Source organism: Dermochelys coriacea, chromosome 3, assembly GCF_009764565.3.
Source record: "Dermochelys coriacea isolate rDerCor1 chromosome 3, rDerCor1.pri.v4, whole genome shotgun sequence".
NCBI classification, from domain to species: domain Eukaryota; kingdom Metazoa; phylum Chordata; order Testudines; family Dermochelyidae; genus Dermochelys; species Dermochelys coriacea.
Genome location: NC_050070.1, coordinates 159,607,231 through 159,895,588, shown reverse-complemented (window position 1 = coordinate 159,895,588; position 288,358 = coordinate 159,607,231). Strand labels below are relative to the sequence as shown.

General features: G+C 42.9%; 5 protein-coding genes and 2 long non-coding RNA genes across 13 annotated transcripts; 2 read left to right on the top strand and 5 right to left on the bottom strand.

The window, feature by feature from the left end:
• Positions 1 to 39,963: 39,963 nt before the first annotated feature.
• ACBD3 (acyl-CoA binding domain containing 3) lies at positions 39,964 to 73,163 on the bottom strand. Its single transcript, XM_038397251.2, has 8 exons — positions 72,824 to 73,163; positions 61,739 to 61,880; positions 60,792 to 60,932; positions 59,284 to 59,442; positions 56,136 to 56,310; positions 54,458 to 54,638; positions 45,471 to 45,755; positions 39,964 to 42,131 (listed from the first exon to the last, which is right to left on the bottom strand). The coding sequence occupies exons 1-8, from the start codon at positions 73,098 to 73,100 to the stop codon at positions 41,926 to 41,928; spliced, it is 1,566 nt and encodes a 521-aa protein (XP_038253179.1). The 5' UTR covers positions 73,101 to 73,163; the 3' UTR covers positions 39,964 to 41,925.
• A 7,688-nt stretch (positions 73,164 to 80,851) lies between these two features.
• On the bottom strand, positions 80,852 to 107,892 carry LOC122459485. The gene is made up of 3 exons (XR_006280208.1): positions 107,878 to 107,892; positions 103,948 to 103,949; positions 80,852 to 81,010 (listed from the first exon to the last, which is right to left on the bottom strand). It is a non-coding gene; the product is annotated as an uncharacterized LOC122459485 (long non-coding RNA).
• A 5,674-nt stretch (positions 107,893 to 113,566) lies between these two features.
• MIXL1 (Mix paired-like homeobox) lies at positions 113,567 to 116,820 on the top strand. Of its 2 annotated transcripts, none has more exons than XM_038396157.2 (3): positions 113,567 to 113,976; positions 114,071 to 114,312; positions 114,718 to 116,820. In XM_038396157.2, the coding sequence occupies exons 1-3, from the start codon at positions 113,892 to 113,894 to the stop codon at positions 115,339 to 115,341; spliced, it is 951 nt and encodes a 316-aa protein (XP_038252085.1). In that variant the 5' UTR covers positions 113,567 to 113,891; the 3' UTR covers positions 115,342 to 116,820. The 2 variants fall into 2 exon arrangements, with proteins under 2 accessions (XP_038252085.1, XP_043367605.1); XM_043511670.1 differs by having other exon boundaries at positions 113,574 to 113,976; positions 114,178 to 114,312.
• A 5,791-nt stretch (positions 116,821 to 122,611) lies between these two features.
• On the bottom strand, positions 122,612 to 185,842 carry LIN9 (lin-9 DREAM MuvB core complex component). Of its 4 annotated transcripts, XM_038394583.1 has the most exons (16): positions 185,749 to 185,841; positions 171,152 to 171,184; positions 170,827 to 170,935; positions 169,168 to 169,262; positions 163,185 to 163,289; positions 161,911 to 162,044; positions 157,896 to 158,021; positions 151,212 to 151,369; positions 149,992 to 150,125; positions 148,010 to 148,129; positions 147,729 to 147,830; positions 130,231 to 130,311; positions 127,269 to 127,394; positions 126,759 to 126,941; positions 126,471 to 126,568; positions 122,612 to 124,016 (listed from the first exon to the last, which is right to left on the bottom strand). In XM_038394583.1, exons 4-16 carry the CDS (start codon positions 169,168 to 169,170, stop codon positions 123,911 to 123,913), a joined length of 1,476 nt encoding a protein of 491 aa, XP_038250511.1. In that variant the 5' UTR covers positions 169,171 to 169,262; positions 170,827 to 170,935; positions 171,152 to 171,184; positions 185,749 to 185,841; the 3' UTR covers positions 122,612 to 123,910. The 4 variants fall into 4 exon arrangements, with proteins under 4 accessions (XP_038250511.1, XP_038250509.1, XP_038250512.1 ...); XM_038394581.2 differs by lacking the exon at positions 170,827 to 170,935 and having other exon boundaries at positions 185,749 to 185,842; XM_038394584.2 differs by lacking the exons at positions 170,827 to 170,935; positions 185,749 to 185,841 and adding an exon at positions 178,420 to 178,450.
• Positions 130,318 to 142,700, bottom strand: LOC122459484. Its single transcript, XM_043511669.1, has 2 exons — positions 141,294 to 142,700; positions 130,318 to 135,262 (listed from the first exon to the last, which is right to left on the bottom strand). The coding sequence occupies exon 2, from the start codon at positions 135,192 to 135,194 to the stop codon at positions 134,169 to 134,171; it is 1,026 nt and encodes a 341-aa protein (XP_043367604.1). The 5' UTR covers positions 135,195 to 135,262; positions 141,294 to 142,700; the 3' UTR covers positions 130,318 to 134,168.
• Positions 185,843 to 185,890: 48 nt separating the features above from the next.
• Positions 185,891 to 218,132, top strand: LOC119852806. Of its 2 annotated transcripts, XR_005291838.2 has the most exons (3): positions 185,891 to 186,028; positions 202,167 to 202,401; positions 217,747 to 218,132. It is a non-coding gene; the product is annotated as an uncharacterized LOC119852806 (long non-coding RNA). The 2 variants fall into 2 exon arrangements; XR_006280207.1 differs by lacking the exon at positions 217,747 to 218,132 and having other exon boundaries at positions 202,167 to 202,497.
• Positions 196,606 to 252,683, bottom strand: PARP1 (poly(ADP-ribose) polymerase 1). Of its 2 annotated transcripts, none has more exons than XM_038394578.2 (23): positions 252,300 to 252,683; positions 240,664 to 240,826; positions 238,786 to 238,904; positions 237,260 to 237,474; positions 226,404 to 226,500; positions 224,119 to 224,235; positions 222,996 to 223,172; positions 221,852 to 221,993; positions 220,253 to 220,393; positions 219,155 to 219,397; positions 217,690 to 217,758; positions 216,305 to 216,437; positions 212,870 to 213,065; positions 211,242 to 211,370; positions 206,651 to 206,734; positions 204,953 to 205,075; positions 203,744 to 203,872; positions 203,128 to 203,226; positions 202,292 to 202,444; positions 201,772 to 201,899; positions 201,326 to 201,387; positions 199,272 to 199,386; positions 196,606 to 197,320 (listed from the first exon to the last, which is right to left on the bottom strand). In XM_038394578.2, the coding sequence occupies exons 1-23, from the start codon at positions 252,417 to 252,419 to the stop codon at positions 197,239 to 197,241; spliced, it is 3,036 nt and encodes a 1,011-aa protein (XP_038250506.1). In that variant the 5' UTR covers positions 252,420 to 252,683; the 3' UTR covers positions 196,606 to 197,238. The 2 variants fall into 2 exon arrangements, with proteins under 2 accessions (XP_038250506.1, XP_043367603.1); XM_043511668.1 differs by lacking the exon at positions 252,300 to 252,683 and adding an exon at positions 242,570 to 244,247 and having other exon boundaries at positions 240,664 to 242,499.
• Positions 252,684 to 288,358: the final 35,675 nt, after the last annotated feature.

Sequence of the window (288,358 nt, the reverse complement as noted above, 5' to 3'; positions counted from 1 at the left end):
CCGGAAAGCTTCTGTGTACCCCCAGGAGTATGTGTGCCCCTGGTTGAGAACCACTGGCCTATGGCACCAAACCATGAATCTGGGCTTTGGTGTGAGATAGGCATCCAGGCACCTGCCCGACGCAGCAGCGCACATGCCCAGAGGCAGAAACTGTAAGCTTTCGGAAGTACTGGGTTTTCCAGTATTGTTGGTTTTCTTTGTAATTGAATTTTCAATCCACAACAAACCCCAGGAAGAGTCTTAACGTTGACAGAACCAACAGTATCTTGGCAGTGCACTTGATTTGCAGCCTCACAGCTGCCAGTACTCTATTGGAAATTAATTAATATAGACAATAAAGAGGAATTAGGGCCAGGCCTTTAGCCTGCATTGAAATGCACTGCACTTCAGGAATTGTTTGGAGGGACAGAACGGGAGGTGGGGAGATACTTTTACCCCCTTAGAGAATAAAATTGTCCTTCAGGAGGGACAGTTGGCATAAATCATACTTCATCATCCTGTGATCTTAACATCTCACAGGATAAAGAAGGATCAGAACTTAAATCTGAGACCTCCAATGAACTCCTTGTGCTGCAGAAAGGACTGTTGGTCATTTAGTGGGTGGTACTCATCTCTCTTAGTACTGAAACATTCACTAGTCTGGGTTTAGGCTATAATGAGGCTATTATCTTTCATATGGTATCAAAAACTGAGGCTCAGTTTTGTCTGAGAAAGGGTTTTGACCCTGGTGTCCTGATTTAATTCTATTTCAGGCAATTACATTCTGCTTCCTTACGTTTCCTTCCAGTTTGTTAGATACAAGAATCTTCTTCACGTCCTACCTTAAGATTTTGTATAGCATTACTGGGGGCTGTCTTCCGCTCTAGCAGCAGCTTCAATTCACACATTCTTCAAGTGCTTCACAATGAATGGCCCTAAATCTTAGTTTTTATTCCTACTTGATCCAGATCTTTAATCTCTCATTAAAATGAGGCATACGAGACATATTACCATGATTACAATATTGATGTCAAATAAGGCACGCTCCTTTAACTGTATGTCCGCAGCATGAGAATTAGATTACTGTACTAACAACCTGAAAATAGTAAAACTTTCCATCCATTTTATTTTCAAACAGTAAAACTGAAGTTCTGTGTTCCTTGGGGACCTGTGTCTTCTGTGAAAAGCCACATCATGGTTCTTAAATATGTCCTATAATCACTGCTAACTTACAGCATGATCATTTTTCATTAGGCAAGATGCAGGTGAGACACACAGACTCAAATATTATCTGGTCACTAAAATGAATGGCTTTTCCACTATGTGCAACCTGGGAAGGGCCACAGAAATCTCTTGCTGTCTTGCAGCACCAATGAGAAAGTCACTGGACATTCATGATCTGGGCCATGACAGGGGCTGTCATTTATTGTATGTTTGTATAAAGCCCAACACAGCTGGACTCTGATGCAGTTGAGGCCTCCAGGTGCTACCACAGTATAAACAATAACTGTAATAAAGGGTAACGAAGCTACACTGTAGCCTGACGAATTCACTGCAGGCCAAGAGTTAAGCAAGAGAGAAGAGAGGAAATGGAGGCAAACTGGCGAAGAGGGGAGAGGAAACAGAGTTTCCGCAGCATCCTCAAACAGTTTTCCGCTCATTGGAAGCCCGGAAATATTTACTGAATAACAGCTCAGCTCTGGCTAAGTACAGTATGTAAATCTGAAAACAGCACTTCTTAAACAGTGCATCAGTCAGGGGACAGTTCGGGTCATACCAGCGTCTACATGATTCAGGAGTCTACCACCTGCCAAGAACTGTGTGGCGTCAGTTCCCAGGACATTCAGGGTATGTGTACGCTGTGATAAAATACCCGCCTCCTGGAGTCTCAGAGCCTAGGTCAGCTGACTCAGGCTCGCGGGGCTATAAGATTGCTACGCAGACACTGGGGCTCTGTCTGGAGGCCGGGGCCCTAAGAGCCCATGACGGGGGGAGGGTCTCAGAGACCGGGCTCCAGTCAAAGCCTGAACATCTACACCACAATTTTATAGCCCCACCACCCAAGTCAGCTGATGGCCATGTCATGGGTCTTTTATTGCTGGGTAGATGTACCCTTAGTAACTCACAACAGGGGCTCAGCACCTCACAAGCTTGGCACCTCAGCATTTAACCATCGACATCTACCCTTAGCTGAAATTTGGCATATTCGAATGGGACAAATGAAAAGCTTTTGTCATAAGCTGGGGAGTGGAAGGGGAGGAAATTAACTTTTTAAAAAGAAACTTTGCCTGCACTTTGTGCAGGTGCCATTAAACAGCTGGGTTATTACAAAGTCAACATCCCTGAAGGATCTGTGAGGATTCCCCCGCTCTCGTTCTCCCACTCCTCAGCTAGAAATATCTCAGGCTGAGGAGGACAGCTAAACAGGTTCCCCCTTTATAGTCAACCACTGTTATTTCCACAGTATATCTCTTTTGCCAATATTTATTGCCTCTATAGGCTGCAGCCACTGCCACCAGGTGAGGGAGGAAGTGGTGTTATTTGGATTGCAGTAATGTCTAGAGGTCCCTATTGAGATCCCACATAGTAGTATAGTCACAGCCCTGAGTTTATAATCTAGTGCAGGAGAAAAATATTACCTCTATTCTACGGATGGGGAAATACTGAACCACAATTCCCCCTGGCCATGGAGCAAGTAAAAGAACAAAAGCTAGGGGCCCATGTGAGAAAAAACATGGCCAATAACTTCCCTACAGATTCCCAAAGAAGGCAATCTTTTTACCTTCTCCATATTAACCTCCATAAAATCAATCATTGTGGGTTAATTATTCTGGGCCTGATTTTTCAGAGGAGCCAGAACCCATAGCGCTCATTGGTTTCAGCTGGAACTCTTGGGGTCTAACTCATCCCTGGTTTAGCTCTACTGATTTCAGTCAGCTTCTGACCGGCCTTCCGTATGGCCGTTGTTTTGGGCGGTGGCTCCTATTATTTCACCTATCTTACTCCAAAAAATGAGCTTAACTGTTTCTTACATTTGTTTTGAATAAAGAGCAGGTATGCCACCAGCTTCCACAAGGTTTCACCCAACCTCCAGCCTAACGACATTATCAATGATCTCGCTTCCTCATCACTAATGTCCTAGAAGGATCCTTTCTGGGGCCTGGATTGTTTGGAAAAACCCACAGGAAGGGGCACAAGGGAGAAGAAAATCCTGTGAGAATCTGTTTGGGACTTCTTAATGCTTCCATTAGGCTAGGGGAGAGCTTGTCCCTTATAGAAGAAATCTGGTCTGTATTGCCCCTGGATTTCCTGAGATCCAGCTTCCTGTGTGGACCAACAGACTATTTCTGTCTCCAGGATGGTCAGTGACAGTTCAGTCTGTCCCTAGCATTCCCTGCCAATGTGCCACATCCTTAGAATGGAGAGTGTGAGAGAGAACATTCACATGTTCAAGTCTATGAAATTAGACTGAAAATTTCAAACTCTGGACAAAAGAAAATGTTCTTCCCCCATTGGCAGTTACCAGACTCCATTGCTGATTGGAGGGGCTACTGGTGATACCAGGGCAATGCATGTGGGGAGGTCTTATCTGTGGGAGAACTAGAGGACTGTGGAAGAGCAGCTTCATATGTGAGTTTAGACACAGATCGGCTTCGTTAAAGTCATGGTTTGTTCTATTGTTAAATATGACACAGAATGTTAAAAAAAACCCAACAGCTGACTGGTCTTTTGACTTCCAACAATAGCAGTAACTTGTACTTCTCTTACCTCTTTCATCTGAGTCCTTCAAAGGACTTTTACATACACACGTCATTCTCTCCACCCATTGGCAGCTAGGGGAGATTACCCTCATTTTCAAATGTGAGCTTAAATAGCTTGTCCGAGGTCTCAGATCCAGGAATAGTACGTGGGAGTCCGGACTCTTCAAAACTTTAAACAACGCTGCCTCCCATCTGGCCCCGCCTCCTGGTGTTATCCACCGTGCTGCTGCTTAAAGTCTTGTAAGACTTCATATGTATTCCAGCTGCTGCACATATCTGCAGTGAGATTATCCTAACCAGCTCCCATTGTGTGGCTTAAATGGGGGCATCTTGCTGGTCTGAGTAAGTGTCACTATAACTCGAGGGCCAAGTCTGGTGCTTTGAATGTTCCAAAGCCTTGAGGCAGAGACAGCAGCTGCTGCTCCTGCTGCCACCACAAAGCTTGGCCACGCCTCGGACTCGGGCCATGCATCAGGCTATTCCTTGCTATGTTGGTATGTTTTTTTCCAGAGGCTGCACTTCCTCCAAAAATTGTCAGGAAATAGCAATTTGGCTGGCAATAACACAGCCTGAAGGCTTTACCTGACTCTGCTTTCCAGATTGATAGAAGCTGTGAAGTGGGCTGCAGACACAGCTTTTGCTTTGATCATTAAAGCCTTGGAATGTGGGGGATCTGTCTTTGCACCTCTGAAAATAATACAAGTGGAGAGGGAGCTCAAGCTGCCAAGTTTGGAACTGGATTCAAAGAGGAGGGATATTCCGATGCTTGTTACAGAGAGATTTAGCCAGCAGGGAAGTTTGGACTTGGATCTGAACTTCTCCAAAGGCTTTTGAGGCTTCAAACTGAGCATTTAATTTTATTTTTAACAGGGTGTGCAAATGAGCCCAAGGGAGAATTTTGCTGGTACAGGTGCATTGTAAGACTTGAGTGGGCAGCTTTATGCTACACTTCCCCCCCTTGAAGACCCCAGCATAAAGGGCTTGAATATAGTGTCAAGCACTATGGGGATTGTGGTCTGCTGTGAGTTTAGAGCAGTCCCAGGGCTGCTCTAATTTACACTAGGGGACGATTTGGCTCTGTAGCGACCCAGAATCTAGATGGTGCAAAAGTGGCTTGAGAAATCCCTGTTGCAAGCTAATCCTCTAGACTATGATCCTTGGACAAAATTCTTTGCTGGCATTGAAATCAGTGGGGTTCTGCCAGCAGAGAATTTGCCCTCTTCATCCATAGAGTGTGTATGTGTTTGTGTTTGGGGGGGAACCTGCTAGAAAACTGTCCGTGACAATGGTTATTGCTAGCACAGTTCCAACTGTAGCATGGCTAGGTCCTAAGGCTTCATCCTCCCCCTTAGAGCTCTCCTCATGGCTACTGCTGGTGTAGCTGTACCTGTGGGGAACCTGAAGAACAATGCCAGAGCAGGAGAGGCCTAACAGGGTAACAAGTTCTTCTGCTGCCTCACCCTGTTTGCAGGTGTAGGAACCTTGCAGGGGGATGCTAACTGAGTCAGTCTGACTCATTGTATCAGACGTATAAGGGAAGTGGGTGAGACCCTCTGGAGAAAGGGTGCTAGAGTGTGGGACAGAGGGATCCTGAAGGGAAATCCTAGGAACAGCCCCACTGGAGAAAGGAAGCATCATGTTGGCTGGTGAGTTTGTGTATTAGCGGTTACGCTCTCTTCACTCTGGTTCCTCCCTGTCCTTCTATCCGTGCTGCAGCTGGGGACCTCATGCAGAGATTCGCTCCATGGCAATCAGGAGTGGAGATGCCACACCCTACATTCCCACTCCGGGCAGCAGAGTCACAGCTGTTCAGCGGCCTTCAAGCCTTTGCATGGCTCTGATTTGCCCCATAGAGACAGATAAACCTGCACCTGTTCTCTTCTGTGCACACCATCCTCCTCCTGCTCCTCCAAATCCCTCCACAAAGCTGCTCACTTTCCGTTCTTTTTCCCTTGCTGATCTCTGCTGTGGTGCTACCCAGTCCCCTGATTATGGCCCATTAAACACACACAGACCATGGCAAACATGAAACAGACACACACTGAGCATGCTGGCATTGCTGCATAATGCTCTTCCCATGAGCAGCCTGTCCCACTCCCTCTCTCCCTGCATCTTATCTCCTATTAGGTCACCATCTCCTTCAGCCTCTGGCTCCTTACTTTATCATAAACCCTATACACATCAGTGGCGCTATAGTTATAGCAACTGATAAAGGCCAGCGGGACAATTGGATCGTCTAGTCTGATCCTCCTGTGTATCACAGGCCATTAGATTTCACCCAGTTACCCCTGTATTGAGCCCAATAACTTGTGTATGACTATAAGTAAAGGCATATCTTTCTGTAAAGCAGTGTTTTTGCAAAGTTTGGGTAGCGACCCAGTACTGGGTCGTGGCATGTAAGGCACTGGGTCACCTTGCTCAGCACCCTGGGACCCTAGTGGCTCTGGTCAGCACTGCTGACTGGGACATTAAAAGTCCTGTTGGCAGTGCTGCCCAGCTAAGGCAGGCTAGTGCCTACTGGTTCTGACACCGTGCTGCACCCTGGATGCGGCCAGCAGTGGATCTGGCTTCTAGGCAGAGGGGCCACAGGGCTCCGCGTGCTGCCCCCACCCCGAGCACCAGCTCTGCACTCCCATTGGCTGGGAACCGGCTAATGGGAGCTGTGGGGGCAGTGCCTGCAGGCAAGAGCCATGTGGAGCCACTTGTACACCTCTGCCTAGGAGCCGGATCTGCTGCTGGCTGCTTCTGGGGCACAGCACAGTGCCAGGACAGATGAAAAGCCTACCTCTGCACCCCGACTGCACTGCTGACCAGGAGCCCCCAGAGGTAAGTCCGCACCCCAACCCCGCGCCCCAACTCCCTGTCCCAGCCCTGAGCCTCCCCCCAAACCTAGAGCCCCTTCCTTCACTCCAAGCCCCTCATCCCTGTCCTCACCCCAGAACCTGCATCCCCTGCCCTGATCCCCTCCTTCACCTCAACCCTCTGTCCATGACCTGAGCCCCCACCCCAAACCTGGAATCCCTCTTGCACCCCAAACCCCTCATCCCCAGCCCCACCCCAGAGCCTGCACCCCCAGCCCAGAGCCTTGACCCCCTCCCACACCCCAACCCCCTGCCCCAGCCCAGACCACGCTGAAAACCTCATTCCTGACCCCACCCCACAACCCTCACCCCAGCACCCCAACCCTCTGCCTCTGCCTTGAGTCCCTCCCACATCCCAAACCCCTCATCCCCAGCTCCATTGGGTCATGGGCATCAACAATTTTCTTAAATTGAGTCCCCAGAAAAAAAGTTTGAAAACCACTGTTGTACGGCATCCAGGCTTGAGATGAAGACATCACAAGATGGAGGAATAATAATAATCTCCCTATAATTCAAATTCTGTCCGCTGCTGCAAATGAAGCAATGATAGTGATTAAAGAACATGAGAAATGATTGCAGATAGGGAATGCTGCATGGATGGCTTTGTCCTCTTGGAGGATATTTTCCTGTCTCTGTTTTGTGTATTGCAGACTCTCAGGTACTTACTTGCTGAACTCTTTTATGAAACAAACAGAAGAGCTTTCAAAGATCAGAGAACAGAACAGTAATGTATTAAACACAGGTGCAAGCTAAAACATTAGTTGCAACAATGTGACACTCTTGACTGTTCCCAACCTTTTCTGGCTAACAAGGACACTGCTACTCATGCTAAGATCCTTCTGGTAGAAGATGTCATAGAAAGGCAACATATAAACTTCCTAAATCCACACACAAGCTAAGCTGGCATCAGAGCACTGTGCAAACATTAATGAAATAAGCCTAAAAGCACCCTGTGAGGAATCAAGGTGGTATTTCCCCCCTTTCACATGGGTAAACTGGGGCACATGGGTAAAGTGACTGGCCCAAGGTCACACAGCAAGTGTGTCGCAGAGTTGGAGGTAGAGCCCAGATCTCGTCACCTTTAAATACCCTCAAAACAATCATAATTTTCTAAGTGATGCTTCCAGTTAGTTCACAAAGCACATATGAGCATCACTGTTGTCTTTGTGTGCTTGTGCATGAGGACTATCTTCCTTGCCGTAGGATCTGGAAATAGAATTGTAAAAAAGTTCAGCTTTCCTGAAATGTCAGTAATGGCTGACACAACAACCCAGAGCCAAACACCTCTGAACATAGGGATAGCCAAAATCCAAAGTTTGGAACTCAGCTGTTCTAAAAAGTTTTGTAGAAACACAACTCCCTCTGTGTTTATACTCCTTCCTAAAGAGAAATGGATGGGATTTACCCCAGTGCCCTTTGTAAGCTTTTCCCCACATTTCTATATTTTTCTGATGTCAGAAATGCTTGGTGTGCTGTGCGTTTCGACAGTGGAATCCTGATTATCTGAACAGCTTGGATGACTCCCAGTTTGTTAGGATAACCACAAATCAATAGGCAGGGCTCGGAGAGTGGGAATTGGGGATAATAGGGACTCAATTTGTGTGTTAGATTAAATAAACCTATTTTCACTGAATGAGATTAAAGTACCATCAAGGGTGAGGAATTAGACTTGTTTCTCCACTTCTCTCCAGTCTTTCTCTGGAAGCTGTGAACCCCAATTAGAACAACGGTAAATCTGGACTTTGCATCCTCTGCTGGTTTAAGTGTAAACCTAGCAATGGTGTGAATATATTGCTTTCTGAGCATTCATGGGAGGTGGTGGGGAGAGAAACCTCACTGTATCCTAATTGCAGATTTGTTCGTTTATTACATCCTGCCTTGTGCGTTAGCCACAGAACTTTCTAAGCATCAGCACAAGCCAAGTTCGCATATGACGGCAGCAGAAGGCTGGGGAGAGGTTCATTAAGGAATTCTGTGATATTAATAGCATCAAGATAAAAAAATCATGAGGATTAATGTGCAGCAAGGTAAGCATAGATCCTGGTTACGGCACCATTCCTCTTTAAAAGTGCTTCATCATAAAACTGGTCAGCCTCAGACTTATTTCATGAAGCATTTTGTTCTGTTAACTGAGGTAATTTGAATTTTCTCTGGTAGGAGGCTGTTACTTCTTTGGATGGATTTTTCTCTGACCTTGCGTTTTTTAGAGATAACAGATATTACCTTCTCCACCTTGTCTCTCTAATATCCTGGGACCAACATGGCTACCACACTGCAAACAACTTGTTTTATATCATTCTTGGATGCAGGATGCTAGGGTGTAGTTACTTTTTTTATAGCAGTGCTCGCCGTTTGTATGATATGCTTATACCATTGACACCCAACACTTCGAGACGTGTATTAATCATAAGGCCCTACCCATCCCTTGTTTGCCATCACCTGTTCTCATCTTGAAGATGCTTTGTGAAAGATGGGAAATGTTTGATTATAAGGCAGGCCTGAAAAGTAGGGATGTGTGTTAACATTAGAAATTCAGGTCTTGTCTAACTTTGTTTTTCCAGAAGACTTTTATGAAGGTCTGGGAAACCAATTCTCGTAAGACATCCGAGATCTCAAGCAAGTGAAACTTGATTTAGGATTTGTGTAGGCTGCGTGGCCATCCCTCCCTGTCAGTCTCTGAGGGAGGCCATGCCTCCTCTCTGTCACGTACCTGTAAAAGAGAGCTCAAAGGGGGGAATTAGCTTCACCTAATGCTCTGGTCCTCCAGCTGGGCAGAACAGTACAGCAGTCTCTGAGCTCCAGGCCCAGTCAGGGCAGGGCAGCAAAGCAAAGCAATGAGTGGGCTCTGGCCTGCAGTCAGGGCACAGCAGCTAAGCAGTCCATGAGCCCCAGTAGGGGTGAGCACCAATAAAGTCTAGAAGCTCAGAGAAGGGTGAGCACCAATAAAAGACTATGGGGCTCAGGTAGGGTTGAGCACCAACAGAGTCTATGGGGCTCAGGTAGGGTTGCCTGAGGAGTGCAGGCCTCCTGGCCTACAGAGGGGGAGTACTGCCTTCCCAGGGATGCGGTGGCAGGGGGGATGCGGGCCTGCCCAATTCCACCACGTCCCAGACCAGGGTCCTAACAGCGGCACAGTGGTCCGCCACTGGGTCAGTGGGGATCCGCCCGCAACACACTGATCTTGAATCAGGCCAGCTCCCAACCAGACTGTTGCCTGGTTTCCCTGGGCTGCTTCCTACTCGCCCGCTCAGGTGTACCTGCATCTGTCGCCACGGGGAGACCCGGCCAGACTGCAGGCGGCAGCCCCGGCAACTCCTCAGCATATTGGTTGGGCCAGTGGTCCTGGGATCTCTGGCCAGTCCTCAGGGGGCAGCCCTGGCAGCTCTTCTGCAGGCTTCATCAGCAGGCTGGATGCATCCGTCTCCTGTGGTGGCTCCTGCACAACTGAGCTGCAGGGTCCACCTTGTATACTTCCCCTTCCTGTTCCAGCCTTCCGCTTCTGGCGGGGCGGATGTGGCTCTCCTGGTTCAGCCCACCAGTGGACCAGTTGTGGTCTCTCCCTGTTGCTCTCTGAGGGAGGCCATGCCTCCACACTACGCTTGTCTACACAGAAAGTTTTTACCAATTAGACTAATCTAGTTAGACCAATATAATTATATTGGTTTAACTCCCCATGGGGACACTCAAATTCCAATATAAGAGGGCCTCTGGTATAGCTTATGTTGCTTTGGAAGGGATGTAAGCTAAACTAAAGTCCTTCTTCTGCTGGAATTAGGTTATGTCTACACTACAAACTTTGGTCGATGCAAGTTACATCAGCATAAAGCCATAGTAGTATATTGCTTGAGCATGTGCATACATGACTCCTTGCGTCGGCAGTCCATGAACTCACCTGGAGTGCTTGTGTCAATGAACATTGCAGTGCACCATGGGCAGGTATCCCAGTGTACATCCCACTGTCCAGCCCACTGTCTTTTGGGAAGCTTTGACAATGCATGGTGGGATGGAAACGAGTTGAACAGGGGTGACTGGGAGAAAGGGGTCAAATTCCCAGCATGCAACTGACTCCATCCCATAATGTCATCTCTAGCTCATAACTCCTGTGCCTTTTTTCAAAATCCCACAAACCCATGTGGCCCTTCTCACTGTCCGCCATCTCTGACAGAAGCATGGAGCCTGCTCAGCTCTGCACTATTGTCATAAGTGTTGCAAGCACAGGACACAGGATCCTCTGGTATTTGCAGAGCCGTATAAAGCACTGAATCAGCAGGAAACATAATGATTCCTTCCACGACCAATTGCTGTGGGACACAGCGAGAGCCAATTCAGGGTTGTTGGTGGCATTCACAAAGCAGTTGCAAAAGGTGGAGTGACACTTCTGGGTCTGAGAAACAAGTACTGACTGGTGCGATCGCATTGTAATGCAGGCTTGGGATGATGAGCAGCGGCTGCAGAACTTCGGATGCACAAGGCCAAGTTCTGGATCTGTGTTCTGAGCTCACCCCCCATCCTTCAGCGCAGGGGTACCAGAATGAGAGCTGCACTGACGATGAGAAATGGCTATCGCACTGTGGAAACTTGCAACACTGGATTACTACGGTCAGGAAATTATTTTGGAATTGGAAATCCACTGCAGGGGTCATTGTCATGCAAGTATGCAGGGCCATTAATTGCCTCCTGCTATGCAGGACTATGATTCTGGACATAGTGGATGAATTTGCAGCAATGGGGTTCCTGAACTGCTGGGGAGTGATAGATGATAGCATATCCCTATTTTGGCACCAGACCACCTTGCCACAAAGTACATCAACAGAAAGGGCTATTTTTTGATGGTTTTGCAAACACTGGTGGATCACTGGGGATGAGTCACCAACATCTGTGTTGTCTGGTCAGGGAACGTGCCTTGATGCTCACATCTTTAAGAACATAGGACTGTTCAGAAAGCTACAAGCAGGGACTTTCTTTCCCAACCAGCAGATTACCATTACTAAGAGGAAATCATTAGTACCTTCAGATAGTGTAGTGCAGCTGCTCTATGCAAAAATCCCACCATGTCAATGTTCCCCCTAATTTTTTTTACATCCATGTGTGGAATGAATTTTATGTGCACCAATATAGAGGTGATGTGTGGCAGGGGTGGGGCTGAGGGATTCGGAGTGTGGGAGGGGGCTCAGGGCTGGGGCAGAGGGTTGGGATGTGGGGGGGTGAGAGCTCTGGGGTGGGGCTGGGAGGAGGGGTTTGGGATGCAGGCTGTCCTGGGGCTGTGGCAGGTAGAGAGGACTCCCCCAGTCCCGCAGCAGCCTGGGGCCAGGAGAAAGCACCTCTCCCTGCTGGGACAGCTCGGGGGGCTGGGGCTGGGGCTGGGACTGGGGAAGAGGCGCCTCTCCCCACCTGTGTCGCCCTTGATAGCCTGCTGCACGGCTATGCAGCTTAGAGGGAACTTAGCTCCATGCCCACTTCTGTGTGTTGGTTATACACACTTGTTATATCAGTTCTTAAACTTAGAGTGTATGTAATTACTGACAGGCCTTGTCCGTTACTATGTGTATGTACAGCACTTAGTACAATGGGGCCCTGATTGGGATTTTTTTTTCTCTAATCTCATCCAGTATCTCCTGGGAGGTATTGAACATCCTCAGATATCATTGCAGTCAGTGGGAGTTAAGGGCACTCAACATCATAAAGAATTGGGCCTCTGTATTATACTTCATGCTAGTGCAATATTAGTGCAAGCCATTTGGGGATGTTAGCTGCTCATCAAACCTACTTTATTTTTAATGGGAAATTCCAAACCGGTGAGTGACTCAAGGAGGAATTCTGAGGCCTATATGCTGATGGAATATGGTCTTGCTAAGACCCAGCCAAGCCAGCCCCTAGGGTGGCAGATTCATATATGTAAAAGGGGTTAAAATGCACTGGAGGAAAAACGTACCATTGCCACTTGCTGTAACTTTTAGGTTAAAGAGGAGGATTCATCAAATCCAAACTCTGATATGAGGTTCTGCAAATAAAAACAATCAAACTCCCTGAACAGATTGTAGTCTGTGGTAGTGCCAGTTAAATCTGCTGTGGAGAGTGGACATTTGTTGAGGAGCTGGATGACTGCACTAATGAAGGTTTCAGGCCTGGCATGTCTCTTCTCTGAATGGCTCAGGGGGCATTAACCTATCCAGGTCAAATGAGGGGAAATAGCATTGTTATGATGTGGTTTGTGTTGCTTAATGTAAACACAAAGGTTTCTGACAGAGATTGACCCAGCCCTCCAGACTCAAACATCTCTGGCACATAGGGTGACCAGATAGCAAGTATAAAAAATCAGGATGGAGGTGGAAGGTAATAGGTGTCTAGGTAAGAAAAAGCCCCCAAAATCAGGACTGTCCCTATAAAATCAGGACATCTGGTCATCCTACTTGCACAGAGTGCCTGAAATCTACCCACCTTTCATTCTAGAGTTGGCTTCTTCTTTCATTTAGTGACTAATTGATCAATTAGTCATTTCATTGAGCTTGGAAAGAGCCCTTCATCCAGAGTGCAAAGTACTCACAACAGGGCTGGAGTAGATCTGCCAATCCATTTCCAAAGGGCATTCCTAGATTTTTCCAAAGGGGAACCTGTCATTTCTTCAAATTCACTTTTAAGTCACTGATGTGCATTTACCCCCCTAGCGTGGCTACTTCCCCAGAATTACATCAGTTATTTCTGGCAATGCTATCTCCCTTCCTGAAAATATGTTGTTACCAGATTTGCCCATTACTTTGGGATACGCTCATTTATTAGGGTTACTCTTTGGGGGGGAGGTGTCTGTAATTCTATCAATGTACTGTTTGTGTCACTTGTGTTCTCATATGGAGCTTTATTTCTCCCTTCTGCAAGTTCCCTCCCAATGGAGCTATCCTGCAGGACCTAGGTTCCCATGGGCTGGGTTCTTCCAGCCCCAGAATCTCTCTCTCTCACACACACACACACACACACACACACACACACACACACACACAGAGTTCAGAGTAGCAGCCGTGTTAGTCTGTATTCGCAAAAAGAAAAGGAGTACTTGTGGCACCTTAGAGACTAACAAATTTATTAGAGCATAAGCTTTCGTGAGCTACAGCTCACTTCATCAGATGCATTTGGTGGAAAAAACAGAGGAGAGATTTATATACACACACACAGAGAACATGAAACAATGGGTTTATCATACAGAGTGTCTGAGAGGCCCGGGTTAATCAGCACTTCCAAGCTGACCCCTTAGATGTCCCTGGACTCAGCAGGCTGGGTCAAACAGCACCTCCAAGCTGTCACCCTCAGATGCCATGGGCACCGCACCGGAACAGAGTATGCCTGAGCAGTGGCAGAGGAGCCCCGGGCCCTTTAAAGTGCCACCTGAGCCCCACTGCCGGAGCTCTACCTGTTGCGGCGGCAGGACTCTGGTGGTGCTTTAAAGGGCCCGGGGCCCTCTGCAGTGGTGATTTAAAGGGCCCGGTGCTCCTGCCACTGCGGGGAGCCCCAGGCCCTTTAAATCACCTCTGGAGCTCTGGCAGCGGGGCTCCCACAGTGCTTTAAAGGGCCCGGTGCTCCTGCCACTGCGGGAAGCCCCGGGGCCTTTAAAGCGCCACCCAAGCCCCGCTGCCGGAGCTCCGGCAGGGATTTAAAGGGCCTGGGGCTCCCCTCAGTGGCATTAAATTACCTCCAGGGAAACCAGTCCGGTCCGGCACAGCATACTGGCTCTTGCTGGTAAGCCGTACTGGACCTGACTGGCTTACTTTCACCTCTGCTTGTTACTTACAGTAGGGCAAATCCAGCCTGCCCCTCCCTCCTGTGACTACAGAGAGCTGCAGGTGTAATGGACCTAGTGTTCTACTGCACCTGATGGAGTAGGGAACAGGATTTGGGAATGCTATGCAGAGGGTCTGCTGCACCCTGTACCCCACCCCATGAAGCTGAGCTCTGCAGGGCCCTCCTGTGCCCCAACATTCAAGGAGAAACTCTAGGTGCAGGGCAGGGCCAATGGACCCAGGTGACATGGATCCACTGGCCATTTCCCCCCGTTCCCCAGCGTGAAGCATAGCGATAAGAGATGTTGCTAAAGGCGTGTATATCTGTCTCTCTCTCACTCATAGTCATGCACCTGCCCCATTGCACAGCTGGATTGCCAAAGCTGTGCATTGGGCACAGGGTTTGACCCCATGTATGTTGTACCAAGGAAATTAGAAACTCAAAATGATACAGGTTGGGCATGTACTCTGGCTCCCCTAACAGAAGGTCCTATGAGACTACAGAATTCCCTGCAGATCCTTTGATTCTGTGTAGGTGGGACAGGAAATCCTCTGACTCCCTAAGGCATGATGGTTAGAACCTCCTATGCTCTGTGTTTCTTATTCAGTTTCCTCTCCCAGGGGGGCTTTTCTGATGCCAGTATGGCTGGTCCTGCATAGTTCAAGACACAGGAAGTGATGCTGAGCATGCGAAACAGTGTTGTTGTAAAATCTATTTTTGGGTTAGTGGTTATTCCAGAAAGGTGCTCTCTCTCTCTTTCTCTCTCTCGCTTTACAACTCCCCTTGCAGCACTGCTGCAAGTTGCCTACCTCTCATGCTTTCACGTGCAGAGCTGAACTTCCCAGGTCTCAAACTACAGGTCAGATCATGTCCTGCGCATGAGTGGGAGATACCCTGCATGCAGATCTCCCCGCTGCCTGCACAGAAAATCATTCACCAACCATTGTGGCATTGTATCCCCTCACACCAGGACCTAGAATAGGGGCAGGGATCTGAGTGGGGACAGATTAACATTCCAGTTCTCCTTCACTAGCAGATTCCTACCATACAACACCCCAAGGAAGCATTCTAAGTAATGAGCAAACTGGGTTTGTTGATATCCTAGAAACATGTATATTTATATTGGTTTTTAAAAGTACCTAAATCTTGGACCCAATCTACCTGATCAATGTCCTTTTACGATTCTGATTGACTTAAAGATTTGCTTCCATCCATCTTCCTGCTAAAACCAGGACTGTTCCCTGCTTTCTAGTGTTTGCCAGGGTCTCCTTTTAAATATCCCATGCAGTGAGGCCTGCATTTCTTCCCTCGGCTGGGCCATTGTGTGGGAGGATCCTAGTTCTCACGTGGAGGAACTTGTGGTAGGATTGGGTGCTTCATGCTTTCCCATTGCTTGTAATCATGCCTCACTGCACCCTGCACTTTTCTTCCCTCCTGGGGGATTGATCCTTCTCCCACTAAACTCAATGTCAAAGCTCCCATTGACTTCAATAGGAGCAAGATCTAGTGTTTTGTAAACTGTCTGGGGCCTGGACTGTCTCTTTGTGCTATTTGCAGGGCCTCGTACAATGGATATGTTTACATGGCAAACATGGGATGTGACCGCAGCTCGTGTAGACAGACCTGAGCTAATTTTAGCTAGCCAGCCCAGCTCAGATACCTGAGCAGTGAAGCTGCATCACGTCAGCATGGGTTGCACCAGCCCTCCCAGAACCCCATGTACTTGCAGGGCTAGGCCACGATGCATAACTAGTTAGATTAAAGCTAGCTCAGGTATTTCTACATGAGCTGCAGTCACACCTTGTGCTTGCAGTTAGGTGTACTTACAGGGTCTCACACAACGGGGGTGTCTACCTGGTAGCCAGGGGAGTGTTTGCAGCTCCTGTAGATACCTGCATAGCTCCCTAATGTAGACATGGCGTACACCAACGGTAGGTCTTCTGCTGGAGTAGGAACATCCCCTCCCCGAATGACGCTGACACTTCTGTCTGTGTCTACCCTGGGGGTTTTGTCAGTGTAGCTCAGTCAGGGTAAGTTTTAAGTGTAGACCAAGCCTTGGACAACAATAAAAAAATCTGGAGTGGAGGAGGAGGAAGGATGATTCAGTGTTTAGGGCACTAGCCTAGGGTTTGGGAGATCTGGGTTCAAGTGCCTGCTCTCAGACTTCCTGTGTAACTTTGTCTGTCAAATGGGGTGGCACTGCCCTGCCTCGCAGGGATGTTGTGAGGTTAAATACATTACAGACTGTGAGATGCTACAATACTGCGGTCATGTAAGTACCATAAATAGGTAGGAGGGGAGCTATGTTAAAGGAAGGAGAACTTAGGCTGAATATATCAGGAATTTCTTCCTACAAGTGGCGCTATTGGATCTGCAGGGTGAACTGTGCTGAGTTTCCTTCCCATGCTTCCCATGAGGGAGAGGCTGCCAAGATTGGGTGTGGCATCTAAACCTTGGATATCTCTGGGGTAAGGAGATAGAAGGGTCTCCCAACCTTATGGGCAGCACATTCTCCTTGGGTGCTTTGCTCTCTCCTGAACATCCCTTCTGCATCTACTGAGCCTCCCCAAGTGGGTGGGAGGTGGTGGGAGAAGAACACACTGTGGAGCTTTCGTTCATCCCAGTAAATGTGCAGGAAGGAGTCCCTTGTTAAAATTCGGTCCCCAAACTGAAGGAAAGGTTCCTGGCACCTGGCGGAGTCGCCTCTTTCTGCGTACGGCTGAGATTTCCCTGCCATAGAAGACTTGTTGAGGAGGCCCACAAAAATGCTTCCCAAGGGTAAGTGGTCTTTGCATTTGCACAGCAGCAGATTGGTCTTCACCCCTACCTTCAACCACACAGACTGAGCACAGGACTAGACTAGTCACCTACTCAGGGTAGTATGGTAAAACAGGACAGATCGCCAGTCCTTTTCCCTGCCTGCCTGTGAATACTGGCCTCTCTGGGACATGGCCATCTAGAAAGCCCAGGGAGGGACTCTGCAGTAACCCACCTATCCCTGGTTTCATCCCCCTCTTTACACACTAGTGGGGAGGGTTAGAAATCGTAGTCTATGAGTCTGAAAAGGGGAGGTGGAAACCATTTAAACTAGATTGGACAAAGCGTGGATGGGAGGAAGGATGGCCCAATGGTTAGGGTGTTAGCCTGGGACTTGGGAGGCCTGGGGTCAGTTCTCATTTCTGTTACAGCTGTAAAAAGGGGATAATGGTACTGTACTGTACCCTTACAGGTTGATGATAAATGCATTAGATTGTGAGACACTCAGTTACTATAGCAATGGGGCTATACAGTCCCTTAGATACTGCCAACCCCAAGCCTTCCAATAGTATGGGGCAAGCTTAAAAATCCTGATTTATTTTTTAAATCCCTGTTGGGTTCCCTTTCTTTACCTCCTGTGTTTTGAGCCTTTAGGTTACACGTGGGTCAAAGTGTGGTTCAGCTTTTCTCTCCCACCATGAGGGATAGAAATTAAAAAAGAAGAAGAAGGAGAAGAAATCCAAGACTCTCAGCACTCCAGGAGTTGGGGCTTTTGGAGAAACACCAAATATGGTGAGACTCGTGTGCTGGCAACATTGACTCCGACTCTTTTCTCTCGTTTATTCTCCTCAATATGGTTGTAGGGCATGTATGGCTGGAAAGCATTCTTGCCCATGGTCCTTCCCCCCAAGCCCAAAGTTCTTGTGTGTGGTTGCACCACAGGGACAAAGTAGTAGGAGAGAACAATCCCACACTGATCACAAGATAGGTGGGAGAAAACTCTGATTAGCAGACCTAGCACAGCTTTTCCAATTCTGATTTCTGGGAGAATTTATGAAGAGCTACCTTGGCTCATGGATACAGCTGGCACAAGAGGAAAAAATTTCAAGGACATCTTTGTGTGATCTGTGTGTAACAGCTTTTGTGTTTGTTTGTTAACATTCACTCCAGTTTTAGGGTTTCACTTTATTAGTCCAGTTCATGCCCCCTAGATCCATGTGTGGATGGATCCTTCTGGGTGGAAAGAGAGCTTGATTTTCCTGCAGGGCTGATTTTTCCATCTCTGGCTGCTCTGGGGCAGGAGGTGGAGGTGGGGATAGCTGGTGAGGGTGTCCCTGGTAATGTGGTTCCCATGGAGCCTCACTGTCCAGAGGCTGCGGATCACAAGAGCCACAGCTGGGGGGTTACAAAGCTTCTGCGTGTCCCAGACCTCCTGAGGATCCAGGGTTGGGGATGACATTTCTCTCTGGTTTTGGAGTGGTAACCCCTCCACCCTCCAGTCCAGAGAAGGCGACGTGGTGTTTAACACAGCAGGGAACAACCTGAGCCATTGGTTCTGTCACCCTCTACTAGAATTGTCTATTCCGAAACCTGGATCTCTGACATAACAAAGCAGAGTAACTTACCATTGCTACACACATGGGCCAGGGTTCTGTGGGTTCATTTTTAAATGTGTCTTCCTCTATAAACCCGCTGGTGTAAAATCCATAAGCACTTCTTATATCTACGTCTGTGTGTTCAGAGACGGCATGCTGGCCGACTCTGCTGTTCTACTTGACTCTCTGAGCCCTATCACCATCATTGGCTTTGAAGGGAGCAGGCTTTGTAAGGCTGAAATGGACGATGGTATTGGCTGAAATTGTTGATTCTCTTGACAAACTCCCCAGAGAGCATCTGCTTCCCACTGCCATTCTTCAGCAGAAGACAATGAGTCCTGGTGGAAAACAAACCTCACTTTTTCTCTCCATGAAGGACTTTTAAAGGTCCAGGCTGTTGCGGATGTACAGTGAGAGAACTCTCTCTGGCACGTTTCTAGTTGTCCTGGGCCTGCCCATGAGACAGGATAAATGGTTGGGGGAAACTGGAGGAGTGTATAAAGATATGAGAGAGGGGTGAGGGTTCCTTTCCACCCTGGGGATGGGTGTGCAGCCATTCAATCACATTGACATTGGCACTGATCTCTGGGTGCCTGAATGGAGCACTAGGTCATTCCCTTGTTCTAGTCTCTGCGCTCTCTCTTCAGCAGAAGCCATGCAACCATTTGTACCCTGCAGCACTTGTGCCCTTCCTACTGTCCCTCCTCCTCCCACCCCTCAGGGAGTTAGAAATTAAAGTTGCAGTAAGCACTCCCACAGTAAACAGTAAGCAAGTGGGAATGGTCAAATCTGACCTGGGGGGGGTGTTTATTTTTGTAATGGACTGAACCAAAATCTTGTGTCTAAACACCCCTGCACTTCATGGAGTGGGCCATCACTGATATGATTTGTGTGTCTCTGTTTCCCCTCCAACCCTCTTCTTGGGTAGTAAGCTCTTTGGGGCCTGCAGTATCTGTTACTATGTGTCTGTGCACTGCGTAGTACAAAGGGGGGCCTGATCTTGGCTGGAGTTTCTGAGCTTTACGGCAATAAGCTATTTTAAATTATTTGTAAACAGGGCTTTTCCCTCATGCCAATGCCCTGTGCTGTGTTACAGATTTCAGTGGCAAAGTCTTGCTGTATCCACTGATGAACATGGGACGCCAGACCTGGGTGAGAGCTAGAGCGCTGTCCAGGTTCCATTTCGGCTTTTTGTTCATGACCCACTAGCCATATTCCCACTCTATTTCCTTCCACTAACATCTCTGTACCCAAACTTCCTTTGCCTTTCAACTCTGGGTTCTTATAGAGACATCTCGTGGATCAGTGTATGTACTACAGAGCATTTACATTTCAGCTTGCAAACTGACACTTATTGTTAACTTGAGACCAAGGAAAATATGCCAATCAAGGATCTTCCGTTTTGTTTTTTTGTTGTTTTTTGTTTTTTGGGGGTAGGGGGTGGGAACTTCATTACATTTGAGAAAATATATGTCAGAAGATTCTACTTTGACTCATTAGAACACATTGTGATTTTAACTCTTGTACTCAGATACCATGTGATGGGTGCATTACAAATGAGACCGATCACATTTACATCACTGAAGAGCACAGCAATATTTCTAATTCCCGCTCCCCCCACATTTTCTTCCTGTCTCTTCCATATGAAACTCAGTAACAAAACAAAATATATCTTCTCCCTATAGCCGTGGGTTTTGTACTTAAATATCATATGCTCCTCTGCGTCAGGGTCATAGTCTCTTCTTCCCATCCTTCAGCTCACTAACCCACACAATAGCCTCCTCTGTCCCATTTTATTGTGCATACAGTCCTCCTATGGATACCAGTGGAAAGACTGTCGGCTACACAGGGAAATCCAAGAAGCACGCTGGAAATGAGATGCTTGTCCCTGATTTTGTCTTGCTTTAGAAAGTTTAAAAAGAAAATCTCTTTGATTCTGGCCCTCAGATCTCAAATCTAGAAATGGCTCCAAGTGCTTTTTTCCCCTTTTCTTTCTTTTTAGGATTTTTTTTTTTATTCTCTTACCCACTGTCATTGGCCAGTTGAAACAGCTTGATGGCTGCCATGTTTAAAGAAAAAAAGTGATATTCTGTTCCACAATTGCTATTCCCTAATAAATCCAAATGGTTGTTCTTTCTAGTTAAGAACTCTTGAGAGTATACAGCATTCCTAAGGAGGAAAAAGCAGATCAAATCAACCCGAATTACATTTGTACATATGCTACAGATAAAAGGGCATGCAAGTTGTCTCTGCTAACACATAGATAACTTCTAGAGCACTGCTTCTTCATGCAGATAATGTTGTTTTCTCTTCTTGTTTGTGTTTTCTTTGGGCTCTGGTTCAAGTATTTCAAGATGGGATCATGAATCCTTTCAAATGCATCTTGCTGGCAACACACTCTATGAAATAATTAGCTCTGATTCTCAGAAATTGAGTCCTGCAATTTTTGAATAGGTCCTTTGAGGGGATTCCCAATGGAGCAATACTATCATCTGCTTCATTAATGGGAGAAAGGGCTTGGATGTATTTTCTTTCTTTCCTATCCCTTGCTTTTGATTTCACTTGGGGTTCGTCTTTAAAATGATTGCAGTGGAATGATAAAATGATCAGATATATCATTGAGCACCCTTTAATAATGGGATACAGTTCTGCCTTGGCTGTAGGACTGACTTCTGGAGTTACTTGTCTTTATATCTAGGGTTACAAGCTTGATGCATCCCAGATTTGGGCTGTGTTAAAGATACTCATGTTTTCCTTCATCCTTTTGCATGGTTCTTAAGTGCTGCAGTAAAACAAACCAGCAGTGGTAAAAAGCTATGAAGTCATATCCTAATATCGCACATGTTTGCTTGCTCAATTAAATACTTGAAAATATTTGTTCTTCCTCCCTGGTCTGGAGTAAGGCAGCTGCCTAGATGATTGTCTAGAGCTTCAGATGTATTGAAATGTTGAGGATCCAAAATATAGCTGGCCTTGCATAGCTTTAAAATTTAGAAACCGGGGGAGGGGGGGGATCATGTTGTACAAAGTTTCAATCTTGATCAGACTTTTCCTGGTATAGGTGGTAGTTGAGGTCTTGGAGTTCAGATATTCATTGATTTCAAGGCCAGAAGGGACCACTGTGATCATTTAGTCTGATCTTCTGTATAGTACAGGCCATAGAACTTCCCCAGAATAATTCCTAGAGCAGAGCTTTTAGAATAACAGCCAGTCTTGATTTAAAAATCAAGCCTGTTATTAAATGTTTGTTCCCATAAAACTACTTATAGATTGTATTTGAGTCCTGCCTTAACCTTCTTTTTATGAAGATAATTAGATTGATCTCTTTGAGTCTATTGCTACAAGGCATGTTTTCTAATCCTTCAGTCATTCTCACAGCTCTTCTATGAACTCGCTCCAATATATCAACATCCTTCTTGAACTGTGGACACCAGAACTGGACACACTATTCCAGAAGCAGTCACACCAGTGCCTAATACAGATGTAAAATAACCTCTCTACTCTTACTTCAGATTCCCCTTTGTGATCCTTGGATACATAAAAACCTTTGTGGCCACAGTGTCCCACTAAGAGCTCATGTTCAGCTGATTGTCCAGCATGCCTCCAAATCTTTTTCAGAGTCACTGCTTCCCAGTGTAGAGTCCCCCATCCTGTAAATTTGGCCTGCGTTCATTGTTCCTAGATGTAAACATTTACATTTAGCTTTATTAAATGCATATTGTTTGCCTGTGCCCAGTTTATCAAGCAATCCAAATCCCTCTGTGTCAGTGACCCTTTCTTTTCATTATTGACCACTCCCCACCAATTTTTGTGATCTGCAAACTTTATCAGTGATTTTGTTTTCTTCCAGGTCATTGATAAAAATGTTAAACAGTGTGTAGAGCCAAGCACTGATCCCTGTGTGACTCCATTCGAAAAATGCCTGTTCCATGGGTTCCTGTTTACAATTACATTTGGAGATCTATCATTTGTCGCTGGAGAATGTCACCTTCCCCATAATATCCAACCGCAGCACTCCACTTACTGTTAGAATTGTAGAAAGACGTCAGTCATCAAGCCCTAAGATACAGATTTTCTGAGTACAGTACCACTCAAAGAAATACTGTTTCATCAAATTCTTCAATTACATCACAGTAAGAAGTTACGCTACCACCAAAACTGAAAAGTTATAAAATGGAAGTAGCAAGACATGCAATTACTTTTTTAAAAATGTGCATTCTTAGACTGTAACATTTTAACATAGCCACTCTTTTCAGCATTCCAGTTGGCTATGGGAATTCCTAGCCCTGTGTACTTCTTTCTGGAGACCTATAATGAGATAAGTGCATTCAACACTATATTAAGAACATCCCAACCCCCCCAAACAAAGAGCAACAGATGTGTGTAGAAATCAACTGTTTACCTACCTACTGTGAAAAAATAGATATGAGCCCATTGCAAAGTTAGGTTTGTGAAATAAATAACTTTGTACAGGCACTTGTCTGTACAGCTGAGTAACTCAAGATTTAAAATTCACTTGAAGCCTGCGTTCAACACCAAATACCTACAGCGATATTATGCAATTATAAGACCATTACAAAAAAAGCCACTACAAAATGTAATTGCCATAGTCTGGTATTGACTGTTGATGTTTATATAATATCCTACTGGGTTGTCTATTACATTGAACAGATTTAAGAATTTGCTCACAGTGACAGCATTCTGTATTTGATACAGGAAAAAACTGGTAATCTATTTGTTAACTTCTTATCATCTAGCTACCCCAAATATGGCAGCAGCCATTCATCAGAATCAGCCAGTGTCACTTCAGAATTGGGATGGCAGGAGAATAGTTTTCTGATCACTTTGCCGTACGCTCCTTATCATGTGCCCAAGAGTGCAAAGAGTTTACAATGAAGTTCTTCTAGTTCAAAGTGATTTTCTCTACTAGTGTACATTAGAATGATTATGCACAGCTAGTCCTTTTATATTTGTCACAGTGCCAATTGTGTACATGCTGTCAGCTTCTTAGAAATCCGTCTCTAAGCTTCTCTTCTATAGAAAACTAGAAGAGGCTCCATCTCAGAACTACCCCTTAGTTTACTATTTTATATATATGGGCTTGTTTAGACTATGAGAAGAGAGAGTTTTAAAATGTGTTTGCTAATAAGTTTTAATACCTTAGCATAGACAGGCAACTTGTGTTTGACATGCATTAGCTGGTCATGTTGTGGCACTGGCTCCCCCTTGGAGGGTTCACCTCCACCAGCAGACATGTTTTAAACTATAACTTGCCTTTCTATAATAGTGTGGGAAGACAAGTTAGCTAATGCCTTTTAACTAACATGTTTCAGAAATGCACTTTTATCCTAGTCTAGACAAGCCCTGTGAACACGTGTAGCCTTGCCTACATATCCACATACCAATTTAACAAAACAGCTTTAGAAACTGATTCCATTTCATAGTGTCCACACAAGTGAAATACGCTGAGTTAACTAGTTTTTAAACCAAGTTAGTCACACTGGTACAACTTGTGTGTGTGGGCAAGGCTTGGAGCTCATGCAGTTCTCCATCTCTGATAAATATGGGTCTATAATAATGTTTTAAAGTGTAATTATGTACCCTGATTGCAGCAAGGTGCTCAAGTACATGCCCTTCTTCATGCCCAATGAAGCCAAAGTCATGCATGTGCCGAGAGCATCTTGCTGAACTGAGGCCTATGTCAGAAAAGTAATTCTAGAAAAAAGACCCTAGATTAAGACACTCATGGTATCGCTGGCTTCCAGGTGAGGTTTGATCAAGTGAAAGCCTGACTTTCTAGCTTCCAGCCCCACAGGTTTCTTCCCTAGTGCCAAAGTTCAGCTCTCAGAACTTAACTGGAATGTTGTGGACTGTGGAAGCTTGAACAGAGCTCCTTGCTCTCCCATAGCTACTGGGCTGACCGCCGCTAATTCTAGTTTGTGTTAGCAAAGTGAGTTAGAAACTAATTATATGGTGACTATTTGGCCCTGTTCAAACATCAACGATATAGAGTCCCTTCCCTGAAGATCTTCCAGCCTAAAAGAATCTGAACTGATTATCCACTTGGTGTCTAGCTACACGCCACAGATCCACAGGGAGCAGATATGCTGAATTCACAAGTGCCATTTTTAGATAGCATATGGTCAGAAAATATCCTTACTTTTTAATTACATTTAGAAAAGACTTCTCCCACAGCAAGAGCACTTCCTAGCTTACCTCCACCCTTCTCGGAAATCTTGGTAGGAACTCAGGACCCATAATGTGTGGTTGGATTTTGCAATTATAATACTCCCCTTGCCATGTAAAGATCCAGTAGGTGTCCTTTTCTCAGTGGGCAAAAAATATGCATGGTCAGCAGCAGCAAAGTCATTTCCATGTGCCATGTTCATGGCTACTATGTTCTTCTATATGAGCAAAAGAATGGCAGTTCCCCAGATGTACCCAGGAAATGCTTGGTCTTTCCCAGTCCTCTTCCCCACATTAGCATGCTCGTGTGTATTTCTGATAGTTGAAGTATCAGCCAGAATAATATATTCCATGCTGCTGGCTAAGCAAAAGATTAGCAGCTTGCCAATAAAGAATGAGTCAAATTACTGTCCCGAGTAGGGCCAGAGCCAGGCGATGACTTTAAGCTCCATCAAAGCTGGTGTATGGGTCCAAGAAATACTCACCTACATCACAAAAGCTTGGAGGTATAGATAGCATTCAGCTGGGTTATTTAACCATTTCTTATCTCTGTATAGCTAGGTGCCATACAAGATTTATAAAAGCCAGTGGGACCTATCCAGGGATACACTGTTAGAAACTTTTAAACCACTCAGGTCTGCTAAACTGAGGAGAGTGGGGGGAAATATCTTGAACAGCCCTATCTGTGGGTATTTCAATAACTTCTGCTTCCAGCTCTGCTAAATCTAGAAGCTCAAAGGTCCAGAAATGGTAAAATACTAGGGTGAGTGGAAGGTGGGTAACCGAAGTCTCTTAAACATCACACACAGTTTTTGGTGAGGGGTACAAATCTAATTCTCTCCCCCCCCCCACCACACACACACACACACACACATTTGGTTCCTCCATCCCGAGACCCAGCTGGCTAGTTTATCCTTATTTCCAAAACTCTGTTCAGCTTCACTGTTGTGTCTACTTATTTTTGTTACAGACTGCTTTGGATAGTTTGTTCTCTGTTCAGCAACCTTTGTGGAAAGAAATCCTGACTGTAGCTTTGTGTATCAGTCCCTTATTCAACCCCCAGCCATTACCTCTTATCTTAAAATTCAAGGGCTATCTCAGGTGAAGTATTGACGGTGATCAGTTCCCTAGATCTTGCAGTCTGCTTTAAGATTGCATTTATCAATGTACCTGGGTCACCAGCTGTCCCATTTCCTCTGCCTCCAAGATCCTCTCCATTTTGAAATAATGGTTAAGCTTGCAGAACCCAAAAAGGTCCTAGGGAACTACAATAATGTTTCATTGTCAAATCACAATGGGATGATGGCTAGTCTGTCCTGGAGGTAGAGACTGTTTTGTTTCTGTATCTAACTGCAAAGGGTTTGAGCTGTGTGCAGAGACAGCGTGAACAAGTTAAGAGGGGGAACGTCATCACAGATCAATGAAGTATGAGTTGATCAGAAAGCCAGGCCCAGGGTCTCAGCTTTGGGACCTCATCTTTCTCTAAAAATGCATTTCACCAGTTGCTGTAGACTTGTGGTGAGGATTAGATGGTTAGATTTTTTTCAAGGTGCTTTACAAACATGAAAGTGCTGTACAGATCCTAGAGTAGGTAACAAGCTAGATAGGGGGTGTGTGGTATGTGCCATACTGCCTGACAGGTAGAACTGGATGTGCTCGGCTTTGTGCCATAGCATTGATGCTGCAAATGAGCAGCTGCCTTAGCTCCAATGGCAGGGGTCTGTGCTTTAGGACCAGAGTGATTTGAATCCTAGCTCTGCCATGGTATTTCGGTGATCACAGTCAGTGGTATAATGACAGCTGTGAAGTTCCTAAGTGGCCAGGAATTTGTTACACTTTTATTATTCATCTTGAGCCTTGGAATAACTCTGCAGCATGTCCACCAACACAAACTCTTCTGGTACTACTTCTTCAACCCTCATTTTCTCACTTTTTATCACCGAACAGTGCCTGGTCCCTTAGGTAAGACTAGCACTGGCACCCTCTGCTGCTCATAGATAACATAACAGGATATTTTGGCAATACAGTATTGAAAGCTGCTTCTGTTTATAGAGCATTGGAGAGGAGGAAAACATTTTTTCCTGGACATTGTGGGGGAAGCAAAGGGATACTGAGCAAATGTGAGATGCGACTTCCTTCAGCAGAGGTGGAAGAAGCAAAGTTTGTTTAACGGAAGTTGCAAGGGTTTAACTAAATCAATTGGCATTGAACTAGTACAACTTCTCCTGCTGATGCTCTTCTGTTTAAACATGGCTTATATCCATTTTAGCTTGTGCCTAGAGTGTGCAACCACAGACAGAGTTGCTGCTGTAGGTATACAGCACATTAGTTATGTCAGTAAAACTTTGTGTGTAGATCAAGGTCTAGTGATGACCCAGGCTAACTAGCTCAGCCATCGTATAATGACAGACCTGCCTTATTGTGATAGAGTCAAGGAGTTCACTCTATGTAGCTTAGCAAAAAGAAGGTTAAGTACCTACATGAAGTACTAATGGGCTCGTTAGTCTAGCAGAGAAAGGTATAACAATCTAATAGCTGGATGTTGAAGCAAGACAAATTCAGACTAGAAATAAGGTGTAAACTTTTAACAGTAAGAGTAACTAACCATCAGAACAACTTACCAAGGGTTATGGTAGATTTTTCTATCACTGGAAAGTTTGAAATCCAGATTGGACCATATGAAAGAGACTTGACCCTAAAAGCTCTATGAATTATTTTGGGGAAGTTCTGTGGCCTGTGTTATACAGTAGATCAGATTATATCAGTGGTTCTCAGTCTCTCCATATTACTGGACCCCTTTCAGGAGTCTAATTTGTCTTGCATACCCACAAGTTTCACCTCACTTAAAAACTACTTGCTTACAAAATCAGACATAAAAATACAAAAGTATCACAGCACGCTATTACTGAAACATTGCTTACTTTCTGATTTTCCCATATAATTATAAAATAAATCAATTGGAATATAAATATTGTATTTATATTTCAGTGTACAGTATATAGAGCAGTATAAACAAATCATTGTCTGTATGAAATTATAGTTTGTACTGACTTCGCTAGTGATTTCTATGTAGCCTGTTCTAAATCTAGGCAAATATCTAAATGAGTTGATGTACACCCTGGAAGACCTCTGCATACCCCTAGTTGAGAACTGCTGTACTAGCTTACAGTTGTCCCTTCTGGCCTTGGAATCTATTAATCAGGGAATTTTGGATGAAAGCCCAATGGAAGAGAAGAGAAGATAGGAAGATAGTCTGTCCATTTTACACTTGATCAAGAGAATGGGCTGAGCTGCAGCATTAGGATCAAGATGTAAATGATCCCAAACATTTAGAATGGAGGGTATTCTTTTGATTCAGGCCTATGGTGGTTGGTTGGTTGTTGGTATTGCAGTAGTGCCCAGAGATCAGGGCCCCATTGTCCTAAGTGCTGTACAAACAGTGAAAGACACCTGCCCCAAAGACCTTACTCTTTTAAAAGTTGTTCCAGAGTAGCAGCCGTGTTAGTCTGTATTCGCAAAAAGAAAAGAAGTACTTGTGGCACCTTAGAGACTAACAAATTTATTAGAGCATAAGCTTTCGTGAGCTACAGCTCACTTCATCGGATGCATTTGGTGGAAAAAACAGAGGGGAGTGCATCCGATGAAGTGAGCTGTAGCTCACGAAAGCTTATGCTCTAATAAATTTGTTAGTCTCTAAGGTGCTACAAGTACTCCTTTTCTTTTTTTAAAAGTTGCTTCTTTATAGCTGATCCAAGCTCCAAGTCCCCCTGAATTCCGTGCTGAGCCTCTATCAGAGTTTGGCTCTTTATACGTTTTTGGTTAGGGTCAGGTCTCTTTCATATGGTCCCTGTTTTTTTTTAAATCTCTTCCCTTCCCCCGTCCACCACCAGCTGCCCTATAAGAACCTATCTAGTCCCAGAGACTCAATGGGATAAGGGATTCTTCACTTGCTGTCCTAAAACACTGGTGTAGTATTGCTGAGTGCTTTAAGCAACTGCCATATTGCACCCAGAGATGACTGCATTTTAGTGGTGGGTGGATCAAAATGAAAAGTTCCTACCCAACCTAAGTTCCCTCTAAGCTGCGTGGCCACGCAGCTGCCGCCAGGGAGAGGCGCTTCTCCCCAGCCCCAAGCTGCTGCGGCGAGAGAAGACCGAGGGGAGTCCTCTCTCACCACCATAGCCCCTGGGTAGCCTGCACCCCAAGCCCCTCATTTCCAGCCCCACCCCAGAGTCTGTACCCCCCACACCTGAATCCTCTGCCCCAGCCCTGAGCCTCTTCCTGCACCGTGAACCCCGCATCCCTATCCCCAGCCCCACCCCAGAGCCTACACCTCCAGCCAGAGCCATCACCCCCCACCACACCCACACCCAAATCCTCTGCCCCAGCCCTGAGCCCCCTCCCACAATCCGAACCCTTTGGCCCCACCCCCACCACATGAATTTTGTTATGTGCACCAATATGGAGATGATGCAGGTGAAGTGTCACACATCACTTCCATATTGGTGCACATAACAAAATTCATTCCTCACATGGATGTAAAAAGTTAGAGGGAACACTGTATCCAACTGTAAGGTATTAATAATATATATGTCATTTGCTTCTTGTTTGGCCCTCAAATCATAGTCTGGATATGATTCAGGGCTTTGTGGTAAATGACCTTAAAGTGAATAACCTGCCACCCAGTATTTCTTGGGCAAAACAAACTCTTGGCCTTATGCCACAGGTTGTTTAATAAAATGGGAAGGCAGCGCCTATTAAATCTGAACCAGTGAGGAGGAAGGAGTCGTCGTGTTTTCCCCTCTCTTGATGCAACAAGTCTTTGTGGCTATCGAATGCAGTGAAGGGGAAAAGTGGGCATGGATTAATAGGAAACAGTGTGTGCTGTGTGATTTACTCCACAACAGTTTTGAGGGCTAAGAAAAATAGCGCACTGGACTATATCAACTGTGTAGGCTCTGGAAGATCAAAATGTGCTTAACGGCTCTTTTATAGATCCCTGACATTCAGTCTTTAATATCTATTGGGGCTAAAACATGATTCCTTAAATCAAAGGCCTTAAAAAGTCTAAACATATGACATCTATGCACTTACCTTTATCCACCAAACTTATAATCTCCTCAAAGAATTAAATCAGGTTTATTTGATGAGCCCCATTTTCCATAAAACCATGTCTACTGGCATTGATTCTATTCCTATCCTTTAATTCTTTATTAATAGAATCCCTTATCAACTTTTTCATTATTTTGCCTGGGATTGATGTCAGGCTAACTGGCCTATGGTTGCCCAGGGTCATCCTGCTTGCCCTGTTGGAATACGGGTACGCTTCTAGCCTTCTGAATTTCTTAGGTGTTTGAACCTGGGTCTCCCACATGACAGATAAGTACTTTAACCACCAGGCTATTAGGTAAAGAGCAGTACCACTTAAGAACATAAGAACTGTCACACAGGGTCAGACCATGCTTCATCTTGCCCAGGATCCTGTCTCTGACAGAGGCTTGTACCAGAGATTCAGGGGCAGTGTGCAGAACAGGACAATTATGGGGGGGTTGCCCTGAGCGTGGGGTTGTCCCCCTGACCATCTTGGATAAATGCCATTGATGGATCTAACTACCACGAACATATCCAGTCCATTTTTTGAACCCACTTACACTTTTGGCATCACAATATCCTGTGGCAATGAGCGCCACAGGTTACTTATGTACTGCGTGAAAAGTACTTCCTCTTGTTTGTATCAAAGCTGCAGCCTATTAATGTCACCTGGTGATTCCTAGTTTTTGTATTGTGTGAAAGGGTCAATAACAGTCTCTATTCACTTTTTCCACACCGGTCATGATTTTCTACATCTCAGTGGTATCCATCCTTGGTAGTCTCTTTTCTCAGCTGCACAGCCCTTATCTTTATCATCTGTCCTCTATGGTAGCTGTTCTAGACTCTTTATCACCTCTGCTGCCCTTCTCTGAAACTTTTCCATTTCCACTATATCCTTTTTGAGATGGGGCGCTCAGAACTGCATGCAGTATTCACAGGGAGGTGCTCACCATGTGTTTACAGAATGGCATTGTGATATTTTCTATCTCTTTCCTAATATATTCTTAGCCTTTTTGACCACTGCTGCACATTGAGCAGACGTTTTCAGAGAACTATCCACAGTGACTCCAAGATCTTTCTTGTGTAATTAGTTAATTGTGAAAGTTAATTTAGACCCCTGCATTGTACATGTATAGTTGGGATTATTTTTCCAGTGTGCATTACCAGCATTGAATTTCATCTGCCGTTTTGTTGCCCAGTCACCCTGTTTGGTGAGATCCCTTTGTAACTCCTCCCACTTCCTCCTCCATAATTTGTGTGTGTGATATATGAATATATGACCTAGCTTAGTCACCTGTCATAAACCTGGTTGGGCTCCCCCTGTTCATGGCTCACCGGATTGCTGTGAGGAGATCCAATCATTGAATCCCTGGGTGTTTCAAGCCCCAGAGTCAGAACAGAGCCCAGGCACTGTCCCAAGGCACAAGTTTGGGGTGCAGATCCTCTGTCTAGCACCCTATCCCAAGAGCTGCTATGACATAATCCTCCTGCTCACTGTCTGGAAGTAGTGCTGATTCCTCTGACTCCCCCTGTAGCTTAAACACACCTTCTCCCAGAACTTCACCCAAAGGTGTCAGACTGCTGGGTTCTCTCGCTCACTCTCTCTCTTTGCACAGAAGTCTAACACATTATTGCTCTTTACTTAATCATGTGAGAAATACAGATCTATAGAAGAATAATAAATCCTACATGCATTTCCTTGCCTCAGTTTCCTCACCACTCCAGGGAGTCCTGGGGCTGGGGTTAGAGTCCTTTGGGCTCGTCCAGCATCCTTCTATTCCAGTGCATGGCTTGTGTTCTGAAACTTGGAGCCTTCTCTTCCGCCAGGTCAGCTTGCTTCCCCTGACCTTGGTTAGTCTGTCTGCTTCCTCCTCCTGCCCAGACTTCCTGTGAGTGCTTTCATAACCCTTTGCTTCGGTCATCACTTGCTGCCTGTCTCCTGCTTTGGAAACTTTCCACTTCTCCCCTCCCATCAGACAGAGAAGGACGGAGCTCCTTGCAGCTCAAGCAAATTCTCTCAGCATCCCTATCATCCGTCAAAACACAGTTGCTAAAGTTAAGTTCCCCTTACTGGCCTCCAATTTGTGTGTACCTGTTACAGGCCCTGTCAGCAACAGTGAATACTTAGGTTTCAGAGTAGCAGCCGTGTTAGTCTGTATTCGCAAAAAGAAAAGGAGTACTTGTGGCACCTTAGAGACTAACAAATTTTTAAAAATTTTTTTAGTCTCTAAGGTGCCACAAGTACTCCTTTTCTTTTTAGTGAATACTTATTGAGACTGGGGCTTTCCATGATACAGCAATTCCATAATAACTTCATAATATCACTTAATTGTCAAGTAATTGTGCATAATACAGAGATAACTGGGTGTTAGGGAGGAGGTCAGACTAGATCATTGGCTTTCCAGTCTACTGTACCCCTTTCAGGAGTCTGATTTGTCTTGCGTATCCCCAAGTTTCACCTCACTTAAAAACTACTTGCTTACAAAATCAGACATAAATATACAAAAGTGTGACAGCATACTATTGTTGAAACATTGCTTACTTTCTCATTTTGACCATATAATTATAAACTAAATCAATTGGACTATAAATATTGTTCCTACATTTCAGTGCATAAAGCAGTATAAATAAGTCATTTGTCTGTATGATATTTGTTTTGTACTGACTTCACTAGTGCTTTTTATGTAGTCTGTTGTAAAAGTAGGCAAATATCTAGCTGAGTTGATGTACCCCCTGGAATACCTCTGGGTACCCTGAGGAGTACCCATAGCCCTCGTTGAGAACCACTGACATAGATGATCTAATGGGCCCTTGTGGCTGTGAACTGAATTAAAGAAGCAAGGAAAGGCACCAACCTAATTGTTTTCTAGCTCACCTTTGGAGGCTGGAAGCTAATGGACTGAGGGGTAAAGTGAAAGATCAAATCCTGCCTCTATTGCCTTCAACAGAAGTAGGATTCAAAGTGAAAATGAATACATTTCAGCAGAGAGCAGCTTGGGGGTGCAGTAAACACAAGTTTGTGCTGCTGCTTGGGTCTAGACTTGGGTATCTGGTGCCAGCAATGGCACAAAGCAAGCAGTTTATGGTAGAGGATTCTGATTTCCCTGGGTCCCATGGTAGGAGGGTATTGTACTGCTGATGGCTGAGAGCATTGTCAGCTGTGAGTGGCATTGCTGGCCTGCGCTTCCCAGCAGAGGAACAGTGCGAGTGCTGAGTGCTGCAGCCAAAGGAAGGGGCAGACTGCAAAGCCAATGGAGGTATTCACTAGAAGGAGAAGCCAGAAAGGCCTCTACTTGTTCATAGCAGGAGGTGGGAGAGGAACAAGGGATGAAGCGAGAGGGCAGCGTGCAGACTTCTGGAAGCGGCTATCACAGGCACGCACCTTCCATGTTTGGCTGTAGACAAGACAAAATGCTGCTTGTGTAATAAATATCTGAAGCTCGTTTGGTTATCTGCTGAAGTTGTCTCTGCAGTATGACAGGAGCTGAGATAAGTACCAATCAGTTACAGCTGGAACTGGGAACGAGGGAAAGTCTCACTGCTTACCTGTAATTCTTTCCCAAGAATAGCAGTGTATTTCCATGCGGGTCATGTGGACTTTAGAGAGCATCATTCAGGCTCACATGGCTCCAGGGTAGTGGGGACTCCAGGCACTGGGTCTGAAGTTAACGGCAGCAGGGCTGTATGGCATGTCTGAGTCATGTGGACCTCATAGAAATGGTCTCATCAGAGACAGGAATTCACAAATTTGAATGCTCAGGCCCTTGCATCTGGCAAATTACTTAATCCCACCGTCTCCCGATCTGTAAAATGGGGATAATGCTACTCCTTTACTGTCTCACAAGTAGGATTAGGTAGTTATGGGTAAAATGCCTTGAAGGGGTAAAGCAGTGTGTGTTATCAAGATTGGTCAGTCTGGTGATGGTATCTGAAGAATTTTGTATAGCCCTGAAAACCTGCAAGCCAAACTCTTGATAAGCAAAAGAGAGACTGACCTTGCTGACTTCCATGCGGAAAGGAAAAGGCAAAAGGTAAACAAACAAATGGTGAAGGCTGGCTTTTAAGGATGCGCTATTGAAGGAGTTTGCGGTGTAGTTGTAGTTGTGTTGGGCCCAGGATATGAAAGGGACAGGTAGATGAGGTAATATCTTTTAGCGGACCGACTTCTGTTGGTGAGGGAGACAAGCTTCTGAGCCGCACAGAGCTCTTCATCAGACCTGAAGCTCAAAAGCTTGTCTCCCTCACCAACAGAAGCAGGTCCACTAAAAGATATTACCTCACCCTCTTTGTCTCTCTCAAAGGAGCTGGAAGGAAGTACTGAAATCTTTCCCTTTCCAAGATCCGATTTTGTAAAGGGACAGTCTTCCCCTTTAACTTGCGTCAAATGTAATATGTTGGTCTAAAAGGAATAACACACATGTGGATTTAGGTGGCCAAATCATTCCTGGTGTAATTCCACAGACAGTGGGGATTACACCAGGCCCAGAAAGCTGTTCTAACTTCCTGCAGCAGGCTTTTACCCTGGCAAAACAACCACTGAGCCATGGGTAGCATGAATTAAATGCCCTGAAACCATGAGCATTTACTGCTTCTGCAAAATGTTCTATCCTCTTTACTGTAGCTGTGCTAACTGTGGAGGCAGCAGTGGCAGCTCCATAGTTAAGGATGAGCCTACATAAATGGCCATTATTATTTTGAATTTAATTGATACAAGTTTGTCTACTAAGAATTTGAGACCAACTCATTATCCATGGGCCAGCCAATGGTTAACAATTTCTGGGCAGAATCAACTTGAACTGTTCTTCAGCTCCTTTGGGGGAGGGAGTGAAAGGTCACTTTTTTGGTGTGGGGGGAACCTGAGTCAGTCACTGCCTTTCAATTTTTAGCCACAATGCTGCACATCGCATTGTAACCAGCGATGTTTATTTCCTGCCTCTTGAACTGACTGTACCTCTCTATAATTACAATGTTAAGCAAACATGAAGTGTCCTTCCACATCCAACTGTAACCTCAGTAAAATTATCTGCTGCAGGAGGTGGTTCATGTACTAAGGAGATAAGCAAAATACACATTTGTTCTATAGTGCTTCCCATCCAACAATCTCAAAGCAAATAGTGAATCAAACCACCTAGGAGGTGGCTGTTGCTAACCCCATTTTACAGCTGGAGAAATGGAGCTAGTGTTACCAAGAGCTGCAGCCCCAGGTCCCCTGCCAGCCAGTGGACGTCTCAGCCCTGGTCTAGGCTCCCTGTACACTGCATAAACAGAGGTGCCAAAGAAAGGGATTCGCCAACCAGCCTGCTGCCTTGGGAGCTGCCTAAGCTAGGCAGTAGGAAATGCTGAGATCACAGCTGTAAACCCTCTTCTAGATTTAGGTGCCTAAGCCAGCTCAGCTCTTTCTCATGAAAAATGGTGCTAGAGAGTATTTCTCAAGCTCTCCTGTTGAAGCTGCTCCACTTCAGCCCAATGACTAATTTATACAGAGGAATGGACTCTAGTTTAGTGATTAGCACATGCTTCCAGGAAACCTGTCTTCAGACTCAGCTGCAATGGCTGTCTACATCTGGAACAGCTTCAACAGGAGAGAGTGAGTTTACCTAAGGAGACCCAAGGCACTCATCTGGGAGGTGGGAGACCTGGCTTCAAGACCCTGCTCCAAAGCAGAGGGTGGGGAGATCTGAATCTTGGTCTCCTAGGTCCAGGGTGAATGCTCACCACTAGGGTATTGCCCAGAAAGGGGGCTCCTCCACCTCCCCTGGCTAGGTTTGTGTAGAACCTAATTCAGGAGGCATGCTCTTAAGTGGTTCCTGAGAACACCTACCAGATCAGACACCACAGGTAAGATAGGTGGGAGCTAGGTGCCACAGTATATGCTCACCAGCAGAAGCTTGGGGGCCTATGGAATTTTAATACCTACAGGGTTAGGTGGTAGCTAAGGAAGAGTTTTGAGGATCTAAATTTTGGAGTTAGGTGCCTAAATCCATTTATGAAGCTGGCCTCCAAGTGACTTGCTCAAACTAATGCATGAAAGCTGCACTAAGGCTGGGCATAGCTAGGACTCCTGCATTATAACTTTCAGACAGCGAGTGCTTCTTTCTACTGAGCTGAGTTTTAAGAGGACGATGGAGACACTGGTTCAGACTTATCAATAAGGTAAAAAAACCCACAAACTGGTTATAGTCCTGCTTATTCATGGAAATGTTAAATCTGTAAGAAGGTTAGGCTTCAGTGTGAAGTATGTGGATGGAGCTACATACCCTTAATGTCTACACTTAAAAACAGTACAGCAGTGCAGTTGCAGTGGTTCAGTGTAAACACTACCTATGCCAACAGAGATGGTAGCTAGGCTGATGGAAGAATTCTTCATCATTGATGTATCACTGTCTTTCCTGGGGGTTAGGTGGGTATAGCTACATCTCTCAGGTGTGGATTTTTCACACCCCCAAGATGCACAACTATCCCATGTAAATTCCTAGTGTAGACCAGGTTTGAGCATGTATACAGAAGCAAGGTAAGCTAGAAGAAGATCTCACTGCATCATGGTGCACACTGCAAGAGGCAATTGAAAAGGAGTTATTCCAAGCAGATCTCTCTTTGGTACCTGCTAGAGTAGTGATCAAGTTGTACACAGCAGGAATAAATCCAATCAGATAAGATACAGAGGAAGTTTTCCGCTTTACATTATGTAATTTTAATCCCTCCAAAGCTACATATGTTTTTAGCCCTCAGTATGTTTGACATGGTTTCATAGGAAGTAAACAAAAAAACCAACTTACTAGTACTTCTCATTCACAGTGTCTTGTACAAGTATCTCTTCAGGTAGCAGAATATACAGAAAACCATGTTAATTTTGGTTCAATTACTTAAAAAACAGCATTTGCTGGAGGAATATACATTTTAGAACAAGTCTCTCAATACTAGAAGAGTCCTTCTAAATTCAAATTTAGAGAGGTTTTAAGTTAATGTTGGGGGTAAAAACTAACTTCTATTGCTGAATCATGAGGGACTGAGTCAGACTCGGGGTATTTTTTTTTTTTTTTTTTAAAGGGATAGAGGGTTTGAAAACTAAACTCTTGAGAAGGGGACTATCTAAATACAAACATTCCAGCCTTGTGCTAGCACCTTAAAACCTGAAAGAAACATGTTTTTTTTTTTAAATTATCCAAGATGAGTGGAGAAAACAAATGGTGTAAAGTTCAGTTTAAATAATTACTCTTACCATAGCCAAAGTAGCATGTATAACCCCTTAGTGTCATTTATTTTGGATTCAGAGTAGCAGCAAGGATATCCTTGCAACAAAGCCCGTTGCCAACTCTGTCCACATATCTATTCAGGGGATACCATCATAGGGCCTAATGACATCAGCCACACTATCAGAGGCTCGTTCACCTGTGCATCTACCAATGTGATATATGCCATCATGTGCCAGCAATGCCCCTCTGCCATGTACATTGGCCAAACTGGACAGTCTCTACGTAAAAGAATGAATGGACACAAATCAGACGTCAAGAATTATAACATTCAAAAACCAGTTGGAGAACACTTCAATCTCTCTGGTCACTCGATCACAGACCTAAGAGTGGCTATACTTCAACAAAAAAGCTTCAAAAACAGACTCCAACGAGAGACTGCTGAATTGGAATTAATTTGCAAACTGGATACAATTAACTTCGGCTTGAATAGAGACTGGGAATGGATGAGTCATTACACAAAGTAAAACTATTTCCCCATGGTATTTCTCCCTCCCACCCCACCCCCCACTGTTCCTCTGATATTCTTGTTAACTGCTGGAATTAGCCTACCTGCTTGTCACCATGAAAGGTTTTCCTCCTTCCCCCCCCTGCTGTTGGTGATGGCTTATCTTAAGTGATCACTCTCCTTACAGTGTGTATGATAAACCCATTGTTTCATGTTCTCTGTGTGTGTGTATATAAATCTCTCCTCTGTTTTTTCCACCAAATGCATCCGATGAAGTGAGCTGTAGCTCACGAAAGCTTATGCTCTAATTTATTTTGGAATAAATGACTTCACTTTGCACCAGTCCCATTGCTAGCATTAGGATATGAGTGGGTTATGTAAGAATTAGCTACACTGTTTTTCCCCCACAAAGCATTATTTCCAAAGCAGCTTTCACAGGCTATAGTCCTAAATTACAAAACAACTATGATACTCAGGTAGGGAAGCTATTTTGCATATACACAAGGGAAGAGCATATATGGCTCATCCCCATAACTACCTGGCTTTCACATTAACCTAGTCTACACCTAGATGTGATGAGTAATACAAATGAACTATGCTTCCTACTAGTACATGTTCTGCTGATCTAAGTATATTTTATGATTGAACAGCATGAGAATCAGATCTCTCCCTGTGGACTGTATCAAAAGAGTGCAAACTAATTAAGGAAAGTACTGAGGGTAGTTACTGCTATGAAGAACTTGTATGGCTATAGTATAGAACCACAGCTGATGGGGTACCCTCACTGTCCATTTCCACCTCATGTCACTCCTCACAACCCTCCATGCGAGAGTGGGTTGGGAGGTACTACTATAATGATTTGGATGTGCTAAAGTGGGATCTAAACTTGATTACTCTATACTACATGCAGGCCTTTGAAGGCAGCATACAGATGCACCCTCTGCAGGAGAACCACCATCCTGCACAAGTTTTCCCCTTACCATTCACTTCTCTCTGCAACTGGAAGGGGAACTGCAGTCACCTTTTGTTTTTTCATTTCTGTCTTTCTACTACCCACAGAGACTTGCTCTTATACCGATTTAGGCTGAGTTGTGTCTTCCGTGTACACAAGGGTGGAGGCAATCTAGCACATTCACCCCTTGCTAGGGTAGCATCTTTTAATCCCCTCTAGACTGCTTTCCTTTTTCCTATAGAGATGGGACAAGTATAAAGACGGATGGGATGTGGGGAGATAGATAACAGAAGGCCATGACTTTCACAGCTAGGTCAAAGCCCTAGGTCATAGCCCCAGGGCCATTTAGTGGATGTCCTAGGGAATATTGCCCAGAAAATTCTGAGTAGAAGGGTTGGAAAAAACACAGCAACTACAACTCGTAAATCCTTTCCCCTTTGCTCTCAGCCAGTGTCCGCACTGAGTCAGCAGCTGGTAAGAGCAGACACACAGCTTGAGCAGGTAATGCAGCTTTGGGAGAAAAGGAAAAGGGGCCCAGTTTGAATCATCTCTTCCCCTGACTTGTCTCCACACCCAGAAGGGGTGACACTCCTCCCATGGGCACTAGGAGTGTGCAATGTCCTACTTCCCCATAGCCCACATTGACCTAAGGAAGAAAAGGTCCAGCAAGATTTTAGTGCCAGAGCTCAAGCAAACTGGCAGAAAGCAGATACAGCCCACCCAATAGGTGCTGGAGGGACTGTGTGGGAAAAGTTTTAACTGGAGACACACTCTGCTTTGGGAGGAGGGTATAAAACAAAGCCAGTTTCTCGTCACCTTAATCGCACTCTGCGAGCCCTTCATGCTCTCTTCCTTTGCCTAATCCACTCAATTAACTTCCACTTAATGTTTTTAAAAAAATTATGGCACAAACATGCTACTTGACACCATCACATTGCTTACTCAGTTAGATCCATGTCTCTAGAGACTTTAAGCACCTCAAGGCAGGAACGATTGGTGCAGTAGGACACCCTAGTCACTACTACAGTAATGAAAATACTCATTATGTGCAGATAATCTCCACCCCAGAGGGACATTAACCTTCTCCAACACACAGCCTGAGGCAAACTGTCCACATAGCCTTGTGGTTTTTAATTGATAACCATTAGCATGCTCAGGGCAGTGTATAAGTACAGCAGAACTTAAGAGTAGGGGAGAAAAGGTTGCTGTATACTGTGAATCTTTACAAAAAAAGAAGGCATTTAAAAAAACATTACCATGTTCTACTTGAACAGCCATCTACAAGGGTAAAATTAATAAAAAGCCAACAGGGGTTACAGATAAATGTATTTTAATTAAGATTAAATATATTATTCCAAGGTATTTTAAATCGCACTTGTACTGTACTAAACAGCCAGAGGCAATAAAAAAGTTCGGAAACTGAAAAGTTCTGACATCCAACACGCGACAGTAAATGCCATTTAAAGCGACATACACCGCTCCCAAGAACAATTATATATATATATATTTTTTTAAAGAGAAAAGTCAAACTTTTTTGTATGGACAAAATCTAAATTGAAAACTGGAAGAAATATTAGTGCCTGCCTTTATTTTTTACATTTTTAAATACAGGGTTATTTTTTTAAAAAGCAAGGTACTTCCTAACTTCATGGCCTATATACTGTATGTACACATGAGCAGAACATTTTAGAAGTGTTTTGGATGGAGCAACACTAGCTAGCTATAAGCTGGTAGTGTGTTGCTGAACCAAATGCCAAGACAAGTTAAGCATTCTATAGGAGCCTCTTCTCCACAGTTGGTGTGAGAAAAAGAAAGTGAATCATGTACATACAAATCACATATTCAAACAAAACCCCCCCAAATGCCAACATCTCTATTTGTTATGGAACTGTACAAGCTGCAACTAATCAATGGAAATCCTACTGCAATAAGTGATTTGAGAAAGATGCAACAGTAATCAAGTGCATTACCCACGCAGAATGTGCAGTTCACCTTTACCATACCTGAACCCCCTCTCATCCCTTCAAAACAAAGCTCCATAGAAAAGTGCACTGTTACTACAGATATGCACCAGATAGCCATCTGCATTTGTTTTCAGAGCACAAACTATGAAAATGCTTCAACACTATCTATGAAATATGGCATGGGAGATTAAAGCTAAAATATTTAAGGATCTGCAGGAACATTCTGCTTTTCCCTGAAAAACATAATTACAAACTAGAATTAAAGCATGAAGGGTTTGCACACAAGTACCCCCAGATTAAGCTAAAATGAGTTGTTCCTGGCAGTGATTTCCATAATATTAGTGCAACATTAATCCCTACACTTCACCAAAATGATTGAGACAATTGTTTAAATGCACTATGTGCAGATTTAGGTTTACAAAAAAAAAAAAGCAAGAGCTGAGAGTTGTGCAGAAAAATGATTTCACTTTGAAGTCTACCCGTACAGCAAATCAGCAAACAAGATAAGAACTTATTCATCCCCTGGTTCAGTGTCAGAATCCCACCACGGCTAGCAGTAGGTGGAGGGGGCACTAAGATTCTGCTTTGTGTCACTAGTTACATATATTTTCAATTGCTATCCAGGTTATATCTTCCAATTTTGAAGTCAGACAAGCAGCTCCATTTTTACAGTACTGTTGTATTGATCTGGACTATGCAGCCCCACTGAAAACAAATGCCATTCATCTTTTATTCGCTACACTGTTTTAAGAGCTGGAATAAGTTCTCTCTTGCATGATGACAGAAGAGTCTCAATTTGGTTCAAGTTTTAATCTAAAAATCTGACATTCGAATACAGTTTTAAGGGAGAGACTTGCTACATTGCAAATCGTAACCGATTCTGCCCATTAAGAATGAGACCCCATCTCATAACAAAATCACCATAAATTCCCAAAGCACACAGACCAGGCAACACCATACCAACAACTGTTCAGACACTACGTGCTTGTGTGTGTGTAAGTAAGTAACAGTTTGGAGGTTTTGTATATGCAGTTAGTGTGACTTTAGTCTAAGCACTGGCAGCCAGTGATTTCATTGGCTAACTTCTTGATGCCATTAAGGGCTGGGAGGTCCTGTGCTAAGCCCAACGTGATCTTCATTACGATTGTGCAACAGAAAAATCCCAGCTTCTAATGTTAAAGTTCACACACAAACCGTATAGATACACCAGACAGGGTAAAATACAGACTCAAAAGATCCATTAAGTTTGAAGAAAATTCCGAATAAAATGATGTCTTCTGCACAGCCCCAGCCTCCGACACTTCAACATCTTTATCTAGTATAATAGACTCTGTAGTAAACTGTTTTTGATCTCCATAATGAGTAGGAGTTGTCAAATTTAAGGAGATAAACTCCTCTCCCTGGGTACTGGTGGCTGCCAGCATACACTTCTTCGTGACAGTCTCGTCTGTATACAGGCACTATTTCATCTAGCTGAGGCTTGCTGGCATTCTTTTTGGCTTTCTCTTCAGTGTTTTCTGTAGTGGAAAAAATAAATATCAGTCATTAAATATGAGGGGGGATTTTATGCAAATAAAGAAAGAATAAAATAAAATGATTGGGTTTGTTTTGCTAGTCCAAGAGGGACCAGGAAGACACAAATCAGTGTTATTCCAACAACAAAATAAGAGGTATGTTTAACTATTTGGGAGCATGTGGGGGGTTTTTTTTGTTTGTTTTTTTTTAAGGGGGGAGGAGGGAGACGGGTTAGGAACTAAGCATTCATGAGGAAGCTTTAAGGTAAGATTTCTAAAATGAAGTACGGAAATGAGTCTCTTTATTCCTGCCTGAGGAAGTTCTTTATCCATTTTATGAGTGGTACATTGTTGTGACATTACATTTACAAAGAAGGGGAAACCAGCCTTTAGTTCAGTCTGATCATGGGTTTCTTCATCAATCATGCATTTTATGAATCCACTAATATTAAATAATAAACAGATCCAGGGCCTGATTTTCAGAGGTCTTGAGCCGCCACAGCTTCCATTAAAGTCAACGAGAACAACTGGTGCTCAGCATTTCAGAGTTGAACCATAAGCACTTTTTACAGATCTTGTCAGAGGATCTCAAAGCCCAGCTATTTCAGACTCCTCTTGAGAACCGCTTTTGCTCAAGATCAGAGTTAATTCTCTGCACCTTGAAGTCTTTAAACCACGATCTGAGGACTTCAATAGCTCAGACATAAGTTAGGGGTTTGTTACAGGAGTTGGTGGATGAGATTCTGTGGCTGCTCTGGGCAGGAGGTCAGACTAGACAATCATAACGGTCCTTTCTGACCTTGAAGTCTATGATTCTATGATAATGAAAAGACTCAAGAACTGATAGCACAGTAAAATAAAGGTTAGCTGAGCTAACTGTTGAACTCCTGACAACAGTTAGGGTGGCTGACCTACTGTTATTCATGTGAGCTGAAGGACAGCCCATTAAATAGGGTGGCCTAACCTAATGACTAGACCACAGCTGGCTGAATTAAGGTCATAGCCTCAGGCATTTCCAAATGTGGTTCACTCGGTTGTAAAATATCCGCAGGTCATTTTGTTCACTTGTCTATGCAGAGCAGTTGTGCACCTGCAAGCAAATCCCTGTGCACAATTTTTGCAGGCATGATACAGCACACCCGAAGGTGGCCTAGCAGTTCAGTGGCAGAGGACAAATGGCTGGGTCACAAGCTCCTGCAATGGCATGCCAGACTCCCTGGTGGCTGAGGGAAGGCACCTGGGTCCAAGCCTTTGGCCACCTGGGTTATTGCAACGTCAGGCCTTGGAAGCGAGGATGTTGAGGTTAATTTCCTTCCTGGAAAATATGTCAGCAGTGCAGGAATTGCATCCTTTAGGGGAGTATTAAAGGTATATGGAGACTTTCACCACCATGTCTTGAGTTTTGGCCCAACATATAGAATAATGGAAGTGTGCATTTCATTGCTTGAGTCATTTGATACTGGACAAAGCACTGGAGACTAGACAGTAAAGATACTCATACATCAGAGGCAGGAGAATGAAAGACAACCTAGTAAGTCTTTTCCATCTCTTACTTTTAGGAGTGGTATTTCTCATTCTCCCTCACATCAGGCTACTTTAACTCACTTACATGATCACCTGTTTTAATCATACCATATTATCTACAGATGAAGTTTTCGAATGGGCCTCTCTACCCAACCTCCATTTCTATGTGAACATTTTATGCATAAAAAGCTCCTTTTCTAGGTTTCAAATCACTGCACATAAGCCCCGCAATGCCAATAGGGAAAGGCAGGAAACCATCAGATTTAGCAATGTCCGAAGATCAATTCCAAAGAATGCTTTCACCATATTGTGTAGTTATTTCTAAAATTGACACTCAGCATTATGACCTTCTGTGTTTATTTTTTATTTTTTACATTCCATGAAGGAGAGTTTCACTTATCAGTGGCTTATCTTAGTACCCTAGCTAGCACCAAGGGTTATCTGGGTTAGTATCTAGCAGAAGCAGAGATGTCCAGATTTGCCTACCACATATATTAGAGGCATATATTAGGAAATCCAACAGCCTGAAGGTCATGTCCTAAAACAAAGATTTCCCTTAACCTTCAGCCCCACAGGTCCCAGCATCAACCCGGCACTAAAGACTTTGCACTTTACAGCCTCTTCTATCAAGGAACTCTCAGTGCAGAAATAATTTTGCCACTCAATACCCATATCCAGGACAATATGTTTTACAGATTAGGAAGTCAAGAGAGTGGTGAAGTGACTTGCTCGAGGACAAAGTATCAGGATGAGAAACAGAATCCAGGCCTCTCCCCCTTGCTTTGGTCACAAGACCAAGATCATCCTTCCACCCCAGCATACAATGTTTGAGCACCTTGTTCAAGGTGGAGCACAGCATACCGACTCCCACAGACTACATGGGCACCACTTCAGTGTTGAAGGAACAATTTTTTTTAAATTACTTCTCTCTGAAGTGTTATTGTTACAGCCCCCAAGATTAGAGAAAAAAATAATTAGAGAAATCAATCATTAGAGAAAAAAATCAACTCATCAGCTGAGCATTTAACAGCAGCAAGGTTTGTTTCCCTTGGAGTGTTTTTCACACCAAAAGAGAAAAGGAGAAGATAGTAAAATAGAACCATAAAAACCAGCAACAGGACTGAGACACATGCACAGAGCCATGCTCCTGAAGCCAAACAAACAATCCTCAGAATTGAAGTTTTCACTTTAAAAAGTTGTATTTCAGACCTTGTGGTTGCAAAATAAAAGCTTGAAATGTAAGCCATGGCAGTGGTGTCTGCAGACAGCCTGAAGAAATGGTTCTAAAGAGGTGTTAACCTCCTCATTTATTCCAATGGGGTGTTAACTTTGAAAGCCCTACTGTTCTGGGAGGGGCCCCTACACACTGAGAATTGTGTACTACCCTTGCTGTCAGCCCCCATTGCAGCTCTGTTGGGGTGCTGGTGGCAGGACCTCTTTGCTTGAGTGGGTAAGAACAGTCCTCTCTCCTCTGGGAATTTCTCCAGCCTGCTTAAGGAGCAGTGGTCTGGACAGGAGGGAGGCCCTATCTTGCCAGAAGAGGGAGTAACAGTGACTCCTCCCTAAGCCATTCACCCCAAGGGGTTGCGGGGCCAAGAGGGCTAACACACATGGATGCAACTAGGACCATGACTGCCTTAGCCTAGCCCCAGGCAGATGTGGTACTTGAAACAACTAGTAGCTAAGATTTGGAAGGGACAGATTTCATGTTTAGAGGAACACCAGCTGTGCAGAGGGTGTGCACAAAAAAAGAGACCCTTACATTAGAGTATGGCCAATGGACACCATTAAAAGTGTATATAAAATAAGCAAATATACCTTCATCTTCATCCTCATCATCACTGGATTCGCTGACATGCACACTGACTGCAGTGTTAGGGGAGTCTGTCCATTCAAAATATACCCCAAAACCAATGTCATAATTGTCTGTAGCAAACTCCCAGAAGAGATACGACCCCTCTTCATGAGTTGGTACTCTGACTGTAACCACTTCTCCTCGGCCTACTGTGATCACGGAGTCTGCATCCTGTCGGATCTTCTCTTTAAAATCTTTTATCTGGGGTCGTGTCCACATGGATGGAGCAGCTATCATTGGAACAGATTCTAAAGAGGAGGGAAACAGCATGGACAGTGAACGATTTGCCTCTAAAAATACAGCTATTTTAATGTTATGTAATAACATAACACTTCTGTAAGACATGGCACCACCCAGCCTCTGCAGGGCAAGTCTCAAGGTTGCTTCCAAAATGGAGCTTTCATGCTACTACAGGACAATGCTCTTTTAACGGAGGCCTAGCAAACTCACATGAAATATATCATGAAGCTTGCATTGTAACATTGCACATATTACAAATATGCCCCTTAGAAATAAGTCTGGCTGAGCGTTTCATTCGATTTGCAGCTGCCTGCACATCTAAGCAGACTGACAATACTACCTATCTTTATTCAGGCAAAATTTCGTTCCTAAGACATCACTTCAGTGCAGTGCAAGATGGGTTACTACTTCAGTCAAAGGCATTGGTTCTATGATAGCTACACAAGGTTACTTAAACCCTTTAAACAAATCCTTGAAATGTAACTCCTAAACACGCAAGCTGTTTTATTTGACGTGCTCAGTAGAACTGCTCCACTTTTTTCACATAGGACCCAGAACCCATCCCCAGTTTCTTGCTAGGGCCTGCCCAAATCTTACAAGGATTTTGGATGAAGGTGAGCAAGTGCAGCTGATGAAGCCAGGAATAGTGATAAACAGAGCTGGGGAGTTGGGAAGGGAAGCGGATAGTGGGCTGATTTTCCTCCTCCAGCTCCACAGACTGTTACAACAGGGCTGTCCCTGGGAGCCAAGGGAACAGCGAGGAGCTGCAGTCTGTTGGGTTGGAAGGAGGATGGATCTGGATCATGGGGAGAGCAGCAGCGGCAGGCAGAAAGGAGAGAACAAGTTATTCCTTTAGATTCACTCTCTTTAGACACTTGGGACTAGTGTCCATGAGACTATACCTCCCGCTGCATTCAACCAACAGCCCCACTACCCCATCAAGACCCACTTGTGGAACCTATCCTATACAGAGAGAAGCTCTGCAACAGAACTTCTACCTTACATTCCTTCCCTCTATGGTGTTGTGCGTCAGTTATCTTCAGCTCAAGAGGACTGGATGCGGCTCTCTGGAACCCATCCAGCACTCTCCTACTTTAAGCGATGGAGTTGCTGCACATTCGTCTTCTTCCATAGGAACTGAGTACACTGCCTTTATACCCAATCCCTTCTGCTTTGGAAAAGGGAGAGAGTGGGCCCAAGAACCACATCTAGCTCTGACATGGGAATAGGGAGTGCTAACTAGAGAACCACAATATGAAAGAAGCAACAGATAAAGTTACTTACTTTATAGAACTGGAAATTCTTTGAGCTGTGTGGTCCCTATCTGTATTCCATTGTAGGAGCGCATGCACTCTATGCATCCTGAGTTGGAGGATTCTTGTAAGCAGCGTCCGTTGGTCCATGGATGTGCCCTTCCTCTCCTTGGGCCTCAGACCAAGAGATAATGGGCAGAGCAGATGGACTACCTCTCCAGTCCCTTCTCTACTGTGAATCCAGAAATGATCCGAAGCAGAGGGGAATGAAGGTAGGTAGTGAAATACAAATAGGGACCACTTATCTCAAAGAACCTCCAGTTAATATAAGGTAAGTAATTTTTCTTCCAGTACTGGTCCCTAAGTGCATTCCACTGTGGTGACTGTCAAGCAGTACTCAAGTAGGAGGAGGGTGTGAGAATGCAAGCAGCAGACTATCCCAATGGATGCATCGATGGAGGAGTCCTGTACCAGAGCATAATGTCTCACGAATGTATGGCTGCCTTGCAAACATCAAGTATAGGTACTTCCTGAAGCACTGCCACTGATGTAGCTTGTGCTCTTGTAGAATGAGCCCTTACCTCAGGAGGAAGAGAGAGAAGAAGTGAAAGCTGGTAGCAGAGTAGGATACAGCCCAAGATTCATTTAGAAATACTCTGGGAAGAGACAGCGTGGCCTCAGTCATTCTGCGATAGCAAGAAAACCTGATTTTCTAGTTGGTTTTGTCCTTTGCAGGTAAAAAGCCATGGCATGTTGCATGTCAGTGGAATGCTGTCTCCTCCTCAGATGCATGTGGTTATGGAAAACCACAGCTGATTTACTGGGTTAAGGGGAAATCTGAAAGTACCTTGGCAGTGAACTTTGGCTGTAGTCATAAGACAAGACTTTGTCCTTATTGCATATAGTGTATGGCGGATCCACCATTAGGGCTCTGAGTTTCCCCAGCCTTCTGGCTGAGGTGATGGGCAGAAGAAACACAATTTTTGTGGATAGGTGATACATGGAACATGTTCCTAATGGTTTGAAGGGAGTCAGTGCTGAAAACAAGATTCAAGTCCCTGTGAAAGGTAGGCTTCCTTACTGGTGGGAAGGTTCTGATTGGATCTTTCAAGAATCTGTCAGTCAATGGGTTAGTGAAAACTGAGTAGCCATTGAGGATGGATGGCATGCACTGAATGCTGCCAGGTAGACTCTTATAGGATTGAGCAAGAGCCCAGTTTTGAGTGAGAAGATAGCCCAAAATAAGGGGAATATCTGCTGACTCAGATGTGTTTCATCTGTACCCATATGGGGAAACACTTCCCCTTGACTGAGCAGCATTTCCTAGTGTACTTTTTTCTGCCAAGGATGGTTTGCATGGCTTTAGAGCAAGAACATTCTAGGTTGATGCCCATCCAAAAAACCAAACCATCAAATAGGTTGAGATACTTGATCTTGCTCTTCTCCTGGGTCAAGAGAGCAGGAAAGGACAGGATGCTGATCCAAGGGTGAGATTATATAAGGAGGTTTGGGAACCAAAACTGTCTGGGCTAACTGGGGCAATGAGGATGACTCATGCCCTGTCCTGTCGAATTTTTCATGGGACTCAACATAGGGAGTGGTAAGGGAGAAAAGTCATAGCCAGATGCCCTGACTAGGTGCGAAAGAGAGGATTGCCCTGAGTGTGTAGCTCTAGAGCACCTTTGGAACAGCCAATGATGCATTTCCAGTTGGTTTGGGAGGCAAACAGATCCCAGGTGGGGATTCCCTATTGAGTGAAGATACTGTTCAGTACTGAATTGTGCAGCTCCGACTTGTGATCGGTGGCAAAATGCCTGTGAGGGTGTCTGCCACCACATTCTAAGTTCCCAGAAGGTAAGCTGCCAACAAGGTAATTTGATTGACACCTCAGTTCTATAGGGTGATAGCTTACACACAGCAAGAAATGGATCTCATCCTTCCTAGTTTGTTGATGTAAAAGACAGACAATTGCCATATTATCTGACAATATGAGGACATGCTGGGACTGGATAAGTTGCAGAAAGGCCTTGCAAGCTTCTTGCACTAAATGATGTCCCAGAGATTGATGCACATCCTGGCTTCTTGGGGCATCCAACTGCCCTGTGCTGTCTAGCTGTCCACATGGGCCACCCCCCTCCTCCCTCAAGAGGGAGGGGGATCTAATGACTGTCTTTTCCAGTGAGAGGTATGGGAAGAGAACACCCACACATATTTGATTGGGATCCCTTCCATCAATTTAGAGATGATGTTATTCTGGAAGGAACTGTCACTAAGATATTTGTGGTGTGGTGGGTTGGTGAACATGCTGTTTGGAATCATGCCTGTAGGCAATGTAAGTAGAGTCAGGTGAATGGGATAACAAGTGCATGAAGCCATGTGCCCCAGGAGGGAAATACAAGTTTTGAGTGGTGCTCAAGAGTTGCACATAACCAACATAACACTCATGGAACAAAACCTGTCCATAGGTAGATAAGCTCTTGCCATGACTGAATCCAGGGTCGCCCCTGTAAAGTCTATGGTCCGTGTCAGTGGGAGGATAGATTTTTTTCAAGTTTACACTGGCTCCTAAAGAGGATAGGTGCTGAAGCATTAATGAGGCCTCGTGTGTCCTTGTAACGAGAAAAATAATTGAGATAAGGGCAGACAGTGAAGCCATTCCAAATGAAGTGAAATGCAACTACCAGGAAAACTTTGGTAAAGACCCTGGGGTGCAGGGAAGGCTGAACAGGAGCACCCTGTATTGGAAATGGTTGGGACCACCACAAATCTGAGAAACTGCCTGTGGGCGGGGTGAACATCCACATAAGAGCGTGTATCCTTCACATCAGGAGCTGTAAACCAAATGTCCTTTTCCAGGAATGAGATTATTGATGCCAATATGACCATGTGAAATTTCAGTTTATGAAAAAAGCGGTGGAGACTGTAAAGATCAAGAAAGGGTCTCCAATCACCCTTTCGTTTTGGATACAAGGAAGTCCACGGAGTAAAAAGCCCTTTCCTTGGTGTTGGAGAGCTACCTATTCTATTGTTCCTTGTTGGAGAAGGGACTCCACTTTCTGCCTGAGAATACTCTTGTGAGAATGATCCCTGAAGAGGGGGTTTCAGAGGAAGTAGAACAGGAAACTTGATTGCTTAGCCAGATCAGATGATGTTTAATACCCATTTATCCATTGTTACAGCACTCCAGTTGTGGAAAAAGTGCCAAACTACTCCTGAAGGACGTGGAGATTGGTTAGTGGTGGCATCTTAAACGGCCATCAAAAATATCTTTTAGACAGGGGATGGGATGGAGATGATGCTGAAGATGTGGGAGCTGCAAGGAATTGAGACTTCTGCATCTTCTAGCTCTTATGAGGAGTATCATAAGATTGCTGATAAAACTGCTGAGTCACTGGTCTAGATTTATAGGGCTGCCTGTGATATTTTCTTTTTGGGGCAGTGTATATATGACCCTGGTAGACCAACTGCTAGCTCATGACAAGGCCTCACTGAACACTTAAATGCATAGTTGGAAATCAGTCTTGCTTTTCTGTGTGTTAGCATTATCAAAATAAATACCTGATGCTAAGTTGATAAGAATGTGTTTTTAGTATTTTATAAAATGCTTATAGGATACTGCATGTATTGTTCACTCAACTATACCCTGTGTTATAATACAACAGCAAATATTTGCCTTGTATTATAGCCCTGTAACTAAGTAACCCATCAAACAAGAAAGAAGCCTTGTGTAATGCAAATGGTCTCTTACAAAGATGTTAAATCCTGTTCATTAAATGCCAGTGAGCCATTGTGCTAGATCAAGGATAAAAGACTAAGTGCATTCCTCTCCGCACCTCTCATGAAGGAGGGACCTGTGTCACTACACACACACACACACGGAAGAATTCTTCATCTCTGGACTGTGGATTCTAACAGGGCAGAATAAAGAAACGAGAAGACGGAAATCCCAAGTTACTCTGGGTAACCCTAAAAGGCTTATGGGAAGCTGGCAGTTTATAATTCCAAACAGTATGGATTGCCATAGTCAATATGCCTATGTTTTACTAAATTCTCTCACCTGTATATGAATTTTTTTTTTTACCACCTTTAACCTTTCAATAACTCTCATTCCTTTTTCTTACCTAATAAGCCTTTAGTTAGTTTACTGTAGAACTGGATACCAGAGTTGTCTCTGGTATGAGAGCTGGGATGCAAATCGACTTGGGTGAATGACTGGTCTCTTGGGACTAGGTGTAACCTGAAAGTTCTGTGATTTTTGGTGTGCTCACTTATCACATAGTCCCGCTTGCCTGGGTAGTGAGATAGTGTCTAACGGGACTGTGTGACTCTGTTATAAGACTACTGTAGTACTTTGGGAATTCACATTTGGTACTGGGTTGACTAAGTGCAATTATAGAACATACCACCAGTTGAAGTGTCCATCTTGCTTTTTGAAAGTCTGCTCTGAGGTTGGCACTGCCATGCTGAGTCACTCCAGACAGCATGACAGTATAGATTCCCAGGGAGTGAAAGATGGCTCTGGAGTCCTTCAGAGTAAGGACTCATTTGTCTTCTCATTGGAAAAAAAAAAAAAAAAGGGCTTAGTTGAAGGGCAAGTCCTCTACAGTGTTTTGCGCCTCCCTGGAAAATCCTGAGGGTCTAGCTACGAGTTAGGACATTATAATGGCTGTTAACATTGACCGTGATAATGTGTTTGTGGCATCAGCCACTGATAGATGTGTGGTTCTCGCCACCAGCAGATCTTCAATAAGTCTTGTAACTGAGCTCTGTCTTGCTATGGCAGCTCATCTACAAAGTCCGTAAACTTGGAATAGTTCAGATAGTCATACTTAACCAACAATGCTTGATATTCCACTATTCTGAACTGAAAGCTTATGGATGGGAATACCTTTCTTCCCAATAAGCCTAGACGTTTAACCTCCTTGTCAGAAGGATTTTGGATACTGTCATCTAGATCTCTCAGTGGCAGCCTGCATGACCAGAGTTAGGTATGCGATGGGTAAAAAGAAATTCTGCTCCCTTGGCTGGAATGAAATATTGTTCCTCTGCCTTCTTAGGGGTAGGGGTGCATGTGACTGGTATATGCCAGATTGCTTAACAGGTTCATTAACTCAAAGCGCTATTTGACCAGATCCAGTAGTTTGCAGTATATCCAAGAGTTTGAGGGATCTGGACCTCTCCTAAGGAGATCAGGAATTACTTTGCCATTCTGCACAATCATTCTTGGAACTGTTTCTGGTCATCTGGAAGGGATGGAGACACTGGAGTGACTACTAAATCAGGATGAAGTTGACAATCTTGTCAGTACCAGCAAAACCAATGGAATCTGTTTGTAATCTTCCTCTTCCAGAGAGTCATGAGGAAGTTCTAAATATTCCCTCAGAGGGGAATGGTGGAGTGACTGCCTAACAGGACAAACAGGCTCTGCATCTGGGTCCCATATTCCCCAGTATAACCAATAAACTGTGTCAGGAAGGGGTTGTAGAGGTCTTCACTGCATGGGGCACCACCAGTCCAGAGGTAAATGCAAAGGTGGAGGTTGGTACCAGGAAGCTCTGGATTTCTTGTCTGGGCTAGATTTTCTTGGGGGAGGTGATGGTTCCTCTGGGGGTTTCAAATTCTCCCAACGAAGAGAAATTTGGGTCCGGATTCATCAGAGATATAACAGTTCCAATGGAGGAAAAGCCAGACTGGTAGATGGAAGAGGGGACAGACTTCTGCTACAGCCAACATCCCCTGGTAGAATTAAAATCTCCCTAGTGAGAAAATGTCCAGATGATGGGGGAAATTGAGGCATGGGAACAGGAAAAACATCTTCTCGTGTAGTACAAGTCTCTGCCTTCCCTGGGTGTGATCCCCTTGTGCTGACGGGATTGGAGGCGCTGTGAGAGATGCGGAAGGTACCATCAGTGGTTGAGGCTCTGGTCAGGTGTTCCTTGCTGGAACTGATGTTCACTCCTGGGGGAATTCTGCGCCACCATGCATGCGCATAATTCATGTGCCACGTATAATTTATTTTATTTTTGCAGAAAATAGCTTCTGCCGGAAAGTTGCTGCTGTTCCACCTTTTGACCACCAAAGGGCGCTGTGTTGCTAGAACAGAGCAGCCACTCCCAGCCAGCTAGGGAAGAGAAAAAGCCTGCCTTCTTCATAGCACCTGCTGGGCCAGGCCAAGAGACATGGGATATGGGGAAACGGACAGTGTGGGGGTGCTGGGGGGTTAGACAGGGGGGAGGGAGGACAGACTGGGGCAGGGGCTGAATGGGAGTGGAGGCGCAAGGGATGGGAGAGGGAGTACAGGGCCACATAAGGCACAAAGGTGCCTGAATGGGGGCACAGTGACACATGGGGATAGGGGCAGATGTGCCTAACTTAACTGGAGAGGCTAGGGGTCAGATAGGGTCTGCATAGGGGAAGCTCTTTAACAATCCCCTCCCCCACCAAAAAAGCCTGCTCCATAGTTTGCCCATTCATACCAAACAACCCTGCAAGTTCACACCCAGGCTCCTTCCCAGCAATTACCTCCCTCAGTTCCCGACTCCCCCAAGCCTTTGCACTGCTTCTGAGGGATTCGGGAAATACGGTTCTGGTATTGTAGTTTAAGTGAATTATTACTCAAAAGTTCTCTATTAATATGCCTAGTAAGGAATCTATTTGTTAAAAAACATTCCCTGAATTTTTTTTGCTGTCTGTATTGTTACAGACAAGCTTGCTGACAAGTATATTGAAATAAATTACCAAAATAATTGAAACTGGTGTAATTATATTGTGTTATTTTGACAAATACATTATTAAAATATTGTGTGCATCTTTTTTGGGGGGGTATGCACTAATTTTTAGTTTTTGGCACATAATTCCCCCCAGTAGATGTTTTAGCTTGGACAGTACCAGTGAACTTGGTGTCATTGGTACAGGGTCTGGTACTGAAAAAGCCCATAAAACCAGGGCTCTAGTGTCATGATCTTGGGACCTTAGGATGATCTAAGTCCTTACAGGCTGAATAAACAGACTTGCTCAATTTAAGCAGAGATGCATTTGTCATCTGAAGCACAGTTAGAGGAAGAACTGCTCTTAGGCTTTGAGAGCATTTCCTGCCTGCTGACAAGGATGTGTGGATATGGATTCCCTCACACCAGCATCACCCCTCATTGTGGGAGGCATTGTGGCCTCGTGGTCTTCTCCATGAGGTGCTCTGGACCCGGGAGGTTCTGATCAAGAAGGAACTGGAGAGGCAGTCTTCTGCTCTGCCCTTTATATCCTCAGTTTGAGGCATGAGGAGAGCAAGGGTGCATGCGCAGACCAATGGATGCTGCTTGCAGGAATTCTCCAACTTCAGGTGCATGTAGCACATGTGCACCCACAGGGGAATACAGATAGGGACCAGCACTCAAAGAACTAGGCTCTAACAAAAGTCTCAGGTTTCTTGTTTAAATTAAGGAATCTCGTTCTAGTCATACCTTTTGGTCCATTCTCTAGTGCTTCTTCCAGAGCATCTGGCTCCAGCTCTTTTTCAGGGATGTCTGTATGAGCATTGGCCTGTCCATTAAGAGATGGGCTCTCTCCTGGGGCAGCTGCATTCACCTTTGGCATGGTAGTCATAGAAGCCCCTGCTGCCTCCTGCTGGTTTTGTAATGCTGCCTACAGTTAGAGAAACCAAGTTCAGTAAAAACAAGGAAGTAGTCTTGGGAGTTCTTCCTTCACTATCAAAATATCGTAATCAATTAACATTTCAGAATATAGGCCAACATTTTTCCAACCTGGGGACCTAAAGTTAAGCATCTAAATCAAGTGGCCTGATTTTCAGGTGTGCCGAGCATAAACAGGCCCCATTGCAATCAGTGAGTTACATGGAGTCAGGCCTTTTGAAGGCAGGCCATTTCGATTCAGATGCTGAAAAAAATTGAAAATGGTCAATTGAAATCCTAACTGGAGACAGCTAGTGGTAATTTGTTTTCACATCTAATTGGAGAAATGTTTGCAAGTTTCAGTAATCACTATAGTAATTCTGCTCACAAAAAAAACTTGTTTTAGAAAAGGTATGCACAGAATTTCACATTTACATATTTACTGGCCTTTAATAGTTAGCCTGTTGAAAGGGCCTATCTTGAAATCTAGTCAACTTTTTGAAAGCAGAAGTACCTGAGAGTTATAATAAATCCCCTGCCAGTTTGTGGGTTTACAATATCAAATCTGTGTGAATTTGAGACTAAGAGCAAAAGAAGACCACAGAACTAAAGTAGAGAGCAGCTATAGAAAGCATGCCAGAAGAATGGCATTCCAAGGCACAGATTGAGTATGCTTTGCACACAGAACAAGGCCTTTGCACTTTACCAGCTTCAAAAAAAAAGGGGGGGGGGGTCATAAGCGGTACATAGATTTTGTGTGGACCCTTTGCAAATGGTTTAATTCACCCATGGAGAGGGAGAACTGTACCATGTAATAATTCAAACAATTTATAGTTAACATTTGGAATTAGCCAGCGGGGAAGTCTTTTGGATTTAGCAAGGAAGGTTTATTCCTGAAGAAAAATTGGAAACCCAATAGATTATAGAATTGATGGGAAGAGCAGATGTATTTAAATTTATGCTCATCAAGGGATCATATTTACATGGTACCAGCCTTTATGAAAATCAAAGAAAAACAAGAGCAATAGAGATGTGATCTGACTTCTAATTCCTTAAAAGACTTTCCCATGAATGGGTTTGAACTAACGTCATACATTAAAATACAGAAATTCTGGAAACGTAGATTTGTTGCCATCTGAGCCCAGATTCCACTGATACGGGCACATTAAACTATTGAAGTATGCACACATTATTACAGTGTGCTTAACATTTGACCTTTAAGAACTCTAACAGGGATTAAGCGATTGACAAAGTCACTTCAGACAAGTCAAAGGTTAAACTGTCTACTTAGAATATTCTTAGCCATGGCTGTTTTAGAAAATTACAGGAAGAGATTAACAAAGAAGCTCCGGTATTTGAATCTGATAGTGTCAGCCAACCAAACGCCACTTTTTAAACTTTAAGAGTCATTACCTCTGACCTAGGATAACTAAAGTGCATTAGTACCTCTGGTAGAAAGGTTGGATCAGGGATACCAATGACCCTGTATATCTCAAATGTTCTACTATACCTGTTGCTGTGCAAGCTGGACTTGATACAATTGCTGCATGTACTGTTGATAGTGCTGTTCTTGAAGCTGGCGAATTAGGATCTGCTGCTGCTCATAGTTGCCCGGATACTGCTGGGCTGCATATTGCTGGAACTGAACAGCAGTCTGGGAGTTCAATGCTGCCATTATTTGTTGCCTAAATTGTCAGGAGCAGAGTATGAAGATTACAAATGGCTGGAGGTATCAGCAAGATCACGATTTTTAACTTGCCTCAAATACAGCGAACTCAATTCCTTGTGCAAACTAATTAATACAGATAGGACAAAGCCAGGAGATAATGCAAGTGAGATTTCTCCCATCTAAAATATGCCAGTTGAGAAAAGTATTAGCAAGAGGCCAGCTTGTTATGTTCTACTGAATGTTTGAAAATCCATTTAAAGTGTTAAATCAAGAGCTGCCTTTCAAGGCACACCACGAGTCACCATTTGAAGTCTGATAAACCAGAAGGAAGTGCTAAAAAAGTCACAATATTGCATTTTTCAGATTTAGAAGCCAGAAAAAAGGGTTTGGTGTTCAAGTATACACACACAATCCCAATAATCCTCCAACACAGAAGGCATCAAGGACAGAGTGCCAAAGTAGTCCTATGTCAATGCTTTATGGTGAAAATAAGAGTTCTGTACAAAAGGAGAACATACATTGTGATACTTGATCTGCCTCAAATTCACTGGACAACCTGTACTCAACCAGATAGGGGAAGTATGACTGGCCTGATTCAGGGGAGGACAGAAAACAATGCAATGTGTGACAATAGCAGGTTTAATTGGTAACACTTTAGGATTATTACATGGGTTAGTGTATATGAGTGGATATGCAGCTTTACTCCTTTTCTACAGGAATTAAATAGGAATTTGATCAGACACATGGTCCACTTAGTCCAATATCCTGTCTCCAACTGTGGCCAGGACTAGATGCTTCAGAGAAAGGTGAAAAAGCCTGGCAGTAGGCAGATGGGTCTCATTCTGATCTCTGATAGTTACAGACTGGATTAAACCCTGAAGGATGAGGTTAATATTTCTTCCACAAAATGTTTGACACCTATGGATATTCTTGATATGCATATACATATTCAATCCTTCCCCCCCCACCCCTTTTAAAATTATTTGCATCAACTTCCTGAAGCCATGAGTTCCACAGTTCAATTACATGGTATATGACCAAATATTTTCTTTTACTAGTTTTGAATTTCCCACTTTACATTTTATTGAAAGTCACCTTATTCTTGGGTTACGAGACAGGGAGAACAAGCTCTTATTATGTTTCTTCTTATTTGCCTCCTTTGAGAGATGAGCAATCGCAGTCTTTTCAATCTCTTTACACAAAATATGTTTCCAGATCTTTGACCACTCATCACTCTTCTCTAAATCCTCCTACTTCTATAATATCCTTTTTGAAATAGGTGCCCAGCACTGCCCATAGCATAAGCGATGAGGCTGTATCACTGATTTATATAAAGGCATTAGAATATTCTCTATTATTCACCATCCCATCCCTTGTGCATCCCAACATCTTGTTTGCTTTTTGACCACAGCGGCACGCTGAGCAGAGGTCATCAGATACAGCGATGCTCAGGAACCCTTTTTTGAGTGACAGTTACTTTAGAACCCTGTAAAGTGTCAGGGAAGGTCCACATTGAAAACGCTGCATTGGTGTGGCTGCAGTGCTTAAGTGAAGATGCTCTCCCATCGGCATAGTTAATCCACCTCCCAAAGAGGCAGAGAAGCTCTCCTGTCTACGGGAGAAGCTCTCTGGGAGAAACTCTCCTGTCAACATAGCATTGTCTACACAGGGGATTAAGGTCAGTATAACTGTCACACAGGGTGTGGACTTTTCACACCCCTGAGCAATATACTTATATCGACCTAGGCCCGTAGTGTAGACCTGGCCTTGAAAAATTTCTCCCGAATGTGTATTACTTTGCATTTCTGGAAATTGAATCTTGTTTGTCATCATGTTGCCCATTGTCCTAGCTTTTTTTGATCTCTCTGAAGTTCCTTTCAGTCTGCTCTGGTTCTGACTAACCTACATAACTGACATTTGCAAATTTTACTACCTCACTACTCATTCCCCTTTCCAAGTCAAATATATTAAACACAGAGGCACCTCACTGTTAACCTTTTGCCATGATGAAATTAGACATTTTTAATCAAAGAGAAGGAAAGAAGTTTTAATTAACTATTATTCTCTTATGCACCGAGTATACGATGGATGGATCCATGTTCCTGGGATTTTGATGCGTTTCTGCTGGTAAATATAATGAAATACACAACTTTAAATATATTGCTTTTAAAAAAAGTTAAAGCTTTACATCATCATAGAATATGACCAAATTTTAATCTTGGGCACAAAGTTCCAGCTCTTTAGTGACCTGATTTTTAGAGGTACTAAGCACACACAAATTCCACATCAGCAAACAGGAGCTGCAGACACAGCACCCCTGAAAATCAAGCCATGTTAGGGAACAAGGTTTGAAAATTTTGGTGCATGTATGCATAGAATTGAAGTTGAGAAACATGATTATACAGCACCCTCTTGAAAGTTAACAACCTAGGTTCAATTCTCAGTATATACAGGGCCTCAAATCACAATTCAAGTAACCTTTTCATAGGAGCACTCAAACTTTCCTCAACTGTGGGTAGCATTAGCAACTTGCCAAGAACCAGAGGGCTGCAAATTTGCATAACTGCAGCCCATGAAACTACAGAGCCCAGAACGAATCACCCTTCTGCACAGCTGCTTTTTCCCCTTCATTCTCTCAGTTGCATCAGTGGCTCTACAATGTCAAATTAAGAGGACAAGGCATCTATCTTGGGGTTAAATGCTTTATAATGTTTTTAAGGCAAACTAAACAGCGATTTTGCTCAAAATGTAGCACTGCATGCTGGGATCTGCAATGTTTGCAAATTTGCTCCTCTGTAAGCTGCGTAGCTGCAGATCTCATTGTAGAACTCCATATGCCATATCTGATCCACACACAGACTGCTCCTGACCAAGACTTTTGGCATTTGTTTATGGTATAACTATTTCAAAGCGAGCACAGAATGAAAGGCAACTGTTCCAATAGCATGGATAGCAATTTTCTTAAATTTGGTCTATTCCAACAACTCACTTCTGCTGTTCCATCCGGAGCCTCTCCTCCTCTATTCGCCGCCTCTCCTCCTCTTCCCGTCTCAGTCTATCTTCCTCCTCTCGTCTACGTCTCTCTTCTTCCTTTTGTAAACGCTCTCGCTCTTCCTCTTCACGACGCCTCTGTTCCTCCTCTTCCCTCCTGTGACAGCCATTCAATGACACACTTCAGCATCTCCACCATCCTAAATGTAGTTACTTTTACCATTTTGTCATCTGCGGCAAAGTCAAAAGTTACGTCTACATGACTCACTGTACAAGGTACATGGCTTAGGGCTTCTTTTCATATGTATGATAAGGCTTTCGGTATTCAACACACTGCAACACAATACTCTTCCTTTCTAACTTGACAGGCGTAATATCTTTATGAAGATATGGAGAAGACAGACTTGTCTGAGCTTTACTCAGCTGTCAGTTTTGCCATGTGTAAAAATTAGAATCATAAGTTGATGATCACTCTAACCTACTAAGTTTTGTCAGCAAACTATGGTAGAACATGAAGCTAAATGGCTGCAAACTTGAGCTCAGCCACAACCACTCCTCCCTTCCCTATGTTTGTTAATCATAGAATATCAGGGTTGGAAGGGACCTAAGGAGGTCATCTAGTCCAGCCCCCTGCTCAAAGCAGGACCAATCCCCAATTTTTGCCCCAGATCTCTAAATGGCCCCCTCAAGAATTGAACTCAAAACCCTAGGTTAAGCAGGCCAATGCTCAAACCACTGAGCTATCCCAGCCCTAGAAACTACTATGCAGATTCTACTTAACACATGAGCTGGGGGGGGGGGGGGCCCTGCCTGTGCTGACTCCTCTCCTCCACTCTTCCTCCCTCTCCGGAGGTCCCTACCAAGACATCCCACCTGCCACATCCCTCCTCACTGCCACCCTAGGGAGGGATGACACACTGCATCCCTCCTCTCCCCCCTCTCCCTGGAAGCTGGGGGGAGAGAAGAGCCCTAGGCCAGCAGTCCGGGGTGGGGCTCAGGCTGGCCTGGCTGGGGCTCCTCCAGCCTTGGGGGGGTGGAAGGAGAGAGGTAGGGATAGGGCCTCAGGCAGAAGGGGTGGGCCCGGGGGGCTAGCCTCCCCCAAGGGGGCTTTCAGCCGCTGCCTATGCCCACTGGAGACTGGTAGGATAGGAGATTTTAGGAATCTGCTCATTATTTTATATTCTAGTTGTTCAGTGTCAGATAGTGGGAAAGTTATTTTTAGACAAACTCAGTTCCTCAAAGATATTACAAATGTCAGTAGAAATAATAGCCAGGCACTTCTAAGGTACTCTAGAGAGGTTTGGTCTTCTTACCCCCTTCCTTCAAATACTCACTTATCACTGAAATGGTAAAAAGGCTTAAGGAGTGTAACTGGTACAAGGCAATTTGGGAGACGAGCACTGACAAAGGTAAGGGCCTGCAACTGAAACTAGCTGCAGCTTTGCATGCATATGGAGGAACACAGCTCTCTTCCACACACAAAAAAACCCAAAAAAACCGCTTCACCTTTTCTTTTCTTGTTCTTCTCTCTCTATTTTATGGGAGGTGACATAGGTTGAAAAGAGATGACAACACCTATTAAGGAGCTGTACAAATTCTGCCATGGCTTCCTGTTTTGACATGTTTCCAAGGGCTGCCCATTCTTTCCTGAGAAAGAAAAAAAAATAATACACCAGTAAGAGTATATAATGTTAGAAGAACATGCAACTATCTTCTCAAGATAGTGGTCAATTCCCAATCCAACAAACAGAATGAACTCAGGTTGAAATTACAGTCACATTTTGAGCCATGATGCACAAGAGACTTGGAACCAAGCGTGTTTATCTCATAGTAACTAGAAAAAACAGTTTTTCTTCTTACAACTTACATTTCAACCAGAAGACTTCATAGCTGTTTTTCCTCTCTATTCTACAAGGTTTTTTCTGCCCATCCCTCTTTTTAGGGCGTAACATTTATGAAGGGATTTTGTTTAAGTATTGCAAGCAAGTCTCTAACGCACATCATTAAACCTAACTATAACGACACAGTATACTTTGAAAAATCCAAAATTCAGAAAAACTGGAAAGGAGGCATTTGATGCATTATCCCCCTCTTGCTTCTGTTATGTTATGACTGATTATCTTCAACTGGCTAGATTTATACAATTCATCTAAACCACTTCTGTTATAACAGTCACTATTTTGATTAGTTAATGCCCCAAAATCTCATTAGATTCATGAAGAATTAAAGGATGCCAAGTATTCCTGAGTTTCAAGTCTAAACAATTCTATTCTTATATTTGTCTAGTAACTGATATGTCAGGTACACATCTGAAGAACTCCCCCTTCCACCAACTTATTTGCGTTTTCAGACTGTACAATATATTTGTTTTGCTACTCTTGAACCAAGATTATGTTAACTGCATTTCTCTCACCGTCTGTTTGAAATATAGGCCAATGAAAGAGACAAACTACCTCCTATCATTTCCCAGCACATCAAAGAATCCAACTTCAGGGCAAGTGTCCGGATTGTAGGGTCCCAACAGAACCTGCTTGTGTAGTGCCACAAGTTTCAGTTTTTCTTCATATGTTGGATGAAAGGCTTTGCCATCTTTCTCTGCCAAAGCAAAGAGAAGAATTTGGTATTACGATTTATTCATTAAAAGAGAAGCTTACACTAATATGAAAAAGCCTCACAGAATGGATAGGGTAACCTATGCCTGAAGTGTTCTCAATTTTTTGCCCCAGAGGAAATTATCTGCCCCTTGAATTGTTAAATACAAGTCATAAATCCTCTTTGGTCAAAATTAAGCAAATTTGTCCAGAATAGAAACACTCAGCAGCAGCTATTGCAACATAATTATAAAAAGTGTTTTAAATAATGTATCCTAGATTGCATCTTTAGCAAAAATATGGTAATTACCGTATAAATACTTAAGTTATATAGACCAAAATTGTATCATATGGATCTATAATTTTGAAATATTTAAGAGGCTTCTTAATGAGAATTTTTCACAAGTATGCTTCCCAAGTCCCCTGTAATGGCATGGGAAGGCATTTCTGTATAAAGAGCTAAGATTTAAATTTTACATTCCATAGAGTTTTAACACTGTTCTGTGTGTCTTGCTTTATGCCAAGAGCTACAGCAAGGAAGACTGCAGAAAGTAAACAATCACAATTTAAGGGGAAAATCTTGCTTAAGGCAATTAAATTACTCCAACTGCCTTGGCAAAATGTGATACTACTCCACAATTAAGAGACTAGAGGTGACTCAATTAGCAAGGCTTAGACTGAATTAGTTTCAGTGCTGGAGGAGAAACAGCATTACAATTTATATTTACAGTAAATTAAAATTAATTTCAAAAAGTATTCAGATTCTGTATCAATTCTGCATATCACATCTTGATACTGTCTTAGTCCAATTACACGGAACGCTTATTAGTAGAGCCATGCAAATCTGCAGATACCCACTTTATATTCACAAACTATGTTTGTGGATGGATGCAGATACAAATTTTGTATCCATGCATGGTTCTACTTATTAGCAAGAAAAATGCTGCATGGAATATATTTAAAGAAAAAGTGTCAACTAGGACTATCCCAGCATGTTTCACTGGCTGTCAAAACAAAGCAAAGGAACACCCATTATTTAAATTATACTGCTTGCAGAAAAGACTTGTTTCCTGTTACACAAAATAGAATGAATAACCTTTTTCTCTGGTTAGAAAGATTAGTATAAGGGAGCCATTACTGTAGATAACCACAATACAGAACTCAAGTGAAAGGCCTACTGCACTCAAAACCTATGCTTGCTGGTACTGCTTGTACAGTCATGAATTGCAGCCAAAGTACCTACAGGCTGCAGCTGTGAAACTGAAAAGAACGTGCCCAGCTCGGAGCCTGGCTGTCCAAGGCTCCTGGTTCCAAGTTCCCCACCAGGAGCACTGCAGTTGACCGGACTCCAGGTGGTTTCCCCAGTCTCCCGGCTGGGGGGAAGCTGCGCTCCTAGCAGGGAGCTGCGTGAGCTCAGACCCCTGGCTCTCAGCCTCCTAAACTGGCCCTCTTTAGTCAGTGGAAGCGCTCCTGGTGAAGACACACACCATCAACAGAAGGAGGATAGTGCGGACATCAGCCACCGCAGTAATTACTGCAGCAGCTGTAAGTCAGGGGGGCAAACTTTTTGACCTGAGCGCCACATCTGGGTGGGGAATTGTATGCAGGTCCATGAATGTAGGGCTGAAGCAGGGGGTTGGAGTGCAGGAGGGGGCTCAGGGCAGGGATTTGGAGTGAGGGGGGCAGGAGGGATGCAGGCTCCAGCCCGGTGCTGCTTACCTCGAGCGGCTCCAGAGTGGCAGCGGCACGCAGCGGGGCTAAGGCAGGTTCTCTGCCTGCCCTGGCCCTGCACCTCTCTTGTCAGTGGCCAGCATGTCCAGCAGTGGCTCCTGGGGGTGGGGTGGGGCAGGCGGTTCCACCTCACACTGCCCTTGCCTGCGGTTACCAGCCCCGAAGCTCCCATTGGTCGCTGTTCCCCGTTCCTGGTCAATGGGAGCTGCAGAGGGCAATGCCTGCAGGTGAGGGCAGCGCACAGAGTCCTCTGGCTCCCCCTCCCCCAGGGACATAGTGCTGGCCACTTCCGAGAGTGGCACGGGGCCAAGGCAGACAGAGAGCCTGTCTTAGCCCTGCTGCACCACGGGGCTAGCAATCCCGCAGGCCACACTGAAAACCGTGACTGGCCAGATCTGACTCGCGGACCATAGTTTGCCCTCCCCTGCTGTAAAATCAACTTAACCTAGGTTGATTTAAGATTATAGTGTAGACATGGCCACAGTTTCAAATCAGTTCAGACAGTTACTCTGAAATTGTTTTTTTCTTATATAAACATAAATGAGAGCCATGGCTAATATACCACTGTGATAGACAACACTGTAAGAACCTAGGAAAAACAGAAGTTAAATGTTAAGTCCAGCTATCTGGTTTTAATTGTAATTATCCACCAGATAATTTCTGAAAATAGCTCTTGGTCTATGGATCATTTGGGAGCACTTTATTGCAACTATTTGAATATTAAATTAGATAAAATACAGCTGACTCTTAAAAACAGGTTTCCAGTGTGAATACTCACGTTGAAAATGCTATTTATATACAAAAATGATCAGAAAATCCAAGCTAATCCAAATGGAGATGACTGTCCTTGGTCATGGTAGGGACAAGGGCACTAAAACAACATTATGTCTAGCTTTATATGCAAAGTACACTTTCAGATTACTAAACCAACACAGACAAATCTAACAATGGGGAACTGTGTACCTGTAATTCTTCATTGTTGGATGCTGTAGCATAGACAGTGTGTGGATATTTTTACCACATGTTGTCTAACCCTGCCCTTAGAATTAGTATCTGAGCCCAGCTCAAAGCAGGGTTAGTAAAGCCTATTTCTACCAGCAGTTGAGAATTACAGATCTACATTTTCCCAATGTAAATAAGCTCTCTGATGACCAAGCTTCAAATATGAAGTGAAGTTGAAATCTGTATTGACAAAGAAACTTCCTCAAGAGAGAAAAATAAAAAGCTAAATGAAAAAAAGGATCAGACAACTTTAAGATTAAGAGATTTGGGGGGCAGGGGGGGGAATTCAGTGGCTTGTTCATAATATAAATGGGAGTATTTAGCTAATGGTATTCTTTGAGTCAGTCAAGAGACCCTGAGCTTCTAGGTTACATGCTAGCTATTTCTTGTTTTAATCACGTTTGTGCTCCAAGCTCTAACCACCCATCATACTTAGGCTTTGTTTACACTGCAGAGTTTTGTTGGCAAAAGGTAGCTTTTGGTAGCAAAACAGTGGCGGTGCACACACTGCAATCCCATTTTTGGTGACAAAATAAAACCAGTTTGACGGGTAGCACTTCTTGCACAAAAGTATTATCGACAAAGTGCCAGTGTAGATACTGCCGTTCGTTATATTGACATAACTAGCCTCCCCGCACAGTATCCCACAATGCCCACTGTGACTGCTCTGCTCACTGTTTTGAACTCAGCTACTCTGCAGGCATGCACCCCTCCCCTTTCAAAGCTCCAGAAAGCGTTGACATTCCTCAGCCTGGAGAGCTCACAGAGCTGCTGAGGAGGCTGTGGGAGAACTCAGAAGGAATCACAGAACCCTTAATGTGGAATAGGCAGGCAGAGCAGACTGCTGTGCTGAGCTGGGGGGCTGACCTGGAAGGGTGTTCCCCTCCCCCAGGATTGGTTGTTCAGGCTGCTGTCTGAACATAAAGAGACAGCATGCCAACCCTCTCCCCCAACACACACAAACTGTGTCTCTCACATATATATATTCCACCCCAAAAACACACACACACACACACTCCCTCCCCCCACATACACTTCAGTTGAAAATCAGCTGGTAATCTAGTAGGATGCCCATGGAACAATGGGATTGAGAAACCTGCAACATGTGATGCTATACCTGCCCCATGAGGCATTGCAAACCCTTCCCAAAGCACCCTGTAGCCAGATGCACAGTTGGATAGCTACCCACAGTGCATTGCTCTCCATGTCAACACAAGAGCTGCTACTGTGGATGCGTTCTGCTAACACAAGGAGCATAGTACTGATGTGCTCTGCGGACACAAGGAGCACTTGACAAAAGTGATGCCATTTTTATTAGATAAAACTCTACAGTGTAGACAAGGCCTTAGAACCTTAACAGTTAAACCGTATCAGAAGATGAAATAGAGTAGCTGAAACTGTCTGCACCAGAGTGCATGGAAAAAGCTACAGTCCTCTGAGTCTTGCCAAATAGGCTCTTCAGTGCCAGGCTCGTTAAGCGTCCACGAGTCATAAGCCTTTGACAGCCCTGAATATAATTACTGGACATCTCTACATGGTAAAATGAGGCTTTTGTTTCAATTTAATATATATTTAGTGCTTCTGAATGGTCCCAGAACAACACTGGATAATGCGTTCTATTTATCCAGAGGAGGTATGTACCGAAGTCAGCAACACTACAAGCTTCCCCATTCATTTCCATTGATATACCCCAACTATAACCTAGGAGAACCACTCCAAGGATGGCAGAAGGATATGGTGATCTTTGTCTACCCTGTCCACTACAACCCAACAACTACTCAGACTACTCAAGCTCCAGACATTAGCAACTTTCAGTCACTAACAACGTGGACTGGACTTAACTGATGATTAAGAAGTAAAAGCTCTGTGTAACTGGCCATTACCAATCCCCTAGCCATCCAATCCTCCATACAGCTTTTCTTTATTCTGTTAGCATCTTGATTAAGTGATAACACGCTAGAAATCCACTGAACACTCAAAAAGTTGTCCATTGAGACAACTCTTCAAAACAGGTTAGTCTCTATGCTAAAGTTAAAGCCAGGCCTATTAACAATGCACTTAAGACTGTTTAATATTAGTCTGCAAGTATGACACAACCAAGAGAAAGATTAAACCATTCAAATGAGCTAGAAACGGAAAGCAGTTGAAGGTGCAAGGCACACAGACAACTGTCTCCCTTATAATCACAAAAAATTTAATTTACTGTCTCATTATTGTCAAATAGTATATCTAAAATGGAATATATGCTGGCAAATTAAGACTCGAGAGAATGCAATTAAATATGCTAAAAAGAAAGGAGTATTAGTGTATTGCTTATATAAAATAAATAGTATTGCTTTCCATTTTATAACCATATTTTATAGCCATATTTAAAGTCATTTTACAACTTTAAATATTGAAAATTCTTCACCAAGAAACAGTGCACAATATACTCATAACAATCCCTCTCAGGCTTCTGTTCAATTACTGCATCCATTCTAAGGGAAGGAGTCCCATGGGACACAGTTAATTCTGAGTTTTTAGAACCGCCTCAAAAATGTGTTTTTCGTTTGGTGTTTTTTGGAAGTGACAAACCAAAATATTACAAGAATGACTAAAAACCTAATTACTGTCTAATCTATGTACAGTTATTAGCACTCACCCTTACAGAGTATGTTGACGAGGCAAGAAAAGTAGAAATAAAAATCTCAGTTAGGGAAAGTTACTCAAACAAGTCCTTATGCTCAGAGGGCATATCAAAAAGGCCTAGGACCATTCTGATCACATCTGTAGATCTCTAGAGCAGATAACACTTTTCAAATGCCAGAGAACAAGAATGTACCCACAAAACTCATTGGCGGGACAATTCAGCCATTTCTAGTAACCAATTGCTATATGCCAAGCAACAGAAGAGACCAGGTCATACTTCCTGTCTGAAGCCTTTGTGCAAGTCTGAGGGCAGAGATAGAACTTCCTTTAGCATGATTTGAGGGGGAATAGACAGTTGTGGTCAGATGAAATAAAGAAACAGGATTTGGCCATGTCTACTGCATGGTTGCTACAGCGGCAGAACAAAAGTGCTGCAGCTGTGCTGCTGCAACACCCATTGTGTAGGTGCTTCCTACAGCGACAGGAGGGGTTTCTCATACTCAAGCAATGTAGCTAGTTGATCAAATTTTTAAGTGCAGACTAGGCCTTAGGATACCACTGTAGCTTCCCAGTAGTAAAATGAGTACTGTTTCTTTATGCATTGATGGTGCTGCACAGCTGATCATTTCTGGACAGATAACAAGTCTCTTCCTCAAACTGGTGTATACTGAAGGTTGGGGAGAAAATATGGACATTTCAGGCAGAGAGATTTCCATCCATAAGGCCAAGTCTACATTAGAAAAGGTTACAGTTAAGAAAAGGTACAGTTACCTGGAAAACCTCTTAGCATATGTACAGCTTACCCTGGCAAAAAAGACCTTTTGCCTTTTCCTGATATAGCTTGTATCAGTGGTTCCCAAACCTTTTTCCACCAAGGTCCCCTTTGGCACCTATATATCCTGAATCCCTTTCATTTCCTAAAACAACTTGAAATGTACGTATATTAGCTAGGCTTATTATGACACTCATACACATGCACAAACACAGTTGAGTTCAGTGGTCTCAGGATTCCCTGGGCTCAATTCCTATCTCCACCACAGAGTCCTGAAACCCTACATCACTTGATCTGTATTTCTGTTTCCCCTAAATGGTTTCCCCTATTACTTTCCTATCTTGTAGAAGTGTTGAGTCTTGACATCTATGGCAGAAAAAGTCTAAGCCCTCAAAGAGGGGTGTAATATCCTGAATGCACAAAGGTAGTACTACTGGAATACTCCCACAAGCATGACCACTCATGCCTAGTGCATGAGAGGTCATGCAATGTACAGGATGCCATTTTGAGAATAAAATGGCATCCTTCATATAGCAAAAGTGCCAGAATGCCATTCTGTTATGTTCTGGGCCTGGCTCAAAGTACAGACCCCTATATAACAATGGATCACCAGAGATTCAGGGATCCCACTTTGGGAACCAACGGCTTAAGGAGTTTAGTGAGTGAAATAAGTTACACCGACAGAAGCATTTTCATGCTAGTATAACTGTGTCCATGCTAAGGCTTTTGCCAGTACAGAGGTGTCTCAAAACCCTCACACTCCTAACTAACATTGCTATACCAACAAAGGTTTTGAGCAGAGACCTGGCCTAAGAATATGGAATATTCTCTTAACGAAAGTGATGGAAGCCCCAACACTGGAGTCATTTTAAAGCAGAGTGCACAAAGCAGTACAATATACAGCAGTAATGCAGGGAACAATTTTGCCAGTAACAGGGGAGATGGAAAAGGGATTATATCTAGACCATCTCTAATGTCTCTCTTTGGTAGAGAGTAAACAAAATCTTTAATATTTTAAGCCTTACCACTCTTAATTTAATTATATACCATCACATCACAAATAAAGGTAGAGTTCTTTGATCTATATAAACACACAATAATGAAAAATCTTGGCAATCACAATAAGTTGTTACCCAATTGGTACATCTGCACTGCAGCATGGAGCTATAGTTCCCAGCTCAGATAGACTAAGGCCTAGTCTACTTTACAGACCTATAGTGGTATAACTACATTGCCAAGGGATCTGAAAAATCCACAACCGAGTGACTTAGTTATACCAACCTAACCCACCATCAACATGGCTACCACCTTTCAGGGAGTTGGATTAACTATGCCAACAGGAGAGCACTCTCCCACCATCTGAGAGCTTCTTCATTGAAGTGCTACAGCAGAGCAGCTGCAGCTTATTAACTGGCCTAACACACTAGCTCTGATCAAGCGAATGCTCTAAAAACAGCAGTCTGATCATGGTAACATGGGTGGCTACCAGATTACAATCTTGTCTGAGATCTTAGACATGTACCGAGGTGGCTTGCCAAACTGCCACCACCCATTCTGCTGGGACCACATTGCTATTTTTAGCACACTACCATGATCAGTACTAGCACAAGTACGTCAGTCTGAGCTGGGAAATTACACCTTCCAGTGCAGTGCAGATGTACCCTAGAGTTTTTTTGATCAAAATGAAATTTTATGGAAAGAAGAATCAAAGACTGCAGGGTTAGCTAGTCATATGTACCAGAAATGTACATCCAGGAGCAACACTTGGATAAGTAATTTCCTATTCTCTAGGGTTACTTATTTTTTGGCCTCCTGTGGCAACCTCCCTGGTATTCCAACTTATGCCCTGTCCAGACCAATATCTGTATCAGTGCCATCAAGAGTAGCAATTCATGACACAAGGTTGCCCTTACTTGCTTTGTGTTGGGTGTGTGGACAGTGAGCATCATGGGCTGCAATGTTTAATCATCAAGTCTTCAGAGAGGGATAGAAGATTTTTTCCCTAACAGTTCAACATTCATGAAAACTGCTACACTAACAGCCAAAGTCTTCTCTCCATCAACATAGTATAGCTTTTGTAGAGGTAGAGGGATCACAAGCAACACAGGCTTCCTAACATTAGCCTTCCAGCAAGCCTCAATTCTGACCTGAAGCAACAGCTTGTGCATTCACTCATTAGCCTCTCTTCTGAGGCTATCAATAAATGGTGCCAATGCAAAAATGTGTTTTACAATGTGGATACCTAAGCCATTGGGAATGGGACCAAGACAAATGCATTTCAGACATTCCATAGTCACCATCCTACTTCATATCTGAATCATTGACCTGAACGAGAGTCTCTCTAGCCAATTACTAATACTAATAACTGAAGCACAAGTGGAAAAGTTGACTGAAATAGTTTTAAATTGATGCATTCCACTTGGTGATTTAAAATGTATGCTTGTTCACAATGTCTGATTTTACAGTACATCTTTTGGGGGAAATGTAGAGTAATAAAACATAGTCAAGAATGAAAGGCAAAGATAAGGTACCTTCCATACGTAAGTTTCAAAGTACTTTAAAAAGTGCTCAACAAGCCACACAAGAAGCCTATTAAGTATTATACCCATTTTAACAGATGGAAACAAGGCAAAGATTACATGACATGTCCCAAATGACACAGAGTGAGACTCAGGAATAGAACCCAGGAGTCCTGATTCCCAATTCATGAAAACTTACCGTTCGATAAAAACTGTTTGCCTCTCATATTTTAAAGAATTAAGAAAATGCCTCTAACTTGTTATTTTATTAAGAAAAAGAAAAACACTGCAGAGTTACATCTCCTTCTCCAGGTCAGACTGAGGGTATGTCTACACTTAAAACACTACAGCCGTATAGCTGCAGCAGTGCTTCAGTGCAGCACACACTACCTACACTGATGGAAGGGGTTCACCCATCGCTGCAGGTACCTAGCACTATCTACCAGTGGGGTTAGGTCAGCATAGCTACATATTGGGGTTTGGATTTTTCACACCCCGAGAGACCTAGTATGCTGATGCAAGTTCCCACTGTAGACCAGCCCTAAGGCAATACACTGCCCAGAACACAGGCCCCTAGAAGAGATGCATGAGAATCAGCGATAAAGCTCCAGGATGAAGACTGTATTCAACAACTTAATTCCTTTGGCACAATGGAACTTGTACAATAAGGTTAGAGCTTATCTGTCCAGAAGACAGAGCTTTCTTGGGAGCTAGCTTGAGACTGTGAACTCACACAGGACCTAAGGACCTCCACAAACTTCACCACCATCCACTCTATGTGCAAGAAGTACTTCTTTGATCTTAAAAAGAAAAGGAGTACTTGTGGCACCTCAGCAACTAAAATTTGAGCATAAGCTTTCAAATAAATGTGTTAGTCTCTAAGGTGTCACAAGTACTCCTTTTCTTTTTGCAGATACAGACTAACACAGCTGCTACTCTGAAACCTGTCTTTGACCTTGCCTTCTGTAACATACAGTACCATTTTACTAAAAACTACAAAACGCTCCACTGCACACACCTCCCCTAGGGAGAGGATGAAAGAACAAACATGGGACAGATGTTTGTCACATTGATTAATGCACTACTGGAAGGCACTCAGATACTATGGTGATGAGCATGATATAAAGAACTTGTGCAGAACGAAATTCTTCCCCAGGATCAGCATAAGATAGAACCTCCCCCCTGGGAGCAATAAAGATGGCAACAGGGATCTCATCTCCCTCCTCCAGAAAGGCAGAGGTGGCATCGAGGATCCCCCAGTACTTACCCAAAAAGATAAAGTATGGCTGTGCTAACACAGTTATTTCCTGGAACAACGTTCACAGGACTCCCAGAGTAGTGAGCCTTTGAGTTAACACCCCTTTGAGATGCATAGGGCAGTTCAAAACCCTCAAAGTAATTGTTTGGCTGTCTGCAAACTCAAGCAGCCATCACTGAAATCGTGATGGTCAGTCCACATTTTCAAGGCTCTCTTTGCATCATGCAGGTGAGAAACAAAGTTAAAACTTAAATTCCAATACAATCACATGACCCCAGGAGCTGGAGCCCTAAATATGAGCCAGTAGTACCTGTTATCTTAATCCAGTACTGCTTTTTCCCCTAACATACAGAGAAATTTGCCGCTACAATTTCATTTTAAACATTAAACAAACAAAAAAAAAAACAGTAAAAAAACGACTCTGCATTTTAGAACTGTTTGAAATTATCAAGTAAATCCCGATTGGTACAATCCTTGTTAACATAAATTTAGTACTATAGCCTAACCTCTGTCCTTCTCTAGCGTTATAATATTTACAGTGGTAACCTGGGGTGGTAGGAATAGGGTTGACAAGGACACACTCACAGATCCTATTGCCGCTCATTTTCTTTTAAGTCCGTAGCTAAGTGAGACAGCTGCCCGCCCCCGCTGGGCTCCTCGCTGTCTCCGTGACCCACCGGCCCAGCCCCGGTCCGCACCAGAAGGGCCGCGGCCTTCACCGCGCTGCGGCCGGGGGCTGAGGAGGGATCCCCCGTGGTTCTGGGCTAAGCTGCGAGCAAAGGCTCCGAGTCCGAGACAAGCTGCGGCCGCGGCTCCGCTCGCCCCAACCAGGACGCGGCCGGCGCCGCCTGCGCCCTGCTCGGAGGGGTTCGCAGCCCGTGGGGGCGCGGAGCGAGCTCGTTCGCCGCTCCCCGGGGCGGCCGGGGGCAAACCCGGAGACACCCGGGGGGAGGCGGCAGGGCTTGGGGACACCCCGCGCCCTCGGGGCGGGACAGGGGCCCAGGAGGCCGGGCGCGGCCGGGAGTGGGGTCAGTCACCTTTGAAGAAGCGCAGTGCCAGGCCGTACAGCTCCTCCAGGCCGAACCCCCAGCGCCGCTCCGGGCCCAGCGCCGCCGCCGCCGCCTCTTCCGCGTCCCCGCCGGCCGCCTCCGGGAGCCCGGGGCCCGGCCGGCTCCACCCCCCCGCGCTCACGGCCTGGGGCTCCGGCTGCCCGTCCCCGGGCCGCTCCTCGGAGTCGGGGCTCAGGGTCAGCCCGTCTATGGAGACCTCGAGTCGCTCCGAGCTCAGCGCCGCCGCCACCGCCGCCGCCGCCATCCTCCCTCAGCCTCCGGCTCGGCTCGGCTCGGCTGGGGCGGGGCGGCCACGTCGCGACTTCCGGTGCCCTCCGACCCGGAACTTCCGGCACCAGCGCGGAGCTGCCCCGGCCCCTCCCCCCGGCGGGAGGCGTCGAGAGCCCTGGGGGGAGTTCGCGGCCGCTGATGCTTCCGCTCAGCTCTCGAAAGCTGCCTTAGGGCTCTTGCCCCCCCCCCGCTCTTTGACCCTTCTCCCGTGGCACCGTAACTCTGCGCTCTCCCTTTCATTGAGCGAATGGGGGGACCGATTCCTTTATTTGCAAGTACCGCTGAGCAGTGTATACCCTGTGCTTTGCGGCTCTTGTCGATGGCTAATAGGTTAGTTGGGCGATACAATGGAGTGCAATACAGCAGTGCCGTTTTCAGGCTTTCTGATCGGCCACATTTTTGTGCTTGATTCACGGGGTTTGTGTAGCGTGTTTCATAAATATTGTATTAGGCGGCAGCTGCATGGCTTAATCTTTCTAAAAATTAAGCTAAGAAAGTTTCAGAGCAGCAGCCGTGTGAGTCTGTGTTCGCAAAAAGAAAAGGAGGACTTGTGGCACCTTAGAGAATGGGTGAGTCATTACACAATGTAAAACTATTTCCCCATGTTTCAGAGTAGCAGCCGTGTTAGTCTGTAATCGCAAAAAGAAAAAGGAGGACTTGTGGCACCTTAGAGACTAACAAATTTATTAGCGCATAAGCTTTCGTGAGCTACAGCTCACTTCATCGGATGCATTGCAATGCAGCATTGCAATGCATCCGATGAAGTGAGCTGTAGCTCACGAAAGCTTATGCTCTAATAAATTTGTTAGGCTCTAAGGTGCCGCAAGTATTTCCCCATGGTATTTCTCCCCCCCACCCCACCCCCCACTGTTCCTCTGATATTCTTGTTAACTGCTGGAATTAGCCTACCTTGCTTGTCACCATGAAAGGTTTTCCTCCTTTCCCCCCCCTGCTGCTGGTGATGGCATATCTTAAGTGATCACTCTCCTTATAGTGTGTATGATAAACCCATTGTTTCATGTTCTCTGTGTGTGTGTATATAAATCTCTCCTCTGTTTTTTCCACCAAATGCATCCGATCAAGTGAGCTGTAACTCACGAAAGCTTATGCTCTAATAAATTTGTTAGTCTCTAAGGTGCCACAAGTACTCCTTTTCTTTTTAAGAAAGTTTGAATTCCTTAGTCTAAGACACATCCTCGCTGCAAAAGGAACTGAATTTGTGACTGGACCTGTCAGGTTTGCCATGTTTTACTCAAATGGAAGGAAATACTTATTTGCATTCTAAGATACGTTTGCAAAAAGTAAAGGAGAACTTGTGGCACCTTGGAGACTAAAATTTATTAGAGCATAAGCTTTCGTGAGCTACAGCGCACTTCATCGGAAGTGAGCTGTAGCTCACGAAAGCTTATGCGCAAATAAATTTGTTAGTCTCTAAGGTGCCACAAGTCCTCCTTTTCTTTTTGCGAATACAGACTAACACGGCTGCTACTCTGAAACCTAAAATAAGTTTGTTTCCTTGCTCATTTTGGCCTTGTTTACGTTAGGGGAAAAAGTTGTGTTCTTACTTCACTGTTAGTTAAAGATAAAATCCTAGTGAAGATAAAGCAGTTTGTAGTTTTCCCATGTTAGGAGGTCAAGGTAAAGACAAAGAAAGTCTAGTTTTTACCTGGACCTGCCTCCTCATTAAAAGAACACACTGCCTTTCTTCAGTAGGATTTTATCTTGGGTTAGCTGACATGCGGGGGAAAAATCCTTTTTTCCTAGTGAAAATGCACCCTTGTGTCTCCTTTCTGCAATTTTTAGTAGTTTGTGGACCTCCAACTATCTACTGAGTGTTTACTGGTCACATTGGGTTAACTCCCCTTTGTTTCAAACTGCTAAATTACATTAAAGAGAGTAAAAGTACATCGGAGAATTGTTAATGTTACACTTCCATGTTAATTTTCCACTGAATGCATCCGATGAAGTGAGCTGTAGCTCACGAAAGCTTATGCTCAAATAAATTTGTTAGTCTCTAATGTGCCACAAGTACTCCTTTTCTTTTTCCGTGCTAATGTTACTCTTCCATGTGAGCAATTGCTGTCAGTGACTCAGGGGTGCTATGCAATTGCAACTATGTGACCAGGTGATCTGCCCAACTATAAAGAGAAGGAGAAGTGCAATATGGTCCATGCAATATGGTATTAAACTGCAGGTTCACATTATAAAAGAGTTTAGGAATCTACTGGCAGTAGAAAATTGGTGAGAAGATTCTCCAAAGGTGAATTTTTCAAATTGTGGACATGCACATTTTTTGCTAAAAACCAAAATTCTAATAGTTACGTTACACTCATCCAGTCAGGAAATAGAAACCTGTCCGGAGAGCTATGTATCCAGTCAACCATAGCTAATACAACTCAAATTTCATATATCAAACACTTACAATTAATAAATGTTTGCCACAAATATTTGACTAAATAATTCCAAATAGTTTATACATTTGAGGAAATGATTAGCAATTGGTGGCTAATTCACAAATAGCATAAAAAGGCTACATCCACCAAATACATTATACATTCAGCTCTAGTAATCACTGATCCTGGAGGGGAAAAGAAATGCAGAAGAGATTAGAGTCCCTGAGAGATCTGGGGGCAACAGCAGGGGCATCCATAGAAAAGCACAGTCCTGGAAACTCAAGATGTAACACAAAAAAATCAAGTGATTTAATTATGTAAACAGAGATAATAGATAACAAAGGCTCACTAGGTGCTTAATATCAAGGGACCAGCCCATCTTCCATCCCAAGATCCCATCAAATACCTTCATATAAGACTGCCTCACTCGATCAAATGACTCTCCTGACCGTGGGATTGGGGGAAAGCAGAAGAAAGCGCTGTATTTAAAGGTAAAAGGCCCCTCCTCCTAAGGCAGTCATAGTGAACACCCTGGTTTCTCCATCAGTCTGTACCTTCCTACCAGGAAGGTGGTCAGGTTCCACCCATCCAACAATTTCTAACAGAGGAGGAGTCTAGACTTCCTCTTACCCCATAATAAGTGACATGAAGTACTCATGTAATTTAATATGTCAGCTCTGCTAGAGCAAACTAGCGAAGTATTTTTACGTTGCCAACCCTCCAGGATTGGTCTGGAGTCTCCCAGAATCGGCATCAATCTTCCAAAAACAAAAGGAGTACTTGTGGCACCTTAGAGACTAACAAATTTATTTGAGCATAAGCTTTCGTGAGCTACAGCTCGCTTCATCGGATGCATCTGATGAAGCGAGCTGTAGCTCACGAAAGCTTATGCTCAGATAAATTTGTTAGTCTCTAAGGTGCCACAAGTACTCCTTTTCTTTTTGCGAATACAGACTAACATGGCTGCTACTCTCAAACCTGTCATCAATCTCCCAGTGACTATTGAAAGCAATCCAGGAGATTTTAATGGGATATTTTAAGAAAATAACATTATATCATATGGGGGGGAGGGGAATCTCCTGGAATAGCTTCAGTCAGACTTGGCAACTCTAAGTATTTTTATTATGTCAAGTGCACATCTCTGAACAGCCAGCCCCTTTTGCAGGCTCAGAACAGTAAGATGTTGAGACAGTCAGTCATTCACAGGGGAAATCGGATGATCAGCTGCTATGGCACAGTCATTTGTCCCAGCCTTAGTAAATCGGACAGACATGAACACAATGTTCCTAGCAGCACTGGACTTATGCCAGGCCCGAGCTCTAGTAACGCAAGAAGGAAACCCTAGACTAGTACCTTTTATTAGAAAGATTAAACTGAATGAGAGTGTCCCTGGCCAATCAGAGTGCCCTCTTTCCCCTCCCTCACTTCCTTATGATAGAAGCTCAAACTAAATGAAAGGGTGGAGTTCTATTAAGTCTGGCAGTTAAATTTCATACTTGGGTGGTGGCAGAATTTACCTTCTTCCAGCGCATGAAGGTTCTGTCCCTTCCTATAGGATATTTCTGTTTTTCTTTGTTTCTTTTTTGTTTTGTTTGTTTGTTCCTGAGGGTTATGCTATCTGGCACAATCTAGACTAGGAAGATTTCAGAGTAGCAGCCGTGTTAGTCTGTATTCGCAAAAAGAAAAGGAGTATTTGTGGCATCTTAGAGACTAACAACTAACTAACTAGGAAGAGGAGCCTAAGGTCTTAGACCTTTTATCGTCTGAATTTGATGTGCCCCTTCCCCGCAGTAAATAGGTCCCAACTATACTGTAAAATCAACAATGTTGACTATTACAATATGGCAGGCTCCCAAGACTATTAAAGATGCAAAACAAAGACAAATTGAGTTTGTGCCTAAGCTACTTTATTGTGTATAAACAATAGTTGTTTTAAGTATTTTTTTCCACTTTTTTAAAGAAGAAATTTAGATTTTTCCCACTTTGAAAGACTATCATAGGAAAGATTTCAGCTACTGGAAAACTGCTAGGATTATGACATCACAGCACCAAAGAAGTGAAACTTGATTGAGAGGAATTTAAATCTCTGTTTTTCATGAACACCCATTTAATTCAATAGCCCTACAAATCTTGGGGAGAAAAATAAATCTGTTAAAGATGCAGCATCTCTTACTTTTCAATTAAGGCTGAGAGAATTCCTAATCCACATCTCTGAAACCTCCAACAAGTTCTAATGCAAAACTGGGAAAGACCAGATTCAATAATTCTGATTTTTCTAAGGTATAAAATAAGCTGCAGCAGGGGGAGAAACAAAGTGGGGGGGGGGGACTTCTAAATAGAAGCATAAAAAATGCAAACCCTCATTTCTTTTCATTTGCATGGTTTAGTCTTGCACTGTACATGAGATCAAAGAGTATTTTTAATAGTGTATCTGCATCACACTGCATCTTTGGAGTCTGCAAGGCTGTACTACAGATCAGAAACATAATTAAAACATAGTTCAATCCCTTCTGGGTTTGAGGGAGAAAATTCAAGCAAAAAATTCCCACTCGTGCAGCTATTTTGGTGGTAGCACTGTTCACAATCCTACTGTTGTCCAGCTAATGTAGTCACTTAGACCAATGCAAAATGAGTGTAAAGCACTACCAGATAAGCATTTTACACCCACTTTCTAGGGTTACCATATTTCAGGTTCCTCAAAAGAGGACAGTATGGGAGGAGGGAAGCTGAAGGGGAGAGGGGGGAGCTGGAGGGGATACCTGCAACAGGGGTACTCACTGGAGGTGGGGGGCAGTGTCATTCCCTGTCATAGTGGCAGGGCAGCTAGTGCAAGCCCAGGATGCAGTAGCAGCCACCCGTCAGCATCTACCTGAGGGATCCCCTCCCCAGGGCTGGGAGCTGGGGCCTGGGTGGGTGGGATCCTGCAGCTGTAGCTTCAGGAGAATGGGCCAATCAGCTGCCAATTCAGGAGAGGGACTAATCGGGAAGCAGACCCAGAGGGGCTCTTTCTGAGCTGCAGCGACTGCTCTGCAGAAATCCAAGACATTTTCTGTTACTTGAAAAATCTGCCTGGACGGAGGCTCAAAAAAGAGGCAATGTCTAGGAAAACCCAGACATATGGTAACCCTATCATTTTGCCCTTGTGAAAATGGTCTCACAAGGTGCAGAAGAAACCATCGTTATGTAGATGACTTTCAGGCTCTGGCAACAGTTTTCAATACCACATCCATTAACACAGACAGATGGGGTAAATTAACACAGTGCAGCACGTGGCTGCTGGAGCTGGAGAACTGTCTACACTAAGGCCTTTCTTAAAAGAACCCTAGTGTAGACAACGTTACAACAGTAGAAAAATGCCTATTTTTTCATGTGTATATATACCTGCCTACTGTATTTTCCACTCCATGCATCTGATGAAGTGGGTTTTAGCCCACGAAAGCTTACGCCCCAATAAATTTGTTAGTCTCTAAGGTGCCACAAGTACTCCTCGTTGTTTATACCAGTATAGTTTAGTCTGCTTCGGCCACGTGAAATAAGCTCTACACTGGCTTTTGCTGGCATAACTAAGTCAGTAAACAACCACACCTCTTATTGACATAGTCATTTTGATAAAACTTTCCTATGGCCTGATCTATGCTAAAAACTTGGCCAGTTTAACTAAGTAAGTTAGGGGTGTGAAAAATCCACACTCCGAGCAATATTGTTAAACCAATTGAAGTCTCCATGGAGACAGCACTAGTTTGACTGAAGTTCTTCCGTTTACCCTAGCTACTACCTGTTGGGGAGGTGGATTATCTTATGCTGACAGAAGAACCCTTCCCGCCAGTGTACGTAGTAGTGTTTGCAATGAATTACTTCAGTGGCACAGCTGCAGCGGGGAAGCTGTGCCACTGTAGCGTTTAGCGTAGACAAGCCCTATGTTGCTGCTACTGGTGGGAAGTTTGCTAAATAGTACAAGATCAAACAATGTTTTAACCACATTGGGACACTCCCGTAAGGCAACCAGCTCCTCTGATAGAGTTGACTTTACAGAGTAGAGGGTACTACCATGAATATTGTTAGCAAATGCATGGTTTGGCTATCTGTCCCAGAAACAACTCTGTGAATCTATAGCCAGGGAAATGGTCTCCACTCTTGAAGGGTTTAGCTCCTATAGTTGCTGATTTGAGACACATTTGTGCTGGCTCAGGGTTAGCTTGAGAAGGGGCGTGACACCTCCACTTGTTTTCATTGACTAAACCTGAATTTCATGTTTGTGCCCTGAAAGACCTGAACAAAGGGCTCCGGTCATAACTTGAGGAAGAGTGGGGACTGTATGGCAGGGTTTTTACAGCATCCATTAACAGGATTTGAAAAGGGCTGTCAAGAGAACAACTAAGGTGGCTTTGCTGGGACAACACTACTGTAATCTCCTCCATGGTAAATGTGTTACCAGATGTGCCTGTTACTTCGGGGTATGTTCATTTATTAGGGTTATTCTTCGGGGGGGGGGTTTCTGTAATTCTATTAATGTACTGCTCATGTCACTTGTGTGTTATATGGAGTTCTACTCCTTCCTTCTGCAAGTCCCCTCCCAGTGGAGCTATTCTGCAGGACCTAGGTTTCCCAGGACTGGGTTTCTCCAGCCCTAGAACCAGATGAACATGCGCACACACACTAACAGAGCAAGTCTGACCAGACCGAGTCAATCAGCACTCTCAAGCAGACCCCCTTATATGTCCCTGTACTCAATGGGCTGTGTCAAGCAGCACTTTCAAGCTGTCACCCTTATGTGCCACAGGTTTAACATGTCCCGATCCCCACTTTCATGTCACAATTGTACTGGTAGTAACCCACTTGATGAGCAAATCCCACAATATTTTGGGCACTGCAGGGATCTTTAGCTTAGGTAAAAGAAGCGTTGCTGCAGAGTAAATGGCGGGGGGGGGGGGGAGCTAAAAACACAAGAGTAAAGTTCAGAGAGAGAGAAGCAACCAGCTTAACCATAAAAGTTATTTATTGAATACTTGTGATAACTACATAAGGAGAGCTTAAACCAACATAACAGTTACATTATTAAAGGTTAATACCTGAGGTAGAAAAGAAAACAGAGAGAGAGAAGAGAGAGAGGGATCTCACCCACTCCATGGAGCTTGAACTGGTTGGGGTTCCCAGGTGATGGTGGTAGCTCAGGGTCCTGAGTGCTGGAGACAGGCAGAGCCCCCAGCATGATCAGTCAGGAGATGGAGTCCCAGTGGAGCTGCTGCAGAGTTTGGGTCCATGCATTAGAACACTTACTTGGGCATAGGTAGGGGTTTTTGTAGAGAAAATACAATAGTTCAAGGGAGATGCTTCAGTATTTTGGATATCAATCAAGGATTCATTACTAGAATTGGTCTGATAACTGCTGAGCTGAGTGTGTGAAGGCATAGGTTCATTAATATCTGGAGCAGAGATTCTCCATGATGCAGTGCTTCCCTCCTTTTCTGGTCCCAGAGTTCAATGCGGTTCTCTGTTTTCCATTCTGTATGCTAATGGAGATGTCTTAATCTTGTCACTCTTGTCAGGAGGAGTCTAGGTGTGTCTCCCATCCACCATTCATTGCTCTCTGCAAGTCTTTTCTTTGATTGGTTTTGATTTAAACAGAGGCAGGTGTGGGGGTGTCTTTCATGAGTCAGGCTAGATACTGTGCCCTGGTTCCCCAAGAACACAGAGCTGACTGGTATCAAATGAAGACAGCTCCTCTTTCATTAGATCCTTGGCTTGCACAGTCTCCTGGGAGATACTCACTTCTCTGGTGCTGGCCAGTGCTGAAAAGTTTCGAAGACTTTGGGGTCCATTCCTAGATTGCATGGCAACAGGATATTAGTTTCTGGGGTCTCCTCACAACACCTGGTGCCAAACACATCAGCTTTCAAACATATTTTCCCTACTCTTTTCTTTGTACCTGCTTCTTCTTTTCTCCTGTACTCTGTTTTTTTGTAGCCTTTTCTTTTTAATTAAGTTCAGATTATAAACTCTGCAGGGTAGAGACTTTTTCTTCATAGTCGACTGCAAAGCACCATGTAAGTATAAGTAATATGGCTGAGTGATAATTTAGTGGCTTTCCCACCCCCCTCTCTTGGAAGCTTTTGGGCAATAGTGCTTGATACTATACACACCTCTCTTTCAGGCAAGTAAAAATGAGCAAACATTTTTAGCTACTGCAGTGAACCTCTCTCTTCTGCTTTGACTGGGGCCCTAGCAGCTCTTACATCTCCAATAAAAAGACTGCAAGGGCATGTGGACTCCTCATTATTTTCAATGGAGATAGATAGTACAATCTATCCTGGCTCTCATCCATTCAACACTAGCTCTGTTTCTTCTCTGTCTTAGGGTAAACTGAGGCCTGTTCTACACTATAACGTTTAGTCGACATAGCTATGTCATCAAGCAAGCGCATGCACACACACACACAGCTGACATAGCTATGCCAGCAAAACCCCCAGAGTAGACAACTATCCTGACAGAAAAGTGTTTCTGTTGATATACATTGCATCTCCATTAGGGGGCTCTGCCAACATAGCTATTCCAGCCAAGGCTCTGTAGCGTAGACCAGTGGTTCTCAACCTTTCCAGACTATTGTACCCCTTTCAGGAGGCTGATTTGCTTTGTGTACTCCCAAGTTGCACCTCACTTAAAAACGACTTGCTTACAAATTCAGACTTAAAAATGCAAAGATGTCACAGCACACTATTACTGACAAATGACTTACTTTCTCATTTTGACCATATAATTATAAAACAAATCACAGGTTGAGAAACACTGGTGCAGACAAAGCCTGAGAAGTGGCTTCACCTGACTAGTTATCCTTCAGTTACTGTATTTACGTAGTCAAGTTACTAAACATTTTGCTCTCCCCACAGTATTTTGTCAGCCATAGATGACCATGTTCTCATCAGAAGGAAATAAAAGTGCTTCTCAGCATCACTCCACACACACAGCAAAAAAGCCTGTTCGACCATATGCAGACTCTCTGACAATACAAAGATGGGTGGACATTTCAACATCTTGACTGGTCAGATTGCCCACCAATGGGCAGGTTAAGCAGACTACTACCAACTGGTCATCACTTTAGCAAACGCCACTGGGTACATCCAGCAATCTAGATCTTACAACACCCTTCACCATGGAGGAACTGAATGCTGGCATCAATGCCCTGAAAATGGGGAAAGCAGCAGGCCTAGATGACATTCGAACCAAACAGATCAAAAATGTTGGCTTCTCACATGGAAGTGGCTTCTAAACATGTTCAATACTTCTCTCATCCAGCTCAAGATACCAAAAATCTGGTGACAAACCAAGCTAGTGGCCCTTTTGTAGCCTGGTACGGAACCATCCAGCCTCAAAAACTTTTGACCTATCTCACTCCTGTGTGATATTTTAAAATTTTCTGAGTGGTTATGGTCATGTCACCTTACCCAAGTTATTGAACCACTGCTTATCAATGAACAGGCTGGCTTTCACCTAGGTCAGTGATGGAATGGACAGCTTCTGAACTTGACACAACATATTGAAGGCAGGTTGATTATGGGAGCAGTGTTTGTTGATCTCTCAGCCACCTATGATTCAGTCAGTCATTGTAAGCTTCTTGCCAAGGTACTAACGGTGACAAAGAACTACCCCAGTTCATGAATCTAATGCAGACCACACTAGAGAACAGAAAATTCTTCATGAACTTTTGTAGAAAACAGAGCTGATGACAATGACAGAAGGATGGACTCCCACAAGATAGTGTCTTAGCATCTACATTATTCAACATAGACATAAACGACCAGCCAAGCTATCCTGGCACAAGGTGCATTATCTCTGCAGATGATCTGTGCATCAGCACACAGCACAAGGAGTTTGGTGTGAGAGAGAGTACTCTGGTGAATGCACATAACACCCTAAAGAGGTATTACGCAGCCAAGCAACAATGTGCAAACCCAGCAAAGACACAACTCAGTGCATTCCAGTTCAAAAACAGAAAGGCCAAATGCAACCTCAGTATCAGCTGGGCTGGGACAAAACTTACTCATTCCATAAATACTTAATATCTTGGTGTTACTCTCAACCGCACATTCTCCTTTAGAGCCCACATTGAGAAAGCAAAGGTTAGAATGCAAAGCAATATTCTCAGCAAACTGGTTATCCACTCAGTCTGTGATCAACAGCATTAGCACTTTGCTGCACCTCTGCTGAATACACCTCATGCAAAAAAGCATGATCCCCCCTCACGCAAAGAACCTAGACCCTGTACTTACCACTGCCTGCTGTTATGTTACAGGACACCTTAAGTGTATCCACAGCCTCTACATCCTTGCAGGTATTGCTCCTGCTGATATACGCTGGGAAGTTGCTAATAGAATTGAGCACATAAGGCAATGCACAGATCCAAGACATCTGCTTTCTGATATAACATTGACACTGAGTTACTGAAGTCATGACAAAGTTCTCCTGCCACCGTTAAACCCCTCGATTTGTCACACAAACAGACAAGGGTTCAGTTAATACAAACAAGGCCCTGTAGCTTGTGCGCTCCAGCGCCCAGTCAAGCATCCACCACCTGGTGCAGACCAGCCCTGGCCTATAAGGCATTGCTTTAATCGACTCCACACTAGAGTTGGCCAGTCTAGAGACGCGATGATCAAGTGGGCTACTTCATTAGCCTCAATATCTGGGACTGTGGCAGAGTGCCTCAAAAGATGAAGCATCTCCTGCAATGCCAGCTGCTTGAGTGACTTGGTGGAGTGCAATGATTGGCAATTGCACGTGCACCAATGTGATGGAAAGCAGCCTGAGGACACGACAAGAAGATCTTGGAGCTAGCAGTAAAATTTTGGAAATGCAGCAGGAGAACTTCAATAAGTCAAGTACCAGATAGTTCCATCCCACTGATCAGGCAATTGACACCAGCATTTTTCCCCCCTCTTCCTCCTCCCCAGTTACAGCATTAGTAAGTCCTTTCATTTTCAGTTTAAACCAATTTTTACCGAAAAAATTCCAGGTTTTACAAAAAGTATTATTTGTTTGTTTTTTTTCTTCTAGTTTTCACCCTTCTTTTGTATCATTCAAATATATTAAAAAAAAACCAACTTGTTTTATTTTGAAAATACAATACACTGCATGAGATATATGTATTCTGATAATACATTAGTCTGTGTGTATATGCAAAGCTGCTTGTTGAAGTAAGGCTATGGATTAGTCTAGAAGATACACACAAAAACCAAACAGGCATGCACACAAGCTCTGAAGTATGTGCATATCTGAATGTACTGATGAATCTCACACCCACCACGTACACATTTCAAGCTGTGAGCGGATAACAGTTTAAAGTTCTGAAACACTAAAATGGGAAGAAAATGAAAATCTGTATCAGAATACGTTTCAGAACACAAGGAAGTATTTGAAAGTTTAAAAAAAAAAAACCCTGGAGAAAAGGATGGAGTTGAGTGTATGTGCTGCAAATGGTGTGGCCCAATTATTAAATGTAAATATTTACAGGCTAATAGTTCTAGGTCTGCAATAGTAAACTGTTATTTAAATGAAAAGTTTTATGTGGGGATTAGAGATGTATTGTTTTCTTTAAACTCAGAGGTGGCAGTGTGTTTTGAGTCCTGTTTTAGCTCTGCAGCGAACCACATTGAATTCTATTCATCAAAGCATTAATCTATTGAATAGTTTTCCCCCTGTCCTTTTGGCCACTAAAATAAACCCTGATATTTACCCAGAAAAATCATGAATAGTTTTTTCCACCAACTTTTATCTATATCTGTTGTTGCAGTAATAAACACCGATAAATTCCTGGGAAACATTAAATAAAATAAAAATGAAGGACCCTAAGCATTTGACAAGACTCACTTTTTCCTTCTTAAAGGATCATAAATTCCCCTCCCATCAAAGAGCACTGACAACAAGGTGAGAAGAGGCAACATGCTGCGTGATTAGAACAGAGAACCAAAAAGAGTCAGATCACCTAGGTTCTGTTCCTGACCCATTGAGTGGCCTTGGCAAGTTAGTTAACCACTTAGTGCTCTCTAGTTTCTCCACCTGTGAAACGGAGATAATGATGCCTATCTCACACAGGTATTACGAGACTTAGTGAAATAATGTTGGCAAAGTGATTTGAGGTCCTCTCTTGAAAGATGTGTGGTCACCTCCCTATGTATGTGCATGCTGCTCCATTAACCCTGCCCTTCATTGGCCAGCAGATGTCCCTCTTTAAGAGAACAAGGCTCCCCCTCCCAGCATGGCATTAGAGTAGCAACACATCTACGGCTCTTGCTGAATCTGAGCTGTAGAGCACATCAGCAATCTGAACTAGCAACTCCTGCACAAATATTTAAAAAACGCTATTAAAACAAAACCCTACACTGCACACACAATTCTCTCCCTGGGGACTATAAGCTAGAAAGCATCATAGAATCAAAGGGCTAGACAGGACTGCAAGGGTCATCTAGTCTAACCTCTTGCCGAGATGCAAGATTTGTTGTGTCTAAACCATCCAAGGTGGTTGAAATCTGTATCAGAATACCTATCCAGCCTCCTTTTGAAAACCTCCAGCGAAGGAGCTTCCACAACCTCCAGAAGCAGTCTTTTCCATTGTCCTACTGCTCTTACAATTAGGAAGTTTTTCCTGAGATTTAATCTAAATCTTCTAGGCTGTAGTTTGAACTCATGGATGCTTGCTTTGCCCTCTGTGGCAAGAGAAAACAACTTTTCTCCATCTTTTTTATGGCAGCCTTTCAAATATTTGAAGACTGCTCTCATGCCCCTCTTAATCTCCTCTTTTCCAAACTAAACATACCCAGTTCCCTCAGCCTTTACTCATATGGCTTTCATTTCAACCTTTTGATCATCTTTGTCACTCGCCTCTGGATCCTTTCCAGTTTCTCCAGGTCTCTTCTATACATTGGTGACCAAAATTGGATGCAATACTCCAGCTGAGGCCTAACCAGCACCAAGTAGAGCAGTACTATCCCCTCCCGTGACTTGCATGTTATGCTTCGGTTGATGCAACCTAAAATTGCATTTCCATGTTTGCAACAGCATCCCATTGCAGACTCATGTTGAGGCTGTGATCCACCACAACTCCCAGATCCTTCTCAGCAGTGCTGCTGCCAATTTTTCTTCCCCAAGTGTAGCTCCTCACATTTGTCTGTTAAATTTCATTTTGTTGTGAATGAATCACATCTTACAAATGTTAGGCCAAGTCTAAACTACAGACTTCTGCTGATGATAGCGATGTTGATCAGGGATGTGATGAGCTGCGATTCCTGGCTGGCATAGCGGTGCCAGCAGAATACTCTCCTGTAGATGCAGCTATACTGGCAAAACTGTCTTGTTTTGCTCACAGGGGATGGTTTTACTATAGGTACATCCACCCTAGGGGCACTTTGCCTATGTAGAATACCAGTACAGTACTCCTAGTATAGACATGGCCTTTTCCATGTTATTTCATATGCTATTGGAAGGTGCTCAAGTACTACAGTGATTAGGATAGTTTGAGAACCCGTACAGAATAGAACAAAACAGGAACAGATGAAGCCACAAAGAAGCACTGGTAATGTGCTAAAAATAGCAGTGTGACTGTTGCGGCACAGGTGGTGGCTCAGGCTAGCCACCTGAACTAGGATCCAGGGGATTGGGTGTGTGTCATAAATATAAAGGGAAAGGTAACACCTTTAAATCCCTCCTGGCCAGAAGAAAAACCCTTTCACCTGTAAAGGGTTAAGAAGTTAAGATAACTTCGCTGGCACCTGACCAAAATGACCAATGAGGAGACAAAATACTTTCAAAGCTGGAGGGGGGAAAACAAAGTGTTCTCTCTAACTGTGTGATGCTTTTGCTGGGACCAGAGCAGGAATGCAGGTCAGAACTCCTGTAAAGAGTTAGAAAGCAATCTAGTTAGATATGCGTTAGATTCTGTTTTGTTTAAATGGCTGATAAAATAAGTTGTGCTGAATGGAATGTATATTCCTCTTTTTGTATCTTTTTGTAACTTAAGGTTTTCCCTAGAGGGATTATCTGTATTTTGAATCTGATTACCCTATTTACCATCCTGATTTTACAGAGGTGATTCGTTTACTTTTTCTTTCATTAAAATTCTCTTTTAAGAACCTGATTGCTTTTTCACTGTTCTTAAGATCCAAGGGTTTGGGTCTGTGTTCACCTGTGCAAATTGGTGAGGATTTTTATCAAGCCTTCCCCAGGAAAGGGGGTGTAGTGCTTGGGGGGATATTTTGGAGGGGAGATGTTTCCAAGTGGGCACTTCCCCTGTTCTGTGTGTAACACTTTGGTGGTGGCAGCGTTTAACCTAAGCTGGTAAGAATAAGCTTAGGGGGTCTTTCATGCAGGTCCCCACATCTGTACCCTGGAGTTCAGAGTAGGGAAGGAACCTTGACAGTGCACTTGGCCTCATGCCCCTAGACCAAGCCACTGCCCATGCCATAACATCCACAATGCTATTTCTAGCATGATAGTTGAACCCTATTAGCAGGGCTGGGAGGCATGTTCCCAACTACAGTGTAGACATACTTAAATAGGATTAATCTGACCATCCTTCTGAATCCCCAATTTACATACAAAGCCTATATAAGAGCACGGAAAGGGTTACATAGGTTCCCTGATCAGTGTGGACGTGGGATCAGAAGCCAAGGCTCTTGGCATTCTGTGGCCATTGTACTAGACAGACACCCTCCCCTTATCACTGCTGCAGAATGGCAAGGGAGTTGTCTTCCCTTCTCAGGACAACCAGCCCCCATGGGCAATGATTTACTCATCACATTTTGAGGATTGTGGAAATCATTCTGGTGCCTCAGTGCTTGAGACGGAGGTTAATGGAGGAGCATCGTAGTACAGGGCCCTATTCTTGCCAGTTGTGCGACTAGAATAGAGAGAGAGCGCATTGCCTGTTTTGTTCTGAGGCTGGCATTACCCTCTGACAATCTACAGAAGATGGGAGGATAAAAACAGTCTCTGGCTGGGAGGTTATTGAATGCACAAAACTTATTCCTAGTGACCTAAAAAAACCCATGTTCTACAGCAACCCAGCTTCCCCTCCCATCCTATTATGTATGGATCACTGGACCCCAGCAATGCACCAGTTCCCCTGAGAGCATGTGGCTACAAACTCAGAGTTTTAATCCAGCACGGTTGACACAACACACCCGTGTGTGTGTGTGTGTGTGTGTGTGTGTGTATGTGTGTGTAAAACTGTCCCCTGATTCTGCCAAACTCATATGAAAGAGCTTATTATTGGAACTTCAGGTGGAATAAATACTTCTCAGTGTGAACAAGAGTGTCAGGATTGAGTTCTATGAGGGTCAGTTGCACTTTCATTGCCTTCAGTTTAGACCTTATCTATGCAGGGATTTTAGCCACTGGTGTAAATCATACATTGTTGCAGCCACACCGGTGGCTAAAATCCCAACATAGATAAGGCCAATGGGTAACTAAGGAGCCTAAATCCTATTTTAAAAAGTGACTTAGGCACTTATGAGCTTAAATCTCATCAAAAGGAACTGGAACATAGGCTCCTAAACTGCTTAGGTTATTTTGAAAATTTTACTCTAAATCTCATTTATGGGGCTGTGCTAACAAGATCCCACCACATAAGACACACTTTTCTCTGGCAGCAATCTGTTGTTTTCTTGGGAACAAGACTTATTTGCTGTGCAAAGGGTGCAATTGCTTTTTGATAGCAGTACCTTTCTCTAGCACCCTTCAGCTCAAGGATCCTAAAGCACCTCCTAAGTTATTTTCATAGAACACCATTGAAATGCAGCCACTTCTGGGGAGGAATACAGCTGTCTGCTGCACCATAGTGCAGGAAAGGAGAATGCTGACCAAAGATATTGGTGCAAGTCCATGCTATTGCATTATTCAGCCTAGTCTACAGTTTTTTGTGTCAATATAACCGTTTTGGTCAGGGGTGTGCTTTTTTTTTACCCAAATAGTGATACCTAGTGTAGATGCAATTATATTGGTATAAATGTGCCTACTGATACTGCTTATTGCCCTTCCCATATGGGAATAGCTCTGCGTTCTCAAACTGGGGGTTGTGTGATCCCCTCAGGGAGTCGCGAGCTGCCAGCCTCTAGTGTTAAATATAAAAAAGTGTTTTTAATTTATAAAGGTGGGGTCACACTCCAATGCTTGCTTTGTGAAAGGGGTCAGCAGTACCACTGTGAGAACCACTGGCCAATATAAAAACACCTTTTCCCATTATAATTGCATCCACACTAGAGGGGTTATACCACTTTAACTTTACCAGAGTACTTAAAGCAGTACAACTTTTGTGTGTAGACAAGCCCTTTATCTGCTCTCATTGATTGTGTTATGGGGGTTTTAACATCCACCCAGAGCAGAACAGAGCTTGGGTTTTAAGTTCTGGCAGGTGCATCCACAACACCCAGGGTGCTTCTGTTACTCTTATCCCATCAAAGAGACAAGCCCTGTAGTGTGATGCGGAGTTCCAGCAGCTCTGTCTTGACTTTGGTGAGTGTGGCAGTGGTCCAAAAGTGGCTGTGTGAAAATGACCCCTTCCTTGTGTATACTCAGACTCACAGCTGATTAGGGAGTTGGCTCATGCATCAAGAGAACTGTCCAGTAAATCCCACTTATAACATCTCTGACCCTGAGAAGGACTCATTTACTGGTGATGGTGCAGGAGGCAGAAAGAACCAAGCTCAACTCTCAGATCCCAGCAGGAATTTACAGAGATTACTGGCAGGGAGACAATCTCTTCACTCTTACACTAAGAACATTGGATCTGAAGATGAACAGAATTCCACAATGCCATTTTAACCTCAGGACTTTGAGAGCAGACCAGCACCTTATGTAGAACTATGGTGCCACATAGTCTTGTCTACCATTTGGACCATGGTGGAGAGAGAGGCAGAGCCCTGGACAAAGTTGCTCATTAAAAAAACAAAAACAAAAAACCCAACCTCCCTTTGCTCCCTTTAATGTACATGGTAACCATGCAGGAAGAGGATAACTGGTTATATTTTGTCCATTCACACAGGAATGAGCTTTAGCAATAGCTCAGCCCTGCGCTCATGACATTTCCAGCAGGGATAACACACAGTTGGGAAAAATTTAAATGATTGTGCTGGAGAGGTGGTGAGGAGGGGCTGACATTTTTTAAATGGTTTCCAACATACAAGAGGAAGGATGGCCTTGTGTTTAAAGCACTGAACTGGGAAACAGAAGACCTAGGTTCAATTCTGACTCTACCACAGGCTTCCTATGTGACCTTGTGTAAGGTCCATGTAAGACCTTATGTAAGATTGTTCCGTGCCTCAGTTTCCTCATCCATTCTTATGTTAGGCACACACACACTCTGGCTACAGGTAGGTAAGCTTAATAGAAATCCCTTCAAGTAAAATCAATACCATTCTAAAGACTAGGGAGCCAAATTCAGCTATCCCAAGATAATTATACTGTCACAGTTCCACTGATTAAAAAAGAACAGGAGTACTTGCGGCACCTTAGAGACTAACAAATTTATTTGAGCATAAGTTTTCGTGAGCTACTGCTCACTTCATCGGATGATGAATAGAGACTAACACGGCTGTTCCACTGATGTAGCTGAGAGCAGAATCTGACTATAGACCACTACTACAGGGGCAGTCATACCTCATCCACTCCAATGGCACCACCTTGTTGTAAGAGACAACTTAATAAGCACACACTCCTGCTTAGCACAGCCCAAGATATAGTGTAGACAAGATCACAGCGTGTCCGGTCACATTCTGGATATCCTTGTTTAGCATATAATCATTTCTCTCTTTGCCTAACTGCCCCATCACCTCTGGCTGCTTTAGTATTTGTCACCTGACCATTTCCTCTCAAACCCTGTGAGCATTCCACCACTTCAGACCGTGTCAAAGCTGCTTTACATGCTGCTTAGACATTGGCAGCACCATTTTCCAGCCATACTCCAAAGGCCCTATCTATGCCACACAAAAACAAAACCAACCTGGACACACCACCACTGTCCTTCGACATGGCTCTGTCGTGCAGGTTGTCCATGGCTTTAGCATGGTTCAAGGACATGGTTCGGTCTGTTCTCATTCTGCACTGCAAGGTGAGAGAGCGAGCGCTTTATCTAATTCACACTGGTGTTTAGATAGCAAGTTGATTGGGGCCTTAAGATGCTTAATATAGACAGACACATGGCTGATTGGAGATGGACTCCCTCTTTTCAACTGCTACAGCATGTTTCTTTGAATCTTGCTTATGGCTGGAGGAGATGGTGTAACACCATAGAAGGCTGGGTTGCAGCTCCATCCCCCCAAAGGCAAACAAGCTCTGAGGTAGGTCAATCATCTGGCAATGATCTGGCCAAGTTTGCTGTGCTTCCTGGTTAAACTCCCCTCCCCCAGGATATTCTCCTGTAAGTTACCTGATCTTTTCAAAAAGAAAAGGAGGACTTGTGGCCCCTTAGAGACTTAGTCTCTAAGGGGCCACAAGTCCTCCTTTTCTTTTTGCGGATACAGACTAATACGGCTGCTGCTCTGAAACCTGATCTTTTCAAGATTCCATACCCACCCTCCCATGGAGCCATAACACACATAGCAGAGCATGGGAGTTGTGCACTGGGCATTGGATGTGTTTGCATTTCAGGTTACAAACAAAACTTGTGGGTTTATCAATATGAACTCATGGGTTTCTTGATCATCTTATTCCTTGCTAATGAGTCACAGTTTGGAGCCTTTAATCTGGCCAGTAAGCAACTGATAGTTAGTTGTGTTTCCCAATGGACTAATTGGAAGCATTTCATCTTAGTTCTCATGCTATTTCTATTGAAAACACTTTCCTGCCCCCTCCAAAGAAGCAATAGCTTTACAAAAATATTTGCACATTGTTTGGGCCCCACCATTTGATTATGAACTAATAAAATTCCATCATCAAGCAGCTACAGGTCCTGTAATATCAGGACATCAGGCAGTGATGTCTAGTGACTAGAACAAGAGGCTAGGAATCAGGACACACGGGTTCTAGTCCTAGCTCTGCCGTTGACTTTTTTGTGCAACTTTGGGCAAGTCACTTAAACCCTCTGTGCCTCAATTTCCCCATATGCAAAATGGGGATAATAATACATAGCCACCTATAGAAAATGCTTTGAGATCCTCAACTAAAAGCTGCCATATAAGTGAAATAATTGTTAAGATATCATCTTAAATCCTGGGGACTAACACCTTCCCTAGCCAAATGTTTGTTCAGATTTATAAAAGAATGAGCTTTACTACAGCATATAGAGAACTGGGTCTTCTCCAGCTTCGTTAGTTAGAGATCAGCCACCTACTCCAGACAAGAATTTGTTTCTATGTGTAAAAAGAAAAGGAGGACTTGTGGCACTTTAGAGACTAACAAATTTATTTGAGCATAAGCTTTCGTGAGCTACTGTAGCTCACGAAAGCTTATGCTCAAATAAATTTGTTAGTCTCTAAGGTGCCACAAGTCCTCCTTTTCTTTTTGCAGATACAGACTAACATGGCTGCTACTCTGAAACGTTTCTATGTGTGGTATTCACAGCTAGCAGAATTCCAGATGCATGGAACTAGTATTTTGACTGTAAATCAACACATTCTATTTCAGAAATGAACAAGTTCTTCTAAGATCCTGCTACTAGGGGAAGCCTAGGGTTAACCGTGATCAGCTAACGTTTTTAAACACAACTGTCCTTGTCTACTTTATGGGCAAAATCCCGTTGAACATGTTTTTTAACATGTTTTCTAACATAATGGATTTTCCCCAGTGTAAACAAGGCCTAAATGAGATTATACTTGTCCAGTATTAACAGTCAGCAAAGCTACACTGGCCTCTGTGTTACTACACAGGAATTGCTTATACCATATGCCCACATCACAGGTAAAATCGGAGGATTTATACAAATCTAGAAGAAATTATTTTTGGATTGACATGATATAACCTTGGATTCCTGCTTGTCAAAGAGACGTCTATGTTCTAAATTCCTTGAGTTATATAATAAGATGATTGCTATACTATTTTCTGTTGGTTGTGTTCACATGAAGTAGACCTGACTGATAATGCACCAGAGTGTGTGTGGAGCAGCAGCTGTGCTGTGCTTTCAAAGAGCATTACTGATCTTTTTAAAGCCTGGCTGCAGATTGACATCACTGATAAACAGATTCAAGTTCTCAGATAAATTCTATCCACAACATGCAACCTTCATGCATTGCTAGCAGGAAGGAGGTTGATAGGAAGCCTCTGTATGGTGACATAGGCTAGTAAAATGTATGTATTTGTTCCTTTCTCTTCCCCGCACTCAGGGTCTGCATCTTCTGATTAGCAGTGTGAAAGACTTATCCAGGGAGACTGGTTGCCTCGGGGAATTAGCAATAGGAGTAAAGTCTTTCATCTCTAGAGTGTGATTCAAAGGCAGCCTCTGTCAGCAGTGACCAAAAGTTGTTCCCATTTGGTAGTGTAATGACTAGGAGGTTTTGTTAGTTCCCAGTATATGGCTGGTCCAGATGACAATAGGCTGGAAACACATGAGACCTTTTACACTGTCAGCCCTAATGTCTGTGCCCTGAATTCCTGGCTACGCTGGAAGGCTTGTAAAAAATGGTGTCTAGTAGAGTCAGAGCCATTGATAGGGAAGCGTGAATGGCTGCTGTCAGGCTGTAGCTGCCTTGTGGAGATGCTCAGTCGGTCAGTTTCCAGGACGATCGGGCTGGTCTTGTTTACTAACAGGATATTCACAGCTTGAAAAATAATGATGCTGGGTTTGCGGAAATATATGTGGGGCCCAGAGGCACTTGGGGCAACAGAATAATTTTGATAGATGGTGAATGCACCACTTTCCAGAGCATCTGCACAAGGCCTGTGCACCACTTAAGCCCATAGGGCTTGATTTAATATTGCCTTGGAGCCCCTTTACACCAGCTTGGCTGGCACAAAGAGGCCACAGGACAAATGCAATACCCCTAATGCCACTCAGATACAGAATGGCCTCTGACAGCTCTTCACCACCCCTTCTAGGGGACTCAGGGGGGCACACTGGGGAAGGAGGAATAGGGCCAGAGCAGCAGACCTGTCCTCCTACAAAGCCCAATAGAGCTCATTGAAGCAGGGGTGCAAGTTAGTGCAGCCCCCTGGATAGAGGAGGCACAAGCTGCTTTCTCCTTGCTCCTGCATCAGGGTGGGGATCAGGGCTGAGCCCCGACAGTTCTAGGCTTGGCAGTTCATAGCCCTGGCACCTCTGGGCTTGCCGTGTCAGTTATGAAAGTAAAAAAAAATTGCTTGAGCCCCAGCTCCTAATTGTTTGAGTCCCGGCACCTCTTTCATTAACAATTAAGCACAGGTGGGGATGTGGTCTACAGGGTTGAAATGGTGTATAGTAATCAAATAGAATGTTGCTGGGGTTTTTTTTTGGCAAGTATATAAATTGTTGGTAACATTTCTTCAAAATCTCATTATAAGAACATAAGAACATGAGTGCCATACTGGGTCAGAGCAAAGGTCCATCTAGCCCAGTATCCTGTCTTCCGACAGTGGCCAAAGCCAGGTGCCCCAGAGGGAATGAACAGAACAGGTAATCACCATGTGATCCATTCCCTGCTGCCCATTTCAGTTTCTATCATTCCATTTGTTCGCTGAGAACAGAGACTTAAGAACAACCTTCCCCCTTTTTAAAGTGATTCTCTTCTGAGAGAAAATTCAAGACACCCTCTATTTAGTTCCTTTCCCCCCTGTTTGTATTATTTTCTGAATAGCACATGTAATAACTGGAGCAACAATGCAATTGCATCAAAATATCATAGACTGAAATGAATAAGACACAGAGCAATGATTTGGGCATGCTGGCATTATGTGATCTAGCCTTGACTATATCCAGGCAGAGTGGGGATACCCACACATTCCACAACAGAGGAGAGCTGGTGGGAGGTAGGGATGAATGTGTCAAACCTTAGGGGGCTACAAACATCTGATTAGCTGGCCACTTCATTAAAAAAAAAATGGTGGCCAAGGTGTATACCTGCCAGACGGTGATGAGCTGGGAAAGTGAGAATATTGCAAATACCTAACTTAATACATTGTTGCACAATTCTTATATAAATGCCCTGGGCTTCCTGAGGTACTTTCCAAGGTGGAGACATGTATCACTCTTCCCCTTTTCAGAGTAGTAGCCGTGTTAGTCTGTAGCCGCCAAAAGAACAGGAGTACTTGTGGCACCTTAGAGACTAACAAATTTATTTGAGCATAAGCTTTCGTGAGCTACAGCTCACTTCATCAGATGCATTCCACTGAATGCATCTGATGAAGTGAGCTGTAGCTCACGAAAGCTTATGCTCAAATAAATGTATTAGTCTCTAAGGTGCCACAAGTACTCCTGTTCTTACCCTTTTGAGTTTCTAATCAAAGACCAATCTGTTTTCAGCTACAGTCTACTTCGAAGTTCGAACAGACATCACAGCAGTGAAAATGCCCAAGTGACACCAGGCTCCCGACCTGCTCTGTTTCACACTCCAGTTTTAAGGCAATGAGGGAGAGTTCTATAACAGGTACAGTACGTACTGAAGGACTATGAAGTATATCCATGCTCAGGTGCAGCAGCACCACTTTCTGTGTGAACTTGGGCTGCAGAATGGGGAGAAGGAGTTTTGTTTTGGCCCCAACCACTCCTAGAAAATGTTCTGCCAATGCCCAAAGAGCCTTGAGTTTTAAGATACCATTTCACTGAGCTAACCTGTAAACGGCGTGAAACACATGGCCTGTCTATGTTGGACAAATGCTTTGAGTTCAAAAGCTAAACCAACACACAAGTAGCATTATGGTAAACACGATTTTGTCCTTAATATTGGCAAAGAAAGCATTGTTTTGAGACATGTTAGATGGCTCTGGTTAACACTGCATGAAACAGGGTTGGCTCAACTGGTTAGTCATTGACTGCTGGAATTGGGGAAAATTCCCACTATAGACAAGGCCTTTATTCCTGACTAACCATCAGCTTGTTGTGGTTTCTTGGTTTCCTCTCACTTAATTAGTCAGTTTTTTAAAAGTGAATTTCTTGCTGGTGGGACCGATAGGCATGGAGAGAGAAGTCCTCTTTGCAAGAGTCACACTAGGGCTGGCATGAGCCAGCCCTGCCAATGAGTGTCACTGGTGGTGTTGGGGTATGATATGCAGACACTTTTCCACTGGGAACTGGACTGAGACCAATCCACTTTCTATACAGATCACTGAACCCCCAGAAAATACTGACCAGTTTTGGTCACTGACTATCTTGTGTGGGTTTGGCCCAGTGAAAAACTCTGCATCTAATTTCTAAACCCCTAAGCTATTCTTTCTAGCTGATTTTTCCATTGGAAAATGTACATTACTCTTTCTATAAGAACAATTTTTCAGCCTTTGTGTTTAAGTAACTGATACTTGAACATCTTCCTGCACTTTTTCCAGGCTCTAAATGAAGAAATCTGGACCTTTTTATGACTAGATCAGAGTGGGCTAATAGACAACTATAGTTAAGGGTGAGACTAGTTCACTACTTAACAGCTGGTTTTCCTATCTGCTCTAAAATCCACATCATTTATTGTCTCTCAAATTGCTGTGTCTCATGGGAATCAGGGGGCGGTGTAGTGATCCATATCTGGGGCTGTCTGAGCAGGGGTTCTTGCAATATAGCCATATCCTTCCTTAAAAATCATATGATGCCAACACGTTATAGTTCTTATCACTTTTTTTTTGGTACATATCTGGGGCTCAGACTAAGACTCTGATCCTCCCAAAATTGATATCACCTGCTCAGGACTGAGCTCAGTTAGGATCCAGCATCCGCTGCCCCTTTTGAAAGACAATATTTAAAAGGTTATTCAGAATAAAATTTGGATCTGCTGTGAGGCTTAAGCCAAGCTGCTGTTCTGGAGAAAGTCATCTGTGCACAGTGTAGCAGGACTAGGGCCCGATTACAAGCCAGAGGGTTTGCAGGTAACCTGATGTCAGAGTAAGTGGGTGACTCAAGGTTTTCATAGATTCATAGATATTAAGGTCAGAAGGGACCATTATGATCATCTAGTCTGACCTCCTGCACAATGCAGGTCACAGAATCTCACCCACCCACTCCTGCGATAAACCTCTCACCTATGTCTGAGCTATTGAAGTCCTCAAATCATGGTTTAAAGACTTCAAGGAGCAGAGAATCCTCCAGCAAGTGACCCATTCCCCATGCTACAGAGGAAGGTGAAATGCTGTGGTCACTGAACACAAGCACTGGCCATGTACCATGATTCTGAGTCCTACCTGTGGCAGCTTTCTGAGAGTGTGTGTGGTGTACATTAATTGCATTCTCCAAGGGCCCCTTCTGTAATTATTGCCATGAGACCAAAGTTTCAGGTTTAAGAGCCGGTATTTCAAGGGCCCTAAAGTCCACATACACACTTCAGGTATGTCTATACAGCAGCTAGACACCAGCGGCTGGCTCATGCCAGCCAACTCAGCTGGAGCCGCTCGAGCTCAGATTTCAACTTTGACAAAGAAAAGAGCATTAATTACATGGAGGGAAGATGAAAGACTCAAGTTGCATTTGGGTAATATAATGTAATCAAGACTCATTGTCTTCATTAAAGCATTTAGGCGGCCCAGCTGCATCGGTGCAGCTGCTCCAATGCAGTGTTTTAAGTGTAGACCTGCCCTTAAGTTCCCCTCCACTCCCCCTTGCTGCTGGTAGATATGCACTGCATAGCCATATGCACCATAGCTGGTAGATGCACACCTCATAGCCCAGCGACTACCCCATTCCTTCCTCCTTATGGCCCCTTCAGCCTTATTGGTAGCAAGAAGGGGCCAGAAGGTTGGCAGATCTAGTAGTTGAGTGGCAGGGAGATGTTCCCAGGAATCTTCCTGGTGCCACCCCAGGTGCTCCTCATTACTGCTACTTCCTCAGAAAATAAGGGAAATCCACTGCCCAACACAGAACATAAAGTGACACCATTCCTTATGTCTGCTTATTGGAAGGCAGTCCGGGTTGACACTAGCCAGCTCCAGGGGACAGAGCTAAGGATAGAGTTAGCATGTATCTTAACTCTTTATTTCCTATTTTTTCAGTGGTTTAAGTATTGGTACAGTCAACATTTTGGAACTTTACTAGGCACTGTCAGTCAACCTTAACTCTGCATTAACAGAGCCCTTAGGCAATGTTCCTAAGACAACAGTCTCAGAAACAGATTGCCCCCTTGTGGAAAAATTAAACTTTCAGCAAACAAACATTTTCCAGGAAAGTAGAAAAGAGTTTGAGGGGGACTTGGAGAAATTTTCAAATATGCTTCCACTTAAATCTATTTACCTTTCACAGTGACCCCTTTGCTTATTTAATTATTAAATACATTATTAAATAGATTTAATTTTAAAACTCATGCCTAAATTTCTAGGAAACTGGGCCACTTTTATGCTATTAAAATCACACGTGAGTTACATTGCCTCAGTTGCACAAAAGATATTCCAAAAATAAGTCACCCTTGCAACACTCTCTGACGCCTCCCACCCCTTAGGTGTTGCACCTCAGTGCCCATATGGTATATTTATCTTATAGCAATACCTAAAGGCCCAAGCAAGATCAGGACTCCAAAGTGATAGCACTATGCAAACATATAGTGAGGGACAGCCCCTGCCCGAAAGGGTTTACAGAAAGGCACAGGAATAGCTAGGAATAGAACTCCCAGTCCACTGTTCTATTAGCCTTTGCTATAGTGAGCCCTAAGAGACATCGAGAGGCAGCTATATTCCGTACATTTTAGCTCCTCCCTTTATACTTTTAAGACCAATGACAATTATTTTCTAGGTGTTTTCAGTCAATTCTGAGGGCCTGGGAAATCTCCCAAATGCTTGAGTCTAAGACAAAATTATGAGGATAGGTGAGTATGTTCCCTGTGTGCTTTCTCTGAACGTATAGGCAGCCGTGCTGAAAAAATATTTTCCCTTGGAATTCTCTATGTGATTTGGTTGCATTAGCGTGTGTAGATATAACTAATTTTGCAGGACTTTTAATCATGTGTATATATATCTATATATATTTCAAGAAAAAAGTTTGAATAATGTGGAGAGTTACAATAAAGGCAATTTTCAGAGTAGCAGCCGTGTTAGTCTGTATTCACAAAAAGAAAAGGAGGACTTGTGGCACCTTAGAGACTAACACATTTATTTGCGCATAAGCTTTCGTGAGCTACAGCTTGCTTCATCAGATGCATCCGATGAAGTGAGCTGTAGCTCAAGAAAGCTTATGCTCAAATAAATTTGTTAGTCTCTAGGGTGCCACAAGTTCTCCTTTTCTTTTTGCAAATAAAGGCAATGCAGAACTACAAAAGTTGAATGGTTGTCATTATTAATAAGGAAGCTCAGTTGTGGAAAGTTTAAGTAGGCCATTAAAATGAATATGGTTAGAGTTCACACCTATTATTGTTAATATGAGAAGTGAACAAGACCACAGTGCACTGAATTATGTTGTATGTCCTTCTTATAAGCTGAGAGCTAGAAACTCTCGGTGAGTTTGAGCCTACTCCATTGAAGTCAATGGGACTTTCACCATTAACTTGAATGGGAGCATGATCAAGCCCTTAAACATGGAAGTTGAGTTCTGCAAGTAAACCCTAGAATTACTCTAATTTCCCTGCTGCCTCCCTACCACCTGAATTTCTGTTGTTTCATCCGATGGGGAAGGCCTAAATGTAAAGGTATCTCAGCCAAGAAGCAAACTCCATTGGGAAATTCCTCATCTTCTTAAATTCTCCCTTTGAAGAGCATGTGTTTTTCTGTCCTTGTAATGCAGCAGAGAATATGGCCTTCCAAAATGCTGTAAAATGAACACCTTGAATTACACTATTTTGGCCCTGACCAAGTCATGTGTTACAAAACAGCCAGGTAATAGTGCAGCCAACTCATCTGCTATTCAGTTCTGTAGGTTCCTGCTACTTAACTAGTGACAAGGCCTCTCACATGGGCACTTTAGCTACTAATGGTGTAATCATGGGACAGCCCAGGTGCTAGCAATAATGGATGTGTTAATGTAGACAGAGCACTGAGGTTTTTATATCTAAGTCTGGCAAACCCCCTGCACTCTGTTTTATCCCACAGCCCTCCCCAAACTCTGCATTTAGCAGTACTATCACAAAACTGTGTTCAATAGGGAGAAGGAGCCTTTCTATGCTAGCTATAGAAAACAGTTCTTGGGTCTGTATCGGCTCAGGATTTGGGATTGTTATTTTTCTGATTTAGAATAATAAATGCATTTGATGATAATTTGGACGTGTCAAGTGGCAGATGAAAATTTGGGGAAAAGGGGAGAAAACTCAGGATTCTTGGTTTCCTCCTGAGGCACACAAAAGGTAGTGGAAGATGGTCATGCACAGAAGCCACTGGAAAGAATCGGGGGTGGGGGCAGAGCACTAGAGGGGAATGAGATTATAAATAGTAAATAGAGGGAGAGGGAGATGGGAAACTTCAGACAACAAAGGAGTGGATTAGACTAAAGAGGTGATAATGGTGTTCCTTTGACAAGTCAGGGCTAAAACAGATAACAATAAGCACAACAGAAATAAAAAGAGAGGAGAAGAGAATGAATAATGGGGAATCATTTCAAATGGGGGGGGAATAAAGAGAGGCACTTCAAAGGAATGATCAGAGTTGAAGTATTTTTGTCGTAATTAGCTCCTAATGCTTCCAGGTGGAGAAAACATGACATCTGGATGGGGCACCTGATTCCGTAGGGTGTGTGTGGTGAGGAGGTAGCGGGTAGATGCTACAGACTGGGTGTTTGTGAAGGGGAAGGATCATATTGCTTGTCTGGGGAGACGGAGGTGGGGTGGGAGGATGGGGCTGCTTTTCTATACAAATGTGCATGGAACAGATAGAGATTTTGCCAGACTCGTACAAAAATCATGCATCAGGCTGCAAAAATCATGACACTGGCTTAAAATTGTGAGATATTGGAAAAAAAAAATACATAGTGGGTTCTGTCTGGTTTCTGAACCTTCACGGTGCATTCACTCCACATGATCAAGCTTTCTCCACAACCAGAATGGCTGCTTTTTTTTCTTTTTTTTTTTAAGTGATAGCTGAGCCGCTCATGCAATCCACTGATTCCAGCAGCTGTGGCTTTAAGATGCACACCAAATATCGTGAGACTTGTGCTAAAACCACATTGTTTGTCACATGATGGGAACAGCAAGAAAATTTGGAAGCTGAATGGAAGTATCAGATTCAGTATCAGATACAGCTGGTTGGCATTAGGGGGAAGAGTGGGTGAGGTTAGTGGTTCTCAACCTGTGATCCCCAGGACCTGGGGGTCCTCGGACTATGTCTAAGATTTCCAAAGGGGTCCACACCCCCATTTGAATTTTTTTAGGGGGTTTCAAATGAAAAAAGGTTGAGGACCAAGGGGTTAGGGTGCAGCTGGGGGGATTATTAGATTGACTGCATATGTGTGAGGGCTACATACAGAGGAATATAATTATTTTCGATAGTAACTCAGAGTTTATCTAGAGTAGGGAAATTTGTACTGGTATAACCATAACAGTGCAAATTCCTACCCCCTAAAAAACAATATAAACCAAGACTCAGTGCCGCTCACTAAAAGGCTTTGACTAAGAACATAAGAATGGGCCATACTAGGTCAGACCAATGGTCTATCTAGTCCAGTATCCTTTGTTCCGACCATGGATGGTGTCAGCTACTTCAGAGAGAATGAACAGAACAGGACAAAAAAGAAAAGGAGTACTTGTGGCACCTTAGAGACTTAGAAATTTATTTGTCTCTAAGGTGCCACAAGTACGCCTTTTCTTTTTTGCGAATACAGACTAACACTGCTGCTACTCTGAAACCTGTTATTATGCAGAACAGGACAATTATTGAGTGATCCATCCCCTGTTGTCCAGCCCCAGCATCTGGCAATCAGAGGTTTAAGGACACCCAGAGCATGGGCTTTCATCCCATACCACTGATGGACCTATCCTCCATGAATTAGTCTAATTTTTTTTAACCCAATTTTACTCTCGGCCTTCACTACATGTCCTGGCAACGAGTTCCACAGGTTGAGTCTGTGTTGTGTGAAGAAATCCTTCCTTGTATTTGTTTTAAACCTGCTGACTATTAATTTCTTAGGGTGACCCCTGGTTCTTGTGTTATGTGAAGGGGTAAATAACACTTCCCCATTCACTTTCTCGATTCTAGGACAGACCGTGAATGAATCAGTAGGATTGGAACTTTTCATTCTGATATTTAATTAAAACTGAATTTAGTATCTATGCAAGTTTCAGCAGGAATATAGGATCTGAGAGCTGCCTTAACCCCCTCAAATTTTCAGATGTGGTCTGAATATTTATTATCTAGTATTTATATTGTGGCAGCCTCTGCACAAAAAAGACGAGATCCTTGTCCTTTTCCTTAGTTCTTCTGTTTTTACTTCCCTCGTAATTCATTTCCTGGGACTTCCCTACCTCACAGGGATGTTTGGAGGCTAAACATATTAAGGATTGTGAAGTGCTTGGGTACTATGGTCACGGGGACTTTGTAAGTATCTTAGATTGATAGTTATTACAATAGCCCCTTTTAAAGAAAACACCCATAAAATATGTTATTGGAAAGATCCTGTATTCCATCTGCAAACCATAGTAATGAGCTAAGCAATGTAGTTTATCCATTTTAAGTGGTGGAAGCTGTTTCTCTCAGTTTTGTGTCCTATACGATTAGAGAGCTGGATACAGGACTAATACTTAAAAATCACTGTCTAAGGATGGGCCGTGGGTAAACCCACTTTAAGTGCCCAAAGGCCAAAGCCTGCTGACACTGAAGTCAATGGGATTCTGGCCATAGACTTCAGTAGGAACAAGATGGGCCCCAAGTCACTGTCAGTTATGTACATTCTGTCTTCCTGAAAGCATCTCAAACTTCAAAGCCAGAATAAGGTTTAATAGAGCCCAGATTCACAAAAAATCCCCTTCACTCTAGACAGACTCTTCCCCTTAACCTAACTCCCTTCCACCTCAAGACAGCTTCCTACTGGTACTCCTCCCCATCATAGGCTCTGATCTTCCTCCTATTCCTGAGTCATTCATCTTCCTCACAAGTGAAGCAGGGAGCCAGCTGTCAGCAATCAGACGTACTTTGCTCCTGCCTTCTTGCTCCGCCTGGGTCCCCTCCAAACATGGGATCTCAAATCTGTCTCTGTTGAGGTTTAGAAAATGCTGCTCCTTGATCTTTTCATATGCATCTCTTGGATTCTTATGCCTCCCCCACTGTTGGTTTTTTTAAGGTCTTCCTTATGTCTGAAGCTCTTATCAACTCTTTGGAACAGAATACACTAATGGTCCGTGGGAGACTGATGTCATGTCTCACACCTCCTGGTCCCAGGTCACATCTGCTTTCTAAGCAGAAGGCTCAAGTCACAAGATTCTACTTATTCCTTACTGCTAAGGCTAAAGAACAAAATTTAAAAAATAAATGACTATATCTTATTCAAGAGTTTTGAATTATGGATGGAAGCAAGATATAATCAAGCTCTAACCAATGGAGATCAAGTCTCCACCTTTTGGAAAGGGCATGAATACTTGATACACTGTATTTATTTTATTCTGCATATGTGCAGCCCTGGACATCACTGGTTGGCAGAATTGTGCCTATGCTTTGTGAGCAGTAATGGTGCTTGACACTGCAACATCTGTGCAAGGTTACATGAGAAGACAGTCTCTTGTATTGGTATCTAAGAGTAGATTGTGTCATTGTTGTCATCAGGTGCTGATGGCATAGTTTTAGCTGCAAGAAACAACAATTCTTGGCTTTTCTGGAGTGCTCTTTGTCTGTAGCTCTCAAAGCACTTTATAAAGGGGGGTGGGTAAACATAATTATTTCCATTTTGCAGCTGGGGTATATGGAGAAGTGACTTGTCCAAGAACAGAAAACAGGTCAGAGACAGAGCTGTGAATCCAAGTGTTCTTAGCTCATTGTGCTTTTCATCCAAATAAAGTACCTTATTTATCACAGATGACCAAGTAGCAGTATTGCCAACCTTAAATGTTCAAAAATCATGAGTCAAGCTCACCAAAAATCATGAGGTTGGCTTTAAAATCATGTGCTTATGTAAAAATAATAGACTTGGTGTTCTTTTTATTTGCCTTCTGCTTTTTGAGCCTTTAGGGGGTCTGCACTGGGGTCACATTCTAACCCATGAGGGCTAGAAACTTACTTACTTTTTCTTTAAGAATGAAGGCTGGTGACCCACCCACAAACAGTCAATTGCAGAGTAAACAGTCCATCAAGAAGGACAGAACTGTTCACACCTCTCAGAACTATTGTTTCAGGATGTTGCAAACTCAGGTAGGTGTCACCCTCTCTGTTATATTTAAGTCACATTTTCTTCTTCACAATGATGAGGTTCAAAACATAAATATTTTTAAATTAAAGCTTACAATTAGAAGCATGATATCAAGCATGACATGAGATTCCCAGAGCCAGGACCCTATCTACAAGCCTGTAGTACCTATGCCTCAATCTATAGCCCTATGTATGTGTGTCTCTGTTAGGGGAATCTGATAACCAACTACAAGTATTTGAAGGTAGTAAGCAGCATTGTTTGTGGTGTTATATAGTAACTAGGAGTCATGGGATAGAAATTAAGAAGAGGAAGTCCTTAGCATCCAAATGAATCCTTAGATAGAAGAGGAAAACTAAGGCCAGTTCTACACTAGAAACTTTTGCTGATATAACAATGTTGGTTGGGGCATGATTGTTTACAACATTTTTATACTGGCAAAAGCTCTACTATAGGTGCAATTATGCTGGCAAAAGAGAGCTTTTGCTGGTATTGCTTATTTCTTTGGGGAATTGGTATAAACTATACTGGCAAACGCTCTTTTGGCAGTATAAGCTTCACCTGTGCTAGGAGGGTTTGCCAGTGTTGGGAAATGGCATTGCTGTGTATATTAAACATAGTTATAAACCCCCTCTAGTTCTCACATAGCACATTTTGTCATTAGAGCTCAACATGCTTTATAAAGGAGGTATCATAATCCACATTTTATAGAAGGAGAAACTGAGGGGAATGACTCACCCAGGTCCACATCAAATATGTGGTACTACTCAGTGCACATAAAGGCTGCGTAGAATTGTATCAGCTGATCATGGTTAAATTGCCTCAACTAGGCTGGAAAGCTCAATCATTTGTAAATGAATTCATCAATGGCTTTACGCTAACTGAAGCACAAATGATTAAGTTTCAGAGTAGCAGCCGTGTTAGTCTGTATTCGCAAAAAGAAAAGGAGTACTTGTGGCACCTTAGAGACTAACAAATTTATTAGAGCATAAGCTTTCGTGAGCTACAGCTCACTGTATCCGATGAATGAATGAATGAATGCATCCGATGAAGTGAGCTGTAGCTCACGAAAGCTTATGCTCTAATAAATTTGTTAGTCTCTAAGGTGCCACAAGTACTCCTTTTCTTTTTACAAATGATTAAGTCCATCCACACTCGTCATGCTGTTATCATGTTAACGACACTTGCAGTTTTGGCCTATGCTTGCACTAGTAGTCAGCTAGACCAATTCAGCTGCAATGATTTCTGGCAACCTCTAACACTGTTCCCAGCAGAGTGCATTTTGAGAGATCTTGACAGACATTGTGGGATATCTCTCTGGGCCCTGTGAGACTGTGAGGAGTCATACACTCATCATTCCCTTGGGTATCACAGAACTCACCTGGTGCTGGCACTTGTTTATGGTACAGTCTTAGTTACAGATTCACATGCTATTGCCTTATCCCACAGTTGTTTCTACATTCAATAATTTGCGTAGCATTTTGTAGCCATGTGCTGTACTCTGGATGCTAGATGATCCATGAAAGTAATATCTATAAAAATTACACGGTAAACTTTACGTGTTAGAATAATATAGGGTAATAGTGAAAATCTTTTGGCATAAGCCAAAGTTCACCAGTTAGCTAACTTCATTGATATCTGCCTTACCTCTTGAATCACATCTAATTACATAGTGCACAGCACAAGTGGTGGCAAAAAAAAAAAAAAAAATTAAAATACATACCTTTAAGAGAAAAGCACCTACATAAAGAAGGCTGTCAATAAATTCACATCGGACTGTTAGGACAATGAAATTAGTGGAAGCGTAAGAGAATGAAAAAATATTGCAAGATTACATTACAGATTTTACATGTGCATCTTGAGTTGTAGAAACTCTCCTCGGATTTATTCAGGATTGCAAAGAAGGCTCCATCAGTTTTTGTTGGTGTTCTGCTTGCTTATTGAACATCTTTATAATAAATTGTATACTGCCACCGAAGCAGAAGGAAAGAAATACACTACACTCTTCCAGTGCAATAATGACAGGTTTCAGAGTAGCAGCCGTGTTAGTCTTTATTCGCAAAAAGAAAAGGAGTAGTGTGGCACCTTAGAGACTAACAAAAATATTTGAGCATAAGCTTTCATGAGCTACAGCTCACTTCATCGGATGCATTCCAAATGCTGTGAGCTGTAGCTCACAAAAGCTTATGCTCAAATAAATTTGTTAGTCTCTAAGGTGCCACAAGTACTCCTTTTCTTTCAGTGCAATAATGTTACATAAAAGCTAAACCCCTTAGCATTTTCCTGCCCTTCAATAAGCCAGTTGTTTTCTCCCTAGCCAGAGCTGCTGGCATTGAGGCCACAGTGAAGAATGATTTTAGTGGAAAGCAGCAATGGCTGGAGCAGGGGAAGCTAGGTTTACAGAACTGGGATCTAGTCATTAGACAGCTCTAGCGGGAAGCATCAGGAACCAGATTTAAATGTCCCCTTCTCCCCTTCCAGCTAGATCAATCACAGGGACCACAGCAAAGAAGTGTCTCTGGTGGGAACCGGATTCAAAATCATGAAAGATGAGCTGTGGTGGGTGGCAGGAGAAAGGAGTTTTAATGGCCATATTTGTAGTCAGGACGGAATTTTCCCCCAGCTCTGATTGGCAGAGACCCTGTAGACAAAGCTCATTATAGGATCAGGGCCCAAGTTACTGAGTTGTATGTTATAGGATGTTATTAAGATGTGAAAACAGCACTTTATAAAGGAAATGCTGAGTTATTCTTAACTACAGCAGAGATAGCAGCCAAGTAACAGCCAGACTACAAAATGTGCCACACCTAGAATATAATCTATTCTGTTCCATCTTTCTTCTATTTGCCTTCCCCTCTTTTTATAGTCTATATAAATATCATCATCTATCTATGTTTCCTAATTAAAGTTCTGAAGTCTGTGAAGGGTCCCTCATAATTTCATTTTTTAGGAAAAGTATATTAATCATTACAAGCTAGTTATTGGAGCTCCCCCTTTCAATATCAAGATACAGTAAAGTGCAAGAAAACCCATGGAATCTCTGTTGCCCTAAAGATGTCACACACATGACAGTTTACAACAGAAAGTGCTGAAAGATCAAAGACCTGAGCCCATTTCCAAATCTACAGGTTGGGAATAGGTCCATTATCTCCCAATACTAGCTCTTTCCTGGGTTTGCTTTCAATATACATTGATAGAATGTCTGTCTTAATGGGAAGTCTGACCTGGAAAAGCAGGGCTGGATTAAGGCAGATGGGGATTTAGGCACACTCTCATGTGAGTCCCCCACGGCTCTCTCCCCAACACCCTTGTGGCCCTGCTTCTGCTTGTACACTGGCTCTCTGGTCCTTGACTGGGATTAATAGTGACAAGGGTAAAACTCATAAATCTGCTGAGCTGGTGAAGAAGCTGGGCCTCCCCCAACTCGAAACTATCTCTCCCAGTTACCAGGCAAATTAGTGTCCATCCCAGAGGAAGACTCAGCCCCACCCCTTGACATGAGCATGACGAGATGGTGGCAGCAAAACTCTTTCCATTTCTCCCAGTCATCTCCCCTTGAGTAGCAAGGTTGGAAGTTAACAACCCATTTAGATGAATGGGGCAGTTAGCACATCTCTTAACAATTGTTTCATGTTCTTTGCAGGTTTAGGTAGAATGTCTTTTAATCAGTTAGGGTCTGTCTAAACAGGGAAATTATTTCAGAATAAGGTAAAATGTTGATTTAAAGTACTCTAGTTATTCCAGAATAACACTTTGTGAGGGCACTCTTATTCTGGAACCAGTGGGCCTCCATGACTATAGGGGGGAGGTATAATTTGTATATTAAAGATGTAAACAGAATTTAGTCCCTCCTTTATTTTGTATCATTGGTAAAAGGAGTTTTTATGTAACTGCACTGAGAAAACTGAAGTACTGTTTTTAAATTATGCCTTGGTGTCATAAATCCAGAGATGCTAAGGCCAAAAGGGACCATTGTGATTATCTACTCTGACTCCTTGTATAGGAGAGAGACCATAGAACATCTCCAAAATAATTCCTAGAGTATATCTTTTAGAAAAAATATCCAATCTTGATTTTAAAATAGTCAGTGATGGAGATTTAAAACTGGAACAGATGCAGAGGAGGGCTATAGGATGATCAGAGAAATGGAAAACCTACCTTACAAAATGAGACTTAAGGATCTTGGCTTGTTCAGCCTAACAAAACAAAGGCTGAGGGGAGATATGATTGGTCTCTATAAATACATCAGAGGGATAAACAGCAGCAAGAGAGAGGAGTTATTTAAATTAAGACCCAATGTTAGCACAAGAACAAATGGATATAAACTAGCCTTCATAAGTTTAGGCTTGAAATTAGACAAAGGTTACTAACCGTCAGAAGAATGAAGTGGTGGAACAGCTGTCCAAGGGGAGCATTGGGGGAAGAAAAAACTAACTTGTTTCAGGACTGAGCTTGATAAGTTTATGGAGGGGATGGTATGATGAGATTTCATACAATGGCATATGGCCCACCTATCCCTAACAGGCTGAGATGGGACACTAGATGGGGAGGGCTCTGAGTTACTACAGACAATTCTTTCCCAGGTGTCTGGCTGATGGATCTTGCCCACATGTTTGGTGGGTCTAACTGATCACCATATTTGAAGGAATTTCCCCCCCCCCCCCCCAGGTCCGACTGGCAGAGATCCAGGCTGTGGGATTTTTTGCCTTCCACTGCAGCATGAGGCATGGGTCAGGTGCTGGTTTGAACTACAGTAAATGGTGGATCCTCTGTAATATTACGTCTTTAAATCAGTATTTAAGGACTTCAGTGACTCAGCCAGAGCTTACTACAGGAATGGGTGAGTGAGATTCTGTGACCTGTGATGTGCAGGTCAGACAAGATGATCATAATGGTACCTTCTGGCATGTGTGAAGATTGGGGGGGAACATGTAGGGGTGTCACCCTCCCAACTGTATACCATAGGTTTTCACACTGTGGGGCATGCCCCCCTAAAGGGGGTGAGGAGGAATGTTTAGAGGGATGAGCCTTGTTGTACATGGCTGGCCCATGCTGCCAGGCATTGCTGCTTGCCCCCCTAAATGTTCCTCTGTGCCCCCATAGGGGAGCACACCCCATAGCGTGAAAACCTCTAGTATACGTTCAGGAGGGCAAGTGGCAAAGCCAGGCGGCTTGGGCCAGCCCCATGGGGGCAGAGGGAGGGGAGGCTTGGGCCAGCCCCAGACAGGGGGGCTCGGGGAAGGAGCACCACTTCCACCTCTGACTCACTCTTTAAGTACACTGTAATTTAAGGTTAAGTACCACTAACAATCAGTAAATCTGGAAGTTAGACCTATACCTACTGTTAATAGTATTAAGTCCCCTGCCCCAAATATAGAAGTCAAACTACGCCTTCTGACCTTAAAGTCTATGAGTCCATGAGAATTCACCACAATGCTTGGTAAATTGTTTCAGTACTTAATTTCCCTAAAAATTCATGCCTTATCTACAGTCTGAATTTGTCTAGCTTCAACTTCCAGGCATGGTTATACTTTTCTCCGCTAGACTGAAGAGCCCATTATTAAATATTTGTTCCCCATGTAGGTACTTACAGGCTGTAATCAAGTCTCCCCTTGACCTTGCCTTTGTTAAACTCAATAGATTGAGCTCTAGTCTATCACCATAAGGCATTTTTTTAATCCTTTAATCATTCTTGTGGTTCTTCTCTGAACCCGCTCCAATTGATCAACATCTGTCTTAAATTGTGGGCACCAGAACTAGACACAATATTCCAACAGTGGTCCCACTAGTGCAGAATACTGAGGTGAAATGACCTCTTTGAGATGCCCTTATTTATGCAGCTTTTCTGGCCATAGCATCACAGTAGGAGTTCACATTTAGCTGATTATCCACCACAACCCTCAAATTGTTTTCAGAGTCACAGCTTCCCAGGATACAGTCCCTCATCCTCTAAATATGGCCTACATTCTTTGTTCCTAGACAACTGAGTAAGCAGTATACACCTAAAGCAACTTTCAATATTTTTGGCATTAAATCTACATAGATCCCCTCCATTTGGGAAGCATTTATCACAGATGTCCCAGTTCCTTGTATTCAACTGTGAGGAATTACACCCATTAGTTGGAGTGGGTGGGAGAGGAGATGTTTTAGCGATATGGGCCTCTGCTTAATATCACCTATAGGAATTTCCAGATGTGTGTAACCTATATCTTAAAAACAGAGAGCAAATCTTTGCTGCAGCAGATATATTATAAACCCACAAGCACAATTTACTGTGAGATACTCCCTGAACAAAATAGGAGAGAAGATCAATAGGAGATAACTTTATTTACCATTTCTCAGTCAGTTAGGTACATAAGGTCCTTCCACACAACTAACGTGCTATATACCTTCAGTGTCTATACTCAAGCACTAAAGACTGGGAGGAAAAGAAAAGCTACATCCTTTAAGAATTCCAGGAGAATGTTTTGAGAGGGGATAAGTGCCAAGGTGTGTGGCCTAACAAACTTGACAGGGACTCATTAAAGGCCCAGTCCTGCGAGAATGCTGTACAAGATGCTTGTTTGCATTTCCGGGACTGAGCCCATAAGGAATGCCCATATTGTGGTTCAGAGAGCTTTAAAATGAAGCCCCTGCCCTGCCCTCCTCTCTGTAATAACTGCAAAGCAAGGACACAGCTGATCACCAGCAACGAAACTGCAGTTGAACACATACCTATTACAATGATGCCTGGCTCTTTGGCAATTTATCAATGAGGACCTGGAGTTGGGGACACCAGTGCATTAAATCAAATGACTGAATAGATTAAATTGATTGCAAAGAAATGCCTGTAATCAATAAGCAAGGAAAGGAAAGGAAAGCTATGCTAAAAGACACAGAATATAAAAAGAAAAGGAGTACGTGTGGCACCTTAGAGACTAACAAATTTATTAGAGCATAAGCTTTCGTGAGCTACAGCTCACTTCATCGGATGCATTTGGTGGAAAAAACAGAGGAGAGATTTATATACACACACACAGAGAACATGAAACAATGGGTTTATCATACACACTGTAAGGAGAGTGATCACTTAAGATAAGCCATCACCAACAGCAGGGGGGGGAACCCTGCTTGTCACCATGAAAGGTTTTCCTCCTTCCCCCCCCTGCTGTTGGTGATGGCTTATCTTAAGTGATCACTCTCCTTACAGTGTGTATGATAAACCCATTGTTTCATGTTCTCTGTGTGTGTGTATATAAATCTCTCCTCTGTTTTTTCCACCAAATGCATCCGATGAAGTGAGCTGTAGCTCACGAAAGCTTATGCTCTAATAAATTTGTTAGTCTCTAAGGTGCCACACGTACTCCTTTTCTTTTTGCGAATACAGACTAACACGGCTGCTACTCTGAAACAGAATATAAACACACCATGCCTGTTAGGGAATAGTGTTTACAGTCGTTTGAAACAAGGCATGCAGTTTTGCTGGTCAATGTACATAGAGGCAAACAATGCTATAAATGACAGGTTTCAGAGTAGCAGCCGTGTTAGTCTGTATTCGCAAAAAGAAAAAGGAGGACTTGGGGCACCTTAGAGACTAACAAATGTATTAGAGCATAAGCTTTCGTGAGCTACAGCTCACTTCATCGGATGCATTTGTGAGCTGTAGCTCACGCTCTAATACATTTGTTAGTCTCTAAGGTGCCCCAAGTCCTCCTTTTCTATTTGCGAATACAGACTAACACGGCTGCTACTCTGAAACATGGGGAAATAGTTTTACTTTGTGTAATGACTCATCCATTCTCTAAGGTGCCCCAAGTCCTCCTTTTCTTCTTGCGAACCCAGACTCACACGGCTGCATCCGATGAAGTGAGCTGTAGCTCACGAAAGCTTACGCTCTAATAAATGTGTTAGTCTCCAAGGTGCCACGGGTACTCCTTTTCTTTTTACTCTGAAACCCGTCTTTAATGGGTAAAGTACATTGCTCAACAGTAGCGCGGTAACAACCCTCCAAGACCCGAGCACTATTGTATTCCGGGAGCGCCCTTCCAAAGGAAGGCAAAGGCGTGTCACGTAAACCAAATGGTCTAAGGAGAATCCTTTACTCTTCATTACAGCAAACCAACCACCAACCCCCCCACCACGCAAGCCGAGTGGTTTTTGGGAGGACCGCCTTCCCCCGCCCGCCACCAAACCACCACAGGTGGCAACACTTTCGGGTGGCCACTTGCATTTAGGAACGATTCAAGCCAGGGCCTTCCAAACGCGTGTCATGACAGAAGGGGGAGAAGTCATGATATAAAGAAAGGGACGCCATAAAATAACGAGTTGCCTCTTCCAGCTGGGGATTGTCCAGCTTTCTAACGGGGTGTATACGGGCCGGCCCCCATGGCGGGGGGGGGTTCCTTACCCGGAAATCAGAGCGTCCCCTCTGAATTTCCGCCCCGGCGGACCCCGCTTTCCAAGCGTTTAAGCGGGAAGCTGTTTTCGGCACGACCCGCCGTTCGGATCCTTCAGTCACCAGCTGAAGGGGTTTGTTTCCTCTAAAAAAAAAAAAAAAAAAAAAAAAAAAAAAAAAAAAAAAGACCCCCCCCCCAAGTGTTAAACCGATTGAAACAGCTTCTTCTAGGGCCCGCCCCGAGCGCCCCGTGGGGCGGGAGCGCGGAACCCAAGGGCGGCCCGCTTCCCCGGCGCGTCTCAGCCGGTTTCTCGCGCCTCGTCCACGTCCCGCCGCCCCCGCCAGCCTGAGCCGCGCGGCTTGCTGAGAAGACCCCGAGGAATAAAGCTCGCCGGGGGGGGGGGGGCGCACCCACGAGTCGCACTTTTCTCCTCTTGAGCCAATCTCCGTCCTAAGGAAGCGACTGTTACCCCGCCCCCCCCCCCCCCGGGCGCGCATCCTCAAGGGGCCGGCTGGCTCGGGAAGCCTTTGATCCGCGGAGACCAAGCCCCGGGGCGGCTGGCCGGCCTCTGCGCTCCCAGTATAAAGAGGAGCGTGGCGGGGCGGCCTCTGGGAAGGGGACCCCGAAGGCGCCAGTCTCCCCAGCCCGGTCAGCGCAACCCGCACCCCATGGATCTCTACCCCACCCCCAATGCAGCCCGCAGGGGGGGCCTGGCCCCGCCGGAGGGCCGCCTCCCCAGCAACTTCTCCACAGGTAGGTCCCGGCGCGGTGCGCTTCGGATCCCCGCTGCGCCCCAGCTGGAGCTCGGCCTAGGCACGCGCGGCTGACTTGCCTTGTCTCTCCGCAGACCGGAGCGAAGTGGCCGGCGGTGGCCGCCCTTCCCTGTCCCCGGACCTCAGCCCGCCCGCCCGGTTCCCCCCGGACGCGGCTGAGCTGGCGCCTTCCATCTCCCAGCGCAGGAAAAGGACCAACTTCACCACGGCTCAGCTGGAGACGCTGGAGCTGGTCTTCCACGACACCATGTACCCCGATATCTACCTGCGGGAGAAGCTGGCGGCCGTGACCCAGATCCCGGAGTCCAGGATCCAGGTGAGCGGGCGACTGGGGCGCTCGTGTCAGTTGTAAGGGTGAGGCCAGGATCCCCCAAACTGTCTGCCTCCAAACGCCCCAGCCAGCTCGTGCCCGCACTTCCCTGCCTCCCTCTCTCTGCGGCTTGCCCTCCCGCGCCGGCCTCGGTCCTCCGCCTTGAGACCCGGCACGCTGCTCCCTTCCCAGGCTGGAACAAAATGGCTCCATCGGCCAAACCCTGCTGGTTTAACCTCTCTGACCAACCCCCCACCCCACCCCACCCCACGACCAGCTCTTTGCAGCGGCGAACATGCTTATTCTATGGGCCTGGGCCTGCCAGCTCTCAGGCACCGCTCACTAGGGTTCATGGCACTGCGTGGCAACCCACGTCCACATCCCTACGGCTAACAACCGATCTCTTCCCAGGTCTGGTTCCAGAACAGACGTGCCAAATCCCGGCGGCAGCGAGGGAAACCTTGCAGCAGTCCGGGAGCTGCACAGCCTTTCCCTAGCCACAAGGCTCCTGCCAAAAATGCGTATGCACCGGGGGGCATCCGGCAGCACCCCTCACACACAGAGCAGCGCAATTACTTCCAGGCCCCCGTGGGCCCTTCAGGGGCTGCCTGCGCTACCCACCCTCCTTTCCCCAGCAACCGTGCAAGCACTAGCGTGAAGGCGCTGGAGGATCATCAACCTCATTACGCGCTGTCGGGAGTAGCCCAGATCATTCAAATAAAAGAGGAGAACGCGAGTCCGTACCAGTGGCCCTCCAACGTGCCCTTCCAGCCTGGGCTCGGGGTGGACTTTGAGAGCGTCCCTCCGAATAGGACGATCGGACCTGAAATGAATTTTCTAGTGCCCTCCCTGCCCCTTTCAGCCGGTGCGAGTAGGCATGGCGGTATGGGGAAGCTGCGCGCTCCTCGCTCCCAAACGCCCCAGACCGCGTGTGGACAATATTCGCCCATCTCTGATGCAGAAGACACCAGCAGCTATTCCGAGTCAGGCTCCGAGTGGGAAGAGAGCACCCTAAGTGCCTTCCGAGGAATCTGAAGGGACCATTCAAGATCCGCAGGGGGTAGGGGAAGGCGAAAGGAAATGCGTGTAAAAGTTAATTTTTAAGCAACTTTTTGTAACCATGGAGTTCTCGAAACGGCGAATTTCGGGAGTATCTTTTAGAGTGCTAGGAATAAGTCTTGTAAGTCACAGGCCCCTTATGAAAAGGGCATTTATTTGTGAGCTCAGGTGTCTGGCAAACAAAACTGCCAACCAACCACTTGGTGTAATTTTATCAGCCAGACGACCTCCACCTCATGAAAAGTATTTTACCCAGGAAAGGGAGACATAGCAAGAATTAAGTCCGTGCTAGTGACGGGACCCAAGTAGAAAGCAAGTTCTTAGTTTCCTTAGTTTTAAATAACTTGTATGTATAAACACCACCTTGTTTGGTTTTTTTATTGTAGCCTAATAGACAAAGGGGAGCGACTATCGCCCAACTCCATACCTTGTTAACACAAAGCCATTGAGAGGTCACTGGTGAAACTAACCAAGAGGGAAGCTGGAGGTTACCGTAATCCTAGGAATGGCATAATACTTTAAACCCCAATTCCCTCTCACCTCTCTTCCTAAAAGTTTCCTAGCAGTTGTTGAATAACATGTTGCAGAATGCCTGTCTTTCACTGAACCCTAAGAGGTTCCTAAAACTCCTTTTGCTGCCTGCCTGACGGGAGGGAGGGAGTCACACCCAGGTTCACCGGTGTGTGTAATAGATTCATGGATGTACTGAGCCATTGAAAGCGTCTAAAATAAAGCGTCTTCGTAGATCGCTGCACTGTAATTTAATCACAAGGTTTTAGAATTGCACTATTAAGAGCCATATAAGAATATGACTGCCTAGTTTTGTGTAAATATGACTACAGCTGCGTGAGGGGTAGGGTTAGTAAAGGCATAAACAGTGGTGGAGGGAGAGAAAGTACCATGTGCAATGTTCTCTTATTTGTAATTAAATGAAGCGTAGTCTTCTTAAATGTGTAAGACTTTAGATTATTGCATAGTTAAGAATACACCCAATATCAACAAATGTAGGAGCGTACAGAAGACCCACTATTTCTGGGCGGTTTCACCCTCCTACCCCCTTAAGAGACATACAAGTGTCATTTGAATACGGTGAAAGTGTGTATAGCAAAAATTACCATGATGGATACAAAACTGTCCTCTTGAGGATGAAATTAAGTGCAATAGTAAAACTTTAATGTTACGTATTTATTTTAAGTAAGGTGTGTGGGTCTTGTAAAACTGCCTTCAGATGAAAATACAGCTTGGCTTTTGAAATAAGAACAGACTTTGATACTCAGTTGACCTAGCAAGGAAGATAAACTGGCTAGCTTTTTTTTAAAATTCTACTAGCTTATTTATATTTGCATCTCTATTTAACCGTGTGTAGAAGAATTAGGAAACTCCTGGTTCTATGTTTTGGAAAACCTGTGACATTTCTTTTTGAGAAGAAAAATAAAACAATCATTTGTTATACTACCTTGCTTTTCCTTAATGTGCCATTTTGTAAATTCCTGAAAGCAGGGATCAACTTCTCCACTATGTTGCATTTATAGAGCAGACCCAGTCTAAAAGGGGAGAGGTATTGGAGTATCCAATCTGCAACTTCTGTTGCTAAAACAGGTCAAGAAATCTCTGATAGGCTGCAGCTCAAGATTGAATTAAATAGCAGGTTTGAACAATAGGCAACAAAATGTGTTAATTTACCTCAGTCATAATTTGATTAGCATAAATGTTGCTGGGGGGTGGGGAAGGAGAGTAAATCCTAACTGCCCTTCTAGCAGTGCAAAAAAAAAAAAAAAAAAAAAAAAATTTAAACTCTGTAAATCTAAAGTGCCCTACCACCCCATGAATTAGATTAGATGTTAACCAAAATGACATAAAAATACATCAGAATCTTCTGTTAGCGTCCTCTTAACAGGGCTGGATAGTAAACATTTCTTTGCAAGGCTCTACAAAATTCCTTTTCAGAAGGCCCTAACCTCTTGCAAATACTTACACATATTTAGCTAAATTTTAAGCATCTGAATAGTCCCATTTATTCCAAAGGTGCTATTCAGCTGCTTTCATGTGACTATATAATTTTCAGATTTAGTGTCTTGAAACCTAAACTGGGGTTCAACTAATATGGGGAAAATTCCCACAGGTGAAAAGCCAGTGTAAACTGAACCTATGCTTATTCTGACTTTAAAATATTGAACACTAGAATATCTTCAATAATTAATGAAAATTTACCACAACAGATATGTAATAATACCTAGCCAGGTCAACCAACTGTTCCTATTACCTCAGATGAGGTGACTGGGAATTTTGTGACCTGTCTTTCCTCCAAACTGGCCTGGAGGAGCTTTTCAAAAGTGAAACAAAACTCTAGGATCACATAACATTACATTCCCCACCCAAATCGTATCTTGGCCTAGGCTAGGGGTGGCCAGATTTACTGATCCTCCGAGCCACTTACTCCAATCTTAAGACGTTTGAGAGCTGGGACACACCTGTCAGGACTTCAGCCCTGCAGGAGGTGCCTGACAGGGCTTGGGGTTTCAGCCCCACTGCTGTGGAAGCCCCATAACTCAGCAGGTGCACCCCATTGGGCTGAAACCCCAACCTCCCCCCCCCCTGCTGGGCAGAAACCTATACCCCACCACCCTGCTGCAAGGCAGAGGTCCTGAGCTCCCCTCCACCAGTCTAATAGGTGGAAAATGGGGAGGGGGCTTCACTAGCTGCACTTTAATGATGCCGCATGTGGCTTGAGAGCCAGTTTGGCCACGCCTGGCCTAGGGTGACTGTGCACAAGGTTCATTTTCCAGCTGGAGTGAGGAATAAAGGGCTAGATTCTCTCTTGTACTTTGTCCCCTTTGCTTTGCCACCACTCTTTTGGCACAAAGAAGCCTTGATGACCCTCCTGTGGGGGAACCTCTAATGACTCTGGTGCAAGCGTAGATAACTCCTATGGCAATCCCATTCTTGGACCAAGGGGAGGCAGTATACAAACCCTGGAGGGCTGATGACTCTTTGGGAACTATTGCTAGGTGGCATAGTTTAGAGGCCCCTGGGTTGCTCTAAACTACGCTGAGGTTAGGGCTAGCATAGAACTAGACAGGAAATCAAGGAGTCACAACTGTCTCTTGGATGACTCCCTCCTCTGCTGTGACATGTGGTAGTCCTGCTAAAGAGAGAATATGGGCCTACATTTTAAGTGATTTGCTAAAGGCTATACATGCAGGTGGTGGCAGAGTTAATAATACCTCCTGAGAAATCAGTTCTAAGACCCATAATTATCCACTAGGCTGTGGTGCTGCTTGTACAACTACTTCAAATTTATGTACCTAATTAGGCCAAATTAATAAAAAATCTGTGGAAATTCCAAAATCAATTAACTTTGTTTAAAATACCTGTAACAATTGCTAAGTGATAATATTATAGTAACCTATCACATCATTTAGAAAGCCAAGGCACTTAAAAGTAATTAAATTAGTAAGGTAGGACATCATAAAACTTGTACCTCCCACATGATAAGATTGGTGTGTGTTTTATTAAGTATAAAGAAATGGAAGATTTCTTACCCAATCATTTCTTTCTAGTAGTAATATTCCCCCAAATCTATAATGAATGGACTAAGCCTTTTTCCTGCAGAATTCTGAGGTTTTGTTGTCAGAGGCTCCAGGAATAAAATCTGTCCCTCACTTCCTACCACCAGAAGAGTTCTTCCAAAGCTGCAGAGATACTCAAGCAAATGAAAATGCATCCGATGAAGTGAGCTGTAGCTCACAAAAGCTTATGCTCTAATAAATTTGTTAGTCTCTAAGGTGCCACAAGTACTCCTTTTCTTCAAGCACAACATGATCATCATCACTAATGCACTTACCTTTACACAATTTCATCACAGCTTGGAAACCTAAAACACATTCTGGCAATCAAGACAACTGCTAGGGTGGATCAGATTGAGATGGAACTACCAGAGAGGAAATTGCTGGGTAAGAAATTTTCCATTCTACTATATAGCACATCCCATAGCAAGTGGAATGTAACAGTGTATCACGTAAGTGAGGAGGGCAGGAGTAAAGCAGAATTATTAATTTTGTTTACATTAAGGTAGAATAAAAGATTTAAATTCCTTCATAAGACACTTTTTAAAATTAAGCAATTATTTGGTCAGCACCTTTTTAGCAAAGGATGCCTCTGCAAAAGAAGAGAAACCTCCTTTCTAGAGTTCAATAAATGTATTGAATGTTTTTGAGGCTGTGAGGGCCTGGTGTTTTGGATGGATTGAGATCAACATGACCAATAGGTATACAAAGAGGAGTTGTCAAGCATTTGAACTTGGAGCCTCTTGTACATAAAGTGAGAATCAGACTTGTAGACCAAGCAAGCTACTTGGAAGCCACCAAACTATTTGGTTTCCACCAAGCAGATCTTTTTTTACCCATGACAGGTTTAATTCTTGGTCTTTAGATTGTCACTCCATGGTATAGCTCTTCTTGAAAGATATGAGGCTTTTAATCAGGGCTTGAATTTGGGGCTTGCAGAGGCTTGGTGACCCAATACATTTTAGATGTGGTTATGTTGTGCTCCTGAATCTAGACTTTCTTGAAAAAAGACTCTAGCCCTCATGATTAGAGAGATATTTTTCCAAATGTGAACTAAATGTAAACTGAAGGAGTAATGCCTATCTGAGTTTGTCAGAGAGCCTGAAACAATAGCTCTAAGAGCTCTTTCACGTCATTTAATTTTTAATTTCACTTAGGTGTTAACTCAGATGTCCAAAGATGACAATTTAAATGGGAACATTGCTATTTCCTTGCTGGTCAAAGCATGTCAGAAAAAGAGAAAAGTCGTCATGTGAAGAACTGCAGTACTGGGAAAGACAACTTTTTTGGCATCAGGAGTGGACTGCACTTGGTAGAGTACCACCACTTAGGGCTGGTCTGAATGCACTTTTTGTACTGATGTAACTATACTGGACTGCAACAATTAAATCAGTACAAAAACTGTGCACAGACTCTTTGATATACTTAAATCAGTTGAACCTCCTATTGTAGATGTAGTTATACCAGTTATACCAATATAAAGTACATTTACTGAAATAAGCTATATCAATAAGCACTTTTCTATTGCTATTGCTGTTTCCACATTAGAGGTTGCAACTATTTCACTTTCTAACCAATATAGTTAAATTCTGTAGATAAACCATTCACCCCACAGTCTGACCTGTGGTTCCAACAAGTCAGAGGGCAAAAGCAGGGGCCCAGGAAATAATCTGAGCATTACCAACAGATAGCCAATCCTGCAGAGCCTAGCAGGGCATTCAAGTCCCACCAAGGAGAAGTCAAGCAAGGGGATCCAGTAAAGCCCTGTAAAGTACTTGTAAGGATAAGCTAAGCCCAGGAGACCAGCAGGTAATCTGAGTCACTCAGAGAGGAAGATGAGCCCAGCAGTGGCCACCTAATAATATTTTGAACATCTGCATGATCTACGTGGCATTTCACTTTGAAATCTTAAGTGGACAGAACTCAGAAGAATACCACTCCCCCTTGGTCAAGTTTGATCCCTGTTGCTAATTATGCCTGCTTAGCTGTGTACAAAGCTTGGGAAACTTTACGGACTGCCCTTAGTCTCATGGACTATGGGATCTTTTGGGCAGAAGTCCCCTACTAAAAGGGTGACTGTGTCTTTCATCTTTGGGGCAACCCTTTGGTACCAGCGATGATGGTTCCTGTAATTTATGAGCTTTCCTTGTGGTTTAACTTAACATTTTAGTGTTACTGGCAGTTCCAATACACATCGCATGAGGTCCACTAAAGAGGAGAGTATAAGAAGCCCAGCTTCTAATTCTGTTTGGAGGACAGATATTTTCCCTTAGTTTTGGGACCTTCTTCCTCTGTTTTGCCTTATCAGCCTTGCAGCTATAGTATAAAAACATGCAAAGGAAGAAAAGTATGTGGCTCTGTTGGCCCTGACTGAGCGTGAGTGCTTCTATGCTGCTGTGTACTCTCCTCTTTAGTGGAGGGCAGAGAGAGCCCAGCAGAGGTACTGAACTGGAGGACCCAGAGGGTTGAAGCCTCAATGCACGGGCAATCCTACACTGGAGAAGAGGGAAAGAGGAGGACTAGAAGTTGAAATGGGATCATTACTGCCTGAAAATTGAATAAAAATAAAATATATAAAGCAAACTGGTTGATTTGTTCCTAGCTACTAACTTGTTTCACTGCTGAAGGGAGAACTTAAAGTGGTGGAAAGTATGGTAGGTTTTAGGGCCAGAGCCCCCAACAACAACACATGACCACCTCCAAACTCTACAGGGAAGAGGCACTATCATTTCTTACTGATTGTGGGAGAATTCTAGGATGCATATTTCATCACAACACAACAATCGGACCGTACATAAATATTATTCTTATATTAGTGATCTCAAGATTTAAACATGACATCCTTTTGGAAGAGCAATGTAAAAAATTCATTTAAGTTCACATTAAATACATATATTGTTCTACCCCCAAATACAAGTGCACACGTGTAGTTTTACCATAAAAATCATTATACAGTTTTTTTCTACTGCAATTATAGGTAATTTCAACAAAAAATCTCAGCAACTTTCAATTGATATTTTCTGTTTAAGAGTATTCTTTGAAAGAACATATTTAGATATCAAAATCAAGATAATATATAAAAAAAACACTGCTATCATCACTCAGAGATAAGATTGTGGTATGGTGATGAAAATATGTCTCTCTTTATATTTGATAAGAGCATATGTATTATGTAGACATTGGCCTATTTGGCAGCCTGATATTAGTACACTAAGTCCTGATCCGAGCATGCAAGTAGTCCCACTGATATCAGTCAGTACCTCAGTACCTTGATGCAGTGGGAAAGACTGAGCACCTTGTGGTTAATCCTACTGTCAATTCAAAGAATATGGCTGATTGGCTCTGGCAGAGAACACATTCCGTTCTCTTTACCAGATGGACGATAACACCACTAAGTAACAGGGAAGTAGGGTGGAAAGGGGAAGCATATAAAAATATTCTAGGGTCAATCCTCACAAAATGAGGAATTTAGGTTTAGATTTGTAGATTTCCATATGCAACTCATTAGGATTACCACTTAGTACTATTCTGTAATTTCCCTTGTAGTTTTTAAAATCTCTCCTAAAACACTCACCTTGCCAAGCAAGCAAAATGCTTCATTTTTATAAATTAATTATGCACACTTTTTCTGTTCAAATGAAATTGGACCTACCTTTCTGTGCAAGAAGTTTGCATTTTTGTAAAATATATCAACTCTCATTGGTCAATTTATTTAGAATTAGAAATGTCATTGAGAATAAAAGATTTATGGATTTCTTAATTAACAGAACAAGTTTAGCTAAATATAAACTCTGCACTAAAGTTTTGCAGTGGCACAATACCATCACAATACAGAAGCATTTTTTAAACTATACAAAATTCCAAAATTGAAAATAACGTTTACATTTTCTTTATACATTAACATATAAAAGATCTCATTTCATGAGGCATCCAAAAGAATCATAACATCTCTACAACTATCTCTGAAAATTCAAATCTGGAAACAATTTATTACACTGAAGCTTTACAAGACTATTAAACAAACAATCCAATAACCACTTTTTACAGGATTAACATTCCAGAATACACTTGGAGGCATTTTTAAAAAACAGTTCACAACACTGGTTATCTCATTTGTTATCAAAATCTTTTTATTTATATATGTTGGGTATTGTTGAATAACCAGTTATCTAAATTGAAAGTTGTGCAAACAATAAAAAATGGAAAACCAATATGTTATCAGTCATTTGTATAAAATATCAATTACAGGACTTTTTGCCCTGTATGGAGGGAAAAAGCCATAGCAAATATGTTCCTGGGAATTTAGCAGTTATGTTTTTCTATTCCTTCATTAGACTCCTTATATAAGTTATGATAAATTAAACATTCCAAAAAGGTATTAACTGATTTATAGAGCAGCCAGTATCCAAGTGTACATCTATCTATTCACTCATCTATTTTCTGTCCATATTCTGCTGCTGTTTCTTAAGGTCAGGAATATACATACTGCTTCACCACACTGTAGAGTAAAGTCTGAGATGGTGACTCTCAGGTAATAGAACTGTAGCTTTCAAGAACAAAGGACTGCCATACAGCCACTGATTTGTACCATTTCCTCTTCATTGTCTTCAACACATCAGTAAAGCCATCTGCATGAATTAGGCAAAATTTACCCAAACTTTTAAAAATAAAGTTGATATATTCTTAGTTGAAATTGCATGAAAGCATATTCATATACTTCCAGTTTAAAATAAAAATGGTAGTTACTAATAGAAGTTAGCTCCTAGCAAAACTACTGTATGTATATAACAAATGGAAAAATCTAATGTACGCAGGCCAGTAATGCTGGTTTCTTAAGAAGCAGTACAGTTTACCTAAAATGGCCTTTTTAGAGGTTTCTTTTCCCTTATCTCCCCGCAGTTAGGATATTTGGTGAAGCCTATGTTAAAGAAGAGGATTTCACAGAATTACATGCTGTACACTTGAAATAGACATCGTTTTCAGTCTCTGTTGGTGTTATTGGCTGCAAAGGCATGTAAATTTCCCATCTGGCTCAGGCCACTCTGAATATGTGCAACATGGATCTCAACATTATTCTGAAAACAACTAAAGAAAAGAAAAAATATGAGATTTAACCATTCTAAGACTCAATTTATTAACTTATCACACCTGAACATGACTATAATGAACACCAACTGCTTTCAAGACAAGGTATGAACATAGGAAGTAGAAAAAGTTTAGAAGGGCCAACATGCCAGAGAGCAATATCTCTTTATCAAATTCTGTTACTGTAAAAGAAAAGAGCAAAAAACATTATCTGGGCTACAGTCCTATGAAGCCAGTAGAAAGGTTCCTATACCTACATGCCAGTGTATAGGTTTTGCATGATTGAAGTTCACAGAAATATATGAATATTGTGGTCTCTGATGATGAAATATAAAGAAGGAAATCCTCAAATTATTTAAATCCGCTGCAATGTGTGATTTGTAATTCTGCTTATAATGAAGTTTGGTTAAGAGTGGAGTTTTTCCAAAGGGGAAAAAACTGCTATAATAAAGGATGCCACCACTGTACTATGTTCTATGCTTTGGATAATTTAGAATACATTTACTAGTTGAAAAAAAAATGATAATTTTTCTTTTAATATTTAAATTAGGGCTGTTCATTAATCACAGTTAATTCACACGATTAACTCAAAAAATTAACTGTGATTAAAAAAATTAATCACGATTAATTGCACGGTTAAACAATGGAATACCAACTGAAATTTATTAAATATTTTTGGATGTTTTTCTACATTTTCAAATATATTGATTTCTATTACAACAAAGAATACAAAATTTACAGTACTCACTTTATAGTTTTATTTTGATTACAAATATTTTTGCACTGTAAAAATGATAAAAAGAAATAGTATTTTTCAATTCACCTCAGACAAGCACTGTAGTGCAATCTCTTTGTCGTGAAAGTGTAACTTACACATGTAGATTTTTGGGTTACATAACTGCACTCAAAAACAAAACAATGTAAAACTTTAGAGGCTACAAGTCCACTCAGTCCTACTTCTTGTTCAGCCAATTGCTAAGACAAACAAGTTTGTTCACATTTACGGGAGATAATGCTGCCGGCTTCTTATTTACAATGTCACCTGAAAGTGAGAACAGGTGTTCGCATGGCACTTTTGCAGCCAGCGTTGCAAGGTATTTACGTGCCATATATGCTCAACATTTATATGCCCCTTCATGCTTCAGCCACCATTCCAGAGGACATGCTTCCATGCTGATGATGCTCGTTAAAAAAATAATGCCTTAATTAAATTTGTGACTGAACTCCTGTTTTACCCACATTCTTCCATATGTTTCATGTTATAACAGTCTCGGATGATGACCCAGCAGATCTGACAAAACGCAAAGAAGGACTAATGTGAGATTTCTAAGGATAGATACAGCAGTTGACCCAAGGTTTAAGAATCTGAAGTGCCTTCCAAAATCTGAAAGGGATGAATTGTGGAGAATGCTTTTAAATGTCTTAAAAGAGCAACACTCCGATGCGGAAACTACAGAATCCGAACCACCAAAAAAGAAAATCAACCTTCCGCTGGTGGCATCTGACAGATGATGAAAATGAACATGTGTCAGTCCACTCCGCTTTGGATCGTTATCAAGCAGAACCTGCCATCAGTATGGACGCACATATTCTAGAATAGTGGTTGAAGCATGAAGGGACATATGAATTTTTAGCGCATCTGGCATGTAAATATCTTGCGATGCTGGCTACAATAGTGCCATGCAAACGCCTGTTCTCACTTTCAGGTGACATTGTAAACAAGATGTGGGCAGCATTATTTCCTGCAAATTGTAACCAAACTTGTTTGTCTGAGTTATTGGCTGAAGTAGGACTGAGTGAATGTGTAGGTTCTAAAGATTTACATGGTTTTATTTTAGAATGCAGTTATTTTTTGTACATTATTCAACATTTGTAAGTTCAACTTTCATGATAAAGAGATTGCACTACAGTACTTGTATTAAGTGAACTGAAATATGCTATTTCTTTTGTTTTTTACAGTGCAAATATTTGTAATAAAAATAAATGTAAAGTGAACACTGTACACTTTGTATTCTGTGTTGTAATTCAAATCAATATATTTCAAAATGTAGAAAACATCCAAAAATATTTAAATGGTATTCTATTATTAACAGTGTGATTAATCAAGTGATTAATGTTTTTATCGCTTGACAGCCCTAATTTAAATCTTCTTTAAAAACAATTACATACATCAATAACTACTTGTTCAAATTAAAGATACATTTTGAAAGACTGAATGGCAAAGGAGATTCTAGTTTATTCTGGATTAATTTAAATATACATTTTAATATTCTTTTTATATCTACTGAAGTTAAGTAGCCATTTTCAATAGGACTATTCCTATAAGAACTGCAGAATTAGACTCAATTATATAAATACATAAACATTTCAGCTCTGAAGTATATTAAGAATATGTAATCATGAAAGATGCATGTAGGAAAAAAATATGTATGTATCATTATTAAAAGTTAATACCTGATATTGGAAGAATCTATAGAATTCTTGATGTCATTTAATGAATCTGTTAGTGATTTAAATTCAAAGGAATTCAGGTCACCTCCTTCTGCTAGACACTAGAAGAAATTAAGAAACAAATATAGAATTGAATCTACAATTCTACTACATAATTTTAATTTCTATTCAAATACATGTTTTGACTTAGTTCAACACAGAAATTTGACTGATGCCTATGGGTTGCCAGGGCTTTAAAATGTTGTGTATTGTGTGTGAGGAAACATTAGAAATTTTTAGTAAACAATTTACCTTAATCTGGAGTAATATTGCTGTAAGTCTAGAGATCAGATCCGTCAGGTTTTCATTTTCCACACAAAGATGTCCTGTTGTTGATGCATTTGCTTGTCTAACTATCTCCTGAGCTTCTTCTTCACATCGGCGCCTCAGATCTGTTGGCTGGTCTGCAGGCTGGAGGCCTTGATCTGGAGCAAGCTACACAGATATAATTAGAAGTAAAGATTAAGGGTCTGATTCTACAGCTGGTGTGCATGTGAACTGGTAGTCAACTTTAAAGGGAGTTTCATAAGTGAAGAGCCTGCAAAAATAACCAGGCCCTCATACTGTTAACCAAAACTGTCCATTGACATCAATGAGAGTTACTGATATTCGGAAAGAGAGAGGTGAAAGCATATATGGCCCCAGTTACTTAAAGTTTGGCATTTGTCTCTAAATGGTCCTTTTCTATATATGAAATTTCAGTTGACTTATTTATATGTTAAACACAACGCCAAATAAACTAAGAGGTTAGCAACATATTACCTCATAACAGTACTGTTGAACCTTATGCAAAACTTTGTTTAGGTCCTTATTCAGTTGTTCTAGATCTAGAACAATAGTTGCATATCTTCTCTGAAACTCAATGCTGATGGGCATAGAATAGGATTTCTGTGAAGAAGACAATAAAGCATATGAAGTTTATAAATCACAAACACTATACATCTGTATTTACTAAAGTTGCACTTTACTATCTAGATGCTTCCCTTGAATGACTAGTATCATCTTTATCTTGTCCTTCTTGTGAAATTTTAAGTAGAGAATTTATACACCAATCCTTTTCACCCAGATTTGTTCTGCTATTTCTCCAAAATACAAATGACTTAGCTCAGTGGTTTTCAACCTTTTTTCATTTGTGGACCCCTAAAAAAATTTCACATGGAGGTTTGGACCCCTTTGGAAATGTTAGGCATAGTCTGAAGACTCCCAGAGGTCACTGGACCACAGGTTGAAAATCACTGTTCTATGGTAACAGTAACCTTCTGTGGACCTCCTAGACATAGTCTGCAGACTCCCAGGGGTCTGCGGACCATAGGTTGAAAACCACTACTTAGCTAAATGAATGTAATTGGCTTATTCATTGCTTAGATAACTGTGGCAAATACAACTTTTTTTTTTTACAGTCCTCAAATAGGAATAATATACTAAAGACAAAACCTCTAAAGAACACTAACTGTTCCCTTAAAAAAAATGAAACTAAAAATGTACAATTGTGGGTATTAGTTACCCCTGTTAAGAAACCCTCTGCATTTTGTCATTTAGAAACTAGTATTATTGCCAGACACTAATGTACTAATTTAGGACCTGCTTTGAGTTTGGTTAAACAGTTCCACTTACTAAATATTAAACTGGTCACTAACTTACAACATGGTCACAAAAGGATTCCCCTTTAACCAAAATCAAAACCAACCATGTCACTCTGTTTCACTTTAACCAAAAATTATTGTATCAACATTAGTTAATTGATAAAATCTTTAAAGAATTCACAAATGTATTTAAATCTGTATATTATTTTGGTCATGTTCAAGAGAGGCAAGTGTTTGAGAAAATATTTTTGATTAAATGAAATACATTTTAAAGGCAGAAACTGACTGAAGATGGGATAAGAACATAACCCCTGGAAAGATATCACCTCCTGTAGTTTTATCAGAATAGCCATGAGCATTCACAAAAGTTACTGTATAAGAGGCTTATTTACAAAGTAATGAATAACAGAGGAGATTCAAAATATCTCATATCCCTATCTAAACTAAACAGACCTAAATATATCAATTTGAATATATATTCTTGTTCCCCTTCCCTCCTGTTGCTTCTTTGTTTGTCCTAATATTCTTTATTTTCCTTCTGATGCTTCTCATTTCTTCTTTCCTCATTAAGTTTAATTTGTGATTTAGTATTTAAGTTATGTTCATATTTTAAGGCAGTCATCTTCTTGTAATGAGAGAAGGCTTTCTGTAATCCCAACCTGTTTTATAGTTTATTTTTGTATAAGTGTCATACTTAGACTTTTAGTTACATTTTTAAAACAAACTTTTAAAAAGCGACATTTTTCAGCATTAGAAATTTGTGACAAACTTTATATGTAATTTATTTTAATCCTTTTTTTGCTATAGTTGCATAGATTTTAATGATTAATCTGTACAGCTGAAACAATTTTCTTTAAAAAAATTAAGAGAAAGCATAGTTAATGCACAGGAGAGTGAAATAATAATGCCAGCATTGAAGAATGGGATGTGGGTATGGGCTAGGAGAAAGGGATGGTGGACATGAGAATGGGGAAGCAGAGAATGGAGAGAAAGAGTGAGCATACATGTGCCCACAGGTGGCCACGGTGGGCAGGGAGAAGAAATATTTTATCCATATTAAAAACCTTAAATGCTTTGTGAAAAATTTTAAACACTTAGGTCTGGGTCCCCAAAGGGACTTAGGCGTTACAATGCAGAGCACTGCAATACTTAACTTTTAGGAACCTAGCTAATCGTAGGGATAACATTGTGATCACCAAAACCTGAATTAGGTGTCTAGGCTCCCTACACAATGCAAGTGGAGTGATAGGTGGCCTAGAATGTGGTATACAAAAGCCAGCATGCTAGGTGGGGAGCTGCCTAAGCTAGCAAATGAGAGATGCTAATGAGAACGGTGTATCCTCAGCCCCTCTGCATACCTCATATGCTGGGCCTGATCCAGGAGGCATGCTCAGAGGCTGCTTAGATTTACACAAAACAACTGAAGGAGGCCCTCCCATATAACCTATAGGGCAACATATAGGGTCTTCACCTAGAATGTAAGAGAGCACTAGTTCAAGTCCCCACTCTGCCCTCATGAGGAGAAGGGATCTGCCACCTCTCAGGCAAGTGCCCAAACCACTGGACTATAGAGCCATTCTCACTTGCTCTCTGGCCCAGTTAAGATCTAATTATTCAGCTAAGGTGAAACAACTTCACCAGACAAGACTGAAATAGCCCCACATCAAGATATCCCATAGTCCAGTGGTTAGAACACTCCCTTGAGAGGCTGTAGATACTTGTTCAAATCCCTTCTCCATCAGGCAGTGGGGTGACCTAAGCCAGTGGTATCTCATGTGAATACCCTGACCACTAGCTTAAAGCTTAAATGGGAGCTGCTGCTCCTCTTCCAGATCATCATTTTGTGTGGAGTTAAGCAGTCTTTGTAAGCTCAGGAAGTTTTATTTAAAGATAAACACATTTTGAAAATGTTGATCATAGTGTTTTGCATAAAGTCATACCCCAGGCGGGAACAGAACCCAAACCTGTACTTTAACCACAAGATAATCCATTCCTCACTGATTATTAGTACTACTGTCTCTGTTTGTATGAAGATTATTTTGATTGTAGCAGATACCTATAAAACAGGTTCTATTTTTTTTTTGATTGTAGCAGATACCTACAAAACCCATTCAAGAACTGAAAAAACAACATGTTTTTACCAGCTTTTCCGCTTCTGTGTTCATCTCCCTTAACTGCTTGATGTGCTCCTTCTTAATCATAAGGATTTTTGATAACCTAGTCTATAGACGAAGAAGAAATTTTTTTTTTAGGACAAACATCTTTAAACAGTTTTAAAATGAACGATAAAATTATTGAAAAATAGACACTTTTTGCTAAAAGTGTAAAGATATTTCTCAGACTGACTACAAATTAAGATGTATGAATTAAATATATTTTTTTCCACAGAAATTATAAACAGTACTTTCAGGGAGCCTTACCTCAATGAAGCCAAAGCACAATGGTTGAAATTCCCTACACAAAGACTGAGTAAATAGGATTCGTGGACATATTTTGAGGATGAAGGGAACAGAATCCTTCCCTCCCTAAGGCCTGAAGATATAATATAGGACTTCTGCACAGCAAGGCTGAGGATGTAATTATCGTGGGCTACAGTAGAGATCAGCTGTTTTGCCATCGCCTTCCCCATAAGGTTTTTAGCCTGTTGATGGACTCACTTGTCATGTCCCAGACTGGACACAAACCCATTGTGTGCACTCCTGCAACAACAGCTGAAACACAACATGGGTTTGTAGCAAACAAGAGGGCTCTGGAGGTTTTTCACTTCTTGGGCTCTTCCTTCAAAACAGAAGTGCTCTGTATCTGCTGCATTTGGGGTGTAATGTGCCCATAGAAAGGGCTGCTAGATTTTGTCCAACATGCATCTTATTACTTGAAGTGTGGATGTCACCTGGGACCGATGGGTGTAATCCTAGTGCCACTGCAGTAAACAGGAATTGTGCCATTGATTTCAATAGGGCCAGAATTTCCTCCTGTATGATGAGGGTACCTATACCAGAATTCAGTGCAATTGGGAACAAGGTATACTAGAATTTTCGAAGTGATATGTTATAATTGAAGACTAAATGAAAATTAATACTAAACAGTTTATTATAGAAACTAGCTACTTTCAGTTCCCAATTTCATCTGATGAAGTGAGCTGTAGCTCACAAAAGCTTATGCTCTAATAAATTAGTTAGTCTCTAAGGTGCCACAAGTACTTCTTTTCTTTTTGCGAATACAGACTAACACGGCTGCTACTCTGAATTACTCTATATTGTTTGTAATATCTTCTGAGAAGTTTGAAAAACATGCATTTTTTCCTACCAATTTTGTATTTTCCTATTTGTTTTACACATCCCTCCTCTCTTTCCCCCCTCACCATTTAAACTAGAAGTTAGATTTATTTCCTTGCATTTAATTTACACTAGTGAGGAAAACATGCACAGTTCTGGGAAAATACTGCATTAGTTAACATGCTCCCTCTACTGGACATGCAGGAGCACAGTAAAAAAAGTCATTTCTGTCTAAATTCTGTTTTTATTATGTCTTAATTTTTAACTCTTCCTCAAAAAAAGAAGGATACTGTTAATCATTTGGAAAACTAGATTCTAACACTGCTGACAAACTGGGACCCCATACAAAGGGAATCCCATCCATCAGTTTTGAACTAAAATGTAATATATTTTAAATTGAATCCAGTATCCCCAGAAACATTTAATCTTGTACGCGAGGATAAAATATTTTCATGATTTTTGTCAGTATTCCATTTAGCTTGGATGTAAATATTAATGTACAAGAGATGGTCAACTGATATAGCAAATTCCTTTTGGAGTTATCATTTCTCTAATATGCATAACTTTGTCCATTATAAAAGAGAAGGTTACTCACCTTGTGCAGTAACTAAAGTTCTTTGAGATGGTTGTCCCTGTGGGTGCTCCACTTTAGGCGTCTTGGCGCCCTGCGCTTACAATTGGAGATTTGTAGCAGCAATGCCCCAGTTCGCTGTGCACGTGCAGCAGCCTTCTTTCGGTGATCTGAGCGGCTACCTCGCATGTGCAGCCAACTGACCCCCAGTTCCTTCTCTATCCCAGAGGATCAGCATAAAACTCCGAAATAGAGGGGAGGAGGGTATGTAAAGGAGCTCCCACAGGGACAACCATCTTGAAGAATCTGAGTTATTGCATAGGGTGAGTAACCTTCTCTTCTTCTTCTTTGAGGAGTGTCCTTGTGGGTGCTCCACTTTAGGTGACTATGGAGCAGTACCCCTTGGTGGAGGGAGGGGCTTCTGTGTATCATTGAGGGTAGATAGCACCGAGAGTCTGAACTGAATGTCAGCAGAGGAATGTTGTTCCAGGGCATAGTGTTTGGTAAACGTGTGGGCCAAGGCTCAGTTAGCTGCCCTGCAAATGTCTACAATGGGTACATTATTAAGAAACCCTTCTGACGTGGATAGCTCTCTGGTAGAGTGTGTACGAATCCCAGCTAGAGTTGGGATAGCAGAGGTGGATATAGCCAGAATTCCACTTAGATAGTCTTTGTTTGGAGATGGCCTCACCCTTCAATCACTCTGTGACTGATAGAAAGAGATGTGACGATTTTCTAAATGTCTTTGTTCTTTCTAGGTAGAAGGCCAGAGCTCTACGGACATCGAGTGTGTGAAGGGATGCCTCCCTGGCGTTGGCGTGGGATTTTGGAAAAAAACACAAGTAAGTAAATGGGTTGGTTTAAATGAAATGAGGAGGCTACTTTAGGTATAAATTTAGGATGGACTCTTAGGATCACTTTATGGAATGTGGTATACGGCGGGTGTGCCATTAGGGCCCCTAGTTCCTCAACTCTTCTTGCTGAAGTGATCGCAATAAGGAAGGAGACCTTCATCGACAGATGTAGCAATGAGCAAATTGCAAGGGGTTGCCCATGAGGGTACATAGCACAAGGCTAAGGTCCCATATAAGAGTAGGGTGTTTTAGGGGAGGGAAGATGTTGGTCATGCCCTTTAAGAATCGTTTAGTTGTGGAATGAGCAAAGATCATGGTTCCATCTACCTTATCATGTAGTGAGGTGATAGCTGCTAAGTGTACCTTTACGGAGCTATTGGAGAGGCCCGCCTTTTTAAGGTGTAATATATAGTCCAGGACTCTGGGTAGAGGGGCAGAATGAGGAAACATATGGTGAGCCTTGCACCAGGTGCAGAAACGTACCCACTTATGAGCACGTTTTGTGTGTGCTTGGTTTGCGACTATTCAAGAGAATGTCCTAACCTCCTCAGAATAATCCTGATCCAGTCCCATTAGCCATGGAGTAACCAGGCCTTGAGGCGGAGAACCACTAGGTTGGGGTGAATGACATGGCCGGCGTCCTGTATCAAGAGGTGAGGAAGTTTTGGAAGGGTTTGAGGAGGTTTCACTGCCATCTGTATTAGGTATGGGAACCATGTCTGTCTGGGCCATGTGGGTGCCATGAGTATGACCCTGGCCTTGTCCTGTCTGATTTTGTGTAAAACCCGGCTCAGCAGAGGAGTCTGCGGGGTGGGGGTGGGGAACTGCATGTACATTAGTGGTGCTTCCCATTCTGTGAGGAGGGCAAAATTGCCCAGTGAGTGGTGCCCGAGCCCTTCTCAGGAGCAATATTAAGGGCATTTTGTATTGTGAGCTGTTGCAAATAAACCCCACTAGTTGAATATGGGGGTTTGGTTGAATATTAAAGGGTCAGGCAGTCCATCTCCCACTTGTGGGTTTGTGAGAAGTGTCTGCTCAGATGGTCTGCTATGGTGTTCTGAAGTCCTGGAAGGTAAGCTACAGAAATGTCTACTTGTTGAAGATGAACCATTTCCATAGGTGTAGTGTCTCGATGCAGAGAGGGTATGATTGAGCTCCACCCTGTCTGTTTATATAAAACATGCAAGTTGTGTTGTCCAGGAGGACTCTGATGGTATTGTTGCAGATAAGGGGAAGGAAGTGTTCACATGCTTTTCTAACTGCTCGGAGCTCTAGAATGTTTATGTGTAGGTTGGTTTCCGCTGCAGACCAGCGTCCCTGGATGGTGGTGGTGTTCGGATGGGCTCCCCATCCCACAAGGGAGGCATCTGTGGTGATTGTTATAGTGCGAACTTTTTGTTGAAATGGGACTCCGAGCAGATGTTTTGTGGTTGCATCCAACACTTGAGGGAGTCCTTCACTCTGTGGGGCATAGTGAGCCGTTTGTAGAGAGAATGCTTGTCTGGTATATAGCAGGTGCAGAGCCAGGCCTGTAGGCATCCCATATGCAGTCTGGCACGTTTGACTATGTAAGTTGTAGCAGTCATATGCCTAAGGAGTTGTAGACAGGCCCTGGCCAATGTTTGGGGGCTATCTGATATTGTTATCATCAGCCTGGTTAGGTTGAGGAATCGCTGTTGGGGTAATCTCACTTGTGATGAGAGGCAGTCGAGATAGGCCCCTATAAACTCTAGTTGCTGGACAGGGACCAAGGTGGACTTTTGGACGTTTATTTGAAACCCAAGGTTGGTGAAGAGAGTTATAGTGGTTTGTGTAGCTTGTACTGCCATCTGCTGAGTTGGTGTTCTTATGAGGCAGTTGTCCAAGTATGGGAAGATCATTACCCTAGCCTGTGGAGGTGAGCTGCAGCAACAGCTAGGACTTTGGAGAATACCCTTGGGGCTGTCGATAAGCCAAAGGGTAGTACCTTGTATTGGTAATATTGATGGCCTAGTGTGAAGTGCAGAAATCGTCTGTGTGCTGGAAGAATGTTGACAGGAAAGTATGCGTCTTGTAAGTTGAGGGACAAGAGCCAATCTCCTTTCTCTAATGCCAGAATTATGGTTGCCAAGGTAACCATTTTGAAGGGCTGTGTCCTTATGAACTTGTTGAGTGTGCATAAGTCCAGAATGGGTCTCCAGCCACAATTCTTTTTCTGTGTGAGAAAAATAAAGGGAATAAAACCCTCTTCTCCTGTGTTGGAGAGGTACTATTCCCATGGCTCCTACTTGCAGGAGATGGTTTATTTCCTGCTGCAACAGGGTCTCGTGAGATGGGACGCTGAAGAGGGATGGGGAACGTGGGTGGGTAGGGCAATAGAAATAAATGGGAGAGAGTAACCCTTTTGGACAATTTCCAGCACTCATTTGTCTGTAGTTCTTTGGGTATATAATCTGCCCTGTTTTTTCTTGTGGTCGTTCTTGAGTCCTTTAAGATATTGTGACAAAGCTCTGACTTTGCTTCTCTAGGTCCCGTGTTTCATGGCGGATTTCGCCAGCCTCAGAGGCTCACTGTGACCCTCCACATAACCCTTCTTTCTCTAGAGACAAGGGTCACAGTCTACTGAGCCATTTTCATCATAAGCCAGCGATGGAGGTGAGGAGAAGTTATCCTTTCTTGCACAGTCTCTGTTGTCTCCCAGTCTCAGTGATTAAACAGGGGGCAAAGATGTGTGTGGGGGCGGAGCCCGGGCCCACCCTCTACTCCGGGCTCCAGCTCAGAGACCCTAATAGTATCAGCTATGGTAATTGACCTTTCAGAAACATGACATGTACAATTCCCTGGGCTACTTCCCCCACAGCAGCCCTCACTTCCTCAAGCTCCACTTCACCCTTACCTCAGGGCCTCCTTCCTCGTGCCTGATATGGTTTGTACTACGCAGCCTCTCCAACAGCACAACTTCTTCCCACAGCTCCCGACATGCACACCCACCTGACTGACTGGGAGGCTTTTAACTAGTTTCAGCCAGCCCCGATTGGCTTCAGGTGTCCCAATCAACATAGCCTTCTCCCTGCCTTCTGGAAAGTTCTTAATTGGCCCCAGGTGTCTTAATTGACCGGGAGCAGCTTCCATTTCACTTAACCTGGTACCAGGGATTTGTTTAGCCTAGAGCTAATATATCTATCTCGCACTACTTTTCTATAGCCATCTGGCCTTGGCCTTGCCCCGTCACGTATCCCCCCCTCTGTTCAACACCACAGAGTTGGGCAACTTGGGACACCAGGCAGTATGCTCGTGACAGACCATCAGCGTTGCCATGGTGGCATCCAGCCCTGTGCCGTATGCGGAACTGGAATGGTTGGAGGGTTAAGAACCACCTGGTGACCCTTGCATTCTTTTCCTTATTCCGCTGCATCCACTGGAGGGGTACATGGTCCGTCACAAGAGTAAATTGCCGGCCTCAGAGGTAATAACGTAGTGTCTCCATAGCCCATTTGACAGCAAGGCATTCTCTCTCAACTACTGCATATTTCTGTTCTCTTGGGAGAAGCTTTCCGCTTAGGTAGAGGATTGGGTGTTCCTCTTCTCCCACCATTTGCGACAGAACTGCTTCCAACCCCACCTCGGAAGCGTCTGTTTGTAAAATAAATTCCCTGTTAAAGTCTGGGGCTATGAGTATGGGGTCATTACAGAGAGCCATCCGAAGGTCTGTAAATGCCCCCTCTGCTGCGTCGGTCCACTTTACCATGTCTGGACCTCAGGCCTTCACCAGGTCCGTTAGGGAACTTGCCCTAGTGGCGAAGTGGGGAATAAACCATCAGTAGTAGCCTACCACGCCTAGGAACACACGGACCTGCTTCTTTCGGGTCGGCCAGGGCCAGTTTTGAATTGCCTCTAGCTTATTCGGTTGAGGCTTCACTATACCCCTTCCCACAATATATCCCAGGTACCTAGCCTCTGCTAGCCCTATGGCGCATTTAGCAGGATTAGCAGTGAGGCCAGCCCGCCTTAAGGTGCGCAGTACTGCCTCAACTTTCTCCAAGTGGGTTCCCCAGTCTGGTGTATGGATGATGACATCATCTAGGTATGCAGCTGCATAACTAGTATGGGGGCGCAGCAGCTTATGCATGAGACATTGGAATGTGGCTGAGGCCCCATGTAGCCCAAAAGGGAGGATGGTGTACTGGAATAGCCCATCCGGGGTGGAGAATGCTGTCTTTTCTTTAGCTTCTTTGGTCAGAGGAATCTGCCAGTGCCCTTTTGTCAGATCCAGTGTAGTCAAGAATCGGGCACTACCCAGTCGCTCAACCAGTTCATCAATGTGTGGTATGGGGTATGCATCAAACTGGGATATTTCATTCAATCGGCGAAAGTCATTACAGAATCTCATGGTACCATCAGGTTTAGGCACTAGGACAACTGGAGTGGACCACTGACTGTAAGATTCTTCAAAAACCCCTAATTCTAACATTTTTTTTACTTCGGCCTTGATTTCCTCTCTTTTGCTGCTGGGATTCGGTAGGGTCTCAATGTTACCTTGGCTCTGGGGATCGTGCAGATATGGTGATAGGTCTCAGTCGTCCGCTCTGGTTTTGTAGAGAACACATCTCTGTTGCGATTAACCATGTCGGCTGCCTCAATCTTTTGGATTGGCGTCAAGTCAGATGATATCCTCACTTGCTCATGAAGTTATCCTCCTGGGGAAGGGTCTCCTGCATAACTAAGCATGCCTCTCGATCATGCCAAGATTTTAGAAGACTGATGTGGTAAATTTGCTCCGATTTCCGGCGGCCTGGCTGCCGCACCTTGTAGTTCACCTCTCCCACGGCTTCGATTATTTCGTAGGGTCCCTGCCACTGGGCCAACAGTTTACTTTCTGCTGTGGGCATCAGTACCATCACCCGATCCCCTGGTTGGAACCGTCGAAGCTTTGCTTGGTGGTTATAATGGGTTCGTTGGGTCTCCTGTGCTCTCTCCAAGTGTTCCCGTACAATGGGCGTAACTCGGGCTATCCGATCTCTCATCTGCAGTACATGCTCAACTATGTTCCTTCTGGGATTTGGCTCCTCTTCCCAGGCTTCTCTGGCTATATGCAATATGCCCCGAGGGTAGCATCCATATAGTAGTTCGAATGGAGAGAAACCCATGGAGGCTTGCGGAACCTCACGGATGGCGAACATGAGGTAAGGCAATAGGGTATCCCAATCTTTCCCATCCCAGCTCACCACTTTCCTGATCATGGCCTTAAGGGTCCTATTGAACCTTTCCACAAGGCCATCTGTTTGTGGGTGGTATACAGAGGTCCGTAGGGCTTGTACATGGAGCAATGAACAGAGATCTTTCATCAACTTGGATATGAAAGGTGTCCCTTGATCAGTCAACATCTCCTTGGGTAGCTCAACCCGGGCAAAGATCTGTACTAGCTCCTTAACTATTGCCTTGGAAGCTGTGTTACGCAAGGGAACAGCTTCCAGGTACCGGGTTGCATAGTCCAGTACAACAAGCACATGTTGGTGGCGCCGAGCTGTCTTCTCTAGGGGCCCTACCAGATCCATGGCTATCCGTTCGAAAGAAACCTCTATTATTGGAAGAGGTATCAAAGGAGCCCGCAAGTGCGGGCAAGGGCTATGTAACTGACACTCCGGACAAGAGTTGCAGTATCGCTGGACATCTTCATGTATTCCTGGCCAGAAGAACCTCCGCAGGATCCGTGCCTGGGTTTTCTCTACCCCAGGTGTCCTCCAAACAGGTGACTGTGGGCAAAACTCAATATGGCTTTTTGATGTTTTCGTGGCACCAGAAGTTGTTGTATCTCTTGCTCCTGCATTTGCACCACGCGGTACAGGAGATCTTTCTTCACTATAAAGTAAAGTCCGGGACCCCAGACATTCCCATCCCCGGGTATCCCATCGATCTCCGTCACTTCTTTCCTGGCGTTATCATATCTAGGGTCCTCCGCCTGGTCCCGCCCAAAAGTCTCTCCCCCGGGACTAACCTGCCCAAGCTCCCAGGGGCCGGCTTCTGCTTCTTCCAATGGCTCGCCGCCATCATGGCTAGGGGCAGCTTCTGGCTCACCTTCTGTGGTGGAAGTTTCTCTGTTGGTTGCTCGCGTCCATCTGCCTACTAGGGAGGTCTTCTGGCCCCGGGTCAGGATCCGGGTTTCCAAGGCATTTGCGGCCTTCCTCTCTTTTTTTGTCTTCCAGGTTTTTTGGGGGGCTGAGAACAGATCCTGAGAAATATCAGCGAACATCGGGGGTTGACATTCCCCCGGTGACGAGTTGCTGTCCTCAGGGTCCCCACCTCCCTCCAGCCTCTCCGGGGGGAGTAAATTATCAAACCCTGGATAGTCCCCCCCAATGACTACAGGATATGGGAGTTTAGGGAACTATGCCCACGATCACCTCAATGGGGTTTGCTTGAACCTCTATCTCCACTGGGATGGTGGGGTAATGGCACACAGCCCCATGCACGCACGTCACTGCTACGTGTTTGGCTTGTAGCAGCTGACTGTTTTTTACCAGCTTACCTGATGTGAGGGTGATAGCACTCCCAGAGTCCACAAGCGCTGTAGTCTCTGCTCCATTTATCCTCACTGGCCTGGTGTAATTATGCGAGGCTAATGCGACCCCCACGAGGTAGATAAGGGGCACCCAATCCCCCAAGTTACATTGCATAGGCTCCTTGGTGCTGGGACACTGTGCTGCTATGTGTCCCCACTCCCCACAGGCATAACATCTATAATTGCTTTTAATCATTCCACTATCCAGGGGATTAGGGGGTTTAGTCCCAGGGTTCCCCCCACTCAGGCCAATCCCTTCCTTCTGGGGTCCCGGCTGGTTTTCGGCCCCCTCTTCTTCCACCTAGGACTCCCCAGGGGTTTGGCTGCACAAACCTTCAGGGTTGAGATCGGGTGCTTGCTTCGAAAGGGGCCTTCCTTGGGTAGTCGGGTCAATTCCCTGGCTGTCATCAGTCTTTCTACCAGTGTGATCATCTCATCGTACGTGGACGGATCGTTCTGGCCTACCCATTTGCGGAGATCTGGCAGCAGTCTCCACATGTAATGGTCTATGACCAGGGTCTCCAAAATCTCCTCCGGCCTGCACACCTCGGGCTGTAACCACTTCCATGCGAGGTGGGTCGAATAGCTGGGACCCTTGGGAGTTTGTTCTCCTGGTATTTCCACTCATAGAGCCTCTGGGCCCTTACCGCTGCCGTTATCCCTGATTGTGCTAGGATCTCTCCCTTCAGACGGGTATAGTCAGTGGCATCCATGGCAGGCAAGCCAAAGTAGATCTTCTGAGCCTCTCCACACAAAAAAGGGGCGAGAATGCTGGCCCACTGCTCCTGGGGCCACGCCTCACGCTGAGCAGTCCTTCTGAATGAGAGGAGATATGCCTGTACGTCATCTCCTGACGTCATCTTTGACAGACAACCAGTGGTCCTCAGGGTTCGCATCCCGTCGGACCCCCGGGCCTGGGTGGTGTGGATCTTCAGCTGGTCCACCACCTCTCTCAAGAGGGCACAATCTTGGGTCGCCAGGCTCATCAATAATTGATTGGTTTCCTGCTGTAGCCGCATAGACTCCTGTTGTGCCATTGCCTGAACCTGGGTGGCCTCTTGCTGGGCTGCCGTGGCTTGTACCAGAGCTCTTACCACCTCCTCCATTGTGGTATAAAGCAAACAAACAAAAACCAAACCAAAACAAAACAAAAAAATTGAAAACCCCAGTGCACTTGTTTTTTTTAAACCTCTTTCTTCCGCCACGCTGTAAACGAAATCTCACTCCTGACATCAGTTGTGACAAAGCTCTGTTCTTGCCTCCGTGGGTCCCGCGTTTCCTGGAAGATTTCGCTAGCCTCAGAGGCTCACTGTGACCCTCCACATAACCCTTCTTTCTCTAGAGACAAGGGTCACAGTTTACTGAGCCATTTTCATCATAAGCCAGTGACGGAGGTGAGGAGAAATTATCCTTCCTTGCACAGACTCTGTTGTCTCCCAGTCTCAGTGATTAAACAGGGGGCAAAGGTGTGTGTGTGTGGGGAGCCTGGGCCCACCCTCTACTCCGGGCTCCAGCTCAGGGATCCTAATAGTATCAGCTATGGTAGCTGACCTTTTAGAAACATGACATGTACAATTCCCTGGGCTACTTCCCCCACAGCAGCCCTCACTTCCTCAAGCTCCACTTCACCTTTACCTCAGGGCCTCCTTCCTTGTGCCTGATATGGTGTGTACTACTCAGCCTCTCCAACAGCACAACTTCTTCCCACAGCTCCTGACATGCACACCCACCTGATTGACTGGGAGGCTTTTAACTAATTTCAGCCAGCCCCGATTGGCTTCAGGTGTCCCAATCAACATAGCCTTCTCCCTGCCTTCTGAAAAGTTCTTAATTGGCCCCAGGTGTCTTAATTGACCGGGAGCAGCTTCCATTTCACTTAACCTGGTACCAGGAATTTGTTTAGCCTAGAGCTAATATATCTATCTCCCACTACTTTTCTATAGCTATCTGGTCTGGCCCCATCACAGTATGTAGAGATGCATCTGTGTGTTCCACAAATACTTTTTGTCCCTCAAAGGGCAGGTCCTCAACTGTGGCTTGTACTTTCCTAGGAAATCCGGAAAGGTGGAGCCATGATGCTCGATGCATGACCATCGATGTGGTGATAGAACAAGCTGCCGTGTAGCGGAATCAAGGGAGGCCTGCAGGGCTGTTTTGGCAATTAAGGAGCCCTCTGCAATGTTAGCTTTGTATTGCTCCTTTGACTCCTCCGGCATTTGTTCAATAAAATATATGTCATTTTATTAAACAAGCTGTAAGTGTATTTCGCCAACAGAGCAGAGTAGTTTGCTATGCAAAATTGCAGAGAGGCCAAGGAACAGGCTTTGCATCCAAAGAGATGAAGCCTTTTCCAGTCTTTGTCATAAGGAGTGGTTTTTGACTAGTGCTGTTTTCCCCTTTGGTTTACTGCCCATATGACCAGTGAATTTGGAGCTGGGTGAGTAAATAAGAACTCAGCCCTTTCGCTGGTACATAATATTTTCTGTCTGCGTTTACAGGAGGGTGGGTCAGTGGCAGGTGTCTGCCATATTGTCTTTGCAGGATCCATTATAGCAGTGTTGATGGGCAGAGCTATCTTTGCTGATGGGGATGCCTGCAAGATGTCAGTAAGTTTGTGCTGGGTCTCTGGCAGCTCTGCTAAAGAGATGTCCATGGATTCTGCAACTCTTTTGAATAAGTCCTGGAAGGACTTAAATCATCTCCTATGGTGAGAGGCAGTGGCATAATTATTTTGTCCTGGGGCAAGGATGAAATATGGGCGAGCAATGTGTCGCCTTCAGGAGCTTCTTCTGGCTCTTCTCCCTCTTTCTCCTGGGCCTCCGATGGTGGTGAGTTCGTGGGTGAAGGGGACCGGGTAGCCCTTGATGCTGGTGGGTTGTGGGGTTTAAGATTTTGGGCTCTGTAGATTGCCCGTGTGTCTCAGTATGGCCAATTGGGTGGCATAACAACGGGCGGTGACATCCATGGTTGTGCCTGCCAGCTTTGCCCTTGCATAGGTGGCTGTTGGTGAGAGGATCCCGATCTTGGGAAGAGATGATGAGGGATATAAAGACCTGAATCATTCTCTTCATCCTCATTACCAGATAGCGTAGGTGCATATCCACTAGGTGTGCCTATTCGGCTTGATCCTGGTCTGACTAGGGTACCAGTGTTGCCGAAGAGGGGGTTCCTGGCGTGGAGGAGATTGCCAGGTCCGCCTGTCCGGTAAAGGGTTGCAGTACTGGGAAGCTCAGTGCCATGGATGGCAGCGTAGTATGCTCTGACGGTGCAGAGGTCGTTAGGCCAGGGGTTCTCAAACTGGGGGTCGGGACCCCTCAGGGGGTCATGAGGTTATTACTTGGGGGGGTCACGAGCTGTCAGCCTCCACCCCAAACCCCACTTTGCCTCCAGCAGTTATAATGGTGTTAAATATGTTAAAAAGTGTTTTTAGTTAAAGGGGGGGGTGGGTGGGTCGCACACAGAGGCTTGCTATGTGAAAGGAGTCATCAGTACAATAGTTTGAGAACTACTGTGTTAGGCTGTGTATATGCAGCAGGTGGTGCCATTACACTAGCCGGTGCTGAGGTGTTCTTCAGTACTATTGGCGCCAAGCTAGGGAGCTTAGCTTTAGCTCGGAGTCAGAGCCTGGCTGTGTCAGTACCTTGGGTCCTCGGGATGTCTCGGTACTCGACATTCCTGGTATCTCTCGATCTGACGTTCTTGTTGCTGTTAGTACCGGAGAAGATTTCTTTCCAGGAGACCGCTTCTTTTTAGGAGGATCTCTCTATGGTGATGTTTGGTCGCTTACCGATGTTTGGTCGCTTACTTAGGTGCAGTGTCCTTAGACACAGTTTGTGTGGAGCCCTTGTCTGAGGCTGCTGCTGGAGACCATTGGCCAGGAGGAGTTCTGGACTCTGGGTTGGAGGCTGGCCTGAGGGATTTCTCCATCATTAATAATTTTGGTTGGAGGTCCCTGGCTTTCAGTGTCCTGGCAGATAAATTCTTGCAGTGTGGACACTTCTGTGGTACATGGGTTCCCTGAGACAGCAGATGCACTGAGTAAGATCATCCGATACAGGAATTGATAATGCGCAGGGCAGGCAACGTTTAAAGTCGGGGGAACCAGGCATGCCTGAGAAGGTCCAAGTCTATAGAAAACAGTCATAGTTCAGTCACCATTGGCGGGGAGACCCGCCGGTGGCGGAGGGAAGCAAACTAAAAAAATTTTTTTTAAGTGGGTAATGATGGGAAAATGGAAGAAAACCAACAAATAAGGATAAATGAAGATGGGAATATAAACAATTACAAAATAGATGGGGGTGCTGCTGTTGCTCTGATTCAAGCCAAAGGAACTCGGGGTCGGTTGGCTGCGCATGCAAGGTAGTCCACTCAGAGCAGCGGGAGACGGCTGACATGTGCGATCAAACCGGGGCACTGTTACTACAAATCTCCGATTATAAGCGCAGGGCGCCGAGACACCTAAAGTGGAGCACCCACTGGGACAATCTGTGAAGAAGAACTAGAAAGATCATTTAGATACCAAAAGAATAAAGGTCAATGACATATTGATTTTATAAGTGGGACCTGTCAGTCTTCATTGATAAATTATGGTAAAAATCAGTCTTTGGCCTGATTTTGGACCAAATTTCTTTTAGAATACTAACTAAATTTTCGCTTGCAATCAATTGGGGTGCAAAATTAGTGGTGCAGATCACGATGTCTTCACATCTAATCATCTCGTTGTGACCACAAATCACTGTTAGACTTCTAAACATTATAATTAGTTCCCACAATTAATTACAGGCACAAAATTAGAGGCTGGGTGTAAACCCCTTTGAAGATATATAATCTGTTATATTTATTTTTTTCAAACTGAAATCTTTCAATTAATTTAATAATGTTACCAAATAACTTGTCCTTGAATACTTGTGTAACCACTGTGTAATGCAAAATATTAACAGTGATACTTCATTTCTGTAAACACATTCAAAATTTCTGATGCATTAGATTTTGAATCATTAGGTAACCAAAATGATTGATATAACCACTATCAATGTGAAGCATAGCTCCATCAAGCTCCATATAGATTTCTTGAGGAATCTGGTCTGCAAACCACTTTAAAATATGCTGACCTTCCTTATGTACCCACCCATTGCCCTTTGGATGGAACTTGACAAAATCTCATGTGTCAGGATTTAGTATGTTAGTATTCTTCCAGACCAGTGCCACAGATTGTATACCTGATTTCTCTACTAGTTGTGGTTTTCATAAAGGTAAAAGTTTTGGGTCACAGCATAAGATTCTCTAAAGGAGATCTCTAATTATCTAGTACTTTCTTTTGTCTTATCAAATCATGTATTAGTCATGACTCTCACGTCTGACTTTCCATATAAAGTGCAAATGAAACTTTTGATTATTGTCATGTCTGAGGAAATTTCAGCAGTTTATAAGTCCTGAGCATGTTCTTAAAGCTTCTTTGGGCTTTGTATGAACTGAAGAGGACATTTTTTCCTTTGCACATGACTAAAGCGTTGTAATTATAGCCTGAAAAAAGCAATAATTGCAGTGGAGAAGAGCAAAGGGGAAGTTCCATTTTTGCAGCAAGGCTGTAGTAACTTCTCAGTTCAAGATCCAGCCATATAATGGTAATCAACCTTTAACATAAACAATATTACAGTACCTAGACAATATGTTTCTGTTACTCTCACAACAGTGCTGGCATCAGGTGAAAGAGATGATTCACTTACAAGACAACAGTGGTTAAGCTTTTTCATAGCATACCTAGCTCAGCAACACTGCTTCAAATGTCTTCAAATAAAAATAATTCATACTCTAGGCTTAAATATAATGTGTGTGGCCTTTAAGCAGAGCTTTTTTTTTTTTGCATCCTTCTCTCACTCCTTTATTAGAAACATGAATTGGGTAGCCCTGAAATGAGAAGACAAGAGTCCACAATGGAAATCTTTTGCTCTGATTTTGTTTAGGCACATTTTGGCAATTTTTGCTTGCTCGGTGTCCTTGAAAAATGTAGTCAGAAACATCACAGGCAAGAAGCCCATGCTTTGTAAGCTCAGTTTACTTAATATGAGTAGGTGAATATAACAAAATATAGGTTGAATTTGAAAGTTTTTGATTTAAAATACCAGCATCAACATCACACAAATCAACTATGATTGGGTACTGAGATTTATTGGCTCTTCAGTTTTCTTGGTCAGTTTGGTCGTATCAGTTTTGCAGATCATTCTCCCTACTATGTTGACGAATCAGACTGAGAGGACAACTCTAGATCAAATGTAGCAATAGAAACAAATCTCATGCCTTGCAATTAATGAATCTTCATATAGTAGTGCCTTATTTTTACTGTAATTGTATTTAATGTAACGTTCTTGTCCTTACTAAACACTATCTTACCCTACTTCTTCCTATTTTTGGCCATTACGTTTCCCTTAATCCAGTGGTTCTCAACGGAGGTCTGTGGCCCCCTGGGGGTCTGTAATCTCTTTCAAGGAGGCCACGGGGCTCTGTGGCTGAAACCTAGAGCCCAAGTTCCAGTGCCCCCCCACAGGCTGAAGTCAGGAGTGGAGGCTGATCCCCGGAGCCAATCACAGGGCTGAAGCTGGGACGTGTGGGGCTGAAGCCCCGATCCCCAGCATCCCCCGCGGGGTTGAAGCTGGGAGGCACGAGGCTGAAGCCCCAATCCCTGGTGCCCCCCACGGGGCTGAAGCCAGGAGGCACGGGGCTGAATCCCGGAGCCCCGAGCCCTAGTGCTCCCTGTCGGGCAGAAGCCCTGAGCCCATGGGCAGAGTTGGGGACATGAAGGGTTTTGCCTCCACCCCCCACCAAACTGCAGTGCAAGCACCGGACAGTTCCAGGGGCAGCTCTACACCTCCCCACCACATCCTTCTTTCCCCGCCCCGCCAGGTCAGAGGCAGAAAGCTGGGGCTGGGCCGTTAGTGCGGGGCAGCTGCTGCTCTGGCTGGTGCCATGGAGCAGGCAGCTGCAGCATTCCCTTGTCTCCTGTTGGTGCCCCGGGTTGAAGCTGCTCCTCAGCTTCCAGCCCCCTTTGCTCACGCATCCAGTAAGAGCTGCCTGGGCTGGGGGACCTGGTCCTGTGGCTGGCAGAGCCCTCAGGGAACAGGGACTGCAGGGGAGCCCTCCTGGCACACAGCCTGTAGCTACCCCCCTCCCTGCACCCTTAGCTATCCCGTTTGTACACAGCCCCTAGCTATCCCCCGCCTGCACCCTGAGCTGTTTTCAAACTTTTTGAGCTAATCCCTCCATCTTTGAGTTATAATTGTTGGTTTCCCGCCCCGACAGGCTGAGTGACCTGCTGAGGTGAGTCAGGGGATGGAGGTGCCATTCCCTCCCTGGACCCCACCGTGTGGAGCTGGCTTGAGCCCCGCTGGCTCCTGCTCTCCCAAAATAGACGTCAAACTATGCCTATGCCCAAAGTCCCATCCCCACTGGGCCCTGGAGTTTTTAATAGCAGGTTGGGGGGGGAGGGGAATGTCTCAGAAAGAAAAAGGTTGAGAACCCCTGCCTTTATCAGTTTTATTAAGCTCTCTGACGAGCAATATTTACTGCAAGTAATATGCACCATAAGTTGAATGGCCAAAACAGAAATATATTTTATATGAATTGAAGATAACAGATTAAAGAACTGAATTTTAAGTAATCTTTAATAACTTTGTCAGAACATTCTTCAGTTCTTATTCGAGAATAGCCTGTTTTGATTCTGCTTTATGCTGGTTTTTGCAAAAATTATAATGGAATTTAACTTCTTTCATTATAAAGTTGACATTACTAATGATATTGTTTTGTCATCTAGAATAACAACTTTCTTAGATTAGTTTCTGTGCTTCCTGGATCTCCACTTCCCCGTATTACATTTTCACAATTCGCTGAACACATTCTCAGAATAAGCTAAATTATTATCTTCAAACACATAAGAGGAGGATAAAGATAGATTTAGAACACTAGAATTTATATCTTGAGGTATAGGAAGCGTTTGGTTTAGACGTATCTTTTTCAACTCCCTTTGATTTTGGGAATGCAAAGCTGCCTCTCTTGTTCCCAAAGTAAGCAGGACATCCCACTAGTTGCCGTGGCTTAGCGGATGGGATGTGTCGAATATTTTTTTTAAAAAAAGGATATATCAGTACCATGCAATGTGAAAATTAAAATCTTAAAAAGCAGTAACTGACAAAACAGTACATACAAAGAAGTTCTACATATAGGAAAAAAAACCCTCAACATGTCAAAACAAAAATTTTGACTAACAATTCATGACAAGTTCCTTTTTGATATTAGCAAGCCTCTTATGAATTAATATCTAGTGTGAGTTAACCACATAAGAGTTCAACACAATAGATGTAAAAAGGCTAATGCACATAAAATGAAAAGAAGAGCAGTTAACACTCACCACTTGGATAAGAAATTCTACAGGAAAACCACCTAGTGTTTCGCTATCTGAGCCTGAAATTTTGTTTTTCCAAGAGGATTGTCCTAATAAAGGATCACTGTCCTATACAAGAAAGAAAGTTGCATTTAACAACTTATTTCTAGAAAGATATTTAAAAAACTTTTATCTTGTTAAATATCCTCAGGTAATTCATTTCAATAATATACTGAATTACTATATTAATGTTTCATATCATATTGAATAATTAAGCAATGACACATTTTCTGGTACATATTACTTACTGTAATTGGAGACTGGAGAGAAGGTGTGTAGTGTAATCGAGGAGGGGTCATGAAAAATCTAGAAGGCCGTTGTTTTTGTCCAAAAGCAGTAATTGGCATAGTTTCATGAGGCTCATTGCTCTGTTAAGACAGAAAAATGAAGAAAAAACTATTCCAGGGTGACTCTTAAGAGACTAAAAGTTTTACACACCTCTTGAACATCAGAAACCCATGGATTTATATTTCAGATTAAAACATGTTAAGAGGGTTGGTAGGCTAGCATTAATGTAATACATTGCTTTAGAAAGATCAAGCTTAAGATACTCCCTTTCTTCAACCCTTTGCTTCCAGGCTACCATGGATGGAGAACATCACATAGATAACCTTCCCCCCAATAAAAGGGGATATGTGAAATAATGCAATAATATTTTGAAAGGGATGCTCCACTTTCCTCATTAGAGCTGTTGTAGATCAACACTGGAAGATGCTCAAGACTGCCAGAATAGAACCTGATCGGTTAAGCACCTACAGTTGCGTTTGATTCTTTAGAGGATACAGAAGAAAACCTGGCCCCTGCTCTAAAGATCTTACAATCTAGTCTAGATCAACTCATAAGGCAGAAGAATTCCTTTAATTGCAGGTAAACCAGCCAGGTAAGATAAGATAACCTCTGAATTAAGTTTCAGTCCAAGGCACTTTTATTGTGACAAAAGGATCTGAAACAAGAGCGAAACAACTCATAACACTTGGTCCCAGCCATCAGAGGCATTTCCAGTTTTCAGCAAGTTAGGAGAGGACAGGACACAGCCTGCCCACTGGGTAGCCTTTCCTGAATACCCTCTAGGACATCTGCCAGAACCCCATGGAAGAACTCCCTTTGAGGTTTTATTGTAACCATGGGCGATGGGTGAAACCCCCATTCGGGGAGGTTAGCCCAGGCCCCACCCCTCATCTGCTGGAGCCCAGAGGCCCACCCCCTCCCTGTGGCTGGAGGTGCCCCAGCTGAACTGCCCCGACCTGTGGCTCAACCCCAGGGCCTGCCCAAGCACTGGCCCGAATCCCAAGCTCCAGGAAGATGGGGGTGAGGAGGGACGCAGTGGGCAACCTCGTTGGGAAGGGAAGTGGAGGGACATGGTGGGCAGCAGGGGGTTTTGCAGGGGTGCGGGGTGGAGGAGGGATGTGGCGAGTTGGGAGGGGGAAGGTCTCATTGGGGAGAAAGGACTCACTAGGCAGTGGGGGCCTCAAGAAAGAGGCGGAACAGGGAGGGGAACAGGCAGAGCGCAGGCGGGGTCACCACAGCCCAGGCGTCCGACAGTGGGGTTCATGGCGGCTGCATCAGGGGATGCTTAGCCTCCCCATGCCTATTATACCCGCCGCTCATTATTGTAACCCTTATTTTGCTTCATACTGAGCTTAGGATAACCCATAGTTCCCAAATGTGATCACCTGATTCATGGTCATATGATTACAGTATGTTCAGACCCTTCCTGGGAACTACAGTTCCTGAAATGCCTGGTCTTAAAGGACCTAAGGACTGTAACAGGTACACTGGGATGCAAGCATCTGCCCCAAGGCCTAGTGTCCTATTACAATGGGGTACGAGGAAGTTTAAAGGAAAAACTGTGCAGGTCAAGGTTAAAGCCTTTACACACAACTGTCTCAACCTGAAGGTTTGTGCACCTTTCCCTGGACAAGGACGGCCATAAGACAGACAGCAGGGAAATGGGGAACCTGAAATGATATTAGAGATCAAATTCTCCCCTAAAATATATATGTGCAACTCTCAATAAAGATATTAAAATATCAAGTATTTATTTACAAAAGGATACTTTTATGGCCATTTTCTATGTGTTTGATTTGTCTTTTTTCTGCTTTATGGCCAATAGCATCTGGATTTTATTCCTGTACCATCTTTTGCTTAATTTAAATATACACATTGGTATATTTTGGAAAAAATCATTTTACATTCCAGCTAGTTTCACAAATGGGTAAATAATACTTACAAGAACTTCATAATCTGGGACTGTATGTGTTCCAAGCCCTGCCCTGTCAAAAGTTACTCTGTAAGTAGCATTAAGTGTGTCTACAGCATCTATCTGTCCAGTGAACAATCCATCATGTACACCACGCAACCGTGCTAAGAAAGGAAACACAAATATCAAAGGTTTCAGAGTAGCAGCCGTGTTAGTCTGTATTCGCAAAAAGAAAAGGAGTACTTGTGGCACCTTAGAGACTAACAAATTTATTAGAGCATAAGCTTTCGTGAGCTACAGCTCACTTCATCGGATGCATTTGGTGGAAAAAACAGAGGAAATGCATCCGATGAAGTGAGCTGTAGCTCACGAAAGCTTATGCTCAAATAAATTTGTTAGTCTCTAAGGTGCCACAAGTACTCCTTTTCTTTTTACAAATATCAAAAATACTTATTTGAGGAAGATAGATGTTAAGAAGTCTTTTGCAAGCACTGGCAATATACAGAATACCCCAGATGGCATATTCAGTATAACACACACACATTAACGAAAAACACTGTAAACTCAGAAAAAGAATTCTATATAACAGAAATACTGTCAAGTTTTAATCATAATTTATTTTTACAGGTCAAATATAATATTTCAAAAAACACAATCATCACCACAGGAATCAATTTGAAAAGAAATTTTGCTTCATAACCAGTACCATCTACTACTCCGATTTTATGGAAAAAGTTTTTGTAGGTATCATGGCAAAGGAGAGTTTTGAAGAGGGATCTGAGGGTAGATAATGTAGCTTCATAGATGTTTATGAGAACGCCTCCCAAGGGTGTTATATCGGTGCTTGTGTGCCTGCTCTTCAACAAGAGTCAGTGTTTGGACAACGACACCTAGTAAAGGATTGTTTAAGATTTAATGTTTAAGGTCCAGATTAGGGACTGCAGAGATATAAATAGTTAAACTGTTGTCTTTTCAGGATTTGATGAACTGTCTGAATTTTTAATAAATTAGATCACTTACAACTGACATAGTAGTAGTAATAAAATTATTAGTTATATGATGTTTAAATCTTCAAAGCATGCTACTTCTTTAGAAACATAACTAATCCTCAAAACATCCCGCAGTGAATTAAGAAAGGTAAAAACATAAAATCTTCACTCAAAAAAAAGAAATAATTAATTTATCTGAGCTATATGTTAGTGTGCAGTATTTACTGATATATTTGCAAAAATATTTGTTTTTAAAATTACCTGTAACTTTTGTTCCTATAACAAGTGGTAACGGAATTTCATCTGGAAGATCCTTAAATTGTGAAATATCTGCAACTTTCCGTTGTTGTAAAAGTCGGATTTTCTGCCGTTTCTGTTTTAACGCTGACCTCTCCTCCTCAAAGAATGCAGAAGAACATCTATAATACACAATAAGGGAAAACTATATATTTATAGATTTCAAGGCCAGATGGGACCATTGTGATCATCTAGTCTGACCTCCTGTATAATATAGGCCCATATAATTCTCTAACTAATTCTTAGAGCATATTTAGAAAAACATCCAATATTGATTTAAAAATTTCCAGTAATCTAAAATACACCACAATCTTTGCTAAAAACTGTTCCAGTGGTTAAATACCCTCAGTTAAATATTTACACCTTATTTCCAGTCTGAACTTGTCTAGCTTTAACTTCCAGCCTTTGGAGTGTGTTATACCTTTCTCTGCTAGACTGAAGAGACCATTATCAAATTTTTGTTCCCCATGTAGGTACTTTAGACTATAATCAATCACCTCATAACTTTATCTTTGTTAAGCTAAATAGATTGAGCTCCTTGCGTGCATAACTATAAGGCAGATTTCTAATCTTTTACTCATTCTTGTGGCTGTTTTCTGAACTCTCTCCAACTTATCAACATCCTCTTGCGTTGTGGACAACAGAACTGGACACAGTATTCCAGCAGCAGTTGCATCAGTTCCAAATACAGCAGTAAAATAAAAAACGGTTACTCACCTTCTCATAACTGTTATTCTTCGAGATGTTCATGTCCATTCAATCAAGACGCGTACCAGGTGTGTGTGTGTGTGCACGTGCACGGCAGCTAGAAGATTTTTCCCCTAGCAGTATCCGTTGGGTTGGTCTGTGTGCCCCCTGGAGTGGTGCCTTCCTACCACTCAATATAGGGCCCTACTAACCCGCCACCCCCTAATTTCCTTCTTGACTGCTACTCCACCAGAGGGGTAGGTGGGTGGGTATTGGAGTTGACATGAGAAACACATCTCAAAGAACAACAGTTACGAGAAAGTGAGTAACCATTTTTTCTTCTTCGAATGCTTGTTCATGTCAATTCCAATCAGGGACTCCCAAGCCCAAGTTCCAGAGGCAGGGTTGGAGTTCAGATGTCTACTGATTGGAGCACTGCTCTGCCAAAGGCTGCATCATCTCTGGCCTCCTCAATAATCACATAATGCGCGGTGAAAGTATGTATGAAGGACCATGTCGCCACTCTGCATATTTCCTGGGTTGGAACTTGCGCCAGGAACGCTGCTGAAGAAGACTACATCCTAGTGGAGTGCACTGTGAGCAGAGGAGCAGGCACCTCAGCCAGGTTATATCATTCATGGATGCAGGATGTGATCCACCACAAAAAATTTGTTGGGAGGAGACTGGGAGATCCTTCATCCTGTCTGCTATGGCCACAAACAGTTGAATGGACTTCCTAAACAGTTTTGTTCTTTCAATGTAAAAGACTAGCGCTCTGCAGATATCCAATGAGTGAAGCCTCTGTTCCCTGCTGCCCAAGTGCAGCTTAGAATAGAACACTGGGAGGAAGATGTCCTAGTTGATGTAAAATTGGGAAACAACCTTTGGGAGGAAAACTGGATGCGGCCTGAGCTGAACCTTGTTCTTACACAACATGGTGTAAGGAGGCTCTGATGTTAGGGCCTTGAGCTCAGACACCCTCGTGGCTGAGGTTACCGCTACTAGAAACACCACCTCGTATGAGAGATAGAGCAGGGAGCACGTTGCCAGTGGTTCGAAGGGTGGTCCCATCAGTCTTGAAAGGATCAGATTAAGACCCCAGGCCAGGACCAGTTGTCAGACACGTGGGTGTAGCCTGTTGAGACCTTTCAGGAAATGGCTAACCATACGGTTGGCAAAGACCGATGTGATAAGCCAAGTGAACCCTTATTGACAACATGGACAGTCCCTGCATCTTGAAGTGGAGAAGATATTCCAGTATGAGTGGTAAAGAGGTGAGCGTCAGGGACGAATGATGCTGCGCTGACCAGATTGAGAATCTCTTCCACTTGTCAAGGTGGGTAGCTCTGGTGGAGGGTTTCCTGCTGCCAAGGAGGACTTGTCTAACCGGGTCCGAGCAGGAGAGCTCCATGAGGTTCAGACCATGGAGCTTCCATGCTGTGAGGTGCAACGACTCGAGGTTCGGGTTCTGGAGACAGCTGGGTTATTAAGTCTGAGAGGAACAGCAAGGTGATTGGGGCTTCCATGGAAGTTTCCAGTAGAGATGCGTACCAGTGTTGGCAGGGCGAGCCTGGAGCTATCAATATCACTGAAGCATCTTCCCTCCGTATCTTGAGGAGCACTTTGTGAATGAGAGAGATGGGCAGGAATGCGTAGAGGAGAAGGCCTATCCATGGGAGGAGGAACGCGTCCACGATGGAGCCTGGGCTGTGATTCAGGAAGGAGCAAGACTGCTGGCACTTCCTGTTGTGTTGTGTGGCAAACAGGTCTATCTGGGGAAAGCCCCACGATTGGAAGATTGAGTTCGCAATGTCTTGGCACAAGGACCACTCGTGGCCGTGAAACAACCTGTTGAGACAGTCTGCCAACTTGTTCTGCATCCCGGGGAGGTACGATGCTTTCAGGTGTATTGAATGCTCTACGCAGAAGTCCCACAACATGAGGGCCTCCTGGCACAGAAGAGAGGATTGTGCACCCCCGATTTGTTGACACAGAACATCGCCGTGGTGTTGTCTGTCATGACTGATACACATCTCCCTGTCAAGTGGGCTCAGAAAGTCCGGCATGGCAGACACACCACTCTCAGCTCTCTGACACTGATGTGGAGAGCGAGTTTGGCCTGAGACCAGAGGCCTTGTGTCCTGAGGTCTCCCAGATGTGCTCCCCAGCCCAAGGCTGACACATCCATCACTAGTGAGAGGGATTGCTGAGCACCTGTGAAGGGGACCCCTGCACACACTACCTGCGGGTCGAGCCACCACTGGAGGGAGTCGAGGTCCTGGTGAGGCAGAGTCACGACCCTGTCCAAACTGTCCCAAGCTGGCTAATACACTGAGGCTAGCCACAACTGGAGTGGCCAGAGTGTGAGTCTGGCGTGTTGCACCACATAGGTACAAGTGGACATGTGCCCTAGAAGTTTCAGGCAATTCCTTGCTGTGGTGGTGGGAAACTGCCTGAGACTTCGAATGATGTCGCCCAGTGCCCGAAACCTCACTTCTGGGAGGTATGCCTTGGCCTGTGTCGAGTCCATCACTGCCCCATGAACTCTATCTGCTGAACCGGGGACAGAGTCGATTTCCCCACTTTGAGGAGAAGGCCCAGTTCATCAAACGGCATTCTTATGAAGTTGACTTGTGCCTCCATTTGAGCCCTGGAGCGGCCCTTGATCAGCCAGTCGTCAAGGTACAAGAACACCTGTACCTGGTGCCAGCGTAGAAACGTGGCTGTGACTGCCAAGTACTTGGTAAACACATGAGGCGCCGCTGACAGGCCAAAAGGGAGGACTGTGAACTGCTAGTGGTTGTTGCTCACCACAAACCTGAGGTACCTTCTGTGGGATGGTGTAATTGCTATATGAAAGTATGTGTCCTTCAAGTCGAGGGTGGCATACCAGTCCCCTGGATCCAAGGAAGGGATGATGGAGGCCAAGGAGACCATGTTGAACTTCAATTTCTTCATGAACCTGTTGAGCTTTCACAGGTCTATGAGCCCGCCTTTGACTTTCGGTATTAGGAAATATCGGGAATAGAAGCTCTTGCCCTTCAGCTCCTGAGGAACCTCTTCCTCTGCTCCTAGCAATAGGAGCGAATGCACCTCCTGTATAAGGAGTTGCTCGTGAGAAGGATCCCTGAAGAGGGATAGAGAAGGGGGTGGGAGGGCAGAGAATTGGAGGGAGTATCCCCTCTCTACCATGCAGAGCACCCAGCGGTCCGAGATTGATAGTAGCACGACTCCGACGTCTCCGAAAAGGAGGACCACAGAGGAGCAGTACTTCAAGGCGCCGAGAGTCCATACAGAGGTCATACAGAGGGATTGATGAGGCTGCTGACCCTGTTCTGGCGCCGGGGAGCAGTGCCCCGGGGATGAGACCATCGGGACATCATTGCGGGTTTTCCCCACTAATAGTGCCGGGGGAGCGACTGGTGCCGGTGACTTATCCTGTCTAGGCAGGGAGAACGTTGCCATGAGCTGAAGCAGGTCCCAGGCTGCCTTGAACGCCTCCGGGGTTGACAGGAGGTGTAGTTATTGGCTCGGTCTTGGTGAGCGAGAAGGGTCCGGACTTGACCGCCTTTCCATGGGGGCAGGAGTTGACACGACTGTCTCTGGCAGTGGGGCTGAAGTAGTGTGGCCTGACTCGGGTCTCACAACGGACGGCTCCTTGGGTCTAGCTTTGGGGGAATGACCCCCCTCCGGTCTCCTCTTGTTTTGTGGCACTGGCGATTGAGACCGGTGCCTGCCTGTGGCAGGTAAGGTGTGAGTGGAGACATGATGGTGCTGAGAGTCCTTGTGTTTACTTGGCACCGATCCCTGTGCCGATGGTGCCGGGGCACTGTGTATTGAGGAGAAGATACTTGGCGCTGGGTCTGCCGATCCGGGGTCAGACTGGGGCCACAGTGTCGCTTCCATTAGTAGGATCTTCAGGCACTGATCTTTATCTTTCAGTGTCCTGGGGCGAAAAGCCCTGTAGATTCTACAGTGATCTTTTTGATGGCTCTCCCCAAAAACACTTCAAACATGAAGTGTGAGGATCGCTTCTGGTCATACACTTGCCGCAGACTTCACAGGCTTTGAAGCCAGGAGACCACAGCATGCCCTAGCACCAAGATAGTACTAGAGGGGAAACCCCCACTCCCAAAGGAAACTTAAAAACTAAGTGAAGTACCTATTAACTATTTAACACTAACTACAAAAACTGATTAACTATATACAGACTGTCAAATGTGCTTGTCACGACAAGAGCAAGGGGAAGTTCCAGCTAACTGTCTCTGGCGGTAAGAAGGAACTGAGGGGGTGGCGGGTCGGTAGGGCCCTATATTGAGCGCCAGGAAGGTGCCACTCCAGGGGGCACGTGGACTGACCCAACAGATACGGCTAAGGGAAAATTCTTGTGGCTGCCGTGCACACGTGCGTGCACACACCTGACTGGAATTGACATGAACAAGCACTCGAAGAAGAACCTCCGTTTTCCAACTCAAGATTCCCATGTTTATGCATCCAAAGATCACATTTGCCCTTGTGGTCACAGCATCACACTGAGGAGTCATGTTTACCTCATTACCCACCACAACGCCCAAATCTTTTACAGAGTTACTGCTTTCCAGGATAGAGTCCCCAGTGTGTAAGTAAATGCATCCGATGAAGTGAGCTGTAGCTCACGAAAGCTTATGTTCTAATAAATTTGTTAGTCTCTAAGGTGCCACAAGTACTCCTTTTCTTTTTGCGAATACAGTGTGTAAGTATGACCTGCATTCTTTGTTCCTAGATGTATACATTTGGAGTTAGCCATAATATGTTATCTGCTTGTGTTTAGCTTACTAAGCGATCCAGATTGCACTGTAGCAGTTATTTATCACTCTCCCAATTTTTTTGTCATCTGTAAATTTCATCAGTGATGACTTTATGTTTTCTTTCAGGTCCTTGATAAAAAGGTTAAATAGCATAGGGCCAAGCACCGATACTTGTGGAACCCCACTAGAAATACACCTGCTCAACGATGATTTTCCATTTATATTTTGAGACCTAACAGTTAGCCAGCATTTAACTGTCATTATAGTTTTTTAATCAAATGTTATGCAGTACCAAATCAAATACCTTACAGAAATCTAAGAATATTACATCAATATTATTACCTTTAGCGACCAAACTTGTAATCTCACCAAAAAAAGTTATCAAGTTACTTTGACAAGACGTATTTTCCAAAAACCCATGTTGATTGGCATTTATTATATTACCCTCCTTTAATTTTTTATTAATCAAATCCTGTATGAGCTATTCTATTATTTTGCCCAGGAGCTAAGTCAGACTGATAGGCTGATAATTACCCAGGTCATCCTGTTTACCCTTTTTAAATATTGGTACAACATAAGATTTCTTCCAGTCTTCTGGAACTTCCCCAGTATTCCTATACTTATTGAAAATCATTATTAATGGTCCAATGAGTTCCCCAGCCAGCTTTTTTAAAACTCTTGGATACAAGTTATTTGGACCTTCTGACTTAAAAATGTCTAACTTCAGTGGCAGCTGTTTAACATCATAGTTAAAGACAGCACTGAAAATACACATATATGGAGAGATTTAAGAAGTTATGCTGTGGAAAACAGCTTGGGTTCCATTACCAGATGACACTGGAACATGAGAGATAATTATTCCACTATTTTTTCATCCTGTTTCGGAAGGGCCCACTGATCCGTAGGTTTGGCAGCATTCTATGGGCTGGCCATACTCAAGTAACTTACTTGGAATTTAAAAAAAAAAAATACAATTCCTATATCCATTTCATACATACACAAGTAAAGGCATGTTGCTTTATTCTCAATGATACCCTGTATTCAAAATAAATGCAACCATATTTTAGTAAGATGATCCAGAAACGATTAAGAAAACAATATTAATCCTCATAAAAATGAATTAAAAGTAAAATAAAATTATCTATCTATCTAGATAGATAGATATATTTTTTACCTTCGTGGTTTTCCCATTAGTCGTCTGATTTTTCCCCATTCCACTCTTGTTAATTTTCGGGTTTTCAGGTTTGGAAAAGACTCTTTCAGGCATACACAGAAATCATTATCTCCCTCAAATAATGGTCTGTTAAACACAAGTGATACTCTGTTAATTACAAACCTGTTAACTACATCCAAAAAATGTCTATCATGAGGAGCTAAGAAATCTCCATCCTCACAAGAAGAAATGTGTGGAACAAAATTACTGAAAATGTTAAAGTATAAATTGCTCTGCAAGGGACACTATCAACTTGAAATTAAGTCAATTTAAAAAAAGTAAAGCGTACAAAATAGTTTTAGGAGCTACATTTGCACTTGAATCCTCCTACCAATATATATGGGTTACAATGAATCACATTTTTCAGAGTAGCAGCCGTGTTAGTCTGTATTCGCAAAAAGAAAAGGAGTACTTGTGGCACCTTAGAGACTAACAAATTTATTAGAGCAGAAGTGAGCTGTAGCTCACGAAAGCTTATGCTCTAATAAATTTGTTAGTCTCTAAGGTGCCACAAGTACTCCTTTTCTTTTAATGAATCACATTTTCTCTCTCTTTTTAAAATGTTTCTCTCTCCCTTGTTGCTGTGTGGAAAAACCCACAGAAATGGATACCTTGAACATGCATTGTGACCCATGCACGTGGACTGCTGCATCTGGGTGGACCACCACTGAAGTCAATGAGACTCCATACAGGTACATCAGTCTACCTACACAAATCACAGTAAAGGAGTGAGAGGAAAATGAGTCACTTACACAAAAGAGGTGTGAAAATGTCTATGCACAAGGTGCTGTCATATGCACTAAGTAAATAAACCGAGAAAGAAAATATATTTGTATTCCAATCTGTTTCAAATAGAGCATAGATTCTTAACTTGGGGTCACAAATAGGTCCAAAAGGGCTGAGACTATGCTGCTTTTTTCTATGGTTAGACAGAAAGCGTTATCTATTGTAATGTAGGGTCATGGGTGGTATGAGAAAATTGAGAACCACTGAATTATTGTAATCTTAGGTATTTCTTGTATCAATAAAAAGTAAAAATGTTCAAACAGAAATATGATTTTAAAATTGATGTAGTCAATATTAAACCCATTGTAACCCATATCAAAGTTAAAATATTTTACAATAGTTAGATTAAAATAACTAACAATGGTTGTATACTGAGTAACACTGGTACTTGACGAATACATCTGTGCAATTTCTAATACTGTTTCATACAAAATATTTATATTAGTATTTATTATGTAAAAGAAAGGTCTAGATGATATGATTTATAACAAAATAGCTCATTCTAAACAGTTTGTTAAAAGATATGTTGTTTCTAAATAAACTGCAACTGAGGCACTAATAAATTTACAAGGTGGTCATATATCTTATTAGTATTTATTTCAAACTGTGACAAATTTACTTTGAAAATCACCATTTTCAGAGCTAGGAGACTTTGGGAATTACCTACTACATACCTCACATTTCAGTTAACTAACGGACTGAACAATTATATACATTACTAGTATAAGCTAAAAAGTTCTTAAAGGGACGTAGTCAAGGACGGTGGAATACAAATGTTACTTATGCAAAAATATAACAGTAATTTGTTCCCAGTATCCCAGTAATACATTTAACAACACCATTTGTTGAAAAAAACCCAACAACCCCCCCTGTATGCTGTGAATTTAAAGCAAATTAAGTGTAATTTTTATATCCATGACAGGCATATACATAATTCTTTTTCTCTGCTGTGCCTATCTGCTGAGAGAATATTGTTTCAACAATCCTGACAGAAGCTATTCCGATTGAACATTGGAATACATTTTTGTATCCTGAACAAATGCTAAGGAAAAATATTGGTTAACAATGATGTGATCTTTTAAAATAAAAAGTGGCAAAGTATGGTTCTGGCTTGTATTGCTGTGGTGGGTTGCTGGTTTAACTGATGGGTCACACTAGTTTTTGAACAACTCTGAACTGCTACTGACCAATTTTCCAATGGTCTTGCATTTAGATATGAATGGTTACAAATCTGTGACGGGATATACAAACCACACAGTAGGCAAGAAGGGGTTAAAGAGCAGCTTTGGGCTCACGCAGCCCTGCCCCACTGCCCCTGCGAGGTATGCCAATCTTGGAAGAGAAGACCTGAATTTCTCCCTTTTCAATTCAGAAGGCCCAGCCTGGGGCGGGGGACGGAGCTCTAATCCTCTGTTCCCACAACAGAGAACTAAGCTATATTGACTGTGAACACAGAAAAGCAAGACAGACAGCTGGAGGATCCAGGTGGGCCACAGAATCTGGAGGAGCTCTTTATTTCTGTTAATTTATTTTCTCTTCCATTGTTACTTTGAGGACTGAGACTAGGGTGTTGTGAATATGAGCCCTTTGAGGAGAAGGTGGCCACATTGTAGGAAGCTGCTCAGGGAAGAAACAAGAGGTCTGATGAGACAGACCTTAACTGCTTGCAACCACTTGCCGCAAGGGTCCCTCAGTTGGAACCTAGGTAGAGGGAGGGACTGGATTCTCCTACAGCCTCACCATAAGGACTAGCCAGAAGACCCAGGCACAAAGGCCCAGAAGGACTATTGGGCCTGGGCCAGGACTGTCAACCTGGTGTGAAGGCCTGGGACTATTGGGTGAAAACCCTGATTTACCCCAAAAGGGGTGAGACCAAAGGGGGCCACATCACAAGGCAAGAGGGGACCAATAGCAGCAGGACTACAAAGAACAAAGCCCAGCAATGTTTCTCCTAGCCACAAAGTGGCCCGCTAACAGGTAAGTCACCTTACCACAAGTGATGGAGAACGTAGGCATCTCTGCAGCCCTGCTAAAGGGTGTGACATTAAAAAAAAATCCCTTATGCCCCTTAACAAGGTTGAGGCGGAGTCTAGAAGACAGTCAGATCTGGACTCATTTCCAAGAGGGACAACTGCAGTTGTTGCAGCAGCTAGCATAGCTGCACTGGAAGATGTAAGTGGTCCTTATCGGCAGAGATTGATGCAGAAGGCGCAGATGATGCAACAATCCCCCAACATGACAGGGGCTCTATGGACTGTGCATATGGAGAGGTGTGGACTGTGGGCCTGCAAGGAAAGCCAGGCTAAATTGCAGGTGAATGGAATGGAAGTGGTGGAGATGTTAGACTTGAGTTGTAACCAGTATCAGGAATTAGGTCCTGCAGCAGAGCCAGACTCTGGGTAATCTAATGAGTGCATTTTACTGTAGTAGGCTGATTGGCTACACAGCCTGATTCGCTGAAAGGATGAGCAGACCTGCTCTTGAGCAGAGATAACAGTCTGTTCTAGTCCATCTATTCAAAGGATTCACCCACAGCTGCGATAGCTCCTGCCTGGATCCAGCCCTGATCCTGTGTTGCCTCACCCAATTCTAACTCTGGGCTCCAATTCCTGCCTCTAGCCCTGACCTGAGGCTCTGATATCTGGCTTCTGACTCCAACTCTGACCCTGCACTCTGATATCTGGTTATCGACTCCTTCTCTGACCATTAGGCATGACTGCCCACATCCCAGTCACTGACAGCCAGACTCTGGTCTGTGACCACCTGATTGGCTCAGAGGAGGTCCCCAGAGAACTTCCCCCCCTCATTGTGTGGGTATGTGAAGTTTACTCCATCTAGTGGGTTGAGCTGACAGTAGCTCTCTACTGGTACTCTCTACTCCCCAGGACTTGCTTATCCAGTCATCCTATGCCAGGACAGGGAACCCTTCGTAGAAGTGTTGGGCTGATCACATGTTGGAAGGAACCTTGAAGACCCAGGGTAGAGCTGACTTGGAACCAATAAAACTGGTAGGGCTTTGGGAAAAAGAGGATCCCAGTGAAGGGAACTCTGGCCACTCAGCATCCCCTTCACATTCTTGGGCAATCAGGGACCCAGAGGCTGCCCCACTGTGAGAAAGTGTCAATTCCAGGGAGTAACTTTAGTTTCTACAGTAATAAATAAAAATAATATATAAAGAAATAGTACGTACTTATCTATATTTGAGTAGAACCATTCATATATGCACCATTTGTGTGCTTTGGGAAGTTTGAGTAGATTACGTAACCGTAATCCAATCTTCTGTGATGCTTTTTTGTCTGGCGTTGGCATTGTTGCAGTAAACTTCTAAGCAATAAAATAAAGGAGAAGTTACTAGCAGCTGAACTTCCAAAGTGAAAATGAAAGCATTTGCAGCATTAAATGTGCTAAACAGTAAAATTAATCAAACAGGAGCCTTCTCAAATTCTTCAATTGTTTATTAAATATTCAGAATCCTTTAACTAGATAAGCAAAGTTCATTTTCTTGATAAAAATGAATACATTAGCAATTGCAATGTTTTAATTCAAATGTATTGTTCCATGGTTTCTTTAATTTTTATTTCAAAGATAATGCTAATATAAAATGGAAAATATTATAACTATACAATAAAACACACAACTGATGCCAAGAGCTAGCAGAGATAATGCCCCAAACTATTAGCTAGTCTGGGTCTCTACACTAGGCCTTTTTGTGAAAATTTTCCACTAGCAGTTCAGCTCCAGTGTTGGTGGCACTCATATAGACAGGACGCCAGGTAACCGCTGATGTTTTAAGGTTAATCTAACTTCGCTCCATGCAGGGCTACATGAACATGCTGGCTAAAGTGCTACCATCACTCAAACTGAATCAGAAATTTTAATGAAATAAGCATAATATAGACAATGCCTTCTTGAGCACAGTTTCTAAATAAGTTTTTAACAACTGATAACCATGCTTGGTGTAGACACAAACCGTGTTAGGTTTTGCTTGAAAACTGTTTTACAAGATATAGTCAGAGACAAGACCTTAGGTCCTACCTACACTACAAGAACTATAAGGTGTCTGCAACTCCTGGTGGTTTTTTTTTTTTTTTTAACCCCATGGCAGCTCCTACATTGCTGGGTCCATTTAGTCAGTGTTCCCTACTCTGCCTGATACAGTAGAGAGTGCTAATGGGATGAGTGTTCCAATAGTTCTGCCTGTGCTTAGGTATGGTGGAGCACCAGTCAGCATTTTCCCTGATAGACTCAATGGTAGAGGATCAGCATGAACAGAGCTCTCTATGTCACTGAGGGACCCACTTGTGGGGAGGAAAAAGGATGCATTTTCAGCCATAGCCTTTACCTAGGAATAGGTACCCCCACCCAAAATTCATAAACTTATTATGTAAATTGAGAAGAAAACACAATTTATTTTAAAGGCTTGCTTTCCTTTCTGGTAATGGTCTCTGCATAACACATACATACCTGTGGAACCATTGCAATCTTCTGATTTCTTTTGGGGGACCTTGTATTTAACTGTCTGTCGTCTTCTTCACAAAAGAGACGACTCCGTTTTGAATTTCTGAAGGGCTATATATATCAAAATTAGGAAGCAATTAAACAAAAAAGCTCATTTCTTCCTTTGATATCCAGAACCCATGATAACACAAATATAATCTATTTTCCTTTCCTAGCTAGATACCTTGGACACTTGAAGTGCCTCCTAACACAGTTATGGTCAAAGATTCATTCATTTAATTATTTCTTTGTTTATAAAACCTCTTTTAAACAGCTTGCCCTTGACTTAAAAATAAAAAGAAAGGGCCTTCAAATAATCTATTTATTTATTTTGATAAATTCTCATTAAAAAGCCAAGCTGGATAGAACAGTTACTTACAGAAGTAAATTAATCTACTAGTATTTTTAACATGTGCTACTGCCCGGTACTGTAATGGATGTGTCTCTGTGTAATGGACACTACTATATGTAATGTCATTCATAATGGTATCACACTTTAGATTATTGCAATACACTTCATGATAATGTTTCAAGGATCACTTATGTATCAAAGTATTTTGATAATTTTTAAAACTCATACCATAACAACTTCCCTCACACCATAATATGCCAAAAATCTGAGGAAATTGAACCATCAAATGTTCAATTTATGTAAAGATCTAACATGAGAGAGGAAGGATTTTCAAATTTAAGGCTGTTCAATGCTAACTGTAACCCTTTCCTGTGCTAAGATACTACAGTTGCAATAAAATTAGTGGAGTTTGCTGAAAAAAAAAAAAAAGGTAGAAAATCATATATTGGAAATTTGTGGCATGAAGTTTTCACACACTTAAATTTTAGATATTTCTTTATAAAATTTCTTCATATGTCAAAGAAAATTGTCCTTATTGAAGATTGAAGGACAAATTGTGGCTCATTCTTGCATGGGAGTGATGAGTGCAAAGAGCTTCCTTCTCACACACCTTGTGACCCAATACGGGAGCCACTCTGCCTAGCACAGGGACTGAACCCTGCTAGCTTCTCCTAGAATGCAAACTACTTACAGAAGAAGAGATTGAGCTGGATTCAGATCTGACTGATTTCCTTGGTTTTCTGACACCCTGTGCCAGATGAAGAGAGAGACCCAGAAACTTGAGGGCCAACGGCAGAAAACAAAGGTTGATACAAACCAGATGAAACAACAAATTCCTCCAAGTTGTATACGGTTGCCAACCCTCCAGGATTGTCCTGGAGTCCCCAGGAATTAAAGATGAACCTTTAATTAAAGACTATGTCATGAGATAAAATCTCCAGGAATACATCCAACCCAAAATCGCAACACTACTATGATGAGGCTGTATTCCAGGCCAAGAGAACCTTCCTATCACCACCTTTCACTAATGCTGCCAAATCTTGTCCCAAGGAGCTGTCCAGAGCGGTAAACTGTTTCCTCAATCCTGAGTGTCTACAGTCTGCATCAGAACAGGGCGCTGAATGCTGCGAACTATCATCATGCTTTGCTGAAAAAATTGTGGATATTTGAGAAGGATTTTCAAACAGCATGGATCTGCTTTGCTTACACCCATCAACTAATAATCCTCCCACGTGAGTTCAATACACTCACTCATCGAGAAATTCTGGACACCCTAAAGGAGTCTTGACTCAAGACCCATGAATCTGACTCTCATCTTTCCTGGCTTGCGAAAGAGAGGCACAAGCAACTGGAGCCTCTCATGACTGAAAGAGCCAATGCCTCATTCAGGGAAGGAACTTTTCTTTCCTCCTTCAAATATGCAATAGTCTGAACAACACTGAAGAAACCCACTCTGGATACACTGGCTTTAGTCATCCACTATCCATTGTCAAACTTCCTGTTCCTGAGCAAATTCAGAGAGAAGCTAGCCACTGGACAACTTCAAGCTCGCCTAATTGAAGTTAATATTCTAGACCTGGCACAATCTAGATTCTAGTCAGGATATGGAACCTAAACTACTTTAGTGGCAGTGATGGATAATCTCCTGCTATCAGTAGATCGGAGGGCAGACATCCATTCTCATCTTCCATGGGCTTGTCTGCACTACTGAGTTTTGTTGACAAAACTTATGTCGACACCCAAAAGTTGACAAAACAAAAATCGCCAAAGGGTGTTCACACTTGCTCCCTTTGTCGACAGATCATGTCCACACTGGGGACACCATCATCAACAGGGTGAGCAATGCACCATGGGTATGTATCCCACAGTGCAGCGTTATGGGAAGGAAGAGCTGATCGCTGCGCCTCTTAGGATTCTCTCCGAATTCTCCCACAGCCCCCTCAGCTTCGGAGAGCAGCATAATGAGTAGCTCTGTGAGCTCTCCGTGCTGAGGAACAGCAGCACAGCAGTCTGTTCCCCTCCCCCTGCAGCAGCAGTCTGCCTGCTGCTGTGTTTCTAGTGCAAGGCAGAACAGGGGCATACCAATTATTTGCTCTTTGTTTGTTCCCCAAATGGAGCAGCCCCAGATACTTCCTGTAGCTTTGAAAGGGGAGGGGCACATGCCTCCAGGGCAGCAGAGATCAAACACTGGGCAGAGCAATCAGGGCAGGCATTGTGGGATACTGTCGGAAGATAGTTCCGTCCACAAAACAATTAGCAGTGTCTACACTGGCTCTTTGTCGACAATAAGGGGAGGGGAAAAGACAAAAGTCTCTTGTAGGGATGGGACTTTTTTTGTCACCAAACTGGGCGTTTTTCACAACAAAAGTCCCATTGTAGTGTGTATGCTCTTGCTGTTTTGTAGCCAAAAGTTTTGTCACCAAAACTTTCCAGTGTAGACAAGCCCTAGGACCTCTCTGCAGCACGTCACTGCTGACCATCAGATTATTGCTGTCTTGCTGAAGGAGCTGGCTGGAGTCCACATAATACATGACAGTGGTTGTGTCTTCCTAAAGGGACACACCCAAGGAATAGTGATGGGGAAATTGTACTTCCACCACTAACCTTCACGTTGTGGAGTCCACAAGGATCAATTCTTTCTCCAATCTTATTCAACAAGTACATTCAACAGCCACCTGGTGAACTGGTCAGATGATACTGTTATGAATTGGGTGAAACCTTTTATGGGTCAATTTAAAACTTCAAAGTTAAATCATCTGAGACTGAGGAGTGTGAACTCACCCTTCAGTTAACATAACTGTAAGGATAAATTAATCAAAAGTCCTTACCTGTGATAAATGGGTTTTGTGAACACACCCAGGAGTTTTGTGTGGGTGGAGGCCTTAGCTATGTATTGTTCTGGGTAAATCTGTCTGTCTGTGAGTTAGTTAGTATGCAGAACACTGGGGACCAGAGAGCTAGCCTGTAGGAGCAGCTGAAAACAGTATGTGACCCTGACTGAAATCTGGGGAATGGTTCTTTGGCTCAGAAGTGTTGGCTGAAAGAGTGTTCTTGCTGCTGGGGAGCCAAAGAAGCTGTTTCCTGCTATTTGATTCCTTCTATGTTCAGAGACAAGGTACATTCTTTGTAAATAAACAAAACTACATCTGAGGCTTTGTCTACACAGCCTGTTGTAGTCAAGGCTCCAGCATTGGTCGAGAGCTCTCTCAACACTGTAAAAAAAACCCACCTCCACGAGGGGCGTAGCTCCCAGCGCTGGGACATTGCCACCCTTACTTTTGTAGTGCTTTTTTGTACTTTTTTTTTGTACTTTTCTGCAGCTGGCGGGGTGCTGTCTTCAGAGCTGGCACCTGGCCACAGCTGCTGCTCTCTCGCCCCCAGCTCTGAAGGCAATACAGAAGTAAGGGTGGCAATACCATGACCCCTCTAAAACAATTTTGCGACCCCCCTGCAACTCTCTTTTGGGTCAGGACCCCGAATTTAAGAAATGCTGGTCTCCCCCATGAAAGCTGTATAGTATAGGGTAAAAGCACACAAAAGACCAGATTGCACTGGGGGGGAGACTGGATTTCATGGTCCATGATGCGTTTTTCATGGCCGTGAATTTGATATGGCCCTAACTATCACCAAGATGTCCCAGTGCTTGGATGAGATTAGCTAATGGATGAAGAACAGCTGGTTGAAGGTGAACCTGACCGAGACAGAAGTTATGCTGATGGACAGAGGAAAGCATTTAAGAGTTTGCAGCCATACTGAAGTCTCCTTTGGTTGATGGCACACACCTACCATTGGTTGATTCAGTTAATAGTTTAGGAGTCAGCTTTGATTCCTCACTGATGCTAAGCTCTTGTGAATAATGCTTTCTACCATCTTTGGTTGGCAAGGAGACTCCAACCTCATCCTGGAGGAAGACGACCTGACCTCAGTTATTATTGATGGCTTCATCACCTCTCAGCTGAACTATGTTGTTGGCATAACCCTTCAGTGCTTAGAAACTGCAACTAGTACAGAATGCTGCAGCACATCTCCTCTGCAACACAGGCTACTGTGAGCACATCAAACCAGTTCTCTGCTTTCTACACTGACCTTCCAATAGAATATTGAGTCAAGTTCAAGGTCTCAGTCCTTTTCTTCTTAGGTGTTCAATGGCCTGGGTCCAGGGTATCTAAGAGTCACCTGAAGCCCAGGATGAAGATCAGGGTCAACAACTTTGCTCATCTGGCAGAATGGTACTTTCCAAATAAGTGCAAATTCATCTGTGCAGGAGACGCAGCTCTTCAGGAGCCGTCTGAGACCGTGGAATGAAACTGCCCCTGGAACGAAGACTATCACAAACTTCACCATTTTCCATTCCAAGAATAAGGTGCATTTTTGACCTCTATGATGGGGAGATTCAGAGTAGCAGCAGCGTGTTAGTCTGTATTCGCAAAAAGAAAAGGAGTACTTGTGGCACCTTAGAGACTAACAAATTTATTAGAGCATAAGCTTTCGTGAGCTACAGTATGATGGGGAGAGTGATATAAGTATCTACATAGAATTGAACAGAATTCCTCCTAACAATACATCACTCCCCTCAAGATAAATGAGCACTTCACTCATAAAATAAAGCAAATAAATAAATAATGTAGTCAGCTAGTTTCTTGTGGGTGTTGTGGAAGAAGTGGTGTTCAGGAGGGAGTTCAGAGAGAAGAGGCTCTGCATACCAGTTCACAAAGGGTGTTCTGTGTATATGGGAGGTGCCATGGAAAAAGCACAGACACAGTTATGGAAAAAGTGGACAAACAGGGAATCAAGACTGATAATATTGGCAGAATGAACTTTGCCAACTGAGAGGGGTTAGGAGACAATGCTGTACACAACAAAATAAGTAGGTTATATAGGAAGCTGATGGTGATCACAAGAATCTTGAACCTGATGCAATGGAGAAGATTTAAAAAGGGGAAGATGTGGTTGGATCAAAAGAAAGGGAAATCACCTTATAGGCTGCAAAACATTTCATAAACACAGTTTTGCTTTTTTGTTTTAAATAGCAGTTCTTTTCTAACTTGTTTAACTTCTCCCAATATTGCCCCACCCCCAGAATATTGCAGGAAACTCTACTTCTATGCATTCATTTTATTAAAATATCCCCCACAGAATGGCACAATAATGTAAGTGCATCATAGGATTTTACCTCCTTTTCCGAAAGCACCAGTAACGAGCCACTGCCAGAAGCAGAATATTGGACTAAGCAGAACAGATGGTCTGATCTGGACTGGCAATTCTTATATTCTTTATAGTACAGACACAATAAACACATTCCATATAACACTTGTAAAAAGGTAGCAAATCATTAAAACTGGTTGATTAAAATGTGAAACTGGTTACCAATGTAATTTTCACATTTATTTATAAAACGTGCTTTCATTTCACATTAGAGTTGTATACACTGCTTTATTCATAAAAGGATATTCATTTAGATATTCACAAACTGTGAAATAAATACATTTTTAAGCAGATCACTTGATCTGTGACTATGAATGATTTTATGCCATTACTACATGAACCCTAAACTTAATTGACTTTTTTATCACAAGCATATCAATATTTACTTCTTACCATTTCTACAGCAGAACCAGCGTTCTTGCTTTTCCAAATAGGCGTTTTCTGTAGAGAACTGTACTTTTCATTCCATGTGCTGGATAAACTTCCCTCTGTCATGAACAGTCACATACTATTAATGCATTTTTTTTAATCTAACTATTGTTGAAATAGCAGCAGTATACTTTTAAACACTACCTTAATGTTTTTTTCCCCTTCACTGTTTGTAATGCCTTCTTAAATGGCAATGCAAATGGGTTTAAAATTCCGTCATCTTCAGTCAATTATGCTGAACGTCTCCACGAACTAAGCTATAAGAGACATTCAGACCATTTCTTCCCACCACAATGTTTGTCTCTCATGAAGTTTTTCTAGCTTCAACTCCCTTGTGACACCCATCTAGATAGTTATGTTGCAGCTACCACAGAACCACACTGGAGTATAAAGCCAGTTTATATAGATTAGTCTTTTTTAAAATTACCTTTTAAAAATAGGTCTTACCAAGCTCTGAAAATTTTGGCTCAACAAGGGCACCAGTAACAGGAAGGAGAATGAACCAGGCCCTTCTGTCTCCCCACACACATTGTTGATCATGCATCACTAGTAAAGGAGGAGTAGGATTCTGATTCATGCTTCTATCTTCTACCATGCTCCTTAGGGGCCAAAAAATAATCTTCCAAATATTGGAAATTCTACCTATCCTACACCAGAAAACTGATATCCAGGAGTGATACTCCTGCACAGATGGTATCTTTACAGAAAGATGCCTCTCCTTTGTATGTGACTATGTTTCCACTATTACCTTGTTATGCTCATCAATTAGAATAGAACAGCATCATAGCTCTTGGAATATAGTTTGTTAATTTTTGAAGCACCATTTAATATACTATGGGCCTTATATAATGAATGGTGATGGCATTGTTTTATTACTTACATTTCTATAGGACAGTTAGATGCATTTATTTTTAAAGAAATATTTAGAATTCAGAGAACATTTCACATTTGATTATAATAATTTTAAAGCAGATAAATATTTGGCCTGTAACTAATTGACATTTTCCCTTTAAAGTTAAGCTCTTCCAGAAGATATTTGACTATAGAATTTATTTCTTCCACAGACAATATTCCAGCAAACATCTGGAATCCATTTTGAACGTCAGTTTGAAATTAGTATGTTTAGGCATTCCATTTGCCAATAAAATAGCTTTAATCTATGCTGGGAATAAAATTGCTTTTAAACGGGTTAGAACTTTTTAGGCTATAAAAACAATTTGCCTAGCATGACTGTTACAAAATGTGCTCTAGAAAATGATTTTTTGAATGGACATGTGCTGCACGATAAAACTGAGTGATCTAAATAGCCTGCACCAAAATTTAGACCGTTCAAAACTGGTTCAGTAAACAGGTTTTCTCCCCAGTGTAAATGGGGACCTTATAATACATAACAAAATTTCTGACACTAGGCAGAGCAGAAGGATTCTAAATGTTGATGCAATATGCATGAATAGAATTTTCTCCAGCGTTAAGACAATATAAGCAACAGCTCTGTTGCGTTGGCCCACTAGTTATTGGTAGAAGATGGTGAGATTACAAATTTCCTTTACAATATAAATTCCATCATAAGTAAAGGTCCCAGTGGTAATCCTTCTATCTCACCCCCAAGAAAGGAAAAATTACCTCAAATTTCATGTCAGACCTGATGCCTAGGCAGTACTTAAAGTGGAAGCACCTATTTCAGAAATGGCACTCCAAAGGGTCTCATTCTCAAAAGCAGCATCCAAAGAAGCTGCAATATAAGTAGAGTTTGACTAGTGAGTACCAAACTACTCAGTCTACAGAGATCTAAAATAAAACAATTATCAGCATATATTTTATAAAAACTATCTTCATAATTTTCCTTTGGAGAGGCTTTCTGAAACCAGAAACTCTAGTTATGATCTGAAGTCAATTTACATCTCTCATTTATACCACACATAAAGAATACATTGTATTTATTTCTTACCTTTCAAACTCACAAGTGCTTTTGCTGAAGAACCTGCAATTTATTTAAAAAAAAAAAAGAAGTCCATATACATCAAATTTTTCAAAGTTGGTTCACAACTGGTGCAATAGCTACATATCAATTATATATTTTTCTTCAGAAGCAGGGAACTATTCTGAAATTAACCCCTTAACTACTGAGTGGGTGAATCCAGTATACTCTCCACAACACAATGTACAGTATTGTGTGAGGTATGGCCCAGTGAGCACTGAAGACATATATTTAAATTTTAATTATGCCCTTTAGTTTTACATCCACAATGCTCCTTGAACCTAGAGCTATATAAATGAATGTAGCCAACTCTAGGCAAACTTTACTTCTGAAACACACATTTCTATGTGAAAAGAGAAAAGGAGTACTTGTGGCACCTTAGAGACTAACAAATTTATTAGAGCATAAGCTTTCGTGAGCTACAGCTCACTTCATCGGATGCATCCGATGAAGTGAGCTGTAGCTCACGAAAGCTTATGCTCTAATAAATTTGTTAGTCTCTAAGGTGCCACAAGTACTCCTTTTCTTTTTGCGAATACAGACTAACACGGCTGCTACTCTGAAACATTTCTATGTGGATTCACATATTTGATACTGTTTTAATTAGGACATGTAAACATTATTTAGGTGTCACCATTTTGTGGTAGAATGTAGTCTACCAAGGTTCCACAATGAAATTTTAAAAAAAAGGGGGGGGGCGGAATTTCTTTAGCTTCTTCAATCTTGGGGTACAAGTGAGGGACAATGGGATGGAAGGTTGTATCTGTGGTGCAATTCTCCCCTCACAGATATTCAGTAGATTCACAGATTTTAAAGCCCAGAAGGGACTTGAAGAGCACTTCTACAAATCAGGTCACATGTCTCAAGTTAGGAACTCAAAAAAATGAGGAACACTCAATTTGTGGCCAACTGTAAAAATTTGTTTTAAGGGACTTGCCCAAAATCACACAGAAATTCAGTGGCAGAAACAGGGATAGAATTAAATTCTCAAGAATGGCTTCAACTGCCTTAACCACAAACTATCCTTTCTCTTTCTGACATCCCATGCCTTATTAGTGACACACCTTCCAACTTCTTCAAGAGATGAGGCAGAGGTTCTAAAGAAAACAGTCTCATTCGCTACACAAAACCCTGAAACACTGTTCATCCCAACTAAAAGAGGATGGGGGTTGATGGAAAAAAAAAAAAAACACCCTTGTAATTAAACATGGCAACACTGGCAAACCAGGTGTCAGCTAGGTCAGAACCCTGGCCAATTCACTTGGGTGTTAGTATAGATCAAAGCGTTAAATGAGTAAGTGTGTATTCAGATGTTTAAACTTCATGAAAACTAGTGGAATGTTACTTGTATCGTGTTCACTTATCTATATTTTGTTATAATGGAATGGCAACCTTTTACATTGTGTATACACCCCTGTAACTAAATAACTCATCTAAAGAGAAAAATCTTTTGGAATGCAAATGAATAACTTTAACATAAAAAGCTAATTTCAAAGCAAGTGGTCATTGTGTGTGATGACTGAAGTCGAGGACTCTAAGTGCATTCCTCACTCATTGTCATCAAAGGAAAAGCCCATGTGGGTAATGACACTGCTTGGTTTCGGTGAGAAGCAGCTATAAATTGAATTCATGGAAAGATCCTCTCTCTCTCTTTGGATTCTTACAGGGCAGTGTACCAGACGCAAAGCTGAGATCCCCAGAGATAATCTGGGTACCCTGAAAACACTTTTGGGAAAATTGCATTTTATTACATCACTGCTACCATTTGGAATTACAAACTGTGATTTACCTGTTAACATATTTTACATGCTTTAACCTCTCAATAACTCTCATTTCCTTTTCTTAGCTAATAAACCAATAGTTAGTTTACTATAGAATTGGCTGCCAGCAATTGTCTTTGATGTAAGAACTGGAGTACCAATTGATCTGAGGTAGGTGACTGATCCCTTGGGACTGAAAGCAATCTGATGTGATATGGTTTTTGGTTTATCACAAAGTCCAGTTTGCCTATGTGGCAAGACTGGAGAGCCTAGGGGACTGTCTGTGACTCCACAGTAAGACTGGTATATTGATCTAGGAGCACACGTTTGTTCCTAGTGTGGTGATATGTAATTATAGAAAATACTACCAGTTTTTTGGGTGGGTCTGTCCTGTTTTTTGACAGTTTGCGTGAGGTAGGCACTCACAGCTATGAGCCACTCCAGACAGTGTGACAGTATCATAGTGCATACACACAAAAGAACCAAATTAACGTTGCACCTATTGCTTGACTTTGCAATGTTAATGTCATTTAAATGTAGGGGATTTGATAGGTAAATTTTCTACATTAAAAAAAAAAGAAAAAACAACAAAAACTCAATAGTATTTCCATCATATCAAACTATACTGACCCCCACACGAGTCATCAACATGCTGGAGCCTTTAGTTTTCCACCATGCAGAGCAGTCACTAGAAGGGTCTGAGATACACATTTTGCCAGTGGATTTACAGTTATTTGCTGGCAACAGAGAAATACTGGGGTCCAGGAATTCTAGATTCTGTTCCACGTTTTGGAAATGAGTAGTTTTTAGTGGTTACAAACCTTTCTGCTCTTGTTCCCCACAGCCTGTCCCCTTCCGCACCCCTCCTTTAGCATGTTCTCACCAGAGCCTATTTCTCTGCTTCTGTCTCCCATTCCCACCACAACCTGTCCCTAATCCCCTTTCTTCTATCCCTCCTCCCATGCTGGCACCATGCCTCTGCCCCCTCTGCTCCCCCAATAAACTTTTCACTCTTCTTCAGTTGAATCTGGGTGTTCTCTTCTCTTCTATAGTGCCACAATACCAACAGGGGGAGCATGGCCAGCACAGGAGAGAGACTCTCTACTTTCAATTCTGGAACATGTTGCCACAGTGGCCTATAGCTGCCAGGAGCAGCAACTGTAGAAGTCCTGCTCAGCCCCAGAATGGAGCATGCTCAGTATAACTGGGACAAAGAGTGGTGAAACAGCATTCTCCAAACATTATACTAAATTGTGTAAGCATTTTGCTCTCAGACTCTAAGATGTCTATACTGATCATGTGCGATTTTCAGAGGCTATTAATTCAGCCAAATTTGGGTAAATTTTCATGAGGAAAGAAAAGTCATTTCTCATTCACCAGTGTCATCTCCTTTCCAAATTTCTAATCACTGCTCCAAAACATGGAAGTACTAGAGTTGCTCAGTGAAACTGTAATAAGTATTTTTTTAAAAAAAATACTGGCAAAATAACAATTTTCCCCTAACCTAGTTCTTGGAAATGACTGAACCGTTTTTGCTGAAACTTTCCCTCCAAAAATAAGCTTGAAGCAGACACTTGGTATTGGAAATTTTATCCAAATGGTTAAAGTCTGGCAAAGTTATAAGTAACTGAAGACAAGTTTTTATAATGGGAACTGTTAGGCAACCTTAACTACAGGCAGCACTGCCAGCTCTGCCTATTATAGGAAGGTGAACTAAAAGCTCAGAGAAATGTAATGGTTGAAAAGCTCTCTCAATACAAGACCATTATTTGTCATTGTAGATACTTCCCTTCCCCTCCCCCATACCTTGAACATAGATAGGAGATGCAACATGGAGAATGTGTCTAAACGCAATCTATAATGGAAAAGAGGTGTGAATCTCCATACTTTTTCAGTTCTTTATTTTTGAAGTATATTCATAGTTTCGTTCATATAGGTTACAGAGATGGAGTCCAACAGGGAATGGGCAGCTCCAAAGGAGGAATTTTTTTTTTAAGGTGAGCAAGAGGAAACAGGATTCATTTGTGGTTCCAGAGGGGATTTTTTTTTTTTTATTAAAAAAACAACCTTGTCCAAACTGGCCCTCTGTTAAATTAAAGAACAACAAGTATATACTATAGAAAATTATTTCCTGGGTATCTGGCTGGTGAATCTTGCCCATGTGCTCAGGGTTTAGCTGATTGCCATATTTGGGGTCGGGAAGGAATTTTCCTCCAGGGCAGATTGGAGAGGCTCTGGAGGTTTTTTTTGCCTTCCTCTGTAGCATGGGGCATGGTTGACTGGAGGGAGGCTTCTCTGCTCCTTGAAGTTTTGAACCATGATTTAAGGACTTCAATAGCTCAGACATGGGTGAGGTTTTTCATAGGAGTGGGTGGGTGACGTTCTGTGGCCTGCGCTGTGCAGGAGGTCGGACTAGATGATCAGAATGGTCCCTTCTGACCTTAGTATCTATGAATCTAAGTCACTAGAGTGGAAGGTCCAAGACACTAGCTACCATACTGCAGCAGTCACGCAGAAAAGGTAGATGGGGCACTCCCATTTATCCTCTCTAACAACATGAGAACAAGGCAAGAAACATTCAAAAACTGAAAGAGAACAAATAAACCAGGTGAAATATTTGAATTAAAAAAACATAAAAAGCATAATTCACTTCTGGAACTCACTAACACAAGAAATCACTGAGGTCAAGAGCTTGCAGGATTTCAAAAGGGATTAGGCATTAATGTGGATGATGCAAAGTTACATCATATATAATATTTTTCAGTAGTGGATATGAATGCTCATACTTTGGGCCCTCAGCCAATCATCAGATGGATTGATTTAAATCAGCAAGCAAGAAACCTTGATATAATTCAAAATAATCAATGTTATTGCATTGCAATAAATTGCATTTATTTATTTATGCATTGTTTTGCATTTGTACTTTTAGGTATTTTCCTAAATATTTAGATTTTTCATCTAAATTTAGCAGCTTCCTTTTTGATTGTTGTTGTTATCCAAGTGGTTAACACTATATCTATATACATTTATTCAAGTAATTATATAGCTTAACATTTATTCAGAGTTTTAATTTACATTTTTTATTATGTACATATTTACTAGGTGATAAAATCACTAATAAAAAATTAATGTCAAACTCTTGGATGAAAATTGCAAGTCAATTAATGCACAAAACAGTATTTTAAATTTGTTTTTTATTAGTTAAATAAAACTATAAGGAAAAAAAGGAAGTTTATCAAAACATGCTTTGCATTTAAAACTAACTGATGTATTAAACAATAGTGAATTGAAGTGATTGTTTCTGGTCACCATGTTCTTCACAATTTTAAAACTAGTAGATCTCATCCTCTCAACATTTAGCTTTTATTCATAGATTAGAAGAGGAAAACAAATTTTCCTGCTTTTTCAACTCCCAAATGGTATCTTAACATTTAACAACAAATCATAGAACAGAACTAGCTGAATAAAATAAAAGGAAGAAAATATTCTCTCTTCATCTGCAGAAGAGGCTACTGCTGTTAAAAGCTGGTTGCATTTCAACGAACTCTGGTTACGGGCACTTAGGCAGCGATTTCCAACAGTACAGCAGTTTGACTTTTTTGGACTTAACATAGATTGTCATAATTTCAAATTTAATTTTAAATAACTTTAAATTAAATACATTTTTATTTTTAAAAATAAATGTAAAATATCCAATTTTTAGTTTTTAAATCATCAGTTTTTATTCACTCAGCCAATGACTAACAGGGAAGTTAGAAAAAAAAATTCCTCTCAGGACTATTCCCTAATGGCCACTGTGAGGTTTCTTGCATTTTCCTCTGAAACATTTGGTACTGGCCATTATCAGAAACAGAATACTAGACTAGATGGACTATTAGTCTGATCCAGCATGGCAGTTCCTATATTCAGGATGAGGCTCATGGGCAGGTCCATTAGTACCGAAGTTAGTGATCTCAGATACCACATGCAGCACCAAGGTTCTGTTTCTAGGTCCAATCTTTTGCTCTCAGCCCAGGAAATCACTTAAGAAGGCTTACAATGAAGATGATCTGAAGCATCTCCTCTAGCTGATTTGTGAGCAACAATAATGAGCTCAGAAGGAAACTGCACCATCTTCTATGAAAGAAAGACAGATCTAATGTGGGGTAGAGGTCTTTGAGATTCCAAGAGGCACACAAAAGACTTGCTTAAAACTACTTCTCCCCCATTCAGAAAGTACAGTTTTGATAGTGATTATCCTTCCCATCTTCTTTTTGACCTAAAACTGAACTAAGAAGGTTCATAAAGTGTAGCAAATGTGACTTAATACCAGTGATTGTGGAAGCTTTGACACAATTTTCTACATATACCCATGTAAAACAAACTAGTGTATTTGAAGTTTAAATTACACCATTTTCACAGCTGGTCCTACGTTTATTTAAAATAAGAATACTGATGAGCGCTTGTTTAAAAATAGTTTTTGGGGACCCCCCCTTAGTGTTTTTTAACTCTGTATCATTTGTAATATCCACTTGAGACTTTGAAAATAAACTTTTTAATATTTACAGCTTTTGTTCTTCCTTATTTAGCAAACCTAGATAACATGCATACACAATCCAAAAGGGGGACTATATGATTCAGATGAGGGACAGAAGGATGCAAAGCCTTTCCCACTCTAGGTTGCTAACCAGTTTGAATCCAGCCCTGACCAGCAGTGACTTTGAAACTGATTACATTACAACTTTCAAATAGGTTTGTAATCAATGTCATGGTTGGCTTTAGATGTTTTTTGTCCACATACAACATGGTAATACTCTAGGAGTAACTAGGACAGCTCCGAGAGTTTCATTCCTGCCAGTGGCCTCAGATGTATCTCTTCCTGTAATTAAGTGGGCATGCTTTTTTCCCCACATCAGAGATGGGATCCCCTAATCACATCAGTGCAACTAGTTTGGCTTATCCTTTCTCCCTGTTCTCTGTGAAGGAGGATATACCAAAGTGCATTGTTCTATGTACTGTTGGTGTCACTCTGTATGTCCTCCAAGTCCTATGCCCTAGTGAAGCAAGATGGGATAGCTGCCCCGATTTTCCCAGAATGCATGGATACAAACACAAGCAGTGTGGCAGCTATGCACATGCAAACGGGATTGATACAGTTGTCTTGTGAAAAGCAGTGTACAGTACATGAACAAAACTCAGTCATATGTTTTATAAGCAGATCAAAGAAAGAGTTAGAAAAACATGGTTGTGCTTGTACCGTAGACAGAGGCAAAAGTTATTACAATTTGATGGCTGGAAAGTAACCTGTAACTAGGTGGTGTCGGTTCAGTTATTACTGGTATATACTACTGATGGCCATTTTTTCAAACAATCATCACTGTCAATACCAATATATATATATATATATTACCAATATATATAACCAATATAACCAATTTTGGCTAGTCTCAGTAGAGATACCAAGCCTGAACAGACCTGGAAACTGAACTATGATCTCACCCAGAAGTGGCTGAGGAACATGGATGCTGTAATACTGCTCCTGGTGGTATACCTATATGGAGGATGAATAAGACTGTCACACCACCATATTTAAAAAGCAATAAATTCATTGTGAAAAATACAGAAGCTGACAGTACACAACTTCCTCGCTTATGCATCACACTATAGAAATGCCATCAGAACTATTCACAGCTCTGAGAACAGCCTTTGCGGCTGCTACTCAGTCAGAAGAGCAAGCAACAAGTGCATTAAAACAAGTTTTACGTAGACTTTTCAAATATAATATCTTTTAAAATTATTTGTCAGAGGTGCTGTCATAAATATAAAGGGAAGGCTAACCACCTTTAAATCCCTCCTGGACAGAGGAAAAAACCCTTTCATCTGTAAAGGGTTAAGAAGCTAAAGATAACCTCGCTGGCACCTGACCAAAATGACCAATGAGGAGACAAGATACTTTCAAAGCTGTAGTGGGGGGAGGGGGGGGGGGGAACAAAGGGTTCTCTCTGTCTGTGTGTTGCTTTTGCTGGGACCAGAGCAGGAATGCTGGTCAGAATTCCTGTAAAGGGCTAATAAGCAATCTAGTTAGATATGCGTTAGATTCTGTTTTATTTAAATGGCTGATAAAATAAGTTGTGCTGAATGGAATGTATATTCCTCTTTTTGTATCTTTTTGTAACTTAAGGTTTTGCCTAGAGGGATTCTCTATGTTTTGAATCTGATTACCCTGTAAGATATTTACCATCCTGATTTTACAGAGGTGATTCTTTTACTTTTTCTTCAATTAAAATTCTTCTTTTAAGAACCTGGTTGCTTTTTCATTGTTCTTAAGATCCAAGGGTTTGGGTCTGCGTTCACCTATGCAAATCGGTGAGGATTTTTACCAAGCCTTCCCCAGGAAAGGGGGTTTGGGAGGATTTTTGGGGGAAAGACGTATCCAAACAGGCTCTTTCCCTGTTATACATTTGTTGGACGCTTGGTGGTGGCAGCAATAAAGTCCAGGGGCAAAAGGTAAAATAGTTTGTACCTTAGGGAAGTTTTAACCTAAGCTGGTAAAAATAAGCTTAGGGGTTTTTTCATGCAGGTCCCCACATCTGTACCCTAGAGTTCAGAATGGGGAAGGAACCTTGACAGGTGTGGTGGATCAAACAAAAATATTTATGTAGAGTCTGGACATTCCCAATCATATTATAATCAATGTTTACATAGATCAAATTTTAATCAAATTAATTAATATATTATTAATAGCATGTAAGGGATAGTAAGTGTCTTCCTAAAAACTGTTTACTAAATGTATTTACAAGGACTGAAAGAAAACTACTTGGAACCATACCCCAACATTGTCTTAAATTTTCCTAAATAAACTACACAATTTTAGAAGCTGAATATTGTAAAATTTTATTTATTTTTGTAGCACTTGTCCCCTTGGCAGCAATGCCTCATACTTTCTGGTAGCATAAAATTGTTTCTTTCATGAACTCCCAAGGTTTCCAGCCAAGAGACTGCAACATCAGCTCGAGGACCCCAGTAATAAAAGACATCCAATTCACTCAGCCGCAAGTATATGTATACAGTATTCTACAAATTAGACTGGCTAGCAGTGGCAGCATAACACAAGATGTGTAGCAATCATACTAAAGAGTACAGCTATTTTTAATCTTACTTCTCAAAAAAAACCAAGAAATTGATGCCACGTTTAGAACTGCAAAATCATCAATCATTTACCTCAGAGTTCCAAATTTACCAGGATATAAAATGAAAACAAATGCATTCATGTGGTAAAATTAGCACAATAATTCCCTGGGTAGCAGCCATACTATGCGCACAACACAGTCTTAAATATACAAATCCAATGACTGCTATGCCTGAAATACTTTTACTGCTACAGATCAGAATCTTTAGGGAACTATAATCAGGGCCCTTTGTATTCTGTGATTCTTCAGCTATGGGATCTGCCACTGACCCTATCTACCTCTTGTCACAGAAATGTGAGCCACATTCTCCATTTTCATTTAAAAAATGATTCTAGCTCTCCCAACTGTGAAGCCTTGAAAGCATTAAATTAGTATAATCCACTGCATTATTGTCTTCCTGAGTCTGCAGACAGTCTGAATCAATGAATCAGAAGTGTGAATATCCCTATATTAATTTCAGTGGCATATTAAGTCTAAAACCTGAAGATAATAGTTTAACTACTTCACCTATGATAATTCTAGCAGAAGCATAAACCTAGTGTGTTCATCCTACAATTTCAAACTGCCTCCCCCCCGCATCTCCAGATGTTAGGAGTCCCAAATGTTTCCTGCCCAGTTATCCCAGCCCCCTGACAAATTCTAGAATGCAATTAGGCATTGTCAAGATAACAATCTTTCGCATATTAAAAAATGAAAAATGTCAGGATAGTGTATAATAAACTGAATGTATCAAATAAACAACAGGGTTATCAGCTACATTCAATGGCACATTTAAATCGATTAAAAAAATTTCTACAAAAAGAAAAATGAAGCTGCTGCACAAGTTCTCATCTAGTGCAAAAACTGGTAATCATGAAGTAGAATTTAGGTCCATCTTGCCATAGAGAACAAGCGGTTTAACTACAACCTATTTTATATAAAAATTCACAATGGTAAATTCTGAAAAAAGCTAACAAAATGTAATGTTCCTGAAAATCCACTTGGGTTAATGGGCTATGCAGAAGACGGAAAGCACGGCGGTCCTATATTCTACTCCTATCGGACACTGACTCGTGTAATCCTTTGCACTGTTATAGCAATTTACCAGAATATTTTGTAGGTACTGTTACTTCCATTTTACAGATTGAGAATCTGAAGCTCAGAAAGGTTAAGTGACATATCCAAAGTTATATAGAAAATCAGTGCCAGAACCAGGACTCTTAACATCTGTCTCTTCACCTCCAGTCTCATACTTAATTCACAAACAAAAACTATGCTTAGTAACACTTAAAGTGACACCCCAGCCAACAAAATCCAAAGAACACAGAAAGAAGTATTAAGAAAAAAGTTTCCTGCGTTTCTTGCTATCTTCATATTGCCTACAACCCTGTCAATAACACATTCTAACACTCCATAAAGCTTTCACTTCCATCTTCAACAGATACTGAAAAGCAATACATATCCCAGCTTCAAACTTCCACTCTAACCCAAAACCTTAATGGTGACCTCAGCATTATTAATAATACCTAGCTCTTATATATAAAGCATATTAACTTAACAAATACGTGGATTGTGCAACAGTCAGATGTGCCAATCTAGTCACATAAAATACACACCAATATGCCACATTGCCAATAAGATTTGTGCAAGTTTGATGAAGTTGAGGTACATATTGTTTTTCAGTTTATGTTGGAGATGGAAGTGAAAGTCTTATGAAGTGTTAAAATGTGTTATTGACAGTGTTGTAGGCAATATAAAGCTGGCAAGGAATACAGAAGAATTTTCCCTTAATTTGTTATTTTCAAACTTTTAAGGTTTTGGATGGATGATATGTATACCAATGCAACCTTACCTATCCACTAAAAGCAGGGTTTTTTGGTTTTTTTTTTTTTTTTTTTTAAACTCATCAGTGGATAGCTCCCAAGGGTCAGGGAGAAGGAGAGCTGTACCTGCCTTGGAATCAGAAGGAGAAACTGCACTGCACTGCACAACCCTTCGTAACTGCAATGACCTTTCTGAAGGGTGTAAGAGGCTGTAACAAGCCTTAGAAAGTTCTGTATCTCTTATAATCATTTTATACCTGTTAAAAAGTAAGTAGGCCAAGAGCAACCCACCATATTTAGTAGTGGCTACAAAACCAAACAGCTGGAGAGAACCTCTATGAAGGAGTTTATACCGCTGCCTACTCCTACTTTTACCTCTCATGGACTTCTGGAAATTAGATACATCCAGGAGCTGCTGCAGCAGCAGGTCTGCCTATTGCGCTTTCCCCTCCCCTCGATCCCCCATCCTCAACACTGTAACACATAATTCTCCATCTTCAAACCTGACAGCATGCGACAGCCACCACCTTGGCTGACACCAGAGATTAACCAAAGATTTCCAGAGCTAAAAGCATGAGTTTTTACAGCTTGTGCTAAAAAGCCAGGCTTTCTAGTTGGGAGCTGTCACAGGCTTTAACCCAGTGGTTCTCAAACTTTTGTATTGGTGACCCCTTTCAAATAGCAAACCTCTGAATGCAACCCCCCCTTTATAAATTAAAAATACTTTTTTATATATTTAACACCATTATAAATGCAGGATGCAAAGCCGGGTTTGGAGTGGAGGCTGACAGCTTGCAACCTCCTATGTAATAACCTCGTGACCCCCAAGGGGTCCCAACCCCCAGTTTGAGAACTCCTGCTTTAACCCTATGTGAATCAGATACAAATGGGAGGTGTGTGTCTCTCTCTCACGCACATTCCAGAAAAAATAATAAAAAAACCAATGAAAAGTAAACAAAAAGATTTCTGGGTCTTTCAAAAGTGTCGGGCGGTTTGGATTTGACCCACAGCCTGCCTATTGACTACCCCTGGGTTAAATATGTGACACAACTGAAATGTGAAACATATTTTGTCAATTTACACTCTAATTTACAGATTATCCTAGTTCTTAAAGCGCAAAATCAGTTTTAAAGAGGTCTTCTTAATGTGTGACTTATACACATCGGTTTCAGAGTAGCAGCCGTGTTAGTCTGTATTCGCAAAAAGAAAAGGAGTACTTGTGGCACCTTAGAGCTTAGATGCATCCGATGAAGTGAGCTATAGCTCACGAAAGCTTATGCTCAAATAAATTTGTTAGTCTCTAAGGTGCCACAAGTACTCCTTTTCTTTATATACAACCATGCCATCCTCTCACATAGGCGAGCAGCAGGATTTGAATGCTGTGACCTTCAGATCCTCAGCTCAGAACTTTAATATTTCATGTACTGGAGTAATTACCAGCTGGCAGAGGAATATGGTTTATATTGGTTAGAAATAGAATAAGCAAAGTTGGAAGTCAGTCAGTCAGAAAGGCAATGTGGTGTAGTAGATATGACTAAGGTTTGCCATGTTGGAAACGTGGGTTCCATTCCTGACTGTCTGTAGTAACCTTGCATAAGCTGTATGTTTTCATACAGGGGAACTTGAACAATGTATTGAAGGTGAGGCCATAGACTTCTACAGTTGCATTATAATATTTTTATATTGTTTTCTATCCCATGGGTTCTCAATCTGGAGGTCATGAACATCCTCCTTTTCTTCGAGCTAAGTGGGAGGAGGGTCCTAAACTTTTTCTGTTGTAACAAAGGGTACTAGGAGGGAAAAGGTTGAAAACCATTGCTCTGTCCTTGTTTTAATTCAATCTAAATTTGTGCTTATTTGGTTGAGCATCACTGTGCATCAGTTTTTACCAGGTTGTTCTAAATTAAACCATTTAGGATTTTACCTTGCATTGTTATAGTTCATTTAGAACACATTAGTGTGTACAAGTAGTTCAAATGGTTATTTCTGATGTACATTCCTTGTACTTCTCTACACGGACTTAATATGCCAGCCTGTTGTCCAAATGCTTCTTGCAATCTCTATCCTCCCACTGTCTTTCTGCTTCTGATATACCTAAAGAATTTCTTGTTTATATCTTTGATTTGTACTTCAAATTCTCAAATAACCCTCCTAGTTTCAATTATATGCTTTACATGCTGTATCATATGCTCCTTTTTAATGGATACACTTTACAGAGACTTACATGTTTTAGCTTGAATAAACTCTTGTGCCTTTTCAATTAGCCCTACCATTTTTCTGTGCCTTCATGCTTTCTTTCTTCAGTGTCTATTTGTATATTTATGTATAGTATACATGTCTGTATGCACATAGCTTGCATAACTCCCATGAACGAGCATACATCTCCCTTTGTCTGTATTTGTAGTTTTGTTTGTCCACAATCTGTATATGCAGTGGTGGTGTAATCATGTTGGTCCCAGGATATAGAGAGACAATACAGGGGAAGGTATACCGCTTATTTATACTGGTGAGAGACAAAAGCTTTCAGGCTAACACAGCGCTCTTCTTCAGAGTAACAGAGCTCTTCTTACCAACACAAGTTGGTCCAATAAAAGATATTACCTCACACACCTTACGCAGTATTACCTCACATGCAGCAAGTCTCTGTATACAGCACATGTATCAACCTCTCTGTACGTTCATTTGTGTCCACATATACAGTGCACGTCTGTGTCTTTGTACACAGTGTAAGTGGGTGTGCCTTCATATCCCCCTCATACTATGTTTAGTTTGCATCTGTCCCCACATGCAGTGTGTGACACTGTGCAGCATATGTGTATCCCCGTTCTTGGCATGGCCCTGGATGCAGTTTACATGTCTCCATGACCCCCATTTCTCTGGTGCCTCTGTCAGACAGCGTTTAGTGTATGTTTCAGAGTAGCAGCTGTGTTAGTCTGTATTCGCAAAAACAAAAAGGGGTATTTGTGGCGCCTTAGAGGCTAACAAATTTATTTGAGCATAAGCTTTCATGAGCCGATGAAGTGAGCTGTAGCTCACGAAAGCTTATACTCAAATAAATTCGTTAGCCTCTAAGGCGCCACAAGTACTCCTTTTGGTGTATGTTTGTGTGCCTTTGCGCACCCCCCCATCTCCCTGGGTCATTTTAGTGCCCCCAGTACAATATGCATGTCATTATGTCCCACCCACAAGCCTCCCTAGAGACAGTGCACTTCCTTCTGTCACCCTCTCGCCAAGTGCACTATTAGTACCTCCGAAGATACACGGCACAGCAATGGCCTGTTCAATGCACGGCACTCATTGTGCCCCCCCTGCCTACCTGGGCCGAGTCCCATCCCCCCCAGTGCAGCGCTCCTGCCCCAGGCGCTGAGCACCCCCGTCCAGGAGCAGCTTCCCGAGCCCCAAGGGCAGTATCGATGCTCACAGCTGTACGGCGCGTCCCTATCTGTTGACAGGCAGCGCCCTGGCCCGGGTGCGGCCCGACCGTGGCCCGGGTGCGGCCGTGGACCCGGCCTGTCAGGCTGCGCCCGAACTCGGGGTACAGGCCCCCTTCCGCCGGAGGGGAGGGGCGGGAACCCGCGGGTCTCCCTGCCCCGCTCCCTGGGCGGCCCCTCCCGCCTGCGCGGGGCAGGGGGTGGCGGGACGGGGCGGGGGCCGGGCCGGTTCCAGAGAAAGAGGAGGAGACTCGGGCTCCGGCCCGAGCAGCGCCCGCAACAGCCAGGCCCGGCCCGGGGGAGGCGGCCAGGCCGGGGCGAGCTGAGCCCAGGAGCGGCTGGGCCCCGCGGGGAGGGGGAGGAGGCGTCGGGCCGGGCGGGGAGCGGGCGCGGGTCGCTACTCACTCTCGTCGGGCAGCTGATCCAGCTCCGCCATCTTGAACGAGCCGCGCCGCTTTTTCAAAGGCTGCCTGTCGCGGTGCATTGTGGGGAGGGGTCCGGGCAGTGCGCGAGGCGGCGCTGGCGGCTCGAACGCGGCGAGGAGCGCTCGTGCCGCTGGCCGGGCTGCTGCAGCGGCAGAGGCGGCGCGCGGGGCAGCCCCGGAGCCTCCTGCTTCCAGGCAGCGTGCACCGCTCTCAGCCTGAGCGCGCCACAGCAGCTGCAGGGCTCTGCACCCTTGTTATTGGTAAGCACCGTCCCTCTCCCCACGCTTCACAATGTGCTGGGGTCTCCCCCCCCCCACCCCGCGTTTTACTGTAGCGGGAGGGTGCCTTGGAGCTGGGCACCCTGAATTTAGGGAGGCAGGAGCCGCTTTTCATACTGTTATCGTTAAAGAACCACGGTCCTGTTCTAAGCAACCCTCCTTATGCCCTGGTTTTCCAAATAAGGCTCCCTCCCTCCTCTCCAAACGGTTCCCCACCCAGCTTATTTGCCCCCCTCCCCGCGAGCGGGTGACATGACCCTGGCAAGTGACGCTGTTGCGTGGCACTGCAGGGGAATCGAATCAATTTCGGTTTTAGAACATGAGTGGCCCTCCTAGGTCAGCCTAACGCTCCACCTAGAGCAGCGGCTCTCAGACTTCATTGCACCATGACTCCCTTCTGACAACAAAATTACTACCTGGCCCCCAGGGGGGAGAAGAGCCTGATCCTGAGCTCCATGGCCCTGAGTGAGGGTAGAGCTTGGGCTTCGGCTTCAGTCCTGGCTCCCAGCAAGTCTAAGGGTAGCCCTGGCAACCCCACTGAAATGGGGTTGTCACGCAATTTGGGGTCCCAACACACGGTTTGAGAACTCCTGCTCTCGGGCCTACTCTCAACCTCATCTAGTTGACTCCGCTTGCCCATATCTATGTGTGCAGGATGTCTAGTAAATGGTACTGACTGTCCTGCACTTCTAGTGGGATCTCAAGAGCACTGGCTATCCTGCCTAGTAGCTCTTGAAATTGACGATAGTCATCGGGTGAGGAGGAGAATGTTGATGACACAGCCATGTCTAGGGCCAACGAAGGGAATCTCCCTAGGTCCGTTGGCACCGTCTACCCCCGGTTCCAAGTGTTTACTTGATGAAGGGATGGGGTGGTAATAGAGGAGAGTCCTCCTGTGTTGACATAGTGAGGGCATAAGCTCTAGTATGGTCAACCGGGTTGATCCTGTTGTGTCAGTGCCCAAGGAACTAGATACCAGTGGCTCCTTGGCTGAGGTAAAGGAGGGAACTGCCACAGTACCATTGGAAACCTCTGTTAGTACTAGCTCCAGAACAGAAACGGCAGACTATGTCAAACAGCCAAATCCTCAGACTCAGAAACACTGGAGTCTGCACGAACTGTGGTGCCAATAGAGCTGGCGGAAGGGGATGCTTTAAAGGGGTATGGCCAATGCAGGAGAGGGGGCCCTCTGCGCAGGTGAGCATACCGGAACACAGGGAGACCTCACTCTTTCCAGGGCAAACAGTTTTGTGAGGTCCAGGATCATTGCCAAGTCTTCCCAGAGTTAGTGATACCCAGTTTCTGGCTGGGACCAGGACTGGTAAAGGGATGCGTCTCTTGACCAACAATTCACGGGACACTGGTAGAGCTGAAGCAGGAGGGGTACATGGTTCTGGAACCAGGACTGGTGGATCCAGTGAACAGATAAGCAGCCTCTTACTGCTCTTGAGAGCCTTGGAATACGTTGCTCCTCAGTGGCCAGAACTCATGGATGATGTAGCGTCCTTCTTGGATTTGGAGGAAGACTTACTGTGGGGTCCCTAGCACTGGTACTAACAGAGCTGGACAGAGGCTCCATGGTAGGGGGAGTGCTCTTAGATTTTTTCAGACTGACGTACAGGGTGGGGGGGTTCCCTTTGGCCAGGATCTGATTGCGACCCCATGGTAACCTTCATGAGGTGCTGTTTGAGGCAAAGAGCTTAGCCTTCCCATGTATGAGCAGGGAGGAAGAGGCAGATACTGAACATGGATGCAGTGTAGGCTTTCCCTAAACCATAGAGTGTTGGAGCTCCTTGCTCATGGGAAACATGCAAGGGCAGGAAGTGCAGACTTTGAATCCCAATGTTTTCGGCATAATCCAGTACCCAGATCCTAATGTTGGAAGGGTGGGAATTGTTTGGCCGGAAAACTGCCAAAGCGGCATCCCAAGTCCTTAATCCTATAAAACTTCTAGGAACTAGAAAATTACTGTAAAAACAATAAAATCCTAATTATGAACAAGAGTAAAATCAGTTTTTCTATAAAGTTTGGAAAATGGGCAAGAGGACAGCAGAAGCTCTGACGCGGTGGTGAGAAAGAACTGGAAACATGGTCTGTCTGCCCTGCTCTTTATCTCCTTGGGCGAAACCATGAGGCAGTACAAGGATGCCTGCGCAGACTGATAAGCAATAGTGTACTGTTTTGAAAAAGCTCTGGCTCTGGGTGTATGCGCGTACCCCTCAGTGGAATACAGTAGGAATCCTCACTCAAAAAAGAAAGGTGGGTTTGTACTGTTTGCCTAATTTCACACATTTGGATCCTTTATATGTGAGGCTTAAATAGCTGTAGTTATGAAAAATTCTGCAGTATGTAAGAGTAACTACTGTGATCTATGTGTTTTGGGAAGAAGATAGGAGGGGCTTTTCCAACAACCAGTGTGCTTAAAAGCAGTTTAGTTGAACAGAACAAACATCATTAGCAGGACAGACACAACAGTCTGAAACTTAGCATCCAGTCTCCATCTAAAAATTCAGAAACAATATTATCTAAAAAGAGAACCATTTAGCAGCCATTCTTCCCCTTATCTTCCAGTGACTGAGATGTATCAACACAAACATTCCACACTGCACAGTATGAAATGAAGTGATTGCAGGCGGGAGATGCAAAGGGAGATGGTTAGTTTAATTGCATTGTTTTATAAAGTGTTTGCATCAAATATATCAATAGAGAACGTCTGATCATTATAGTTACACTGCTTATTACTGCAGAGAATACTTTTCATCAAATGACTCACCTTGAGTAATATAGAAATAAGTGCACAAACAGCAGCAATATTTTGAGTCGAAAAACTGTTCAGTTTTTTTATGTTGTAAGAATATTTTCACTATTAAATGTTGAGTTTAGGTTCACAAAGCCCTGCAGGTCAAGATGTTCTAGGACAATCACTGCATGGATGTTTGCTTGTTTAGGATACCAAGAGTCTTTGATTTTAGACTATGGGTTAGTCTATGAAGTGAGGGACAGCCCATGGTGGTGAATCACAGACTCTGGATCTACAGACTCAGACTCACACAACAGTGTTAACAATAACTGTGTAAACGTTCAGGCTCAGGCTCTGAAGCCTAACAGTCTGTTTCTAGCTGTGTAGACGTACCTTATGTTATCCTGGAACCAAAGAAATTCAGAATTAAGGTTGAAACTAGCCATACCTCACCACTTCCCCTCCTTATTATAGTAAGTGTGGAATATGAGATTGTTCCCTGTTTGGTAAAACATGTAATTTTTTAAGCAAAATGGATTCTATGAAGGGTATACTTTAAATGTAGGATTTGCTTGGTTGTGTGGGCTAAGTTATGCTTTTAGCTACTTTTCAATTCTCCCCCCCCCCTTTTTTTTGTTAATTTTCTTTAAAAGATGCTATGGGGGCTTAAATTTTGTACCAAGAGTGACAACTGAAATTGTGGCAGAGTGTTTGACTGCTTCACACAGATGTTTGATTAATGACAATTAAATATCTTGAAAAAAATTCAGTTGAAACATAATTCTAAGTTGCAACTGGTAGCCATGCCTTAAGTGAAGAAGTCATCTACTTGGCAGTTTCCAATATAAAAATTTAGCTTGGTTCTGGCAAAATTTTTCATGGAAGTAGGAATTTGTATTCCCAGGAGTGGAAAAAGGCGACTAATAACTTGTTTGACTGGGACATTGGTGCTAGAACTTAATCTCCTGAACATGTTAAAAGGGTTCTGTATTCTCCTCTACTACACTTAATCCAAGTGTAAAGGCGTACACAGATAGGCCATCTGTGCATGATACTCCCTGCTATTGCAGATAGGGGAAATAATATTTGCTTATGAACATCCAGCCCCGCTAGGAGACAATTATAAGGCAACTAAAAGTACAGTATGTGTTTTTTTAAAATTGAAGGCATGGACTTGCACATTCCAACTGACATTTTAAAAGGTAACCTATAATTTTTGTTTTTGCTCCTCTTTTATAAAGGGCCCCCCTCCCCCCACTTGTTTTGCCATCTTAGAAATATCAACATCCCAACTCTGGTTTTGGACTAGCTGGGGTGGCCTCTATTAAGTCTATCCCACTGGATCTTTAACAAAGACTTTTTCAAATACTAAGTAGGCAAAATCCTAAAATTTTAAAACTATTAAATTCCGTCTCCTCAATTGTAAAACAATCTCTTGGCGCCTAAGATATTTGACGAGTTCACTAATCTTCACAAACCTCTACAACAGATTTTGCTTAAAATTTCCCTCCATTGCAGCTGTAATGGTGAGAGCGTTACTGTAGAAGACGTACTAGTGTAGGAGAGGTACATTTATATCACTGTGTCATCTAGACCCCACAGCATTAGAAAACATGGTGGCAAAGACACCAGCAGTTGCCAGCCCTCAAGGGAGCTAGACTGGAGGGAAATTTTAGGGAGGAAAGCTCACTCTGTAGACACAGCCAAATGGTCAACAACTGTTGTTAGGACATTAATTTCTAATATAAAAAAAATAGTACAATAAAACCCTTTTTAAAAAAAAAAATCAAAACACCCACTTCCAGAGTTCCCACATCCCCCTTTGCTGGTCCTCTTTAAGTTATTAGATCACAGGCTACTAATCAGCTGGACATTTCTATAACGTTCCATTCCTTCATCTGCAGTTGCTGTTGTTACAGATTTTGTGAAACACATCCCTGTTACACAGTATGTCACAAGAGTAAAGAACAACTACTTTATAATTTGGATTCCAGCATTAACAAGTTTTTACCTTTTGGCCTTTCAAGAAAGCTACTATACCAGTGCATTCAAGCATTTTATGACTTTTCATTTCTTGTGTATATGGTATTTTCTACAAAATGCTACCGATCCGGTCCGGTGCAGTTTCTGCCGGCATTTGATGATCACAGTTCTTAGGCCCCACACCTGAGCTATTCATTTTATTTGACTGTTCATGTCCTTTAATAGCATTTAAAAAATGCCGCAGCTTACATTCAAATGGTACCACGTGTGGTCATAGAGAGGAAAGGGGAAAACCAGAATGAAGATTTCAGATTCAAGCTTTATTGCATGACAATGGACCCATTTGTACTGACACACAAATTATAGTGAAAAACAGATGTCCAAAGTACTAGCAATCTATCAGTCTATCATTAGATGTTGCTGACCACCTACCTGATACAGATGGGAAATTCTGTATAAATTGGCTTTGCTCATTCTTTTAAGAGGCTCTAAAGGGTCATAACAGGCTATTGCACTTAATGGCCTGAGCATCATCCTGAAGTCCCCCAGAACCCACTCATCACCCCTATTTACCAGCTATGCAAGACACTGAGATAACGTAAATCACTGTATTTCACTATTACCAATGTGTTCTGCATCTCTTTTGCATATAGTGCAGATGATATTTCCCAGGGGCTGAAAAAAAATTAGCTCAACACTTATCCAAAGGGAAGATGGTGATGATGGGAGTAAGAACACACTTGGTGTCAGGAACTGAATGCTCTCTGGTCAGTAACAGTACTCTTGATGGACATTCTAGTGCAAGCTCTTCATCCTGCTGAATTCACCACTGTTCTAGGCCATTCAACAGAGGCTAGAAATACTTTGTTTCACTTGTGACTAGCCAGGAGACCATGCTCTTTTCCTGGAGAGGCTTGCCACCTCTAGGACTACTGTGCCACATTCTCAGTGGAAATGAATGCAATGGCCATACAGTAACTGAAGCCAGTTCATCATTCAGCATCCTGCCTCAGAATTGGGATAAATAAGACCAGTGCTCCACACTTTTTAGTGGCACCTGATTCAATTCCAGATGTACTTCAAGGTGTTGGACCCTGATCTTTAAAGCTATGAATGAACTAGGGACAAGTATCTCTGATTGCCTCTCCCTCAAGTAGCTGCAATTAATACGAACATTGCCTCTAGTTGTCTGTAGGCACTGAATTCTTGGTAGAAGGCTCCAAGCTGTAGAATTCCCCCCTCCTAAATTATCTCTGTACTTTAGCGTCTTCTGTTTTCACAGGGTCTCTTTTTCCTCCACAATTGAGATACAAAGTGGCTTGGCATTGTTCTATCTAATCATAGTTCTGCTACTCAGAATAGCAACTAAACCAAGCACAGGATATGAAATCTAGTTCTTTGTTGGTGTTATGCTTATGCCACCTAGAAACTACAGTAATAGATGCTTTAAAAAGTCCAAAAAAAAATAGCCAGACAGTAAATTTTGGACTATAGTGCATGAAGGTAGACACAAAAAACTTGGACAAAAATAGCAAATCATGTCTTTATAGCTAGAGCTTAAATTTATTTATATTTTAATCTTGTTATTTTAAGAGTGGGGAAGACAGCTGAGCAGATCTAACTTTCCCTTTTCTTACTCCCAAATCAGTGGAATATTGAATTTAGTGCCCAAAACTTTGAAAGCAAAAAAACACTTGTTTCAGGGGCCAATCCTGCAAAAAGCAGAGTATCCTCTGTGTTTCATAGATTTCAGTGATATTGGCACCTTGCAGGGTCAGGCTTTGGGTGAAATGGATTTTCCATGCTTTTAGATTAGAGCAGCCCGCAGGAAAACTGCCATAGCAATGTTAGTTTAGCCACACCAGAAGATGTTACCAGTCTTCTACATGCCAGTGTATGAATGAAATGGAAATACTTTTTGGGAGGTAGCCCAGTATTTGTTCAAAGGCAGAAACCCAAGCAAGCTGCTGGACAGATGTATGTAGTCCAGGAGTTCTCAAACTGTGGCTCGGGACCCCAAAGTGAGGTCACCAGGAATGGTGGGGCGTGGGCTTTGTTCCCCTTCCCCCCCTCCCCGCCATGGGCGGTGGGGCTTGGGGGGGCTCAGGCTTCGGTCCTGGGGTCATGTAGTAATTTTTGTCGTCAGGAGGGGGGTCGCGGTGCAATGAAGTTTGAGAACCCCGACGTCGTCCATCACAGTGGAAATATCATTCGTTATAGTCAAAGACATAGCCGACGGGATGCAAGATGTAGAAAAGAAATAACTCGGAGTTGGAGGCCCTTTAGTCACACAAGTATTTTCCCTTTCATTTATGTACACAGTGATGATTTTCTTTAAAAAAAAAAAAAAAATCAAACAAAAACTCTGTCCATAGGCTTTAATACTAAAGTGGTTTAAAGGGGAAGGATGGAAGTGTGGTTAAGATATTAACCTAGCGCACTTAAGAGAACAGGGTTCTAATTCCTGTCTCAGCCGGAGACTTCCCAAGGGAATTTGGGCAAATCACTTACCCTCTGTAGTCTAGTTTCCATCTGTAAAAGTGACATATTTCCCTTTCTGCTTTGTCCATTTAGATTATAAACTCTTAAAGGCAGAGACTCTCTCTTACCATGTGTTTAAGCTAGGCATTGTACAATGACCAATCTCAGCTGGGCCCTCAAGCACTACTATAATACAAATAAATACCAGATTTATTCTTAAATTGCTTCTGCTATAGTTCTCCTAATTCAGAAAATTCTTCATTTGGTAATACTTGCATAATTTCTTCCCAGCATATTTAAATTGGAATCATTCCTATTTTGATCTAAAATCCTTAACCCTCCAAAAAACAATCTTATTTAACTCTACAATTCCTTCTTTGAGAGTATTATGGTCAAGTGCTACCCTGTACTTACTCAACAAGTCTGTTCCCTGCATATATTCCAAGTCTTATCTGGTATTTTAGTGACAAAATAGATCTGCTATGTTTTCCCTCTCATGTTAGTCCTGCACAGCCAATACAGTTACAGGAAAGTGATTTACTCTGGTCCACACCATTAAAGAGGGGCTGATTATCATTTACACTAAGGCACTCTTATGCCACGTTAGCAATAGAATTACATGTATACCCACATTAAGGCCCTTCACATTGCTCTGGGAGTAAAAGGAACTTTGAGAGAACGAGGCGCAGAGCTTTTTATCACTGATGGCGATATAAGCCCAAAAATCACAACCATTTTCTGATTCCAGGTTGGGTATGCAAGGCTGACGTTTAGGATTTTTTTTAAAAGACTTGTCAACTGAGCAACTTTGGCATGAAGTCAAGACAGTCAACATAAAACCCCACAAAGCCAATTATTCAGAGCAGAAACATACCAGTGTTCAGGGGTTCGGTTCATTTGATTTGATCTATAGGAAGTTGCAAGGTAAAATACAATCACTGTGTTCAAGCTTATGATAGTTGGCATACATTGTAAGTCTTTAATTAAACAGAATATGCACTAGAGAAATATTTCCAAACTCAAATTCCATTCTGTAATGGAGATTTCATTGGACTGCAACCTGCTAACAAAAAGACTTACAATAAAGGACACTCCAGTGTCTGTCATTATCAGTTTCCCCCCCTATTCCCTTAACTCTTTGCAATACTCCTCTTCCCCTGGAAGGGGGAAGAGGCTGCTGCTGCACCCAGAGGAAGCACTTGGCTTCCCAGTTCCTCATGTACCTGCGCTCTGTTCCCCATCTCCTTTTCTGAAAGGAGCAACCAATCGGGCCACTCTCTCTCTCAAAAAAAAATCTGACAGTACCAGCTCCTCTAGTACCAGAGGCTCTTGTTTCCTTCCCATAGACCAACAGCAGCTCTCAGTGTCCCCTCTATTGGCTCTTCATTCCCCTTATTTATTCAATGCCAGCTCCAGCAGAAGCAGCCATATAGGCAGCCATCAGCCTTGAAACTCCTCTTTCAAAGGCAGTGGGACACCCCACGCGTTAGGAAGTGGATCTACTGTTTCCACACAACTATCTAATGACTGGAATGCAACAAACCCAACGGGAACTGTACTCTGCCTCAGCTGGTTTTTCTTTCACAGTGGAGCGGGGATGGATCTCACTGCCCATACAGTACTGCCCCACACCCCTGATTTGAGTTGCAGGTAAGGGCTTCAATACAACCACTTACACTTCAGGAAAAAAAAACTTCCACCAGCAAGCAGTTGAAAATCCCAGTGGATAATCCAATTTTACAATTCTACTGGGAACCATTGTGCACTGAACCCCAATAATTCAGAGGCAGCAATTGATATAGTTTGCCTTGCTTGTTGCATTAGCAACTGCCACTGTTCTTAGAACACTAATTGCAATCACACCAACTTCATTATGTAAAAATCTGGTCCACACTCTAAAAATCAAGCATTTTATCATTACTGTGGCTGCAGACATTATGTTATACATATTAGAACAATGCCCTGAATATGGACTTTCCTCTGAGATTCAGCAAATTTAAAATGTATGTATTTTAGCCCTCAACATGTGTAGTTTGTGAGTGAGTCATAGAAACAGGGTTATTAGTTATTTACTCCATGTTTTACACTGCATATATCAAAACAATGCAGAAATGGACAGCTCAGGATATTACGTAAGCAACATTTCAACACTAAGTCACCATGATCAAAAATCATGCCAGGTTGTTTTGTGGTCTATGGGAAGTGAGTTGGTCTCTATGGATTCAAGAGAAATACCCACATCACAAAAACTACCATATTTAGAACTAAAGGAATCTTCTGTTGACAGTTGCTCAAGAGTGGTCAAGGACAAAATTGGCCATGGAGACTGAACTTGCATTTCAGCCGAGGTCAGGGCAAGTGAAGCCTACTGTACCTATGCAACCATTTGTTCTGTGGATCAAAAGAACATCAGTCTACAGCAATGGTTCTCAAACTGGGATTCATGAAATATTACAGGGGGTTCTCGGGAAAAAAATCCCTAATGGGCGGACAGAACTGTCGCTAGGGTCCCCAGGCAGCACGGGGCCAGCATCCCGGAGCCCCTGGACTTCCAAGAGCTAAGCAGATCAAAGCAAGCATATCTATCACACTGAGGAGATTTAAACTTCACGACTCCTTATAAGAAACAAACAAAGGGAGGTGGATATTTTTTGTTTTTAAAATTAAATAGGCAGCTTGTATTGTTTTTAAAATTATTACGAGGAACAAGTTTAAGCTTTGTTGTAACGTGCGTTGTTTGCCTGAATTGCTCAAGACCTGAATCCTTGTGTAGGAGGAACTCTGAGTTTCCTTCTTAAATACCTTCATGCAGTTTTGCATCTGATACTCCTTGATGAAACGTAGGAGCCTTGTCTTATAACAGGCTTATTCAAAGTGATACAACCTACGAAAGTGAGGTCTTGGAAGAGTGTTGCCATTTTCATAATTAATACAAATACTGTAATGATAAATAATAATTAATAATAAATAGTGTGTAATAAGCATGTCATAAAAACAAATTTTATATTTCCAAGATCACTGCTTTTATAATTTATACTTGGGTAAAGGAGAAACTCCTTGGAAATATTCATTTTTAGGATGGGGTTTGCAAGACTTGACATTTTAGTGAAAGGGGTTCACAGGTTGTTAAAGTTTGGGAACCACTGGTCTGCAAGAATGTCCACACACCCTAAATCGCATGAAAAACTGGTATTTAAGGAGGTTTGTTGAGGCTAACACTGAACAAAACATAGCAACATGTGTTGGTGCTTTCCATGGACATTTACCACATTCAGCCTTGGATTAATCAGAAACTGCTTACTACTACCACCATCGACTGTTCATAGGAAAAAAAAATCTCAATGGGCAGTTCAAGTTTTCATTCCAACGTGGATTGAGAGATGCGTCCACAGGTTTTAATGTTCGATGTTTATATTTAGAGAGACATGGCGTGTTTAAAAGCATTACAAAAGAATACATTGAAACAATTAAAGCAATTCAATCATTTTGCAACATAAAAATAAAAGTTGTTAATATGAAATTAGCTTTTATTTTTACCTCAAAATAAATGGACGTTTAACATTTATTCAAAATCAAAACAGGAAGAGGATATTTTAAACAAGAGGGCAACTTTTTTTTTAAATAGCGCAACTATTTGTAAACTTTCATAAATTCCTTTTCCTCCCCAACTTCATTTGGTTAAAATCCCCTTCCTTTCCTTTTTTTTGGTCTACCCTCAATTCAAAGACACACTTGATAGCCCAAAAAATTAGAAGTGGCTTAAAACAAAACCAGGTATTCATTCTCATCAGAATTCAGTTCCATGTGCTGCCACATATTTATATAAAAACCTCTTACTAAAGTGATTTACTAAATTTGGATTTAGTAACCTCTTCTGCAACTTAGCTCTTTGATACCTTGATAAGGGAAGTCAATGCTGAAGCAGGTCAGAAGTCAGCACTAGAATGTAACTACATAATAACTCATTAACAGGGCTTCTAAATAGGGTTCACCAGAGTGATGTTTTATAGTTGAATTTCAGTTTCAGCAGATACTTCAGATTTACCTGAGCAACATCATAGACAATATATCTGGGAAGGAAACAGTGAGTTAAGGAACAGCTACTATAAAACAACAATATAAACATAACTTGGACTTCAACAGTATTTGAGTCTTGTCCTATGCAGATCTGAATGTAAAAGCAAGCTCCTGATGTCAAATTCAAGGTACATGCCAGTATTTCTGCTTATGTATTAGAACATTCCACACCCCCACCCCACATTTTGTTTCCTCCTTTTTAGTTTGCAATGTGTGAAACAGAAGTCTATGTTCTATAAAATTCTGACATTATCAACAAAATGAACAGTGCTAGACTCTGCAAATACTATAGGAAAATCAGCTTCAGCTTAAACTGAATCATGAACTCAGAAAAACAGAACCAAAGACCAAAATTAGGCACACCTAATTTCCTGACCCCACACAACCTTATTCCCCTCTCTTAAATCAGAGTATATTATGTAAATTGCTTACTTCAGAGCTCTGATCCAAAATCAGGAATAGGCAGAGTTACTAGACAGGAGAAGCACTAAAGAAAGTGTGATGGGAATCTCAAGAGACAAAACTGACTGACTTGGATCAGGGACTGCGTTTGCTGAAGATTATGTTTAGCCAATGCCATTCTTGTCTGCCAGGACCTCATGACACCAAGTCACACGCTCAGTTCAAGTATCAGGGACAAAGAAAAAGGTGTGGTCTGAACATGGGACTAGGGATCAGGAATTCCTGAATACTAATCATAACTCTCTTACTATTTTCCAGTGTGAAGTCATTTAATCTGTCTCAGTTCTCCATCTATAAAAGCAGAGAATACTTGCTGGCCTCACGGAGGGACTGAAAATGAAAAACAGTGCAATTTTAGCATTGCTGAAATGGACTGACACAGCCTGCATCACAGTTATTATGTTACTAAGTTTAATTAGAAAAATAAGGCAGTTCACCTTGTCAATTTTCTCAACTCTTAATGCTACAAACCTACTTCTAAAGATGACTCCTAAGGGGAAGTCTACACCATAGCACTACACGTCTGGTGAAGACGCGCTATGCTGATGGGAGAGTGCTCTCCTGTTGGCATAATTACTTCACCCTTGTTGAGAAGTGGAAGCTATGTCGGCAGGAGAACATCTCCCACCAACATAGCACTAGTATGGACAGAGCAAAACTGGAGGCGCTTTTTCACACCCCATAGCAACATAAATTATATCGATTTAGGCTGTAGCATAGATTCTCACTAAATCTGATGTAGATTAAAACTAATAGTGACAAGCTGAATGAGTAGCACATTAGGTGACTTGAATAAAGTTACAATTCAATTTCATGTTGTCAACTGAACTAAAACAGGAGTTATATTAAAAGCCAAAGTTGCCATATGCTCCCTGCTGCCAGCTCTTAAGATAGACAGCCTTGTGGTGAAACAATTCACCCAAGAGCAGTCAGCTGAGTTTCTGACCCGTCTAGAGATTGTTAATTTAAGAAGCTATTTGCTTAGTAGGATGGGAGGAAGCGTATCTAGTAGTTAGATCATCTATTTGGGAATCAAGACACACAGATGCTATCCCTGTTCGGACACGGACATACCATGAGTGCGGACAAATGAATTCTAGGTCTCAGTTTATCCATCCATCTAGAAATACTAAAAGGCTAATTCCCCCCCAAAGTGCTGTGAAGTTTAAATTTAAAATTGTTTACAGAGATTTGAAAGTGCTACAAAAGTGCAAAGTCCTGTAGTTAACATAACTACTCACTGTGTGTACTATTTCTTTTTATGCAGGGTTGATAGTGAGTTTCTTTAAACATTATTCTAAAATTGTTCCCCTTGTAAGAGGGACTCTGCAAATTGTAGCTTGCTAACCACTCCATGAAAGATCTAAAAGAAAAGGCTTCTGTATCTAAACTTCCTCTACATAATGGTACTTGCTAATAATTCTGCATGTTATAATACAGAGAAATGCTTTCCAGTTAAAGTGGAATGATAGTAAAGGATACTCATTATATAGAAGACAGGTATCGCTAATTCCAGATGGAATCCCATTCCCTAAAGGAATATCTACACCATCTAGAGTGATAGTGGCTGAAGGATCAGGTGCAGTTTTGCCCAAACCTATGAAAGAGAAAGATAGCGTTAATTATAAGTCTGAAATGTAGGCAAAATCTTGTTTGCTTAGTATTAGAAAAATTCTCACTAATGACAGTGTTACAGTCATTTATACAGTGCAATAGACGTGTATGATACTTTACAGACCATTACAAGCACATACCCCTACTCACAATGGCTTGTCATAAAAGACATTTGGGGAATCCTATGGTATGTCCAAAAAGAAAAGGAGTACTTGTGGCACTTTAGATGCCACAAGTACTCCTTTTCTTTTTTGCGAATACAGACTAACACGGCTGCTACTCTGAAACCTATGGTATGTCCAATCTCTCTGGCATGAAGTTTAAGTTTTCCTATTTCTTCAAAGGAAACAGTGTACAATTGCCAGATTGCCCATTCGCACTAAGAGCCCATTTCTGCTTGCACTAAAGTCAGAGGGATCTTATCCAGTTCCCATTTATGACCACTGAAAATCAAGCACTTCAGCTTCAGCACAGCCTCACTTGTACTGCAAGCCAGGGATTCTTCACCTTTTTTCTTTCTGAGCAACACGCCCCCACGCTATAAAAACTCCATAGCCCAGCTGTGTCAAAATAATTGGCTTTCTGCATAGAAAAGCCAGGACCGGCGTTAGGGGGTAGCAAGCAGGGCAAGTGCCTGAGGCCCCACACCACAGGACACTATGAAACTATGTTGCTCAGGCTTTGGCTTCAGTGCCCCGGGCTGCAGTCCGGTGCAGCAGGAATTGGGTTTTCTGCCCTGGGCCCTAGCGAGTCTAATGCTGGCCACACTTGGCGGTCCCCCTGAAACCCACTCACAGCCCTGCAGGGGACCCCAGACCCCTGGTTGAAAATCATTGCTGTAAACTACAGATTTATATCCCAAGAGATCTTAAAAGTGACAATGACAGTGTACAGACTATATTAAATATACTATCATCTCACTTTTGGCATTAGTAGTCCATTAGATTGTTATGACTGAAATAATTCAAAATTTAATTTATTTTTCCATTTGTGCTGGCTGCTTGGTTTAATTTCACACATCTTGGACACTTAAAACTGATGGGTCAAATTCCTGTGCTCCTGTATAAGCCCGTCCTTGACATACAGTTAATTTGGGGCCTAATGTACTGTATACTTAAATGGACACTTAAGTCAGATCTTTACTAGAGTTTATATCTTTAAAGATCAAAGATGCCTATCAGATCCACGTGAAGCACTTTGTTTTATCAGGGGCATTTGCCAAATGTTACTATTCCCCAACTTTGTGCGGATAATTCTCAAAATTCATTAATTCCCTCTAAATTCCCCTCTACAAATCCCCCAGAAAACAATAACTTTTTTTTTTAAAGTAGCATTGTAAGAACAGCAATCGTTCCAATTCCAGCTTTTATCAGTAACAGACTAAACCAGCTATTTATTCCCTGAATATTAAAGACATAAGAATAGCTCTACTGGGTCAGACCAAAGGTCCATCTAGCCCAGTATCCTGTCTTCCAACAGTGGCCACTGCCAGGTGCCCCAGAGGGAATGAACAGAACAGGTAATCATCAAGTGATCCATTCCCCGTTTCTGGCAAGACATTTTGAAAGTGTTATACAAAATCCTTTACACTATTGGTCTATCAAGTAACATCCTACCTCCAGCAATGCCCAATACCAGATACTTTAGAGGCAAGTACAAAGCCCCCAAACACACCTACTTTATTGTTCAGTGCTACACCTGGGAGGGAAATTCCTGCCTTTAGGCAGCCAGCTAACATACTATGAAGCATAAAACCCCTCCCCATCTGAAAATACATAAATACATTATTGAAGGTAATGTTATCCAATCCTTTTAAAAGATACAGCCATAGCACAAGACTAGACTATTCTTTTCACCAAGCAAAAGCTGTCAAAGTTTGTTACAGTTACCATCACCCTGATAATTTCTCAACTAAGCTTTACCTTTGACACTGTGTTTTCCCTTGGGCAACTTAGTTATGTGGGAAGCATTCTTTAGCTCATGCCTAGAAAGTAAAAAGAACAAGATTTCTAGAGAAGTTGAAGAGAACTTTCCTAATGAAAAATAAAGACATTTTGTTACGATACTATGAAGTTATTTTACATACTATGCCTTTAGAAGGCAATACCATTACAGCTTTCTTCCTTATCATAGTTATTACTATTTATGCTGGGTTTTTTTAAGGCAATATTCTCTATCTACAGCACAAATTTTACTCAAATTATTTGCTTATTTCAGGAGTTTCCAAAATTTTCCTAATTAAGAATGCTTTTAAATTATTTCCAAGCAAACTGCAACAGCTTCTCATTGTCACTTGGATGTAGAAGTTTGCAGCTTAGGTGCTACCTTCTACAACTCTGAGCCAGTTAACAACATACAAGTTACTTACATGTTTCCAAGGGCAACCTCTCCCAGTAAAATTAAGCCTATTGGGTCAGTCTGAGATGTGTGACAGTAGTTGGCACTCTTGGATACCATGTCCGCAAAATAGATACCTTTACCGAACATGTAACCAGTCTGGGAGTGGAAAAAGAAAAAGGTTATCAAAATAAAATCCCAGCTTCAAAGACCAAGCTGATGTTGAAACCATCTGCCTAGAATTCTCTCTGTATTAACTAGAAGAGTAATGCTACAAAACAACTCCCAAGCACTGTTTGAGGTGTAATTCATTGGCAAACTTATAGACATGTTGCTCAGCAACCATTCTTTCTGGACAGCTTGAATAGCATTACATGTTCACAAAGGTCATCTGTCCCCTACTTATCTAGACATTTTCTTCTTTAGGCTCTTACCAATAGTGGCCCCAGGAGACCAGATGGATGGAGGGGGCAAAAGGTGTCAAGAGGAACAGGATGAGTGGCACAACAATTATTTTTATGCACTTGTTTAACAAGTAGCATTTTACATACCACAGGAGCTTCAGGTGGAGCTATTCGGAGACCCTGCGAGAAGATGCCAGCAAAGTTGGTAGCGCGGGAGCCATGCCAGAGCAGCTGGCGATTATGAAGCTGTCTGAACGGTTTGTAACGCTGATTTTCTCCTTCACGTTCAATCTTGAAGATCTTTATCATTTTAAAGAGAGAGAAAGGAAAATAAAAATCTCATGGTTAATTGGCGTATGGCAAGGCGGTCTGATCTAGAAAATGGATTAATCTGTGCTAGGAAAGTTAACATACTAAGAGAAGCAAACTTCCTACTGTTTTCATACTGTCATAATCTAACTCCAGCAGCCAGTTATCTATAGCAAAGGTTACACCAGGACATTTCATTACACGTTATTTCCCCTAAGTGCTAGGCATAAGCAGATTCAAGGGGGTCCCCCTTTGCTTTTTGAGAATGTATTGGGGGAAAGGAGGCACCAAAATATTCCTTCGTAGGGCTCCGAGTGGGCTAGCACACCACCTCTGTTCCCCAACCCCTCTACTTTTTATTGCTCACAGCTTTCTGAATAATTCTCCTTTGGGGCTGAAATTTTCCAGCTTTCTCTCAGGCCAACAGGTGATTTTCCCCCTGGATTTATTAAGAGACAAATGAAAATAAAGACATCTTGACAGCAAGAAATGTCTAAAAACTTAGATTTGAAAATTCCTCCCCAGCTTGCCTTGAGATTTTGTTGTATTCAGTCATGTAACAAGTACTTTCTATAACAGAAGCTCAGTAGTTAACACACAAAAGAGCCATGGAAGAAAGCAAAAGTGTATAAACCAATTTTATAAACCTAACTCCCCACCCCTTCAAAACTTACATCCACAACTTTCAGGTCATATGCATTATGGGTAGAGGCATGTGTATTCTTCACATACTGCTTTATGATCTTGGCTTCTTCTGAATCTTTATCAATAACCTGGGGGAAAGAGCAGAACACAAAAGGTTTCTTTTAAAAATGCAGATTAAGGAGAGCCTGTTAGGTCATTTTGGGGACTTAAAAATTCATCCTGCAGTTAGTGGCTCCCCCCACTAAATCTCTTATTTATCACTAGGAAAGACATGTCTAGGGCATTGTAAGTTGTTTTTTGGCCAAAATCAAAGGATCATCTCTGTGTGAGTTGAAGGGTGACACAATCTGCTATTGGAGGCTTTGGAGAGACAGGGATATATGGGCTTTCCCATTCCACCCTTCAGGAATACAAACAGGATTAGAATTAAGAGACTTTTTTTTGTATAGATGGTAGAGTGAATACAGACATATACAATGGTATACTGGGAGCTCAACATGGGGCATGATTTGTTCCCTGTTTGAGTGGAAAGCTGTATTTTTAGTTTACCAGCAGTGCCTTATTCATCTGTTATACTCCATACGAATGGGTGCCAAGTTCAAATTCATAGCCACTGACCACAGTTTACTATTCTATTTAATTTACCTTAATGTTAGTTTTGAGCTTTTCGTAGTTGATGTCAATTGGGTCTTTATCCCCATCTTCATTTCCACCTCTGAGAAGGCTGTAAGCGACCTCAATATCAAGCAGGTTGTCTAACATCTGCACTTTGGCCTGGATAATTTGAAGAGGTTATTTTTCTTGCCATAGGAAAGTCTTTACAGCCTTAAGACCTTGTCCTGCAGTTGCTATGAGCATGTTAATGCCGAGACGTTTATAAATGTCTGTATACCACTGCCATAACACTTGGGTGGCTCACATCAATATAGCTATCTATAGAACTTCCCTGTTAACAAAAAAACACCTATCTCTATTATAAAATCAATACAGCACCTAGGCAAATGGATCTGACACTTTTCTTTAAGCTAACCATCCCGGGCTCCAAAGGAGGGTGCAGATTTAAGAAGCCCTCCCCTGTTTTGCTGCCAGCTATGGAGAGTTTAAGCTCCAGAACAGAGAGCTCAAGCAAACTGGCAAGTTTCTTCATCCTCTGCAGAGAGTCATGGGGAAATAAGTAATTTCTCAGACAAGTGGATCCCCGACTGTGATGTCAGAAGCATTTCAGTATCCATGAGGATTGTGTAGAACCTACATTAAAACCTGCAATTCCTACTTTAAGGTCAAGCTCTACATCTTTCTCTACTTTCACAAAGCTAAAAACAAATCCCCTCAGTTTTCCCCTTTCCATTCAGTTTTGCTACTTTAAAACCTTACATCAGTAGATCCTTTGGCAAAGATATGCAACAGAATATGGGCGGGAGTCAGGCCTGAAAACCTAAAGTTATCCCACTCCTACAGAGGATGAATTTGGCCCAGAATCTCTTTAGCTGTATATAAGCCACAAAGCCTATGAAGTGATGGTTAAGAACTAGTTCAGCCTTTGTTATGCAAAGCACAGGGGACAATTCTTCAGACATTTCTGGATAACAGCTAAGCCAACTTAAACAGCATAGAAAGAAGCCTACATATTTAAAATACAAAGCTACACTATTATAGTCACAGCCTTGCACTGTCAAATAGGATTGCGAACAGTTCTGTTCCAAACAATGAAGCAATGGTCACTTTTAAGTTGACCTAGTTAAATTCCTAGAAGAAGGTGTTTCCTCATTCACACTTAAAACACAAACCTTCTACATTTGAATATCAGGTGCCAGAGCTGCTTTCCACAATAAATATCATAAGTTTCACTGATACCTGGATATGTTCTAGGTTATTTAAGAGAGGTGGTTTCTTCATCCCAAAGTCATGAGGTATCAGGGTATAGAAGCGATTGGAGAGATCCAGTATCTGAGAATCATTGCCACCATCAGACACTGCCTAAATGAGAAGAGGAGAAACGAATTCTGGGAAAGATCCATGCAACAATAGATGCATTCAAGGTATTTGTTTGGAAAGACTAGAAAAAAGAAACATAACCAAAGTGATTTAAATGCTGAAACCCACTTAAATGAATAAAGGGACAGTCCTGTTAAATCATTTTCCATGTTCCAAATCAAAATACCTACAGCAATACAATCATTTTCTGGTAAAGGAACAACTGATAAAGGAATAAGTTTGTTCGGGGAACAAAACAAAAAAAAACAGGTTCTGGTACACTAAAACAAACTGCAATAAAACCGTAAGTGCAGACGTGCTGACTGAGCGAACCAGAGAACTGCTGAATGAATCATTTTGTTGCAGCAAGCAGCTGATGTACATTTATATGAAGTCTGGAAGTGCCCCTCTTCATGCCTCTTTTGGGTACCATACAGAGGACTTTTGTGAGCTCTCTGGGCAATATCGACTAGCGTTCCTTGCAATGCTGCAAATCATGAGCAACAGTGCCTTATAGCACCCAGAACAGATAAGCACTACAGCACATCTAAATGTATTATTAAGCAAACAGCTTAGAACCTTATCTTGGAATGCAGTGAACAGGAATAACTCCACAAACTTCAGTGGATTAATCCCACATTTACATCAGCAGCAGTGGATTTGGTCCTATTTTAGGCCATGTCTACAACAGGGGCGCTATAGTGGCATAGCTAAGGCATCACAGCTATGCCTCTTGTAACCCTGTAGTGTAGACACAGACTATGATGATGGAAGGGGCTTTTCTATTGGTGTAGGAACTCCACTTCCCTGAGACATAGCACTTAGGTCGACAGAGGCATTCTTCTGTCAACCTAGCTACATTTACACCAGGGGTTAGGTCAGCATAGATATGGTGCTCAGGAAAGTGGATTTTTTATACCCCAAGCGCTGTAGCTATGTTTTAAGTGTAGTCCAGGTTTAACTTTACATACTCCTCTACCACATGCTTAAAATGCTGTTCTTCCTAAAGAACAAAATCAGGTCTATTTACACTATAACACTGAAGTAATTAGTTGCATATTCACACTATGTCCTCGTAGGGCTGGTCTGCACTGGAAACTTACACTGGCAGAGCTGTGTCTCGTGTGTGTGAAAAATGCACGGCTGAGAGATGTAGCTATATCAACCTAATCCCGGTATAGGCAGCACAAGGTAGACAAATTCTTCTGTTGTCCTAGCTACTGCCTCTTGGGAAAGTGGATTAACTACAATGATGAAAGAACCCCTCCCGTTGCTGTAGTGAGTGTCTACACTGAAGCACTGCAGCTGTGTCACCGTAACATCTTAAGTGTAGACAGCCTCAGATACAGACGGTGTGATTCATGGTAATAGTGTCCTCAGCCACAGGTTAATTCAAAAAGAATGAAGCAGCCCCTTTACTGCAACATAAAGTATGTACCCTTCCTCCATTAACTTTTAGTTGATCAAAACAAGTGTAAGCTCTGTAAAGCACAAATGCAGCAAGGGATCCAGTTGTGTTCTGAGCCAAGAATGATTTCTGAATTCCCTTGCTGGTTGTAAAGTCTGTTTCTTGCTCACCTGCTGAACCTCATTAAGGATGGAGTATGCACTCTGGATTTGCCTCTTGCTCAGCTTTCCCAGTGGCATCTTCTGGAGGTCAATCTGACAAGGAGATTTGTTGAAGCAATTAAAACAGGACTCCATTACAATGAAACCCCCATAGTTCCTCTCATCTGCCACCAGAAAGATTTGAGTCTCCAGACAGAATACATTATATAAAAAATAAAACATTTCAGAGTTAGCATTTATCTGCACGGGTTGAAGAATGACTAGAGCAGTGCAGTCAGAATATGACACGTTATCTCCCAATGCGACAAAATTAAGTCTGTAACTTAACACAATGTGCAGTACTTGGCCTGAACAAAATAAGTGTTTCAGTATAAGGTTTAATATTTACTCAATGCCATAAGCATTAAAGACCCTTTACAATTAAGTCTGCTGCTGGAGAAACTAATATAAAATGGCAGTTTGAACAGAATAAAATATCCTTCAGGAGATCACATAATGTGCCCAGTGTTTTGTCTGCAGTAACAGTCCAAGTGTACTCCATTTTCAGCATTTGCACTTGGCACCTGTAAAAAACTGCAGAGTAAAGCATGAGGAAGTTGTATTCTGTATTTTGCATACAGTGTGCCCCATCAAGGCACATGCTAACTAAAAGTGTAATCTCACAGTACAAGTTACACTTCTGTTTTCCACATTTTATTTACTAATTTATTTTAGAAATAGATGTTGCCTGGCACCCCCACCTATCTTACCCTCCCCACTTTTTGGACAAACTAATTACTCCCCCCGATATTAATTCTCTCTCAAGACCTTCCCAGATCTCTCTCTGGTCTGGCAGCACAGTTTTTGATAAGAGTGTCTTTTGAACAGCTGGAACTTGGGAGTTTTAGCATAAAACTAGACCTGTTCATGCACTAGCTTTGTAATTAAGCAGCTCTGTATGCGGCAGCATTTAACAAAGCTCCATTTTAACTGAATGTTTTATGAGAGGTTATGGACATGCTCTGGACATTAGCAGACCTCATAGAACACCCCTCAGCTCATCAGGTTAGTACTATTTGTGTAGTTAGAGCACTGACTGACAGGCACCAGGTTCCAAACAGGATTCAATGGCAGAACCCTCTAGGAAACTCCACACATCTTTTCCTGTTGGATAAATTCTATTTTATTCGTTAAAGTGAAATTAAAATTCCCAGCTACATGCACACCCCTTCTGCAGAGGAGCTTGAGAAGCTCTTCTGAACCAGTGAGCCTTGCCACCCAAGTTCTGAAGTAATTTGCATGGCAATTTGCACCTTGTATCATGGTACAGAGATTTGCTTCCCCCTCCTGCTGCATCTACAACATGATGAAATCCAGCAATAAAGAAAAACCAAGTTGGACGGAGAGATAGAAATCACAGCCTCAGATGTAAGAGTGCAACTTACGATATCTTGGGAACGCTCATGTAGAGGGACACATGCACTTTCAGGAGAAATCAGACAAAGCATTCTCAGTGATGACGATTTAGGCTAGCCACTACCTAGACCAATACACATTAGACTGTTATGTAGCCTCCCAAGAGACCAGGTCTGGGCTGAAGTGCTGGAAGCCCTTCTTCGAGTCACTTAAAACTAGCATTACCAGGGTGGACTGGACTAAATGCCCCAATATAACTTCCATCTCCAATTGCTATATAGGAAGTAAAGTGGCAAATGAGATGTACAACTATGATATTAAGCTGCAAAGCAACATGGATCTGATCTGTTTAACTTTGCACAGAACAGCACAGAGATCATGAAGGATCAGGTCTAGATCAATAATATAGCCACTTTGCTGCTGCCAAATGCATCAGGTATATTGTCAGAATCAGCTCCAGTGCAGTCACATGAATCAAGTGGGACATGATGACAAAGCAACGCAGAAGCTGCAGACATATGGAGTACCAGCAGCAAAACAGTTAATACACCAATGCTTCGCAAAGGGGTAATGTAGTACTTCACCCCAGTGCTCGATGTCAGGGTCTCCATCCAGGAATGAGAAGGGACAGTACTAGGGTAGTTCAGGTCCTAGTCCACTTAGCAGGTGTTTACTACAAGGCAATGGTGGGAAGAACTGTAACAGGCCTGGGATAGGGTTAAGTGAGGGGAAGTCTTTACAGAATTAGAAAGCTGAAGAAAGTCTTCAGGTCACCCCCATCATGGAAGTAATCCTTTATATATCATAGTAAATCTACCGGGAAAAAGCCTGAAGCTGCCAAAGCTATCTACACATATTGGGAGTGCCTGGATACAGTGCAGTAAATAAAAGCACATGAAATCAGGCAGATGAAAGGACCTAATAAACCCCTTGGGGAGACTGCAGACAGTTTTTTGTCTCCCTAGCAGGAGCAAATATTCTTTCCTCATTGAAAAAGAGATGCTGCTCCCATGCATGAGATAATACTGAAGCCAGAATCTAATGGGAAGAGCAAGTCTCCATTCTAGCTCTAAGGGCCATACAGATCCTCAGATGGCACAAATTAGCATGGGTCCAATGGAGCTAATTTTCTCCAGATGATCTGGACAGTACTGGAAATGGAGGATCATTAGCATTTATTTTAGGGTCTTTAATTCAATATCTGTGCTTTCAAAAGCCACAGAATATACAGGAAAATCTCTTCTCATAGATGCTTCAGAATGTGCTTGCACATTAAAAAGGACTTCATGTCTACAGAGTTTCACTGCACATGACAAACTGAAGTGTAGTTGTAGAAAAGGTGGTGTGCAAATTAATCTGTATGTCACAGAGAGCAAGCAACACCTCTTTCAATATGCAATTTTATGCTAGGTAAATTAAACTACCTTTATAGGCTGACCAAAGAAAGCCAGAGAGAAAAGTTGTTTAACATTACAGATGCCCTGATATGCAGCAGTTCACCACAACATTAAAAATAGATTTGGAGACTGCAGATGAATGTTAGTACACACATTTATATGGAGCGAGGCAGGTATATGGCCCTACTTGAATTGTGGGATGATCATCAAAAAATAGTGGCTGAATTGTGGACAAGCCAATGAAAATTGCAGAAAAGTAATAATGGACCTTATTATTTGCGGTAATAAAGCCCATTATTATTTTTCCATGATTTTCCGCTGTGGGCCGCCCAGGGCCTCCCCTGTCAGCACAGACCGGACTCCCGCTGTCAAATTGCAGTGGAAGCCTAATATTGTGGAATCCGCCATTTCTGCAATATTGCAAGTTAAGTAGGGCCTTAGGCAGACACTGCCAGACCATTCTTAGCCCCACCTGTTTGGATTCATAGCTATATGTTATACTAAAGACATGGGAAGAAGGTTTTTTCCCCACAACAGCGCTTTTTTCCCCACAACAGAGTGGTGAGCTGTTGACCATGTCTTCACTACAATTTTAAGTCAACCTATATTAGGTTGACTTACAGCCACCACAGTAATTACTATCTTCCCCTCTTCCGTTAAGATGTGCATCACTAGCACAAGAGGAAGTGTGGGGTGGGGGCTGAGAGCCAGGGCTCTCACGTCTGCACAGCTCCCAGTCGGGAGCAGAGGGGCAGCTGCTTGGGGCTTCTTGCCTCCCATCAGCCGGAAGCAGCCGCCTGGGGCCTCTCGCCTCTGGCGGGGAGATCCACACCCAGAGCCCAGTCAGCTGCCATGTTCCTGGGTGGGTGTCGGGACCCCAGGGGCAGCAGGGAGTAGGGAGCCTGGGTAGCAACCCAACTTGGAGTGGAGAACCCGCAGCAGCCCAGCTGGTGAGCCAGGAGCCAGCTTTCTTGTCAATTTCACAGCTGATGTAAGGAACGCAGTGTCTACACAGACACTGTCACCCTAACTACACCGATATAAGCCTTATGCCTCTCATGGAGGTGGAGGTATGTAGTCGGTGTAGTAGGGTAACTTACATCAGCGCGAGCAAGGCTGTAGAGTAGACACTGATATAGTTAGATCGATATAAGCTGCCTTATATCAACCTAACTCCGTAGTGTAGAGCAAGCCTTAGAAACATTACACAAGAATCCGACATTTAACACGGTTAAGAGGAGGAAATAGGCTTTATCTAAACATCACCTTAATGCACATATCAGCTTTCTTGTACCTCCAGAGTCTCTGTTACTTAAATTTACTAATAATAGTTTTACTGGTGTCAGTGCTGCAGACCCAGAAGGGTGTTTCTTGCCTCATGTACCGGTGGCCATCTGAGTTAAGATTCCAAAACCTCTACCAATGGTGACGATGTGCATAACACAGAATGATTTTCCTGATCCCAGGCTGAGCTTACAGGACGAGCAGACAGAAAAGTCCCCTTTAGATTTACAAGCTGAGAACATTCGATACAGAAGTCACTAATGAAAAAGATGCACCAAGATGACATTTGTACAGTTTAAAAAACCCGATAAATGATACATCAAACTAGTGATAAAGGCTGGTTAGGACCCCTCCCCCCTTATCGTAGGGCCTGTTTCAATGTCCTCCAAAGTCAAGGAATGATTCCCATTGACAGTGCTGGATCAGATCCACAGTGCGAACAGCCTGCTACTGCCAGCATAACTACGGTGTCTAGTGGGAAGGAGTGATGAGAAACAAGCAACATTAAATAAAAGTGCAAGTACCTCAAATTCCACCATGGCTTTCTTCATGCTCTCCACATCAAAGATCATCTTAATAAGGTCCTGGACTGGCTTAGGAAGCTTTGACTTGGTCCCAGCACTAACAGTCAGTTTCCTCACAGCTTCTTCATCCTAGAAAGAGTAAATACCAACACGCCAAGAGATAAGGAAAATGGACTGATTGTCGTGGTAACAACTCAAGACCAAGTTAGAGAGGGCACACTATTGCACACAAGACTGAATTTGGTGGGAAATAGGGGGTATTGCTCTGACAATACAAACCAAGGGGACGTTAAGTCTGTATTAATAAAAACTGAATCATCATTAACTTGACACGTGTGATTTCAAGAGGTGCTCCATGTAAATGCAAGTTAAATTTAGAACATATTTTTCATCTTCACACTTGTATTGCTGCTTCACCCAAAGCAATATTAAATAGTTTTTTTCAACAATACTTAGCATGTATGTAGATCTTGGTCTGAACTAGGGGACTCTGCTTTGTTTGAACTTCACAACCTGTAAGGTCAACTACTTTAAAAATACACTAATCATTTTCAATACATTTCTATTGTAAATTTTCTCTATTCATGGAACAGTCCAGTAGTCTTCTGTGGACCACAATGTAATCTGTGTGTTTTCCTGGATATAGATCAAAGATGCTGTAGCCTGATCAATAAAGCATCTGCCTTGTACTTCAAAACAGAGTTCTGTGTGCGTTGAGGTTGTAATTTTATTAACAGTTCATCAGTGTAACATTCTGAATTAATGCAGACCACTTCGCTAAAGTTATGTATTTTTATATTCAAACATTTTAGTTGACATCCAACAATTTGGCCATATGAATATGCAAGAGCTAGAAAATATTTTCTAATTTTTTTTGTTACTGCAATCTTCGGAGCTATGTTCAATAACTGTAGGTTTAAAAATGCTCAGAAGTATGATTAAAGTTGAGGATATCCCTTTAAGTAAATTCACAGAAGTTTTCATGGGCCAGAAGAGGGAGAATTCTTGTTTTACTATTTAAACAGCGGACTTTTCTGCAATGGCTGATTTCTCTTTTTCAGTTTGTTCACTATGTGTATTTGACAGAACTCTGGGGAAGAGCCAGTTTTAGTGTTTCCTCTGTTTGGATGGGTCACTCACACAGGGGAAGGGCAGAGTAGTACTTTTTTAAAAATAGGAAAATGAGATTGTGATGTACAACTGGCCTGGGTCTCGGGGATCTGGGTAGTACATGAAACAACTTTTGACTTATTTTAAATGACAACTTTTCAAATTGGTGTCCTTTTAACTTCCCCAATTGAGAGGTCCCAAAAGTGGACACACAGCGTCAACTTAAAGGCATCGGAGCTAACTTTAATTTTAACACTTTTCTAATGTGACTCGTTATCTATTTAAACGCACTATTGTTTGTATCTGATCTGCACGGTAAGTCACCTGGAGTAGGCACAGTATCATCTTACATTTGCAGAGCACTGAGCACAGTTTAGCACTCGGCCTAATGCAAAATATCAGGATTCCTGCACCATATCCTTTTGTTGAACTAATGCATTCAAAAAGCAGATAGGAAAAGCATTTTCCTTTGTGTAAGAAAGAATTATCTTCCCAGAACAGGATTATTAGGGAGTTACCTGTCCATAGTCTATTTCCAGAGGGTAGAATTTTTTGGGATATTTAGTGAAGTTCTTGGAATGCCAGGAGTTGCCCGTTTTCTCTTCATACAAATTCAAGAAGTGCTCAATGGCATCATCTTTAGACGGCATCTGCTCCAGTTTGTTACTCCCAATCACAGTGCCAACACGACCCCAAGATCTGAAAACCCAGTATCTAGAAGCAAACAAAACGGGAAAAGGGGACTCAAGTAAGATCTCTGGATCCCAATTCTAAATTAATGTGATCCCGCGATAAAGACTGCATGGACATAAGCATAGTATCAAAATCATCCATCTGCGTTATCATTAAATGGAAGGCTCTCTAGTTTTGGAATGACCCCCCCCCCACACACACACACACAAAATGGGCCAAGTTTTTATATATCAATGCCAGCCAGAAAGTGGCTGCCACAGAAAGGTGTGCACACTATTTAGGCATCAATATTGAATTTGATGTGTGAATGTAGTACTGAAGGCAAAATGTGAGGGTAGCAGCGAAAGCTTTCCTTTACTGTCCTATCATCATGCTTCAACTCCGACCTGGAAGGACCATCTCCAAGGCCTGGTCTAATGCAGTTTTTTGTACTAATTTCACTATTTCAGTTGGGGTTGATTTTTTACTGAAATAATCAAAGGAGTACATGGTTATATTACAAAGGAGCCTTTATACCGGTATAACAATGTCCATACTAGGAGAATTGTACTGCTTTAGCAATACTGGTATAGTTAAAATAGGGCTACTTCTGTGTATAGACAAGCCCTAAGGCAGAGAGCCAGGCAACCCTTTACAATCTCAGCAGATGCCAACAAAGGTGCCACCTTGTGTCCATTGTGGCTGAGATGCTGGCACTTCATCTATGGGTAGGGCCCTACCAAATTCACGGTTCATTTTGGTCAATTTCAGGGCCGTGGGATTTTAAAAATAGTCTGTTTCATGGTTTCAGATGTTCACATCTGAAATTTCATGGTGGTGTAACCATGGGGGATCCTGACTCAAAAGGGGGCCGGGTAAAGCTGTTGTAGGGGGTTTGCGGGATTGCTACCCTCACTTCTGCACTGCCTTCAGATCTGGGCACTAAAGGCAGCACAGCAGTGGAGCTTCCTGAAGCTGAAGGAGGTACCTGGAGGTAGGTCTGATCTCTCCTGGAGTGCAGCCATACAGGGGAAGAAGTCGTCCCATCTCTCCCCAGCGCTGCTAGGACTAGCAGCTAGAGCCTTGTGCACAGCAGGAGACCACAGTTGGGGCGCTCCCAGCCCTGCCCCTCTCCTACAATAACTAGATTTAATGGGGGAGATCTGATTTCACGGTCTGTGATGTGTTTTTCATGATGGTGAATTTGGTAGGGCCCTACCTATGGGACCTGGATTAAAACTAACGTTGTTTCATCACTGATGCCCAACAACAGCAACCAAACAGTAGAACACCTTTTGCTCACTACCAATGTGAGCCTCTCATCTCAAGTCTGCCAGTTCAGCTCTATAGTCCGTCACTAGTCAACTGTGCCATCCAGTCCTCCCACCTACACACCAGAAAACCTTTAACATTGATACATTAGTCTGATTGCTTTGCTTGTGTGCTGTATCCCTTTCTCCCCACCCTTTATTCATCTGTCGTTTTACATTACATGTCTTTGGGAAAGGGAGCAGCCTCTATCTTGCAAGTAACTAACATGTTTGGGCTCTACTGCGGCCTGAAGACGACAATACTGCAGAGTAAGATTAATTAGGATTTCAGTGCTTTTCTGTTATCAATGCCCAACTTTACATCACACTCAAAAACACAGGGGCATGGCTACAAATGTCAGATTTCACCATTAATCATTAAGTGTTTGCCATAAGCAGCAGCACTGTAAGAGGGTTCAACTTCCATTTGAGAGACTCAGAGTTGTGCCTGCTTACATCAAGACTGAATTAGCCTATAGTGGAGCCAGAGAAGACGGTTATTCAAAGAGATTCTGATGGCTCTTGGGATTCAGGGGGGAGAGAGGGGAAGAGAGAGAGAGAAGGGAGAAACAGAATCAACTCTCGTGACTGCACAGACAAAGGATCCAAAGTGTCTGACACACAAAAGGAGAGAAACAAGGAATTTAATAGTCGAAGTAGCAACCCAGAATGAAGCGAGCAAGTGGAAAACCCCAAATTTCCATTTGTGTGGTTGCCCAATGTCATGTTTTATGGCGCTACAACTCCACTGCCTATATCCAGTCACTGCTGTGGCTAATTTTTGCTTTGTGTAATGTGGAAACTGAACAGAATAATGCAAATTTCAGCTTACTGTGGTCAGACATTTTCAAAACAGCCGCTATGAAATCCTTGTTAAGCATGAACAACTTTAAACTATTCACTAACTAGGCAAGACTCCAAATCCTGGTCTAAATTTAAAGAGAGAGAAGCTGTCAAAATACAATCATTTACAAGTCCAGCTGTGGTACTGGCACCATCTTAAAACAGTTTTTGCATGATTTGTAGACATACGATTAATCAATTTTTCTGATTTGTCAGCACTGAATACCAGCCCTGAAATTTCATCCCATACCAATCACAAATCCAGATATGGGAACTGGTAACAAGAGCCCAATTTAAAGTACAAGTCATCCACAGCTGAATTATCTGCAGCCCTATTGTGTATTCTCTCTTCTCCTAGAGAATCAATTTTCCCCAAGGCCCTCTTGACTGCACCTTCTTCAATAGTATAGCATGTGCACAATTCTGATGTATGCTTGGCTGAGACTGGGCATGATGCTTCCTGGCCCATTTCAATACACCTTGCCAATTCTAAGGGTACTGATTTCTACATGCTTACACAGATGTGGAGCAGCCTGAAACTGAGCTGGCCTCCAGAGCCTTCACAGTCATCTCGTACCAAACAGGAGTTAGAGGGGAAAAAATGCAACCTGCACGTCTCTTCATAAACAATGTTCCAAAATTAAAATGGGCACACTTGTGCCAAATCCTGCCTTGCTGCTCTTGAATGCTGAGACACCGGTCCCAGGACATTATAGTTTGGGTGGTACATCATTTAATTAACCCTAATTCTATATCTAAAAAACCCCAACTGCTCAATCTGGGATGTTTTCACTGTCAGTGGAATTGAGCACAAACCAGGCTTGCTCAAATGCTTATCAATTCCTGATTTCCATTTCACCCTGTAGGTTTACTTTTTTTCCATCTTACTTTATTCGGCAAAAATTAAACTGCATTGGTCAGTTTCACTTCCATGTTCTCATGCACTTACGCGATGTTGATGTAGTTGGGTTTCCAGAACTACAAAGGAACTTTTCCATACAGAACAAAACAAACATCACAGAAATTTTTAAAAGTCATCATGAAGACATTTCTATTTATATTTGGCAGTTGTAAAAAAAAATTTTTTACTGTAAAAACCCCCACATTTCCATGGGAAATTAAACCCACCTGATCTCTCTGTCATCCTCCAGTAGTTGCAGTTTGTAATAGGAATTGGTTCCTCTGACAATATCTACCAAGCCGAGCGTGGCACTGAATATTTTACCACTCTTTTCAAAGACATGAGCTGAATCCTCCAAACCTACGAAGAGAGGTAGTGAATTAGAGCCAGGGTGGGGTACTCATTTTTTATCTCCTTTCCTTATTCAGACTAATTTTGTGTATGCAGACTTAACCAAGAGATGTTAAGACACACGGGCACAAAACTAGGTGACTGGGCAACAAAATGACAGATTAAATTCAGTGTTGATAAGTGCAAAGTAATGAACATGGGAAAACATAATCCAAACTATACATATAAAATGATAGGATCTAAAAAAAGAAATCTTGGAGTCACTGTGGATAGTTCACTGAAAACATCCCCTCAATGTGCAGTGGCAGTCAAAAAAGCAAACAGAAGGCTGTGAATCATTAAGGATAAATAATAAGACAGAAAATATCATATTGCCTCTATATAAATCCATATCTTGAATACTGTGTGCAGATGTGGTCGCCCCATCTCAAAAAAGATTTATTGGAATGGGAAAAGGTTCAGAAAAAGGGCAACAAAAATTATTAGGGGGTATGGAACGGCTTTCATATGAAGAGAGATTAATAAGACTGGGACTTTTCAGCTTGGAAAAGAGACGACTAATGAGGGATATGATAGAGGTCTATAAAACCATGACTGTCATGGAGAAAGTAAATAAGGAAATGTTATTTACTCCTTCTCAGAACACAAGAACTAGGGATCGCCAAATGAAATTAATAGGCAGCAGGTTTAAAACAAACAAAAGGAAGTATTTTTTCACACAACACACAGTCGACCTGCGGAATTCCTTCCCAGAGGATGTTGTGAAAGCCAAGACAATAATAGGGTTCAAAAAAGAATCCTGTTCTGTTCATTCCCTCTGGGACATCGGGAACTGGTCACTGTCAGAAGACAGGATACTGGACTAGATGGACCTTTGGTCTGACCCATTATGGCTGTTCTTATGCATGGAGACAATGGAAAAGCCATTGTTATCTCTATGCATATACAGGATGAGCACCAGCATTAAACATTTCACCAAGCAAATGTTTCTTCTGTGGGGCAGGCAGCAAGAAAGGTGCTGAGAATCCACAACTCCTAGGTACCTCACTGGGAACCAAAGAGCACTCAAATCTCAGGTGTGGGCCAACACGGTTCTTTTGCAGAGGAGAATTTAAAACATAGAATTTTGTCCGCTGGTTGGATCAGTAGCTTTCCCGTCTAGGGCTGGGTATTGATGGGGAGTGCGATGTGAACGCATGGATTCAAACTGATCAGACTTTGGCTAGGATGGTTGGAGGCACAGCTGGTTTTCGGCACTCACCTGAATCAGGATCCACTGCTGCTCCTCCTTTAACTGTTAACTTCATTTTCTTTTCAGACTTGCTGGTTCCTGAAGAAAGAGATGGGAAGACTTACATTTTTAATCTGATAAAGCAGGATTGTCTGAAGAACTCTCCTGGAATCAATGCTCAAGTTCTTTAAAAGCAGTAGAATAGTTTTCATCCTGTCTGAAGTCACACTGACAGATTCCACCTGTATAAAGCACACTGCTCTTCTAAAGCAATGTTAGAAAGTCACTGCACTTTGACTTCCAGCTACACTGCACTTTACGTGATCTAACCTGGGAACTAGTCATCTACTGAGGTGACACCTGTCTTCTCCCCTGCCCCCACCAAACAGGTTGAATGTGTTAGTTATCCTGCTAGAATTTTGGTGAGAGTTGCCTCCATAAATTAAAACCTGGACAATTGTTTATGAATGATACATTTAGATTCTGCTGCTGTGAGCCAGGCTGTTAATGCAACATACAACACGTGGTGGAAATTTAAGTTTGGGGGTCATGAACTCTGTACCTCACCTCTGAGCAATCAAAGGTTGGAAGGATCCATGGAAACAGCACATTCACACACCAGAGAAATGGATGGAAGAGGAAGGTATTGTGTAGCACTGGCCGTCTTTAGACCGAGACATTATACAGGCCTCCTTAACAGTCTCAAATATGCCTCATGATCTCAGCTTCACAAGGTAGTGGTCTCTCTACAGTGTGTGTGTACAACTTTTGCACATTAGCTAGAATGATGATAAATTCACACGGCTGAACTCAGTGCAATTGTTTCTGAAGTTTAATTTATATACATTGAACTTACCTACTCATCTTGGACCCTATACAAAAGCCTATGTTTGTACCTGAGCTTGCCTATTGCTCAGATGGGGACTGTCACCAATTTTAACAGATTTATTTTGTTGAAAGAGTCACTATATTTTGGGTGTCTGGTAGAGCATGGGACTGAGAACCCAGGAATCTTGGGTTCTGCCACTCAATATATGACCCAGAGTAAGTCACAGAGCATAGGGGTGTGTGGATTTATACCTGCAGAGTGTCTCAGGGTATAAGGATAGAGAAGCAGAGTTATTTCATTGGCTCCCCCAGCGTTATTTCAAACTAAGGAATACCAGAGGCTGTCAGTCTCTCTCCCCGGGCAAGAGTGAGCTAGAAGAGGGAGAGGCAGTATGGCAGGGAGAAACTCTACGAACAGCCCGTTCGGGAGGGAGTTTGGACATTGAGGCTGGTCTGGCCTTGGGGCTTTGTAACTTGAAGAAAGAATAAGGGCCCAATTTTGGGAAAGGGATGAGTTTGGACTATAGCCAGGATACCTGTGCTGTGTGAAGAGTCCTCCCATTCCCTTCAGACCCTCACACAAGAGGCATGTATGGAAGGGTAAAGCAATGCTCAAACACACGGTAACGAACATTCCTGTGGAGACAAGAGTCATTGTGTTTTTCACCTTGCTCTTCCTTGACCTTCCCAGCACTCTTCACGTTTGGGAGCCCACTGGACTTTCCTCCCAGGGACGTCTCCGTGTGCTCCTGCTTCACCTCTGCACCCCAAGGCGAGAGCGCATGCAGCGACAGGAGCTCCTGGAAGCCCTTGCAGGAGGATTTCACATCCTGAAGAAACTGCTCTGAGACCACTCGGACTTTGGCCTCCTTCACTTCTTCCATCTTTTTGGTCATTTTCTCAACTTCCTCTGCAAGGAGGGGGTTAAGAGTCAGCGAAACTGTAATCCAAGTTTCCTGGAGCAAACGTTACAGCGACAAAGACAGCACAAAGCCCTTCTGAGATGCTCGGATTCTAGCCCTGCTGTGCTGGTCCAGGCTTTGTAATGTTTCAGAGGCGCTTTGCATGTGCCACACCCTGCCCCAAACAAAATCCCCAACAGCCTCGTCTAGGCTAAAACGAAGTTACCTGTTGCACAGTGACTTTCTGGATTTCAAACCCTGCCTCACCTCCCAGCTGAGCCAGGGACTTAGTGGGAGCTGCTCCGATGAGGCCTGTGGTAGCACCCTACAGGCCAACTGTCTATCAGGGACATTTCTCCCCTACACCATAAGGGCCTGATATTGCACCTTTGAAGTCAACAGGAGTTTTGCTATTATTTCAGTGGGAGCAGGATCTAACATTGAAATAGTCACAACAAGGCCGTGAATGAATGCTCTTAAATAGTTACGCCCCACCCCACATTTGACATGTAGATACCTACATCAACCTCAGCTACCAGTTACATAAAAGAAACCACCTCACAATTAAAACACAGTCTAGTCCTTTCAAATCCACAACAGAAATATACCTATTCCTGACATGAGTTCTACTGCAGAGTCAGGAAACACTAGGAGATCACTCAGAACTAAGAGCACTATAGAAAGTCTTGCTTACCAAGTATATTTTTATTCACTTTTCCAAGAATATGAAAAAAAACATACTATCCAAACATGGCTCAACAGAATGTCACCTCCAGTCTTTAACACAGAAATTTAACTATGGCCTCTAGAATCTCTTAACTCCCAAGTCCTAAGGTTGCTGTTGATATAGCATTGTTCCTCACTTTGTGTGCTGATGCACAGGGTAGCCTTGTTTGCTGTCCCTGTCACCTTTCCACCCAGGTCCTCAATCATAGCCTTCACTTCTTCCTTGTTCCTGGATAATTTTCCAAGGGTCAAAATCTTCATGCTGGATAATGGCTTATCTAGTTGTTCAGAAATAAAAACATCATCATGTAAATAAAGAGCACTGAGCACCAAACCCACAGATCCTGAATCTGATACTGCTCTGAGCAACTGTCACAACAGTTCATCCTCCCCTAGTACAGAGAGCATACAAGCTAGCATAACTCAATGTACAGTAAGCTTCCTGGGAACAGGGGCGGAGAAATGAAAAGGGTTTTACACCGGCACTGGCACCTTCCCAGCAGACACTGCTTGCATACTGTTGGCTATGAAGTGCTAACACAGCTTCCCTTTTCCATGTACAGTGAAGGGAGGACCCAAGAGAAACCAAAAGGTAACATTTAAGCCACAAAGGGCACCTCGTTCATTGTAAAGCTGCTTTGGGGGAATTGGAGAGGGAGGATGTCTAGATGGGACCAGACTGTGAAGCAGATATGGTACTGAGCTGTCTTAGCTCTGTAACCACTCAGGATCAAAGTGGTAACACAGCTGGAGCACTATCATGTTATAGATCAAACACACCTATAATAGATTTTGCAGCCTAGACAGCCACAAACACCAACATATCACAGTAACACTGAAGATGGTTACAAGTGCTGAGGGCTGAATAAATCGAAGTAGCTCCTAATGATAAGTAGATGGGGAATGTTGGAAGAGTCTGGGATCAAGAGGGTAGAGGTAATAACCATTAAGTGAGAGAAGCCAATGACTACTAAGCCAAATGCAAATAAATGATTTCAAACAAGCTACTGCCCTAACAGTTTAATGCTAGATGTGGAACATGTGATTCAAAGGTCTATGGATGCTCCTTACAAAATCAAGCAAGAAGCCACCCAATTAAACGTTTCATTTGAACCCTAGTCACGCTGCCCAAGGAATTGGATGAGCTCTCCAAAAACACAGTTATAAACGTGGCAGGGAAAGGGGATCCCCAGGGGCAGTTCAACCTTTAAAACTCCTAGGTGACTTGTTAAAGCATAACCTGGGATCTCAAATGCATTTGTCCACAGACTGAAGCTGGGATCTGTCCACATCAGGGGTGAGGAACAGAAGAGGCTGCCTCTGCTTCTCACCATGGGCGATTTCAGCCTGATGTTGGAGCAGAAGGGAGGGGTACAGAAAACTGCAGTGCACTTCAGGGACACCATGTGATTGGCCATCCACATTCCCCTTCCTGAAGTGCAGTACAGCAGACAAGCGACTGAGTGGAGCAACAGGAAGGAGCTTTGCAGAGCGAGCTCGGTGAGCAGGTCACACACTGAAGCCCTGGCTTCTCAAAAGACCAATCAATGCCTCCTTGCCAGGACAGGGTCAGGAGAAATTCCATAGGCATCACTGACACCTGCCATTCCCCTCCCCATTGCCACACTAGGGAAAGCATAAAGTGAATGTTATTTGGCTCCAAGAACTGGATAGACACGTATTCCCATTCAAACCAGTCTCTCCTGGCTCTGAACACTGCCTAGCGAGTCATGTACCTGCTGGCACAGATGCCTTCTCTGTCAAAGGAGCAGAAGCTGTTGCTGGAAGCACCGCGTTCACAGCCACAGTCTCTGGAGGGAATGCTCTGTCTTGCTTTTTACACTTAAATTTCTTCAGGTAGGAGATTTCCCGGAACTCCTGCGGGGCAGCATTATAAGAAGACTTTAAAACCTACTAATACTGTTACAGAGTTAAAAGACTAAATTCAGTACTGGTCAGATCTTGGCATTTACTACTGAAAGATTCTTACATGGATCTCAACGTGGTTCACAATCAATTATATAAGCCACACAGCCTCCCATGCAAAGTTGGTAATTATCCCATTTTACTGATTGAGAAACTAAGGCACAGAAAGGTTAAGTGACTTGCTCAAGGTCAAAACAGCAATTTAGTGACAGTCAGGAATAGAATCAGGAGTCCTAGCACTTCCCCATCTCCTTCCCTAACTATTAGAGAACTCTGCTTCCTGTTACACAAGAATCTAATTCCCCAGACACATTTGCTCTCTTTCTCCTCAGTGTAGTGTTTAGAACAAAGTGGAGGAAAAACCTTGGTTTTTTCAGTTGATATTTCACCAACATTTCTGCTGCAGGATTTGTATTTTTTTTTTTTAAACACCCTAGTTAAAAAGTCTTTAAAAGTCATGAACACTGTCTCTGAAAATGCTTTTCCCAATTCAGAGGGAAATCAGAGGAAACTGCATAGCCATTTATTTTAAGACGATAATTGCTTACAGCGTTCTGGCATTCAGACATTAGCATCTGAAATTCTGAGAGCACAAAATTAGAATCACTTGTCTCAGTTAGAAAGGAAAAATTAAAACAGCAAAATGAGCCAGTTATTAGGAATTACACTAAAAATCACAGACCCAAACCACAAGTCACTCTTGCAGCAGCGGGACAAATTGGAGAGGCCCAAAGTTCTGGAATGGAATAAATGACATCTCTCCATCCCACTGCTACTGTAAAAGAATCTCCCCTGTGCATTAGCTATGAGCAGCTCTTCCCATTCTCAGAAGCAGAGGTGCACAGAAGCTGCAGTATGTATCACCCTGCCCGCTAATATCTCTCTTCCAGGAGCAATAGAGTAATTTAAGAATTAAAAGCCTGAGTTTCAGATAGTTAAGTTTGCTGCGTCTACCTTTGGGATTATCCATTCCTTCCTGTTGGGGGTCTGTGTTTTGGCAACACATTTAGTCCAGGCAGTGATGTCCCCTGAGCAGTAGTATGCATCACTCTTGAATACAAACTGCCCCTTGCATTCCTCACAGGGAAGCAGAGCTCCGAATGCCATCCCATCTGCTACTCGGTCCAAGAGCTAAAGCAACAGAGAAGCAAATAAATCATGCCAGGGTAACAGTGGAAGCAAACACAGCAAGCACATAGTATACGGTGTCAGAGAATCCAGCAAACTCACACACATCTGAATACCTTGGCTGAAGACAAAGTGTTACTTGTTGAATCTATAACTAGCTTATAAATAAAAACACATTCCTCAAAACTACTTGTGGCACAAAGCCTTGACCATATGTCACTAAGTTTGCCTGTCCACACACAGGCACACACTTGTGCCTTTGAATTGTCGTCTCTTCAGGACAAGGCTTCTGCTCTGTGTCTGAGACAGCATGTTTATTGTAAAGTGCTAAGCATGCTTCCACTGGAATAAGTTAAAAATGTTGCTGGAGGATGGGTGTTACATTTGATTACACAGTATTTAGCTGTCAATGCATAGTCCGTAATAATCCAATCTTCCTCCCTGGAAAATGGTCCTTGACCATTTTAATTCTAGAGACCTACTGTAGCCATCCCATCCCTGGTCCCCCCCCAGGCCAGTCTCCAACCCCACCCCCCACCACACCCTTGAGGCTTTAGCACTGCTTTAGGAAATGCAAATACTCCAAGTCAGAGATGGCTCACACCTTCCAACGCAAATTGTAAAGGCCGCTTCCTATCCCATTCACAACATTGTGGCAACTACAGTAATTACTTACGTGAATAAGTAACATTAGGAAAGGCTTAAATGTAGTTTTAGCTTCTTTTAGTGTAATTAAGCTGCTGGGAAGAAAGAGTAGATCTGATGCCAGAAGGGCATGGAGCAGTTTGCAAACCTCTGCCAAGTATTCAATCCAACTGATTTTTCTGTTCTTGAGATTTTACAATAGGCTTTTGCTTCAGACCTTTGGCTGTCATTAGCAACATCGCTCTCAATGAACCTCACGGATTCAGACAGTCATATTCATAAAAGAAATAAAACCCCAACTCACAGCAGATTCCCCAGAAGGCACTTCCTGTTTGTTGGCTATCAGCAGCTCTTTCAGGTCATTAGTGGAACAGACTTTTCTCAGCTCGTCTTTGATGCTCCAAATCAACTCTGTCTGCTCCTGTTGAGGAAAACCTGGTAGCTTGGATATTTGCAATCAATCACTGTCCAAGAAGAGCAATCCTGAAGTAGCAGGCTACTGTCAGGTTTCCAACAAACCAGAAAGAGGCAACTAAACGGAACACTTGCAAACAGCCCAATGCGGTTACAAGTTGTCAGGATTCGGTGTGACTGATGAGATTGTGTGGTGTGCCTGTGTTTTTCCAGCTGTGAGGCTGCAAGTGAAAGTCAGCACCAGAGAGACAAGATGCATTTTCTCCCTCTGCTGTGCTTTCTCTCCCCTAGTGTGTGTTTGTCGTGTTTTGTCTTCCAGGAAATGAGATCAGACTTTAACAACAACTGCTCCAGCCCATCTCAACTAACTTCTCTTTTCCTCAGAAGGACAGTTACCACCATCTTTAATACCATCTAAGAGATTCTCAAATTGGGGACTTGGGGGAGTCCTTTTAAAAATCCAGCAGGAGAGAAAGGGAACAAACGTTCAAATGAAAATCTTACTTAATATTTTACATTTCAAATGCTTTACCTGTTTTTCCTTCTTTTCTGTATCTTTAATAAAAAGTCAGAAATATGTTTATGATGTTTGTAGCAGTACTGAGCAGGTGGAGGTCTCTGCAAACCAAATCCTGAACCTTGTTTAACTCTGTTTAATGTTGCACAGTGAAGGGATCATGTTAAACACCACTGACTCCTTAGGCCCACATATTCCATCTAAATTAATACAACAGGTCACATGATAGAAGTAGAGCCCACAAATCCTGACTCGTACCGCCCGTTTTAAGCTACGAGGCCACATACACACACTCCCCTATAAAAAGAGACTATAAAGGTCAGTCATCCAGCAAAAAGGGAAAAATCTAGAAACTCTTCTTTTGGAACTTTCCATGGAGAGGGAGAAAAGGGAAGGATAATGACAGAATGTTGGACACTAAAATATCACGTGAGACATTTCTAATAATCCACATATATGTGTCATGTGTGTGTTTAGGTGTGGTTTTCTCTGTACCATGGTGATAATGGGTAGCAGATATGTACATTAAACAGTGTAATTTCTAGTTTCAGTAGAAAAGACAAATGAGTTCATCATACAAAGAAAAAAACAAAAACAAAAAACCATGATGAATTTAAGAGTTTAACCCCAAACCAACCATGATTCTCAGAATGTTGAATTGTAGCAGTTAAAACCTTCCTGATCTGTAGGTTGTGAAATAGTGTGCTCTGCTAAGGATGTAATAAGTTAAAATTGCAAAATAAAGCAGCAGAAAACTAAAAGGCCTGTCTGCTCTATGTAAGCTGTGTTATAGCCATACTATTAATACTTCAATTTCAGGAAAAGCTGCTGGTAATTTTTTCTTGAAAGATATCTATGCCAAACTTCTAATGTCTAAAAAATTCTTGAAACCAAATCAGAAATTCTTTCCACTGTCTTTCCTAAACCAAATACACAAAGCTATGATTTATCAAAGTTTATACTGAAGAATTGAACAGATGAGTACAAAAGTGTGCAACTGAGTAAGTGATATTATTTCTAATTGACATAGTTCCACACCTTGTCTCTGTTCAGCTTCTTACATTTTATATGCTCCAAGATTTTAGGCAACAACATTCAGTTTTAATAGGTTTCAGAGTAGCAGCCGTGTTAGTCTGTATTCGCAAAAAGAAAAGGAGTACTTGTGGCACCTTAGAGACAGTTTTAATAGCATCCCTGGAGCCATAAAGTGGCATAGAAAGGACTAAAACAAGTTATCTGAAAGATGAGACTTTCACCTCTAGGTCACCCGTTCAAATCCAGCCACCAACAGCGAGGACTTAAAGCGCTACCATCCAATACCTTTTGGTGTCCTGCTTGGAATGATGTGCTCTCTTATCGGGAGCAAAAAAGGCTCCACAGCACAAGTGTCTTAACTTCTCTGAGGGGCCAAGGTCTGAACGGGCTTGCATAGTGAACTAGCGTCTCACCACTTTACAGATGAAGCATACTAACAGGGCAACATGAGGGACACTTGCATTGCTGCAGTTCACACTATACTTGTGTGAAAAAATAAGACTCTAGATCCTGTAGCTGTGAATAAAGAGGACTCTACATGCCATAGCTGTCAACCCAGCACCCTTCAACAGCACTAAATTTTGGAAAGAAATTTTAAAAAGTTTGGGATAGCTCAAACAAACCTTTAATAGCTTCTCCTGCTTGGATTCTCTGTCTTTTTCTTTTTTCTGTTTCTTTTTTGAGATCACATTTCCATCCACCTCATCTCCTTTTCTCTTTCTAATGGAGAAACACACAGAAGGTAAGTCATTCAAGTGTTTGGCAGCAACTCTGATTACAGTGGATTGAAAGTGAACACTTCGTACAGACTAACTTTTTGATTTGTGCAACCCTAGTTCATTTTTAAAATTTCCTTCCTGCTGGATCTTAAATATGCAATATAAATGCATTATCTGCTCAAAAATTCCTGACTCCACAATGGAAAATCATGACCAGACTATGCCTGCTTAAAACAGTTTTCCATTGGAGACCTGAACAGACTGGCAAAAGTATATATAAAAAAATTAATTGCATCACCCAAGAGCCTCAGGAGATATTAATCTGGGGCAGTATTAACTATTTGAAACATCTTAACTTAAAAAATAAAAAAAGTCAGTAAGAATCAATACATTTTCTCAGATCAATGCAATAGCTGGCACAGATACAAGTCCTTACAGTAGGGACATTAGTGGATAAATTATCAGTAATACCTGACTTTTCATTTTAGACTGCATGAATTTGAAGTGTCAAGGATGGCAAACACAATGACCTTGGTAGGTCAGTTTTCTTTCAAGGGCCTCGATTAAAACCCATGTAGTATCAGACAGGAAAAAAGTTTATATCAGCCCCCTGGTTTTAAGTTGACACTATTCTCACAGTGTTAGGACACAATTCTGCACAAACAGTTTAACTGAAGTTGGCTGGAGCTGCACTGGCTGTTAGGAATTCTAGTATAAAACGTTGGCTCAGAAAGCCGATAAAAGGACTTGGGGGACTTCAAGAAGGACAAGGGGCCCCACAGAAGACAACTTACAAATTTCCAGATCATTTTCTTGGCCATGGTGGGCTTGACATATGTTCCAAAATTCAGAGCGTTTTCGCTCTTTTGGGGAGAAAGGGGGAATTTCACACAGGTCTAGGGAGAGGGACCCACACTAACCCAGACCTCAAGATAGGATGCATATATACAGTACTTTTGACCTCTGGTTAATTCTTCCAGGTTCCCTATCATTCAAGGCCATGTTTGTTGTATTTTTAAGAACAAAATGACCGTACTTGTGTTTCTACCACCACCTTAGATTGTGAAAATAACATTTACTATGAAACTACTTATTTTACATGGTTTACCCTTTTTGCACCTCTGTCAGCTTTGACAATGGAAATAAACTAGCCCAATCTTGAAGCGTTTGGGGTCTAAATAGTGCAGGGAAATGTTTATATTAAAGGATCCATTTTCATGAAAATTCAAAGATTTGTAGAAATATTTCCATTGCATTTAGACTTTATAAAACCTGTCAAGGGTCTAGAGTTTAGCCAAACTTTGGTTTCACTTATTATGACTCAGCAGCTGCCCTTTAAAAAGCATCTGTTACTAATTAGGAATCACACTGTGGGGGAAATGGCTAATCCCCAGAGCCCTCAACACCATCTACCAAATTAGCATGTGAAAGCATTCACTTCCTCTCAATCTCTCTCCAACTGAGTTGCATGTTCAGATAAGTGAGGTCATTAGTTTGACTAGGGTTTGACAACCTCATAAGATGGCTACACAGTCAAATGCCTGCACACTAACCATCACCTCCAGCTGGGAGGCCCAGAATGAGGCAGAAAAGCTGCACCACATTCTGGAGATCACTTTTTTCACAAAAGAAGCCACATGTTTCTTCCAACACCCCTGCAACTCACTCACTTGGGCAGCTGAACATCAAGAAAAGCACAAGCTAAGAGAGCCTGGCCTTCAACTGCCACCAGAGTGAATGACAGGTTTCAGGGGGTAACCATCAACTTCAACTAAAACCTCTCCAGCGCATCATCAAGGATCTACAACCTATCCTGAAAGACTATCCCTCACTCTCACAGATCTTGGGAGACAGGCCAGTCCTTGCTTACAGACAGCCCCCCAACCTGAAGCAAATACTCATCAGCAACCACACAACAAAAACACAAACCCAGGAACCTATCCTTGCAACAAAGCCTGTTGCCAACTCTGTCCACATATCTATTCAAGGGACACCATCATAGCACCTAATCACATCAGCCACACTATCAGAGACTCATTCACCAGCACATCTACCAATGTGATATATGCCATCTTGTGCCAGCAATGCCCCTCTGCCATGTACACTGGCCAAACCAGACACTCTCTACACAAAAGAATAAACAGACACAAATCAGATGTCAAGAATTATAACATTCAAAAACCAGCCGGAGAACTCTTCAAGCTCCCTGGTCATTCAATTTCAGACCTAAAAGTCGCAATTCTCCAACAAAAAAAATTCAAAAACAGACTCCAACGAGAAACTGTAGAATTGGAATTAATCTGCGAACTGGACACCATTAAAATTAGGGTTGAATAAAGACTGGGAGCGGATGGGTCATTACACAAAGTAAAAACTATTTCCCCATGCTAATTTTCCCCCCTACTTAATGACAGGTTTCAGAGTAGCAGCCGTGTTAGTCTGTATTCGCAAAAAGAAAAGGAGTACTTGTGGCACCGAAGAGACTAATACATTTATTTGAGCATAAGCTTTCGTGAGCTACAGCTCACTTCATCAGATGCACGCATCCGATGAAGTGAGCTGTAGCTCACAAAAGCTTACGCTCCAATAAATTTGTTAGTCTCTAAGGTGCCACAAGTACTCCTTTTCTTTTTCCCCCTACTGTTACTCACACCTTCTTGTCAACTGTTTGAAATGGGGCATCCTGATTATCACTACAACAGTTTTTTTTCTCCTGCTTATAACAGCCCAACTTAATTGATTAGTCTCATTACAGTTGGTATGGCAACACCCATTTTGTCATGTTCTCTGTGTATATACACATCTTCCTGTGGTATTTTCCACTGCATGCATCCAATGAAGTGGATTTTAGCCCACGAAAGCTTATGCCCAAATAAACGTGTTAGTCTCTAAGGTGCCACAAGTACTCCTCGTTTTTTTTTGCAGAGTGAATGAGTCCATCCAGCCCCTTCACCAAGTGAGCCATACCAGGAACCTCTCTGGTAACCTCCTACTTGGCAGTAGGTTTTATATACTAGCTGCAATGATTAAAGTCTTTTGGAAGTTCTGTAAAATTGTCACCAGCACCAAACCTACCCTGTGCAAAAGGTTATTGACTTAGGCCCAGTTCAGCAAAGCACTTTGTGCTTCAGTTCATTACATTCACTGACTAGGGAAGAAGTATATGTTGAACTTTAAGGGACATGCTCAAGTTCTTTGTTGAATCAGCATGCTAGTACCTAAAATGCCTCTTTTTTGGCAAGGGGAAAGTTAAGCAACACTCTTATGTAGTAATCAGACTTTCCCCCGCAAACATAGTCAGCACATGAATAGCCAGAAGCCTAATACACCACTGAAAGGCACTGTGCCCATACATTCCATCAGCTAATGAAGTCTTTGGATGGTTCTCCTCTCCATATGCAGCACTGGATTACTCTCTCCTGGTAGAAGTAGTAATGTATGTCGTAAGTTAACATCTGAGCAGCAGATAGCAAAAGGCTTGCTTAAAAAAACTGGGGCCTATGACCAACCGACATAGGCTACCACCAGAAATGTCCCACTTTCTCCTCACCTTCCTACCAGATGTAAGCTATGGGGTTTATTTAAACTTTTAGAAAGCTGATGGGGGAAGAGGGCTGAGGACTGGAGTAGTGTATGCAGAGTCTTCTGATCACCACATCAGGCATCCAAGCTCACATCTTCCTTGCAGAGAGAAGAACATATGAAAAATACTAATAGCAGTGGAGATTCTGGGGCAAAACCAGCAGCCAATCTGAAAAGGGAGAAATGCAAAGACCATCACCTCAGTCTCCCCTCTTCAAAGCATCAACTGGTTGTTCTTGTTCCTTGCGTGAATGGTATTCCCCTGCAGGTTAATATAACACTGCAGTTAAACTGGTATTTCCTAACTTCTGAGTACTTGACTTCACAACCTTAATAATCTTTTAATGTGTATTATTTTTTGTATGTAATTTCCTTGCTTTTTGAAAAAGCAAACTAGGGAAAAAATATTTTCATCATGAGGCATCATATTTACATCCACATGGTTCATCAGCAGGGTTGGAACCTGTATGATAGTGATATCGAGAGGGCAGCCTCTCTTTCCCCAGTAAAAGCTGCCTCAAACAAACAGCAATTTCTACTCTACAAAGATAAACGTACAAGAGAATTCTAGGGCTATGGACATTTACTCTTTATTTTTAGAACATATGCTAGTTGATATTCAAATGAGGTGCAGCCCATAGACTTTTGGCAAGTTGCCAATGTAGCCCTCAGCACCATGCATCAGTGCTCCCTACAAGGTGAACCTTTCAGCACATAGCCATGACCTTTTTATTGTGCTGTTGGAATATGGTATTGTCAGGCAAAGTGTCCAGCAAATCCACCTACCTACTTTACACCCCTAAGACTAGAAATGAAAACCCAGAGCACATACAGGAAAATTGGGTGTTGTGCCTAGATTGTACTGGGCTAGGACTCAGGAGATCTGGGTTCCAGCTCCAACACTGCCACTGAATCATTGTGTGACCCTGGGCAAGTCTCAACTGTGACAGACCAGAAAGACAGGGAACAGTTGCATAAAGTTTTCCTCCCATTTTTGATACACATTTTATTTTGATGGAAGATTCCCAGTCAGCTCTTGCTATAAACTCTCTGTGCCTCAGTCCCCCACCCCACAATCTATAATCGTCTCCCTTACAAGAACTGCTGCAAGACTTAGTTCCAGAATGTGTGCAATGATCCTTGAGCTCCTCAATGGAGGGTGTGATGGAAGCACGAAGGATGCATGCAGTATTCCAGTCACAGACAACATTTGAGTCCAAACAGAGCTCTGAAAAGGGAAGCCAAAAGGCATCTTTGAAGCTCATTGTTAAAATCTCATCTGGTTTAATAAAAGGTGCATCAGAGACAAAAAGACGTTCAGTTCATTTCTCCTGCATGAGCTAATGTATGAGGCAAGTCTTCTGGGACATTAGCTTCTCCAATCAATCAAGCCAGTTTTGGGCTTCAAGAGAATTTCATAGATTCATAGATACTAAGGTCAGAAGGGACCATTCTGATCATCTAGTCCGACCTCCTGCACAGCGCAGGCCACAGAATCTCACCCACCTACTCCTACGAAAAACCTCACCTATGTCTGAGCTATTGAAGTCCTCAAATCGTGGTTTAAAGACTTCAAGGAGCAGAGAAGCCTCCCTCAAGTCAACCACGCCCCATGCTACAGAGGAAGGCGAAAAATCTCCAGGGCCTCTCCAATCTGCCCTGGAGGAAAATTCCTTCCCGACCCCAAATATGGCGATCAGCTAAACCCTGAGCATATGGGCAAGATTCATCAGCCAGATACTACAGAAAATTCTTTCCGGGTAACTCAGATCCCATCCCTCTAATATCCCATCTCAGGGGATTAGTCCTATTTACCCTGAATATTTAAAGATCAATTACTTACCAAAATCACATTATCCCACCATACCATCTCCTCCATAAACTTATCGAGTAGAATCTTAAAACCAGATAGATCTTTTGCCCCCACTGCTTCCTTGGAAGGCTATTCCAAAACTTCACTCCTCTGATGGTTAGAAACCTTCGTCTAATTTCAAGTCTAAACTTCCTGGTGGCCAGTTTATACCCATTTGTTTTTGTGTCCACATTGGTGCTGAGCTTAAATAATTCCTCTCCCCTCCTGTATTTATCCCTCTGATATATTTATAGAGAGCAATCATATCTCCCCTCAACCTTCTACATTATAATAATTCTACATTATTCCCAATGCTTGCTAAACTCCTTTTCTACATGCACAGCTACTTTCTTGGCTGATCCTTAGCACTCGTGGCTTGACCACCTAGCATAAAACAGCAGGAGAAAAGGTACTGGAGTTGAAAGACTAGCTGGCACACTAGCTGGATGTGGCACCTTCATGCCCACAGCGTTTGCTGCTTTCCAACCTCTACATGAACAAAGACAACAGGGCCAGAAACCTTGGTATGCAACCTCAGTTTGCTGCACCCTATATCACCAGGCATTGTGATTCTAGGTTAATGTTTTATTTATACAGCAATCTGGCGAACAAATCCATGGCCTCTGCTTGTAATGCTTCACAGTTCAAGTAGAATCACCAAAATCCCCTGGAAAGGAGAGCCAAAGCAGACAAGAGGAAATATTTACATAGTGAAACTTTTTATGCTCTGCCAAAGGAACTAAGCAAACCAGTCATATACTGATCCAGCTCGATTTACGTGTTACTCTGCATGCAATAATAGACTTTCAGCTCTCTGCACCTGAGAATGGTAAAAGCTGATAAGGGTAAAGATGGCCAATTCCCTGGCACTATCCAGCAATAACTGTGTTCATTACAATCGATGGACTGTAACAGCTGTAACTCAGATATTCTGCAAATGCACTGCATCTGGGAAAGCATTGGTTAGGAAGGTGAGCAGACTGGTTTGAGAGGGACTTATATAATGTGTAGCATAGACCAGTGGTTCTCAAACTTTTGTACTGGTGACCCCTTTCACACAGCAAGCTTCTGAGTGCAACCCCCCTTAAAAATTAAAAACACCTTTAAATACATTTAATACCATTATACATGCTGGAGGCAAAGCGTGGTTTGTGGTGAAGGCTGACAGCTCACAACCTCCCATGCAATAGCCTCACGACCCCCTGAGGGGTCCCAGCCCCCAGTTTGAGAACCCCTGTCATACAGCATATTCCTAACAACTGTAATTATCCAAAATCTTCAGTAACAAAAAGAGATAAGATTGCCTAGTGCTGCCAAGCCATCCCTATGAACTACCTGTAGCAGTGGTCGGCAACCTACAGGCCACGTGCAACCCATGGGCCGCAGGTTGCCCACCACTTACCTGTAAGATAAGGTTATTTCCCCTCCTCCATTCTTCACAAATGCTGCAGTTCGGAATGGCAGGTGCTCGGCCTTTAGATATCAGTTTTCAAAAGGTATCTTGTATATGTATTCTACTGGAATGCTGAATAATAATGCTTCATTCTTACCACTGATTAGTAAGTAAAAAAAGAAGATGCGTCTACTCACTCCAGGCTACCCAAGATAAGTTACAATTTAATTAGATTCAATTTCTGTCACACAGATCAGTGGTGAAGGGGAAAAAAAGACCGACAATCAATTCCTACTCTGCCTTTGTTGGCAACAGCGATGACTCCAAGCCTGATAAAAGAGAAGGGGGTTCTGCAGTCGAGTTTGTGACACAGTCAGGTAAAAACCTATCCACAACAGAAACAGTTCAGTGAAACCAAAACTTGAGGGCAGTCAGTGCAGATGGAGCCCACGACACAAGTATGAAAGATCTCAAGGAAAGCTGGAAGGAAGCGGAGATCTTGAGATCTCAAATCCTGACGACCAAATCTGCAACAAGAGTAGGCATGTGGAATGAACGTACCCTTACGTGGGAAAGCTGGCACAAGTTACACAAGAAATAAGAATGAAAAAATACCACCTGAACATACTTGGTGTCAGTGAGACGAGATGAGCAGGGAGTAGCAAGATTGTGTCTGATAGTGCTATAATCTTATACTCAGGAGGAGCAACGCATGAAAGAGGTGTAGGAATTGTGCTGGATAAAATCACAGCGAAGACTCTGTTGGCGTGGAAGCCAGTGAATGACAGAACAACAACAGCCAGGCTGCAAACATGACATGTCAAATGTACAATAATCCAAGAACACGCACCCACAAAATGCAGCAGGCGACAGTGAAAAGGATGCTGCACCTGCTCACAGAATGTAAGTCTTGATGTCATAGTTAGGCACTTCCAAGTTGATGACAGGCAACTTTGATGCATAATTTGGCAACAACGCTACTGTCTGGGAAAAAGTCACAGCCACAGTAGCAGAAGGCATCTGAACTAATAATGGCAAACAAGCTCTTGAATCTCTCTGCAACAAACACCCTAAAACAGGAGGCAATCATTTCCAGCACAAGAGGATTCATAAACTTACATGAAGATCACCAGACAATGCGAAAGTCAACCAGATAGACCGTGTGTATATCTAAGATATGGACACCTTCTTTGAGAGATGTTAGAAGAGCAGATGTTGGCTCAGATCATTATCTTTTAGTGGCCAAATTACAACAAATTTAAAAAGAGCAGGAAGATGGATAAAGAGAGTGTTATAGCAACAGAGACATTCAAGGACAAAAACGCAGATCAGACTCCAGACTCAATTTAGCAGCCATTCCAGTGTTTTAGAGGACCAGGCTGATGAAAGTCTGGAAGACAGATGGTCCAAGTGGAAGAAGATGGTAGTCGAGACAGCAGAGGAAGTAGTGGACCACTGGAGAGGAAGGAAGAAAGATGTATGGTTTACATCTGGAACATGGCCAACGACAGAGAACCAGAAAGCTCTGAGGGCAAAGAAGGAACAGTGCAAGACACAGGCAGAACTCTTAGAGGCATATGCAAGAAACAAAGAAAAGGACAACAAAGACAAAATGCAGGCAAGACAGAAATGCCTGGGTTCAGGAGAAGGCTGCAGAAGCAGAAGATGCAGCACAGAGAGGAGATTTCAAGCAGCTCTATAGAATAACGAAAGACCTCTCGAAGAATCCAACCATCGCAGAAATTCTCATGGACAGATGTTGAAAACACACGAAGAACAAGCCAGATGACAAAAGGAACATTTTCATTTCATATTAAACTCTCCAGGGCCAACGATCATGCACAGGGTCAAGAGAAATGCCAATGCTAAGTTAAAAATAGAAGAGAGACCAAACACACCTGATGAAATTAAAGCAACCATCTAAGGCCTCAAACATTGGAAAGCTCCCGGGGTTGACAGAAGTCAAGCAGAGGAATTACAGGTGGGAGGTGAAATTCTGACTGAGCTGCTAACAAAACTCTAACGAAATATGAGTGAAAGAACAAGTTCTGCAAGACTGGAAAGATGGTATCAGCATGACATTGCCAAAAAAGGTGATCTAACTCAGTGCACGAACTGGCAAGGTATTGCCTGGGATTGATAACAGTGCCAAGTATTGGCTACTGTTATGCTGAATAGAATTTAGAAGGTAGCGGATAAAATATTACCAGGAGTACAGAGTGGGTTCCATCCAGGTAGATCATGCTGTGAACAGATATTCACTCTTCAACAGTTCATTGAAAAAGTTACTGCTTGGCAAAAATCCATCTTAACTTTATCGACTTCAAGAAAGCTTTTGATAATACCCACAGAGAGACCCCATGGAATATTGCTAGAAACTATGGGATACCAGACAAACTGATCAACATAATAAGGAGTTTATATGACAAAGTAGATGCACAGTAAGATCAGATACAGACCAGGGGAGTGGTTCGAAATTGTGACTGGAGTTAGGCAAGGGTACGCATTATCACCAATCCTGTTTGCATTTGCCATAGGTTGGGTGATGATGAAGGTAACAAAAGACATTGCAGGTGGTGTAAAACGGGTTAGCAGAGATGAGTTACACGACCGTCGCTTTCCCAGTAACAATGCTTTAATAAATAGGATGTGGAACGGAATGACTGCCTTATACCAGAGGTAGAACCGGAAGCAGCAACAATTGAATTGAAAGTAAATACAGAGAAAACCAGATTATGAAGGTAGAAAAGTGGGCAGCAGATGCAAAGGCCTACATGGATGGAAAACAAGTCCAACAGGTAGAAGAGTTCCATTACCTGGGAAGTGTGAATACATTTGAAGGTGGGTGCGATAAGGATATTCATACAAGATTAGGAAAAGCAAACACCACTTCTGAAAAGTGATACAACATCTGGTCAAACAGAGGTCTCCACACCAAACTAACAGTCAGATCGTACCATGTGACTGTACCGAGCATGCTACTGTATGGCACAGAGGCTTGGCCAATGACAGTGGCTATTAAGAAGAGACTGGAGGTCTCAGGCAGACCTGAGGAAGATGCTACACATTTCATGGAAAAACAAAACAACAAATGCGAGAGCAAGGGAGCTGATAGAGCAGGGCACATTAGAAAATATCAAAGCAAGCTCAGGTGGTTGGGACACATACACCCTATGGAAGATGGAAAACATGCTAAGCAAGCACTGAAGCGGGTGCCTAAGGGAGGAAGGCCAAGGAAGAACAGGCATATGATAGTGAAGAAGATACCGAATGCGCTGGCATCACCTGAAAAGTACCACAACTAATGAGTAACTAATCAAGGAGGAACTGGACAGCCCAATGAATCAGTGGCACAGGAGGAACGAAAGTCTAAGGAATCACTTCTCAATCAACAGATCAGAAATAAAGAGAACAATATTATCACCACCACCACCAGACAGTGCAGCACAGAGTCTTTACAACTGAACTCATGAGAACATAAGAACGGCCATACTGGGTCAGACCAAAGGTCCATCTAGCCCAGTATCCTGTCTTCCGACAGTGGCCATACCAGGTGCCCCAGAGGGATTGAACAGAACAGGTAATCATCAAGTGATCCATTCCCTATTGCTCATTCTCATGACTGCTAGTTTACGGCACAAAATATTAGATCAGTTTTGAAAGACACGGTTGCTTGGTTGCACTCTCTGTATTTCCAAGAGAGAGACTTAGATTGCAAGCTCCTAAGGGAAAAGGGGGGTCTTGTGCACAGTGCCTAGCACAACAAAGCTCTAAATCCCCGATTATGGCCTCTAGGCACTACTGCTATACAAACAATAAATAGTTAAGACAGATTAAAAAGTCTTATCTATATAAAACATGGAATTTGTGAAGACATGCAGTGTGTCTTCATGGATCTTCTAGCCAGCAGGTTTTCTTACATCCTCCACATACCCTTCACTCTTCATGGCAGGCAGCTGCTTTTTCAGATCCTCTTTATCTTCTGCTTTCAACATCCCAAAGCCCTGGAGCTGACTGGCTCCAAATGCAGGGAGAAAGCCCAGTTCTGCTCGGTGGCTCACAAAGCAGTTTGGATGGTACCAATTATCTATCATTCCCAGCTGGGGCTTTTCGGGATGCACCATCTTCTTGGAAATTCTGATCTGCCCCTGAAGTGGAGAAAAACCAACAGTACAAGCTTGGCTGTGATGCCACTCTGGGAAGGACCTGAATGTTAATTCAGAGAAATAGGTTGGTGATTTTATAAAAGTAATGCTTCTTAAATAATGACAGGTTTCAGAGTAGCAGCCGTGTTAGTCTGTATTCGCAAAAAGAAAAGGAGTACTTATCTCTAAGGTGCCACAAGTACTCCTTTTCTTTTTGCTTCTTAAATAGTAGACTAGTAGAAACTGTTCCACCAATCACCTGCTAGCACTTGCATACTGAAATTTACACCAGTACTTTCATTCTAATCCCCCTGGTTTCCCATGCTCTGAAAATTCCTTTTTGGAGTTAAACTTTCACTTTTAGTCTCAGGCCATACTTACTATTTCTTTAAAAAAATTGTGGGAAATCCCATAACCAGTCTGAGCAAAGAATAAAATTCAGTCAAGTCATTTTTGCTCAGTAATAACTCAACAATAGCTAATCACATTTTGGATCCAATCCAACAACGTTTACTCATGCAAGTAGCCCTATAGAGGTCAAGCAAGCAAACCCTGCAGGATCAGGCTCCACGCAAGGAATTTTAAATTATAAAAAACTTTGGTTCTTCAGAAATTAATGTGCGAGCACTAATGAAGTCAACCTGATTTCTGACCAGATCGTATTCTGAATTACAGTTCAGCCTATACTATTCAAAACAATCACTCAGAAATCCTCATTTCAAAAGCAAATTTGGTCTCCAATCCTGAAAACACACATGAAAATTTACATATATGAGTAATCGGTGGGATTATTCACATTAAATAGTGCTTGCAGGTTCAGAACCTTATTTTGCTAGCATTTCTTAAATACCTATATATGGAGGAGCAGGACATACCCTATAAAACAGTGATGGGATGGGTCAGTGGAGAACTGCAGTACCCCCTGGCCTTCCTGAACAAAAACACATTTACAGTACCACAATAGGAAGCCAAAACTTCTCTCCAGGCTTTTCCTCTGCAGAAACATAAGCAGTAATCTGCCAATCAGCTCCAATGCCTGGACTGATTAAATATTTTCTTTCCTTTACAGAAGGAAAAGTCAGCAGGTCTAAATTCCAGGCTCTGAGGAGATCAGATTTGAGACCCTACTGCGGTGGAAGAGCTTTGGGTTGACAAATTGTTCAGAACAGAGCATTTCTTCTGAGAAAGTACTGCATCTTTTAAACCCATAATATAAAAGGAGAACAACAGAAAGAACAATCGTTCAGAACTCATGGAATTAATTGTGTTGCCCTGGACTGGAAGGGGAAAAACCCAATAGCTATATGTCTCTACCTTTTCTATTTTCTGTTCACAACCTTTGCAGGTACTTCTGTTAGACTTGGCATATTCTGCAGCGAAGTCATTTAAACTCTTCTCAGCCTTGCCACCTCCGTCCTGGTCAGTGCCTTTACCTGGAGAACAGAAGCAAAAATACTATTAAACTTCTAAAGTTGTTCATTTTTATTTCTTTAAAAAGTCTCCCCAACTGTTTATCATCCCGCACAAACATAGTGAGAGACTAGCCGTGAAACAAAGCCAAATCAACCATAGCCTAGTACACTTGGAGAAATAAGTACAGTGACAAAACCCACAATGCCCTCTCTGCGATTCAGAACCCTACAGGAAGTGTTAGGAACTCTGCAGACTCATAATCAACTTCTAAGGTTACTCACCTATACATCAGTCTTCACTACTAGGGAAGACAATCTCAATCTCCCACCTGCACTTGTCAAAAAGCATATAATGCTGCAACAACACTAGTTCCTGCAACTTCACATTTACAAAACAACCCCTATGAGAGATGAACTTTCTACTCTGAAGAACACAAGCCTGATCTGTCAGAGGTGTAAAGTGAGGACTCAAACTCGATTCCAGCTCTGTCACTGAGCTGATATGCTGCTCTGAGGTAAATCATCATCTCTGTGCTTCAGTATCCCCATATGTCAAGAGGGGATATAGCTTAACTATAGCTCACATGCATACTGTGAGGATTAACCAGTTAACATTTAAAAAGCACTTGGAAAAAGTCAAGTGTTCTGTATGTGTGCAAGGAGGAACTGTGGAAGTCTGCTTATGTAACTGTATATTTTAGAACAGTTATACTCAGCCCCTCAGTGGTTTGGGAGCCACATTAGTGATCAATACCCAAAAGAGCCACAGTAGTGAGAATTTATTGCTTCATTGTCTGTCTGTTCTAGAAGTAGTATACAATTAAATAAATATTGCTATTGAAGACCTGACCAGAACTGGAGTCAACCAAATAGCCACACTTCAAACAGAACTCCCCTTTCCATATACAGGATGCATTTTCTTTGATATGTTATATGCCAGAGGCAGGCTGACATCAATCTACAAACCTCCCACAATTCCTGTGTTGTATGGACACTGATGGCTTGAGTCTGCTCTCTTATTAATTATTCGTATTACTGTAGCATCTAGGCACCCTATACCCACCCAACCACTTCCAATCTGGATCTGGTCATTTCCCTGACCATTTAGTTAATTGCACTGAACTCTTAATACAGCACTTATACAATCTTTATTAATGTTTTCTGGATCTGATATATTGGTAGGTATGATGTCTTAGTAACCTGAGATCTACTGTGAAATCATCACTACTTTTCCACAGTGCATTACAGATCATTTACTAGTATCAGCTAATTGAAGCTAAACTACACTAGTCAAGTTTCAGAGTAGCAGCCGTGTTAGTCTGTATTCGCAAAAAGAAAAAGGAGTACTTGTGGCACCTTAGAGACTAACAAATTTATTAGAGCATAAGCTTTCGTGAGCTACAGCTCACCCGATGAAGTGAGCTGTAGCTCACGAAAGCTTATGCTCTAATAAATTTGTTAGTCTCTAAGGTGCCACAAGTACTCCTTTTCTTTTTACACTAGTCAAGTAAGTGAATAAAAGTGTATTTAGTGATGCAACGTCCTTGCTTTTTCCACTGTTCAGTCACTTTCTAACTAACTATCTCACAGGGTTCAGTCAATCTCCTAGTCATTACCGAGAATCAGGAAAATTCCAGTGACTGTTCTGACTTCGCCATCTGAAGGGACATCACATCCAGTGAGCAAAAAACCCAGTACCCATAATCACATCCCCTCAAGTATAGACAGGATGGTTCTAAATCTCTTGAATCTCTGTAAATATCACTTTTGCTTCACTTACCTGCTGTGGCTCCCCCAGTTTCAATTGCTTTTTTGATTTTCTCCTGATCTTCCCATCGGAGCTCAGGGAAGCCATCAACATCTGCATGGGACACGAGTCGGGCCCGCTTCCAGAAACAAGTATAATGATGCCAATGGGGGACTTTACCATCAAACATGGGTGACTAGGAAGAAAGCAACATTAGGATAAGGTGAGGAAATTCAGATATAACCAAAAGGAAAAATGGTTTCAGAGTAGCAGCTGTGTCAGTCTGTATCCGCAAAAAGAAAAGGAGTACTTGTGGCACCTTAGAGATGAACAAATTTATTTGAGCATGAGCTCAAGAAAGCTTATGCTCAAATAAATTTGTTGATCTCTAAGGTGCCACAAGTTCTACTTTTCTCAAAAGGAAAAAAGTCACTTCTGTATATTTCCCTAGACACTTTCTTTCTAATCACATGCAGGGATTTAGGACAAGGCACAAGAATTCAGAATCCTATGACAGTACCACTAATACAACTGACCTGCTGCTAAGAGCGGGGTCACAAGGGGGCTTTACAGAGGGAGAACTTCACCCATGTTACAATTAGTTCTTAACTTTCTTTCTTCTCTTTCCCACATTACTCAAAACAAAACACTGACAGAATCATGACTGCACATTCTGAGTGACAAACGGCGCCTGGGGGAGTATTCAGCACAGCCATCTGAAAACAAGCTCTACATGAACAGGGAGATCTTAATTTTAGCTGGGAGGTTACAACTTGCCTTAAGTGCATATGTGTCCATAAAGCGACCTGTGAGGGTCCTGTTTTTCCAAGCTTGTTAGGAGTGCAGGGGTAGGTGAATGGGGAGTACTTTGTATGTATTCGGATAAGAAATATACTTCAGATGGTCACTGATTGGTGTGAAGCTTTTCCTTTTTCCAAGGGTGCCTTGAGGTTTCAACCCAGCTCCCTTATATCACACCTTCACTTCCAGAATTATTTTGCATTTGAAGAAGATGGCTCCATCTCAGAGCCCTTTGGTTTTATCCCACACACTCTGACAGAGCAGCACTGTTAAGTACCGGAGGGCCCCCTGCTAAGTACTGAAGAGAATGCTTTGGCAACATTTGCAGCCTTGGAAAGAGGAGACTGTGATCTCTCACTTTTAGGTAACATTGATTTTTAATATGCAAAATGGACGTGTGATCTTTGGGAGGTAATCCCTAACCTGAGAGGTTACATCTGAGAAGCACAGTGTCTCATCCGTCTGCAAACATTAGCTTTAATTTTCAATTAAAACCATCAGACATCAATATCTGCTCAGTAATGCTTTGCATTTACTGTCCTTAGGGCTTTTCATGCTGTATGTATGTGAGGGGTTGGGGGGGAGGGCAAAAGTGTTTCATTACCCTTTTACAGACGCAGCACCGGTACAGTAAAATGGAGCCCACTGTTTTCCGCATGGGGCACGGAGGCACCGAACTTAAAGCTACACGGTGAATTAGTGGTAGAGTCAGGAATAGAACCTAGGACTCCTGATTCCAGTTGTCCCTGCCTTCAACATCAAACAGACTCTGTTCCCTCTTTCCACTTGTTCTACAAAACTCCCTCCTGGCATTAAAAGTAGTGAATTCCCCTCCCATCTCTACAGGGGACACAGAGCTCTCTTCTTGATGTCACTATTTTTATATCATCCATAGCAGTCATATTATAATCACTGTGGATTTTTTCTTAATGAGCTGGTGTGCATGTCTCTTACTTTCAGCCAGACAAACTATTCGACTGCCAAGCAGGGTCAGGCCAGGTCAGTGCTTAAACAGAAAGTCCTCTAAGTCTAAGGAACCACTGTAGGAGTCAATGAGTGCTTCTCTAGCTCACGAAAGCTTATGCTCTAATAAATTTGTTAGTCTCTAAGGTGCCACAAGTACTCCTTTTCTTTCTACATGAGTTAGGAATCACACAATCGTAGGACTGGAAGGGACCTCAAGAGGACATCTAGTCCAGTCCCCTGCACTCATGGCAGGACTAAATATTATCTAGACCATCCCTGACAGGTGTCTGTCTAACCTGCTCTTTAAAATCTCCAGTGACAGAGATTGCACAACCTCCCGAGGCAATTTACTCCAATGCTTAACCACCATGACAATTAGGAAGTTTTTCCCTAATGTCCAGCCGAAACCACTCTTGCTGCTATTTAAGTCCATTACTTCTTGTCCTAGCTTCAGAGGTTAACAAGAACAGTTTACCTCCCTCCTCCTTGTAACAACCTTTTATGTACTTAAAAACTGTTATGTCCCTCTCAGTCTTCTCTTCTCCAGTCTAAATAAAACCAATTTTTTCAATCTTCCCTCATAGATCATGTTTTCTAGGCCTGTGAACCAACCTGTATCATGTTGATATGAGGTGTAATGCTCTGGAGCTGCTATTTGTGGATGGGATGTGCAATTAAGATTCTGTCCTGTTATGGTTGTTTACGATGGTAGGGAACTTCTTGCAATGGGAGAAGTGCTGATGCTGATATTGACTTGGTTCTCCTCCCTAAATTCCTTCCATTTCTCACTCAGAATGTTCCCTTCAGCAGGAAGGGAAAGCTAAGTAACGGGCACATCTCACCCGATACACTGAGGATTTGCATAGCATCTGGAGATGTCACAAGTGTGAGCTAATCACAGGTGTGCTCTGATTAAACACGGGATAATATGTAGTTTCCATTCTGAAGATGAAGGGAAATGAAATCTTAGGGCTCATTACACACCCCATCTCAATGCAGCCCTTCTTGAAGGAACCACAAAAGTTCCTACTGTAGCACCGTTCTAATGCACAGGATAAAAAGCTCACTTGGTCCAGGGTGCAAGTTCTAGATGGGGAACATGACTAGGCTGCATTGATACAGAGCAGCGTAAATGACTGCCTGCCTCCCTCTCTCCCAGGCTGATGGAAGAGCTAGGAAGGAATATGTAGGGCTGCTCAGGAGCAGGAACCCTACAAGTGCAGGAACCAGAAGATGTCCAGGCTGGAGAGCTATGAAGGAGATGGGACCCTGGAAGAGCTGCTGAGGAGCAGGGCTCTGATAGTTGTTTTGCTGAAGGGGAAGCAGGAACCTTTTGCTGTGGGGAGAGGTGGAGCAGAATAAGGAGCTGGTGAATAAGTTACATGCATATGGTGGTAAGCTGAGAGCATGATGGGGAGAACAACAGCATGGGGAAGAGGGAAAGATTGAAAAACCAACATGGAGGAAGGTGGGAGTATATCAAACAACGGCAGAAAATGAGAAAGGAATGGTATAAAGTGGGGGCAAGAGAGGAAACAGAGCAGACATCAAAAGAGCTGGTGGAAAAGATACCAAGCTATATTGTGGTAGGAGTGAAAGAAGAGGAGTGAAAGGGAAAGGAAGGAAGAAAAAATGCAAAGGAAGTTTAATAAATTGAGGTTTTGTATTTTACAGAGCTAAATAAATACAAATATCCCTATTATGGGAACAAAACAAGATATGCATATCTAACGGAAACGACTAGAAGTGTATCAGTGCCTCTTGGGAAGTGGGAGAAGGCTGCAAGTATTTCTCACAGTGGCTAATAGGCTCAGTCCTTAGGCTAGAGGGTACAGGGCAGATTTTTCAATCAATGCCCTAATGAGAAGATTTCAGAGTAGCAGCCGTGTTAGTCTGTATTCGCAAAAAGAAAAGGAGTACTTGTGGCATCTTAGAGACTAACACATTTATTTGAGCATAAACTTTCGTGAGCTACAGCTCACTTCAAATGCATCCGATGAAGTGAGCTGTAGCTCACGAAAGCTTATGCTCAAATAAATTTGTTAGTCTCTAAGGTGCCACAAGTTCTCCTTTTCTTCTTTCTAATGAGAAGAGAACTCCTTATTGTGCTACTTCCATTGGATCAGAATGCAATCACACTAGCAATAGCCAGGCTAGTTGGCACTTATCTGAAATGTTTCCTATTGAGGAATTTGTGAAGTGCTTAACTCTGGAATGTAACCTTACAAATAGTGGAAGCAAAGGCGTGGCCTCAGAAACAGAAATTAGGCCTCTCTCCACAATGGGGCTGTGAGAGCCAAGAAAGCTGCACAGCGTAACAGTACACTTTCAAAAAAATTAATCATCACAACGATTTTTAAAATGTCCTGTGAGTTACAAAGCAAACAGTTACCTTTTCGTCATGGTGCTTTTCATACCAGGCCTTTCCTACCCCTCTGTATTTTGGCAAAACATGCCAAATATGACTGACTTCTGCCACCTTGGGTGGCCAAAAGGCTCTTAAAAAGAAAAGGAGTACTTGTGGCACCTTAGAGACTAACAAATTTATTTGAGCATAAGCTTTCGTGAGCTACAGCTCACTTCATTGGATGCATTCAGTGGAAAACTCTTAGAACCTTTTCAGCCTTTTATACCACTGTTTTTCCAGCAGAGGTACAGGGGTCTGAGTCTAACAGCTGACTCTTCGGTTCTATTCCCAGCTCTACCATTGGCTTGCTACAACATTTTGGACAAATCACTTACTGGGGTGGCAGAGCCTTCCCAAAAGTGGGGGGAGGCCCCAGCCCCCCTCAAGGCCAATTCTCTTCCCCCCGCCCCACTCTTCCCCTGGAGGCCCCACCCCTCAGCCAGCCGCCCAGGGCAGGTGAAGGGACCCAGGCTCCTCACAACTACCAGCATGGCTCTTATCCCAACCCCACTCCAGCCGAGGGGCAGGGCCTTGGAGCTGTAGCCCAGTCATAGTAAGAGCAGTGCAGCCAGGCAGGCGTGGGGAGCCAGCACGGACCCTCCTCCTGCCCTGGGCAGGGAGCCTAGGGGGGTGGGAACACAGGTGGGGGACTGTTCTCAGTCTCCCTCCACACCCCAGGCAGGTGGAGGGTCTGCGCAGCAACCCACAACTTCCCGGGTTCCGTGGCCAAGCTCCACCAGCTGTTGGCCTGGCTGGGGGGGGTTGGGCCTCAGGAGGTAGAGTCCCATGGCAAAAAATGGACAGGCCTCGTCCGTCCACTTTCAAAAAGTGGGAGGACCATGGCCCCCATCCCCATTGTCACTTACCCTCATCCCTTGTGCCTCAGTTTCCTCAACTGCAAAATGGGAATAACTCTAACCTCAGTGTTATTGTGAGCAATAGTGTTCATAATCTAAGATCCTCATATATGGTAGAACCTCATTAACTCCCATTAATGATTAGAAGCCTAATATGAATTAGTGGATTTTGCCTGATCCAACTTCCACTGAAGTCAACAGGACTCTTTCCCTTGACTTTAATGGGAGTTTGACAAAGCCCTTACCAACTAATGACAGGTTTCAGAGTAGCAGCTGCGTTAGTCTGTATTCGCAAAAAGAAAAGGAGTACTTGTGGCACCTTAGAGACTAACAAATTTATTAGGAGCATAAGCTTTCGTGAGCTACAGCTCACTTCATCAGATGCATGGTGCCACAAGTACTCTTTTTCTTCTTACCAACTAAGCAAATAAATTTAAGAGGACAGTCCTTTACAAAATAACGTTCATGTAATCTGATCATTGCAGTTTAGTTCTAATTATCTGCAATGCTCTGTAACACCAGTGAGTGTTCTGTAAAACACTAGTCTTAATTACTAAGATTGAGACTTTGCTATGGCATTATTAAATCTCTGCTGAGGCGTGAAGGGAGAATACTAATTTGTCTGTGAATTATCCAGTATCCCAATTAGTAAGATTTTATTGTAAATTCCAATTACTATAAGTTACCTAGACGCTTTAGTGGAGGAGGCCGGAATACAAAAGTCTGATGTATTTGCTCCATAGTGCAAAAATGTCAAATTAATTAAATGTGTTTAATCCTATCCCCAATGCCTCCTCCTCGCTCTCAAAAAGACTGAAAGAGCCCTTGTATTAGTGCCCTGGAAAAGACCTCCAAATTTCAATAATATTCTAATATGAAACTTAACTGTGCATATTACGCAGTATTAATTTCAGAAGGCAGCCTTGTCCAAGCCTACAGATAGCACTTTGTATCAAGGAAAAAATAAAGAATGAAGAGCCATTTAGGAATGTGTTCGTTCCAAGAAAAGAAGAAGAATAAAATACCTCTATGCTACAAAAATAACCAGGTTTAATCATGGATGTGGCCAAACTATGATTATGACATAATATATAGGGCTGTCAATTAATCGCAGTTAACTCATGAGATTAACTCAAAAAAATTAATCGCAATTAATGGCACTTATAACAATAGAATACCAATTGAAATGTATTAAATATTTTTGGATGTTTTTCCTACATTTTCAATATTGATTTCAATTACAGCACAGAATAAAAAGTGCACAATGCTCACTTTATATTATTTTTATTGCAAATATATGCTCTGTAAAAATGATAAAAGAAATAGTATTTTTCTGTTCACTTCATACAGGTACTGAAGTGCAATCTATTTATCGTGAAAGTATAACTTACAAACGCAGATTTTTTTTTTTGGTTACACAACTGCACTCAAAAACTAAGCAGTGTAAAACTTTAGAGCCTACAAGTCCACTCAGTCCTACTTCTTATTCTGCCAATCGCTAAGACATAAAAGTTTGCTTACACTGACAGGAGATACTGCTGCCCACTTTTATTTACAATGTCACCTGAAAGTGAGAACAGGGGTATGCACAGCACTTTTGTAACCAGTGTTGCAAGGTATTTACATGCCAGATATGCTAAACATTCGTATGCCCCTTCATGCTTTGGCCACCATTCCAAAGGACATGCTTCCATACTGATAATGCTCATTAAAAAAAAATAATGCGTCAATTTAATTAGTGACTGCACTCCTTGGGGGAAGAATTGTATTTTTCCTGCTGTTTTACCCGCATTCTGCATATATTTCATGTTATAGTAGTCTCGGATGATGACCCAGCACATTTCATTTTAAGAACACTTTCACAGCAGATTTGACAAAACTCCAATAAGGTACCAATCTGAGATTTCTAAAAATAGCTACAGCACTCGACCCAAGGTTTAAGAATCTGAAGTGCCATCCAAAATCTGAAAGGGATGAGGTGTGGAGCATGCTTTTGGAAGTCTTAAAAGAGCAACACTCTGATGCGGAAACTACAGAACCCAAACCACCAAAAAAGAAAATCAACCTTCTGCTGGTGACATCTGACTCAGATGATGAAAATGAACATGTGTGGGTCCGCAATGCTTTGGATCGTTATCAAGCAGAACCCATCTCAGCACTGAAGCATGTCCTCTGGAATGAGGTTGAAGCACGACAGGACATATGAATCTTTAGCACATTTGGCACCAGGGTGGATAAAAATCAAGGATTTTTTTTAAAAAAAAATATTAAAAGTAGGATTTTTTTTAATTTAAATTTGATTTTTTTTTTATAAAAAATGCTTTTTGAGGAAAAAACCTATCTAAAAATAGTTTTAATTAAGATATCTTTGAGCTATAATGTATCTCATCATGGAATAGATTATAAATTCTAATTCTATAGTATGAGACAATATATTCATGTAGTGTCTAAGAAAAGTTTGTAAATGAGTTCCAATAGTTCATGGATTAGGGAGCCAACCTTATAGGGTTCCAGCAGCTTCTGTATAGATTATTTAGGTTAATCTTCCTATCTACCCAATACGACTCAGTGCTCAGTCGAGAAGATACCATCAGAGATGCTTAGTTTTGCAGTTCTCAAACTGTGGAGTTGTGTCTCCAGAGATAACATGCTTGTTAAAACAGCAAAAATGTTTTAAAATAAATAAATAATATAATCTATAGAGGTGAGAAATAACAGACCTCAACCCTATTGTCCCTCTGCAAATTTGTGTACACCAAGTCAATCCCTTACCTCTCTCTAAAAGGGCAAAAAGAAAAGGAGTACCCGTGGCACCTTAGAGACTAACAAATTTATTAGAGCATAAGCTTTCGTGAGCTACAGCTCACTTCATCGGATGCATTGAAGTGATGATGCGGATGAAGTGAGCTGTAGCTCACGAAAGCTTATGCTCTAATAAATTTGTTAGTCTCTAAGGTGCCACGGGTACTCCTTTTCTTTTTGCGAATACAGACTAACACGGCTGCTACTCTGAAACCTGTCAGTAAAAGGGCAAAGTTTCAAAAACTTCAATGAATAGAAGATTGTTGGGGCGGAATAGATCTGGACAAGGAGAAGAAGTCTGGAGATAAATGTGAGAAGGGAGGGATAGGCAGTAGAAATAAAAGTGAAACTCTCTGAGCAGCATATTCCAGAAGTCTTGAGGTCTTTCTGAGCGTAGCCTTCATTGATTTGAGATCTACCATACCATTCTCTCACTAGAAGGAAAAACCTATAATGGCAGCAGGCCGTAAAAGAGACCCAATTTGGGAATATTTTAATGAAGTTCCTCTACCGGTGGGTAAGACAGGCATGCAAGCAAAATGCAAACAGTGCAACAAAGAAATGCAAGGCCTGGTAGCCCAAATGAAACAACATCATGAGAAGTGTTCCTTCTCAGGAGGAAGCTGCATTGAAGATGATGAAAGGAACATGTCTGAACATGCAGGATCTTCAGGTTGGTAACAACCAACAAAAATGCACTTTTATGTAGAAATCCATGATTAAATCGAGTCTTCCTGACTAGTGATTTAAATCATGATTTAAATCAATTTGATTTAAATCAAATCCACCCTGTCTGGCACATAAATATCTTGAAACACCAGCTACAACAGTGCCATGTGAACACCTGCTCTCACTTTCAGGTGACACTGTAAACAAGAAGCAGGCAGCATTAGCTCCTGCAAATTATAACCAACCTTGTTTGTCTGAGTGATTGGCTGACCAAGAAGTAGGACTGAGAGGACTTCTATGCTCTTAAAGTTTTACTTTGTTTTATTTTAGAATGCAGTTTTTTTTAAAAACAATTCTACATTTTCAAGTTCAACTTTCATGATATAGATATTGCACTACAGTACGTGTATGAGGTGAATTGAAAAATCTTTTTTTGTTTTTTACAGTGCAAATATTTGTAATAAAAATATAAAGTGAGCACTATACACTTTGTATTCTGTGTAGTAATTGAAATTAATATACTTGAAAATGTAGTAAACATCCAAAAATATTTAAAATAAGTGGTATTCTAGTGTTGTTTAACAGCGCAACTAATCATGATTAATTTTTTTAATCGCTTGACAGGCCTTATAATATGTATTCCTCCTGCCTGTGTGGACTGAAAAAGAAGTCATGAGGCGTCATAAGCACGTTTTAACCTTGGTAAATTCCTATGTCCGTCTGTACTAGCACTTTGGTAGACAAGGCGTCAGCTGCCACTTAGTGTTTTCATCACCACTAAACTCCTCCAACCAAGACTATAGGAGGCAGTGTTTATAATACTAGTACTGTACTGGACCTCTGCTTGCACTACACTGTTGCTAGTAGAAACAGAACTGCACTCATGGTGGTGATGGAGAGAAATTTCAAGAAAAAAAGTCTTAGGCTAGAAGCCTTAAGCTAAAACTTCTTTATCCAACAGGAAAGGAGTACTTGTGGCACCTTACGAAAGCTTATGCTCTAATAAATTTGTTAGTCTCTAAGGTGCCACAAGTACTCCTTTTCTTTTTGCGAATACAGACTAACACGGCTGCTACTCTGAAACTTATCCAACAGGTTTCTTTTCTTTCCAGACAGGTAAGAAGCAATGTTCTATAAGGCAGCTGAGGGCAAGCCATATTTAAACATGGTTATGTTTAAAAGTACAGACAGGGTCTGAGATGAAAGGCTGGTTACAGATTTATTTTTTTTAAACCACACTAGTCAAACACAAATTTCCCTGAATAACACACTTTTTGTCAGGCCAGGGGGAAAAGCAGAGCAAGGTGTGAGAATGCACTGCTAGGGTGGCGATACAGACTTCATTAAAAATGCAGAGATGGGGGAGCGGGGGCACGGAGATGCAAGTTGCCACTATAAATAGGTTAAACTCATCCACAGATTGTCAGACAGGAGGGAAGATTTAGGCCAGTAACAAACAACATTGCCAAACTTACACATTAAACTGCCTAGGAAAACGAAAGAATGTAAGTGAAAAAGCCTGCACAGCTCTTTAGGAGACTGAGCTTACACTTCAACTGAATGCATCGTTTTGATCTCCAACCCTCCCCATCTCCAATTATTTGTCACCACATAAATGTCTCCAAGCTGCAGACTGAGGTAAACAGAGCATTGTAATGTATTCAGCAAATGATAAGCAACTCACAAAACAATAATATTGAGGGGAAAAGGACAAATATTGCCCAGTCAGGAAGTTAACCAATAGTTAAGTGTCCAGGATCACATGGACTGTCAGAACAAGGGATAGAATTTCTATTGCTTTCCCCCAACTCAATAAATCACATCTTCCTGCGAAATCTGCTAACAAATTCAATTGAACTAATTCAAACAAACAGGGCGATAAAATTAAAATGGAAGCCATCTAGTACACAACTTAAGGTTTTCCTTGGTTTATTCCATCAAACAACCACAGCAAGACAAAGCTGTGACAACGCAAAGATTTTAATATGCTGTCTGCCTTTCATATTGCATTGCATTCTTGCTCCTTTCAGCCGATGCACTTCGAATGCACCCTTGTAAGGGTAGTGGGAGATCAAGTCATTTTTTCTGTCGGATGACAAATTTCAGAGTAGCAGCCGTGTTAGTCTGTATGCGCAAAAAGAAAAGGAGGACTTGTGGCACCTTAGAGGCTAACAAATGTATTTGAGCCTAAGCTTTCCTGAGCTACAGCTCGCTTCATCGGATGCTTATGGTCACCATGAAAGGTTTTCCTCCTTCCCCCCCCTGCTGTTGGTGATGGCTTATCTTAAGAGATCACTCTCCTTACAGTGTGTATGATAAACCCATTGTTTCATGTTCTCTCTGTGTGTGTATATAAATCTCTCCTCTGTTTTTTCCACCAAATGCATCCGATGAAGTGAGCTGTAGCTCACGAAAGCTTATGCTCTAATAAATTTGTTAGTCTCTAAGGTGCCACAAGTACTCCTTTTCTTTTTGTGAATACAGACTAACACGGCTGCTACTCTGAAACCAGCTCAAATAAATGTGTTCGTCTCTAAGGTGCCGCAAGTCCTGTTCTTTTCTCTGTCTGATGAGCACACAGCACACATACCACCACATCAGCGCCCCCTCCTTATCAGCGTACGGGCTTCACGCGAGCTTGCAAACAAACGCAGGCCCGCACACACGCTACCGACTCCCCGCACTTGAGCGACCTGCCCGCCGCTCCTTCGGCGTGGAATCGGAATTTTCTCCGGCACCTCCTCCCTTCCCCCCCACCCCCGCAAAACAAAAAAACCCAACCACCACCACCACCACCCCGGGAGCCGCCATCGGGCCCGCGGGCACAAACCCCGGCCACCACCACGGCTGGGGACAAAGCGGGGCGACCGAACGGACTCAGAACCCGCACGAGCCCCGCCCCGCCCCCCGGAGCTGCCCAGCGCCGTGCGGGGGCGGGCCAGGCCCGCGGGCTGCAGCATCCGCCGCCGCCGCCGCTCCACGTGCCGCGAAGAGCGGCGCTAGCCCGGCGCGTGCCGCCCCCGGGCCGCTTTGCAGCCTGCGCGGCCCAGAGGGGAACGAACGGGGCGGGCGCCTGGCCCCAGGCCACCGGCGGAAAGCAGCACTTGGCGGCCGGGGCCGCCGCGGGGCCCGTGGGCGGGGCCGGCTCCCGTGTGCCCACGCGGTACCTGCACCATGATGGCCAGGCGCAGCGAGTCCTTGGCGATGCTCTCCCCGCATTTCTTGCACGAGGCGCGGCCGCTCTTGGCGTACTCGGCGCGGTACAGCTTGTCCGCCGGCTCCGCCATGGCGGCCGGGGGCGCGGGCAGGGAACGCGCGGGAAGCCGGCAGCGCAGCGGGAACGGCAGCGCCGAGAGACAGCGACCCGCCTCCCGCCCGGCGCGCTAGCCGAGTGCCGCGCGATCCACCCGGGCTGGGCTCAGCCCAGGCGCCCGAGCCGCCGTTCGGCGATCGACTGAGGCTGCCTGGCAAGGCTCGGGACGTTCCGGCTCGCTACGGTGTAGCGATGGGACGAAGGACGTAGCCCGAGGCGCGCGGGGTAGAGAGGGAGTCACGTGGCGTCCCCTGCCCGAGCCGCGCTGTATAATAGGGGGGCGTCGCCCCCGCATATACCGCTCGTTGGCGGCGCCGCTGGGTAAGTCGCTGCAGTGCAGGGGTACCTAAGGGCGGGGAACGTCTGCTGGCATCTAGTGAGGCATCTGTCAGCTCAGCCCATTGCCTGCTTGTTCAGAGAGGTTTAACCTTGACCTTAAAGCGGTTGAGGCGCTTTATATCCTTATCTTCTAGACCACAGCATAGTTGTGCCATTATAACTGTCCCAGCAAGCCCCTCCTGGGGTAAAACTAACAGGAGGAGGAACATTGCACTGGGTTCCAGAGAGGTCCTTCCACACCTTACCAGTCTCCACTGTCCACATTTCAGAGTAGCAGCCGTGTTAGTTTGTATTCGCAAAAAAGAAAAGGAGGACTTGTGGCACCTTTAGAGACTAAAATTTATTTAGCATAAGCTTTCGTGAGCTACAGCTCGCTTCATCAGATGCATTCGGTGCAAAATACAGTGGGGAGATTTATATATACACACACAGAGAACATGAAACAATGGGTTTTATCATACACACTGTAAGGAGAGTGATCACTTAAGATGAGCTATTACCAGCAGCTGTCCACATTATCCCCCAGGAGACCAGTGGCATCTGCATCCCACCTTTGTGCCTCTACATGGGTGGCTTTAGGGAACCAAAGCCCCTCTCCCAGCTCCCTGCAAGCATGGTCCTAATGGCTACAGCTGTTCCCCCATTCCTTTTAAAGGGGGAGTTCTGCATTGCCGAAGGGACCACAGAGAAGCTAATACAGTCTCTGTGAAATTCATCAGAGCCAGAAAGCAAGTTGGATGGAGTATGTGTGTCCTGGGATCTGGTGTGACCCATCCACCCACATATTCTCATCTTCCTTTCCCCATATGGAATGTAAACCTGCAAAGAGCCCTCTCTGAGCTGCCCCAAGGTGGTGGTGTATTGATGTTAACCGCCACAGAATTCAGGGGAGATCTGCAGGTAGCGAAGCACTTCTGTCCATATATCTCAGGAGCATAATCTGACCCTGTGTGATCTGTGTGCGTGTGTAAATGCGAGACTAGATCACAGAAAGTCACTTGAGTGCAGACGTGAACGGACAAAATTCTGTAGTCTCTGCTGACTTGTATGACAGTTTAGCTCAGGTAATGTCCACTTGCAATATAGTGGTTCTGTAGTGAATGCACAGATCATTCTTATCCTTCTGGACACAGATTATAATCTTAGCATTCTCCCTAATTAGCAGGGTTGCTGAAGCTCCCAGGTTTGAGCTCTGTTGTAGACACCTGCATGTACAGTCAATGTGGAACTATAGTTAATTAGGTCAGTATGTAACTTACATAACTTGCTGTAAATTCCACTGTGACTGAGATCATTACAGAAGAATCCCAATGTCATGAACTAATTGGGCATTGCAGAGCGGTGTTCAAAAAATCAAAAAGTTCATAAAATTGAACATTTAAAAATTACAGTAGGTACAGTGCATAACTTAATGTGCTAATCATTCGGTGACAATGTACATAATGAATGGTAACAAATGTATACAGTGCATCTTACAATCTTATATGAACATAGTGTACCTGTAGCCACTGGTGAAATAATACACTTCTGTTCTGAGTGCACATGCCTTCTACTCACTGCCAAGTGCATATGTGTAGCTTCTTGATCGGGGGATACAGTTTTTTTTCCACCAAGAAAAATGATTTATGCAACCAGTTGTTCATAACATCAGTGTCATAAAATCGGGGTTCTAATGCAGAACTTTGCTGCTGAAGTTAAATTTATATACGATTTCTGCCCTTCACACTACACTACAGCATAATTTTATTAAATATCCCTAAGCTTTACGTCACAGAAACCTGATATGACACTGTATTTTCAGTATACTTCTGGGAAGGGATTCAGTTGCCAAAGGTGCAGGAACATGATTTTAGCTGATAAGGTGACCTATATTCAGTAGATATTGACCTATATACCAAGAACTTTACACAAGAAGCAAATTCCAGAATGCATATATTATGGAAAAGAGGAAACAATGTCATTTGGTATTCATCCAACACCCAGGAGATATACAGGACTGCTGCAGAGTCTAAGATGCTTCAGTAACAAAATAAAAAGAGATGGGTTTCAAAAGCACCTATCCAACTATTGATTGCTTTGTGATCTGAGAAGATGACAACATAGCTTGTAAAGCTGCAGGCATAGCTATAAAATCCAGGAACTGCCAAAAGGGCCATTTCTTCAAGTTGTGTGTGAAACTGTACTGTACATGTCAGCAGTTTCCATCCTTTGGGTCATCAGCAGTTATCAGCTCTCATTCTCCGGTCTCTAGCACAAACACAGATTTGCCTAGTTACTTGCAACTGGTTGCTCATCAGATGCTAAGTGTGTCTCATAAGTCATGGCACTCTTCCTTTAAAGAAGAGCAGAGCCTAGCTCTTCTCTTGAAGCACAATGGCAAATAACATACAAGTGTTCAGGAAGTAACTGAGAAGGACCATCTGTAAGTGGTTTGTGTCACAGTTTCAGAGTAACTGTACCTGTATTCCCCTCTCCAAGATTCAGCGAGGGCACCCACTTAAAGTTTCCAGCTCCCAGTTGTCACCTGTCTTGGGTGGAGACCCATGTCTCTCTCCCTTCTCACCAGGGGTTTTAAGGCTGCACAGTTCCCTGCCTACATTGTGATATCCCAACAAGCCAGTCTGCCTAAAAGCTAGCACCTGTGCTTTGTTTTCTCTTCAAGGGCTGTGAACAGCATATTGCCAGCAGTTACAAGTTAACACAGCTCCTTCTAAACAAGCACCTGTATTCTTAAGGTAAAAAGCATTACAGATAAAACATATAAACCAGTTACATATAAAACTTATAATACAATATTCTATATGCATGCTAAAAGCTTCCCAGAAGTCATGCATCAGTCTTATGGGGCCCTTAGTAGGCCAAAGTCTTTCCAACCTTTCTGTAAGAGGTGGGGCCCCCCTTAGACGGAAGGTCCTGTCCACTTGGTGGATGAGAAAGAAGGCCCTGAGCCAGTTAAACCTAGTCTTTTGATATCAAAGGCCCTTTCTTTGTCTATTGGTCTCAGGAAAACCCAGCTTGAACCAGTACATGCAAACCTCCCCAGGGTTTGGCACCTCTCTAGAGGTGTTTACAACCTAAGTGATTCACCTTAATTGTCCCTCCACTGTTTTCGGTTCCTGGAGGAGCTGATAACTCTCCTTCCTGGAGTTACACACAATCCCTGGGTCACAATGATACATACATTTAATACAATATGGTCTCCAAAGGTATTACATGTGGTTGCAATATCTGTCACAGCTTGAAGAGAAGGGTCAGGATAGGTGAATAGATGCAATGAGGACTTGGAGCTCAAGAGATATTTGTGGACCAAGAGCAGGCAGAATAAAGCTGAGTACAGGAAAGGTACAGTTGCCCAATGGATGGGAATGCTAGTGAGTAGGTGCTCTAGGAGCATCCGTGGGAGCATGGCAGGCAAAAGATGAAAGCTCTATAGAGAACAGCAGCTCTGGGGACATTATTGGTTCTGTGGGTGGAAGATCTGAGGTGCAAGCACTCTGGGGACATCATTGATGCAATAGGCAGACAACAGATGGAAGTTCTGGGGAGTAGGAGCTCTGAGAACAGCAGTGATGCTGTAGGCAGGCAGCAGAATGGAGGAAGAGCCACCTAGGAAGAACAAGATATTTATTTTTTCCTGTTTATTCATGACACTCTAATTTGGCAAAGTCAAATTTGGAGGGGAGCAGTGCCCTCTACCTCTACCAAGAAGGCATATGCTGCCAACTCATTCAGATGACATTTATGTGTTCTGCATCATTCAGACCTATCTCAGAATATGGTCTGACAATGGCAGCTGCAGCATGAGTGAGAATTTTATGTGGTGGCTGTGGATTGCTCAGAGCTTGTCTACATTTGAAATGCTACAGCAGCACCGCTTCAGTGTAGATGCTGCCTACACCAATGGGAGGGCTTCTCCCATCGCTGTAGATATTGCACCTTCCTGAGAGGCAATAGCTAGGTCAACTAAAGAATTCTTTTGTCAATTTAGTAGTGTCTACAATGGGGGTTAGGTTGATTTAACTATACTGCTCAGAAGTGTGGATTTTTTACACCCCAAGGGATTTAGTTAATCTGATTTAATTTTCTAGTGTAGACCAGGTTTCAGTAACCAAGCCAAAATATACTGTTACAGTAAACTGGAGAAATCCATTATTTCACAGCTTTGTCTGCTAACAGCAATAGTGAATTTTGCTCATAATCTTTATGCGTTATTTGTGTTCAAGTGCTGGAAGAAAAATAATAAGATTGGTCAATACATATGTAAATCCAAAAGAACAACTGTCATCTTCTTTATCTCAGCTTGTGATCAGAAACAAATACAGACTAGAAACAATAGAAAGAGATTCTGGGCATATTAGCTTGTAAAGCCAGACATTACAGATCTTGATGAGTCCATAAGCAGGTCTTTACTCTGGGAAATGTCATTACATAACAATAATACATTTGTTTGCTGTATTGTTGTGGTTGTGTTGGTCCCAGGATATGAGAGAGACAAGGTAGACGAGTGGTGGAAGGTACAAGCTTTCAAACTTCACAGAGCTCTTATTCAGATCTGGGGAAGTAAACCAGTGTGTCTCAGCTAAATACAAATTGGGACAGACTGTTAAACACAAGGACTTAACACATGCTGTGGGAGACCACTTAAAATTAAGTGGTCAATTCAGGGTTAGCAGGCAGTGGGATGTGTTACAAATTGTTGTAATGAGCCATAAAACCAGAATCTCTGTTGACACATTTGTTGCTGGCCAAGCTGTTTGAGTCCTGCTGGTGTTCTATATATGGTATGAATGGATGATTAGTAACAAAATGGTACTTGAGAATAGCTAACCTCAAGCTGTTATCTTTCATCTGTTAATGTTTGGAGATTAACTACACAAACTTCTACTAGGAGTGCCCAAACTATGGCCCAAACACTTTCCCCACAGTCTGAAAATCCATATAACTGCAGGGTTATATGATCAACAAGTTTAGTGTTGATGAACTCAGGTAAGAAGCAAGTCTAGGCCTCCATCAAGGAAGATACTCCATCAAGCAAATACTAGGGTCACAGGGAGAGCTAGTTGGGAAGCAGGGTGAGAGTGTGTGTGTTTGTAGGAGGGAGAATTTCAAGACAATTTTGTAGAAGTTTCACCCCTTATTTTCAAAATTTTGATTATTTAAAATAGGTTGCTGAGGTATAGAGCTGGTCAAGGAATAAGGAAATAATTTGTGGAAATGTTACTGAAATTTTTCTAGACTTTGTTTCAAATTTTGAATTTAAAAATTTGATGAATTTCAATGAACTGTAACTGTGGCTCATTGAAATCAATGGCAAAGAACCCAGTTACTTTAATGGTGCAGCGCCAGGATCTTGTTTTGATAGAATTTTATGTATATTTTCAAATGCAATTTTGGTGCAGTCCTGCAGAGGCCATTGGCACTGCCATACCCGAGCAATGCAATCTTTTTCCTCTCTAGAAGTCTGGAATGCTCTAAACGAGACATGTTATGAGAATGGAAAACTTGTCTTATGAAAGGAGACTTAAGGAGCTGGGCTTGTTTAGCCTAACTAAAAGAAGGTTGAGGGGAGATATAATTGCTCTCTATAAACATATCAGAGGGATAAATATAGGAGAGGGAGAGGAATTATTTAAGCTCAGCACCAATGTGGACACAAGAACAAATGGGTATAAACTGGCCACCAGGAAGTTTAGACTTGAAATCAGACGAAGGTTTTTAACCATCAGAGGAGTGAAGTTTTGGAATAACCTTCCAAGGGAAGCAGTGGGGGCAAAAGATCTATCTGGTTTTAAGATTCTACTCGATAAGTTTATGGAGGAGATGGTATGATGGGATAATGGGATTTTGGTAAGTAATTGATCTTTAAATATTCAGGGTAAATAGGCCAAATCCCCTGAGATGGGATATTAGATGGATGGGATCTGATTTACTATAGAAAACTCTTTCCTGGGTATCTGGCTGGTGAATCTTGCCCATGTGCTCAGGGTTTGGCTGATTGCCATGTTTGGGGTCGGGAGGGAGTTTTCCTCCAGGGCAGATTGGAGAGACCCTGGAGGTATTTTGCCTTCCTCTGTAGCATGGGGCATGGTTGACTGGAGGGAGGCTTCTCTGCTCCTTGAAGTTTTGAACCATGATTTGAGGACTTCAATAGCTCAGACATGGGTGAGGTTTTTCATAGGAGTGGGTGGGTGACATTCTGTGGCCTGCGCTGTGCAGGAGGTCGGACTAGATGATCAGAGTGGTCCCTTCTGACCTTAGTATCTATGAATCTATGTTACAATTTCTGTAGGAGACCTAAAAAAATGTAGGTATGTAAATTCTGGTAAATACTTGCATGCAAACTGATAAAATTTATCACGGACTTGCTAAGGAAGTAGGGCTCAGTTTAACGCCTATAGTTTAATGCCAAGTTCCATGATATTTTTTCCCATCTGTGTAACACCTTTTAATCAAAAGGATCCTCAAGAACTTCAAAAAAAGAAAAGGAGTACTTGTGGCACCTTAAAAAAATGTTGATCAGGTGGTTCCGCAGTTTCTTTGAGAGTGTGTGTAAAAAAATGTTGATCAGGTGGTTCCGCAGTTTCTTTGAGAGTGTTATTTTGCGAATACAGACTAACACGGCTGCTACTCTGAAACCTGTCAAGAACTTCAGAAACTCTGTACAGACACGGGCAGTGTGGTCACGTAGCTTGAGCCAGGAACTAGTGACTGACATTGACTCTAGGTTGACCAGATATACCGATTTTATAGGGACAGTCCCAATATTCTGGGTTTTGTCTTATATAGGTGCCTATTACTCCCCACCCCCATCCCAATTTTTCATGCTGGGATGAAGTCACCCTATCTAGTCTAGGCTAGCTAGTCACCCTAATTTACTCCCTCCATGACCTTCTGCAAGTCACTTAATCTATCCGTCTAAATTTCCACATCATCAAATGGGGACAATATTTGCCTGCTGCTTAGAAGTACTGTACGGATTAGTTAGTTGGTGTCTGTACTGTGCTCTGAAGTAAATGCTGAAAGTATTATATAGAAAAGAATGGCATCACCTGCTGGTGAAATTTAAAAGCTGATTAGTTGCACATAGCAACAGTATCCAACAGCAGGGCAGGAAGTGAAAACTATAGGGTATGTCTACACTACCGCGGTAAGTTGACCTATGCTACACAACTCCAGCTACCTTAGGTCGAGTTATCGCAGGGTCGACACCATGGGCGGTTGACGGGAGAAAATCTTACCTTACTGTTCTCATCAGGGGTAGAGTACAGGGGTCGACTAGAGAGTGATCTGCAGTCAATTTAGTGGGTCTTTATTAGACCCACTGAATCGACTGCTGGTGGATCGATGTCAGAGGGTCGATCCCCCCGGTAGTGTAGACTTGCCCTATGATTTGCAATTGAAATGGTAAGTATGGTGAGAATGTAGTCTCCCACACACATGCTCACCCCTGCTGTGTAAATACCCATGAGATGGAGGTTTAGATGGTGGAGTGGGTGGGAGGAAGCACAGAAAATTTCAAGATATGGTTTGTTGTCTCCTCTTGGGTAAGGGGAAACCTATGGGCTAGTCTTCATTAGAAGTGCTATAGTGGCGCAGCTGCACTGAGAAGCTCTCCCGCTGACCTAGCACTGTCCACACTGGTGGGTAGGTTGGTGTAACTGAGGGCTTGTCTACACTGGCACTTTACAGCGCTGCAACTTTCTCATTCAGGGGTGTGAAAAAACACGCCTCTGAGCGCAGCAAGTTTCAGCACTGTAAAGAGCCAGAGTAGACAGTACACCAGTGCTGGGAGCCATGGAGGTGGGTTTTTTTTAGAGCGCTGGGAGAGCTCTCTCCCAGCACTCTGCTGCAACCACACAAGCCACACTGAAGCACTGCTGCAGTAGCACTTTAACGTTGCCAGTGTAGACTAACCCTTACATCACTCAGGGGTGGCTTAGGGCTTGTCTACACTGGCAACGTTAAAGCACTGCTGCAGCATCAATTCGAGTAGCACAGTGGGATCAGAGGAAGAATATATAGTCCAAGGTTTTAAAATATGCCCCCAAACTTTGTGTCCTCCTTCTCTGAGGAATTCAGACATTCAACAGGAATACAGGCAGCATCTTAAGAACAGGATCTAACACAAAATGTCATTTAATTTTATTATATTTATGCAAAACCCAGCTCTTATGAGTGAATGGTTATATGAATAATTTTTCCTGAGAGGGAAAAGAAAATCTTATCCATCGATCAACAAGGTACATGCATGTATACTTAAGTAGAGGACATGCACACTCAAAACATGGGTGTATTATCTCACCAGTGGCTACAGGAACACTATGTACACACAAACAGACAAGACTGTAAGAGGCACATTGAACATTTGTTACCATTCATTCATTATGTACATTCTCATTGAATGATTAACAAATTAACGTATGCACCGTACCTGTTATAATTTGGAAATGTTAAATTTTATGGACTCCTCATTCCCCAGTTAGTTCATAAAAATTAGTGTTCAACTGTATTCATTAGCACAGATAATTTTTGATACTAGCATATTTTGAATATTCTATATTTAGGTAGGAAAAAAATTACATTGTTATCCACTAGATGGCCCTATCTACACACAAACTAAGCCTCATTCATCTGTATGATACAGTAGATTCACAGGAAAGAGAGATGGAAAATACCCACTAGGAGCCAGAGCAGGATTGTCCCCTATAGTGTATTCCCCCATGGCTTTTGTCCTATCTAGCTTTAAGTGTGTCAAGCAATGAGGCTTTCACCACATCCTTTGGGAAATTATTCTAGAGTCTAACAGTGCCTTCTTGCAATTTCAAGAAGTGTGACACCATCTCACTCCGGAGGCACTTCCAACAGAGAAGTAAACCAGAAAAAAATAATGACAGGTTTCAGAGTAGCAGCTGTGTTAGTCTGTATTCGCAAAAAGAAAAGGAATACTTGTGGCACCTTAGAGACTAACAAATTTATTAGAGCATAAGCTTTCGTGAGCTACAGGTTAGGATGCATCCGATGAAGTGAGCTGTAACTCACGAAAGCTTATGCTCTAATAAATTTGTTAGTCTCTAAGGTGCCACAAGTACTCCTTTTCTTTTTGAGAAAAAAATAAGGTTTCAATCCTCTGAAAATACCCTGTTGTTTCTTCTCGAGTCACCTTAGGGTTGCCAGTCGGTGAGAAGCTCATTGCTATAATTAGCGCTTCCCCCAACTCCATGGCCATTGTCTCTCTGAAGACATGCAGCATTATTTAAAGGACTGAGCACAGGACAAGCTGCCAGGTTCTCATCCTATTGTTATTTAAGCTAATTAGCTCAAATCTAGCTTGGGTATGTGTACACGTGCTTCAATCACACCTGTAATTGCAGTGTAGCCATACCAGCTGATGCTCATGGCTTGTCTACACAGTAGAAAGGCTTGTCTACACTAGCACTTTACAGCGCTGCCACTGTTTCGCTCAGGGGTGTGAAAATATACACCTCTGAGCACTGCAAGTTTCAGAGCTGTAAATTGCCAGTGTAGACAGTGCACCAGCACTGGGAGCTATTCCCCTCGTGGAGGTGGGTTTTTTATAGCGCTGGGAGAGCTCTCTCCCAGCGCTATGCTGCAACTACACAGCCATGTTAAAGCACTGCCGTGGCAGCACTGTAATGTTGCTAATGAAGACGTGCCCTTAGTTATATCAGCACTGGTAAAGTTACAGTGCTATAGTTATACCAGTATAACTCCATGTTTGGACACACTTATTCTGGAACAAGTCATTTTCAAAGTGACAAGCTAAACTGGGAAAGGGCCCTTTTATCCTAGAATAAGAGTGTCCACATGGGTAGTTACAGCAGTATAACTATAGCACTTTAAGTTCACACCCATGTCTATACTAGGGGTGCTACACTGGCATGGCTAGGGCACCTGTAGTATAGATGCAATCTGCAGTGACAGAGGGGATTTTTCTATCTCTGTAGCAACTCCACCTCCCCCAGTGACAGTAGCTAGGTCACTGGAAGCATTCTTCCATCAGCCTAGCTGCGTCTATACCAGGATTTAAGTCAACATATGTACAGTGCTTAGGAGTATAGATTTTCATATCCCTGAGCATCGTATCTACGTCAACTTAAATTTTAATTTTAGACCAGATCTTATACTGGTATAACAGCATTGTGGGCAGATTTTTCACTGGATTGCAGGATACCTCCTGGAGGCCAGGGGAATTATGGGACAACGGTCAAACTCCCATAATCCCTCCTATTGTATCCTGTTGGTTTGAATGAGAGGAGAATCAGGGCCCAACAGGCCATTAGTAAAGAACTGTGGCTTTTCTTAATGACACAAAGCTCAGCTCTTCCACTTGTGCTGTACAGACAGTGTCTTCAGAGTCATAGCAACCAGGCTCTGCCAGGTTGCTTTGGGGCTCAGGTTATGATGTGAGGAAAGAGGCCTTCCGCCAGCATTTCCACCCAGCTGAGCATCTGATAGAAGTGAGACGTTACTGCTTAGGAAGGAGAGTCAGAACTGCTCTCCCTCATGCCTGGATGAGTCACTGAAGAAGAGTTTCCCTGACCTACACTTTCATCTTAGGTAACTTGACAGGTCCCTGGTTGAGATTTTTTTAAATATAAACTCATTTTAGTGGGAGGATCAAACGAGTTCACTGACAAGTTATCCTCTCTTCACTGCTGCCTCATTCTCTCTCTCAGCCCTCGCAGTACCATGGATTTTGCAGGCAGTGCCACCAATTAGGCATTTAACAGTAGACAGCAGCCACCTAGGGCCTGATCCTGACTTCTTTACTCATGGGAATAGTCTGAATGATCTCAATGGGACTACTCCTGTGAGTAAGGGTTGTATAATTGGGGCCTTTAATCTACTGCTAGTGAACTGGGACTGGCTGTGCACTACCACACTTAAATGTCTATATTTAGTTTGATTTGTACACTTAATAAACTGGTGCGCCTGTCCTCGCTCTGGGAGGACCTTGACTCTAAAACTATGATAAAAAATACACTCTTCTAGTAGCCCCTCCTTCCTGCAATAATTAATATATACAGACCTGAAAAGAATTCAAGTCGGACTTACATGATGCTCAGGCTTTTTGTTGACCCTTTGGACAGGGGTGAATTTGACCCTTAAGAATAGACTCTGCCCTCCTCAATCACTGGAAATTCTGCATTTACAGATCAGCTCAGAAAGCTCCAAGAAACAGCTCTGACAGCTCCTCCAGCCTGCAGCCTGTTTCTTTCAGCCTTCCTGATGTTGGGGGAGGAAGGCGTTGGAAGAGATGGAGTTGGAGATGAGTGGTGTGGGTGCAAAAGCATCTCAAATTTCTCAACTGAAGGCTTAACCCTGCAGTCTGGGTTGAGCGGGTTCGCTGATGATGTAAACCATGGCGTCACTTACACATCCAGGGTGGGGGGATGATTGTGCAGCCTCTGAGTATGAGCAATTTCCATTGCAGTCAATAACACCGGCTCAAGCAAAGCTATCTCTGACGTTCCCCTCTGGTGTTATCTGGACCAGTGATCTGCTAGGTAACTCCAGTCCTTGACTCTGGGAGCCAGCTTTACCCTGTTCTGCTGTGAGAACCCCCACTCCTGGGTTGTTCACGTACAGCCTCTAGCATGTAAGGTACTCCTTGGATTGTGCAACCAAGTGACACTAGCCAATATCTCCAGCCCCAGACACAACCCTAGGAACCTCCATCTTGCAATGTCCAGTATGCCCACTGGATGCAGCAAGTTTATATGAGTTCATCAATTTAACAAAAAATTGATATGTACCAGGCTTGTTATCCCAAGGGGAGTCTCTGACACTCTTCAAACCAAACACACTGCTTCAGGTAGAACAAACAAATTTATTAACTACAAACATAGATTTAAGTGATATGCAAAAAGTCAGAGTTAGTTACCAAAAGAAATACAATATAAGCATGCAGTCTAAACTCTCAATCCTATTAGACTGGGCAGCAACTAGATTAAGCAGTTTTTCTCACCCCAGTAGATATTGCAGTTCTTAATATACAGGTTTGTTCCTTAAACCTGGGCCAATCTCCTCTGTTGGTGTCTTGTCTTCTTCTCAGAGTAGCAGCCGTGTTAGTCTGTATCCGCAAACAGAAAAGGAGTACTTGTGGCACCTTAGAGACAAACAAAATTACTTGAGCATAAGCTTTCGGATCCAATGAATGTGAGCTGTAGCTCACAAAAGCTTATGCTCAAATAAATTTGTTAATCTCTAAGGTGCCACAAGTCCTCCTTTTCTTTTTGTCTTCTTCTCAGTGTCTTAGATGCTTGCAGAGAAGGTGGGGGAAGGAGAAGGGCCAAGTATGTGTCCATTCTGTCTGTTTTATACCCTCAGTCCATGTGCTTGGGGAATATAAGTCTAGGCATGTGGGGGGGGGCATTGCTGAGTCTCTCTGAGTCATTGCATTGTAGCTCCCTTGCTGGACAATGGCTGTTGATGGGTTGTTCGATCCCCCCAGCCCAGGCGTTAGTTACTTTCCTTGCTGTTGCCTCTGGGGAGCTAACATCTGGGTGATTCCCCAATTTACAGCATGTTTTAGTGACAACCATACAACACAATTTTCATAACTTCATATGCATTAATGATACACATATATGAATAGCGAAATGACTTTCAGAAGATCATAACCTTTCCTCTGATACCTTACAAGGCATGCTTTATATGTAAGATCACAATTATATGAAAATGAGGAATATGGGAGTTACAGTATGCTCCCCCAGGGTATAGAATGTCACACTATCACACTTCTAAGCCTCTCCCTTTCCACAGAACTAATCCCCTCATGATCTTTAATCACCAATGAAGTAGGGAGGTGCTATTACCCCTATTTTACATGTTTGGGAGCTGAGGCACACATAGGCAGAGGGACATTCAATGAAATTAAAAGGTGGGGAATTAAAAATTGATTGGGTGAAAAAATATTTCCTTCTCTATATAATTAACCCTTGAAACTCACTGCCACAGGCAGCAATTGAGACCAAGAATTTAAGATTAAAAACGGGATTGGACACGTATATCAAGATTATCTGGAGTTACCATAAATTACAAATTTGGGATGGGATTAAACCTTGTGCTTCTGGGTTTAAGAAGCTCTAACCATTAGAGATCAGGATGAGACCTAATAGAGGAATGGATCATCCCACCTCTGCTTTCTTAAGTCTTCCTCTGAAGCTGGCCACTATCAGAGATGGAATACTAGACTTTAGGGCTGATGCAGTCGGGTTTCCTATAATTTGCACAAGGTCACACAGAGCAGGAATTGAACCTGGTTCTCACAGCTCTCAAGCTAGCCATTGTACCATCCTTCAGTTAGAACTACAGCATTAGGACCCACATAAAAGGAAATGAACTTCATCTCTGGCAAGCCTTAAGTTGTGTGTGGACTCTACCCAATGTCCTGTGAGCCTCAACATTGGGAAACCAAAGCTCACCCAATTCTTTCTGCTCGTGACACTCCTTAAGCATTGGTGACTCTGTCCCTCTTCACCACCTGCAATGGGGCCTCTAATGACCCCTTGTGTGGATGCCACTAGTAAAAAAAAATAGTCGATGTGAATGAGGAAGCAGCAGCATGGAAACACATTTGCAATCTTGAATCAGGAGAAGAGAGGAGAGAGAATAAGAAATATTCAGTTTCTCAAATATACATAAAGCCAGGATCAGAAGGTGAGAAGGAGAGTTAACATTAGAGATTGTCCTGAACCTAATCCCCAGATCCACTCTCAGATCAGACTTCTCTCCAAGATGAGCCAAAACCAATCACTGAATCATGGTCAGGGCATATCCTGCACCAGTCCACTATAAAAAGAAAAGTCTCTAAGGTGCCACAAGTCCTCCTTTTCTTTTTGTGAATACAGACTAACACGGCTGCTACTCTGAAACAAATCCACTATGACTCATTTGCTTTAACGAGCAGATGCTGCTAGTGTGCCAGACAATTGGTGTGTACACTCCAGCTGTCTTGGCATTCTTATTTACCCATCATGGCCACCAAAAGGTACTGGGGGCAGAGGGGCTGGACCTCTGTGAGCACAAGATATGAAGCAGAGAGAATCAGTTAGACCTTCCATTTCTCATTCTGAATGTGATAGGAGAAGAGGTAAGAAGAATGAGCTAGGGCACTAAAGAGAGTAGACAGTCTATCTGGTGTCACTATTAGTGGTACTATTGATAATGGGCAATGAATGCATGGGAGGGTGGGAAAGGTAAAACTTCCATTGACTATAATGTGCTTTGGATGAAGGACCATGATGCTTATATCTACAGACTCCTGCCACAGAAATGCAACCACCTTTAGGATGGGACATGGCAACTTTTTAAACAGTGCTCAGTGAAGCTACAGATGGAATTTAGGGAGGGAGAACGTCAAGTTAGTCCTGGGGTCCTGGCAAAATTCGAATACTCTTACTTTTGCAAATATAGATGCCATCTGATCTTAATAAACACCAGTGGTCAGGACTTTGCTTCAGTAGCTCAGCCAAAACCGAGCTCTCTTTGCTTCGGTGTACATTGGCTCTTTTTATCTGGTGAAGGCTGTACTTGATTTTGTTTAATGAATCTCTGCAGTTCTATCCAGGTGAGCAGTGGGAGTGGGATGCTCCCTCAGGACTACGGCTAATCACCTAGTATGTGACTTAATCTCTCATTAGCCTACACTCCACTTCAGCATCATTTATACCAGTTGTTTCCCTGATGAGGAGCTTTGTGATTAGCAGTCAGCATAATTCTCCTCACTTTTTGCGAATACAGACTAATACGGCTGCTACTCTGAAACCTCTCCTCACTTTACTTCACTTCCAAGCTATTTCATTCTAAATTGCCTTTAAAAGTGACCACGATTTGGACCCAGAAACCTAGAGGCTTATTCCCCCCACCCCCCGTTATCAAAACCAAAAGGTGCTTCCTCTTACGCTGAGGATTCTATTATAAATATCAAGAGCTCAGCCAGGATTTCCATTATGTACATGAATGTAGAAGAGCTACATACATACTGCTGGTGTAAACTGATGTAGCTCCATTGAAATAATTTCCTTCATTCCAGAAAATCATAATCTTCCATCCAGAGACCCCTCCACAGAGTGGGGCCAGGTGGCAGGGACACCAGACCCCATTGTGCAGCAACCCCAACCTGCTGGACCCCATGCTGGTCCCCGACAACGACCTGAGTCAGCATCACCAACCCCAGACCCCGCGGGGATGGCCGGCAGCCCCGGACCCTGCCCTGGATCTGGACAGCAGTCCCAACACCGACCCTGGACCCCAGACCCCGTGGGGCCAGCCAGCAGCCTGGACCCTGGACCCCAGACCACATGGGGCCGGCCGGTGACCCTGGACCCTGCCAGCCTGACCCCTGACCCTGGATCCCATAGGGCTGGCTGGCAGCCCTGACCCCAGAGCTCTGCAACACCAGGCAGCTGGGAAGCAGACCTTGCCACACAGCCTGGCAGCCTTGCTAATTGGGCCACAGGTTGAGAACTGCTGCTCTGGACAAAGGAACCAATATTCCAAATACCACCTTGGATTTACATAGAGCTGCATCCCTGTCTTTCAGAGTGGTAGCTGTGTTAGTCTGTATCAGGAAAAAAAACAAGGAGTAGTTGTGGCACCTTAAAGACTAACAAATTTATTTGAGCTTAAGCTTTCATGGGCTAAAACCCACTTCATCAGATGCTTGCAGTGGAAAATAGAGTAGGAAGATATATATCTATATATATAGATATATATAGATAGATGATATATACACAAACACAGAAAACATGAAAAAATAGGTGTTGCCATACACACTATAATGAGAGTGATCAATTAAGGTGAGCTATTATCAGCAGGAGAAAAAAAACTTTTGTAGTGATAATCAGGATGGCCCATTTCCAACAGTTGACAAGAAGGTGAGAGTAACTGTTGCGGGGGGGATAAGCATGGGGAAATAGTTTTACTTTGTGTAATGACCGATCCACTCCCAGTCTTTATTCAAGCCTAATTTAATGATGTCCAGTTTGCAAATTAATTCCAATTCAGCAGTCTCTCATTGGGGTCTGTTTTTGAAGTTTTTTTGTAGTAATATTGCAACTTCTAGGTCTGTAATCGAGTGACCAGGGAGACTGACGTGTTCTCTGACTGGTTTTTGAATGTTATAATTCTTGACGTCTGATTTGTGTCCATTTATTCTTTTATGTAGAGACTGTCCAGTTTGACCAATGTACATGGCAGAGGGGCATTGCTGGCACATGATGGCATATATTACATTGGTAGATGTGCACATGAACGAGCCTCTGATAGTGTGGCTGATGTAATTAGGTCCTATGATGGTGTCCCCTGAATAGATATGTGGACACTATTGGCAACGGGCTTTGTTGCAAGGATAGGTTCCTGGGTTAGTGTTTTTGTTGTGTGGTTGCTGGTGAGTATTTGCTTTAGGTTGGGGGCTGTCTGTAAGCCAACATTTTTATGGCTGACTTAGAACAACACTTCCTCAGCTCTCATCCCCTAACGCCCGTACTCTACTTGCGCTACATTGATGACATCTTCATCATCTGGACCCATGGAAAAGAAGCCCTTGAGGAATTCCACCATGATTTCAACAATTTCCATCCCACCATCAACCTCAGCCTGGACCAGTCCACACAAGAGATCCACTTCCTGGACACTACGGTGCTAATAAGCGATGGTCACATAAACACCACCCTATACCGGAAACCTATTGACCTCTATACTTACCTAGATGCCTCCAGCTTTCATCCAGACCACACCACACGATCCATTGTCTACAGCCAAGCTTTATGATACAACCACATTTGCTCCAACCACTCAGAGAGAACTGAGAGTCAAAGAGTTTTCTCTTCTCATGTTGCTTTGTAATGGATATTAATTGACCATTTTCTCCCCTGAGGGGTATAACCATTTCTGTGAGTGAGACTCAGCAATGATTAATGGTTTGTTATCATGGGGTCTGTCCCAGCAATGTTAGAGTTATGTAACACAAATGTAGAGCCATTACTCTTAATGTGAGAAATACAGAGATTAGCACATAAGTATCACACTCATCCACTCACCAGCATTTAGGAAAGTCCAAAGACTACATATTTTACTTCAGTTTTAACAATTTAATTTTAATAACATTCTACCAGCATTAAGCCTGATAGACTCTAAAAGGCCTGGTCTATATGACAAAGTTAGGTTGATGTAAGCTGCCTTATGTTGACCTATTTGTGCTTGTTTTGTCATTTAAGTTAGTCTCCCACCAACGTAAGCTCCCGCCAATGTAAGCTCTCCATTACGCCAATATAGCAACAGCACCTCCCTCAGCGGCGAAGACCACGGTTGATGCACTGAGGTCGACACAGAGTGAGTGTAGGCACTGGGTTACCTGTGTTGACCCTAAAGGTCCTCCAACTCTTATCTGACAATGCTTGAAAGTGACTGCTCTTGTCACAATTGTTAACTCCACTGCCCAAGGGTCATGCATACCAGAAGCCCTGCCATCCTCACCCTGCCCCCCGCCCCAGCTGCTTAAAACCCAATTTTTGAATTTTTGAAATGTCTTTTCCTGATCGTCCATATTGGCATACACACCTCACAGCTCTCCATTGTTGTATGCATCTTCCGTGCTGACCATGCCAGCTACATGCTCTAGATGCAGCCTGGAGTCTACAGGAGATACTGGATCTCCTGGGTTTGTGTGGAGAAGAGACTGTACAAGCATAGCTATGGACCAGCCCTAGAAATGTGGACATCTATGAGCAGATTACACAGGGTAGCAGAAGAAGGGGTATGGCAGGGATCATAAACAGTGCCACACGAAAGTGAAGGGACTGCAGCAAGCGTATCAGAAGGCCAACAGTCAAGTCGCAGACCTGGCACTTTTTACAAAGAGCTGCATGCCGAACTGGGCGGAGACACCACCATAGATACTGTCATAAATACAAAGGAAAGGGTAACCACCTTTCTGTATACAGTGCTATAAAATCCCTCCTGGCCAGAGACAAAATCCTTTCACCAGGAAAGGGTTAAGAAGCTAAGGTAACCCCGCTGGCACCTGACCCAAAATGGCTAATGAGAGGACAAGATTCTTTCAAATCTGGAGGGGGGAACGGACAAAGGGTTTGGGCTGAGTGTGATGCTTTTGCCAGGAACAGATCAGGAAATCAAGCCTTTCAACTCCTGTTAAGTTAGTAAGTAATCTAGCTAGAAAATGCATTAGATTTTCTTTTGTTTAATGGCTTGTAAAATAAGCTGTGCTGGAGGGAATATGTATTCCTGTTTTTGTGTCTTTTTGTAACTTAAGATTTTGCCTAGAGAGATTCTCTATGTTTTGAATCTGATTACCCTGTAAGATATTTACCATCCTGATTTTACAGAGGTGATTCTTTTACCTTTTCTTTAATTAAAATTCTTTTTTTAAGAACCTGATTGATTTTTCATTGTTCTTAAGATCCAAGGGTTTGGATCTGTATTCACCTGTACCAATTGGTGAGGATTATTATCAAGCCTTCCCCAGGAAAGGGGGTGTAGGGCTTGGGGGGAATTTTGCGGGAAGACGTCTCCAAGTGGTCTCTTTCCCTGTTCTTTGTTTAAAACGCTTGGTGGTGGCAACATACTGTTCAAGGACAAGGCAAAGTTTGTACCTTGGGGAAGTTTTTAACCTAAACTGATAAGAATAAGTATAGGGGGTCTTTCATGCAGGTCCCCACATCTGTACCCTAGAGTTCAGAGTGGGGAAGGAACCTTGACAGATACCTCTGAGGAACCTGAGTGACAGGCCCCTGTATGACAGGGCGCTATCAGCAGCACCCTGTGCACTGATATTGCTGCAGCCTGAGGAAGGCTGGAGGCCCAGTTAAGGGCAAGTATACATTTTCTGGTGGGGGACTGCAAGCACCGTTGTGACAATACTGGGTTAACACAGTAACTGGGGGGAATATAAGGGGAGGAAACAGGAAGCAAGGGGTAGCTCAGAAGGAGCTCAGGAGGAAGCTCAGAGGGTGAGTCTGGGCTGGGGAGTAAGGGCTCCAGGGAAGCCTACCCTGTATCACTATGTAAGAGGGGAATAAATACACATCTTTGTGAAAGATAAACTGCCCAGTGCGTGTGTGACTGTGATGCTACTTGATCTAGCCAGGGAGTGAGGTTCACCAGGTAGTGACGGAGGCACTCTGTGACACCCTGGCATGAACAGCAAGTATGAGGGGGAGTTGGGGGAGGAAGTTGTGGAGGACATGCAACTGGGGGGGGGTCCAGGTATGTCATGAGCCAGGGCCTGTTTGAGATTCCACCACAATCCAGTCAGCTCTGACAGTTGAGCACAGGCAAACCCGATGCAGGGCAAGGAATCTTGGATAAGTGTATGAATTTATTTCCCATTACAGTGTTGGTGCCCCCCATGGAGCAGGACACAGCTATTGACTTTTCATTAATTTCCTCACACTAGAAGAATGCACACAGTACAACAAAGAGAGGTACAGTTTTTATCTGCAGTACACAGACTAGAAGCATGCAGGTCTGGGCAGCTTTGGGAGGTCAGCAGCGGCTGTGCTCTCTGTGCCTTTGTTATCCTCAGGATTGAGAGATCAGCTAAAAATTATCATTGCCTTCTCCGCCTGTGACGAAGTGGGAATGTTCTTAATGTTCTCTCTGAATACTGTGTGAGTGTCTCAGTTTCCCCTAGGCATTTCTTACATATCTAGGTGGTGGGATAAGGGTGTGTGATTGTTGCAGAGCCCTAGAGGGCCAGTGTGACGATGTCTGCACAGAGAATGGCTGACACCCTGTCTCCTGGCAACTGATGGCCTGGGCCCCTCCTCTGCAAAGGTGCCATCTGAAGGTGTTGGAGAACAGAGATCAGGTGGCCTCCTGGCCCGGGAAAGAGACAAAGGCCAGAGGAGGAGCGGGAGAGTTTTAGTTTGGAGCTGGCTGGAGAAATGGAGGGAGGCCCAGATGGGGCTCTGGGCTCCCTGGCCCCCAAGATGGACCTGACTGAGGAGTCCTGTTTCCTGTACCTACAAGCTCTGTTTTAGACTGTTTTCCTGTCATCTAATAAACCTTCTGTTTTACTGGCTGGCTGAGAGCCACGTCTGACTGCGGAATTGGGGTGCAGGGCCTGTGCGGACTCGCTGGGGGAAGCGCACAGTGTGAGAAGGGGATGCTGAATGGTCCGAGATCAGACCCAGGAAGGTGGAAGCTGTGGAAGCTTCTTGCCCTGGAGACAGTCTGCTCACAGAGAGGAGGCTCCCCCAGAGTCCTGACTGGCTTCGTATGGAGTAGTTCCAGAGCATCGGCCGGTGACTCCGTTACACCGCCTCCCACAGTCTGGGTTGCTGCTGGAGCTCCCTTTATACTGGTCTTCTCCCCAGGAGCATGCTTGATAGTGCATGAAGAACAGAACTTTGCTGGCCAAGATTGGGTCCAACCCATCGCTGTATTGGCTTTAGTGTGTGGTCTGTAAACCCCAGCAAACCCCTCTATTACTAGGCTAATACCTTTGTCAAGAAGAAAATTAGGCAAGATTTGTTCTTGACAAATCCATGTTGTCTTTTACTTATCACCCTATTATCCTCTAGGTGCTTACAAACTGATTGTTTAATAATTTGTTCCCATATCTTTCCAAGTATTGAAGTTAGGCTGATGGGTCCATAATTCACTGGGTCCTCCTTATTCCCCTTATTAAAAACAGGCACTATGTTTGCCCTTCTCCAGTCCTCTGAGATCTCACTTGTCCTTCATGAGTTCTGAAAGATAATTGCTTCATCTAGTTCCATAAGTACCTTAGGATGAATTTCATCATTCCTTACCCACTTGGATACATCTAACTTACCTAAATATTCTTGAACTTTTCTTCTGCTCTTTTGGCTTCCCTTCCTTCCCCCGATTGCTAATACCTATTGTGTTAAGTGTCTGGCCACAATTTACCTTTTCAGTGAAGACTGAAGTAAAATAGGTATTAAACACCTCCGCCTTCTTGATGCCATACATTATTATTAACACTTCTTCCCCACTAAGTAGAGGACCTACACTTTCCTTCATCTATTCTTGCTCTTCAGTGTATTTAAAGGGCCTTTTCTTATTACCTTTTACATCACTTGCTAGATTAAACTCATTCTGGTGCCTTGGGCTTTCTGACTTTGTCCCTACATGCTTGTGCTATTCTTCCATACTCATCCTTAGCAATTTGTCCATGCTTCTACTTGCTGCAGGATTCCTTTTCGTTTTCCAGATCAAGCATTCCTGATATTAGCCTCATACTATTCTCCCTCTTTTTCCTTTGTATCTGGATAGTTTGCAGTCCTGCCTTTAATATTATCTCTTGAAGGAACTGCCAGCTCTCCTGACCTTCTGTTTCCCTTAGATTTTCTTCCCAGGGGACTTTACCTACCAGTTTTCTGAGTTTGTTAATATCCATTGTTCTTATTCTCCTGCTCTCAACTCTTTCCTTTCCTTAGAATAATTAAATCATTTCATGATCACTTTCACCCAAATTGCTTTCAACCTTCAGATTGGCAACAAATTCCTCCTAATTCAACATTATGTACAATCGAGTCCTAACAAAGGGATACCGTGCATGATCCTGCTCTCACTAAATTAAATGGCAAAAGTCCCACTTGAGTTCAATGGGAGTTGGGGTGGGCCTGTTATATTCCATTCTTAGCATGAATGTCACAAACAATGGAGTATAACAAAGAACTGGACAAAGCACTTCTCAACATCCTTTTGCTGGGAGAAACAAAATGCATGCAAAAGACAATGAGGAAGGTTGCTTTATGAACACAGGCTGAAATCACTGTCGTTTCTCTTCTATTCCTTCCATTCCAAGTGCAATTATAGTGGCATCAGCTGTTCAGGATGTTCCTCTGATTCATGGTGGCTTTTCTCCACAAAATTGTTCTCATGTGGGGTTTCAAATTGCAGTTGGTCTTATTATTCTTCCCACAGGAAAGACACAAACACCAGCTTGTCTTCTCAATCACAGAATGCACAGTGCCAGAGGAGAAAGCATTGGACTCTTCACACCCTATTCAGGCTAATCACTGCTTCCTCTTATTTAGAATTTATTGAGATGGACAGCATGTTGACCAACTAGATATAATGATGGCCTGAAGTGACAAAACAGCACAGGGTAGCACTGGGTGAAGACTTCCAGTTGCATGAGGTAACTCCATCACCTTCAAGCGTTTGGGTACCTTAGTGGTGAATCAAGGAAGGAAAGTCATTAAGCATAACAGCCCAAATCCTCAAAGGTACTTGAATGCCTAACTCCCATTGATCTCAAGCAGAAGTTGATTGATAAATTAACATTGGAAAACATAACCCCAACTCTACATGCAAAATGATGGGTTCTAAATTAGCAGTTACCACTCAAGAAAGAGATCTTAGAGTCATTGTGGATAGTTCTCTGAAAACATCCGCTCAATGTGCCGTGGTAGTCTAAAAAGCTAACAGTGTTAGGAACCATTAGGAAAGGGATAGATAATAAGACAGTAAATATCATAATGCCACTGTCTAAATCCATGGTATGCCCACACTTTGAATACTGCATATAGTTTGGTTGACGCATCTCAAAAAAGATATATTAAAATTGGAAAAGGTACAGAGATGGGCAACCAAAATGAGTAGAGGTATGGGGCAGCTTCCATGTCAGGAGACATTAAAAAGACTGAGACTGTTTAGCTTGGAAAAGATGATGGGGGTTGGGAGAAATATGATAGAGGTCTATAAAATCAAGAGTGGTACGGAGAAAATTAATAAGGAAGTGTTATTTACTCCTTTACATAACAAGAACCAGGGGTCACCCTATGAAATAAATAGGCTGCAGGTTTAAAACAAACATAAGGAAGTACTTTTTCCACACAATGCACAGTCAACCTGTGGATCTGGATCTTGTTGTCATGGAATATTGTGAAGGCCAAAAGTATAACTGAGTTAAAAAAAGAATTAGATAAGTTCATGGAGGACAGGTCCATCAATGGCTATTAGCCAAGATGGTCAGGAATGCAACTCCATGCTCTGGGTGTCCCTAAGCCTCTGACAGCCAGAAACTAGGACTGAATGACGGGGGATGGATCACTCGATAAATTGCCCTGTTCTGTTAATTCCTTCTGAAGCATCTGGCAGTGGCCATGGTTGGAAGACAGGATACTGGGCTAGATGGACTATTGGTCTGACCCAGCATGGCCACTCTTATGTTCAGAAGTTTTTATTTTTAGGGGAATTTACAAAACAAAATATCTCACTTTTATGAAGCATAGAAAAAGGTGTCACTTATTTGGGCTTAGTGGTCTTGTCGTAGCAAAGATATTAATCAAACATGACAGCAAATTAATCCCTATGGTAACTCTCTCTCTATTTAAGGAATTTCTATTGCTCTCATCACTAGTGTAGGTAACTCCAGAGATTATTTGGACTCAATGTTTCTGTATGGCCAAATGTCCTCCCTGTCATTTGATCTGAGGGGATTATCATCTGCCAATGAGAGCAGGGGGCTGGAATTTAGAATTCCTGAGTTCTATTCCAAGGTCTGCCATTGACCCTCTGCAATTTAGATCATTCACTTTCCACAAGGCCAGATTGTGTCCAACCCTTTAGCAACTGCTCAAAGAGCCTTTCCTCACATGTTCTCCGTGTGGGAGCCAGCACAGTTCCAGTCTCTGCATTCTCATCAGCTCAGATTCTGCTCCTGATAGTGCCTGAGGGTGTAGTCCACTTCAGAAAGATGAAGAGGGGCAGGCTGAAGGTAGGGCCATCCCACCAATCGCTTTCAGAGATGATACATAGTGGAGAGAAGGGCATGCTACAACTTCCTAAGGAGTTGTACAGAGGGTGTGCTGCTTCTCCATGTTGCCTCCTTGAGGAATAATGCTGCCTAGATCTCAAACTAGCACAGAATCACTCCACACCTCTGGTGTGAGCCCATACCCAGTAGGCATTACCTGGCCCCTGATCTCTTTTTTCCCCCCCATCTGTTAAATAAGTACAGTTACCTTCCATACAAGGAGCCGGTGGGTGTTCGGAGGCTTAGTTAGGTAGTTTTTACACTTTGACATCTCTAGATAAAAGTCATGAGAGCAGCACAAAGTCGTATCAATACATATACGTATATTTACCACCACAGAAACTGCTCAGCACACGGAGACTCTTGATGAACAGCACTGGGAAGAGCAGATCATCCAAAGGAAACTCCTCACAATGCTTCAGATGGAGGTATAAACTTCTTTGTTTTCACTTGTTCAAAGCATCTTTTTGTTTCTTATTAGGAAGCACATAGATCAACATCCAAAGTCTCATTGCTCAGTCAGGACATCAGCAGATATCTCTGTACTCAAGATTTTCTGTAATGTTAATCAGCTGATGATCACACTGTTCCCTTATGCACAAACAAAGCTGATGCATTTATAAGAAGCGATTCTTGTAGATCAATTTCCCTGCTTTCAAATGGAATTGATCAGTTTCAGGTTCCTAATATCTTTTGATGAACAAATCTATGTTGTATTCATCTCCCGAATATGTAGGCTAGGAAGTGTCTTATGGGAAGGATCTCTGTCCTCACTCATGCCCACTGAAAACCTTATTAAGTAACACATCAGCACAAGATAAACCAGTCATGAACATTCAATGCCGCCTTCGGAACTGTAATGAACAAGGCATTCTCAGCATCAGTTGTTTCTCATTTTAATAACTAACCAATTATTGCCCAGTGCCAGAATAAAGAATTTTGGGGCCCTGTGAACTATGGAAATTGCCCTCCCCCCACTTTCATAATGGAGGGATGGCAGGACCAAACGTGAATGGCCCCATGCAGCAGGTCACAATGCCCCAAACCCAAATCTGGTAGTGCAGGGCCCCCCCGAGATGGAGACCCAGTGCAAGTATATCTAGTGCACATTGGTTAGTCCAGGCCTGCTCTGGGATTCTTTTCTGAATTGGTTTGCCATGAACTATCAATGCATCTCTCTGTGTAACCAGAGGCTGCCTCAGAGTGAAACATCCACCACAAAGGGGCCCTCAGGGATTGGCTTTTATTTCCCCATTTATTTAAGTTTCCTCAATAGATGTTTTCTTGTGTTTGGTGAAACTTTTACATCTTCTATTCAGAAAAGTAGAAAGGTATCACAAATGCAGTGGGCTTCCCTGGGAGCTGAACTGCACAGAGTAACGGTGACTGCACTACAGGAACAAATTTGAAAGGCAACGAAGGTGAGTCAAACCCATTTCATTGAAGGACTGCCTGACCCATGTGCCAATACTTTATCACTTTCTGCTTGTCATTCACTGCAGCTCTGATTTGTCAGACTGCAATGTCTGCTTCCTCTCTGTATTTTTTATATGCGAGGTAAAGAAAAGTAAGAGAGAGACACACAGGTCTCACATCAAGCTGAAAGCAACTTCTATTACTACTCACTACTCTATTCAGACTGATCACTTCACCCAAGTTCTATTATTGGGTGGGAACAGTAGTCAGATTGGAAAAGAAAAAAGTGATAATGCTCTACCTGAGTTCTGCACACAATTCCTAAATACTTCGATATTTCTGTTGGAATGACCACCAGTGCTGTAGTTAAGTGTTGATTATTAAAGCCCCATCATTACATTTCAGAGTTAACAGGATAATGGGGTGGTTTGCATCTTACTTTTTTCTAATGATGTGCAGCCTCCTTTAGCTATCATGGCATCAATTCACATTTTGAAGGCTTCTTTGCAACCACATGGGCTAGATAGTTTAAACATTCTTATAAAATAAAACAGAAGAAACTGATGAGGCCACTGGAAGAGTACTGGTGCTGTAGAGTGTACCCGTGAGTATCAATCCAGCCCTACCTTTCAGTGGAAAGAGAAGATTTGCAGAGTAACAGTAAATGTGGATAGAGTGAAGTAAGACTGGGAAAGCGATCCCTTTGTATAAGTTGCATAGCATATAGAACATATATAAAACCCACTCGAAAACCAGAGCCAAATTGTGAACATAATTGCATCAGGGTAAATCCAAAGTAGCTCTACTAATGTCACTGGTGAAAGTGAGACCAGAATCTGGTTTCCAAGGAGGAACGGCTTTATAATAAGAGAGTCTGAAGTTGAGACAAACCTAAATTACAAACAAACAAAAAGATATCAGAAGATACGTCTGCAAGATTATGAAGAGGAAGGATGGTCTATGTCCAATTCTTGTCTCTGCCACTGACTTCCTGTGTGATTTTAAGCAAATCATCTCTCTGTGCTGCAATACCCTTGTTCTGGGACAGACTCTCTCATTATATATGTACTGTGCCTAGTACAATGCAGCATTCATTTTAGTTGGGGGCCTACAGGCATACTATAGTACAATAATTAATACAATTGAAAGTGATCAAAGATTGCCCACTAAAACATGAGCAGGACAAACTCCAAAACCTCAGGAGAATGGAAGAAGACAACAGAAATATGAAGACTTTGCACTTCTAGTCACCTTCTTTCTGAGGGACACAAAGAGCTTCACATACATTAAATGAATTAAGTGTCACAGCACCCCCTATTATGTAGGTATTACCCTTATTTTACAGATGGTGAAACAGAGGTTTAGAGGGCTTAAGTTATCTTGCCCCGTGTCACTCAGGAAATCATTGGCAAAACCAGGAAGAGAACCTGGGTCTTATGCCTCCCATTTCTTTGCTTGATCCACAAAAATACCTTTCCCCTAACAGCTTCACAATAGGTGATGGTCAGCCCCTAAGTCAGAAAAGCCCTGTCACCAAAGTTGGACATGCTGTAGAAAACCCCAACCGCAAGTCTATTCTGGGGACAGAGACATGCATTAATTTTGCTAATGCTCATATTGGCTTTCGCTGTCATGCCAATAGTTACAGAATCTGAACTACAAAGCAATTTGGATTCCTTCAGGATGAAAAGCACTGTATACATGTAAGATATTATTACCGTCATTAGCTTGTACATGCCCCCTGTCCTAGGTGCATAGATCATTCATGGATCCTCCCCTGTGAGGAGAAGAGGAATGACAAGTCTCTTGTTTAATCTATTTAAACCCCAGTTCAACTAAGTGCTAGCCTTTCAAATGTGTTTAGATGCCTAAAGATACAGGTAAGAGCCTATGGGGATTTTCAAAAGCACTTAAGCAGATTAGGCCCCTAACTCCTATTGAAATCCATGGGTCTGAAGTGTCTGAAATCAATGGGAGCTGGTTGCCTAAACTGCTGAGGAAGATTAAAAAAATCCCACTAGCACCTATCTGCATCTTTAGGTGTCTAAAATACCTTTGAAAATCTGGCCCTAAGCCCTTAAGTACATACTTTAAGCATATGCTTGAGTTCTTTGCTGAATCAGGGCCTGATCCTGCCCCTGTCAAATTCACAACAGAGCTCCCTTTGATTTCCCTGGTGCAAGATCAGATCCTTAGGCAGCTGAGACTTTTGTAACATCTCTTTTTGCATTGAACTTCCCATGGCTTTATATTAGAGAGGGACTTAAGCCGAAAGATTTGGATCTGGATCCCGATTTGAAACACCCCTAACACATTAACGTCTCCCCGCAGTCCCCCAGATCATATCATTTGGGCAGGGACCATTTTTTGTTCTGTTTGTACAGTGCCTAGCCCAATGGGGTCCTGTCCATGACCATGGCTACTACGTGCAATGGTGATATAAATAATAACAAATCTGCCGTTTATTGCATGGCTGATTATTTTTCTGTTTGCACAACCTTATAATGCAGGGCCCTTAGAAAGAATACTAAGAACTAGAGATAAGCCCCAGCTACAAAGCTGGGATCCAGATCAGAATTTTCCCCAAGTTTTGTGAAGTGCTGACCTGGAACAGGATTTCAGCTGGAAAATTAATAGAGCCTTTGGGGACACGGTGTTTTTGGCAGTAATGGGTGAATGTCAAAGGATTTAGGGCAGATAAACACCAAAGAGTTCAGAGTAGAGTAAAATTCCAAGAAACAGTGAGAACAAACCAGAGCATGGGCTGCCCACGTAGCAACTACTGTAGATTTACAGGCAGATTTTGCTTCTGGATCTGGTAATGAAATAATAATCTAACCTACCAAAAATAAAATAAATAAAATAAAAAGCCCAAAAAGATGATGATTGTCAGCATCTTACTTGGTTTTCCCAGAAGTTTGAAAGACGTTGGCTAACTGCCTCGAAGAAATTGGCTCTTGGCCACTACTAAATTCCTTACACTGCTTGGAATATCAAACGTTGTGTTAAGATGACAATCTGAGACTGTACAAAAATGTTTGCTCTGTGAAACCAAACACAATAAATCTGATGAAGGAAGTAGATATGTCAGCCTTGTGCCTCCCTGGGAATTCTTCTAAGCTGTACATATGTGCATCCTGAAGGCTGTAATTGCTGATTATTAATGTACACTGCATGTTTTACAGTACTGCACAGAACATAAAAGTTTGTCAGAAAACTCAAACAGATTTTGTAAAGAGCTACACTCAGCTGAAAGCTACATAGAACTTGCCACATGGGAACAGATCAAGAGTCCATCTAGATGAGTAACCTGTCTGACAACTGCTAATATCTGATGTTTCAGAGGAAAGTAGGGATGCCTGTCTAATACATTTGGGGTGGCTGTTCAAGTATATGATTGTTAGTTAAGAGGAGCTGGGTTCTAGTTATCCCAGATTTTACAGTGACTTTGTCTGGGGTTCAGTTTTCCCATCTGTAAAATGGGGGTGTTTACACTTCAGTATCTCTTAGGAGTGCTGTGAGGCTTATTTGAGAAATGCTTTGAGAGTCTTAGGTGGAAGATGATATAATAATGCAAAAATATTATGAATTGTGCAAGATCAGTTGTTAAGCATTGTTGGCTATATAAAGTGCTAAGTATGGTTAATACTACACAATGAGGAGAGATTTCTTCCTCACCCTAGCTGGGGATCAGTTTACACTGAAGCATGAAGATTGTTCTCAGCATTAGGGAACTTACTAAGTTGTTGCTTTCTGTGCAACTCCAGAACATTTTAATACAGCCACCTGCCCAAAATAGCTCAGTTTCCAGCAGCAGAGGAGCTGCCAGTTCTTCTATTTTAAATAGTGTTAACACATTGTTGTACCGTGAATCTAGCATAGGGCTGCCACCTGTGTGTATTTGTTGTGAGAGACCAAACCTTGTGGTGACAGTGATACTATGAGCACTGGAGAGGAATCAGCTTGTCTTGGGACTCTTCACCCCAACACAATCCCTTTCTCCATCCCACCCTGAGCCCCAAGTCCCTTCTTCCAAACCCATGTGATTGTAGTGGGCCAAATTAGAGTACAGCAACTGGAATAAATCTAGAGTAACTGCACTGCCTTCAATGGACTCACGTCAGTGTAAGTAGAGCAGGATTCAGGCTAATGCTTTGTCCTCTGTATTCTATTATGCCTAGAAGACCCACAGGAGCCTGCTCACTAGGAAGTACTCTGGGGGCCTAATTTTCAAAAACAGATACCTATATTGTGTCCATAAAATGTACAGCTGCAAACAGGAAACTGCAGGCACAAAACACTCACTTGTCAGTGCAATTACCTATTCTGCACACACAAGTGCATTATTTTGCACTTAGTTATCACCCAGCTGTGCCTGTGTGATCAGATTTTGCAGATCAGCGCAACATAAACATCTGTTTTTGAAAGCTTAGCATTCTTTAGGAGAGAAGGCAAGATGGTCCAACAAATGGGCCTCTCCTTTTTTAAAACCAACCTCTGGCCCAAATTCACTATTTGTGTAAGCAGGTGCACTGGAGTTGTTCAAGTGAGTTTGATCCTCTGGTATCTAATAAAAAAGAAATGTAGGTAACAGAGGGGGAATTGACAATTGTTATCACATCTTTTCTAGAGACAAGAACATGAAGAGAGCAGGGAAAACAGTATTTCTTTTGTTTAGTTCTAGAACTGTTCATTGCCGTTTGACTCCAAACCCTAGTGTTCAGTTCAGGCTGCAGACCTGACACAAGAATCAAATTTTAATCTTATGTTCTTAGCCAATCCTTACTTTGTATGTAGATGAGATTTTAAAATGGAGAAAGAATAAATGTCTCTATTATATAATATTGAGTTATAGAGAAATGCACATAGTACGTGCCTTGCACAAGAATCTGGGCACATTTACATAATGAAAAACAAAACTATAGCCATTTTGCTCATAACAGCCACCATTCTCTTGCCAACTTGCATCCATCTTTTAACATCTTTGGATTTCACTTCAAATCAAGCAAACACTTAGGCAGAAACACAAGCCTTGCACCAACAAACTCAGACTCTGAAAGAGCAGGATGGCAGGTAAATTCCTCAGCTAGATACTCTCCTCTGAGAATGCTCCCCTGCCCTCAAGCATCATGTGATAAATCTAGAGGCTGTCAGTATTATCTTGATTGTTGGGTAGGGCGACCAGATGTCCCGATTTTATAGGGACAGTCCTGATATTTGGGGCTTTTTCTTATATAGGCTCCTATTACCCCTCCCGATTTTTCACACTTGCTGTCTGGTCATCCTATTTTTGGGAGATGGCAGCTGGAGACATCTGTCTGATTTTTCGAGGATCAAAGGATACAAAACCCAAAGGCAGTATACAACCCTGGTTTAATTATATCTCAGCCTTTTTTGCTGCATTTCTAAAATACAGATTAAAGGCCAGTAAGACAGATGGAGGGAGAGCGGAGGTAAAAACGTAAGCACACGAGATTCTCCTATTAAAGTGAGATCAAAAGTACTTCCTGTGCTGTAGTTAATGCTAGTTCCCAAAACTATTGCAGAAAGCATTTTACAGGCCAAAGAACTCAGTTTCCCCATAACTAGACTGGACCAATGGCCCTTCATTAAGTTCCCTGTTTGGCTTTTGCAAACAAAGTACACAAATCTCTCTCTCATTTCCACAAGGAAGAAAAAGAAAAAAGTGGATGTTTATTGCTTTCTACAATGGCCCATTGCAGCCTTCTCATGTCATATATGTTCTTTCAAAGTGGATCCTATTGACATTCACTGTCTCACGAAGAAGTAAAAGCTTTAAGGGAAAACTATATGAATCACAAGAAGGTTACAATATACTGACCAGGAAAAGGAAGCAAATTTGTGCGCATTTCCATAGCAAAATTCCAATCAAGTTGTCTTACATATTACATTGGAAAGACTAAGTGTTTCCATATATACATGATTTGAAGAGATGTTATCAAATAGGTTAGGGCCAAAATTTAGTGTTTTGGTTCTTTGATTTTTTTTTTTTTAAAAGTGATGTTTACAAAAACCTAAAACCAGAAATAAAATGAATCCATTAAAATATTACTTATGTGGTCAATGCAATCTATAGCACAGGATTAGAACGAAAGGGTGACCAGAAATTGTATCTGAGAGGTAGATAGACCCTTTTCTCATTGAGGACCATTTGTGTGCAGCTGTTGTCTCAAGCTATCTGACATGATGTGGACTTATTTTTCATAGTTGCAGTGCATGCTTAGTATGAAGATATTGGAAGAATTACAGCTGTAATGAAAGGAAGAGCTGATCTGGAGCAGGATTTCAGCTGGAAAACTAATAGAACCTTTGGGGACATGGCATTTTCAGCAGTAATGGGCAAACATCAAAGGATTTTGAGTAAAAGTCCCTAATAAGTCAGGAGGGGAGTTAGAAAAATAAACAGCGAGTTTGTTGAGTTTGCAGCATAGTTAGAATGGTGCTAAGAGCCAAGAATAGACAGCTCTAGTTCTGGCTCTGCCACTGATTCAGCGTGTGACCTTGAACAAGTCACTTAACCTTTGTTGTATCTCAGTTTTCCCTTCTATGAAATGGGGATAATACAGATCTACCTACCTCACAGGCATATTTGAAAGATTAAACATTTCAATTTCTAAAAAAACCAAAAACCCAATCCAATAGGCTCTATCAATTAAAATATCACATACACAATTTAAACCTCTAGAAAGTTATTTCAGCCTGCCGAAAACTAATGATACTATCAGGCCAACACAATAAGTAAATCTCCTACCCCACCTCAAAGCATCACTTCTTCCATAGTTAACCCATGGAAATATAAAGTGTTAAGTGTTATTAAGACTCAGATCTTGATTCAACTCTGTTGCCTGCTGTGCAATCTCAGGGAGGGAATTAATTCTTCCTAGTTCTGGCTTGGTCCACAGCTCTCTAGGAGGATACTGAGTTATTTCATCAGACCAACTTCTCTCTGGCTCATCATATCCCAAGGGGTGTGGCACCATTTCCAACAGCTTAACCCTTTCAATGCTGTCCCGTACACCATGAAAGTTTATCCAAACCTCATGGGCTGGAAAAAAAAATCCGAGTGTGGGAAATCCCAGGCCTTTCTTGCCAAATAAAGTTCTCCCCAGATCAGTTCTGAACCTCAAAAATTCAATAGGGTGCAAGTTACACAAACAGTTGTGTGCCATGATCAATTCATGCTCCAGGTATTTTCACAGGCAAAGGGTGAGATTGTTTTTGAGAAGCGTGGTGACTACAAATGTGACTGGTGGTGAACTGTATGGATTTCTAGACGCAGAGGTAGCACTGCATTGCCAGTGAAATTAAGGTTCATGGGAATAACTTAAAAGGAGTCATAAAAAGAAGGTTAAAGTAGTAAATAAAGATAAAGCATGAGTAATTCTGTACCTGCAAACCTGGAAATCAGCATCTACAGAAGGCAAGGGAGTTCTGTGGATCCCACTGCTTGTGTGAACATCTGTGTGCTTCCCATTGTGAGCACTTCTGTTGTATTTGGACAACAGGGGTGGAATCATGGGCCTATACAAGTTACCGACAAAACTCCCATTGACTTCAGTGGGACCAGGAATCACCCGAGGTGTGTTATACATACTGGGGGTTGCAATGGGTCTTGTATGCCAAAATGTCAAGTGTGGATGGGGCTGATGAGTGGGAAGCTATAGATAGGATAGTCTCGTTATTCCTGAAAGGAGCTGTAGTTTATATGCCACAGAGACATGGGCACATCTTCCAGGGGACAGAAAAAGAGGAGACTGCAGAGGGTCTGGAGAAGATGCAGGAGTTAAAATGATCATCTTATAACAGAACAATTGGATCATGGTCTGGTAGAAGTCTAGAGCCACTAAATTCAGAATCAGTGGTCAAAGCCCAAAGTCATTGCTCAGCCATTACACAGGCAAAACTTCCATCAAAATCAAAATCAATGTTGCCTGAATAAGTAAGAGCAGGCCCATCAGTTCTATATCAGCATTTTCACATATTCTAAGCAAGGGAATGGCTTTATGGGTAGTGTTACCAGATAGCAACTGTGAAAAAACAGGACAGGAAGTGGGGGAGTAATAGGCACCTATATAAGAAAAAGTCCCAAAAAAATGAACTGTCCCTTTAAAAACAGGACACCAGGTCACCATACTTTACAGGTAAGTAAAATAATAATCATACAACAGAACATAAGCCTCACTCTAGGTTTTCTCTTAAGCTTGGTTGTTTCTAGGTTCCTCCAGGACCTCTTTTGTCATAGTTCCTGCTCCCTAGAAAGTACACCCACCTCCCTTATGTCCCGGGAATACAGGCCACAGCTAGGAGGTTGCTACTGCCATGACCAGTCAGCAAGCTTCATTAGCTTTACACAGAATTCTAATATGTACTAACCACATGGGTCACGAGAAGAGTCCTGCTGACCTGTTACACCTTAGCATTGACTCCTTCTGTGGAGCTGGGTGAATCTACTTCAATTGCTCCATCTCTTAAACAGAGGTAATCAAATGCCCTTGCAGATGTTTTGCCTGGGTTAATTAGGGAATGTTTGTAAAATGCTTTGAAGAGAATACTTCATTAATAACTGATCCCTTTTCATCAGGGGATCTCAAAGCACTTACTACAAATATTAATTCAGTTTCACATCAGCTCAGTGAACTAGGTAAAATTATTTGCATCACCATTTTACAGAGGAGAAAACTGTAGCACAGAGAAGTTAAGTAACTTGCCTGTGGACATGCAATGTGTCAGTGGAAGAGCTGGGAGCAGAACCCAGACCTCTTGACTCAAGTCCCTTGGTCTAATCTCTAGTTATGCATCCTCCTTCAAAACTGAGAGATGAAAATGTTATACAAAGTACCAAATAACACTATTATGGGTGTGGGGGAGAAAAATTTCCTGGAGAGAGGGGACATTTTACATGAATCATTCCCTCCCCCACACCCACCCACCGACTTCAGGGATTTTGCAAAGCACTAAAGATGATGCAGTTTGGTACATTTTAATCAGTTTCTTCCCCCATGAAATTATGATCCAAATATTGCTAATAACTAAACACAGTGCAACAAGGTACTATATGTTCTGCCCTGTAAAGCTACTATTGATATATGACAGCATGGTATCTCAGATGGGGTGGTAGGCTTCTGCTGTGGGATTGGGACTCCCCTCTGCACCCACATTTCACTTCACTGGACATTTCCCGTGCCAAGGGTAAAGTACTATGACTCAGGGTGAAAACTAATGCGAGGGAAAGACGGCAGTTTGACCACAACGTAGAACAGAGAAGCCAGAAGAAAAGCCTGGGATGATGGGAGAAGAAGAGATACTAAAAATCCACATGTCTGCAGTGGAAGGAAAGGAAAACAAAAGTCTTGTATGAGAAGGAAGCAAATCTGTTAGAAATGGTCTAGAAAAATGAATTTCTGATCCAAAGTTGGCCCCTTGAAAAAAAATTCATGGGGTCAGGAGCAAGGTTTCTGATTCAGAGCGATACAGAGAGCAAATGCTGTGAAATTGGATTTGCCATCTAAATTCCCCACCCACAGGGACTGAAGTGGCAAACCGGAGCCAAGAGTTTGGTTTGGGACTGTCCCCCAGCATGTACAGAATGGCTGTTTATAGTTGCAGTTTTCAGCCTTTTTTGATCCCTAACCCACAAATGGCCAAACAAATGATCCTTTAACTTACAATATCCCACCATCCTGTCAGAGTCTGATCTTAGCTGGGGTGGGAGCCTCTTCCTGCTGGTGCAGTGCTCAGCTCCCAGGGTTGGGAGGGGTCATCAGAAGGGGCTATGAAGCCAGCTTCACAGACCCTTTGGGCATCACTTCTGCCCAGGACCACCATTGTGAGGGGAGAGGATGCTGAGGAGCTGCTCTGGGCCTGGATGCGGGGTTGAAACAAGGGCAGAGGCAGCAGCAAGAGGAAGGGAGCTGCTGCTCCTTCCTCGTCTCTTGCCCAGCCTGTTCCCGGAGGGCCAAGGATTTTGATGCTCTCAGAGAACAGGGGGCGTGTTCCAACAGGTGCTCGATTGGCTGAGCGGTACTGGTCTATAAGGGTGGGTCCAGGAAAAAGGGATTGTAAATTGAGGCTGTTATTCTAGCTGTAGGTAAGGGGGTGCCTGAAATGCTACTTTGTGAATTATTAAACATGTATATTTATATTGTGAAATATTGTGACTAAAAGCCTCAGCCATAGAGAGGGCATTGGAGTGGAAGAATCTTTCTTCCCTGGATCTCATTCCCCTCTGAAAGAGACAAGTTGGCACTAATCACCATTTCAAGAACAAGGTCAAAACTAAGGGTGAGAGCAGTTGCCGGCTTGCTATGCAGGTGGCACTGTTATGACAAGCAGGAAACGGACTTGTGTTAATGCTTCTGACT

What these genes read in the sequence shown, in the direction of transcription:
- LIN9 (XM_038394581.2), bottom strand. Translation starts at nt 185,827, where the DNA reads ATGCACCGCGACAGGCAGCCTTTGAAAAAGCGGCGCGGCTCGTTCAAG. An exon ending in GGATCAGCTGCCCGACGAGA is followed by an intron (nt 171,185 to 185,748) that starts GTGAGTAGCGAC and finishes AATAAATTGCAG; the next exon opens with GTTCTTCAGCAAAAGCACTT. An exon ending in TTCAACAGTACTGTTATGAG is followed by an intron (nt 126,942 to 127,268) that starts GTAATATGTTGC and finishes ATATCTGTGTAG; the next exon opens with CTTGCTCCAGATCAAGGCCT.
- ACBD3 (XM_038397251.2), bottom strand. Translation starts at nt 73,100, where the DNA reads ATGGCGGCGGCGGCGGTGGCGGCGGCGCTGAGCTCGGAGCGACTCGAG. An exon ending in GAAGAACAAGAAAAGAAAAG is followed by an intron (nt 59,443 to 60,791) that starts GTGAAGCGGTTT and finishes TGGCTGTCACAG; the next exon opens with GAGGGAAGAGGAGGAACAGA. An exon ending in ACTAGAGAATGGACCAAAAG is followed by an intron (nt 45,756 to 54,457) that starts GTATGACTAGAA and finishes CCTCCTCTTTAG; the next exon opens with AATCTGTTCCAATGATAGCT.
- MIXL1 (XM_038396157.2), top strand. Translation starts at nt 113,892, where the DNA reads ATGGATCTCTACCCCACCCCCAATGCAGCCCGCAGGGGGGGCCTGGCC. An exon ending in CCCCAGCAACTTCTCCACAG is followed by an intron (nt 113,977 to 114,070) that starts GTAGGTCCCGGC and finishes GTCTCTCCGCAG; the next exon opens with ACCGGAGCGAAGTGGCCGGC. An exon ending in TCCCGGAGTCCAGGATCCAG is followed by an intron (nt 114,313 to 114,717) that starts GTGAGCGGGCGA and finishes ATCTCTTCCCAG; the next exon opens with GTCTGGTTCCAGAACAGACG.
- PARP1 (XM_038394578.2), bottom strand. Translation starts at nt 252,419, where the DNA reads ATGGCGGAGCCGGCGGACAAGCTGTACCGCGCCGAGTACGCCAAGAGC. An exon ending in TGCCTTCTGGGGAATCTGCT is followed by an intron (nt 223,173 to 224,118) that starts GTGAGTTGGGGT and finishes CTGTTGCTTTAG; the next exon opens with CTCTTGGACCGAGTAGCAGA. An exon ending in AGCTCAAAACTAACATTAAG is followed by an intron (nt 203,227 to 203,743) that starts GTAAATTAAATA and finishes TCTTTCCCCCAG; the next exon opens with GTTATTGATAAAGATTCAGA.
- LOC122459484 (XM_043511669.1), bottom strand. Translation starts at nt 135,194, where the DNA reads ATGAGTGCTGGAAATTGTCCAAAAGGGTTACTCTCTCCCATTTATTTC.